This window comes from Camelus ferus, chromosome 7 (assembly GCF_009834535.1).
Source record: "Camelus ferus isolate YT-003-E chromosome 7, BCGSAC_Cfer_1.0, whole genome shotgun sequence".
NCBI lineage: Eukaryota > Metazoa > Chordata > Mammalia > Artiodactyla > Camelidae > Camelus > Camelus ferus.
This window is the reverse complement of record NC_045702.1, coordinates 59,055,500-59,303,586: the sequence shown is the minus strand read 5'-3', so window position 1 is coordinate 59,303,586 and position 248,087 is coordinate 59,055,500. Positions and strand designations below refer to the sequence as shown.

The window sequence follows — 248,087 nt, the reverse complement described above, 5'->3', positions numbered from 1 at the left end:
ATAGCCTTTGGCGGCTGGTTTCAGTCTGGTGGTTACAGCAATGAATTTGGAGTCAGGAATCCTGGCATCTCAGCCAACTATTCCCTGGGTAACCACAAGCAAGTTAGCTGTTCATGTCTCAGTTTTTCTATCAGTCAAATGGGGTAATTTTTCCTTTCTTCCAACTACTTCAAAGGCACATGTTATAGCAATTAATTACCCCATGACCCACTAAACTTGGAACTTTCTGTGCAGTAACAAAGCTACTGTCAGTTTTTTCCTTCAAAGTATAATAATTTAAGTTTAAGATACTGTAGGTTTTGAGTGTCCAAATGTTACAGCTGCAGGTTCATGTGGGGCTATTTATCCCTAGGGTGACTGAGCCATGTACCTAATTGCCTTATTGCTGGCTGATGGAGGTGGCAGTATCTTCCAAAACATTAAACCAAAGAGCCTCGGTTCAGCTCAAGAGAACAGCACTGCTAAATCGCATGGGTGGCTTTCTTTAGTCTGAAATGCCCTGGCTTCCCTATAACATAAGCATCAGATACTATTTGAAAAATATTCTGAAGAATAGTTGGTATTTACAGGTAAACAAGGTCTGGTAAAAAAAACTTCCTGTCCTGTGTTGACACCAATATATTTCTTTATTTGCTGCATTCCTATTACTTTTAGCTCTAATAGGATTCTTTTTTCTCTACTCCATATTTTAATGATATTTTAACACTGAGAAATTCTATTAACTCTTTGCATACAACTATTGACAGAACTATGGGAAGGTGAGAATCCACCTAAAAACACTACTTTTAGAGTAGCTCTGAGAAAAACAACTTTAGGCTTCAGATTTTATAGCTGATAAAAGTGATAGCCATTGGGAAAAGAAAAAAATTATATAGCTAGCAGTTAACGTTATTTTTAAAATAACGTAACAAATCATTATTTACATTACTGATTTTTCGTCCTTAGTGTTGTTTTATATGCATGTCACTTCTGAATAAGAATATAAACTTTGACAGTTCAGCAGAATACTAAGGTGTTACCACATAATGTGGATTATGAATACACATTATCCTGTTTTCTAGAATGATTAGCCTGCAAATGAAATAGAAATAAAATAACTCATCACACTCATTCTCTCCTGGTATAAATAAATAAACAATTAATTTTAGTACTGGGGATTTTAGCCAATGATAGTCCATAACTCAGGGAGTGATGGAAATGTTAGCTATCTTGATTGGGGTGGTGGTTTTATTGGTGTATGTATCTATCAAAATTCATCAGATTGTACTTCTGAAATATGTGTAATTTACTGTACAGGAATCAGACCATAATAAAGGTGTTAAAAAATAGTCCATAACTTTAATTAGCATGTTTCATTATTAATGCTTAAATATATATGTCCTAAAAGGGACTCAAAAAAGTTCTGTATTGCACATACATTAGATACAGGAGATTAATTCACTTTGAACCCATATAGTGTAGTGGAAAGATTATTCATTAAGTAGAAATCAAGCTTTCCAGGTTCTGGTTCAAGTCTGTATGAATTCAAAGTCTTGTCTTGGTTCTGCCACTAACTTTCTTTGTGACTTTGGGTGAATTTCTTCATATTTTTGGAATCCAGTTTCCTGACGGTTACATGTTGAATTGTGTCTCCCTAACCAACCTACCCTGCAAAAACAAAAAGATATGTTGAAATCCTAACCCTCAGTACCTCAAAATATTTAGAAATAGGGCTCTTGCAAATGGGATTAGTTAAGATGAAGTCATACTGGAGTAGGTTATGATTCAATATAACTGATGTCATTGAAGACAGAGACACAGGGAGAATGCCATGTGACAAGGGACTGAATTTATGTGGGTGCAAGCCAAGGAATGCCAAAGACTGCTAGCAAACCACTAGTAGCAAGGAAGAGACAAAGAAGGATTCCTCTACAGGTTTCAGAGAGAGCATGACCCTGCCCACACCTTGATTTGAGATTTCTAGTCTCCAGAACTTTAAGACAATCAATTTCTGTTGTGTCGAGGCACCCAGTTTCTGGTACTTTGTTATGGCAGCCCTACTAAACTAAAATATGATCTTTAAATTGAGAGGGCTGGATTCTGAAAGCCTCATCCATAAATACATTTTTTTATTTGAAGTCAGGGGTTAACACAATTTTTCTGTCAAGGGCTAGATAATATTTTAGGCCTTGCAGGTCATGCAGTCTTTGTCACAAGTACTCAACTCTGCTGGTCAAAAGCTGTTGTAGGTAACATGTAAATAAATGCAAGTGGCTGTGTTCCAATAAAACTTTATTTATGGGCACTAAAAACTGAATTTCATATAATTTATTCCTTTGATAACTATGTAAGTTTAAAAACCTAAAGCTCTAATCTGTTCTTAGAAACAATAATCAGTACATATATGTAAACTAAAAAAAAATGCAGTATACTGTCTATGTGTATTTACATGCAATATAATGTGTATGTGCAGTCGAACTGTAATAATTCTACCTAATAAAACTGAAAAAGGAAAAAAATTTTTCCTATGTCACAAAGTATTATTCTGTAAAAAAATTTCCATACTATTTAAAAATATATAAACCATTCCTAGCTCTCAGACCACACAAAAACAGATGGGCCTGGATTTGGTCTGTAGGCTGCAGTTTACTGAAGTCTGTTCCAAGTTGTTGATATAAGTTCAATGGACTTGGTAGAAAGCACAATAGAAAAGTAATATGCAGCCTTCCACCCAAGACACATGAGCTAAGCAGTGGCTAACTTTGGGCAGGTGATAATAATTGTACTCATGGAGCTGTATCTCTCTATAATAAAAATAGTTTTTATAAAACCACCTGAGAATCACATTTAAAAATAGAGTAGTGGTTGTTTTAAAACTCCATTTCATTATTTTATCTCTTTACTTTAGCGGTCAAAGATAGTTTGACCACTAAATACTATTAATGAAAACTATTCAAATACAAAAAATGAAAACTATTATCATTTATTGAGCACTTATTGAGTCTCAAGCACCCTGCTAAATGCTGTATATATCTACCTCATTAATCCTACAATAACCCCACAAGTTACACAGTCCTATATTGCCTTTACAGACGAGGCTTATAAAGATTAAGCTATGCGCCTGAGACCACACAGCTAGTACTTAACTGTGATTCTGACACCAAGGTTCATTGATTAAGACACTTTATATACGGTTGTTAATTTCTTGTGTTGGTTAATTTAAAATGTTCAATTTCCAAAAAATATGGTAATTTACTATAATAAGTTATAATGTATTATTACTATAATTAATAACAAAACCTACATTTTAGTAATAATAAATTATAACCAATTAATTATCAAATACACTATTCACCATAGAATAGAAAGAATGGGAAGAATAGAAAGAACAAAGAATTGGAAAGAAAATATACTATATTCATTAAATTAGATCAAATATAAAATTTGATTCATTTGCCTCAAATACTGGAATTACTAACGGCCTAACCTTAGTCTTAAACTGCTCAGCTCTGGAGAAAACATTGAGTACAACGTAAAACTAGATAGTGTTTTATAATATACTCTTTGATTACCACCCCATGAAAGAGAGGTGGAAAAAAAAAAAACTAACCTGTTGATAGCATATGTGATTAAGTTCCTCATTCAGATTCATTGACAGATGGCAGAAAAGAAAAGAAAGGATAGAAATGCCAGGGAGATGGAGGATGGTGTAACCAAATACGAAACCATCTGGATCCTGTCCCTCTGTGACCTAGTGTTTGTGTTTAAGTTAAACCTTTTGTATCATCACCTGACAGATCACAGACTGAATTTCTAACCTGAAGCATTCTTTCAGCAAGCACAGAGCAGCAAAGTATTCTTTGAGGAAATTATACACTTCATGTATATAAAGGTTAAGTCAATGAAATTATTAAAATAGTAGAACAGGATTTAAAGGCTTAACCTCCAAGGATGCCATCATGCCTGGCACACGGAGAGCATACAATATGCCCAATATGAAATGTCCACAGAATGCAAACTTCGCAATCTGCTTTATGTTACTTTCTAATAAACGTCAACGAGGAAAGTGTTTATAACCTGAAAAAGGGGGAGGGCGGGTTGGGGGGGGCGGATCCAGTAGCTTGCCACATGGAAATACATCCTCTCTGTCAATTCCAAGAATATGTCAAATCAGTACAACTGCTCCGAGACTCTTGGTCTTCACTTCTGCATTTATTAAGTGCACGTGCTGTTTTTGGAATAACGAGCTGCATTTATGATGGTTGACATTGAACGGTTCAATAAGAATATCAGGCACAACAGATTTCAATGAGATAAAATTCACAGTCATTTTGCCGTTGTACAAATTAAGACACATGGAATAAAAAACTTGCTTCAAAACAAGTTAGAAGTCAGCAATAAGATTCAAGTCTAGCTTCAGTTTCTTCTATTTAACTTCTCTGGAAAGGTTGAAAAGTGGAGCTTAATTTTGGCTCCATTGTTTCAATGGTGGCTAAAGATTATCAGGTCTTACTTCTAAAGCTACGAAAGAATGGAACTCTCACTACATCTTACTGGAAACCAGCTTTGGCCCATTTAATTTGGCTCAACTGACATTATTAAGGACTTTACTAGATCTAGAGATGGAAAGACTGAATAAAGACAGACTCTACTCATGAGGACTTGAGATTTTAGTGAAGGGAGGGAAAAACCCTCCAAAGCAGATAATTTCAATTAAATAAAACTAAAAAACAAGATAAAGGTATTCAATGCAATGGGAAGCTGGAGGAAGGACATTGAGTCCAACTCGAGAGTCCAAAAGAGGGGATAATGCCTAAAATTAGTCCTAAAGGGTACTGAGGATTTAGCCAATTGAAGAAAGGAGGAAAGGGCATTCCAGTCTGGGAAATTGCATGAGCAAAGCCTAGAGGCTAGAAACATCACAGAATATGCTGGGAAAGTATGCTCTGGGGACAGAGAGCAGAGCCTGAAAACTCTAATTCATGCCTTCCTAAATAGAAAAAAATGAAATGTCTGAACAAGATTATTAAAAGCTTTAAATTCACAGTGTACATTGTAACTGGGAAACCTGTTGTTACTATATGATGCCCATATCAGGAAGGAGAATTTGATCCTAGAACTATCTTCTATAAAAATGGATTTATTTTTAGAAAACCAAAATACTCCTTTTGTCTCCTAGTTGGTTACATAGCTCATACCAGTTCTCAGGTCAGTGTCTTCACTGAGTGAAATCTTGCTGTGACTCTAGGTAAGACAAATAGAAACTCAATGTCCTCTCAAGTATAATTTTCTGAAAATTATTTACTGAACATCCTGCATACCCAGCATTTCTTCCCAGGGCTTCTAGGTGGTACTTTGCACTTGTATCCCCAAGTCACTTGCTACAAGGAAAGAAAAGTGGTGGGCAGAAAACTAAGAATGGTACGTATCCCTTTGCCCAAGGTCACCATTGGGTGCCAAGTTGTGGAATTTGGCAAGCAACTACCCAACAGTTTGGAGGGGACAACCTCCATTATAAAGATAAACTCAGACCCACCTAGGTTTTAGCCTTGAGGGGAGACACCCTCGGTGGGGAAAGGCAGTTGTCCAAGAACCTCCAGCTTCATCCCCATTGAGTTTTCGTCCAGATTTCTATACTTTGATGATGGGTACTACCAGCCCCACTGGATGGCACTTCTATAACTCGGGCACTGTAGCAGTGCAGGGTACCTTCAGTTCTCCAAATACGACAGGTTGAAGCTCCCAAAAACACTTAGTATGAAAGAACAACAGCAACAGTGGAAGGACAGTATCTAGTTAACAAAGTAATGGCTTCTCAAGATCCAAAATTCAATTCTTAGGATAAATACTAACTTCAAAAGGCAATACAACTTCTTTAGCACCTTACACTCATTCCTTTCTCCTGTCCTCTGTCCTGTGCCTATGAGATGCAATAACTCTTTCTCTTCTACACCCAGTCACCAAGGCCTTTTCTGGCCAAGACCAGGAAAACATTTTCAGTCTGCATTAGAGTTAGTAGTTAAATAGGCCCTGAGCCAGACTGCCTGGGCTTGAAAATGAGCTCCATCACTTACCAGCTGTGTGACCCTAAATAAATTACTCAGTCTCTTTGTGTCTGTTTTCCCATCTGTAGAATGGGAATAATGGTACTTAGAATTAAACGAGAAAATGCATATGCTATATTTATCACACATAGCATAAGATGAATAATTATTAGTACTTATGTTTCCCATCTAGGACTCCAAAATTTGGAAGCCCTTTTTTGTATAAAAGACATGACTTTGCACTGAACTCTAGTAATTGAAAAAATAAATGGTGTCACTCTTCAACTGTGCACCTTCTCCAGAGCTAGAAGAGATGGCATGATTTCTTATGACCCAATGGTATGGCAATAGTAACTATAATCCTACCTCCAGACTTTCCTCCAGTTTGCTCTCTCTGCCTGGAATGTTCTAGTTCCCATTTAATCCCCACATTCTCTAAGGTAGACATGACTAGTGCTCAAAAACATACAGCTCTCTATTCCTTCCTGAGCATCTCAGTTCTTTGCACGTAGGTAGGGCTGTCAACTCAGATCAGGTCAATGGTCTATTAGTGGTGGAGAAAATCACCACATGCTTTCCCCATTTTGGTGGAGAACATGGCAGTCAATCATGGACATGGGAGTCCATGTGAAGGACCTGACTCACCAAAGACTACAGAAGTCTCGGAGAACAGACTTCGTGTGAGCAAGAAACAAGTGTTAAGCTACTGTGATTTGAGGGCTACTTGTTACCAGTGCTTGAGGCTAGCCCATCTTGAATAATACACACCGCTTATACTCCATCCCTACACTAAGCTTAGCTCCTCCATCCTCGACTCCCACCTCCCCATCCACCTGTCTAGCAGGTTTCTTGTCCATCTTCAGATCATGACTTACCTGTTCTCAGAGAAAGCTAATAGCTGTCCTTCATTAAGTAGGTCCCACCTTTATTATTTTTATTATTAAGTCCTATTTTTTAAAGTTATTTCTCTCATAATTTGGAATGACATATTTATACATGATAAGTGTTTTTCCTTATCTCCACCACTAGACTGTGAGATACACGAGGGATCTATAAGAACATCTAGGTTTTATGTACCAGTGAAACAGATAAACTAGGGCTTAGAACATCGCTAGGTCTTAGATCAGCATTAGTATTTTTTTTTAAATAAATGAACATTGATCAATCAAAAGAAGTATGTATAAAATACCAGGAAGTTTGTTGTTTCATAATATGGACAGTGGCATTGGAAGAAAGACAAATTCCACTGGACTATGTGTTGGGCCAGAAATTTGTACAGACACTTGACTACAAAAACATTTTGTACCCAGAAGAAATTCAAAGACATGAAAAAAAATCACATTTAAGAGGAAAATCAGCAGAGAGCCAGGGGAAAGAACCGAAAATCAGAATCACTGTTATACTCTTCCATTCTGATAACCCTGGCCACCAGCACCAGCAGTCCTTCACAGCAGGAAGGAGTGGGGCCAGGGTCATGTGTGGAAGGCTCTGGATCTTATAAGAGCCTGGAGACACAGCACCTCACCCGACCCCAGCAGATCATGTTGTTGATATAACAAGCACTTCTTTGCTATTTATGGGTAGGGAAGGAAGGATGAGAGGGAGGGAGGGAGGGAGGAAGGAAGGAAGGAAGGAAGGAAGGAAGGAAGGAAGGAAGGAGAGAGAAGTTTAAAAAAGTGCATTCTATCTGTAACAGAAGAGATAATAGAAATTTGGAAACTTTTCTTCTTTCTCAAAGAAAACTATCTTATGCTGTGTGGGGTAGACTATAAAGAACCAAGAGCAATAATGAATTCATGATATGCTTTTTGAGTATTTCACTATGCACGTTCACCTGAGATTCTTCTTTCCTGGGTCATCCATTTTTGCCATCACTTCTACACATAGGGTAAAGGACATTTTCTACAACACTGGGTCAGGAAAACTAGTTACCTAAGTGCCTGTAGTTCTAACACTTTATGTTGCTGTCTTTACAGAAGTTGTGTAACCAGAATTTGGACAAGATAATACCTTATCTAGGTAAGAATAGCAGGTATTATTATCTAAGCCCTTTACCAGACATTTATCATTTTGTGGTTATCCAGCACCCAACTATCTCTACACGTATACACCTTCCTAATAGCATCCCAGTCTCCCCTAGGGGATAATTCAAGTGGTGTGCAGTCTTCGCAGGAGGGCACGAAGTGCCACCTCCCACTTCAGAAGAGGGGAGCCTGCTCCTTCCTCCACTAGCTCCCTGGGACACCCAGGGGCCAGGCAATCAAACCCCACTCCTGGGACTGCAAATCCTGAGTGAGTGTTACAAAGGAAGAGGTCAAATCCATTGCAACACTCGGTGTCCGAGGAACAGGCAGCTCCTGAATTGAAACCTTGGTAATGAGTTGAAACTTCCTAATGCCAGAGATGCCCTAGCTCTTGTCACTTTCTCAGATTCCTGCAGCCCAACAATATCCTGCCAGTGTATTCTCCTTTGGCTTAAGATATTTTCTGTTGCACAAAACCAAGAATTCAAACCAGGGCTGCTATACACAGCTATGAAGGTTGTACTTTGTACAAGAAAACCCAGCAGAAGAAACCATGGGAGCTGAAATCCAATCTGTGCTCCACTTGCCAAGGGGCTACATTCTACTGGAGGAAGGGGTGGCATTTTTCAATTACCATAGAGGCAGTGTATAGACAGGCAGTGGCCCTGTCCCTGACTGATACAACCATCTTTTTCAGTTATAAAACAGAGGCCTGGAGATTAAGTCATTGATGTGTTACTGTGATTACAGTAATGCAATGTTACTGGGCAATTCTGCTGACTCTCTCTCCATCTATAGATTGAACCATCTATTTATTCCTAGAAGGAAAACGTGAAACAAGAAGGAAAACGTGAAACAAGAAGGAGTGTTCTTGCAACAGGTCCACCCTTCTATGATAGGGCCTACCACAGACACAGGTACCTGTAATTTGCCTACAAGTATTAAGAGAGTTACCTTAATTTTAAAAATATGTGCAAGTATGTAACAGTCTGTGCTATAATACAGCTTTTAATAGTTAACCCTTTATATTCATCACCACTGGCAGAAAAACAACTCAAAGAACTCAAGAACTTTCCAAGTATTTCCTGGAAGCTAGATTTTCTGGATTTTATACAAATCATACTGGACAAAGTTCCATTCTAATCTCTTCCATTTTTCATAACAGTTTTTATGTCTCCCACATGTATTTTTCTCCCAGTTTAGATCATAAATTTATCTAGAGGGTCTGTGGGCTACTGTACATACCATGCCTAGCATGTGAATGGCATTTATTATTAAAAGGGAAATTAGAGCACTGCCACTCCTTCCATTAGAAATCTAACAGTTATGTTTCCTATTCTTTACAAAGTTTCCTTTTACCATATTAAGTCCTCCAGTCTTTCATGTTACTTTAAGACCCTGATTGAAATCTTTTGTTCCTACTTCCCCTCCCAATAAAAGAAAATTAGATTTGTTTTCAGGCTTTAATCCTGCTAAGATAGAATGAATCAGCTCTGTTTTCATTACTGTCCAGTCCTCTCATCAGTCACTGAAGGGAATCACTAAATGCAATCAGCAGACAAGGTCAACAGCACTCAGCAGAGGGCTGGTGCAATGGTACTTTAACAAATCAAAATGAAGACTGGGAAAAGGGTGACAGTGCTTCTCAGCCCTAAGAGGCCCAGTACGGCTTCCTAGGAAGTTGCTTCTAAATGGGGAGTGAGAAGATAGGCGAGAGAAGGGAATTATCTTTATTGTGTAACAGGTCTCCTGATACAAAGCTTGTTAATGTAACAAAGAGCTAAGGGTACATGGGGGGGGGGCGGTTAAGGTCGTCATTTGGTACAAAGACTCAGGTTTTGGAGTTTGAGGCAAAGAACCTAACCTTTCATAGGCCCTGTTCTCTAAGCAGTTGTGTTGTCATGTCCAATAAAGAATTGCATAGACCAGTTAGGGCTAATTGGTTGTTAAGCGACAGAAACCAACTTTAATCAATGCAAGCTTAGCAGAATTTAGTGAAAGAAAATGAGTTATGAGAATCAAAGATGAGGCTGAAATGCCAGGTTTGAAAAAGGTAGGATCCAAGATGCTCTGGTGAGGAGAGGGTCTAAGAAGCAGGAACTATTCAGTGGTCAGGACTGAATGAAATCTGACAGTTTCCCCATCTTTATGTTTCAGATAGAAGGTCCCAGGAAAAAGAGTTTAACTTAGAATTGGCCATATGCTTTCACCCCTTTGGTTAGGGCTGGACAGGTGAACTTGATTTTTGGCCCTATGAAGACCGCAGGAAAATGAAGGTAGGGGGTGAAGGTGGAGTGGGGAAGTGGTGGTGTTAATTACCCATAAGGAAATTTGGGTGTTGTTATCAACATAAGGGGCAAAGCATCCTAGGTGGCCATGATGAAATCAATGTCCAAAATGGTGTTAAAACGGAAATTGTTTTAACCCTAAAAGCCAGGAGCCATCTACTCAACTTATATTAACACCACACACCACATAGAGCAGATGTAGATTTTTCAAATGTAAAAGTTAAGTCTCGTTTCAGTAAATAACACATTGCCTGATGCAGAGTAGCTTCTCAATAAGTACTTTCTGAATGGATACATTTCTTCTGCAATGTTAATCTGTTCTTATCCTTTCCCTTATGCCATTTATTATTTCCTAATATTTAACAAATATTTCTTATTCAAGAATTGATGAAACAGAACTCCTAAAAGAGAAAGTTCAATGCAGTGGAGTTTTGAATAGAATCTTCTTGCTTCTGTCAAATGTGACCTTGGGGACAGGTCACAACCACTTTGGACTTATTTCTTCCTCTGTAAAATGAAGTGGTAGAGATAGATTCTCTTTAAGAATTTGTCCAATTCTATAAGTCTAACATCATGGTCACAAATATATAGATGACAGAGACTCAACAAACTTAGAAAAAATGTTTATAATTTTCACAGTATGAAGTGGCTCTACCCTGAATCTGGACAGAAAGTAAAACCTAACTTACTTGGTAGTATTTAGGAGAAATTGCCAATATTGTAGAAAATCTAGATCACTGTTATCAAACTTTAAAAGAAAGGCAGTGGAATCAATTTTTCAAATAAAGCCTTACATTGAATCCCAATGTCTTAAACAAATAAAGTTCAAAAAACTCCAACTGAAACAAAGAGGGATGTGTGAACCCCTATCCTTACACCTTCCACAGACTCCTAGGAACACTATTTGACATTAACTCATCTAATTCCTGACTGAATATCCCTATATTTTTCTGTACCTTGTGGTAGTTCTAAAAATAAGACCACTAAAAAAAATTTTATTCAGACAGGAAAAATTAAGAAAAAAAAATTCCCATGGAAAAGTATATATGCTCTCTTTCCATGGCTTTAAAGACTTAGACAATTGGTTAGTCTACCAACAATTTTAATTTGAAAGACAATAAATTTAAACGACAAAATCCAACAGCAATTAATTTACCCCGTATACTACTGACAATCTGTAATATATAGACTAAGACTATTTTATCAAAGAGTAAAAGTTTAGCTTCCAAAACATTTTACTACACTTATTCATCGAGCTAAATTGTAAAATATGAAAATTCTCCAATATACAAATCAATAGCATTTAAAATTTTGCTTATAATTTTGATAAGCTTCAGCAAGACATCTTTCTCCTGTATAATTTTTTCCTACAATCCTGCTTCAGAGGAAAGATACATATGTCTCCAAAGTCATTTAGCATGTTCCCTTTTTTTAATCACCAAAAGGGAAATTGACAAATATCAAGACAAACGCAAATGATCATTTTTGTTGTTAATGATAGTGACCTACGCCTTAGCAAAGAAAAGCAATAAAATCAGTGTTCTATTCATTCTTCTATTCAGAAATATCATCAAAATCATTAAGACACATCCTATCAAGATGGACCATAAGTTCCATGTCAACCATGAGTCTTTGAGTATGAGGACTGAAAATTCAAACATCCTTGTTAAAGTCATCTTTAGTTATTAATACTAATTTAGATAAAAGCTTGTCATTTTACCTTAAGTAAGGGATTAATCTTGAAAATACAAACAAGATTCATGTGATCAATTTATTGAATAGTTATCGAACTTCAGTGGTGCCACATAGTTTCAAACAAAAAATTTCTAAGAATTTTTTCTGCTAAACACTAACAATTAAAAATATATCTCATAGTCATTGGTGATCCTAATAACTTCTTGTAGCGAGATGTAAGGTTTGAATTGTCTAGGTACAACCAATTAGATGACACGGCGTATTATATGGGTTTGTGTCTGATAACCAAGGAGGGCAAAAAGCCATCTCTCACTGTTAAAAAAAATCTCTACTCAACTTCCTGGTCTATGCTGATTCTGCCAATCCTCCTTCTGTTTTCCTAATCAATGGTTTCAAGATTTATTTTATAGTAAATATTTAAGACACATCAAGGATAGCCTCAGGATGTATAGATGTTGTCAGGGCCCTGCCCTTATCCTTTCATCACTTACCATTTCCAGGGAGTACAGCCCCACTTCCGACTGCCAGTAGCTATGATCTGTCTTCCTCTGGCAGCCAGAAATCTATTCTACAGGCACATGAGCCAAACCATAAGTTACTGGGGAATTAACAATTTCCCTCTTTCAGACTAACCCTCAACCAATGACTGACTGGAGTTGATAGGTATATACCTGGTCCCCTAGCCCCTTGGTTCAAGTAACTGAGCTATGTTGTAAACTGCCTCCCAAGGTTTCTAGCAATAATTAAGGTCTAATTACCCACAGTGATAACTTAGCTTGATACGCACTCTTTATTAGCTTCCCTCCATTTCTTGCCTCACTCCCCAACTCCCCTATACTCTGTAATAAACTACTCACATTCAATCCTTATCTCTAGGTTTGCTTCTGAGGGAACCCAAACTAAGACAAGGAGGCATAAAGATGAATACAAAATAATGGTTTTCCCTGTAACCGTAAATATTACCTTCACCAGAAAAAAGCTGCAAGACTACCTCTAATAGTCACTTTACTCTAAGATGTCATTCTACCTTGTTACCATCACTGATACTGTTCTAAAGCTTCCTGAATAATAAATTTTACCCAAAGGGTAACAAAGAGGGTAGGAGTATAAATTTAATTCAGTTCTATGACATCTGTGAAACAAAAGGACTTATAGTGATTCCACTTGGCAAGTGAATTCAAATTGTAACTATTATAAAATGAAATTTATCCTGCATTAACTTTTTGACAGTATATCAACCCACTAGGCAACTACAGAGAGCAAAACCAAAACAATATTCTGGCCATCATTCACCATTACCTTCTGATAACATACACTTTTCTGCTCATTTGCATTACAACATTAATGAAAAAATCAAGTATTACTGAAGAGCAATTTTTAGAAGGTAACTTGTTATGGATTGACTGGGTAGATACTTTAGATTGAGTGATCAGGGAAGGCCTGACTTGTGAGGATGAGGAAATCAAGCAGGGAACAACTGGTACAAAGAGCCCTAGCACGGTCAGGCAACTGAGTGTAGTTTAATCACTTTCTGCTTAGGTGATCTATATTTGATTTACTCTTCAGAAGTGAACACAATATGACATTACTGAAAATCAAGTGATGCAAGTTGCAATAGGCAGAAGCCAAATCATGTTGGGCTCTATAAGCAGTTTAGATTTTATGCTGCTTCAAGAAGCCCCTGATGGCATTTAAAGGATGACATGATCTAAATTTTAACAAGATTCCCGTTTTTTTCCCAGAAAAGACTATAGGTCATAAAAAGTAGAAGCAGAGAGATCAATTAGGTGATCACTGCAGTTAAACCCTACTGAATGGTGGTGGTGGTTTAGACTAAGAGACTAGTTAAGTGGGAGTACAGATTCTGGATGTATCAGTTAAGCTGTTTCTGGGTGCTAGTAACCAAATACCCAACCTGTCTTAAATAAAGGAATTTGTAGGCTTATTTTACAGGAAGCCTAGGGCTAGAGCAGGTTCAATGATGTCATCATATAATCACGTCCTTCCAGACTTTCTAATCATTTTAACCCTCAAACTAGAATGGTTGTTAGAAAACTGCCACTAGCAATTGAGACTAAATGCTCCCTTATTCATATGAAGAGGGAGAGGCTCAATTTATGTGCTATTTCAGAAGTTGGAATTCTTCTTTCCCAGATGACTCTAGTCCATTATTTCACTGGCGCACACTTACTAAGCCTGTCCATCCCTCATCCATTCATTTGTATAGGAGATGAACTGTGAATAGGTTGGCTTGCCTTGAGTCACATGGCCTACATGAATGAAGGATGGATATTTGAGCCGGGGGTGGGGGGGATGATTATTTGTTAGAAAAGAGGAAGTGGGGGAATAGGTGCTGAATAGGCAAGCAGTGGTATCAACTACATGGAATATTCTTTGGAGGTGAAGTTGACAGGGATTGCCAATGGGTTAAATACTGGGAGAAGAGAGAATTCAAAAACAGTTTTAACAGCGTTGGCTTCAGCAATTGGGGAAAAGGTGGGGGCGCCCACTAAGACACAGAAGATGAGAAGATCAGGTTTGAGAAAGATAATCAAGGTTTCCATTCTCATCAAGTTATCTTTAAAATGTCCATTAGACACCAGAGAGGTGATGGGGTCATTAGTTGGTACAGGAGTTTGGGGTTTCAGGGAGAGGCCAAGACTGAGAATAAAGATTCAGACAAAGAGATTTTTTCAACTAAGACTGGATGAGATTACTAAAGAAAATGTATGAATAGAGCAAGAAGCAGACCCAGGGCAGAGCCTGGACCCAAACCAAAATTTAAAGGTTGTACAACAGGATCCACTGAGGTGGCTAGAACACTAGTCCAATTCCTTAGTGTCGTATGTGTGGCTGGATTGAGAGTAGAGCAAATTGTTAGCTCACTGACAAAGGGTGGAAGATGTTCCATCTTTCAACTTGGTTATATATGGGACAGAAAAGACACTGATATCTTTAAAAAATATATGTAGGGCAGATCATGACATGCCATAAAAATATTAATACACTATACAATCTTTCAAAAGATAGTTGGCTCATTATCATAGTCCTCTAAACATTAAGTAGCTATAGTATGACAAACATGACAGACAATGGCAACAATCCAAGCAAGGCTTGATGAAAAACACCGACCATTATTACATCTACAATTTGAATTCAAAATGATTTCAAATGTAATTAAGTGATTATGGAAAATAACAAGGGAAAAAAACCTGGGTTCTAGTCTGTATCTGAAAACTGTTAGCTATGCAACCTAGGACCCTTTCATTTCCTAACTTATTTTCTATGAGACCCAGTTTTCTATTTGATAAAATGTTTACAATAGACAGGACTTCCCTGCCTGCTTTATAGGGTTGTTGTAAAGTTCAAAAGTTAAAGATATCTATTAACTGTTAAATCCCAAAAAGATAATTTTCTTCAGCTGCCTGGCTAGTCTCACTTCCTACCATTGACGTGCTTCAGCAACCTGATGCAAAATACCAATTTTCAGGTACTCAGACATCCACTGATGCGGGGGTCTAAAGATGACCCTTTTAACACACTGATCAGAATACTGAGAAAGTATACATCAAATTATTTCTTCACATGTTATGTTAGTACGGCTGCCTGTGCCTCACTTGTCTTAGGAGAAAATTTATTTATGTTCAAAATCATTTCAAGGCAAAGCTTAAATTATATTTCAGATGCCCAATTCCTATTTTGCTGTCAATACTAATCATGTTACATAAATTTTAGTTTAAATTACTCAACAGTACCAGTGGTTCTACTTATAAATTTGAAAACATTCCTAAAGAAAACTGAACATTGGCTCCATTCTAAGTCTGATCAGAAAGAAGCCTTTACCAATCAAATTAAATCTCCCCACTCACAAAAGTAGATGTGGCAATAATAATCACTGTGCAGAAACTTATTTGTACTAAATGAACGTGTTATGCAGTACCTAAGAATATGCACGTTAACAAAGTATTTTGAGCCCACTTCCCTAGTTTTGACAGACAACATTCTCAGAACTGTGATCAAACCACTCTAGATTTTAAGAACTAATAATACTTTATCAACTATTAATTGTATTAATGGCTCAGGAACTAATTACAGCAATTTAAAATGATCAATATTTTCAAAACACAGGTTTTGAAGGGTCACCTTACAAATGTCAGTAAATACCTAAGCTTTGAAATACAAATGAAATTAAGGTTAAATCGTAACTTAAAAAAGGTATCTTATAGATATAAGACCAATGTGTGGTTTAAGGAAAGTACCGAACTTATGATCAGATGAATTCTAGCCTCAAACCATTTAACCTCTCTGAGTCTCAGTTAACATTAAAAAAAAAAAAAAAAAAGTAACTAATAGGAAATTTAGCTGTCTCTATAAAATGAAGTTCTGGAAAAACCATAAATAGTATGAGAAAATTAATGATTAGAGGCAAAAGATCAAGACTTCGGAACCAAACGATTATTAGATGAAAACATTTATTTTTTGAGCTGCAAAAACAAAAATAAATCCAAGCAGGTAATGAAATAAACATGTATTTTTTAAGTGTCCCATCCTGGGTTCTCTGTTTAGAATTTAGTAAACAGTTCAAGTTTGAGTTGCTTCAACACTTCTTCCGGATGTTATGAGGTCTCCATCTTATAACCATGTTTCTCTAGTTCAGCTCTATTAAAAAAAAAAAAAAAAAAAAGAACATCAATAGACAGTCTTTACGATAAATTAAAGAAACAGATGGTTTTTAAGAAATAACATAATTAATAAATAAGCTAAGCCTAAACACCGATTTAAAACACTACCAAATAGCTTTACTTTAAGTACTTAAAAGGAATTCATATAAGGAAACTGGGTGTGAATCAACATAATGCTAATAAAATTTTGTTTTCTCATTAGTAAACTTATGTTTTATATTCCTTATTTTTCTGATAAATCGATTTATGGAAGAAATGTGAGGGATTTACTGTTATTTCCAAATACTGTACAATTACTCTGTTCATAATAAATATTTGAACATAAATTTTAAGAATCATTAACTATATGGCTAAGAACACAAGACACTGCTATCAAACTTTTAGAGATTTTATAATCCTAATCTGTATTACTGTTATTTACACATAAAGAATAAACAGATTGTTTTCCATACTGACATATATTGCCCTTATCAAAACAAAAATTATTAATCAAATTTAAGGGTGTGTGGGAATTATTCTGTATTAACTATATGTAAGCAAAATAAATATAATAAATAAGTTACTGAATATTAAACTTCACTTTCTTAACTTTATATGTGGATAAAAATCTCAAAAACTGGTATCAGTATAAATACAAATACTTTAAAACACTTTTTTTTAATAATTTTAAGTTATTTCTTCAACCTGAAATTTCAGTCATGCTTTAAGAATGTCAACTGTAGTTGATGACCTGCCTTGTATAAAACATTTACACAAAACATTTAGCCTTACAATCAATTTCAGCTATTTAAATTACCATTCCAAATATCACCAGCAACTTATCTGGCCACAATTCAGACTTTATAAAAGTCACAACAAAATTATGTGAGGGCCAATCTATAACAAAACATGGTATATATGTAAAGTATGATTAGTGTGCCTTACCTGCATCATTACATCCAAGATAAAAAGATAACTGTTTTCAAGAATAATTTAGCTTAGACACTATCATACTGTCCAATGTAAACACAATGCAAAAAATACACAGTAGGAATGATGTATATTTATTATTCATTTCCCCAAATGCCTTCACGTCCTAAAAATTTTTAGATATTTATAATACAAATACTGACCTAAAATCCATGAATAATATTAAGGCCAGAGATTATTCCTATGAATCATCTTTGTCTTCTGCTGAGGTGTAGAGGGCAGGATGGGCTGGTGGTAAAACACTAAATCAAGAGATCAGCACAAGCTTCTGACTCTACCCCTTCCTTTGCCAAATTTAACCAAAATGCTTCCTTTATCTCCTTAAACCCAGGAAACTGAAAATTATAATACTCGTCCTCTTCATGTTTCCTATTTAAAATGGAAATAATTTAAAAATTTTCTTACACAACAGCTGTCTGCTACTGTTAACAAAATCAATATAGATTATTCACTTTCTCTTCTTTTACAACAAGAAAAAACACTCCAAAACTCGACCTAGGATTTAGATAATAAGTTACCATATCCATCAGGTTTGTGTGTGTTTGCCTTTCTGACAGGAAGTGGTGACCAATTACATTTGTAAGTTGTTTACAAACACAAAGGAGATGATGTCAATCAGCTAAATTCTTAGAAACGATAAAAGAGTTCTTTGCTAGCATTTATAAGAGGTAAGAAACCAAAGGGAAAATAAATCAAGGTCATTAAGTACAAAACAATACAAAAACACTAATATCATGAGCCTGTTGAATGGAAAAATCCAACAGACACGAAAAGGGGAAGAAATCCAGCACAACTGGATGATATCACAGGACACACACAGTGAATATATACTATTGGAAACAAAAACAGCAGCATTCCTTTTACAACAGAACAAAAATAAGACTAACAGCCATTAGTAGGTTTCAGAACTCTTACTAACCAAGCAACTACCCTGCTGTATGACAGTGGCTATATTTGACATCGTAAATCAGGAACTATATTGGCTTCTTGGAATTTTTATGTAAAATGTAATGCAGAAAAGAAAAATCTCATAATCCTACCTATTCCTACTGGTATATAGATATATGTTTCAGAAGCAGCAAAAACAGTGACTTTTAGTTACTTGGACACACTTCTTGGTTGCCTTCTTTCTATTTCTACTTGTTAAAGGTAAATTACAGAAAGAGAAACATGGAAAGTAGAAGGCTAAGTCCTTGCTAGTAAGTCCATGCAGCTAAATAATAGGCAGACTGGAGTTGGAAATCAGGGAATCTGAGTGACTCTAGAAAGTGAACTGCCTCTCCACAGTTAGATGGAATTAGGATGCAACAATATCAGAAAACAGTAAAACATGTTCTTTACCATGGTTTATAACATCACATTAAGGGCCTCAATACATTTTATAAAAACTGAGAACATCTTCGTAGGAGACTTTTTAATCAAGATAATCTTTAAAAGTAAAAATATAATCTAATCATCATCTGATACTGTGCTGTCCAATATAGCAGTCAGATGTGGCTACTTATAAAAATAAATTAAGTTAAAAATTCAGTTCATCAGCTGGACTAGCCACATTTCACATGCTCAACAGCCACATGTGACTAGTGGCTTCTGTAATGGATAGTGTAGCTTACAGAACATTTCCATCACTACAATAAATTCTACTTGACAGCACTGGTGATGATATCAACACCTTTGTTTAAAAAAAAAAAACTCATGACACAAATAGAGAAATAAAAAGAAAAATCTTATTTGGGAATAGAATTATCAAGATTTATACACTTATGGAAATCCACAAAGGCAGAAACACAATAGAGAACATAAGGGCACTGTGAAGGTGTATTATAAAAACAACATGCCACAAAGAATGTATGAATAATGTTCTATTTCCAAATTAGTAAAAAGGCAAGATGTAGTAGTGATAAGAAATCCAACTATCAATACATTTACTACTAAAAGTTCCCTGATAAAATCAAAGTATTCAATAATATCTTGATTTAATTGTTAAGAGAAAAGTGCTATTTTCTGAATAATAAAAGACAAACAAACAAACAAACAAAAAAACCCAAAAAAGCCCAACAAGCCACTTTGGAGAAATTTGACTCTTAAGCATATAGCAAAGGAAGAAAACTCATCTCGCCTCAACTTTAAAAATTTCAAGAAGATAACAGAAAACAAAAAAACTGATATAAGATTAAGAACACAGAATACAGATCAACAGAGTTGTAAGGCCTGAAAATAAGTATTCTAAAACATAATATGATTAAAATGAGAAAGAAAGGGGGGATGCATTAAAAAAAAAAGGTAGTTGGTTGCTTTGCTCTGATGTGGCAAAATAAATAAATCAATAATACACACAAAAAGAAAATGACAAAAACTTACATGCATAGAATTAACGTAATCCCAGAATGAAATACGTAAAAAAGAACAGATTTTTGAGAGCCATATATGGCTAATGAAGAATGAAAAGAGATAGACCCTTAAAGTAGATTTTAGAGAAAAATCAGGATTACTGTTCAACAGTTACTGTTCCCATCTTGTCCATAAAACTGCTAAAGGAAAAACATCATTAAGACGAAATTGAAAACTAAGACATGTAAGATAACTCTAAACTGCATTAAAGTAGCTTAAAGTCTCAAGGTTCCGAATAATTACATCTAAGGATACTGAAAGAAGAAAAACATACAGAAAAAAATTAGAGTCAGCAATTTTGAGAAATCATGGAGAACTGTAAAAGAACCAGAATAACAGAGAAAGGCAAATTGTACTATTTCCAAAAAAGAGAGAAAGCAGATGGGTAGAATTGTTATTAGTCTCCAGTAAAATACTAAAAAGTCTTTTTAGAATATAGGGTTTTTGAGCCCAATGCAGTGTACAACAAAAGCTATTATACCACTATTAAAAATAAATTTAAAAAATTAAGTATAAATTATCTCAGTACCTTTTAGAAAAATGTACTAGAGATTAGGAAATTAAAAGATTGCAACAGAATTTCTATATGATGATTTGAACAAAGCATGTGACAAGTCTACTTAAATATCTTTGTGGCCAAGACAGATATGTATGGGTTGAATCAAAGCAAAATCAGGGAGGAAAGAATTCTCTCTACAAATGGTACTGATATAACTGGATATTCACATGCAAAAGAATGAAGTTGGACCCCTATTTCACTCCATAGACAAAATTTAATTGAAAATGGGCTGAAGACCTAAATGAAGAGCTAAAATTCTGAAGCTGTTAGAAGAAAACATAGGGATAAATCTTCATTATCTTGAATTTGGCAAAGAAGTCTTAAAAAACAGACAAATCAGACTTTTCTTCAAAGAATACTATGAAGAAAGGGAAAAAACCCTAACAAAATGGGAGAAAGTATTTGTAAACAGTATGTCCGGTAAGGGCCTAGTACCCAGAATAAAAAACTCTTACAACTCAACAAAAAGATGAACTTTGAAAATGGTCAGAGGACTTGAATAGACATTCTCCAAAAAAGATATATAAATAGACAACAAACACATGAAAAAAATGCTCATCACTGTCATTAAAGAAATGAAAATCAAAACCACAGTGAGATACCAGTTCACACCCACTAGGGTGGATTATAATTTTTTTAAAATAGGAAAAATAAAAAGTTTTGGTGAGGATGTGGAGAGATTAGAACCTTCACACATTGCTGACAGTAATGTAAAATTGTTCAGCTGTGTAAAACAGTTTGGCAGTTCCTCAAAATATTAAACAAAATTACAGTATGACCCAGCAATTCCACTAAGCTCCCCCAAAACTGAAAACATATTCAAACAAAAAGGTGTACATGAATGTTCACTGCAACACTGTTTACAATAGCCAAAAACTGCAAACAACCCAAATGTCCATCATCCAATGAACAGATAAACTGTGGCATATCCTTACAATGAAATATTATTCAGCTATAAAAAGAATGAAATACTGACACATGCTATAACATAGATGAAATCTGAAAACATTACACTAAGTGAAAGAAGCTAGACAAACAACACAAGACCACTTATATGATACCACTTATATGAAATATCCAGAACAAGAAAATCCACAGAGACAGAAAGCCAATCCGTGGTTGCCAGGGGCTAGAGGAAGAGAGGATTGCTTAATGATGCTTAACGAATACGGTGTTTCCTTTTGAGATACAGAAAATGTTTTGGAATTAAATAGAGATGATGGTCGCATGACAATGTGAATATACAAAATGCCATTAAACTGTACACTTTAAAATGGTTAATTTTATGTTATATAAATTTTATTTCAATCAATATCTTATTTTAGGTAGATTTGTACATGAATATGAAAAAGTGCACTCCCATTAACCCAATCTCCATTCCAGTTTGAGAATCACCAATATGATGGGTCCGAGCACTCTATGATTCTAATTTCTGCCAAGTTATGCAGTATTGGTAGAAAATTAACATTGACAGAATTAAACCCACAAGGATAAAAAATTAGTAAATATGCTTCTATTTAACTACTTTTGTCAAGAGACTAGGAAGAACAAAAGCTCTATGCAATTACACAAGTATTCATGTTTAGAATCAAAGGAGATGAAGGCAATATATCTTACTTTTCATAATTCAAAAACATATTTCAAAGGTTAATTATCTTTTAAAAGGTCAATTATCATATGTAAGTTACACATTCCATGCTCACAATTGATATTAAGCCTTATAAAAGTCTGGCTTAAAATTTACCGTAACTGATTGGAGAAGTCATCTTCTACATTGTCATCATCCCAATTATCCTCCCAGACATGTGCATCTTCATCTTCATCTAAACCAGCCCAGTCTAAAAATAGAAACAGATGTTGTCTTAATATTTCTCAGAATTTCCATAATTACAAAAACACCAGAAAGCTTGCTACTGAAGAGTCTCTTGGTTCAAAACATCTAATACCATATCTATGAGAAATGGGAATCTTTCTCTTTAAATTTCAGTTTACACTATCTTGTTTTCTCAACTCTTGATTTTGCAGATAATTTAAAATAGTAATTAATACAAAAAATTCTATTTGCCATGGAAGTTTATTATAACTCCAGGAGGATATTTTGCTTATTTTAACTTGGGCTAATTTTTATAATCTTTCAAAACACAGCACCTATAACACTAAAGCAAGTTGAGTAGCAGAAAGATACCAGTCTGGAATTTAAAACTGCTAAAGAGAAAAAAAAATAACTTATACATGGATAATAAAAAGTAGACCAAATTCTTTCTTTAACATGACTGTAAAATTATATTAGAGAATATCCTTATTCTTTAAGACATGCATGCTGAAATATTTGAGTCAAAGTTCATTTTCTTGACAGTTTACTTGTAAATGCTTCCCAAATATATGTATTATTTTATATCATATTTCTATCATATATATGCTAGAAATAAAGTAAATATTAAAAAATGTTAACTGATGAAACACGGGTGTTTGTTGCTCTCTTTTTTTAAATTGAGGTATAATTGAAATGTTAGTTTCAGGTATACAGTATAATTCAGTATTGCATACATTGCAAAATGATCACCACAATAAGTCTAGTTAACATCCATTACCAACACAGTTACAATTTTTTTTTTCTTGTGATAAGGACTTTTAAGATCTACTCTCTTAACAACTTTCAAAATGCAATAAAGTATTACTAACTATAGTCACCATATTGTATATTACATTCCCATGACTTACTTTTATAACTTCAAGTTTGTACCTTTTGACCCTTTCACTCATTACACTCCTCTTCTCAATCTGTCCTCTTTTTCAAACTTTCTATAGGGTTGAAAGTTTCAAAATTAAAATATGGGGAAAATAGTTAAACAAAAAATCATTTGGAAATCACCTCTGGAAGCCATCCCTATTCCCACTCTTCCTCCTTCCCTTCAGAGATTAGGTTCCCTTTTTTTGTGTGTATCTCTATCACAACACCTATATACCGCACAATCATAATTATCAGTTTATATGTCTCTATCCATTACTAGTATTTGAGCTCCTTAAGAGTTAAAAACTTTTTTATCTATCTTTGTATCCTTATGCTACAGACAATACCTAAGGGCATATGCAAAATAAATTGTGAAAGATACAACAGAACTCTAAATCAGATTTTGTATATTTTTGCTTAATCCCCTCCCCTCCAAAAAGAGTAGTATGAGTTACACACTCTCTTCAATATGTCCTAGTAGCTTCACCTTGGTAGTTACTTATTAGAAACGTGGCTAAGAACATTTCAACCTAAAAAAAATAAGAAAGGATTTTCTTATAAAGCACATAAAGATTTAGGCTATTCAACAATGGTTCATATGGGTATTCTATTCGTTACATTATGTATCTAACAAAAAATTTTAAATGCCATATATGTCATCATGATTTAAGAATAGAAGAAATTACCTCCATTTAACTGGGCCCCCAAACCAGAAACTTGGGAGGCATTTTAGCTATTCCTCTCTCCTTCAACTATCACAATCAATCATTATGTTCATTTCAGCTCCCAAGTCTCTCCAGAGTTAGTATCCCGCTCCCTATTCTTGCTGCTAATTTAGGATTATTCCTTTCATGGACCAGTACTATGGTCTCTTTCTCTGTCCCTTCCTCCTTAATCTTACATAGTTTATACCCATCTTTCATTGATGCCTAAAATGATCACCACCATTCCTGTAAGTTACTATTCAAAACCTTCAGGTAGGAAGCACATTTCATTAAATTTGCAACTCTAATGTCTATAGCTGAGTGCTGGGCACATAGAAGGCACTCAATAAAATGGGTAAAGGGAACTAGTTTTCTCAAGTTCCCTTCCTCTGAGTGATCAATCTGAAGAAAACAGACTGTGTGTGGTTTCAGTGAAGCCAAAAGTATATATTTTAAGGTAGAAGAGAGAACAATACCATGTATTATAAGAATACTTTTGAGAACTGTGATCATCTCTTTGAATGCTCCCTGAAAAGAAATCACGTAGGAAATTTCTTTAAGACCTCAGTGCCTGAAAATATAAAGATTTCTCTTAGGCAGTTTATTCCACGTTGCCAGGAAGCTCAGTCAAATATATACTCAACTTTGTATAGGGTAGTGAATGTATATTCATTAATAGAACTTTAATAAATAAAATACTGATTTTTATTTGCATAAATGTTCTTACATCTCTTAGTAATACTGTTATCCTCAAAAAGGAAATATTGTAATGATCTAAATTCAAATCCTATACTATTTTCTTAAGTCCTTAATAATACTAAGAATTAATTACATCTCAAAATTAAGTTGATTGGGCTAGAGGTATCTTTACATGTTTTCCTTTTTATAAAAGTAACTTGAAGCTCAAAATGAAAATTTTTATTCTGTTTGTGAATCCATCTATATTTTATAATAAGAATAGATTAAGTAGTTAAAGAAAAGGAAAACATTCAGAACTTCCCTCAATCTATGGAAGAGTGATCAGAAAGCTAATGTAACCAAATTTTTACAAGTAATATATCTACTCCCAAAGCTAAAGATAAACTGAAAGAATAACATTTCTGCACTTTTATAGACTAGCAAAGTGACTTAAGAGTTAATCAGTAGGTATAAGGATAAAAGAGTACTATTACTCTCATATTGCTATTGCAATCAACAATAAACTGTTTACTATGTACACTATTATACATAAACTTCTGTTTTTCTAAGAACAGAGAAATCTCAGAAGGAAGAGAGCTATTTTAAGGCAAAAATAAAGGGGACAGAAATTGCAGTATTAAGTATACAAGAGAGGAACATTTAAAAAAGATGGTATGGGGTGTAGCTACGATCAAATTTTAAATTGAAAAGGAGCTCAAACAGTAGATACATTTCTCTAATACTAAATCACCAAAAATCAACTATATGATTTTAATTTCTTAAATTAAAATTCAATAAAGCACTTCAAATGATAGAAATTCAGATTTTTGTACGTTGAATTATAATGAAACAACTAAATCAATTATTCTTTTTACAGCAAGTAAATAATGACTATAATGCTATTCCTCCACATTCCCTCCAGCCTTACTATAACCTACAGCTCTGAGCCATCTAATAATATTAATGGACAGTGTAGGATTTTTTTGTTCCTTGTTATGCCTTAATGACACTAAGGCCTTCCAGTATAAAAAATTCACATAAAACTATTTCATTAAATTGCAATGCAACAAAGTTTGGCTTTATACTTCAAGTTTTTAATAAAATGGCTAAGACTGAAGATGATTTAAAATTACAGGATTTTGGAGATAGAGAAAGCTTTAGAGGAAATTGTACATCACATCTCTCTTTGTTTAAAAAACCACCACCATTACCACCACTAAAAAACAGAGAAAGTGAAGACCGTTATACAAGAAAATATTTATTAATTTTTTTCTACCATTATTTCATGACCTCAAATCCTAGACTTCAAATATATTTGGGTTGAACCTAGAAATAGGAATTGTCAAACTATCTGTTTTATTGATATTTTAAGGAATCTTTATAAACATATCTAATGGAGTTTAATGTTCCACAAGATAATTTGAATACATTAAGACTGAACAAATATGTACTCGAGTAAAGGAGGTGACATAAATCAAATCACAACTGAACTTTAAGGTTCTAAGACACCAAGCCTCACATGAGCCTGAACCACTTTTAACTGATCAGCTTCCTCAATTGTTAAGGAAATGATAATGTGTCAAAAGATTCAAGTTAAAAAAAGTAACAAGAATATTTATTTCACATTTCTCTGCTAACTTTGTAAGCCTACCCTTTCCAGAATGATAAAAATACAGGGCCCACAGGAACTTTTACTCCAATTATGACTTGATTCAAAATGTTGATTTCAATATTGTTATTACTTCATGTCACTCAAATATCTTTAGGTTGGCTTTCTTTTAACTTTTAGAGACTATTAAAAAAAAAAACTTGTTAATTTGTACCCAACTGCCTCAGAGAATCTTGAACAAGAAACAATGAATTCAATAACTTATTTTGTAGGTACTCCAATCCTTAATTCTATGAAGGTTTGAAAAAAAAAACCAGAATTTGTAACATAAATGGGAAATAGTTGTTTGAACAATGTCTTTTTAAAATTTTAAGACTGGTACAATTTTTAGTTTATCAAGTTGAATTCTGACCTCTTAGCATAATGATAAGGCATCTCTCCCTCCTTTAATAACCATCTCATGTTACTTTAATGGCAAGGAAAGGAAAAGGAAGAAAGTAGAAATAAAGTCCCAAGAAAAAGATACTGGCTTATGAATGGAAATCAGTATTGTAAGCAAGATTTGAGGTAGAACACACAAAAAAAGATTTTAGATAATAGCTCTATATTTCTTTGCTATCATTATACAGTACTTCATAATTATGACACTATTGAGTATACAAAGATATAAAAATGGAAAAGCTGGTTAAATTCTTCATTAATCATCATATACTCTTCAACATTAATGTCTTAACCTAAGAGTAAGATGCACTGATACCTATATGTCATGCTATCCTTCCAATTATCATAGATGAAGAATCCAAACAATAAATAACTTTTTGAATTATAATTTATTAAGTATTTTAAATTATGTAATAAGAGCATCATTAAGAAACTTAGTGTTCACACTGACAACTCAGAATCTATAACCTATTTTAGGTGGAAACTATAAAGATTTTCTTTAGGAATGTACTGAACTATATCACATAAAAAGTTTAAATGATAGGGTATAACACCCCCAAATTTATTTCCAATACTTAAAAGTCCTCTAAATTGTACATGTTACAATATATATAAACTACAATATACGTAAACTCAACTAAGTGAATGTGTAACATAAAAACATGTGACTGTTATAATCTCTGGGATACGGCTGATTTCTCCTGCAATACATCTCTGAATTGTGTTTTAATTTTCAATTATAACACTGTACTGATAACCATGCAATTTTATTTAATTGCTTAGTTTTTAAAGTCTTAAACTCAGAAATAGCCTTTTTAAAAAGGACAAAATAATAAAATCAAACAAGGATACCTGATTTGTGTCTTATGTCTTCCTTCAAGACTTAGATAACTATAAAGTACACACTATACTTTATTCTCAACATTAAATGCATTGCCAGGATTGTGATTAATCATTTAAATAACCACAGACGTGTTTACTTCAGTGTGCAGTCCTCCAGATGTGTATTGATTAAAAAAATTATCATATTTTAAGAAGTCAGAATTGGAAATAACCAATAACAGATGCCCAAGACACTAAAGTTTCTAGCAATTCTAAATTATTTAAGACTTTGCCCCAAATTTGGCTTTGTTCACATTTGTCAGGGTGAACTACATCTGTGACTAGCTTTAAATTTCAAAAATCTGACTTATCAAACTTCCCACTTAAATCATCTAAGTATCACCTTGACATTTAAGTGTGAAAAAGGGTTTTCTCTCAATATTTTTAAAATTACTTACTCTCCCCATACTCCAACATACATTCTGACATTTCTTAAAAGTATGAAGTATACATACCACATTGGAGAAAATTAAAGAGGAAATTCCATTTATACCAAATAGGACTGCAAATGTTCTTTTCCATAGCGATTTTCAGGAGCATCAAACTCTCATTCATTCCTTAATAATAAAGCTACTCTGAATGTAAACAAACTAATTTCCAAGAAAGTTTCTTCAAATAAAAAAATGTGCATGAACTTTACATGAAGAAAAACATAAAAGAAACAAAGGAAAGTTCAAAAAAGTTCTAAATTGTACAGTCACCACCATAAAGTGAGTGTAAAAGAAAACAGCAATAGCTGCAAACAGCATCATTATACTCATGAATATGATAATGAAGTCACACTAAATCTAGTCACTCAGATAAATTTACATGTGTTCCTGCTTCAGCTGTGTAAGAGATTACAATTTTTTATAAAATTTCATTCCTATAGGTTATCAGTATACAAATCATCTATATACCCCAGAAATCTAATGTCTATTCAGTGACCAAAAAATCACTACTAGCATAGCACTACTGTACTAGATTGTCTCCAACAAGGACCAAAAATGTCAGTGGGGAACTTCAGAGTAAATAACCAAAAGCAAGTCATAAATGATGTTGCTACCAGACTACTGGTGACCTTTCAGTTGTTTGCAATCAAGAGTCTGACACAGAGGCCCAAAATACCTTGCATAACCATTTGTAATTTTTCTTACATTTAAAAGGACGTTCAAACACAATTCTTTTCATGACTAATTAAAAATATCTAGCTAGCTAGTTAGTAGAATGATTCTGACTTTGTTTCTCTTTGTTGATTAGTGCTTTTCTTTCTAATTCTATAAAATTTCCCAAAGCCATTAATTACTCTCAGCTTTTCCAAGCCCTCATGCTCTACACTCAACTTGATTCTCTCATTCTGATCCTCCATATTACTGAGTCAAAGGTATCCAATGTAAACTCCACCATCGGTCTTTCATTACTCATGCAAGTGCAAAAATCACAACCCCTGATTTCTTCTTATTCCCAACACTCCATATCAAACTAGTTGCCAAAGCCTCCTTGTAATTCTTGCATCACTTTCTTCACTTCTTCCCTAATACCAACCTCTTTCAGTTCCTTAGTCCTCACCTAAGCTATTGCAACAATTAGTTAATTAGCTTCCCTGACTGGCTTTCTATCCTCTCAAATTAATTCTACCGGACTTATTTTTCCTGAACTGTCTACTGCCTAAGAGAAACTCACTTTTATGAACTGCGCTAACGGTATAGATGATAATCTCAAAATAATCTTTAAGGCGCTCCCAATGGACTCAGGGCTTTAGGAGTTAGTTTCACTGAATCAGACTTTTTTAGTATTCATGTAACCCCATTCCTGAATAACTAGTTGTGATTCTTGAGGACACATCCCATATTGCACATAGGTACAGAAGATTTTGACCTAGCTACGGTAAGTTACAAAACTCAAAATACTGCTTTGAAGATGGCATTTCTGGGAATAAGCATGGGGCTCCATGAGTCTCCTTATGTCCCTGCCAGTCCCTCTTCCACCTGGTGACAAGCCATGGACATGTCCTGGCATGTATGCAATACAGCAAGACCAATACAAGAGCAGTACTGAATAGTTCATTAGATCTAAAATTACATCTCTATATAATATATATAATTTATCTTCCTGCATTTTTGAAGTATAAAGTAGTACACTGTATCTGTAAGCTTGTATATTTGTTTCACCCTTTGTAATATTTAAGAAATGCTCATTCTTTACAAGAAAAAACTATTAAATATCAAAAAAATGCTCTGTGATATTTAATTTTTTTTTTTAAATTTGTAATGTGTTGCTCCTACACAAGCTTTCTGGAAGTACCCATAACTAGCGGGACACGTGTAAATTCCCGAAGATCCATCCTGGAATTCTGTGCCCCACAAAGACAGTGTATGGCCAGAGCATTTACAGAGCATGACTTTTATACATGTAGGACAGCAATGTGTATATTTATATTTAAGGTGTGTTTACTGTTACAATTCCATTATTTATTTCATTTACAGTTATAAAAACCACTCCTGGATACAAGTTTCTAGTTGCCAGTGACAGTCTGAAAATAATAAGCATACTAAAATGAAGCATATCAAACAAAAAAAGTCCCAACTTCTCATTCACCTAAGGATAAAGTCCAAATTGGTCATTTGGCTTAAAGCTTTCCACGATTAGGCCCCAAACTACCTATACTTGCAACCACTATTTCCACCAAATAAAATAGCCAAATAAAACACACATACACACTAAGTTTCCACTTCTAAGCATCTACTCTTCTTCCCTTCTTCTGGAAACCTCTTTCCTACATTTCTACCTTTTGAAAATTCTGTTCAAATGTTGCTATCTCACATGGTACACAACTGGAAATAATTTCCCCTTCTTTTCAACTGCTGTTTTACTTTACTATCAGGTATTTAATTCCTACACCCCACCCACCCCACCACCACCAGAAGGAAACCAAGTGAAATCTTACCCAGAAACCCAACAGATAAGACAGTCAAAAGCAAAGTTGCTCTGGTTTAACTGCGGTGGAGCAGTAAGGGCTCAGAGTCCCATCTCCCAGGATAAACACCTGCAAAATACTAAAAAGCTCAAGGCTGGTATGAAAACTATTGTTTCATATCTTTGTTGACATTTATATCACTAAGTTCAAAGACAATATCTACCTAATGAGTTAAATTTGCCTCAATACAGCCTCTAGCTAACTGTGTCCCTGGTAAATTATCTTGCTAAGCCCCAAGTATAAAATCGTCATAAGGATACTATGAGGATTCAATGAGACTATGTATCTAAAGCACTCAGTACTGATAAATGGCAGCTAGAATCATTTTCACTCTGCACCTTTTAGTGCCAGATTTATAGGAAGCATTCAACAAATACATATTGAATGAATAAATCATTTCTTACATGCTAATCACTGCAAGGTAACTTAAGGGGTGAGGGAAGGTAAAGAGAAACAGGTTCCAGAGTAAAGACAATACCATTTCTACCAAGCATTACATCAACAACAGAACACAAAACTAGAAAAAAAAAAGGTATTTGGTGAATTTTTAACACTTCAGAGAAAGGGTATAAGTAGAGTTTCTGAAACTTACCTACCCCTCATTGTTTTCACTGTTCATCACATCTTTCAATGAGTTATGTTTAAAACATTATGTAGTAACACTGAACACTATTTAAGTCATAATTGCCTAACCACTTCATTTCATTCGGTCAGTTAAATAGCTTATCAAATCGTTGTTCAAAGAAGTTTTTACTGTTTTAATAGCCTGAGTCACACCTCTCACTAGCTCCTCTCAAGTCCTAGAATCTTGATTTGGGGTTTTTCATCCATTGTATTTCTTTATGCCTCTTGAACATTTATATATATCCTTAAACAATGCATGCTATTGTTTTATGGTACCTTCATATTTTATATGACTAACCACACTATTTTTAAAAGTACTTTTGGAAAAACTTTTGACAATGTTCTTTAACTTAGAAGTTTTGGGGGGGAGGAGGGTATAGCTCAGTGGTAGAGTGTGTGCTTAGCATGCACAAGGTCCTGGGTTCAATCTCCAATACCTCCACTAAACATAGTAACTTAATAAACCAAATACCCCCCCCACCAATTTTTTTTAATTTAAAAAAAAGAAGTTTTTAATACTAAAAAATAATCAAATAACCAACAAGCCCAACAAGCTTAATTTTGGATACACCTAAAATTACAAAAATACTTGTCCAAAATCATTCAAATTCTAAATAAATATCAAACATCAAGGAAAATCCAAATCCTTAAGGAGTTAAAGGGGAAGAAAAGAAAGGGGACTAATGCCTATTGAATACCAATTTTGTGCCAAACTCTATGCTATGCACTTTACATGTATCATTGTCATGGACTGAATGTTTGTGTCCCCCTGACCCTGAAATTCCTACGTGGAAGCCCTAATTGCCCAATACGCTGGTGTTCAGGGATGGAGCCTTTAGAAGGTAATTAGGCTGTATTAAGTCATAAGCGTGGATAGGAAGAGACTCTACCAGACAGCTCCCTTTGCTCTCTCCACCTTGTGAGGACATAGCAAAAAGGTGACAGTCTATAAAGCCAGAAACAGAACCCTCACCAGGTACTGAATAGACTAACATCTTGACCTTGGACTTCCTAGGGTCCAGAACTGTGAGAGAATAAATTTCGATAGTTTAAGCCACTCAGTATATTTTGTTAAGGCAGCTCAAGCAGACTAATCCAATCATATAATTCTTACATGACACTAATTGTTATCCACGAATTACAAGAAGAAACTGAGGATTAAAAAGGTAACAATTCAAGTCAAAACATAATGGTCAATCTCATTCAAAGAAATCAATCCAAATCAAAATGATGCAATTCCATTTTTCATCCTTAGGTTTGCAATGACTAAAATTTTTACTAGGGAATGTAGGCAACCTTATGAGGGAAAGGTTAACTGTAAATGGAAATGTTAATTGGTGTAAACCTTGTAAAAGGCAATTTTAGAATATATGTCAAAATTCAAAATACATGGTCCTGAATGAGTTGTCAAGAGTCCAAGCAGAACCAGGGCATTCCTGTGGAGGAGCAGTGTTGTGTGGTTGGTGTGTCAGAGCTAGACAGGGTGAAGAAGCCATCCAATGCTGGAGTAAGGAGGGGATACAGTGGCCTGGCATAAAATGTTGAAGCCCAAGTGGGATAAGGAGGGGATTTGTACGTGAAGAGGGCAACAAAGATTGGTTAAGGAGGAGGATGACCAAACAAACAATATATTTAAGATAATGGAGGCCAAGTTTTTCACTGTTGAGGAAGAAAGTTAAAAATGTGGAAAGGGAAAAAACTAGAATGAATCCCGTGATATTGAACTGTAAATTAGAGTTATCTGTGTGAACTCATGATTTTATACAACCACATACATAAATAGATATAAAAGTGTATATAAGTATACACACATTTGTATATATATTCCTTCCACTGAGAGGATGCCAAAAGCAATTAGCACAACTGGAGTTAAGATCTTGCCTTCCAAATATCATTCTCCATCAAAAGGAATCTGCCATGAAGAAATGGCTGATTCAGGAGTGGAACAGGAAAGGTGTAAGATTACCTTGCAATACCTTCTTGTGCCAGAAAGCCAGTAAACATGCACAAAGAATGATGGTGACATGTCAAAAGATCACAGAAGACAGCTTGACGGGATTACCCCATGTCCAAATTTGGGACAATCTGAAGATCAAAATATATAATAGCAATAAATTAAAACCCACTGAATTGGAATCTACAGTCTGTATGATATAAATAAGCAAATGAATAAAATGAAAGTTTGATGATGAATGGAATACTGTATTTACATAGTTTCAAAGCCCTTCCTAATAAAATATCCATTAATTACCAAGGAAAAATTAGTAAACTAACAATGGAAAAGTCTCACAGACACCACCTTAAGTTAATATCATCAGCAATAGAACAAATGAGAATCATGTACCACCTGATAGGATGCAATGGGAACACAGTATCACCACTAAAATGTTCCTGCCAAGGTGCAGAACCTGAATCTAATCATGTAGCAACATGAGACAAATCAAAGTTGATAAACATTCTATAACTGGCCTGTAATCTTCAAATGTGTCAAAACCACAAAAGTCAAAGCCAATCAGAGATCTGCTCTACACTGAAGAAGACTAACAAGGTATGATAACTGAATATAATCCATGATTCTTAGTCAAGACATTATTGAGACAATTGGGAAAACCTGAAACGGGTCTGTGGATTAGATGACAGTAACATGTCCATGTGTTAATTTTCAATTTTGATGATTGTACTAAGGTTATGCCTTTGTAGAAAATATACATTAAAATACACAGGGGTGATGATGAACATCAGGCTGGCATCTTAGTCTCAAACGGCTCTGGGTAAAAAAAGTTGTCTATACTGTATTTTCAATTATTATATAAGTTTGTAATTATTTCAAAATAAAAATTGTATTAAAAATTTAAATGAACCTGCCAATTTGACCTGCAATTTCCTCAGTTTATCTTACAGATAAGCACAAAAACTAAGATGTAAGAATATTCACTGCAGCATATTCTATACCAGAAAAAATCAAAACACAAAAACAAGCAAACAAAAACCTAAAACCACCTAGATACCTATAGATGTTTATAGACTATTTAATATGCATTCAATGGGCAAGTCGTACACAACTATTAAAAAGCATGAGGTAGATGTTTATATTAAATGTGAACACATGTTTAAGATGTATAATGTAAAAATCAAGTATGACTATAGTATATAAAATATGGCCCTTTGTGTGTATTTAGAGGATACACACACACACACAAAATTTCTGGAAGGGTAATTTAAAAAATGTTTACCAGTGGTTACCATTAGAGCATGAGAAGTTTTGGGGGGAAAGGTGGGGAAAAACAGTGCTTTTACTTTTTATTTATACCTTTTAATAGGTTTAAACTTTAAACAAGCAATTAACTTGTACAACTGTTCTATATATTATACCGCAAAAATATTTTAAAGAATTTAAGTAACTAGTACAAGTTGACAAGTTAAAAGTTGATGATTGGTGGATTTTGAACCTAGGTCTGATTCTAGATTCATCATGCTTATTCCATCTCGGGGTACAAAAACTTTCTTCTTGTATATAATCAACCATGAGACATTCAATAGGTACTTTGTCATTCGTTGTATTTATCTATTTTTTAAAAAAATTTAAGTAACATTAACTCTCTGTTTCTTGCTACCACCATGCAACTAATATAAACATATGTTGTTACTTACATGTCCACTATACTACATTTAGTAACTGAAAATACTTGAGCCCCTTCTGGCAGTAGGTAAACTGACTAGTGCAGTATTTGACATAGTCAGTACTAGCTGTATCTACTTTCTACATTTAAGACTCTAAGGAACCCTTCTGTTCAGGGCTTAGTCCATTTGGTATCTGATACTCATGTGAATATTTCTCAGTGGCATTTTTCATAGGACAATTTTTCCTTGAGCAGGACTGGCCTATGCATAGCACACATTTAAACTCCTTGGCCTTTACCCACTAAATGCTAGTATTTATTTTATTTTGTCACTTGTCAAGTGAATGTGCTATCCAAAAATATTTCCCTGTTTAAGAACCACTATAAGATGTTCTACTTTGTTAGGCTCAGGTGAGAATGCCACAGTTATTCCAGAATACTGGCAGCATTAGGGAACCCCCAGCAACTTCAGATAATATAGCAGTTCCACTAACTAAAGAAAAGTTACAGAATAGTATATATATTAAAACAAAAAACAACAAAACAAAACAGAACTCTCAATTCTGGCACAGAAAGAAGAGAATAAAAGAATTTAAAGGGTCATTTGTTCTTCCCATTTTTACTCATCTACTTCTAATTGTAAAAGAAGGGAGATTAATGAAAATATTTTACTATCCTTTCAATATATGTCTGATATGAAAAATTCAAGTTTAAATAAATTATAGAGTATCTCAGTTTTAGACTCCACTCTACTACCTAGCTGTATGATCTTGACAAGTCTTATTTTCTCTAGACTTTAAGTTGCTTTCCAGTTCTAAAACTTTAACCATGCCAGCCTCCAAAATTCTATTATAATCAATTGTTCCCAAAAGGTTGAATGTTTTCCTAATAAAGCCTATTCTCAGTCAGTTTAAATAGTCAAGAAGTTGCAGAATTCACAAAGATGCTAAACATGATTTTTAACAGTTCCCACTTAGTGACCAGATTACAGACACACCCACCAATTAGAACTGTGAGGAAATGCCAATGTAACAGATTCAGTCTAATAAAAAAGGAGCATTTGTTCCCTTGCACCTTCAGAGAAATCACCCCATGTTTCACCTCACACTGAAGAGCTATTCAGAAGAAACAACGAAGCTTCGGTGAAAACACATTATCTTAGTTTCCTTTTTAAAATAGAAATTCCCCTTCCTTAGACTGAACTGACATCCTACCAAACAAATTTTTATCCAGGATAAGTTGTAGCAACAACACTACCAAAAGATCAACAATCCTTTAGTCAAACCAGGGATACATAATTTCAGTAATGGTTTTCATGTAGCAGGCTCTTATGTGCAAGCTACCCTAGACATTGGACATTATTCACTTTCTGTGAAATATGTAATCCTATAGATTGACTAGAAGATTACAGGCAATTTAAAATTGTATCTTTAATAAATTTGTCCATGGCATATTTCCCATAAAGACAATCACAAGAAAAAGAATTTCCAAAGGCAAAGAACTTGGAAAGTAATTCAGGGCGTTAATAACTGAACTGAAAGCTTAAACACTCAAAGATTCAACAGGCAGTTTTAAAGTATTGCTACTCCAACTTCAATGTGCATATAAATCTTTTAGGAATCTTGGTAAAGTCCAGACTGACTCAGTAAGTCTAAGCTGAGATGTTTCATTTCTAACAAGCTCCCAAGTAATGCCAAAACTACTGGTTCACACATCACACTTTGAAATGAAGTTACACCCAGACCAAAAAAAAAAAAAAAAAAAAAAAAAAGAAAATGAAAGAAATGTAGTTTCAAAAGACAAATGATTTTCTGGTGATATTTTTTCCAAGTAGTTTTTCTTCTAGTTTTGTTATTTATCAAAGCAGTTTTTATTATATTGATTGGTTTTACATAGTGGCCTAATTTTGTATCCAGCAAATCTTATTATTTCAAATTAACACAAAAGGAAAACCTGTCTGAATTATAAATCAGAGAAGAAATATACAAAAATTGGAACAAAACAAAGGCATTTCAAATATTCCTCATTCCAAATAGAAAGTTTCCTGAATGAATTAGATTCTATAATTGAAACCTGAAGATAAATTTTCTGTAAGGTGACTAATAAATGGTGGCTTATGTTAAAAAAAAAAACAAAAAAAACCAGTCTGTTGTTAGAGGCCTTTGTCTTCAGAAAAAAAGTATTCTTTGCTTTTTAATTTTAATGAGTTTTTTAACTATATGACTACCAACATTTTGAACAAATTGATGCTCTTAACAAACTTAGAATAAGAACAAACTACATATTCTACAAAAGCTGATGAAATGAAAATTGCTGAAAAGTCATGTGTATCATCAGGTACACAGTTATCTCTATATTCTTTTTAAGCAGTCAATTCTCAACTACATATTTTAAACACAGGTTCACTGATTTAACAAGCATTAACTGACCACCTACCATGTGCCAGTCCCTTTGCTAAATGTTAGAGATTTGGGTTGAAATTGGCTTGGGTTGGGGACTCGGAAAGACCTTTCACAACCTGGTTTTATCACTTAATTGCAAGTTTTTTAAATCTCTGAGCATCAGTTTCCTCAGAGTTGTGATAATTAGACTGTATAATATAAACAAAGTACCTAACATTATACCTTGTATATGACAAACAATGAATAAATGCGAACTATCTCAAGTATCAAGTTTGAGTTAGAAGTGTACCCTGATTTCAATAAACCAGTCTTCTACTACATAGCTCAATGCTGGAGGATTATGAACCATCCTGAAAGTGAGATAAAGAAAACAGGTTTGGCCAGATAAATCCACTACCAAAACGAAAAAACAAACAATCCCCACAATACATAATGAATCCCAAACTGAAAATAAATGTGCTTTGGGTTAGTTTGAGTTAGTGTAGTACGCACTCTAATGTCTTCCACAAAACAGAGTACACTAAGAACAAATGTTACAACTATGGTTTTATGCACAGTGGGATCATGATGGGGTACAACTTGGACAATTTTAGTGAAGCAATAATTGCTTCATGTAACACATTTGTACACCATTAACCACAATGCTCTTCCCACCGCCTTCGGAAAGGCCACCCAATAGTAACCTCCTTTTTTTACGAGGTAAATATTTATCCTATGCATAACAATTAGCCAATAAAACAATAATTGTGAAAACCTAATTGGCAACAACGACCTAACAGAAACAGTACAGCTGAAGAGTTTAAGAGCTCTAGTGTCAACTGGGCCCGGTGTCCAACATTTCTAGCCAGTTATGTGACACTGGGCAAGTTTCTTAACTGTTTCAAGCTTCGGCTTCTTTATCTGAAAAATGGTAATACCGGTACCCACTTATGTATCTGTGAAAATGAATTAATACAAGCAAAGCACTTAGACAAGCAACCACCCAATTAATCTTAGCTATTTGTTATTAACTACAATAAGAAAACTAAAGTTCCTCTAAGTAAGCACGAAGCTAATAAAAATGTAGACGTTTTAGGGTCTTACTATAAATCCTTAAATTACGTTAGTTTGAAGTGAAGTGACCAAAAATGAGTGAGAAACAAGAGGAAGACAATAATGTGAATTAGGCAGCAACGCCTGGTCCTCTCATCCTACTTAACAGGCTTCATATGCAAAGTCCTAAAAATAAGCTGCACTGGCCTACCTAAGAAGAACAATTTAATGCTGGAAGGTTTAAAGGCAACGGAAGGCTACTAACTCCAAAAAATAAAGAAAGAAAAAAACAGAGGGAAAAGAGATTATGTAGACACGAAAGAGGTGGCGGGTAGCCCCGCTGAAGAGTAAAAGGACCAACCAACCGGCGTTCTGGCCTAGGGACCCAGGGTCACCGTGGCTCCTCCCAGTGAGGAAGCAGAAGACATTCAGCCTCACCGGCAATGTGAGTCCCACCGTGACACTCGGACCCGAAGCCGGCCATGAGGGTCGCGCGCGCGGAGCCTCGAGAGCCAGCCGCAGGGGGTCCAGACCTCCCGCGGGCGCCTCCCGACCCGGCCCGTGCGCCTGCGCCGCCTCCACTCAGAGGCCTGAGTCACCGTCCGCGCGGCCGAAAGGCCGTAGCCCAGCCGGTTACCTTCCGCAGGGAACTCCTCGAACTCGTCGTCCTCCTCCAGGAGACCCAAGTCTACCGGCTGCTTTTTCTCTGACATTGCGACCCTCCGCGCCCAAAACCTCTCAGGCCAGTAGGAGAGTAGGAACCCCTCACTCTCCCTTCCCCACAGCCGCCACCGCCGTTGCAGCCTCTGAGGCCGGTCGTACCATAGAGACGCGGGAAAAGAGTAACCAGAACGGCGCGAGGAATGCTGGGATACTGGAGGTCCGCCCAGCGCTTCCTGCGGGTTTAACCGTCCTTCAGAGTTAGAAAGATGGATTAATTTGTGCTTTTGCCGTCTTGTCCGGACTCTCTGAATTGACAAGAGTTCAGGGTAGGTTTCTCTGACTGGAAAAAACTCATAGTGTGTGGAGAAAATAAACACCTTTACCCAGTTTAGGCTGAGGAATGAAATGTCGGCTAAAATGCATTAAAGGCTTGCCAAGTGCCAGGCCCTGAACGTAAATTAGCTCCGTCCTTAAACCAATTCACTAAGTATGGTATTAAATGTCTCCACGTCACAGAAAATTCAGGTTCAGAAAGAAAAGCCAACGTCACTTAGGTAGTGCTAGACAATCCAAATGCAGATTTGTTTGCGTGACTTTAATCTCCAAGCTTTCCCATTATTCAGTGTTCCTCTGCGTTGTAAGCTGTGGTAAACACCTTGTTAAATAGAGTGTGTTTGTGTGTGTAAAAACCAGTTTGTAGGTTATTATAAAATAGTACTATGTAAAACTCGATATATGTAACGTATTATCGTGTTCAAGATACGTAACTTTGAATTTTTCAAATATTATTGAATATCATTTTGAATGTAGTGTGAATTACCTAGAACTATATGGTATATGTGTGTGGCATGTGTATTTGTAGTATTATAGAAGAATATTATGTAATATATGTAATTGGGTATTATTGGAAAATTTGATACATGTGTTTGCTTGTATATTTAAATCCCATTCCCTCATTCAACAATATTAATTTATACTATGTACTAGGCACTGGACTGGAAATCAAACATTTATAGACAAAGGCCTTCCCTTCAAGGAGTTCATATTCCACTCAGAGACATGTAAACAGATAAATCACCAAGAAACATAGTAATACACTTGAATCTCTATTTTAAAATAAAATTATCTGAGAAATGAACACAATGTATGGGCATACAGAAAATGGAACAACTAAATAAGAGCACAAATTTGGACAGGAATTTGAGAACCTACAACTAAAACTACAATTTTTTTTTATAAAGCAATTATATTAATTTTTGGCATTGTATTTTTTTATTTTAAATGTATTTTTATTGAGGTACAGTCAGTTTACAATATTGTGTCAATTTCTGGTGTACAGCACAATACTTCAGTCACATAGGAACATACATTTGTTCTCAAATTCTTCTTCACCATAGGTTACTACAAGATATTGAATATGGTTTTATTATTTTATTAATTTTTAATTATTCTGTCTTTGTAAAAAAATTTTTAAACAAGATGGTTCTTACACTATTTTGATTTATGTTGTTACTGAAAACATCAGCAATCTTCAAATTAACTTCAAAGTGTGTAATTTGACATGTTATGTAAGTAAATACCAAATTAAAGAAAAGAAAAGATGAGGAAAATCTAAAACTGGAAGTAAATGTAAACAGTGAAATCTCTTAGAGTTTCATACTCTTATTATGCCCTCTATCACACATATTCCATATACCCCTGGCAACCACTCATCAAGGTGAGGTTTTGGGCAGGCAGTTTGATTTAGGCAACAAAGAGTAAAAATCGCAGATCTGAGACAGTCATTTTGTGCAGAGATGAAAGATCTGACCAAGGACAAATCTAAAGAGATGGAAACATTAGTGACTACTAGTATAGACAAGGAGGGATGTTTGGGACTAACTGCTGATAGGTGCAAAGTTTCTTTGTCGGGTAATAAAAATCTTCTGAAACTGGATAGTGATGATGGTGGCAAAACACTGAATATGCTAAAAAACATTGATGTGTACACTTCAAAACAGTGAATTTTACATTATATGAATTATGTATATCTCAATTTTTAAAATGCTATAAAAATTTTGACCAAGACAAGAATTTCAAATTCTTGTTTGTGGGCCTATTATTTAACCTGATATATGATGGCATTTGTATCAATTCTTAGCAAAAGAAAAAAATCAGTGGCAATATAGTGATTTTCCCCTAAAACTGAATATATTCAATTTAAAGGAATAATTTAAAAAACAACAACCTTATGTTAAATCCTCAATTTAAAAAATTACTGATTCAAAATCTAGAATGCTGGAACCACTGAAATAACTTCTCATTTTAATCATCGTGGCACAAAACAAAGTGAGCAGCTTCTCATTTTGATGATCATGGCACATGGAAAAACTTTGGAAGACAGTAGCTTTTAACGTGTAAGCAGCATTATTGCTTAGTTAAACACATGCAAATATGTATTTGATGGACCAGAATATAAATACAGACTCAGTTCCTACTAAACAGGGGTTTAGGCAAATCACTTAATTTCTCAAATCTCATTTAAATGAGATTATATATATAATATGCATAGCTTAATTCCTGGCATGTAGTAAGTGATCCATCCATACATGTTACCTATTATTAAATAAGGGATTTAAATTTTAAAATATCTCACATCCTCCATACCAACCCTAAAATTCTGTAAATGTGGGTTTTATTTCTTAGATGTTTCTTTAGTATCTTGGTGATACTTTGCGAGGAAGTCAGTCCCCACACAAGCTATGATAACAATAGCAATAATAATAAAAATAAAATAATAGCCAACATGTATTTAGTGTTTACTTGGTGACAGGCACTGTGCCAAGCCCTCTCCGTGTATTTACTTATTGAATCTCCCTCACAACAGCCCTATTAAGTGAGTACAAAGAAATCCACTTTATATTTATGGGAACTGAGGTACCAAGAGGTTTTGGTATGGCCAAAGTTACAGTGTTAAGACATGGTGAAGCTTTAGATCTTAAGAGCTTTCTTAAAGGTTGGAAAACCAACTATCTCAGTTTGTGAAGAGGCAGACAGTCAACACAAGAATCCTGGAATCATTTCTTTCTAACACTATTAAACATACATACAATGTAGAAAAATGGCAAAAACATATAAATGTACAGGCAAGCGGAGAGCAAATAGGTGGAATGAAGAAGAAAACTGAACCTCAGGATTGACTCAGCTCTCTGTGGAGGAAACCGTCCACAACTCTGATGTGGAGCATTTTAGTTAAAACTATGCCTTTACCTACGTATCATATCATATCTGTAATTAGCTGATTACATTTAGCTTCACAGGAAATCAAATTAGAAACAGATTTTATAGTAGATAATTCCATTTGTCTCAAGCAGATGGAACCTAATTTGGAATCCACATGATATAAGTTAAATCACAAATACCTGGATCCTTAAGTTTGCTATGGAGTGACCATTCAGTAAGTAGGCAGAATGGATCATACAAGACTGACCTTTCTGCATCTATTTCTATCCAGGAAGAAGTAGTAGGGGACTGTTAAATGGCTGATATCTGAAAGAAGGACCGATTTCAAAGGCACCTTCCTTTTGAATTGAGGAAGGCACAGCTAATTGGCCAACCATGAAGAACTGAGGAGGCAGACCTACACCTCAAGTCTCTATGACGTCCTTTCAAGGTATGTAAAAAGCTTTGACTCCACAGTCACTGTACCTGAGTTCAAACTCCAGCTCTGCTACTTACCAGCTGAGGAGTCCTGGAAACTTGCTTTCCTTCTTGGGCCTCAGTTCACCCATCTTTGAAGTGAGAGTAATAAATTACTTTCCCCATGAGATTGTTGTAAGGATTAGATGAGCTATTTCATGTAAAACGCTCAAAGTTTCCTGGCATATGGTATATAGGCAATAAATAGTAATAGTTTGAAGTGGAAAGGAAAATAATGCTTATTCCCACCCTAGCAATTCATAAAACTCTTCCAGTTTAGAATAAAAATTTATTCCAACAGCATCCTTGAGTGTCATTATGAAGCACTGAGCTTTTGCTGTGCTGTAGCTATCTTTTTATCTGACTTTTCTAACCTCCAAAACACAACCATCTGCTGCAGTTTCTCTCTGTGTCTTCAAAGGACAGGTCGTAGGAGAGATTAAATCCACAAAGCACATCATCAGGACCCTCCTTGTCCCACCAGGTCACAATATGTAGGCAGCTACCAACATCATCATCAAAATTGTACATACATTTGTGATAAAAGCAAATGTAACTCTATTAGGAGAAAATGGAAATTCAAAAGGGTTGGGTGAACCAAACCATTTCAGCAATAGAAATGAAGCAGGGGAAGGGTAGAAAGATAAGATGTTAGGAAGTAGAGATTGGGATATTTTTTGTAGAATACCTTTTATTTCATATAAAGCCATAGCTCCCTGTTCAAATGTCTATTCATTCTCAATCTTTGGGCATTCACTTTCCCTTGAAACAGATCTTGAAGGTCTTTAAGGAAAGTGGACTACAATTATTCTGGACTTTTGTATCTAGCTCTCAACCCTACTGTGATCTATATTATTTCTTCTTAAATTTATTTATTGTAGTAAGAGCACTTAACATATCTAGCCTCAATTCATTTTTAATGCACAATACTATGTTGTTAACTATAGGCATGAGGTTGTACAGAAGATCTCTAGAACTTACTCATTTTGTGTAACTGAAATTTTATAACAGTTGAAAAACAACTCCCCATTTCCCTCTCCTCCAAGTGCCTGGCAACCACCATTCTATTCTCTGTCTTTATGAGTCTGACTGTTTTACATGCCTCATGTAAGTGGAATCATACAGTATTTGTCCTTCCATGACTGGCTTATTTCACTTGGCATAATGTCTTCCAGGTTCATCTATGTGGTCAAATGTGGCAGAATTTCTTTCTTTTTAAGGCTGAATAATATTCCACTGTATGTCTGTATCACATTTTCTTTCTTTATTCATCTGTCAATAGATACTTGTTTCCATATCTTGGCTATTGTGAGTAATGCTCCAGTTAACATTGGAGTGCAGATATTTTTTCCAGGTCCTGATTTCACTTCTTTTGGATACATATCCAGAAGTGGGATTGTTAGATCATATAGTAGTTCTATTTGTAATTTTTAAAGAAATCTCCATACTCTTTTCCATAGTGGCTTAACCTTATACATTCCCACCAACAGTATATAAGGATTATAATTTTCTCTACCCCCTTGCCAATACAAGCTACCTTTTTTTGTTTGTTTGTTTTGTTTTGTTTTTTAATAATAGTCATCCTGACAGATGTGAGATAATATCTTATTGTGGTTTTGATTTGAATTTCCCTGATGATTCATGATGTTGAGAATCTTTTCACATAACTTTTGGTCATTTGTATACATTCTTTGGAGAAATGTCTATTCAAGTCATTTGCCCATTTTTAAATTGGGTTATTGGTTTTTTGGGGTTTTTTTTGCTATTGAGTTGTAGGAATTCCTTATATGTTTTGGAGAGTAACTTCTTATCAGTTATATATAGTTTGTACATATTTTCTCCCATTCTTTAGGTTGTTTTTATACTCTGTCGGTTGTTTATTTTGCTGTACAGAATTTTTTAGTTTTATGTAGTCCCACTTGTGTATTTTTGTTTTTGTTGCTTGTACTTTTGATGCCACATCCAAGAAATCATTATCTAGACCCAGTGTCATGAAGCTCTTCATTCCCTGTGTTTTCTTCTAGGAGTTTTATGGCTTCAGGTCTTACATTTAAATCTTTAATCCATTTTGAATTGATTTTTGTGTGTGATACATGTTTGATGGTTTGGCTTATGGGAGTGGGTAAAAGTAAAATAAAACATCAATTTCTATTAAAAATATAAGACTTGAAAACATATAATTTTTGAAGTTAAAGAGATATTTTTCATTCTCTTTTCTCAAAATTATTTTACATTGTTTATGGATTCTGCTCTGAGCTACATGCTGTGCAGATGACACATGCAGACACAGTCTTTCCCCTTTTAGAATTTATATTCTAGTTAGTAGCTTCTTTAGCTTCCATCAGTCCACCAGAGTAAAGCTTCTCAAATTTTTCTGGAGCAAATATTTGGGACTGGCTATATTTCTAAACTTTAATGTGCATTCAAATCTATTGATCTTGTTAAAATGCAGATTCTGATTCAGTGGGTCTGCCTAGGGCCTGAGAGTCTACATTTTTAACAAGTTCCCAGCTGATGTCAGTGTTACTGGTCTGGAGGCTACGTTTTAAGAACCAAGGGTTTGGATGAAATATAAGGGAAAATATCTGAGTTTCTGCAAATTGATCCAGCTAACAATACTGCATGTCTAGTCCATAACTTGTGATTCTTTTAACATTGTGGAAAGAAAAGAGTTTCCCTGTACCCTCCTAGGTTCAATAGCTGGGCCTATAAAATAACTTTATGACAGGCAGATTAACAGCAGAAAATGTAAACAAATTAATTGATTTTTGTTATAATGCACACTGAGACATCACAGCAAAAAAAGTGAATACCTCAAAAAGCAGTGAGATTTGAGAACTTAGATACTGTCCTAATATGGGAAGGTGAGGGGTATAGGCAACTTAGGACAAAGTAAATGATTTTCAGGAAAGATGAATGGGCTCTTGGAAGAATAAATGCAAGATATGATAGTTTGTGACAGAGTTTTTCTGGGTTTGGAGATGACATCTAGTCTCTTCCCAGGTGATGTGTCAATTCTGAGGAGGGGATTTATAACATTTGAATTCCTTTTGGAGGATATGTCTTTAGGCAGGTAATGGGAGTTCAGAGAAAGGCTCTCCCTTGAGCTTGTCATTTTTAAAGTGCCTTCAGCTCAAAATAATCAATATACCAAAGTGACATATTTTAGGGTGGCATGTCCTTCAACAGCTGGGCTACATTCAAATGTTTGTTTCTCACTATTGGAACTTTTCCTCTGAAACATTCTTGCTCCTTAAACATTAGGAGGTTTAGCACTTCTTAGAGGAATGTATATCTGTAAACAATTCACATTCACATCTTCATTAATATTATGTGTACTCTATACCCAATGATTAGTTCTGGGCTTTGAGAAGAATTACAGTCCCAAATAAAAGATTTCTTGGCTCTTTTATCATGACAAAATGCTTGGACAAATAAAAATGTGAAAAATTGTAATTGTAAAATAACTCTCTAAAATATCTAGATCTCATTGTAGAGCAATTAATAATGAATGGAGAAATGGTTATATAAAATTCAAAGGCTAACAATAAGTACTTAATCTACCGTAAAGTGAAAGCCCGGCCAAGAAGAGCCATCTTGCACCAAAATACATGTTCAGAAATCAGTATTTGCGTGCCCAAGACTTGTTTGAAAGGCAATTATGATCTCACAAGTAAATCATAAGAATTTTTAAAATTTTGTAAATGCCATATTTATGTGACAGACAAGAACCACTCTGAAGGAATCATTATGGTTTGGGAAATGATATGCAATTTCAAAATCATCTGAATCATTTCAATTGCCTGTATTTACATTTATATAATGGGTATTTATAATGGTGATTATTTTAGAACTTACCTTGTTTTCCTGGATCTCACATCCGTTTCTATGGGAACGAGAATGGCTCTGAAGAGGAGCATTTTAAGAACTCTTTTCACATTCACTGACTGCTAACTGAACTGCAAATTCTGTTTGTCTATTAATGGTTTTTAACTCTTAAATTTTAATACAGAAATAAAATCAGGCATCTAGCTTCATAAATCATTTTAAATAGTAAAAACTAATTTTATGAAACATCTGGCACATTGAAACATTTGAAAACAAAATAACTAGGTTTAAGAGCTAATAATCTGTTCACTTTATTAAATTCATTAATGATTAATCCACATTAGCCATGTGGAAAGCTATGTAAAGAAAGCTCGTGGAAAGCTATGTAAAGAAAGCTCTTGGAAAGCTGTGTAAAGAAAACTTCATCTGATATATTGTTTTAGTACATTTTCTCTGATATTGGTTTGTATGTTTGTGTGTATATTTTTTTCTTACTTTTATGAAAATCCCTTTAAAAAGCAGTGTAAAATGCTCTGCAGTTAAAGTTTCCCTCTGCCAGTGGCTCACCTATCCTGTACTATTATTTATCCTGATACTGTGTTGTAGCTTTTACCATGTTCTCAAGCCAGCTAGAACTTACTTTTTACTGTTTTTTAAAACAAGTTCATAAGTCTTCAAATTTGAATTTTTCTTTTCCTTGGAATAGATTTTTGATCATAAAGAGCTCAATGTCTAACATATATTACCTTTGAGCAGTTTACTGTATTTAAGATTTCCCCACATTTCATGTTTTCCCATAAACTTTATTTTTTTAATTCCTTAGAGAAATGATATTTCAGTATATTTTTATTTAATTCCCCTCACAAAGTAATTAAAACCCACTAAAAATAAGAGAAGCCTATTTCAGAAAAGAGTGCTAAAACTAAATTTTTGTTATGCCCACACTGTAAACGATGCTGGTTGAAAGCATATGGCATCCCATAACCAGCTTATGTAATAGCTACTCCAGTTATTGCTGACATGTAATCTGTGTTCTTAGATCCAAAAGCACAGGTTGATGGCAGAGTGCCAGACAGGGTGAAATAAGCGAGAGTGTTTTTTTATCTTTCCTGGATTGGTGGATTTCAGCCCACTATCAGTGTGGCCTTGGTTAGGATTGGCAGAGACTAGTGAGAGTTCGCGAAGTAAAGCTACTGGTATGTGTGACCAAGAGACCATCCTATAACTCACTGACCTAGTATAAGCTCCAAGAAATTGTTTTTCTCTTTCTTAAAAGTATTTTTCATTCATATTTGATTTTAGGAAATAAATTAAGGATTACTACATGTTGAAAAAGTAAAGATAAATAAATAGGAAACAGGTAGCCAAATGTTTTGGGGGAAATGGTTAACTGATTGGCTTTTCTATTTTTTAAAAGTTGACTTTGGAGGGTAGCAGAAAACAAGCTGAAAAGTAAAAGCAAGTACTATGTTAATCATCAAAAGAGAAATATTTATCTTAAAAAGTATTTGAATCTGAAGATAAGGAATATGATTGTCCATCAGGGCCTCTCAAAGTGGCAGGGGGCAGGTTCCAAGAAAACCAGTGCCCATCTAAGACAAGAGAAATGACAAAAAGTGAGTATAAATTTGAAACTCTTAGAGCAGTTGACATTACTACTTTATCAAACCCTATGGTTTTGTATTTTACAAAAATCAATTCATGGCATCTGGGAATTTTAAAAAGTTTCCCTTTACTACAGTTAGTTTGAGATGCATTGATCCAGCATCAACTACTATAAACCAAAAAAAAAAAGTGCCATTTGAACTTCATAGTGTTGAAAATTATTTATCCTGTGTGATTCTATCTGAAAGCTGGGAAGTGAAGGGTGTTGTTTTTTTTTGTTTGTTTGTTTTTTAATCTCTGAAAGGTTTCTTTCTAGCCCTATAAGCATATATTTATTTTCATAAAATTACAGCAGAGGAGGCTAAAGTGGATATTCTCTCCTTTTGCAGATATAAAAACAAATTGCAAAGGACTTAAGCGAGATATCTGATATTATGCATATATTGATATACCATCAAAATTTTAAAGTTAAGTGAAGAGCATTGCACAGAACTTATTTAATATTCTGGTGAGTGAAATAAAAACACCCTAGGTTGATTGTGGCAACAAATTGGGTATATTTGCAATTTCACATGGTAGATGGCAGTGCTTTGTCTTTAGGTTTCAGAAGGAAAAGCATGGTGTTATGGTTGTTCAAGGGATGGCTAGTGAAAGTACGTATACTAAAAATCAAGGTGAAGAGTTTAAAGGAATTCAATAAGCAAAAGCAAAATTAAACAAAGAGAATGTAGAAAGATTTAGGGAGGAACACATGAATAGTTTGGCTAAAGAACCTACAAAGCAGAAATGTAAGTCCATACTTCTCTGAAAGGTATAAAATCCCCAAAGAGAAAGGGCTTGCTACCTTGGACTACCAATAGGAGAAATAAAATTAAAATACGAAAGGGAAAGTTTAGACAAATATTGGGAGTTTTTGTTAATTGTTAAGAGTATTAGGTTAGTCGAGTGGGCGCCCAAAGGAATCTCTGAGGACATTTAAAACCTCTTTGAACAAAGCCATGGACATTGTATTATGGAGAGCAAGACTTCAATGGCAGTGGATCAACTGTGAGGTCTTTTCCAGCTCTAATTTCTACTACTCCATAGCTCTGTGAAGAATAGTTGCTAAATTGCTTGATCAACCCAGATAAATAAAACTGAACACAAGAATAAACCCCTAGACAAAATAAAGTCAGCCAAAATTGAAACATGCCCCTCCAAAAAGAAAAAAAAAAAAAAAAAAAGAACCTAAATCTTGCATCATAACCCAAGGTGGAAAAATTTAGGCTCTGGCAACCTGCCCAGAGGAATAAGTTCCAGAGACAGGACCTTCAGTGAACAAGCCGAACCAACAGGTTGGGAGAGTTCAACTTCTCAGACAGGCTTGCAAAACCTCCTGACTGATCTTAATACTAGAGCAGGCTCAAAAGGGAAAGAAATCTATTAAAAACCCTGGACTATGAGTGAACTAATACATTTATTCATTCTACAAGAATTTATGGAGTGCCTACTGTAGGCTTGCTGCTACTCTAAGATAGGGTATGTTGGTAAACAAAACAGACAAGATCTTTGCCCTAGTGACTTTTACATGCTAGTGTGAGGAACAATAAACAACACAGGATGTTATAAGTTAAAGGGTGGGAAATGCTAAGGAGGGTAAAAAGCAGGGTAAGGAAAATAAGGGGCAGGAGATGGAATTTGGGCAGCTGACTGTATTTAATGTGCAACCAGGCTAGATCTCATGGAGGAGATACATCTGAGCAAGAATTGAAGGAAGCAAAAGGAGGTAGTGAAACAGATATTAGGGGAGAGCATTCCAGCACAGGAGAACCTAAAGCACAGCAGGAAGGTTGGAGCAAACTTTTTGTGTCTGAGTAACAGGAAGGTAGACAGTGTGGCTGGAGGAGAGTGAGTACAGGGGAAGACTGTAAGAGTGAGGTCTGGGAGGCCTTGTAGATTGTTATTAGGACCTGTCTTTTACTCTGTTTGAGCAAACTATTCACACCACCCTGCTTCAAGAATCCTAGGAACTCGGTGAAAAAATGAATTCATGCCAGGTGTCAGGCTCTCTGGGAAACCACTCCACCCACACATCAGCAGTGTTTCTATGTGTTCCTTCAGTCCATAAGTTTTAATGTCAGCATTATGCAGCAGTGTGGGCCCTTAATGTATAAATGTCCCAAAGTTATGTTAAGAATGAGGAATACTCATCAGTATTGGAACTCCAGATACTTGCTTCCATTTATTCTTAGACCTGCAGTAAAAAAATCCAAACAAAATTTTGTTTGTGACTTTTGTGTGATGTTTTTACATGAAATACGTATTCTGTCACAGAAAATAAACCCCTAATATCAGCAATTCTTTTATGGGCTCATGCTCTATGAAACCTGATCTTAACTAGGGGCTTGATAAATATTTGAGGATGAGGAGCTTAAAAATCAATTTAGAAAACAGAATGGATCTGCTTGTGAGAAATAAAGGCAATATTAAAGGAATTATTAGAAGTTTTTGGATATTTGAAAAAAATGGTAATAAAATTAGAGGTTAAGTTAGAAAAGCACTGTTAATGTTCATTCATTAATTGAAAAAAATGTGTTGAGTGTCTGCTCTGTGCCAGGGAAGTTTTCTAGACCTTGTGCATACCAGAGTGAACAACACAGAAAAACCTGCAATCTGTTACTCTGTTAAGATTCTCCTAAAGCAGTTTATCAGATCATTTTTGTATAAAAATATGTAGTTGAAGACGGGGGTTGGAAGCTTATCTGCAACCCAGCTTCATCAGTCAAGATGGGACATGGTCAGGAAAGGATGCTACTTGACCTGTCCGCAACTGGCTATCCACTCTTTGAAAATTCTCAGGGAGAGACTGCATGCTGAAAGCTCAGGAACTTTAGAGAGGGAAAAGAGCACAGCATTTGAGTAAGAGCTGGGTTGTCCAATATGATAGCCGCCAACCACAAGTGACCATTGAGCAATGTAGCTAGTCGAAATTGAGATGTGCTCTAAGTATAAAATACATTAGATTTTGATGACTCAGTTTGAAAAAGAGAATGTAAACTGTCTAAAAATTTTTATAAAATTGATATTGAAATGTTGTATTTTTATTATATTTGGTTAAATGTATTATTAATATTAATTTATCTTATTTCTTTTTACTTTTTTATGTGACTATTAGAAAAATTAAACATATATGGCTCAATTCCACCAAGTTAGGGGATCTGTATTTGATTGATACAATAATAGCTGATTGTTATTGAGTATTCAGCTCATTAAGTGGCAAGCTCTCTTTCAAGTATGTTACTTGTATTTAAACATTTATCCTCACAATAACCTTGTAAGGAACCATTTCTCCAGATGAATAATTTGAGGCACAGAAAAGTCAAGAAACTTGCCAAAGGCTACAAATCTAGTGAGTGGAAAGGCAATGAGATTTTAAAGTTATAACTAACCCAGTAGCTTTCAAATATGAGTGTTCATCAGAATCACCTGCAGGGCTTATAAAAACATAGACTCCTGAGCCCCACCTTCAAAGGTTCTCATTTGATCTAAGGTGTAACCTAAGAATGGGCAGCTCCAACAAATTTCTAGGTGATGTTGATGCTGGTGATTTGCAGACCACATTTTGACACCAGTGGGTTTAATCAATGCACTATACATGTACCTCCAATCTTAATAAAGACTTTAAAATAGAAATATTTCAAACACCTACTTCACATATCATAAAATTTATCATTTTAAAGTGTACAACTCACAGGTTTTTAGTGTAGTCACACTTTTGCCACTATCATCACTATTTAATTCCAGAACATTTTCGTCACTCCAAAAAGAAACCCAATACCCATTAGCAGTCACTTTCCCATTTCACCTTCCTCTAGACCCTGGCAACCACTAATCTATTTCCTTTCTCTATGAATTTGCCTTTTTTGGACATTTCATACAAATTGGAGTCAGATAATATATGGTCTTTGTGTCTGACTTCTTCCCTTAGCATAATTTTTAAAGTTTCATCCATGTTATAGCATGTACCAATAGTTCTTTCAGTTTATGGTCAAAGTATGGGCACATAACATTTTGTTTATTCATTCATCAGTTGATGCCCATTTGGGTTGTTTTAACTTTTTGGTTATTATAAATTTATGTAGATTTATATTTTTATTTCTCTTGAGATATAACTAGGAGTGGATCCAGTAGAAGTGGAATTGCTGAGTTGTATGGTAACTCTATATTTAACTTTTTGAGGAACTATCAAACTGTTTCCAAAACACTGTACATTTTACATTTTCATCAGCAATTTATGAGGGTTCCAGTTGCTCCACAGTCTTGTCAACATTTGTCATTGTCTGTCATTTTGATTATAGCCATTCCAGTGGTTTTGAAGTAGTATCTCATTGTGGTTTTGATTTGCATTCCCTAATGACTCATGATGTTCATGTTTTCAAATGTTTATTGGCCATCTGTGTATCTTCTTTGGAGAAAGGTCTTTCAAGTCCTTTGCTCATTTTTAAATTGGGTTATTTGTCTTTTTATTCTTGAGTTATAAGGGTTCTTTATATATTCTAGGTATGAATCTTTTTTCAGATATATTTGATTAGCAATATCTTCCATTCTGTGGATTGTCTTTCCACTTTCTTGATGATGTCCATTTGAGCAAAAGCATTTAAATCTTTTTTAATTTATATATTTTAAATAAAAACTGTATATATTTAAGGTGTACAACATGATGATTTGATATAAATACACATTGTGACATGATTACTGAAATTAAGCTATTTAATATATCCTCTCACAGAGTTACCATTGAAAAGTTTTTAATCTTAATGAAATCTAACTTATCTGTTTTTCCTTCTATCATTTGTACTTTTGGGTCACATCTAGAAACCATTGTTTAATCCAAGGTCTTGAAGATTCAGGTCTATGATCCATTTTGAGTTAATTTTTTGTATATGGTGTGAAATAAAGGTCCAACCTCATTCTTTTTCAAAGATGAGAATATCCAGTTATCCCAGCACCATCTGTTAATCCCATGATTCTTTTAAAATTCAGGTAAAAATACTTCAGAGGCTGTATTAATTATATTTAATAATATTAATATTAATTACAGTACTATTTTTTCCTTTTTGGGTGCTTTCTTGCTATTCTGTAAAAGCTTTGAGAGCACTGTATTTAGAAAAAAACAAATGTCCTCTGAATTAAAGCCTCAAGTCAGTAATGACTGACCACAGGATAGACTTGTTCAATTGTTACTGTTATATATTAAGGTACTAGGATCCCTACCATTATGTCATCCTATATTAATTCTTCCACTCACACATATAGGACAGGGAGCAAAGCAATGTTTATCCTATATGATGCTTCTTTGTGATTTTATAATACCATTTTGCTTATTTGTGCTTATGGTACCCATTCAACTGATGATATAAATACAAATTTGAAATGTAGTGAGTTATTCTCATATGCTATTTTTTTTTAAATTTTTTGAGGGGGAGATAATTAAGTTTATTTATTTATTTTTAATGGAGTACATGATCCAATCATAGCCAGTCTTGGAGATGAGAAAAGACAGGAGCCTCTAGGGATAGATGCAGTAGGAACAGTATTAAAGAGAAAAGAAAGGCAGGCTATGGAATTCAGTCTTAAAACTTTCAAGTCATATAATACTAAGTCAAGCCACAGAGCCTGGTGAATTTATTTTCCATGAAATTCTTGTCAGTAGCTACCATGAGTCTTAAGGCTTTATTAGTATGAGTTCCACAGGTCTACATGAGGGATGAAAAGGAGCACTGGTAAATCACCTTGGGCCAGAGACTGAACCTGGTAGATTCCACAGAAGAATAGTCTGCCTGTGTCCTGTTGGTCCCACCAGTGAGATTCTCTTGAATTAGGCACTGATCACAGAAACCCTAAGAACAATAGACACCAGAGAAGTGATGACTGTACCCAACCCTGGCCGCCTTGTTTCTGGCACAGACCTAATCAGGTCTCCTTTCTGAACCTGCAGTTGCCCTTACTGTCTTGTGACTTCTTCTGATTACACATGGGGTTGTTTCCACACTCACGCCTATGACTAAATTGAACAGCTGATTGCCCCACTCTGCCTGATATTACCTGATGAAATCAAGCAATGGTGTATTAACTCCAAGGGCTCAGGGATGGCAAGCAGAGGCAAAGCAAGCACAAATATGAAAGCCAGCACCTAGAGTCCTATGAAAAGCATGAATTTTTAGGATATTAGAAAAGGAAGCTGTAGTTAGCTTAATTCTGAATTCTGGGGCTGATTCCAAGCAAAGCAAAATTCCCCACGTCCTGAGCAGAGCAGGTCTGTACGTGTGGTGGCGTTGATGTCTTCTCCCTAGGCAATTACTTCTCTTACCTTAGAACAGCACAGCCAGGCTGCCAAGGACTTTTTCCCTCACATCGAGGGGCTGATTCATGAAACAGTGACTTGCTGGGTTACACTGTGTCTTGGATTTTAAAAACTGAGCAGAAACCAGGATGTGGATTGTCTATGCAATTCTGCTTCCAGCTTGTGTCAACATGTCCTGGTATTTAAGCAGAGTGTAAGTGCGTGCTCATTTGTGTGAAGAAGATCCAACTAAGAAATAAAATCATTATAGGCCTCTTCATTGACAGGAAAGTCAAATCCTCTGGTCAGCTCTTAAGATAGATGAAAATTGATTATTTTAAAAAGCTCTGATATTAGAATGTTAGCCCTAAAGTAATTCTTTTTATGTACAATCTGTTTATTTCATTTCATTAAACTTTATAAGCCTCCCACAAGGTAGAATTTTATCTATTTTATTAATGGAAAAATGACTTTTTTAAAGATCATAATTAATCAATAATAAAGCTAAAGAAAAATAGCCCTGAATTTCTTAATCTCTATTCATGATGGCAGGATGGAATAAGTCTATTATTTATTACACTTCCATGAAAAACACATTTCCTGTGAATTTTTGAAAATGCAGTTCTTTCTGTGTCCTTGAATTTTTTCAAGAAACATAAGAACAAGAGGAGAATACACATTTTAAGGAATTTGTTCAAAGCAAAATCCTGCTTACATGCTCTTTTGTTTTAGTTATATTTTAAATAAACTTCATTTTTTAGAATAGTTTTAGATTCATAGAAAAATTTTAAGGAGAGTAGGGAGAGTCCCATATACTCCATACATAGTTTCTTCTACTGTTAACATATTACTTTAGTATGGTATTTTTGTTACAATTAATTACCCAATATCAATACATTATTGTTAATTGAAGTCCCTACTTTCTTCAGATTTCCTTAGTTTTTACTTAATGTCCTTCCATTCCAGGATCCCATCCAGGATATCACATTACATTTAGTCATCATGTCTCCTTAGGCTTCTCTTTAACAATGACAAACTCTTAGACTTTCTAGGTTTTTGATGACCTTGACAGTTTTGAGGAGTACTTTGGTATTTTGGTTTTAGCTGTATCTATATCTATATTAGTTTTTTTTTAATAAAATGTCCCTCTTAAAGATTTTTCTAGTGTTTTTCTCATGATTAAACTGGGATTATCATCTTCTGGAGCAAGACCAGAGATAAAGTGCCATTTTCATCCCATGACATAAGTGATGCTGTCAACATAACTTATCACTGTTGATGTTGACCTTGATCACCTGGCTGAGGCAGGTTTGTCAGGTTACATGCTCTTTTGAAATGTTATTTAATTTTACAGAAAGATCTCTTCATTAAAAATTATTGACTTCAATTTTAAACATAATTTATCCAAGTAGCAATAGAATTAGAACTAGCTGCACAGGTTACAAATACATAAGAGATGACATTGCATATTTAGGAGAGTGATAGGAGGAGAAATTACACAATAGAAAAACTGGTTTAGTGAGTCTTAAAGTTCATCATATGCACAATTCCTATGGAGCAGGTCGATACTATCTGTTCTTCACTAACATACTTTACTTTACCAAACATGTTGCAGTCATTCTTTGGTTATTTTCCCTACTATATCTCTAGTAAAGTAGCAAAGTAGGGCTTCCTTTGTTCATTTTCAACAAATAAAGGAAGGGCTTTGGAGTCAGAGAGACTCGTGTTTGATTTTGAACTTAGCCACTTTCTACTGTGTGATCTTTGGGAAAACCTTTTGGAGCACCTGGTCTATAAAAGGGGGCAGTGGCTATATGTACAAGAACACAAAAGGAGTAATGTGAAGTAAGTTGGGCAAGAAGGCCTGGATTACTACAAGGTGAAAAATACGAATTCTTTGGTTCTTATACATCCATAAACATGTTTGTTTTTAATGCCCATATGCTTTATGACACAATAGAAAATATGAAGCAGATATTTTGCAAAGGCATTTGGTGTGGTAGAGAGACTCAAACGCACTAACTAATCATCTTATCATCTTGCAATTGGGTGAATGACATTTTAAAGGCTCAGAATTTGGAGTCAAAAGACCTGGGTCTATATCCTGAGTCTGTCACTTCATACTGTGTGGCAGTGGACATGTTACTCAACATCTCTTAGCCTTGTTGTACTTGTCTATAAAATGAGTATAATGTGGGGATTAAATAAAAGCATCTTATCATATCAATTAATATTAATTATATCTGAATTTTAATCGACTGAGAAAGCTGAGTCAACCTGCCTCTGGAATAACTAGCAGAAAGCTAAGAGCATTCTTAGCTGCACTTTCAGTGAAAGAATTGGGCTAATAGTGTCCTGGAAGGCCATTATTTTGACATTTTGTTTAAGGTTCATTCTTAATTTGACTTAGTTATTTTAGGCAAGAATGTTTTCAAAAGACCTAAGTGATGTTATTAACAAATGGGTTACATCTTCTCTTCACAGAGTTAAGCCTCTAATTATACCTTGAGCTGATTTATTAGTACTACAGGCTTAAACATTTCCTAACTATTAAGACTGACTACAGACTCAGAGTAACTGTCCACATGCAAGGGATCTGAATGGCAAAAACACCGCAGAGGAAGAGGTGATATTTGGTGAATGAGTCACAAGGAAAGGCTCAGAGAAAGGTATTAATTAGGGTAATAGGAAATTATAACAAGTAAAATATGGGTTAAGTATCAGTGAATTTCCCTTAAGGACATACTTCCTATTATAGGAGGGAAAAGTCTTCTAAAGGAGGTGATTAAAACCTCCAAGCTTAAGACCTTTAAAACGAGACTGAACAGAGTCCTGTGAACATACCAAAGAGAAGAATCCTGCCTGGTTGGGGGAAATGGGTAGGTGGTGGGTGATCTAATACTCTTTTGCACCACTAAGGACTTTGAGTCGCTAATCTGCCTAGTAATTGAATATATTGCAAACAATCAGGTATGCAGTTGCCTCCCTTGAGTTCTGTAGCTGTCATCCCTATGGGCACTATTTTCTTTTGGGGAAGGCTTCCAGTGTCACTGATATTAATATAAAAACTCTGTAAGTCTGCCTTCATTTTTAAGATCCAATATATGTTTTCATTGTTCTTCCACCAAAGGAAATTTTATTTCTCAAGATACACAGGTTAAATATTACTTTCAGTTTCTTTCAACAAAGAAAAACTGATTTAACTTTCTCCGACTTAATTCTTTCTTTTCTTGTTTAGTAGAATACTGTCAGTTTGGCAACATCAAATGAGTAGAGATGAGCTGCATATCTCAGAAACCCCACCAGTGGATATGTATTTTAAGAAATGAGTTATTGTTAACAACTATCACTATTCTGAGTCCAAAAAAGAGAATGCACAGAGATCCACAGTCTTACCTTCAGCAGCCTTGTGCCCTGCCTGTAGTAACCACAACTGGGCTGATCTGTATCTCAGGCAACACTGAGCCATAGCACTTCTCCCAGGCTTATTCCAGATTGAATCTACGCCCCACTCCCCGAACATGAGCAGGCTGGACAGCCACCTATGTGGAGTGATTTCAGGGATGCTGGGATATCTACAACAAGCATCATTCTTGTACTTGCTTGGTAATATCCTCAACAAAAATCATTCTTTATTTAGCATCAAGGTGTGGCACCCTGCCCCACCATCCTTCATCATCCACCTCGTCATCCTGCTCCTGCCCTACTCTGTACTTCTCCTTATCTCCTCTCCTTCCTCTCAGGTTCCCCAAACTACTAGCACCACTCTTTGCTTTGTACCCCTATTTCATTTAATAGCCAAGTGCTGTTAAATCCACTCCAGATATCTCTGAAATCATCTACTTTTGTCCACTCCCTTAGTTTGAGCCACACTCCTCTCTCTCCTGGATTATTACAGTAGCCTCCTGAACTGGCCTCCTTGCATCTCATCTCCCTTTAATCCATGGTCTACAGATCTGCCAAGGTGGTCTCTTTTAAAAACTAATCTATTTTAAAAGATTTAAGACAAGAGAGAATGTGGAGAAAAGGGAACCCTGTGCATTTTGGTGGGAATGTCAATTGGTGCAGCCACTATGGAAAACTATATGGAGGTTCCTCAAAAGTTTAAAAATAGAACTACCATATGAGTCAGCAATTCTGCTTCTGGGTATATTTCTGAAGGAGATGAAAACACTAACTCAAAGATATCTGCATCCCCATGTTCATTGTAGCATTATTTGTAATAGCCAAAACATGGAAACAACTTCAGTGTCCATTGATGGATGAATGGATAAAGAAAAAAATATAAAATATTATAATTACATATAATATATAATTAATATAGTTGTATAACTATATATACATAATATAATATTATTCAGCCATAGAAGGAAATCTTGCCATTTGCAACAACATGGATGGACCTTGAGGACATTAGGTAAAATAAGTCAAAGAGAAAAAGAAAAATACTGTGTGAGCTTTCTTATATGTAGGATCTTAAAAAAAACAAAACAAACAAAACAAAAAAACCCATCCAAACTCATAGATACAGAGAATAGATTGGTGGTTGCCAGAAGGGAGATAAAATGTGTGAAGGGAGTAAAAAAGAACAAACTTCTAGTTATGAGATAAATAGTTGCTGGGGTTGTGATATACAGCATGATGACTGTAGTTAATTGTATATCTGAAAGTCACTAAAAGAGTAGTCTTAAAAGTTCTCATCCTAAAAAAAAAATTGTAACTGTGTGTGGTGATGGATGTTAACTAGACTTGTGGCAATCATTCCACAATATATACAAATATCAAATCACTATGTTGTATACCTGTAACTAATATAATGTTATATTTCAATTATATCTCAATTTTAAAAACAGAACAAAACCCCAGACAATGATCTGATTATGTCATGCCCCTGCTTAAAGACACTACCTCCCTGATGCGTTCAATATGAATTTCAGCCCATTATACACAGCTTTCCTTTCCAGCCTTATCTCCCTCCTCTCTCTGTTTCAGATTCATTGCTCCAGCCACACTAAATTGTGGGCAGCTCTCCAAATATGCTAGCTCTTTCTTCCTCATCTTAGTTCCTTTTACCCTTAATACTTTCTACCAATCCTGAATAGCTCTCACTCATCACACCAACTTAACCATAAACAAGTTGTTCTCCAAATATCTTTCCATAGTCCCCCGAGATAGGATGAAGTGCCTGTGCTGTGTACTCCTACACCCTCTATGTTCACTTCTCTGCAGCTCTATCACACTCTAACATTCCCTAAGAGATTGTCAACCAGCATGTTGGATGTAGACTGAATCTTTCTCCCTGTGTCATCTCCAACACTTACTGCAGTGCTTGACATCTAGTAAATACTAAGTAAAACTTTGTTAAATCAATAAATGAACAACAGGTCTTCCCCTGGGAGAAATAGCACATTGATTCAAAAGCTTAAAAGGGAGACAGGGAAAACTACCTAGGGGACTTTGTGAAGGACTAGTAATTGAGACTGAGGAGAGAAGATGGCATTAGGGGTGAGAGGAACTGCTATGAACAAAGGTATCTAAATGAGAATGGGGAAAGTCTGTGCATGAAGTATTAAAAAGAGTCTGACTTTGTTAGAGTGGAGGTTATATGTTGAGGAAATGAAGAATGGCCAGATTATAAAAGGTTTTGAAAGACAGGAAGAAGACTTTGGACACAGTCTATATATATATAATATAATATTATTCAGCCATAGAAAAGAAAGGAATCTTGCTTTCTTTTGATAGTTGGAAATTGTGACTCATTTATGATTTTAAAGCAAATGAGTGACATGGTAAAAGTAGTGTTTCAGGAAGATTAATCTGGGAAGCATGCACAGGAAATATTAGACAGGATAATTCTACTTTCATCAAAAGCAGCTAAAAGTTTGGTATTCCATAACATGAGGGGATATGGTAGGTTATATTACTGTTTTAAACATTCACTTCATCTCTCTTCCACCCTTTATCTCCCATCCCTTGGCTCTGGACTTGGCCATGTGGCTTATTTTGCCAAATAGAATATTAGTGGACTCAAGAAGCACTTGTGTGATTGAACTTTCTTTTGCCATCACCAAGAGAATGGCATGTCTTGGCTAGCCGAGAGAGAGAGAGAGAGAGAGAGAGAGAGAGAGAGACAGAGAGAGACAGAGAGACAGAGACAGAGACAGAGATGGAGGGAGGGAGGGAGAAGGGGAGCAGTTGAGCCTCAAGTAACCCCAGCCAGCCCACAGACTTGACATGATAAATGTTTAATGTTATAAGCCATTAAGTTCCAGGGTGTTTTATTATGCAGCAATAGTAACTAATACAGGGGATAAAGATGTGGTAGTGGTATAGAAAGGGGGGAGGGAATGATTATGACATACTTTGGAGGACAGATTAATAGGTTGAAATATGTTCTGATCATAATGAAATATAGATATAAAAAATACAAAAGAATAGCTTTAAAAACTATTTTTTACTATTGAATAAATTGAGACTATCTGAATAAGAAAATCTGAAGTAAATAAATACTATTCCTAAGAAGTGGATACTTAGATATATTCTTTCTCTTTGGGGTAAATTTATTTTCTGTTCAGTGAGTGTGTGCTTTGTGCATTTGCATTTGCAAAGGCCCTTATTTGGTGAAATCCTTCTTTTGGGAAGTGTACCAGTCAATTATCTACTTAAAAAGGAGGGAGGATGATGTCATTGGAAACCATTTATTCTTGTAATTTTTACATAAATGTAGAATTCAAATAAAATGACATCTTCTGAATAGTTCCTTGCACCTTTTCATTTTGGGAGAAAATAAAAATTGTAGATTTCTGGTGATTTTTTTCTTTTATAGACTTAGGTCATTTAGAGTGACTAATTTGGCTCTCTTCAATTATCTGGCTTGCTTCTGGCAAGAAGCACATTAATGGTAGAAATCAGAGGGGACATTACAGTTAGAAGAGCAAAGAAGAACCATATAATGCTTTGCTTATAAAAATCACCTATTGTTGTTGGCAAAATTACATTGCAACATTTTAATTTTGAAGTCAAATCAGTCACCTTTGTCTAGACATAATCCTCTGACCATATAGGAAAGTGTTTCCTATGCCTTGGCCTATGGCACTACTCTTTGTCAAGATTAGCCTCTCTGAATCGCAATCACCTGTCCCATGGAAAAGCAGAGTGGTAGAGGGAGGGAAGAATACTTAAGGGCTGGCCTCACATACATGACTTTTGAGACAACATGGATGGACCTTGAGGGTGTTATGCTGAGTAAAATAAGTCAGACAGAGAAAGACAATGTGTGATTTCACTTATGTATGAAATCTAAAAAAAGTTGAACTCATAGGAACAGAGAGTAGAGTGGTGGTCTCCAGGGGCTGGAGGAGAGGGGGAAATGGGGAAGTGCTGGTCACAGGGCACAAACTTCCAGTTATAAGATGAATAAGTTCTGGTGATCTAATGTACAGCGTGGTGACTATAGTTAACAATACTGTATTATGTATTTGAATGTTGCTAAGAGAATAGATCTTAAATATTGTCATCACACACATACACACAAAAATGGTAATTATGTGAGGTGATGGATGTATTAACTTACTGTGGTAAATCATTTCACAATTTAGGTGTTTCAGATCATCACACTGTATACCTTAAACTTACACAATGTTATATGTCAATTATATATCAATAAAGCTGGGGAAATAAGCAAAAAGCAAAACCAAACCAAATAAATGGAGGAAAGGAAATACCTGAAGAAATTATAAACAAGAATTTTTCAGAACTAAGGAAATATATAATACTGTAGATAAAAAAGATCCATAGACTGGTAAATAGAATAGATGAAAAAGGAAATCAAACCTAGGCACAATATACTAACATTTAAGACCATAAACCAACAAAAAAATTCTGCAGGCTTTCAAAATGGGGGTGGGAGATGGGGACGGGATTATACCTGCAAAGGAATAAAACTTAGATTGCTATCAACGACATTAAATGAGTTAATATATGTAAATTGCTTAAAACATTCCCTCGAACATAAGTAAGCATTCTATGTTACTATTATTATTATCTAACTTCTCGACAGCAACCCTAGACGGAAGAAGACAAAAGAGTAATATTTGTGTTACTGGCTAATACAAAATGTTAAAGGAAAAGATTACGGTTTTATATTCTCAGTGATGTAAGGCTGAGAAAATATATGATTCTCATTAAACATACTCTCAGACAAATATTTAAAGCAGGAAGAGAAATAGATCTTGCAACATTCTGTAACTATACAGGGAGTAAAGTTTGATTTTATGTTAAACTGCAAGAATCAAGAAGAGAAACAAGATATATCTATAGTAATTCAAAATAAAATTTTATGTGATATCAAAATGGCCAGAAACAGAGCGACCAGAGAAAAGTAAACATATGCTAAATTACATCTGTGTTTTGGGGGGGGGCAGTTATTAGATATTATTACCTCACGAAATTGATGCGGAAAGCATCCATTTTAATACATTAAGTATCGAATGAAATATAAAAGTGAACAATATGTAACTTTCAAACCAGCTGAAGAAAATTCCATATTTCTAAGAACATCAGGAGTCTTAGCCTAAATATCCTCGAGAAAGCAGAATCTGAGACAAGGGCTTACAGGTAGATAATTTATTTGGGAAAGTAATTGCAGTGAGTAGGAGTTGGGGGCGTGGAGAAGTGAAACAGGAGGAAAGGAGGAAAAACCATAATAAGGATGCATTATGGAGCTGTGGACAGATGAAAGGTGGTCCTTGTAGGGCTCTCTTAGAGCTGTGAAAAACGTTCCTCACAATTGTCTGGCTTCCCAAGAGCTGAAGGAAGGAACTGTATTGTCCCATGAGGGGAAAACACACTTTCAGCCCACCCATAAATAAACAGCCCATGCCATGCTGCTGCTTTAGATAAACCTTGGGGCAGAAAACAAGAAGCAAGAGATGTAAGATACAGGTAAGGCAAGGTGCTGTTAGGTTATACACCTGTAAAGTTGATCACTGCAGGAAAGACTGGAGTAAAAGGTAGGATGAAAGTATGTAAAGCAGGGTGCAAGAGCTACCTAATACAGTAGGGAATAAAGAAGAAATAAAACACAAAAATAATGATAAAGAGAACACACAAAATTGTATTGTAGAAATAAGTCCTAGTAGAAAATAATTACAATAAATATGAGTAAACTCACCAAAGGACATAAGTATTCAGGTTCAATCAAAGAACAAAACTGAGCAGCATTTTCTTAAAAAGAGGTAGATTTAAAATGAAAAAATTCAAAAGAGTTGCAAATAAAAGATTAGAATAGTACCTATCAGGCAAATTTCAAACCATTGAAAGTAGGGTTAGCAAGCTGAAGTTTCTAAAATACAACTTTCAGTAACTGATCCACCATAAGAAAAATAAGAAACAGTTTAAAATATTTAAACAGCCAGTACATTTGAAATAATAGATATGTAGAGAAATTTACGCTCCTCAAACCAAAAAAGCGTATTCTTTTATTTTTATTATTACTTTTGTTGAACTATAGTTGACGTATTGTATTAGTTTCAAGTATACACATAGTGATTAAATATTTTTATAGATTATTCTCCATATAAACTTATTATAAAATGTTGACTATATTCCCTGTGCTGTACATTATATCCTTACATCTTATTTTATATCTAGTAGTTTGTACCTTTTAATCCCCTTCACCTCTCTTGTCCCTCCCCCACCCCTCTCCCCACTGGTAACCACTACTTTATTCTCTCTATCTGTGAGTCTATTTTTGTTTTGTTATATTCTTTGTTTTATTTTTTATATTCTATATATAAGTGAAAACATGCAGTATTTGTCTTTCCCTGTCTGAGTTATTTCACTAAGCATAATACTCTCTAGGTCCATCCCTGTTGTTGCAAATGACAATATTTTATTCTTTTTTATGGCATTATATTCCTATAATGGAATATTACTCCTGTCATGGAATATTGCTTCTTTATCCATTTGTCTGTTGATTGATACTTAGGTTGTTTCCATGTCTTGACTATCGTACTTACATGTTCATGCTGCTATGAACATTGGGGTACATATATCTTTTCAAATTAGTGTTTCTTTAGATAAATACTAAGGAATGGAATTACTGGATCATATGGTAGTTCTACTTTTTAATTCTTTGAGGAACCTGCATACTGTTTTCCACAGTGGTTGTACCAATTTACCAACAGTGTACTAGGGTTCCATTTTCTCTACACCCTCACCGACATTTGTTAGCTCCTGTATTTTTGATGATAGCCATTCTGACACACCTTATCTCATGGTTTTGATTTGAATCTCCCTGATGATTAGTAATGTTGAGCACCTTTCATCTGCCTGTTGGCCATCAGTATGCCTTTGGAAAAATGTCTATTCAGTTCTGTGCATTTTTTAATTGGGTTTGGTTTTTTGATATTGAGCTATAGAAGTTCTTTATATATTTTGGATATTAACCCTTAGCCAGACATATCATTTGCAAATATCTTCTTGCATTCAGTAGGTTACGTTTTTGTTTTGTTGATGGTTCCCTTCACTGTGCAAAAGCTTTTAAGTTTGATTATGTCCCATTTATTTATTTTTAATCTTGTTCCTCTTAATTGTGGTGACAGATCCAAAAAATGTTACTAAGACCTATTTCAAAGAGTTTACTCTCTATACTTTCTTCTGGAAATAATATGATTTTAGCTCTTACATTTAGATCTTTAAATCCATTTTGTGTATGTATGTATCTTTTGTATATGTTTTATGTAGATTTTTGTAAGAAAGTGTTCTAATCTGTCCTTTTACATGTAGCTGTTCAAGTTTCCTTACACTACTTATTGAAGAAGCTGTCTTTTCCCCATTATATATTTTTGCTTCCTTTTCTTAGATTAATTGACCATAGATACATGGGTTTATTTCTGGGCTCTCTATTTTGATCCATTGATCTATGTGACTTTTTTTTTGTGTGTGTGCCAGTACCATACTGTTTTGATTTCTGTGGCTTTGTGGTATATTATAGTATAAAGTCAGGGAGTGTGATACTTCCACCTTTGTTCCTTTTTCTCAAGATTTCTTTGCTATTTTTTAATCAGGTAAATTATTTATCTCTTTTTAATTAGGGTTTTTTCTGGGGTTTTATCTTGTTCTTTCATTTGAAATATATTCCTCAATCTTCTCATTGTGTTTGACTTTCTCTGTTTTTCTCTATGGATTTAAGGAAAACAGTTACCTATCCCAGCCTTGAAGGTATGTCCTTGTGTGGGAGCATCCCTATGCAGTCTGTTTGTGTCCAGTGGCTTTGGTGGGAGAGCTGGATCTGAAGTGAGCTCAGGTCACATATTCTCGTGCTGGCAATTTCTGCTATGGTGGGAGGTAAGGCTGGAGATAGAGGGACTAGAGCCAGAACCAGCTGTGAGCCGGAGCCTCTCTTAGGCTCAGTGGTGGTCACTGCTCTATGAGAGGGTGGGACTGGGGCCCAGGGGGTTAGAGTAGGAACTCTGAGATTATTGGGCTTCTCCCGGGTCTGATGGTAGTCTCTGCCTTGGTTGGGAGTGTGGCCAGGCCCAGGGAGTTGAAGCCACACTTCTGAGCTGGCTCTGGGTCTCTGCCTTGTTCAGAGGCTGGGTAGGGGCCCAAGGGATGGAGCCACACTTCTGAGCTGGTTCTAGGTCTCTGCCCTGGCTAGAAGCAGGGCCAAGGCCCAAGCTGGTTTGACTCCTTCTCCAGTGTGTGTATATGTGTTGGTAATGGTGGTCTCCACCTTAGCGAAGAGCACTGCTGGAGCAGGAGGGGCGAGAGCAGGAGCCTAATTCAGGCTGATATGTGCTGGGATGGTCCTGGCAGGCCAGCCAGAGTACCAGGCAGTTTTTAATCTGTTGCTTCTGCAGTGGGACTGGGAACGAGCAAGTCTGCCCATGAGCTCTTTGAGAGCAGAGCCTTGATTTCTTACAGCCCTCCAGTAAGCCCTGCTGATTTTCAAATTAGCTAATGGGGCTTGTCTTCCAGTGTCAGACCCTAGGGCTAGGGTACTTAATATGGGGCTTCAACCCCTCAGTCATTATGGAGGATCTCCTAGCCTGTAATATCCCCTTCCTGTTCTGAAGTCACCCAGTGGTGGTGTGGGTCCTCAGTAGTTCACTCTTCCCCTCCTACCAGACTCCATTGGTTTTTTCTTTATAGCTTTGGTTGTAGAAGAACTGTTCTGCTGGTCTTCAGGTCATTCTCAGCGAGTTGCTCTGTGTGTAGTTGTAGTTTTCATGTGTTTGTGGGACGAGCTGAGCTCAGGGTCTTCCTACTCCACCATCTTGATCCTGCCCCAAAGTGCATATTCTTTTAAAGCACAAATAGGCAGTCTTGAAAAGTGACTATGTCATAGAGGAAGAAAACTCCTCAAAAAAAAAAAAATCCAAAAATGTAACATTACACAGACTACATTTTCTGACCATGATGAAATAAATTTGAATGTTTAAAAAGGTAAAATAATAGCTTTAAAAATGTTATGTGTGTGGAAACCATATGTATGGTATACATATACAGCTACCAAATAAACTGAACAACTATGTGTGTGTGTGTGTGTGTGTGTGTGTGTGTATACCTAAATAACTCTTAAAGAATCAATCATAAGAAAACTTATAAACACCTAGAAGACACTATATTTCAAAATTTCTGGGCTATAGCTTGTGATGTGAGGCCCAAATTTAAGGTTCAGTTTTATGCGGTACCTTGACATCTGAAAGTGAGAGGACTTCAAAAGGCCTAGCCATGAGTACCCCTATTCTTGCTAAGTATATGGTAGAGTGGGAAAGGCTCCTCACCTTGCTAGTTTCATCTGAACTAGCTACACCTCACCTGGTCCTCAACCAAATGGGTTTTACTCCCCTGTCAGCCCATAAATTATTTAAGCAAGGCAATCATATCCTCCTGTGGGAAGCAAGGGTCCCTTCTTCCTCTTGCTACTATAAAGCCTGCCTTCCCAGCCCCTGTTGTTCACTATGTTCCGAGTACAACCCCTATTGGACATAGGTAAGAAAATTCTAAATAAAATTATTTGCTTATGGAAGCAAGCAGTGTATTAAAAAAAAAAAACAATAGTACCATGATAAAGAAGTTTTTCTTTTGAGAATACAAATGTGGTTTAATGTAAGAAAATCTATATATTAAGGGTCTAGAAAAAAAAGTCTATGTTACTCAAATAGCTGTGGAAAAAGAATTTGATAAAGACTATTTTTAAAAAACTGTTACTAGAAGTTTTCCCTAGATAAAGCCTATCCACTAAAATTTACAGCCAACAGTATACTTTATGGGGAAACTTTGAAGGTTGGCTGCAGTGGTCACCATTATTTGGTATGATTCCAAAGTTCTGGCCAAACAATAGTATTAGAAAATGAAATAAGAGGTCTAGGATTAGAATGAAACAAACAACTGCCATTTTTCATGTTTACATAAAAAAAAAATCAAGGGAATTAGCAGACAAAATATTAAAGTAGAAGTATTGAAACAGCTCAGCAAGTTTGCCAAACAAAATCAGCTTAAAAATTTCAACCAGCAATAATTAGTTAAAAATATTAATAGAAAAGAGATGCCATTTATGGTAACAATCAAAACTGTAGTGTCTAAGAACTAACTTAACTATATAGTACACAAGACTGCATGGAAAATTTTAAAGCTCTATTAATAATGTAAAAGAAAATCTGAGTAAATAGAAAAAAGACAACATAATATTTTTTTTTAATATTAACTGAAAATGTTAATGACATTCTAGAAGTATGTTTTAGGAATTTAACCAACTGATTGTAAGATTTATATGGAAGAATAAAAGTCCCCACATTACTAGGACAATTTTTAAATAGGTTAGCAAAGCTGGATGACTCACCTTAAGCTTTAAGATACACTCCTGACCTTAGCAATAAAAACAATGTGGTATTGGTACAAGAACAGACAAAAAGGCTAGTGTGATTGAGCAAGGAGCTTATAAACAGACCCCTAAATATATGAAACCTAGTTTATGATTGAGGAAGCATTATAAGACAGTAGAGAAAAATAAATTGTTAATACATTATTTGGGCTGTGCTGGTTTACCATATGAAGAAGAATAAAGTAGCTGTCTGCTTTAAACCATACATAAAGATGAACTCCAAATGAATTAAAAACCAGAAAGTGCAAGGAAAGCTAATATATAGAATGTAAAGGAATATTTTCTAGCTTCATCCTAAGAAATGGCTTCTTGGATCAAATACTGCCCAAAATTGATGGCTGTAGCTATATAAAATTTAAGAATTTCTGTTCAGTGAATGGTACCATAAGCAAGGGTAACAGAAAAGTCACTGGAAGAAACTATTTGCTAGCTCTAAAACCATAATAAACAGAGAGCTTCTCTAGTAACTACAAACACAAAAATGCAGGAAAAAAAAACCCCCATGGTTATACAAATGAATCACAAAATGAAAAATCCAGATAGCTAATAGATATATGAATAGATGCTCAACCTCACTAGTAATAAGAAAAAATAGAAAATTAAGACAATTAAACATGATATTTTCCTGATCTGAGAGGCAAAAATTAGAAATAAGATAATATCAAGTATTGGTGAAATCGAGGTGGAAACAGGATATAGGAAAACTAGAAGTAAAGATGAAAACAGGAAGAGCCATTCTGGAGAGTAGTCTGTCATTACTTGTGTTTAAAAAAATAGATAGATAGATATAGATATATTCTATTCAGTGACCTATAAGTCCTGTTCCTGAGTTTATACTTCAGAGTATATTCTCACAGATCCGTAAATAGTTAACATAGGAGGCGGTATGTGATAAAAGTGGGAGGTAACCCAAGTGCAATTACTAGGAGAATATATAAATAAAATGCAGTGAATGCTTATTTAGAATACCATGTAGCAGTTAGAAGCATACTGTAGATGTACATACAGCCACATGAATAGCTTTCAGAAACGTAACTGTTGAGTGTCAAGAGCAATGCACATATTAATACAGTTTTCAAAAATATGTGTATATCCAAGGACATATTAAATAAATTGGAATATCTGTCTGTTGGTGAAGGGAGTGGACATTGGGGTTGAAAGGGGAAAAATAAGGAAACAAGAGAAAAGATCTTCATAGAGCCAAGAACCCAAAAGTGTAATGAGTACAACTGTGCTTCCAGAATCCAAGAGAAAAACAAAAAAGTCCTTATTCTCTAATTGTTCAAAGAAACTCTCCTATAATCCCAAAATATGGGACATATCTGCATGCACACACACACACACACACCCACACGCATACCCTGAAAAAGCCAAGCCAAAAAAATTTTTTAAAGGCTTAACTGGAAGAGTTTATTTTTTTGTCTTACAACTAGTCGAATAAATTAAGGCAGTTTAGTTGGTTTGTGATTTTATTTCCCTCTTTTTGTGAAGAAGTCAGCACCACATCCCTACATCATTTACTCTGCAAAGTTTTAGTGAATTAATAGTATTAAATACTGAAAAGGAACTTGTAAAATTACAATATAATTCAAAATAATTTAGTCAGAATGTATCTGTTCCATGTGCTGGATCTTTGTACAATTTAATTGGAAAATCACATAATTAAACAACGATTTTGATTAGTAGGTTGCCAACATGAAATTAAACCCCAAACTTCTCCTCTTGCTCAGTGGTAAAATTCTAGTCTAAAATGTCAAGGAGATGTTTCATCATTGCTATCCAAAACAATACCATTAAAAATATTCAAATGTTAATAGTTAACATTTAATAAGAGCTTACTGGGTTCTCTGCAATAGCCAAGCATCCTGCATGCACCTTATGAGGCAGTTTTCGTTATGATCTTTTTTACAAATGAGGAAACCAAGGCTTAGAAATGGAAAGTGTTTAGCTGAGGATTACATGGCTACTAAATGGCCAAAATGATAAAATGCAACCAGGTTTAAGAGATGTTTCCTCTTTCTCACTGGTATACATTTCTGTAGTGGGGCAGAGCAATTGATTATGAATCACAGGGTTAATACCAGGCTGAAAGAAGGTGATGTGTAGACATGTCCTTTCCTGGTAGGAGATGAGGTTTTGCCCTCTTGCTGCCAATTTGCTTACCTGGTAATCATTTTAACCTCATATGAACATACACACCATTTGTATTCTCTGAAACACATGCTATGACCCCAGCTCGTTAGACCTATCCGAGCCAGACCTCAGTGCACAGTCAGCCCAGCTACCTGCTGTGGTCTGATGCTAAGTTGTTTTCACCCAAGGGAAAAGGACATCCACAGCAACCCTTATTTTCTAAGAACTCAATGTTAAGACACTGTACAAGGATCCTTTTCCAAGGTCAGTAATTATTACTCACTCATTGTATTGTCTGTCAATCAATCTTCTTTCTTTATCCCTCTCTCTGTCTGTCTCTCTCTCCTCTCTCTCTCTCTCTGATCAAATCTCAAGATATGGCAGGAAGTTTCTATTACATACAAGAGCTAAAATTTCTTAAGAAGCAAAATGGGCAATGAGTAGGATGTCATGACAGTTAAAACATTAGCTTATGTGCTAAAAAGTAGCCTAAACTGGGAAACAAGAGACCTGTTTTTGATCCTTGCAGTTCCCTGATATTGAACGATTAACCTATTTTGGGCCTTCATTTTGTCATTGTAAAATGACTGCACTAGACAAATAATTTCTAATGTCCCTATTAAAATTTAATGTGATCCTGGTAAATTAAATGCATAATTAGAAATGAAATCAAAATGGAATGAGATTGATTAAGAAAATGCCCAGTATACTGTATTTAAAAGCTACCTAGGTGTCAGCACAGCAAATGTGACCCAAGGGTCATGAACAATAACAGAACAATGAGAAAGTCAAAGGCAGGAGGCTCTGGTTATAAAAACAAGCACTTTGTGATTCTTAAATTTGGGTATAATGAGTCAGAACCACAAGGTAATCTTTTCATGACAGACAGGTATAGCCAGATGTTTCCTAGAAAGAGGGGCTGATACACTAATTATCAAAGTATGACTTTTAACTAGCATATTAAATTTGATTTTTAACATTAGAGTAATAACCTTCGTTAGGAATCTGAGGGGGAGGAGGTTATAGTTCAGTGATAGAGTCTGTGCTTATTATGTAACAGGTCCTGGGTTCAATACCCAGTACCCTCATTAAAAATAAATAAATAAACCTAATTACCTCCCCCTAAAAAAATTAAATAGTTGGACCAAAAAATTAAATAAGTAAATAAATAAATGAATAAACCTAATTACCTCCACCCAAAAAACCAAAACAAAAACATAAACCAAACCAAACAAAAAAAAAGTAAGTTCCCATTCCTTAAGGAGGTGAGGATAGCTCAGTGGTAAAGTGTGTGCTTAGCATGCACAAGGTCCTGGATTCAATCCCCAGTATCTCCATTAAAAAATAAATAAGTAAAAACCTAATTCCCTCACCCCCAAAAAATTTTTATCAAAAAAAGGAATCTCATAAAATTTAGGTTCTCTACTCAGAAAAAAAATACAAATATGTGTACATCAATTTTCATGGCATTTTAGACAATCAGACACATGCATTCCACCACCAGTTTTGCTGTTTTACAGTATAACTGGTCTCTAGATCATCCAGAGGTTTGGTTGACTATTTCCTTGTAGTTTTAATGTTTATGACCCAACTCATTCATTCATTAAGTCTTCAAGAAATATTTATTGAACACCTCTAGGTACTGGAAATCTAAAATTGAAACAGAATGTGCCTGCTTTTGGGACCCTAAGGAGATAAGGGTGGGAGAACACAAACTAGGGGCAGTGTATGCCTAGGGCACATCAGCCTTGGCACTAATGACAGTTTGAGCCAGGTAATTATTTATTTGGGGAACTATTCTATGCATTGTAGGATATTTAGCAGCATCCCTGGCCACTACCCACTAAATGCCAGTAGCATACTCACTCCCAGTTGAGACACCCAGTTGTCTCCAGATATTGCCAAATGTCCCCTGGGGCAAAAGTATCACTCTTGGGATTTCTAGTCAAGATGGCAGAGTGGTAGGACTATGAGCTCGCCTCTCTTCACGACTACAATAAAGCCACAACTGACTGCTAGACAACTAACTATCAAAAAAAAAAGACTGAAACCTAGCAAAGAAGATCATCTTCAACTGGAAACATAAAGAGGGAACCACAGCAGGATGGTAGGAGGGGCGTGCTCATGATATAATTGGGCCCCATGCTGCCGGGTTGGCAACCGACAGGCTGAAGCATAATTAAGTCACAGAAGCCTCCCAACAGGAGTGAAAGCTCTAAGCCCCACATCAGGCTCCCCAGCCTCGGGTTCCAGCATTGGGAGGAGGAGAGGACCCCAGAATATCTGGTTTTGAAGGCCAGTGGGGCTTAACTCTAGGAGCCCCATGGGACTGGGGGAAACAGAGACTTCACTCTCTTGGGAAGCATACACAGAATCTCAAGTGCACCAGGTCCAAAGGCAGAGGCAGTGATTTCATAGGAACCTTGGCCAGGCCTGCCTGCTGGTTTTGGAGGGTCTCCTTGGGATGTAAGGGATGGCTGCTGGTCACCAAGGGGACATAAAAGCTGGTGGTGGACATTCTGGGAGTGTTCATCTACATGAGCTTTCCTGGAGGCTGACATTTGATTGGATCATTAGCACCAAGACCTAGTGCCACCCAACAGCCTGTAGGGAAGCCTCAGGCCAAACAACATACAGGATTGGAACACAGCCTTACCCATCAGCAGACTTCCTAAGCCACAAAGGTCTCTAGACAAGGCCTTACCCAACAGAGATCCAGGACCAAGTTTCACCCAGCAGTGGGCAGGCACTTACTCCTCCTGCCAGGAAACCTGCATAAGCCTCTAGTCCAGCCTCATCCACCAGGGGCAGAAACCAGAAATAAGAAAACAACAATCCCAAAGCCTGTGGAAGGAAACCAGAAACACAGACCAGACTCTACACTGGGACCAGCTGGACCCTGGCCCTTGGGTGACGAGAGAAGCGTGCTGCTGGGACGCATAGGACATCTCCCTCAGAGGACCACCTCTCCAAGGTTGAGAAATGTAACCTACCTACAAATACAAATAGAAAGAGAGACAATATGAGGTAGCAGGGGAATATCTCCCAGGCCAAGGCACAAGATAAAATCCCAGAGGAAGAAATAAGTGATGAGGAGATAGGTAAGTTATCTAAGAAAGAGTTTAAAATAATGATGGCAAAGATGTTCAGAGAACTCAAGAGGAGTATAGATGCACAGAGTGAAGTATTTTAGCAAGAAGCTGGAAAATATAAATAATATCCAGAGTTAAAGAATAAAATCACTGAAATGAATACCACATGAAAAGGAACCAAGAATAGACAAAATGAGGCAGAAGAACGGATCAATGTGCTAGAAGACAGATTAGTGGAAATCACTACTACAGAACAGAAAAAAGTAAAAAGAATGAAAAGAAACGAGGATAGTTAAAGAAAATTCTGGGACAACATGAGGCGTGCTAATATTTGCATTATAGGGGTCCCAGAAAGGGAGGAGAGAGAGAAAGGACCTGAGAAAATTTTTGAAGAGATAATAACTGAAAACTTCCCCAACTTGGGAAAGGAAACAGTCACCCAAATTCAGGAATCACAGAAAGTTCCACACAGGATCAAACCAAAGAGGAACACACCAAGGCACATAGTAATCAAATTGACAAAAATTAAGGATAAGAAGATACTAACATTAGCAAGTGAAAAGCAACAAATAACATACAAGGGAACTCCCAAAAGGTTATCAGCTGATTTTTTAGCAGAAATTACGGACCAGAAGAGAGTGGCAAGATATATTTAAAGTGATGAAAGGGAAAAACCTACAACCAAGAATACTCTACCCAGCAAGGCTCTCATTCAGATTTGATGGAGAAATCAGAAGCTTCACAGGTAAACAAAAGCGAAAAGAATTCAGCATCACCAAATCAGCTTTACAACAAATGTTAAAGGAACTTCTCTAGGCATCAAACCATAAGAGAATAAAAAGAAGAGGGAAAAAAAACAAAAAAAGACTTAGAAAAGATTGCTTCAGCAGTTTGCTTTGGCAGTTTGGGGTCTTTTCTGGTTCCATATAAATTTTGGAATTATTTGTTCTAGTTTTGTGAAAAATGTTCTGTGAGTACTTTGACATGGGTTGCATTGAATCTGTAGCTTGCTTTGGGTAGCACAGCCATTTTGATAATGTTGATTCTTTCATTCCAAGAGCACAAAATATCTTTCCATTTATTTGTATCATCTTCAATTTCCTTCATCAGTCTTTTACAGTTTTCAGAGTATAGGTAACATCCTTGGTTAAATTTATTTCTAGGTATTTTTTTCTTTTTGATGCAATGGAAATGTTTGTACCAGTTATAAAATTCTGGATTTTGAAGTGGGAAAAAAAAAGTGAATGAAGGGCTGCAAATGGCAAAATATCCTTCTTTCTTATGGGTGAGTTGCATTCCATTACATATATATGCTGCATCTTCTTTATCCATTCATCTATTGATGTGCACTTATGATGCTTCCATATCTTGGCAATTTTAAATAATGCTGCTATTAGTAGCGGGGTATATGTGTCTTTTTGAATTAATTCTTATTTTGTGGTTGGCTTTATTCCTTTGATAACTGTGTAACTTTAAAAAACTAAAACTCTAAACGTTCTTAGAAACAATGAACAGTACATGTATGTTAATTTAAAAATATATGTGCAGTAAAAAAAAAAAAAGAGCTATCAAGCCATGAAAGCCATGAAAGACCATAGAAGAAACTTAAAAGACATGTCACTAAATGAAAGAAGCTAGTCTGAAAAGGTTACAAACTATGATTCCAACCAAATGACATTCTGGGAAAGGCAAAGCTACAGAAACAATAAGAAGATCTTGGTTTCCAGGGGTTTGGGGAGAGGGAGGGAGGGAGGAATGAACAGATGGAGCACGAGGGATTTTTAGGGTGATGAAATTATTCTGTATGATACTATAATGGTGGCTACATGTCATTATGCGTTTGTCAAAACCCTCAGAATGTACAGCATCAAGGGTAAACCCTACTGCAAACTATGAACTTTGGTTGATAATAATGTGTCCATGTTCATTCATCAATTGTACCAAATATGCCACACTGATGAGGGGTGTTGAGGGTAGGGAGTATATATGTGTAGGTGGGGAGGGCTGTGTGCAAACTCTTTCTATTTTCTGCTTAGTTCTGCTGTGAACCTGAAACTGCTCTAAAAATAAAGACTATTAATTAAAAAAACTTTTTGAAGTACAAAAAATATGTATATATAAGTTAAATGTAATTATTAAACGATGGTATTTTGGTGTTCTATAAGCTTAATTTTTATCTACTTGACCAGTGATCATAGAGAGTTGAATTAAAGCTTTTACTACTGATGTATTTTTTTTTAAAATGATCAAACTCTTGGAACTCAACATGCTAGATACGTTTGTAAATAAACTAATGGCATAAATAAGTTAAAAAAAATGAAATGATCAGAACAGATAAAAATCTATATCTATATCTATATCTATCTCTATCTCACCATTGGTTGAGAACCACTGACAAAGGAAAAGAGCCTCTAAATCTCTAAGCAAAAGCCAGAGGATACACATGGGAGTAAGCACTGAAGTGTGAGGCCTGAAGAATGTTAGACAGAGCTGGCTTTCTCCCAATTCTTGTGTCCCATGGAAGGATGTTTTAAAGCACATTCCTGGCCTCTTTAGCTGCCTCTTTACTTACTCTGTCTTAGTGAGAAGGCCTAATTGGAAAGTTTGCAAAAGATCACTGGGCTCACCAGGCTCAGTCTCTCTTTTCCTCCTTCTAGGATCTGCCTGCAGGGCACATATGTCACAGTGCTTCTCCAGGGTCCCCTTCAGTCACTGGTGAAGGCTTCCCCTTGGTCCCTGGGCAACACTTAGTCCCACCCAGTGCCTCTTCAGTAGGCTGGTGAGCTGCCCAACTCTGCAGTTCTTACGAGCATCCTCACTGGGTTCACAGACTTAAAAGCCATAACATCCCATCTGGGTTCCAAGAGTAATCAGTGCGCTATTTTGATCCCCCATACCCTTTATCTTTTAGTTTACTTCTCAATGTTTTCAGAACTGAGATGGGAAAGAGAATAATCTATACTGAGTCCTTTCCAGGACTTCCCTCCCAAGAGCTGATTAACAGTGAAGCAGGTAGATAAGTTGGGAGAGGACAGTTAGGCAAAGGAAACATCATAAATAGAAACAAGGAATTATGAAGCTGTGGTGTACTCAGGAAACTCTAGTTAGTTCAATAAGCAGAATCTAAAGTTCAAGGCCTGGGAGGAGTAGGTGATGAGTTAGGCCAGACAGGGAGACAGAGGCCAGATCAAGAAGGGCCTTCTATGACACCCTAAGAGTCTAGTTTTTCTTTCTTTCTTTCTTTCTTTCTTTCTTTCTTTCTTTCTTTCTTTCTTTCTTTCTTTCTTTCTTTCTTTCTTTCTTTCAGGTAATGGTGGTCAGTGTGGAGGGGAATTTGAAGGGGTTGTGATGAGACAAGGAAACTATTAGGGTGGCTGCTGCATAAGTCAGGTCAGGAGAAGCTGGGGGCCTAAGCAAGGATGGTGGTGTAGATGGAGCTGTTTTGTGATATTTATCCTAAATTAATATAGCACAAACTCCATGCATTGTGTTAATTATGAGGACAGCTTACAGTGTTAGATAAGAAGGGGTGTGTGTTTTTCTCCATTTGCCTCACTGAAGTTGTCTTTGAGTTATCAAAGCTTGTGCCCAAGAGAGAATTTCTCACTAAAAAGAATACTAATCTTGAGCACAACTGACAGAAGAGCCACAGAGGTGCTGACTAAAGAGTTGATGAATCCAACCTTGGAGGAAGAGTTAGGAGAAGTAGAAGTGATTCAATTTGGAGAAGAGATTTATAAAGGTGCCGATTCTACCCATTTTCACTGAAAACAGACACAAAGAAATAGGCTAAAACAGAGGCCTAGAAGTCTTAGATAGTGTCATACTCCATTTAATTTGCTATAACAAATAGCATAGCCTGGGTAGCTTAGAAACAACAGAAATTTATTTTTCACAGTTTTAGAGGCTGAAAGTCTGAGATCAGGGTGCCAGCATCGTTGAGTGAGGGCCCTCTTCCAGGTTACAGATTTCTCCTTGTATCCTCATATCACAGAAGGTGGCAAGGGAGCTCTGTGAGGTCTTTTTTTTTTGTTTGTTTTTAATAGGAGCACTAGTCCCATTCATGAGGACTTCACTTTCGTGACCTAAGTATCTCCTAAAGACCCAACCTCCTAATACCATCACATTAGGCATTAGGATTTCAACATATGAATGCTGAAGGGACACAGACATTCAGATCATAGCAGATGGGCTAGAAGAAAAAGATTTTGATGATGAGAATCAAATGTTAGAGTTACTGAGAGAATTGTGGAATCTCCTTCTATAGAGACCTTTAAAAGTAGGACTTCTAAGTATAGTATACAGTTAAAGTGAGGCCCTTTAAAAATGCATATATAAATAAAGATGCTAAGTATATAAGCTTTTAAAGCATTGATTTGTATTTTGTTTAAAAATAAAAACAAAAAAAATGACTTTGAACTTGCAGTACAGAAACAACAAAAAAGCAAAATACATTCCACTCTGGAATTTTGCTTATATTATCTTAGATTCATTCACTCAACACATTTTTTTGAGTGCCAACTATGTACTAAAAACTTCTAGGTGCTGGGGATACAAGACTGAACAAAACAGATAAAATTCATGCTACATGGTGCTTATAATCTTATTCATGAATAAGTGAGATAAATTTGTAAAATACATGGGATTCTAGATAGGTATCAGTGCTAAGGAGAAAAAATAAAAGAGAAATGGAAATAGGATGTATCTTTCTGAGGAGGTGGGTTGACATTATGTGGAAGTTTAGACAGAGTGACTAGAGAAGGCCTCATTGAATAGGTGAAATTTGAGTAAAGCCTAAAAGTTAAGGAGACAACTAGGTGGATCATTGGAGGAAGAGCAGTCCAGGCAGAGGAATTAGCAAGTGCAAAGGCCCTGAGGCAGGTTCATGCTCTTTGAGAAGTTCAGTGGGGAAGAGGAGAGTGAATAGAATAGAATAGAATAGAATAGAATAGAATAGAATAGAATAGGAAAGGTCAGAGAGAAAATGAGTGCAGATCATGTAAGGCCCTGAAAGCCATGGGAAGGGCTTTGGTTCCAGTTTTTATTCAGAGATAGAGAGGCAATGGATTTTCAGCAGAGGAGTAACCCTGGAGCACCCTGGGTACTCCTAAGAGTAAACTTTAGGTACCCAGGAACAGAAACAAGAATATCAGTTAGAAGGATATTGCAATAACTAAGAGAGAAATGATGGTGCCTTGGACTAGAGTGTTGTGGGAAACAAGTGGTTAGATTCTAGGTATTTTTTGAAGGTAGAGTCCATAGGATTTCTTGATAGACTGAATATGAGGTGTAAAAGAGAAGAGTGGAGAATGACTATAAGAATTTTTACCAGAGCAGTTGAAAGAATGGGCTTGGTATTTACTAAAACAGAGTCCTTTATAGAAGAAGGAGACTTGGGGTATGCATATCAGGAGCACCATTTTGGATAGATGAAATTTGAGATGCAGCTTGGCGTAGATGCTTCTACTACAAAGCATTAAGAGAACAATGTTATCTAACTCTACTCCCTTTCCCCATCACCACTTTATACAACCTTCCATTTACCTATTGCTATAAAACAAAACAAAAAAAACTTTTTTATTCCAAGTTTTAAAATTCACATGATGATTCTGCTTTGCTTTAATTTTGCTCTTTAGTTTTATTTTTGTCTAATAAAATGAAATATGCTTTAAAATGCCTGGCACACGGCAGGCATTGAATAAATATTTGTTGAATGAATGAATGGTAGTGGGGAAGCAACAGGGTAATTACCCTTTCCTGAAAAGGCCACACAAGAGTGGAAGGAGAGCATGGCAATGTTGTTAGAGTCTAAATAGGAACCACTATGTATCTTGGGCATTTTCAGAAACCCAGTGAGAGATGAGAAATCCATAAATCCTTTACCTCTATAGACCCCAGAGACTTGGACAAAAGCCTTCAAACAACATACTCCATTAAAGAAAGAATTTTTGAAAAGAAAAATACTGTTTTTTCCTTCCTTTCTTAATCTCAACCTTACAACTCAAACGAAGCATAAAGAATTGGCAGTACTTTTTTTTTAAGCCTTCTTACAATGAGAGATTGAAAATTCAACAGTATTTCCAGCCAACAAGAAAGTGATTTTGCAGCGTGATGGGCAGAGATATTTATTTGGGGGCTATGCAGCTGTAAATTGACTCATGGGTAAAAGACAATGTAGTCTTTGGGAGGAGAACTAAAGATCCATGTGCAAGACCAACTCTTGATGAGATTTGTAATCCACACATAAGAACACTTCAGAGCTCCCTTCTGGACAAAGAGGCAGAATCTCACAGAGGAACTGACTCCCAGAACTGAAGTAGGATGTGCCATGGTTAGATATGAATGCTTAAGAAGAGGAGGAGCTTTTACTTTAAAAGGAAGAGAAAGGCCACTTCTTGAGTGTGAGAGGAATGTTAAAATTTAATAGGCAAGATAGCAAGGTTAACTAAAGCAAAGATTCCAGTTTCTTCAAATGTATCATTAAGTTGTCAGTTACATCCTCTGAGAAGCAGATGCTGAGATGGAGTGGAGTTCAAGTGGCTTATGGAGGAGGTAAGGGAGTGGAGGAGGAACATGTGTGAAAGTTAAAGAAGGAAGCAATCCAACTTGGGCAGGGGAAGCTTCAGAGTGAGATACCATTCTGATACCTGTGCAAGGAAAGGGGCCTAGAGAAGTCAAATCGAGCAGGAAGAGCCTCAGACCATGATAGAAATACAACAAAGTCTTGGCCAACCCAGGAGGCAGTTCTAGAGCACAGATACCTGGTTAGAGGAAGTCCCTCTGGGCAGAGTGGCCAGGCCCTAGAACCCTTCCATGCTCAGTCACTGGCTGAGGACTTCCCAGGAAGACCGCTGCTTCTGCTCAAAAACTAAGGAGGACACTGAAGCCTCTGCAGCTAGAAGCTGCTAATTAACCACATTCCTGGCAAATGAATAGGATGCTGTTTCTTGAAGGGAGATATAAGCAGGGAACCTCCATGGCTGCCACACAGAATGTCATGGTCTAAATGTCACAGTACCATGTTGCGGCCTGATACACCCTGGTATTAAATATGCTAGAAACTAGCCTACATTGTAGAAAATACATGTGTTTGCTGGAACTACTTGCTATGAATAAAACCAGATCTCTTCACCCATGTTTTTGGAATGATGCTGCTGTACCTATTTAAAGTATCAGTAGTTCTACACAGCTTTGTAAGTTAAGAGCAAACAGATGTAGCAATAACAATTGGAAAATAAAAAATTTTAAATACCATTTATGATAGCATCATAAAACATCAAATATCTAGTAATAAATCTAACAAAGATACATAAAACTTCTTCTTGAAAAATTACAAAATTTTTCTAAGTGAACGTAAAGAACTGAATAAATGGAGAGATAAACCATGCCCGTGGATTAGAAGACTCAATATTTTTGAGATACCCATTCTTCCCAAGCTGATCTACAGACACTATAGTATCCCTGCAGACTGTTTTTATTTCAAACCAATTTTATTGAGGCAAAATTAACATGCAGTAAGATGCACTCATTTTAAGCATGCTTTTCAACACATTTTGAAAAAGTATACTCCAGTATATCCACCACAATCAAGATATAAAACATTTCCATCATTCCAAAAATTTCCTTCATGTTCCTTTGTAATCAGTTGCCACTCTGCACTTCCAGTGCCAGGAAACCACTGATCTGCTCTCTGTTTGTCTTACCTAGATATTCATATATATGGAATCAAATAATCATACTCTTATGTCTTGCTTTTTTCACCACAGAATGTTTTTGAAATGCATTCATAATGCATCCTTATTGTTGTGTATTTCAGTAACTTGCTTCTTCATATTGCCAATTACTATTCCATTGTATGAATACACCACAACTTGGTTAAACAGTCACCTGTTGATGGATATTTGGGATTTTCCAGTTAGGGGTTAGTATGAATAAGACTACTTTGAACATTTATTGACAAGTTTTTATGTAGACCATGATTTCTCAACCTCAGCACTATTGACTTTTGAGGTGGAAAATTGTTGTGGGGATTGTCTTGTGTTTTAAGTTTGTAGGCAGCATCCCTAGATTCTGCTTACTACATACCAGCGGCACTCCCTAGCTGTAGCAATCAAAAATATCCCCAGGCGTTACCAAGTGTTTCTTAATTGGAGGTGGTGGAGAGGGCGGGCGGGGTGGGGGGGTGGTCGGGGAAGGTTCGTCCTCAGTTGAGAACCACTGCTATAAACATTTGTATTCATTGTTCTTGGGTAAATACCTGAGTGGAATTGTTGGATCATATTGCAAATGTACGTTTAACTTTATAAGGAAACGAAAACCAGTTTTCCAAAGAGGTTATTCCATTTTACATTTCCACCAGCAATGCATGAGAGTCCTAGTTACTCCACACATTTACCTACTTTGGACACTGTCAGTCATTTTTATTTTAACAATTCTAATGAGAGTAAAATAGTGTCTTGTTAAATTTCCATGATTACTGATGCTATGAAGCATCTTTTCTTGTTTTTATTAATATATATTGGCTTTTTATTAAGTGACTGTTCAAGTCACTGTGCAAGTTTTATGTATATACTGAGTGTTCAAGTTCATGAACTGTTCAAGTTTATGTATACACTAAGCGTTCAAGTCACTGTTCAAGTTTACATATATACTGTTTATGTACTGTTTGTATATATATGCTTTTTACATGAAAAGAATAAGAATTTTTTTCTCCAGAAACCAATTTCCACCCCCTTAAAGGTGATGTCACTCCCATTGAGCATACATAGTCTATTCTTACACTAATACCACATTATAGCTTAGTAGACCGTATCGAAATGAGGTAGTGTAAGTCCACCTTTGTTCTTTTTCAAATTTGTGTTGGTTATTATAGATCTTTTGCTTTTACAAAAAATTTTAGAATTAACTTGTCAATTCCTTTCTAAAAATATGTGGTGAAATTTCCCTACTGCCCATGGTGGAGTAACAGGTACTACATTTACCTTTTCATATAAAGCACATGGAAAACTACAAAATACATAAACATTTTTTTCAGACACTGAACAACAGAAAGTACAAGACTGGGGTCCTCAAGAAAAGGGAACTAAACTAAGCCGTATAATCACCTCAACTTACTGCTTGGAGCACATTCTGAATTGTGGAACAGGAAGAAGGATGTCAAAGAGAGCACAGCAACTTTGCTGGTTAGAAGAGATAGAGATGAGAGTTCAGGAATTCTGAGGTGATTAGAAGTTGCAGAGAAGAATTCCAGAGAGAAGGCAGCTAAACAGAAAAAGAGCTTCAGAAATCTACATAGTTTCCCTTGGGTTTTTGCTGAACACCAACACTTGCACACATAGGGTAAAACTCTCTGAGCTTAGGAAAAGAGCAACAGAGCCATAAGCTAAACTGCTCAGAATTCACACAGAGCTTGGAATTGTTTGTGTTCTATCGGCCAAATTGGAGATTGGAGCATTCAGTAAAGATCCCAAAAGTGCCACATTTTTGTAGTGGGTCTAAACTATCTCTAGACCCACTTTAAAAACTCTTAAAAACAAGTCTCATAAGGATCAAACTAAAATGCAAGTAACTTAACTGTTTATCAGAACTAATCTAATACTCTTTAAAGAAAGGCAACAAAATTCAACACTAAACAACAGACCATCCACATTAATCTGCAAAACAGACAGGTATTCTTAGACATGCCAAAATCAGGAGATTGCATACATTATACTCTTTGCTATATGTATGTTATATCTTAATAAAAAGGTGAAAAGAGGAAAGACAAAGTTTTTGGTAAAGAATATTGTTGGAGGAAGCATAGGGTAATGCAGTATATATCAAACTTTCAGAATTACTTGGGTTGTATCATTAAAACACAGATTTCTGGACCAACCGCTAGAATTCCTGATTGCTAGGTCAGGGAGTGTGAGAATATGACTTTCTAGCATATTCTCAGGTGCTGCTACTGCTGCTACTCCAGGAACCACTCCTGAGAACCACTGGGCTATCCAAGTGATTAGTTTTAGATTCTAAAGTTAGTTAGACCTATTCAGCTATATATTAATTTTGAGATCTTGGTTACATTTCTTGACTTTGATTTCCTTCTTTGTAAAATAGGGGTAATAAAAGTACCTAGTTCATATAATTGATGTGAGGATTAAATGAGATAATATAACCAGTATTGGCACACAGTAAGTGTGCAATAAAAGCTAGCTATTTTATTATTATTAATACTGTCATATATAGTGCTCTCTTTTTTTTATTGTCATCATCAAGATAAACTAAGAACAAACTAATGTTCTCTATATTCATTCTGTGGCCTTGCTGTTAAATATGAAAAGCCTTTCTAATCCCGAGTTCTTTTTTCTTTTGTTTATACAACTGTCTTCCAAAATATTCCTTTGAGGCTAAGATTTTCCATGCTTGGTTTAAATCAAAAGAAGAGTTTTTTTTTCAAGGCAAATGAATAAAATCCCATAACTCAACAAGAAAAGGGAAAAAAATAATACTTTTCATTGCTTTAGAAAAAGAACCTCACAGAAGTATCTAAAAAATAATGTAAACGTAGAATATGTTCAGTTTTGGCTTAAATTAGCAACATTAGAAAAAATGGATTTTTTTAGTCTAGGGTATTGTTGGGTCTAAGTTAATTAAATTTAAGCTTCCTAGAGGAAAACTTACTAGGATCCTATAGACAACAAATAGAAAACCTTCTCATTCAGCAACATTGCACTACAGAACAATTAAGATACTAGGGGAAAAGCAGCTATCCAAGAAGAAATCCTTCTCTGTCCAAAAGTGTCCAGTAATCAGCTCAGTGGCACTTCATTCACTTAACCCTGAAAGGAGATTTTTGATGTAGCTTTAAAATATAAATTAGCACACCCTTTAAAGAATAGACCTAAGATATACCTTTGGTCAACTGTAACTTTGACACTACAACTGAGTCTACATGTGGTATGGTAGCTATATCATTATTCAGAATATCCCCTTCCTGTGGAGGTTGATGTCAAACCTGATCAGGTGACTTACTTTGGCCAGTTAAACATGGGTGAAAATGATATGTGCCATATCTAAGGAAAAGCTTTAAGAGCCATCGTGTGGCTTTGCCTTTTTCTTTTCCCTCTGCCACAGACTATGTAATGTCCCAGGAAGGGAACTGTTCCTTCAGTTGGGGTCCTAAAATGAAGACAATAGGGTAGAGAGTCTCATGTAGCTAGTGACAGATAAATAGTATAAGGAAAAAATAAACCATTTTTTCAATATAGGTCACTGAGATTTTAAGGTGGCTTATTATTGCAGCATAACTTAAGCTAAGCCAATATATATACATATATACATTATATAAGCCCCCACACAAACATACATTATACACCCACCCACACATATATGTAGTGATGCTCTTTGCAATATGGGACTTGTGTTGGCCAGCCCTAGGGGTACATATCTCAGATTTTTAAAAAGACTTCTCAACTGCAACCTCAACTGGGAGGATGAGAGGCAGGGGAAGACGAAAGGTTGCTGTGGGTAGGTAAAAAAGACCAGAATTCTGAGTCTACTTCCAGGTTAACTTTTTGCCATTTTTGAGAACCTGTGGTCAATTCAAATTTCATCTACTAACTCCTAAAAGAAATTGAATGACATTACCTATTTTTGTACTACCAAAAGGTCTAGCCCAACACTGAAAATAGTACATACTTTATTATATCTGGACAAATGAATGACTGATAATGGTACTGACCGTAGAAAACAGAGGCATTTTTTCTCCCTGAGTTGTGATGAATCTATGAAATTAACACCATGCATATTTTCCTAGTAAAATATTCTTAGAGACTCTCTGGTTAGGGGAAAAAGCAGGATGAGAAAGGGAGCAGTGGGGAGGCATAAGGAGAACTAGATGGTATCAGCCAAGCAATTTGGATTAATTTAATACTTTTTGGGAAAAAAAAAAGCTTTGAAAAAAACTACAACAAAACATAACAGCTAACAGCCCCTTACAAACAGTTTCACAAAGTGTCAAGATTGTCTGGGAATGTTTCCAATATTAATGCATGTTGCCATTCTTTAAAGAGGCTAAAGATGATCTATAGCTCACAAAAAGAACAGATCTGAAATCCCCAATGGGATTTTCTTGGGTCTCAGTTTTGAATTGTGTAGGTCTATGGAATCCATTAAGTGAATTAAATGAACTCTCTTAAAGTCAAACTATTAACAATATTTTATAAAAAGTCAGAATTTTAGTATTTTTTATTAAATATCTTTTTTGGCTTTTATTTTTTAAAAATCATATTTTAAATAAGCATAGTTTGGGCTCATCAGGCAACTTAACTATTTTTGACAAATTTTAGGTTCAATAAAACCCAAGCTGCTTTTTTGCCAAGCATCTTTTCCTCTCGTTTTAAAAAACCGTATGTATTTTAAGGAAAATTTAACCCATGTGTTTTTGATTCATTTAAATTTAAATAATCAAAATGGTGTTTTTTTACAAGCTAGTTGATTTCAAAGAAGGCTTTTGAGCCATTTAAAGAAACATTTATTATAAAAACAAGGCAATGATTTGCCAACTGTAAATGCATTTCAACACCAGGAAGCTTGTATTCATTTGTAACTGTAAACCACTGACTTTTTTTCTGTAAGAACTTTTATTTTATGTGATTTTTTAATTGAAGTATAGTTGATTTACAATGTTGTGTTAATTTCTGGTGTACAGCAAAGTGATTCAGTCATACACACACACACACACACACACACACATATTCTTTTTCTTACTCTTTTCCATTATAGTTTATTACAGGATATTGAATATAGTTCCCTGTTCTATACAGTAGGACCTCATTGTTTATCTATTTTATATATAGTAGTTTGTATCTCCTAGTCCCAAACTCCTAATTTATCCCTCCTACATCCCCTTTCCCCTTTGGTGACCATGAGTTTGTTTTCTATGTCTGTGAGCCAGTTTCTGTTTTGTAAATAAGTTCATTTGTGTCATATTTTAGATTCCACATATAAACGATACAGTATTTGTCTTTCTCTTTCTGACTTACCTTACTTAGTATGATCATCTCTAGGTCCATCCATGTTGCTTGCAAATGTCATTATTGCATTCTTCTTTTATAGCTGAGTAGTATTCCATTGTGTATATATGCCACTTCTTCTTTATGCATTTATCTGTCAATAGACATTTAGGTTGCTTCCATGTCTTGACTGTTGTAAATAATGCTGCTGTGACCTTTGGAGTGCATGTATCTTTTCCAATTAGAATTTTCTCTGGATATATGCCCAGGAGTGGGATTACTGGATCATATAGTAACTCTATTTTTTTAGTTTTTAAGGACCCTCCATACTGTTTTCCATGGTGGCTGCACTGTTTTCCATTCCCACCAACAGTGTAGGAGGATTCCTTTTCCTCCACACCCTCCCCAGCATTTGTTATTTGTAGGCTTTTTGATGATGGCCATTCTGACTGTTGTGAGGTGGTTCCTCATTGTAATTTTGATTTGCATTTTCCTAATAATTAGCAAAGCTGAGCATCTTTTCATGTGGCTGTTGGCCATTTGTATGTCTTCTTTGGAGAAATATCTATTTAGGTCTTCACATTTTTTGATTGAGTTGCTTGATTTTTTGTCATTGAGTTGTATGAGCTGTTTGTGTATTTTGGGAATTAATCCCTTGCTGCTCTCATCTTGCAAACCCCTGATTAAGAGTCCCTTCTATATCTAGCAATGATAAATCATTTATGTTCGGTAATGCATTGGGGCCTAGACTCCCCAAAGTTAGCTGGCTTTTTGATGAAATAAATGTATTAAGGCTGTAAAAATAAGAAAAATGGTGATAACTGTTAAAATGTTTCAAGAAATCATTGGTGCTGTAAGAAGCTGTGTAGCCAAATGGAAAAAAAAAATATATATATATATGAATCACTATGCTGTACACCAGAAATTAACACATTGTAATTTGACTATACTTCAATAAAAAAATTTAAAGGTTATAAACAATAGTGAGCTTAAGAACTAAGAAATTCTGCCACTGTGTTAAATGAGCAGCCTTGAATACATCATCCCAAAATAAAAGAATTTACAGCTTGTAGCCAAGCATGGTAAACATTACAGAAAATTGAATTTTGGTCAAGGGACCATGTTTTTAGAACTGCTGCTCTAGAATGTATATCTACCACTTTGTGTAGAAATCCTTTTTCTTGCCAAAAAATATAAAAGGAAAATTAAGAATGGAATAATTCTGCTTTCTCCCTATAACTTAACAACATCACACTATCTTTACTATGTAGTAGAACTCTCTCTGGATTCATTCATTCATTTAACAAATGTTTATTGAGTATCTACTATGTACCAAGCACTGTACTAAGCGCTTAAAGGAACAAAGATAAAATAAACCTTCTGCTCATAAAGAAGCTCATATGGAGGGAGACTAATTAGTATGCAAACAGAATCCCTCTGGGAAGTGCTGTGCTGAGGTCTGCTGGGTCGTATGAGAGACCAGACCTGTGTGCATTATTCATGAGTCTTTGTAGGGAAGGGGCGGCTCCCCCAAAGGCAAGGATTATTCTGTTACCAAAGGAAGTGATGCTAGGCAGACCAAATTCACACTCCACTTTGGGAGTTGAGGAAGAGTTTGCAAAAGATATTATACTATAAATTATTCCTATAAGTCTTTCCTAAATTTTTTACTGCATTAACTTTTATTATAGTAGTTTTTGTTTATGTCTCTTTTACATTTAAAACCATTGATAATCTTACAAATAATTATAAGAAAATGAAATTTTAAAGTGTTTTGAGTATTCTTTCCTTAGGAATTAGGGATAAAAGACCCACTTTCCTAAACCTGCCTGCTGCCCCCTGCACTGAGGTAGAGCAGAGCCAAGGCCCTGGAATATGTTGCACAGCATCATACCTTCACTGCCAGAGTCAGGTTATATTTGTCATCTGGGAAGCAGAGACATGGAAGGAGGAAAGGAGGTCACAGTAAATATACTGGGAGCTCTGTCTAATATTGTTCTAGAAATCCAAACTTCAGAGTGAAACTGAGTCAGAAACCAAGAAGGGTTAGACAGTGTCAGAAATTAAGGTTCTAGGTGGTATTAAATAATTTTTCTGGAAGACTTCTTTTCATCCTCTAAGTGATTTGTGTTGGGCTTCTGACTCTACTAAAGGTGGAGTTCAGCCTTTGCCACAATCTCCAATGCCATGTTCTTTTTTGGGTGTGAACAGGCCCACAGCATGGCTACTACATAGCTTCTCACACTGTGGCCTCACCTCCTCCCAGAGGTACCTTTGAGGTAACCCTCTCCTCCATCTCAAGAGCAGCAGCAGAACAGGCTATAGAAGAGAGAATTATCAGCTTTGTCTTGTACATGTTATTTTTACCTGCAAAAATATGAGATTCAGGATATCCCAAGCCTTCAGCTTCTGGTAGCCCACTTGACCTCTCCCTCTTTCTTACACACACACGAAACTATAAAATAAAAGCTGCAGTTGCCTCTGGGTCAGGAAAAGCATTGGCACTTACCATTTAACAAGTATTTATTGAGTTCTATGTGCCAGGTCCTGTGTAGGTGCTTGGGATATGCCAATGAACAAAACAGACAAAAAGTCTCTCTGCCCTTGTAAAGCTTACATTCTAGTGGAATTTTTTTAAAAAATCCTCAAGTGATGTTTAACAAGGAGGGGCACAGATAAAGTGGAATTCTATTTTTAAAACTAGGATGCTTACAAGTAGCCAAATTAAATAAGTAAAGTGATTTTCTTTTTCCTCCTAGCAAATCTCTTTCTGGTTTTCAAGTGTTAACATAATCCACCTACCAGTCAGTGGGTCAGTCAGTCACCACATCGTACTCATCCTTTTATAGTATGGCACTTCCCAGATAAGAATCCCATTTTCCTTTTTTCTTACATGGTTTCAAGAGCTGTCTGGCAGCTAGGCTGTTGAATTGAATTCAAGGATTCTTTCAGATTAGTGCCGTGAAACAGGTAATTCACTATATTTCCATAAGGCACATTACTGTCCCCCAGTGAATGATATCTGACAGAAACAGTAAAGAGCAACTTATCTAGCATCTAACAAGCATTGCTTTTCCCAGGATGGGCAGAGAAAGAGATGCTGGAGGGAGGCATCGTCTGCAAGTCTTAGCATCATTGAGTAATCACAATGAGTACATTGTAAGCAAGTCAACCCACACCCACCATTGTGGCTGGAAAACCTGTACTGTGGCACCTGTCCTTGCAGAATTCAGACAGGTGAAATTCCATTTCAAGTGAAATAGAATAAAAAGTCCAATTCTCCGGAAGCTCCAAAAAGAGAGGCCTCTGTAAGTTGATTACTGGGGAAGGAGAAGTGGCCCCTAAAACTATGCATGAGACCAGTGTAGCTGTCTGTTGATAGGCTTTTGTTTCCAAATCTTACAGAGTTACAGAGCCAGAGTTGCTACCAAGCATTTGCATGGAGAAAAGTACTGCCGTGAGTTTCCTGTTTATTTAGGGGTGTGATCTTCCAGAAGTGCCTACGCAAGTGCTATAGCAGAAAGACCTTGCACAGGGACAATTAACTAGTCAGTCAACAGCTCTATGGCTGCTGTTTTCTGTTGGAAACATACTGAAGCCTCAGTATAAGTAAGTAATCTCATCCTGAGGCAGAGGAAGACATTTCTAATCCTTAACAGTGTCCTTTGGGACTTGTTTTAAGTTTCTTATAGTCACAAGGTGAGTATCACTGGAAATCAGTTCCAGATTTCCATTGGATTCTGTATTGTGAAAATTGTTACATCAAACGAACCATGAATTGGTTTGTGGCAACTTTGGAGTAGATGGGTGGGAAATGTCATCACAATGGTTGTTTCCCAGTTTACAAACCAGTAGGAATTTTTTTCTTGGAAAATTGAACACATATGTAACTGTAACTAGTCTGGTGTTTAGTATTCCATTTTAAAAAATGTATGAGTAAATGTCTACAATATACAGTGCTTTGTGTGCTAACGTCACTGGAGAATGGATTGGGCAGGGTTGACACCATACTATAAAATGATAATTAAAAATCTAAAAGCGGTGTAAATTCAAACAAATACTTTTCCTGAAGTTGTAGATTCAACCTAAAATTAAATCCACAGTTATTCCACTGTAGCTAGAGGTGGTAATCAAAGATTAAATGGATTGCTTCACAAGGAGTCCCCAGTTACCACCAAAGCACCTCTAATTTCTGAGATAAGTCATGTTTCTATAATGAAACTCATTTGGTTCTTTCATACTTTCTCCCTTCAACCTTAATATATTCCTGTGGCTTGTGTGTTATATTTTCATCGTTTTGATCAAAATAATTATTCCCATCCCATCTTACTCATGCTTTTTTGCATCTTCTCTTTTGTTGCAGCTTTAAACTTACACATACTCCTTCTCGTCTCCTCCCTACTAATCCTGCCCAGAAATCATTCTACGGGTGAATACAAGGTGTTGACTGTTCAATATGTTCTCCGTGTATTGTCAGCTGCTTTATTACTGCTTCTTTCCAGTTCTTTGCTGCTATGAAGGATGGAAATGTTCATTTAAATCGCTAGGCTTCTGTCATGTCACAATGCCTGGAGTGGAGTGGATGCTGAGAGTAATACTGAAAGCTGTGTCTAACGTGTGTCAGCAGCCAAGTGGCAAAGAATGCAGAAATACCCTTTACAGAAGATACAGAAAAATCATCCTCAAAGTGGAACTATTTGCTCAGAAATACCAGGCTTACTAATTTCTAGTTTTCAGGGACTTACAATCATGGTGAATGAGCTTGAAGTTTAAGATTCTGTGGCTGTCATTCAAAGAATGTTAGGGATCCAAGATATCTTCTCAAAGTCTTTGCAGGCACAAACTGAGTTTACTCCAGTATTCTTCTCTCTTGCTTGATATCCATCAATATTATTTATTTATTTCTGAGTATATATCAATTCAGGGTTCTATGAAACACCATTGAAATAGGTAGCCATTAAAAGTAGGCTGTTGAACATTATGACAAGGAAGGATATTCTAGGTATCTTGTTAAAAGTAAATACAATGTGTGCTGTGTGATCTCATTTTATTACGCACACAGCAGACATAGACACACACAACCTGGGAACAGAGACTGAACTGATATACACTCAAACATTAGCTGGGGGTATCTCTAAGAACAGGGTTACAGAGGATTTTTGTATTTTTCTTTATGGTCACTTTTTTCACTATAAATGAAAACAGTGAATATTACATATTATAAATTAAACCACAAGCAATTTGACTTCATATACAGAGGGCTCCCAAGAGGTTGGGACTTACATTAGAAACAAACAGAACAAACCAGAACAAAAAGTCCATGTTAGAGGAGTAACTTAGAGGTTTCATAATGATTTACCGGTTCTGAAGGTGAAAACAAGTTCTAATAGATTTCAAATTAGTTTAACCTTCATTGAGGCTTTCAGTGTTCCCATTCAGTGTTCCAATGTGTGCTTTGCTTATGTCTAACACTATTTCCAGATGGTTTGGGAGAGAAAAAAATAAAGCTTTTTTAAGGCAACGTCATCACATTTTATTCTCATATTTGGAAACAAATAATTTTATTGTGCCCTTCTTTTACGCATACATATATGGCCTTCTTTTGACATATTTAAAGAATATTTTTCTACTTCCTCTTATACCTTTTTGCAAGCTGGATTTTTTAAAAATTATTATTTAGTGTTTTTTGATCTCCATCCAAAAGCTGTATGACAGCTGAGTTTAAGTGGTTGCTTCAGGCTACAGAAGTCAAAGATGAAATTGAATTATGCTTCCAGGCTTGGCATACAAAATCAGGAAAAAATTCATTCATTATGATTAATTAATCCAAAAGCACAGTGGTAGTATTATGGTTATATTGTATCTGGAACTTGGCATATTTTCAACTGACATTTACATGGTAAAGGAGAACAGAGAATGGCAACTCTGTGCCTGGCAAACTGCTCCATAATAGACAGGCTGGTCAAAAAAGAAAGAAATTTTTAAAAAGAACAAGAGATCAGGGGAAGAAAAGATGTACATATTACATGTGAATGGTTGGATTTTTTAAAATTCTCTCACTGTTATTTTCTAGAAAATTCCATAATATGGAATAATGGCTTACAAGTCAGAATGAATGGCTTACCAGTCAGAATTACCCTCAATATCATCTTTACTATATGCCTCGATTTGTCTTACATGGTGTCATAGTGAAAATTAATCATAATGATAGTGACAGTCAAAAGTGAATAATAAAAACATTTTAAAAACTCTTATTGCTGGTAAAAATTGCCTACTCAAATCCTTTTTTTTAATTAAAGAGTTTTTATACAATTTTTAAAAGTGACTTTCCATTTACACTTACTATAAAATATTGACTATATTCCCTGTCTAGTACAGTACATCCCTGAGCCTATCTTACCTAATAGTTCATACCTCTCATGCCCCCAACCCTATGTTGCCTCTCCCAACCTCTCCCCACTGGTAACCAGTTTATTTTTGTTATCTGTGAGTCTGCTTCTTTTTTTGTTATATTCACTAGTTTGTTATATTTTTTTAGATTCCACATATAACTGATATCATACAGTATTTGTCCTTCTGTCTGACTTACTTCACTTAGCATAATGCCCTCCAAGTCCTTCTGTGTTGCTACAAATGGCAAAATTTTGTTCATTTTTATTAATGAGTAGTATTCCATCGTATATATATATTCCACGTCTTCTTTATCCATTTATCTGTTGACAAACACTTAAGTTACTTCCGTATCTTGGCAGTAATGCTGTTATGAACATTAAGAAGCATGTATCTCTTTGAATTAGTGTTTTCAGGGTTTTTTTGGTTTTGTTTTTTTTGGTTTTGTTTTGTATTGTTTTGTTTTGATATATACCCGGTAGTATTAGTACAATATGGCTGGGCCATACTGTAGTTCTATTTTTAGTTTTTTGAGAAACTACAGTACTGTTTTCCATATTGGCTGCACCAATTTACATTCCCAGCAACAGTGTATGAGGGGGTTCCCTTTTCTCCATATCCTCACGAGCATGTTGTTTGTGTTCTTTTTGTATGATCGCTATTCTGACAGGTGTGAGGTGATGTCTCATTATGGTTTTGATTTGCATTTCCCTGATGATTAGCGATGTTAAGCATGTTTTCATGTGCCTGTTGGCCATCTGCCTCTCCTCTTTGGAAAAATGTCTATTCAGTTCCTCTGCTCATTTTTTGATCAGGTTGTTTGCTTTTTTGATGTTGAGTTGTATGAGCTGTTTATATATGTTGAATGTTAATCCCTTATTGGTCATATCATTTGCAAATATTTTCTCCCATTCAGTAGGTTGTCTTTTCATATTGTCAGTGGTTTCCTCTGCTATGCAAAAGCCTTTAAGTTTGATTAGGTCCCATGTGTTTATTTTTGCTTTTATTTCCTTTACTTGAGGAGACAGATCCAAAAAAATATTGCTGTGATTTCTGTCAGAGTGTTCTGCCTATGTTTTCCTCTAGGAATTCTAGAGCATTCAGTCTTACATTTAGGTCTGTAATTAATTTTGAGTTTATTTTTGTATATGATGTTAAAGAATGTTCTAATTTCATTCTTGTATATGTAGCTGTTCAGTTTTCCCAGCACCACTTATTGAAGAGCCTGTCTTTTCTCCATTGTGTATTCTTGCCTCCTTTGTCATAGATTAATTGACCGTAAGTGCATGGGTTTGTTTCTGGGCTTTCTATCCTGTTCCATTGATCTATGTGTCTGTTTTTGCATCAGTACAATATTGTTTTGATTACTATAGCTTTGTAGTATAGTCAGGGAGTGTGATTCCTCCAGCTCTGTTCTTTTTTTCTCAAGATTGTTTTAGCTATTCAGAGTCCTTTATGTTTCCATCCAAATTTAAAAATTATTTGTTCTAGTTCTGTGAAAAATGCCATTGGTATTTTGATAGGGACTGGACTGAATCTGTAGATTGCCTTAGGCTGTGTGGTCATTTTAATATTGATTTTTCTAGTCCAAGAATATGGTATATCTTTCCATCTGTTTGTGTCGTCTTCAGTTTCTTTCATCAGTGTTTTATAGTTTTCTGAGTACAAGTGTTTTGCCTTCTTAGGTAGGTTTATTCCTAGACATTTTATTCTTTTTGATATGATGGTAAATGGGATTGTTTCCTTAGTTTCTCTTTCTGATAATTTTGTTGTTAGTGTATAGAAAAGCAACAAATTTCTGTCTACTAATCTTGTATCCTGTTACTTTACTGAATACATTGATGAGCTCTAGTAGTTTTCCGGTGCATTTTTAGAATTTTCTATGTATGCTATTATATCATCTGCAAATAGTACAGTTTTACTACTCTTCCAAGTTGGATTCCTTTTATTTCCTTTTCTTCTCTGATTGCTGTGGCTAGGACTTCCAGTGATATGTTGAATAACAGTGGTTTGCCTTGTTTTTGATCTTAGAGGAAGCACTTTTTCAGCTTTTCACCATTGAGTATGATGTCAGCTGTGTGTTTGTCATATATGGCCTTTATTATATTGAGGTATGTTCCCTCTATGCCCACTTTCTGAAGAGTTTTTTTCATAAATGAATGTTGAATTTTGTCAAAAGCTTTTTCTACATCTATTGAGATGATCATATGGTTTTTATTCTTCAGTTTGTTAATGTGGTGTAGCACATAGATTGATTGTGGATATTGAAACACCCTTGCATCCCTGGGATAAATCCCACTTGAACATGGTGTATGATCCTTTTAATGTGTTGTTGGATTCAGTTTGCTAGTATTTTGTTGAGGATTTTTAAATCTGTGTTTATTAGTTATGCTGCTCTGTAATTTTCTTTTTTTGTGATATCTTTGTGTGGTTTTGGTATCAAGGTTAGGCAGGCCTCACAGAATGAGTTTGGAAGTGTTCTACTCAAATCCTTTTACATGGACTTCTTTCTAGTAATAAAATTCAAAAGTTGATTACCTGGGATTTATGTTATTATCTACCAAGTAGCTGACACACCTAAGGGACAGATACCAGCTAAGGAGGGGTACTTCTCAGGATGAGGAAGATGGAGAAAGACAGAGAGAGGAGGAAAGAGGTAGAAGAGAGAGGGAATTATGAGTGAATGTATTAGCCACTGCTGTGATAAAACAGAATAAGAAAAAAAATCACAAAATCTCAGTGGCATGCAATAATAATCACATATTTATCACATATTTGTGGGTCAACTCTACAGATCTCTATTAGGCTTACTCATACATATACAAATCAGGAGAAGGTCAGTTGCCCTAGGCTGGCTGGGACCTACAGGGCTTCTCAGGTTCAAAGTGCAGGTCTGTAGGTCAGCAAACAGGCTCTGTTTCCCATATTTCTCTGAATAGCTTGCTAGCTGAGGCATGTACTTCTGATGGCAAAGGTAGAGGCCCAAGAGAGAGCAAACTCTACCACACCAAAAGCTTCAAGCCTAAGTGTCCATGACCTCTGTAAACATCTGTTGATCAAAGAAGTCACATATCCTGGACGTTAGTAGAATGGGGAAATAATAGAGACCCTGGAGAAAGGGAGTAAGAACTGTAGCAGTAACTTCATTATCATAGGAGGTAAAATAGAAGGGGGAGTGAGAGTAAGAAAGACCTGAAAACAAATAATTTCCTTTAGATCTCTGACCCACAGCAAAGCAAATGAGGAACTCATTGGTAGTGTTTGAACCTTCAAGGTGTTGGGAGTTTTATTAGAATTTATGTTCAAGAATTCTTGCTAATAACATGGTGGTGACTTTGGGGAACACATTATGTTGTGGGTCATAATCACACTTTGACAGCAACTTTTTTTCCTAATATATTGGCAATATATTTTTTCCTAATATATTTTTCTGAGCAGTGTGGGAGAAACCTTCTTTTCTGAGGGCCTGTGAATTTCCACTTACCATTAATTTTGAATCATGCTGTCATCATGACAGCTCAGGGACCTTACAGATGCACACATCAGATAAGGCAGGTAGGTGTAAGTCAGGTTGCTCTCTGAAATGTACTGTGCCTAAGTGCTATATATGGATGTGGATCCACAATGCACTTCCTATGTAAGAAAGCCAGTTAAAGAGCTCTTTAATTATTAAGGCATGTATAGCATCACTGCCAAAAAACTTGCCTCTGCAATTGGTTCTATATCCATTTGTGTGACATTATGCAAAGGAAGCTGTTTATACTCCTTGAAGTACCTTATTTTCTATACCTATAAAATGAGGTATTTAAAACATGGAGCAAAACTTACCCATATAACTAAAAGATCTATACTAAAATATTCAAGTCTATAATTTAGACAAACCTAATGTGTTCTACTTTCAGTTTTACAAAAACTTTGTTGCATAAGCATGTATTCCAACAAGTATATGGCTTCTAGCCAATGTCAGAATCAGACAACTAGAACAGACAACTAATATATTTTGTCTGCCCAGCACCCTTTCATTTGTCCATCAACTGCTTCTTTACTGTAGAAGATTCTGTTGTCAGCCAGAGGACTCTGCCTCCCACCACATTCACCACTACTAGAGAGACCATGTGACCCTAACTGGGGCAATGAGACTCTCTCTTCTGGAAATTTGTATCTGAAGGGTGATGTCCAGGGGTGGAATCCTGGAAGCAGACGTAAAGCAGATGAAGCTGAGCAATCCAGTTGCAGGGCACTAAAAAGAGAGAGAGCATTATTAAATTCCATTACCTAGGTCCTCAGAGCTGCCTGGGTTTCCACCTTTTTCAAGATTTGATTGTTCCCTTCCTTGGCTATTTAACTACTCTCTTGATAATAAATTGCTTTTTTGCTTGTGTTAGAGTCCTTTTTTTTTTTTTTTTTCGGCTTATAACCAAACAAACTATGCTTAATAATGTGTATGAAATCAGTTGGCCTTCATTGCACTCTCACTCTCCTTTGGAGAGGCTTGAAAAGCAATACCTTCATTTCTCAGGTTCCCTTGCAGCTAAGGTTCTGGTTGTAATTCAAGTTCCACCAATTTGATGCATTAGTATATAGTTTAGAAGATTGAACTGAGGCAGAGGCCATTTTCCTATTCCTTTTTGACTGTCTCTGCTCATAAACATGATTGTGAAAATCAGATTTCTCTGCAGCAGTGTTCCCCTGTTTACAGCTTCTTTGGTTAGAAGTGGTGGTGGCATTAACAGCAGCAGTGACTGCTTGCTCTGCCCTCCTGATCTCTGCATTGTAGCTTCTTAGGTACTCAGAAGCCAGAACAGCAGTGGCAGCAGATTGCTAGCAGGTTCTTGACTCAGGTGTGGCTCCAGTGGTGCCTCAGTGGTAGTAGCTGGTGAATCCATTCTGTATTATTGTGTAATCATTTCTAAAGACCTGGAGTATAGCCTGATCCTTCCACACTTCTAGTGATTTCGTAAGAACTCATTTGCTGTGTTAAATTCTTATAAATAGCTAAAATGATCTCTCTTTCCTGCATTTGAACTTTGACTAATATAGAACCCTAACTTATACAAATATATAAGTGATCTAGAAAAGGATCACATGAGCCAATCAAGTAGGAACTTGCAAATAAAGCTAATATAGAACAAGTATGATCAAATTAATTTTGAAATTGAATTTCCTCTATATACTTATCAACAAATATGTACTTATGTCATCAAGAATACAGGAGCTATAAAATTTGTATGATATAGATAAATACTGGGTTATAAGAATTCAAATTTTACAAAATAATTAAGGAGATTTCCTTATAACTTTTGCCTGATATTAATATATTATAGCAAATAGTTTTTTAATTTAAAAGTTGATTCTAAAATACATTTTGAAGAACAAAGAACTAAAAATATCCAAGATACTCCTGAAGAAGTAGCAGAACAAGGTGAGGGGACTTGCCTTACCAGATATAAATTAAATCTAAAGCAGTGACAAAAAGGTATAGTGATACTGTTACTTTGGGAGAACTGAGAACAGAATGGAATATCTAGAAAGAGACTCACACAATATAGAAACTTCATATATGTCAGGGCTGGCAGTGAGGCTCAATGGGGAAAGCATAGACTAGTTGCTCCAATATGCTAAGAAACCTAGTTACATTTTTAAAGCCCTCCTTCACTCTATTTACACACACACACACACACACACACACGCTTCAAAATGGTTTGATGATTTATCTATAAATGGCAAAACTTCAAAATTTTAAAACTTTGAGGAGAAAATACAGTAGAATAGCTTTAAGACTTCTGAATAGGATTGAGTAGGGAAGACATTCTTAAACAAGGATCCCCAAATCCAAAACCATAAAAGAAAAGATCAGCCTTGTCCTTGCCTACAGTTAGTTCTTAAAAAACATAGATGTCCAGTCAGATGAAAGTCAGATGCCTCAGAGGTTGGTCGTCCACACCTGGCAGCAAAGTCACATCGAAATGACTGGAACATAATAAGAACACAGAATTAAGGACTAAGAGAAGGTGTTGTGTTGACCTGGTCTGTAAGTGTGGGTGGCCAGATGTCTGCTATGCAAGAAAGACCTGCTACTATTCTAGAAAAAGACAGGATATGTGGGAGGGATAAAATTCAACACAGAATTTCATGTCAGATCTTATTGTAATGTCTTGTTATTTTCATTTCCTATTAAATGATCTATGGTGATAAGGCTTTATGGCTTTATTTATTATAGATTCTGTTCAATGAAAACAAATGAAGAACATGTGTCCTCTCTAGTTCCCATCAATGTGAAGCATTTAAATACTACAATAGTTACTGATTTTTTTTTAATAACTGGGTGTCTGATTGTATTTTAATATAATGTAAGGTGTCAAACTGTAATAGACTTAGTGAAAGTCTATTGAAGTTTTAAAGGCCTAGGGGAAGAAACTGGTGAAAAATTCTTTCCTTGGGATGAAAGAACTGTTTTAGGGGGGAATGGAGAGGAAAATCATAAGGTAAGACATAGATGTGGGGAAGCAAAAATGAGCACGCTCTCAGCTAGAATTCATAGACCAGAATAGCAAAACCTAAGTATTTGAAATGAAAAACAGTTCCTCACTTTTTATACTAGAGCGAAAATACTTCTAAAAGAAAAGAGACCATTTTAATAAAATGGAGGTCTATCATAATAACAATTTAGAAACAGGATGACTGATAAAACAAGCTCCTGCTTTTTAAAAATGTGTTTCTTAAAACTATATAAACAAAACCTCCCATAGGCTAATACCCTTGAACATGTGTAGGTATTTTGCTTTTTATTTTAACACTTTTTTAAAAGTTGGGGAACAACTTTCTTGCTCAAAAGTTTCTTGACATATTAAATAAAAATGCAAATAAAGGGGAATAATGTCTTAAAAGGAAGGATCTGATGAACTTAGTCCAACAATATAAAAGCATGTATGTCTCAAAATTACTAGAGTTCCAATACTAGAGTTGGAACTAAATATTGGAACTAGAGTTCCAATAATTAGTGTTGAGACCTTGGGCAAATCTCCCAACTTTCTTGTTTTGATTTTCTTGTCTGTAGAAGGAGAGCATTATACAAAATAATATTGAAAACAAAGTGAAAAATCTAGACAAGCAGAAGGCAGGCATTAAGCACCAGAAAAGCTGCAGACTCTGAGTATTACAGGAGGCCAGAGAGGAGAAATAACAAGAACACAACAGAACTTCACTCTTTAGGAGAGACCGGATATCTAGCAAGCTGAAAAGACAGATGACATCTAACACAGGAAAACATTAACTCAGATTCAGGAGACAGAATATGAACAAGATAAAACTCCAGGTTGCAGAACTGGGGCCTAAGGACTAGGCTGCTTTCACTGAAAGGATACACGTGCTGCTGAGTGTGGGGCCAGTGCACCTTAGAGCACTCCTGTCTCAAGTCCAGCATTCGTGTTTGGGATTAGGAGAGCCTGGTCTAAAAAATGGGTCAAGAGACTCTAGGAAGGTGAGAGCAGAAGCTGGCAAACAAGGAACCCAAATAACACTGTGATTTTCAAGACATTAGGTCTCTCACTGAAAGTAACCAACAGAAGAATGAAGATTTCATTAGCACTTTCGTAGAACCAGAAAACATAGTCCTAGACAGGCTGTATGGCTGTCAGCCCAGAAACTTCACTGTAAATCATTTGGAAAATCGTGTTTGTCAACAGAAAATTAAAATGCCTTTAATGGTAGTTGCTTAAATGCTGTCTCGCATTTTCACCACAGCCTCTTTTCCTGGGAAGAAGATTTCAAATTTGTCATTATTATCCTCTCTTAGAAGTGGCTCAGGGCAGTTGTTGTATGTAACATAAACCAAAACACAACAAACAACTTCCGAATGGGATGCCAATGTTGTATATGGAAGCAGCATGTAAACCACAAAGGGAGGAGAGTAGGCAGCAGATTTGTCAGGTTGCCAATAAAAGACAATGTCTAAATTCCCATAACCAGATCTGCCTTTAGAATATTTTATGTTTTCCAAATCAGACCTGGGGTTTTCTGGAATGATGAACAGTAACAATCTAAGCAGCTAACTCTTAATCAGTGCTACTTTGAAATTTGTAACTGAAAATTAATCAGGTCACCCCGTTGAGGCTAAGAACATGATTATGTGATAATGTTGCTCATTTCACACATGGAAAAATCCCAAGGCAGTTAGGGATTCTGTTGAGCCATTTGTATTTTTTAATTGCTTATTTAGATTTGACTTTTTAGAACTTGGTTTATATGTGGTCGCTTTCTGTGTGAGTTAATCTCTACATCACTCTGCCAGGTTTTCATACAATATCGTGCAGTGGAAAGAATGTTGGATTATGTCTCATCTTTCCTTGCAGAGAACCACCAAGTCAGGCATTTAAACTTTCTGAGACTCTCTTTGATCTGTAGGTAAGGAGAATCATACTCACTTCCAGTCATGTCATGAAATAACCTGAGGGAAACTGTGCTGAGCCTGGCACTTCACAAATAGTTTCCTTTCTTGGTCTACAGCTGGCCCCACCCTACCTACTTAACTACATTTCCTACTCACTTAAACCTGCAGCTCTTAATCTAGCAAGACATTTCTCCTTAATGTTCCTGCGATTCCAATTTTCACTTTTTGCCTTGGGTTATACTAATGTGGCCCCGTCCTCTTTACCTGATTTTTACTCATCTTTCTGGTCTAAAAGGCAAACATGTCCACACATAAACATCAACAAAATGGAAATGGATCATGTTATTTTATTTTACTCCTACCTCTAATACCTTTTCTTGGCTACATTTTTGTGTAGACAGCCATTCTTTAACTTGTGGATATCATGTGAAATGCATAAAATAGATTTACTGAAGTTTATCTATATAAAATTGATTTTTAATCCTACAAATATTCATAGGAAGAAATTTGAGTGATTCTTCATGTTGTATTTTTCTCTCAGCTAGGGCAGCTATTAAGAAGTATCTTGTGTCTTCATATTTGGTGAAATTCAGGCCATCAATAGCCTTTTGCTTGTATTTTCTGGATAGTAAAATGAGATTATTTAGTCAATGCTTCAAATAGTGTGATATGTGATGATTTTTAAACAACATGCTGTAATTTTCCGTCAAGGCTATTTTAAAAATAATATTGAGGCAAAAATGGAGTTTTTTTTGTTTTTTTGGTTTTTTTTTTGCCAACAGATTATGGTTTGGTAAATGATTTGTTAGGATTTAAGCAAAGCGCTTAGTGGTAAGGTGATATAACCAGAACACATTCTCAAGAGGTGAATTACATTTATCAATCAAATGAAAAATGTGTTTGAGTACTAGAACACATGTCAATCCATGTGATTCCTTGCCTTCAGTCAATGGAAGGTAAATCTAGCCAACTATGTTTGAGTGTATTTGTCAGCTTTGTTCACACGGTTTATATTTAAATTCAAAACTACTACCTTTCTTTGGAGGAGGGTAGGTAACTAGGTTTATTTATTTTTTTAATGGAAGTATTAGGGATTGGACCCAGGACCTATTGCATGCTAAGCATATACTGTACTACTGAGCTGTATGGATTTGCAGATACTAACTACTATATATAAAATAGATAAACAAAAAGTTTATACTGTATAGCACAGGAGACTATATTCAATATCTTGTAGTAGCCTATAATGAAAAAGAATATGAAAATGAATATATGTATGTATATGTATGACTGAAACATTATGCTGTACACCAGAAATTGGCACAATATTGTAAACTGACTATACTTCAATAAAAATATATATACAACAAAAACAAAAACCCCTGCTACCTTGATTTATTAGTTCCAAGCTGGAGACTCATCCTATCCTCTTCTAGAACATTCTCCATCTGTACTATTAATGTCTCTGTCTCATAAAATAAACCTTATTTTCTTTGTTTACTGAGACCTTATTCTTTAGAAAATAAAAAGGGAGCAGTGACACTATTTTGCATGGACTGTTATGATAGGGGATTTTTAGTGTTTTTTTCCCGGGTGGAAGACAGACATGCTCTCCCTGTGTTAGAGAAAATTACTTGGGGGATGGTCTTTAGCCCTTTGAGTTGCCCATCTATTTGAGAACCTGCTGAGCATGATTACAAATCACGAGTTGGTCTTGGGTTTTCCCAAGCTGGCTGCAGAGACAACTTGTCTAGGCGCCCAGTGAATAGCCACAGCCCACAGAGAATGTGTGTTTACCCAGACCTTTTCCATAGTTTACTTCTGAAAATTGGTTCGGCCACATGGGAATCTAGTTAGACTCTTGGAATTATAATCTTTGACTGGCAGTAGCCCAAAAAAAATTTTTTGTAGGATTTGGAAATCAGATTGGGGCTTAGAGAAAGAGCAAAGAATAGTAGGAGTCCAAATCTAAGCTTCTTTTAGGCCCACCTGAAATCCATAGGCTTTAAAGCATACGTTTCCATTACCAAATCATCCATTTCTACTAGATGGAAGTAGGGAGCAGAATTTTAGTGTGACAGTGAAAGATAATATTTCAGTTATGCAGCTCACTTGAAAGATAAAGGTATATGAAAACTTCCCTGTATATGATCCACTATTAAACTAGACATATTTCACTCAGTTATCTAGAAGAATAGATTTTTGTAGCATAAGGTCAATTTTATAGTATACACCTGTGTTATTTCAGACACAGATCAATGTCAGTGCAATGGTTGATAAACTGAAGTGTAAAGTTGATAGATAAACTCTATCCTTGGGAATCTTCATACTATTATATCTACATTTCTGAGTTCAAGAAGAGAACAATTAAGACATGCTTTATTTGAAAATGCGTTGCTTTTCTTGTTAAGGATAAGCCATAGTTACTAATAGAAAGAAAAAGCTTACCTATAGTAGAAACCTAGCAAAAAAAATGTGCTATGCAATGAAGAACTTCCTTTTCCAGTTCTAACATTCAGTAGCTGAAAGCAGATCGTTGCCATAAAGAAGTATTTACCAATTTTAAAAGGTCTTGGCCCATCATAGCTAGTGTTAGATTTGGAATATAGCTTTTGTTGCCAAGGTGACAAACACTTATAAATATAACACATCTTCTAATGTGCTTTTAACTCGGTATTTTTATGGCTTTTAAATCAGATACCATTAGCAAATATATTAGGTAATTTAGCTGAAAGACCATTTTCCTCTAACACTTTTTGTTACATTTCCCCAGGTATTTTAGTAAATGTCTGTTGTGACATTCTACTCCTGCTAGGCTTCCAATGTAGGGGGATACATAAAGTACATCTGGTAAAGATTAACATATATTACCTTGCCTTTTTTGTATTGATCACCAAAAATGTATAAAAGAGAGTTAAATTTATAGTCTCCTTGAAGAGCAGTCATTGTTCCTGTTGTTATTTTGGGGTCTATACCCACTCCCTCAAATAACAATCTGGTTTAAGATTCCATATACAGCGGAAAAGGGTTTGGGACAGAGTAAAACTATATGTTAACACTCCGCAAAACCTCTACACCTAAATGCTTTCTCTCAGATATCTAAAAAAGAAGGCTATGGGGAAAATAATTGCAGTAGACCATCTGGAGCCCTAGTATATTTACAAGTCAGTTTATTGTTCCAAAGAATAAATTCAGCAGTCCAAGCAGGGAAGGAATTAGCTCTAAATATATTCACTGGATTTTTAAAAGAAGACTTGTGAGGTGCGCAAATTTGTCACAGCAACGATTAAATCAGATGAGACATATTTAGTTTAAGCCCAAATTTGCGTTTATTATTACTGTATCAGAAATTCTTCTTAGAAGATTGTCCATTAATTCATTCATTCTCTTTTCTTTCATTCATTCAACCAACAGACATTTAAGAAGCATCAACCATTTTTCAAGCATTGGAGTTACAAAGATGAGCAAGTCCTGGCCCTTGAGAAGAATGTGATATCAGGAAAGAGGTAGGCAAATAAATGAAGTATTACAACACTCTGATAAGTGCTAAGGTAGAGACTGCACACAAGAAGGGGTCAGAGATTAGTCCCCCCAAAGGAAAGATTCTTTGCAAATTGTTTTTAGAGAATTAAGATGGAAAAGAGGAATATATATTTTACTTTACAGCAAAACTCTTGAAGTTAATGTTTTATATAGTGAATCAGGAACTGCGACTTCCTTGCTGTGTAATCCTGAATGCTTCTCTGTGCCTCAGTTATTCCACCTTTGTAATGTAGATAGTTATCCTTGCCGCCTGCATAGCTCATAGAAGACTGTTGGTAGGAATAATGGGATACAAGTGGTGGAGCTCTTTGAATTATTTGGAAAAGAAAAATGCTATGTAAACACACAGCATCCTTATTATTCCAAGCAGTAGCATTTTGGATAATTGCCTTATAATACTGCACCTTTGTGTGTGTGTGTGGTTTGTTTCTTTATAGAAAGTGCTAATGTTGAGTTTCTCTAATAACTTTGGAAGCAATTTTAATCCAGCAGACAAAACATAATAATCTTTAGAGTAAGTTAAATCCCTTTGTATTTGAGTAGATTTTGTTAATTACCAAGGTCTTAGGCAATCTTACCACCATTATGAAAAGCAGTGCCCAGTGATCCCCATTCTCTCAGTGAGTATCAGAAAGACACTATTGTGAACGGGCCAGAAGCTTCTTTACAATAGACGAGACACAGAGTGTGCATGTGTGTGTGCACATACACTTGCATGGTGTGTGTGCGCTTGAGCCTGAGGCTTGCCAGAAAGAGCTGGGAACGAGCTGAGACTGGCTAGCATACCTGAGGCAGCTGTTACACCATGGCGCCTAGATTCTTCTCTCAGACTCCAGGCTGGCTCCCCTCCTCCTCCTCCTCATTTTCCTTTTCTTAGTCTCTCTAACTCTGTCTCACCGTCTTTCTTCCTCCTCCCTGTGACTTAGTGGGAGATTTCCATGGCCTAAGACTATGCCCCAGTCCTAGTGCCCGGCATTCCAGGACTGTCTGGCTAATGGAAGAACCCCTACTGGTCAGGACATGAAGTCTCAGAGAAAAATGATCTTCAGCACTCTCACCTGTTTTATCTTTTCTTTCACCCACTCATTCTCTCTCTGTATTCTCTCTTTCTCTCTCTCTCTCAACCCCACCCCACCTCACACTCCCTCTCTATCTCTCTTTCTCTCTAGTTCTCACCTTGATTTTTGTGCTGGAGATTAGCCATGAATTACTTGGCAACCAGGGAAAGTGGCAGTTCAAGGCAGATCTGCTCTTGGGTTCTGAAACTTGCTTCGGGCTATCTCAACAAGACCCATCTATCAACTCGACCTGGGATTTGCCAAGGCAGTCCAGTCATTCATTTTATAGAAGAGGCAGCCTGTATTAAGGAGCCTGTATTAATCCTTCCTCTTCCCCTAGAAGTGTGCTGCTTAGAAAGCTTCCTCCAGGAACAGTGAGGTTACACAATAAATAGCTACATAGCTGGCTGCAGGAATTTAAAAAACTATACAAGAAACTTTACTTTTCAGTTTACTATGGCTTCTCATGGTTTGAAGTAGTTTTCCACAGGCCACCACTGGAATTGGACAGAATTAATATAGCCAACCAGGGTGAACTTTCCTAGGGAAGAATGCCAGTGCTAAACCAGCATGAGAAAGGCAAAGAACCCTAGGCCTTTGACAAGGGTATCACATGTATCACCACTGGAAAGGCCAATGATATTAATCCTAAGAGATGGTCTCTGGTTACATTTCATGGACTTGGAACCCACTGACAGAAAAGAGCAATTACTTATAGTCATATTTTTAAAAAATTTGACAAAAATCCTAATCATGGTATATTTAATATCTCAATTAATAAGCCTTCTACAATAGTAACATGTCAACTTTGGTTCAAGAAATCCACTCCAGTTGATAGTCATCCAGGAAACATCTTTCATGCCCACATATTAAATTTAATCTGCCACCCCTGCTTTATAAGACTTTGTATTCATCTGCTGAAGAAAAGATGCTTATTTTATCATTCGAACTTAACAGCTTGCTTTAGCAAAGCTGATAGGTAGGAGTTTAGAAGATATTCATTGAATGCCTATTTTGTATATTTACAAAAGAGGTAGATTTAAGGGAGTTACCCAAAAGCAATATGTTTTTTGTCCCACCATTATCCTATTGGTCTTCCTTTCATTCAACAGATTTATCTGTCATGAAGAATTTAAGTTTCATATTTTCCTCTGTCAGTTGTGAAAAGGCCTGTCAGCTGGGGCTTATACTACAGTTTGCCAAAAGGCCTATAGCATACAATGACAATACAATCTTATATTTGTGCTCCCAGTCTCCAGATAATCCCTCACTTTCCTCCTCTGCAGCCTGGTTATAATCGGGCTTAAGTTGCATATTCTGTTTTTAGCCAGATTTTGCTGATAAATGCTATCAGCAAGACTGAAATGAAATGCAGCAGGTTTAGCTCTTATTACCAGTGTAGAACGTGCCTTGGGAGTAGTGTGTGTCATACTGAGACAGTGGTTGTATAAAACCATTTAATTCACAGAAACTAAATAAAGGAATGTTAATGGGACTGGCTTTTATCTGCTGAAAGTTCCAAGGTCTTTTATTTGTGCACCTGAAAATACAGACCTTTGATTAACATTCCAGGAGATGTGCCAGAGATACCGGGCCATTTCCTATATCATTTCCGATAAGGATATAATCTTGAAAGAAAACTGTGCAAAGTCTTAACATTGGTCGATACCTTCAAATACAGGAGACTTTGTTTTTGGTGTTTTTATTTTCAGTTCACATATACCCCTAATGTAAGAAAGATATAAATTCCCCACATTTATACAAAAGCAACCATAGTCTTATTAAATTGAAACCATATAAATAGTTGGAGGCCTACAAATGATTCTTTTCATAACCTGCTGGGTCTGCAGCAAAATGTAAAGGACTGGTATATTAGAAAAATTCATCATTGCCTCAGCCAAGGAGAGGGAAGGGTTAATCATCATTCCAAGAACTCTGGAGTGAAACAAAAGCTTGCAGCCTGACACCAAAATAACATCACAATGAGAAGTGAAATTGCTTCTAAGGCTAAATTGCTTCATTTGAAAATTGTAGTGATACTGAGAACAATTATGTCACTTAAACTTTCACAGTTTTGTTTTTATAAATCAGTTGTAAAACTATCATGTGGTTTAACTGCAATTATTTAATAAGGGCATTTGTAATTGTCCAACATAATCAATTATGCTTCAATCAGGTTCTTCTCTGAAACTGTGTTTTTGTTAGCGGCTGAGTCATTCTTATGGTAATACATACTTTTTGAAAAAGCCAAATAAAATCATTGTTTTCCAGGAAAGTTATTCCCCACTCTGACTGCAAAGCACTTCCCCAACTGCAAACTGAGTCTTAGAGTTCTTTTTTTTCTCTCCTTGTCTTAAAAACTAAACATCTACTCAAAGCATGTGAAGAAAAAACATACTGCTGAATAATAGGGGAAGTATAAGTTAGTTCTTTAAGAGTCATGGTAGTGTTGTCAAGTATGTTTTCTAAGCTGAGACCAGGGCCAGAGGCCAGGGGAGCATGGAGTGGTGCATGTGAGTTACCCAGCAGGAGCCCATACAATGTTGGTACCACAAGTCGCAGATCATGACTTTGATTTTCTAAGGAGAGATTAATCATGGGCTGAGCCTAGGCAGGCTCAGGCCTCCCAGAGACTAGAGGATTTCTGTTGCTGTGTTGTGCAATTTGTGGGCTATTTAGTCCACTTTGGACTGCCTAGAGAGCTATGTTTTCCTTCCAGATTTCAAGTAAGTCTCTGCTAATGCCTTATCTCTGTGTTTTGCCTGGTTCATTCTGATCTCTGTACTTACTGGCTTGACCAAGAGTTTTCTCATGAAGCTAGGCTCTCAGCCTCTCTTTCCTTTCTCCTCCTTTTCTCTTCTTTAGACAGATTCTCCCTTACTTTGACTCCTGTTTTGTATTTTCTGATTCTCTAAAGATTCTCACTACTTCCTGGAAGATACCAATGCTTTTCCTCTCTCTGCTGTACATCCTTCCCTTAGAGCAGATGCTTCTACTTAAGAGCATTTCCTCATTTCAATCACTCTTCAAAAGAATGACTGAGTCCTGCTGGTGATATAAAATGTTTAGTTTCAGCCACATGGATTCAGCAGAAACTGGAGTAGGAATCCAAACAAAGGAGTCACCACACTGGAACCAGTGAATTTGTTGTTTCAAAATCCAAATCTGAGAGTATCACTTCCCAGTTTAAGAGCAGTCCCTGGTGTTCCTTTATCTTAAGCTAAAAGCCAAAGGTTCTGTGTGCTCTGTCCCAACAAGTTCTTGAGTTTTTCTCACACCTTCTTTCCCTTCACTTTTTGTCCTAACTACACAGGCCTTCTCTGTAAAATGGCCACTTTCTCTTCCAGCCCAAGGCCTGTACATCTGCTGTTCCCGCTGCTTGTGATGTTCACCAAACCAAACTGCATATCCCTTACCAGGCATGTTCTCACTCATTTCTCTTACCTCTTTCAGACCAAGCATCACTGCTTCAGGAAAACCAACACAGATGCCCTGAACCATGAACACATTCTCCCTGTTGTATGCTTATAGGATGACAGACTTTTCCTTCAAGTTCTTTTTCATACTTGTCATGTTATATTTATTTGTACTAATATTTGATAATTATCCCATTCTAATAGCTCCTCTTCAAGAGCAGGGGCTTTGTTTTTGCTTTGCCTGGTGTCTCTACACTCAGCAGGAACTCAGTTTATTTCTTCTGAATGAATAAACTCTTTGGGGTTCCTTGAAACTTTATATCAAAAAATAAGGGGAGCAGATTTCTTAAACCAGGGTCAGGCAGCAGGGTTGAAAAAACACCTTCATGTGTGTCCATGGAGAAATGCACAATGACAAACTGAAACTAGCCTAAGCATCAATAGAAGAACAAATAAGTAAATTGTGCTATGGTCACAAAGCATAATACTATGCAGCAGTTAAAAATAATGAGTTAGTATCATATGTGTCCACATGGCTAAATCCTCCAAAGATACACATAAAGAAAACTGTCAAAAAAAAAAAATACATGTTTGTTTATTTGTCTAGAGTCCATGGAAGAGTACTCAGAAACAAGAGCGACAATATAAGTAAGTACTAGATCTGGGGATGAAATTTAGGAAGTGTGGGAAGATGAGGCCTGCAGAGTTCTGTCATTCCTTTTCATGTCATTCCCCAGCCAGATTACAGTAAGAGGAATGTAATCAATCCCTGTTCTTTTTTTGGCCACATTGCTACTATTTACTTTCTGGGGTAGTCCTTAATTGCATGTGGGAACAAACATATCTCCAAAGGGTAAAGATTAGAGAATCATAATCATTTATAAATAGAAAAAGTAAAAGGAAATAAACTAGAGAATAATAACAATATAGAAGAAAATCAGTAATATACCAAAATAATAAACTTTAATAACTCTTTTCAAAATATTATACGGGACTAAGATTTTAAATATAGCAAGATACAGAAGATCTCAGAGGCCTAGTAGAAAGTTGAAAATTAAGTTAAATAGGTAAAAATTCTCCAAGACTCATACTCAACTCTAGAGTGGGAGACACTAGAAACAGAGAATCTAAAGCATTATGGCTTTATTCGTAGTATAAGCTAACTCTCTCCCTTTCTCTCTTTTTTTCTTCTTTTCTTTTCTTTTCTTTTCCTTTCCTTTTCTTTCTTTCTTCCTTCCTTCCTTCCTTTCTTTCTTTCTTTCTTCCTTTCTTTGGTGGAATTGGAAAGTTTTAGAAGCCACTCTTTCTCAAAATATATTCCGTACTCACTTTACTACAATACCTTCAAATCGTTTCCTTATTGACTCTTGAGTCAGTGCACTGAAGAACACTCTTAAACCTATAGGATTAGAATGACAAGAGTACCTTATTATTTTAGATTAGATGAGGAAACTGATGCATGGAGAGTTAAGGTAACTTTCTAAGGCCACCCAGCTGTCATGCAGCAGACTGGGTACTAGAACCCAGTACTCCTCATTTCTGGTCCATTGTTCTTTCCAGTGTTGCATCTAGGGGCCATGATACAAAACCTATATCAATTGTTAATGCTGCGGTTTGCATTTATTTAGCTATGTAGTCATTCAGCTGGTACCTGAGGGACAAAGACAAAGGAAATATCAGATAAAAACTGCCATATATATATACACATACACACACACACACACACACACACACACTGGAATATTGTTCAACCTTTAAAAGGAATGAAATTCTGACACATGATACAACATGGATGAATCTTGAAGATATGCTAAGTGAAATAAGCCAGATACAAAAGGACAATATTATATGATTCCGCACATATGAGGTACCTAGAGTAGTCAAATTCATAGAGACAGAAAGTAGAATGGTTGTTGCCAGGGGCTAGGGAAGGGGCAGAATGGGCAGCTATTGTTTAATGATTACAGAGTTTCAGTTTGGAAAATGGCAAGATTCTAGAGATGGATAGTGGTAATGTTTGCATAACAGTGTCAATATTCTTAATGCCACTAAGTTGTACACTTGAAAATAGTTAAGATAGCAGATTTTATTTTATATATATTTTAGCATAATTTAAAAGAAATCAGATGAGAAATCATGAATTATGGATTGTAACCCAAGAAGGCAAGTGTGGTAGGAATTATAGGCATACAGAAAGGACTAAGAAAGTACTAGATAATTGAGGTGGGTGTGAAGTGGAAAAGGGAGAAAGAGAGGAAAAGTGAAGGACCTATTGTCTAGACCAGCTGTTCAATAGAACTGTCTGTCATGGTGGAAAGGCTCTTTATCTGTGCTATTGTGGTAGCCAGTATACCCTAGCCACCTTTAAGTGTTTAAAATGTGGTTGGTTAGTGCGACAGAGGAACTGAATCTTTTATTTAATTTGATTTTTAATTAATTTACATTTAAATAGCAGAGGTCTGGGCATTCTATTATTGGTAATTTAACTTAAAGTACCTGCATTTCTGCTTCTTCTAGATCCCTTTCTATAAATTCAAGCACCATTCACGTATTCATTCAGGCACTTGTAGGAGATGTAGTATATCTCCTGTGTGCTAGATGCTTGCTAAGCAATAGGAATAAAAGAGAGTTAGAAGAATTCTCTACATTACTGGGAAATAAATAAGTGTAATCACTCTGACAAACAGTGTGGCCATGTGTCCTGAGGTTAGAAATTTTCATACCCTGCAACCCAGTGCTTCTACATCCTAAAGAAGTTTTCATATGTACTCAAGGGGACATGAACTCGCAAAATCATAAAAAGCTTGAAGATTAATGAAAAACAGATAAATCAGGCTTTGTTTATAAAACAATACCATGCAGTAGTTAAAATTAATGGAGGAGTGGCATACCTACCGATACAGCTAAACCACCAAAACACAACAGCAGAAAAAAATTCATTGTAGAAGGATACACATAGGATGATATCATTTTTAAAAGCCTTTTTAAAAAACTTGCAAAGTTATTCGTTATGGCTACATAGATACATACACATGTAGTAAATGTAAAATATGTGTGGACACGAGAGACAGCACATTCAGGGTAGTGGATACTTCTGCCAACCACACACCATATCTCAGAAATGGGTCTAGAAGCCTCTACTCCAGCAACAGGGGAGCAGACCTGGCCCCTGTCAAGGCTGTGACAACCACAGAACAAAAAATGAAGCCCCACTCAACAACAACAATCAGGGCAGGCTCTAATCACCACAATACCAACCACACCCCCAATAAAAGGAATAACAGCCAACACACACAGAAGAAAGATGTGGCAACCATCATACTAAGAATAGCCCTTGCAACAAAACTATTAGATGCACACAGTCTACACAGGAATGCTCCCACTTTAAATAAAAACAAACAAACAAAAAAACAGCTCAAGATCACAGTAGATAACTGATACTCCTAAATCCACAGAGCCAGAGAAATATAAGTAAAATGAAGAAGCAGAGGAACCACTCCCAATTAAAAGAACAAGAGAAGTCCCCTCAAAGAATGATCAATGAGATAGACCTCAACAATCAATTACATCATGACTTCAAAGGGGGTGAAGAAAGCACTGAAGGCAATAAGAGACTATGAATAGAGACAAAGAATAGTATATGAAGATATTTCATGCAAATGGAAATGACAAGAAAGCGGGAACTGCAATTCTCAAATCAGACAAAATAGACTTTAAAATAAAGTCCATAAAGAAAGACATTATATAATGATCAAAGGAGCAATACAAGATGAGGATATTACACTCGTTAACATATATGCACCCAACATAGGAGCACCTAAATATATAAAACAATATTTAACAGACATAGAGGGAGAAAATTGATTGGAATACAATAATAGTAGGAGACTTTAACACCCCACTAACATCATTGGACAGGTCTTCCAGACAGGAAGTCAGTAAGGCAACAAATACTAAATGACACAATGAAAGAGTTGAATTTGGTTGATATTTCTAGGACATTACATCCTCCCAAAACAGAATATGCATTCTTTTCAAGTGCTCATGGAACATTCTCTAGGAGACCACATACTCAGGCACAGAAGAAACCTCAACAAATGTAAGAGGATAGAAATCATTTCAAGCACCTTCTCTGACCACAATGCCATGAAACTAGAAATCATCGACAAAAACAAATGAGAAAAAAACGACAGCATGGAAACTAAGCAACATGCAACTAAAAAATCAGTGGGTCAATGATGAAATCAAAGAAGAGATTAAAAAATACCTTGAGAAAAATGACAGTGAAAACACAGCCACACAAAATCTATAGGATGCAGCATAAGCAGCCCTAAGAGGGAAGTTCATCGTGATACAGGTCTTCCTCAAAAAACAAGAGCAATCTCAAATAAACAATCTAAGCTACCACCTAAAAGAATTAGAAAAAGAAGAACAAATAAAACCAAAAGTCAGCAGAAGGAAAGAAACAATAAAGATCAGGGAGGAAATAAATAAAATAGAGATTTAAAAAAATAGAAAAAATTGAATCAAACCAAGAGCTGGTTTTTTGAAAGAGTAAACAAAATTGACAAACCTCTGGCCAGACTCACCAACAGGAAAAGAGAGAAGACACAAATAAACAAAATATGAAATAAAAATAGAGAAATTACAACCAACACCACAGAAATACAAAAAATTCGTAAGAGAATGCTATGAACAACTATATGGCAGTATTGGACAACTTAGAAGAAATGGACAAGTTTCTAGAAACATACAGTCCACCAAAACTGAATCAAGAAGAAATGGATCATTTGACAGACCAATCACTAGAGGTGAAATAGAATCAGCGATAAAAAACCTCCCTGCAAATAAAAGTCCAGGACCAGATGGCTTCATTGGGGAATTCTATCAAACATACCAAGAAGAGCTCATACCGATCTGTCTCAAACACTTCCAAAAGATTGAAAAGGAGGGAATACTCCCAAACTCATTCTATGAGGCCACCATCACCCTAATACCAAAGCCAGACAAAGGCACTACCAAAAAAAGAAAACTATAGGCCAATATTCTTGATGAACATAGATGCAAAAGTCCTCAACAAAATATTTGCAAATGGAATCCAGCATGTAAAAAAGATCATACACCATGGTCAAGTTGGGTTCATCCCAGAGACACAAGAATGGTTCAACATTTACAAATTAATCAGCATGATACACCACATCAACAAGAGAAAGGACAAAAATCACATGATCATCTCAATAGATGCAGAAAAAGCATTTGATAAAATTTAATACCCATTTATGATAAAAACTGTAACCAAAATGGGTACAGAGGGAAATACTTCGTATAATAAAAGCTACTTATGACAAACCTAGAGCCAGCATAACACTCAATGATGAAAAGTTGAAAGCCTTCCCACTAAAATCTGGAACAAGACAAGGATGCCCACTGTCACCACTTCTATTCAACATAGTATTGGAAGTCCTAGCCATGGCAGTACTATACATAGCAATACTATCTATCGAAAACCCTAAAGGCTCCACACAGAAGCTACTGATAAAAGAATTCAGCTGATAAAAGAATTCAGCAGATAAAAGAATTCAGCAATGTAACAGGATAAAGATTAACATACAGAAATCAGTTACATTTCTTTACACTAACAATGAAATATCAGAAAAGGAAAGTAAAGAAACAGTCCCTTTTAAATTGCATCCAAAAAAAAAATACTTAGGAATAAATCTGACCAAGGAGATGAAAGACTTATACATGGAGAACTGCAAAACACTGATTAAAGAAATTAAAGATGACTTAAAGAAATGGAAAGCTATCCCATGTTCTTGGATTGGAAGAATTAATATTATTAAAATGGCCATACTACCCAGGGCAATCTACAGATATAATGTAATGCCTATTAAATTACCCAGGACATTTTTCACAGAACTAGAACAAATAATCCTAAAATTTAAATGGAATTACAGAAGACCCAGAATTACCAAAGTAATATTGAAGAAAAAGAATGAAGCTGGAGGAATAACCCTTCCAGACTTCAGTCAATACCAGAGAGCTACAGTAATCAAAATAGCATGGTGTATTGGTACAAAAACATACATATGGATCAGTGGAACAGAATAGAGGGCCCATAAATAAACCCGCAAACCTTTGGTGAATTAATCTTTGACAAAGGAGGCAAGAATATACAATGGAGTAGACAGTCTCTTCAGCAAATGATGTTGGAAAAACTGGACAGCTGCATGTAAATCAATGAAATTAGAATACTCTATCATACTATACACACACACACACACACACACACAAACTCAAAATGGCTTAAAGACTTAAACATAAGACAAGACACTATAAACCTCTTAGAAGAAAACATAGGCAAAACATTCTGTGACATACATTGCAGCAATGTTCTCCAAGGGCAGTCTACCCAGACAATAGAAATAAAAGCAAAAATAGACAAATGGGACCTAATTAAACTTACAAGCTTTTGCACAGCAAAGGAAACCATAAGCAAAACAAAAAGACAACGTATGGAATGGGAGAAAATGTTTGCAAAAGGTGAGACTGACAAGGGCTTAATTTCCAGAATATATAAACTGCTCACAGAACTTCATAATAAGAAGACAAATGACCTAATCCAAAAATGGGCAGATGACTGAAACAAGCAATTCTCCAATGAAGACACAAATGGGCAATAGACACATGCAAAAATGCTCAATATCGCTAATTGTCAGAGAAATGCAAATCAAAACTACAATGAGGTATCACCTCACACCAGTCAGAATGACCATCATTCAAAAGTCCACAAACGATAAATGCTGGAGAGGCTGTGGACAAAAGGGAACCCTCCTACACTGCTGGTGGGAATGTAGTTTGGTGTAGCCACTGTGGAAAACAGTATGGAGATTCCTCAAAAGACTAGGAATAGACTTACCATATGACCCAGGAATCCCGCTCCTGGGCATATATCCAGAGGAAACTCTAATTCGAAAAGATCCATGCACCCCAATGTTCATAGCAGCACTATCTACAATAGCCAAGATATGGAAACACCCTAAATGTCCATTGACAGATGACTGGCTAAAGAAGTTGTGGTATATATATTATACAATGGTATACTACTCAGCCATAAAAAATAATAAAATAATGCCATTTACAGCAACATGGATGGCCCTGGAGATTGTCATTCTAAGTGAAGTAAGCCAGAAAGAGAAAGAAAAGTACCATATGATACTACTTATATGTAGAATCTAAAAAAATAATAATAGTAACAAATGAACTTTTTTACAAAAAGGAAGCAGACTCACAGACATAGAAAACAAACTTATGGTTACCAGAGGGGGAAAGTAGGTGAGAAGGGATAAATTGGGAGTTTGAGATTTGCAGATACTAACTCATACATATAAAATAGATAAACAATAAGTTCATACTGTATAGCATAGGGAACTATATTCAATATCTTGTAATAACATGGTGAAAAAGAATATGAAAACAAATATATGTATGTTCACGTATGACTGAAGCATTATGCTGTACACCAGAAATTGGCACAACATTGTAAACTGACTAAAGTCCAATAAAATACATATATATGAAAAAAAAAAAAAAAAGAAACTGATTGGGATTGGCTCAGGCCTGGCTCTGTGATCCAAGCCAGGGCAGTCATCTGTGTAAAGGGGGTGGAGTGGGGAGTGATGGAATGGAACAGGGAGAGACTTGAACCATGGGGACCCAAAAGGAAGCTCTTGTAAGTGTCTAAGTGACAGAGGTGGCAGCCTGAATTGTGGTAATAGCAATGAAGACATGGACGAGACTGGTTGATGGGATGCCATGGTTGACTCTGTAGGGCTTGGTGCCTGGTTGAGTGAAGGAAGTGCTCTTACCATAATAAAATAAAAACTTTTAACCTCTAATGCTGGTACTTAGTATACATTAAGTGCTTAATAAATACTAGTTTCTTGTCCTTTTCTTTACTCTTTTTCTTGCTACTGCTTAGACTTGCCTGAGAACATTTTAAGTAAATTGCTTTTGCCTCAAAATAAGCAAAGTACTCTTAACCACAGAAACTCTAGATTCCTAGAAAGCAGGAATCATATCTTACATTTTGATCCATCAAGTGTATATTGGGCATTTACTGTTTTCCTAACAAGCTATAGATTACCAACAGCTTGTAGTACAAGGCTGGTGCCTAGTAGGTGCCCAGTAAATAAATAAATACCTCCTGAATTGAAGTGCACTGCAGCACGGCCAATAAAAATAAGCATAAAATGCTTTATAATTTAGGTTGATACATAATCACTTTGTAACAACCTTGTTAAGCCTAACAACATCCACAGGCAATAACCATATCATTTTATAAGGAAAGGGAAATCGTTATTTGTTCAAGTTCACAGAAAGAAAAAGTCATTTTAGAGCCAGAAATAGATAGCAGTTAATCTAACTGTCAGTAAATATGGGGAAAGCTCCCAGTGGTATTTCAGTTATGGGCCCAGTGAGGCGTGAACAGACCATCCCTTAGGATTTCGAATACAGAAGAACAAAAATAAAAATAGAAGATTGCCTTTCATGTAGTAAGTCCCAAGTTCTCTAATCATATTCTAAGCAGCAACCAGAATAGAAGGCCTCGGGTCAGCAAGGAAGTAGGTTTGGCTCAGAGGAAGTCTGTCTAGGTTCAAGGGAATGGACTATACAAATGATGAAATGGGTCCATATCTTTAGGATCCTTTTTTATGACTGTGCTGAAAAATAAACTGATAGCATAAAGAGCCACCAAATAGGAAGGGGATCTGGTTTAGCTTATGTTGGGGACTTTCTGCTTAGATTTTGAAAAAAGCGTGGTTTAAGCCAGAGTCTAAGGTGTACTAAAACTTTCCACCTTAGAGATTAATAAATTGTGCCAATAAGTACTCAGAAGTGAGTTTGGTGAATTAGTAAAAAGCACTGGTGTCAAACTGGCTAATTGGGATATGAAGAAGATGTGGGAAGATAGCAAGTAAAAGAGAAGAGATGGCTAAATGAGGCAGAGTTTGAAACAGAGATATCTGTGGTATGCTAAGGTCAGAAGTTAAAACAAGAATAAAGTTAGAGACTCCTTTCTGGAGCAGATAGACAGGGAAGGGTAGGTTCCATTTCTCTCTGGACTATAGTGTCCTCATTTGCAAAATACATATATTATAAATGCATATATACAGAGGACATCCTCTGTAAAATTATTCCTCCTTTAAAAGATCTGTTGCTTTGAGATTCAGAGGTAATATTTGGGGTTGAGGGATAGCAGAAAAGGCGATTATGTAGTCATTAAGCAGAAAACCTGAAAAGTCAAGAAGTTAGACAGCAGGAGGGATTTCTCCCAGGAAGCAAAGTACAGAGCTAATCCTTGTGTTGTGGGTTGAACTGTGTCCCCCAAAATGAGACGTCTAAGTCCCAACCCAGTACCTGTCAATGTGACCTTATTGAAAATAGCGTCTTTGCAGATGTAATTGTGGGCCCTAATCCAATCACTGGAGTCTTTATAAGAAGGGGGAAGCTTGGACACTCAGCTATACACAGGGGAGAAGACCATGTGAAGATGGAGGCAGAGCCTGGAATTACGCAGCTGTGAGGCAAGGAACACCAAGGAATGCCACCAACTACCAGAAGCTAGGAAGAGGTAAAGATTCTTCCCTAGAACCTTCAGAGGAAACATGGCACTTCCAACACGTTGATTTTAGACTTCTGGACATCATAACTGTGAGAGAATAAATTTCTATTGTTATAAGTCACTCAGTTTGTGGTACACTGTTACAGCACCCGTAAAAAACTAATGCACCTTGCTGTCTGAAGGTGACTTCCAACTGAGTGTTTCCCAGTTTTATGAGTCAACTGAGAAAGTGAGTCTTCACACTCTATGTCCTCAGCTGAGACCCTGACATTAAACTCCCCTCAAATCCTACACTTTTACCTTGCCAGATCAGGAATCCCCTGGTGGAACAAGGTTTGGTGAGAGTGCTGTCATGGAAGACCTCTAGTGTGACTGGAGAGTTCAGGCTTGGCCTTCTGGGCCACATCTTTTCTGGGTCCTGAGGCTCTTGCCTCCTTCAGAAGCAAGAGCACACAAATACCAGCTTCATATTTTACTAGTGTAAGAGGCAGGTATGGTGTTTGGCCTAGTAGAGGAATAAGCATTGAAATAAGTAGTAAACGTTTTGAGTTTAGGGAAACCACTGGATCAGTGGCTGGGCTTTAGAGTCATTGAGATTTTAATAAACACCCAAATCTAGGTCCTACCTGCAGAGATTAGACTGAGGTACAGCCCAGGTACTTATTTTTTTTAAAAGCTCTCCAGTATTCAGCATTGAAAACTTATACAAGGTGATGACCTGGGTGATAAGAAATGGGGTCTATGATGGGTCCACCCAACTTCTTGCCACGTTATGTAGAAAGAAAGTTACTAATTTATTTAGATGGGTAATTATACCTAGTTCCTTACTGCCAGAGTTCTCTCAAAACTACTTTTTGTGTTTTAGATCTAACACCAAGCTTTTTCCCAAACTCCTCCTCCTTCATCCCCCATACCCAATCAGTCATCTCAACAGTTTCTTTTTTGGAGGGAGACCAGTCTATCGCATCATTCCTAACAGCATTATACTCATAATGACTGTACCAAATCAGAAGGCAACTTTGCTTTCACTCCCTCTGGATTCAGACTAGTTTGTATGCCCCCCTGCAGAGGTCATTTGGTATAAACAATTAATGTACATTATCACTCTCTCATTAGATGGTGATGGTGTTGAGAATTAGTAGTCTTTGTATGCTCATTTGCTCACTTTTATGTTGCATAAGAAAAATTGCAACCAAAGAAGGAAAGAGAGAAGGGAAGATGAGCCCTCACTGTAAATCTGCCTCCATGAACTTCTGGAGGTGCTCTGTATCTGGCTTTTTTTTTTTTTTTTTAATTATGACTAACTATTGTTGTATTTTACCCTGTTTTAAGGCACCACACTAAGCTCCTTGGATATATTGCCTCATTTAATGCTCACAATGCATCTCTGAGAAATGCATTGCTACTGGCTCTATCATACAAATTTTGGAATTTGCTAGTCAGTTGTAAAGTCAGTTCCATAAGAGGATATTTAAGATCTGCTCAGATCCATATCAATCTCAGTGCCATTGTTGTGGTGGATAACATGACCTAGAACTCGTGGTGCATCTAGAATTAAGTCCAGATCAGGTTTGGCCTGTATAGGTGAGTCATTAGCAACCTAGGGGGAACATGGGTAGTGTTAGTAAAAGCATGCAGACATCAAAGTCAGTTCTCAGGAATGCCATGTCCTAGGATTCAAATGATCAAGTTAGGATTCAAATCCAGGAAAATCTGGGAAGAGAAGGAATTAGTGATACAATTCCCTCTCTTTGGTTCCTAATAGTTGTTGTTGGATTCTGCTCTTAAAAGGCTAGCCAAAAAGAAAACAAAAGAAAAGGAAAAAAAGGCTAGCCAGATGAGGAGAATGATTTCTATAAGAAGTTAGAGATCTGGGAATTAAGTCACAATCCAGATCAATGTAGTCTAAGTATATAGTCTTTGAATGCTACATCAGAATTTCTCACCTAAGATGTCCCAAGTCAAAATCTTTGAGAATATCACGTGGAAATGTGATTAGGCTAAAAGACAAGACGTGTTTTTATTCCCGTTAACATACAAAATCCGTAAAGGCATCCAATCAAATATATGCCCATTAAAAAAAAAGGCCAAGGGCATATTTTTGAAGCTATTCTATGGTTATGGATGTTGTGAATAAACATGCTTGTGGGAATACCCATCATTTTTCTACTTTGTAAAGCCTATAGTTCTGAAGTGATTGATTGCCATTGTATTTTCTCCTCCTTTACTCACAAGTATGAACTGAATAATAAATGAATGAAGCTGACATAGGAAGCTTGTATGAACTGCCTGGAAGAGGGGAACTGGATCAATGGAATTGTGCAAAGACTTTTGTGGGTTACAACTCACTTTGAATCTCTCTCTCTTTTAGAAAATATCAAATTCAGACAGTAAGAAGTATGCATTTGGAAGATTCTAGTGTTTACCTTAAGACCAAAGTTCTATTTCTTTTACACTCAAGTTTTACCAGAAACAACTTCAGGATTTTTTTAACATTTTTATTGAGTTATAATCATTTTACAATGTTGTGTCAAATTCCAGTGTTGAGCACAATTTTTCAGTTATACATGAACATATATATTCATTGTCACATTATTTTTTTGCTGTGAGCTACCACAAGATCTTGTATATATTTCCCTGTGTTATACAGTATATTCTTGTTTATCTATTCTACATATTTTTTAAACATTTTTTATTGACTTATAATCACTTTACAATGTTGTATCAAATTCCATTGTAGAGCACATTTTTTCAGTTATACATGAACATATATATATTCATTATCACATTTTTTTCTCTGTGAGCTACCATAAGATCTTGTATATATTTCCCTGCGCTATACAGTATAATCTTGTTTATCTATTCTACAATTTTGAAATCCCAGTCTATTCCTTCCCACCCCCTACCCCCTTGGCAAACACAAGTTTGTATTCTATGTCTATGAGTCTATTTCTGTTTTGTATTTATGCTTTGTTTGTTTGTTTTTTAGATTCCACATATGAGCGATCTCATATGGTATTTTTCTTTCTCTTTCTGGCTTACTTAGAATGACGTTCTCCAGGATCATCCATATTGCTGCAAATGGCGTCTTTTATGGCTGAGTAGTATTCCATTGTATAAATATAACACCTCTTCTTTATCCAGTCATCTGTTGATGGACATTTAGGCTGTTTCCATGTCTTGGCTATTGTAAATAGTGCTGCTATGAACATTGAGGTGCATGGATCTTTTTGAATTAGAGTTTCCTCTGGATATATGCCCAGGAGCGGGATTCCTGGGTCATATGGTAAGTCTATTCCTAGTCTTTTGAGGAATCTCCATACTGTTTTCCACAGTGGCTGCACCAAACTGCATTCCCACCAGCAGTGAAGGAGGGTTCCCTTTTGTCCACAGCCTCTCCAGCATTTGTCATTTGTAGATTTTTGAATGATGGCCATTCTGACTGGTGTGAAGTGATACCTCATTGTAGTTTTGATTTGCATTTCTCTGATAATTAGTGATATTGAGCATTTTTTCATGTGGCTGTTGATCATTTGTATGTCTTCCTTGGAGAATTGCTTGTTTAGGTCTTCTGCCCTTATTTGGATTGGGTTGTTTGTTTTTTTCTTATTGAGTCGTATGAGCTGCTTATATATTCTGGACATCAAGCATTTATAGGTTTCATTTGCAAAACCTTTTTCCCATTCCGTAGGTTGTCTTTTTGCTTTACTTATGGTTTCTTTTGCTGTGCACAAGCTTGTAAGTTTCATTAGGTCCCATTTGTTTATTCTTGCTTTCGTTTCTATTGCTTGAGTAGACTTTTCTAGGAGGACATTTTTGAGATGTATGTCAGATAATGTTTTGCCTATATTTTCTTCTAGGAGGTTTATTGTATCTTGTCTTATGTTTAAGTCTTTGATCCATTTTGAGTTGATTTTTGTGTATGGTGTAAGGGAGTGTTCTAGCTTCACTGATTTACACGTTGCTGTCCAGTTTCCCAAACACCACTTGCTGAAGAGACTGTCTCTATTCCATTGTATATTCTTGCCTCCTTTGTCAAAGATCAGTTGACCAAAAGTTTGTGGGTTCATTTCTGGGCTCTCTATTCTGTTCCACTGGTCTGTGTGTCTGTTTTTGTACCAATACCATGCTGTCTTGATGACTGTAGCTCTATAGTATTGCCTGAAGTCTGGGAGAGTTATTCCTCCAGCTTCTTTCTTTCTCTTCAGTAATGCTTTGGCAATTCTAGGTCTTTGATGGTTCCATATAAATTTTATTGTGATTTGTTCTAGTTCTGTGAAATATGTCCTGGGTAATTTGATAGGGATTGCATTAAATCTGTAGATTGCCTTGGGCAGTGTGACCATTTTAACAATATTGATTCTTCCAATCCAGGAGCGTGGGATATCTTTCCATTTTTTAAAGTCTTCTTTAATTTCTTTCATCAACAGTTTATAGTTTTCTGTGTATAAATCTTTTATCTCCTTGGTTAGATTTATTTCTAGGTATTTTATTACTTTGGGTGCTATTTTAAAGGGGATTGTTTCTTTACTTTCTTTTTCTGTTGATTCATTGTTAGTGTAAAGAAATGCAACTGATTTTTGAACGTTAATCTTGTAACCTGCTACCTTGCTGAATTCTTCGATCAGCTCTAGTAGTTTTTGTGTGGACCTGTTAGGGTTTTCTATATATAGTAACATGTCGTCAGCATATAGTGGCACTTTTACCTCTTCTTTTCCAATTTGGATCCCTTTTATTTCTCTTTCTTGCCTGATTGCTGTGGCTAGGACTTCCAAGACTATGTTGAATAGAAGTGGTGATAGTGGGCATCCTTGTCTTGTCCCAGATTTTAGTGGGAAGCTTTTGAGTTTTTCACCGTTGAGTACTATGCTGGCTGTAGGTTTGTCATATATAGCTTTTATTATTTTGAGATATGTTCCCTCTATACCCACTTTGGTGAGAGTTTTTATCATAAATGGGTGTTGAATTTTATCAAATGCTTTTTCTGCATCTATTGAGATGATCATGTGGTTTTTGTCCTTTTTCTTGTTGATGTGATGTATTACATTGATTGATTTGCGTATGCTGAACCACACTCGTGTCCCTGGGATGAATCCCACTTAGTCATGATGTATAATCTTTTTTATGTGTTGTTGGATCCTATTTACTAATATTTTGGTGAGGATTTTGGCGTCTATGTTCATCAGTGATATTGGCCTATAATTCTCTTTTTTTGTAGTGTCTTTGCCTGGTTTTGGTATCAGGGTGATGGTGGCTTCATAGAATGAGTTTGGGAGTATTCCCTCCTTTTCAATCTTCTGGAATAGTTTGAGAAGGACTGGTATGAGTTCTTCTTTGTATGTTTGGTAGAATTCCCCTGGGAAAGCTGTCTGGTCCTGGACTTTTATTTGTAGGGAGGTTTTTTTATTGCTATTTTGATTTCATTTCTAGTGATCGGTTTGTTCAAGTGGTCAGTTTCTGCTTGATTCAGTCTCGGTGGACAGTATGTTTCCAGAAACTTGTCCATCTCCTCTAGGTTATCCAGTTTGGTTCCATATAGTTTTTCATAATATTCTTCGTATGATATTCTGTATTTCTATTTCATTTGTTGTAATTTCTCCATTTTCCTTTCTTATTTTGCTAATTTGTGCCCTCTCCTTTTTCTTCTTTGTGAGTGTGGCCAGAAGTTTGTTGATTTTATTTACTTTTTCAAAAAACCAGTTTTTGGTTTGATTGATTTTTTTCTATGGTCTTTTTAATCTCTATTTTATTTATTTCCTCCCTGATCTTTATAATTTCCTTCCTTCTGCTGCCTTTTGGGGTTTTTTGTTCTTCTTTTTCTAGTTCTTTCAGCTGGTGGGTTAAATTGTTTATTTGAGATTGGTTTTTTTTGAGGAAGGCCTGTATCGCTATAAACTTCCCTCTTAGCACTGCCTTTGCTGTGTCCCATAAATTTTGTGTGGTAGTGCTTTCATTTTCATTTGTCTCAAGGTATTTTTTAATTTCAGCTTTGATTTCCTCATTGACCAATTGGTTTTTTAATAGCATATTGTTTAATCTCCATGCTTTCCTTTTTTTCTCCTTTGTTTCTCTGTTGTTGATTTCTAGTTTCATGACATTGTGGCCAATAAAGATGCTTGAGATAATTTCTATCTTCTTAAAATTGTTGAGGTTTCTTTTGTGCCCAAGTACATGATCAATCCTAGAAAATGTTCCATGTGCACTTGAAAATAATGTATATCCTATTTTTGGGGGGTGTAATGCTCTGAAAATATCCACCAAATCTAGTTTTTCTATTGTATTATTTAATTTCTCTGTTGCTTTATTTATTTTCTGTCTGGAAGATCTGTCTAGTGATGTTAATGCAGTGTTAAAATCTCCAACTATGATTGTATTCCCATCAATATCCCCCTGTATCTCTGTTAGTAATTGTTCTATGTGTTTACAGTGCTCCTATATTGGGTGCATATATATTAACGAGTGTAATATCTTCATCTTGTATTACTCCTTTAATCATTATAAAATGTCCTTCTTTTATCTTTCTTTATGGCCTTTGTTTTAAAGTCTATTTTGTCTGAAATCAGTACCTGCTTTTTTGGCTTTTGCATTTGCATAGAATATCCTTTTCCATCCTTTCACTCTCAATCTATATGTGTCCTTCTCCCTAAAGTGGGTCTCTTATATGCAGCATATTGAAGGTTCTTGCTTTATTATCCAGTCTGCCACTCTATGTCTTTTGACTGGAGCATTTAGTCCATTAATGTTTACAGTAATTAATGATAGATGTGTGTTTATTGCCATTCTAACTTATCTTTGCAGTTGATTTGGTATTTCCTCTTTGTTCCTTTCTTCTTCTTTTTATGGTTTGGTAATTTTCCTTTGTATTATCATGGATTTTATTTAGTTTTTCTGACTCCCTCGTAAGTTTTTGCTTGTGGTTACCCTTTTTTGTAAGTCTATTAGCCCATTACTATAGCTATTTTTATTAAATTGATAGTAACATGATCTCAAACCCATCCTACTGAGTCCAAAAAATCTAAAAAAGAAAGAAAATATTCTATATTTTCCTGCCTCCCTCTCCCACGCTCAATGATTTAGATGTTTTCTTTTACAATTTTGTGTTTATTTTATTTGTAATTTATGAGTTATCACCTTTTGAGTTGTGAGTTTCTCATTTCTGTAGCATCCTGCTGCTTTTCTATTTAGAGTAGACCTTTCAATAGTTCTTTTAGCATGGGTTTAGTGTTGCTAAACTCTTGTAGTTGTTTCTTGTTTGTGAAAATCTTTATGTCTCCTTCTATCCTAAAGGATAGCCTTGCTGGATAAAGTATCCTAGGCTGCATCTTTGTTTCATTCAGGACTTTGAATATATCTTGCCACTCCCTTCTGGCCTGTAGTGTTTGTGTAGAGAAATCAGCTGAGAGCCTTATGGGGGTTCCCTTGTAACTCACTCTTTGCTTTTCTCTTGCTGCCTTTAGGATCATTTCTTTATCCTTGACTCTGGCCATCTTGATTATGATATGTCTTGGTGTGGGTCTATTTGGGTTCTTCCTGTTTGGGACCCTCTGAGCTTCCTGTACTTGGATATCTGATTCCTTCTTTATGTTTGGGAAGTTTTCAGTCATGATTTCTTCGAATACCTTTTCAATCCCCTTTGATCTTTCTTCCCCTTCTGGGATCCCTATTATGCAAGATTGGCACGCTTTATATTATCCCATAGGTCCCTTATGCTATTTTCATTTGTTTTTATTTGTTTATCTTGTAGCTGTTCTGATTGGGTGCTTTCTATCATCCTGTCTTCTAGGTCACTTATTCGTTCCTCTACATTATCTAGTCTGCTTTGTACAGCCTTTAGATCATTTGTCATCTCAGCCAATGAGTTTACCAATTCTACTTGGCTCTTCTTTATAGCTTCCATTTCATTTTTGACATATTTTATATCTCTAAACACTATCTCTTTTAGTTCCTTTAGTACTTTGATCACTCCTTTTTTGAAATCTTGATCCAGTAGGCTATCGATGTCTGTTTCATCGATCGTTCTTTCAGGGGATTTCTCTTATTCTTTTAATTGGGAATGGTTTCTCTGCTTCTTCATCTTGCTCATACCTCTCTGGCACTGTGGTTTATGGAGTATCAATTATCTATTGTGGTCCTTAAGGAGTTTATCTAATGCCTCTGCAGGAATAAAACTTAAAAAAAAAGAGAGAGAGAATTTTAAAAGAAGGGAGAAAAAAAGGTTTGACAACAGTATATAATGAATAATAGAAGAGCAAGTTGAAGCAGAATAGCAATCGGGTTGAGACTCCTTTAAAAACCTTTAAAAAAGAGAAAAGAGGGAGAAAATGTATTTGAAACCTATGCATAATCAATAACAGGACATCAAAAGCAAGAGAAATAAAAATGAAATGATGTGGATTTTTTAAAATAATAATAATAAAAATATTTTTTAAAAATTTAAAAGGGATTAAAACTGGGGGCATATATAATTGTTTAAGAAGTAAAAATTAAAAGGGTAATAGAAAATAGAACAGGTAAAAACAGATTTTTAAAAAGGGGGGGGCGGTGTTCTCCTGAAGACTGTGTGCTCTTAATGCGAAGTCTTTGTGTCTTCGTCCTGTTTTGGAAGCTCAGCTTGCTGTTTCCAGAGGCCCTCCGTTGGTGCCCTCGTCTGTGCTGCTCCCAGTGCCTGTCGGCAAGCAGATCGCTCCCCCTCCCAACACTGGGTCAGGTGCAGCTCTCCTTTCCTGTGGGCGGGCGGGTCACTGCCCCTCCTGATGCTGCAGTCAGATGTTGCAGACTGGCCAGGTAGGAGGGCGGGTCGCACCCCCTCACAGCACCGCAGTCAGGGTCTGCATTCCTGCACCTGCCCTCTCCCAGCGCCGGTCGCTCCGCTGCTCTGTGCCACTGCACGCTCCGCAGGCAGGCTCGAGGAAGACCAAGGAACATGCCATGCCCCTGTTCCAGGCCAAAACCCAGCTCCTTGTTTGTCTTGGTGGAGCAAGTTCTCTGAGGGACCAGGACGGAAGGATCCTATCTGCCTTGGGCTGTAGACAAGTCTCTGTCTAGCCCTTGAGGCTGCTAAGTCCTTAGGTGCAGATGCAGGTTTTCCACCGCCCCTGCCTGGGTGCTAAGCACCGGAGGATATGGCGGCTGTGCCTGAGCCCTGCCTCTCTTCACCCGAAAACTCTCTGCGGGTTTTCAGAAATGGGGGTATGCATCCTTCCCTCCAGGGCACATCAGCCTGTTGTTTTATGGAGGGCCCAGGTTGTTCTGCCCTGTGCACCCACAGCCACGGCACGCAGCCCCCTGCAGTCCCCCGGGGCTGCCTCAACGCAGTCACCTCCCTGTCCTCCGCCCGGCTCTGGCAGCATGTCCCGGCCCCCAGCTGCCGGGCCGCGTCTCCAGCTGGGTGTCGCGGGGACCCTCGGTGCCCGTTTAACTTAGTTCTGTTGGTCAAGGGCTGCTCTGTACAGATCCAAGCCTCGGAGGCTCCCCCTCTGTCCTGCTGGCCTTTCAGTTGGAGAGGGGAGACCCAGGAACGAGTGCCCATCCTCCTTTGCTGCTCCCTCCCTGCGGGACTGGTCCAGCACTGTTTTGCCTTTTCTTCCTTCTTTTTTCCTTTTCTCCTACCAGATTTTTGGTGTCTCTATCTTTTGAAGAGGGCGATGTTCTGTCGGAGTTCTGCAGGTGCTCTGGTTGGCTGAGTGGGTCTTTTGGCTGATGTGAGCCTTGATGTATTTGTGGGAGAGGGTGAGCTACGAGCAGTCCTTCTACTCCACCATCTTTGCCTCCTCTAACTTCACGATTTTTAAGCAGACTATAATTTGCTTCAGTGATCCTCTCTTTATTCAGTATTTCTTTAGAATTGTTAGATCCCTGGCTGGAAGGATTCATTCTGCTTCTTGGGCATTATTTTAAAAATCAAAAATATCAGCGAAAGACATGAGTTGTCTATGCAGAATCAAAACCTGCTTGTGTATGTATACTTGAATGGACTGATTTGGAAACAGATAATAAATTTCAGGACTCTAAACAATTAAGAAAATAATACCAGTCTGAGATTCATCTGAAACTTGTTATAAGCTCCTTTTAGACATCACATCCTTTTGAAGGGGCACTAGCTAAAAATTTAAAGTGGGTCTTTCAGTAGTGATATTATGTATAACAAGTTGTTTCTTATTTTTGTGATTGACAGTCTAGAGCACTGATTCTCAAACTGTTTCCCCTTGGAACTTGCTGAACTTAGATTTTTCTGCTTAGGTTTTTTACTCTGAGTGGAAAAATTACTTAAATTGTTCCTTATTATTTGTTTATTAATGCAGTTAATCTGCTCATGAATGCTAATAGTCGGAAAATAAATGAACATAACAACAAATGAATGGATAAAGAAAATGTGGTGTATATGTACAATGTAATATTACTCAGCCATAAAAGAAGAAAATCCTGCCATTTGAGACAGAATGGATGGACATTGAGGGCATTGTGCTAAGTGAAATAATCAGACAGAGAAAGACAAATACTGTATAATATCACTTAAATGTAGAATCTGAAAAAATAACTCATAGAAAAAGAGAGTAGAATGGTGGTGGCCAGAGGCCGAGGGATAGGGGAAAGGGAGAGATGCTGGTCAAAGAGTACAAACTTGCAGCTATAAGATGAGTAAGTTCTGGGGATCTAATGTACAATGTGGTGACTATAGTTAATACTGTATTGTATATTTGAAAGTTGCTAAAAGAATAGATCTGAAATGTTCTCAGTACACATACACATAAAGGCAATTATATGAGATGATGGAGGTTAACTAACCTTATTGTGGTAATCATTTTGCAGTATATACATGGATTAAATCATCATGTTGTACACCTTAAACTTACACAACATTATATATTAATTATATCTCAATAAATGTAGGAAAAAAGAAATGAACAAGTTATAAAACATTAGAAACAAAGATCCTCAGAAAGAGATGATCCTTGTATGCCAGCTTAGCTTTTTTGACATGAGAATCATGGTGTGTTATCATATAACCTACATAAAATGTTGTCATACCATGTGATAGGAAATGTGTTCATATGATAGAATTATCTTCTGAAATATGGAATAGGGTTCCCCAAGGAGCTCCGGCACCTGCGGGAACACCACCCACACCAAAAGTTTGAGAATTATGGATTTTGTTATGCATGTGGCCTTTGACCCTGTTTTTCCACTTCTGAGTATCATCCATATCCACTGCACAAAAATAATTAATCATGTGCCCATAGTGCTTATTATAGCATTGTCTGTAGTATTAAACAATTGGACTAACTCAAACTTCAGAGAAAGTTTTAATAAATTTTAGAACATCCATATAGTAGTTTTATAAAACCAAATAGAACTATTTATATTGTTATGAATGATCTTCAAGATATAAGGATAAATAAAAGCAAGCTATAAATAATCCATATATTTGACTCATACATGGAAGAGGGGGGAGAAATGAGGTCTTAGAAAAAGGTCAAGAATGATACACGTACCAGACTTGTAATAGAGGTAGCCTCCAGGCAGGAGAGTGAGATTGAAAGGGTGAAGGAGAACTTGAACTTGTAAATCTGTATATTTCTGTATTATTTAAATGTACTCATGCATCATTTGTGCACCTAAAAAATAATTTTTAAAAGAGAAGTTATGGCTGAAAGAAAGGCACATGCAAAGAAATCTTTCCTTTAGAATTTAGTACCAAAGAAACTTTACCTTCACAAAGGAATTTGTTTATATGCTTCTTCATTTCTAATGATAATAATTCATGATGCTTCCCTTTGAATTCTGCCTTTCAGGAAACTCAGAATCAAAACTGATGCTCACACAGAACAGCTGTACTAGACTGTGAGGTTAGCATATTTGTTATTGCCTCTTTTCAGCGATCCCATTTCCAATTCCTGGGTTTATTTTATCAAATTTATTTTATATATGATCCTGGTTATAAGCCACTTCGTATGTTTTAAGAAAGAAACGAGGAATACATAAATAAACAAATAACCTAATAATTATTTTCATTGAATTTGAAAGTCATTTCATGTTTCAGAATTTGTTAGTGATGGTTTACTTGTACCCAAATGTAACTCAAGTTTAGACATTCTTATTCTGTAGCATGTAAGTCACACCTTAAAAAAATAAGCAGAGGGTTCCAGAACTTGCAGGAAAATATATACAGTATTTCCCTTTTTCCTCTTATGCTCTTTGAAGTAGTTGTTTAGATCTAGTGAGCCATCTAAGTTAATTATACCCCGAGGAAGTCCACAGACCTCAGGGATTTGACGGCAATGTATCTATTTATTGAAGTCCTCTGTGGGTGAAGTAAAATAGTCCTTAAAGAATAATCAATGGGAAGACCCCAGTACAGATTTGTACAAGAAAACAAAAAGCAGTCTATTTCCAAAATAAGGCTTTAAAACTGTACATTCGTTAGGATACTGATAATCATGAATACAAGCACACCTTCCCTGACTCATTGCCACACAGCAACACACACACTCTCATACAGCATCCTGTTTTGCAAGTCCCAAAGATGGCTCTATCCCTGTTTTTTTTTAAAAATTAGATCATTTTTGGTACTTTTTAGTGTGCTCTTTGTTTTGAGTGTCTTTTGAAACACATCCTGCTGTATTCCAGAAATAAACTGGCAGCTCCCTCTCTTGCCTTATTGAAACTGCTCACCCTTCAGTTCCCCATGCAAACAAAGCTATGAGAAAAGTGTTTTGGATAAGGCTTTTCCAAACTAACGGTTTGAATGTGCCCTGGGAACACTAACATGATTTTTTAATTAACATTAATTCTACTTAACTTCAACTGTGAAAGAAATGGGGTTTCTTCAAGCACCGATTAACAAAGCAAACCCCAATAAAGGGAAAATACTCTCCCCCTACCTCCAGCCCCCAACAGGAAATTCCCCCTGCTGAGTTTTCCCCAAGGTCTCTATAAAGTTTTTCTGATGAACTTGCTAGAGCCTTAATGAGAATGAATCAGCACAGATTTTCCATCATATAAACAGAAATATTTAATTTCATGAAAGAGGACGGCGTGCTTGACTCTGCCCAGCCTACTACATAATATCTTCAGTTTTTACTCTTTCCTGGTAATTTATTTCTCATAGTATTTTCATTACAGTAATTCCTCAGGGTTTCCCAAACCTGAGGACTATACCTAAACATCAAAGGTGAAACAAAAAGACTTAAACCTTTACTTCATTGCTGACTCCATTTTGTTACTTGAAGCAGAGGGAAAATATTTGTCCTCTTTGTGTTTGCTCGGAATAAATGTTCTTGCATGGGCCCCTCCCAGAATCCAGAGGGACAATGATACTTCCAGACATGCCCAGGGGGCAAAGCAACATATCCAAAGATCCCACTAGGACAACATTTCTCACACCATGTTCAGAAAAAAACACATGATGGTATTCTGTGTACCATCCAGAAGGGGTTCTGTGGTCAAATAAATTTGGGAAGTGCTGCAAACCATGTTCTTTTAGAAATTCACAAAACATGTTAGCATGTTAAAAGCTCTGAAAAGAGTTTTAATTAAAAAGAAAACCTAAGTAACTTTGCTTAACTCTTTTTATTTTTCCAATTAATTTGGCCACAACACCTTGCTTCCTGGAACACTAGCATTCTATAAATCACTGTAAAAGTTGGAAAGGAAATCTATACTTACTAAGCACCAACTACGTGCAATGAATGTCTGAATTAATCCTCTTAACAACTGTATGAGATAAGTATTATACCCATTTTACAGGTCAAAAATGCTTTGGATTTCACATACAGTTTTACATATATAATTATAATAAATATGTAATATATAATAAACTATAGAGCTTGCATTCTAATCCAAGTCTGTCTGACTTTAAGACTTATGTTCTTTCTACTCTATTACATTTACTGTTTAACCCCCAAACTGTTTTGGTGAGGCAGAAATTTGACTTACCTCTTATCTGTATTGACAGGATTGATTATAACTAGATGTCAGGCTTCGTGAGGGCAGCGGCTGTGTCTGTTGTGTTTATCTGTACCTCTCCAGTGCTCAGTACAGTGCCAGGCACACAGCAGACTCTCAACAGCTACTGGACAAAAGAATGAATGTGGTCTCAGAACAGTGGACAGTACTACACTTGTCTAGACTATGCTGTTTTAATGTGAGCTAGAGAACTTTTCAGGGACAGTAACTTGAATGCATGAGGAGATTTGAAACTACATCACATGAGGATAAATTGACATTTTTAACTGCTAATTTGAATTGGCAAAGTCTCTTTGAATATTGACATGTGAAAACTGGATTATTCAAGCATTAGGTGGGATGAATTTATTACCTTCAAGATTCCATTTGGGCCTGGAATTGTATGAGCTTTTGGGCTGTTATAGATGCACAAATGGATGGTGTAGTTCACAGCCACTGGTGATCAATTATCTTTCTAGATGCTCAACACTAGAATCATGTAACTTGGAATTCCTGTCAGGGTTCTCCAGAGAATAAGAACCAATAGGAGATAGATATATATATATATAGAGAGAGAGACTTATATGTATTTATTTTTTCCAAGTAGAAAAGTAATCATAGTTTATTTTATTTATTTATTTTTATTTTTTCACTAAGGTATAGTCAGTTTACAATGTTGTGTCAATTTCTGGTGTACAGCACAATGCTTCAGTCATACATAAATATACATATATTCATTTTCATATTCTTTTTCACTGCAAGCTACTACAAGATATCAAATATAGTTCCCTGTGCTATGCAGTATAAATTTGTTTATCTATTTTATATGTACCAGTCAGTATCTGCAAATTTCGAACTCCCAATTTATCCCTTCCCACCCTCTTCCCCCCTGGTAACCATATGTTTTTTTCTATGTCTGTGAGTCTGTTTCTGTTTTATAAATAAGTTCATTTGTCTTTTTTTTTTTTTTTTTTGGATTCCACATATGAGTGATATCATATAGTATTTTTCTTTCTCTTTCTGGCTTACTTCACTTAGAATGACATTCTCCAGGGCAATCCTAAAAGGAGATTTATTATGAGGATTTGCTCATGTGATTATGGAGGCTAAGATATGCCACAATATGCCATCCACTAGCTAGAGACCCAGAAAAGCCAGTGGTATAATTCAGTCTGAGTCTGGAGGCCTGAGAACCAGGGATGCTGACAGTGTAACTCTCATTCCAAGGCCAAAGGACTGAGAATGGGTGGGGAGTGGAGCTCTGATGTCCAAGGAAGGGCAGGAGAAGATGGACATCCCAACTCAGGAAGAAAGAGAGAATTCACTCTTTCTCTGCCTTTTTGTTCTATTTGGGTCTCCAATGGATTGGATGTTGCCCACCCACATTGATGAGGATGAATCTTTCAGTCTAATTCAAATACTAATCTATTCCAGAAACACTCTCATAGACACATCAAGAAATAAGTTTTACCAGCTATCTGGGCATCCCTTAGCCCAGTCAAGTTGACATGTAAAATTAACCATCAGAATTCTATAAGGTGTCCATACAACTTATAAATGTAACTAAGGAAAGGTAGAATCAAGGCCATTAACACAACAATTTTTCAATCATACAAAAAGAACCCCAGTGGTCTGATGATGGAAAAACCAAAGCTTTACTGTACCGTGATTTGTCAAAGAATGAGATTTGACATAAAACAGTAACATCTTTATTGATGTTTAATTTTTTCAAAATATATGGAATAAGTGAGTGTCCTGGAATCCTGGATAATCCCCATTATTTGATATGTAAACATTTACTTAATTTGTTTGCTTATAACTAACAGGAATAAACTATAGAATGATTGTGGAAGAAAACATATGTCTTAAAGCCTTAATAGTATATAATGGGCAGGCATTAGTAAGTGAATAGACCCTATTTTTATTTCTACTGCTGGATTTTACATGGTTTTCTAAATATATTCATAAGAAGAAGCTAGAGATGAATTACCTTAAAATGGATAGTGTGTATGCTGTTTAATTGCCAGGAACTAATAAGCACTTTGAATCAAGTAAGACTGAAGGTTCTTAATTCTGTAGCTTAAACTTGTTATATATTTCAAATTAAGAAACATAAAATTTTGCTTCAAAGAATAATTTCATGCTCAGAATTACTAAAAGCATGTATCATAGAATGATTCTATCTTTTCCTATTGTAATCTTTGCATTCTTTTTTTCCTAAGACATAAGGTGACATGACATATCCAAGGGCTTGTCCTTCATCAGATGTTTCTATGAGCAGCAGAGCAGAAAGCTCTAGTATCTATTCATTCATAATGTCATTCTGAATCTATTAAGGACAATTGACTTCACATGTCATAGGTAATTAGAAAAATCACCTTGAGTTCCAGATTTTTGAAGTACAGCATCATATACTTTTAATGAGTACATGTATTGATGTCTTTCAACATGTCTGAATTTCTTTCCATCTCTCACTTTTATGGTGGGTAAATTATCTTCATGGCCATTTAGTTTAAAAGATTAATCAAAATATATTTCCTTTCAATCCCTTAGCTGGGATTGTGCAATAGAATTTTACTGTTTTTCCCTGCAAGCAAGAAAATTTATTTCTGTCCTGAGATTCAGTAACCCAGAATGTTCTGTCCCTAGAATAATTTTTAGAGGCTCACCTGAGAAAACAAGAAAGTTCAATAAGGTGTAGGTGAAAAATGGAAAGTTGATATGTCATGTTCAGACAGCAGGGAATAGTAGGCTTTTGAACGTTGTGCTTTTTAGGAAGGGCACAGTTAGTTCAGGTGTGAATGGCTAACTAGCCTCTCTAGACTTATTAACAGCAGTTCATACGACCTGTCTGCTGATGAATTCTAGTGGGCTGAGCTGGAATCACCCACGTGTCCAGGCTTATGGACATGTGTAGGTCAACACTTCAGTATTGAACTGTGCTTTTACTGCTGTTCAAGGGCGTGGGTGGGCACCTTTCAGACTTTTTACACATTTGACATATTCTTTAGCAGAAGATGGACAGTTAGGGCAGCATTCACTTTTCAAATAAGGTATCTTCAGTACAGGAAAACTTTCTAATATACTAAGCCATTTTATATAAGAGACTTGAGCATGTGACAATTTTAGTATCTGCAGGGGCGAGGTGGGTGGGCAGGGAGAGGGAGGTACTAGAACCAATCCCCCTTGGATACCGAGGGACAATAGTACTTCTCTAGTGGAATTCTGCCTGCAGAGGCATCTTTGCAACAACCAATCATTAAAACATCTGTTAGTTTTCAGGCCTCTTCAAACTAGACCTCTCTACAGTATGAAATATGACTGATCATGGCCTGTTTCTTGAAGCACTCTTTTCCTCAGCATCCTTGATGCCTCACTATCCAAGTTTTCCTCTGATTTCTCTTCTGAGACTCTGCTTTACATGTGCATCTTTCCCTAAGCTGCCTTTAAAAAGACACTATAGATGTATGGTCAACTACAAATTATAGACTGGGAAGAAAAAAGACAATACACCTGCATTACTGTGGACTAACTCACAAAACAAATAGTGCATCCCAAAAATGTACTGTAGCTCAAGTATAATAGAGGTTTAGTTCCTGCTCACCTAACAGTCCAGACTGGGGGTCATAGTTGGCAGGGAACTACTTCACATGGTTATTCAGGGACCCAGACACCTTCTATCTTGTGGCTGCACCCTCTCCATTGTCATCTGCATGCACCCAGCAGAAGAGGGTAAAAATGCAAATTGGGGGCATAATACAAGACATTTTGGCTCATAATCCATTGTCCAGAACATAAACACAGTTAATCACACACACACACATTACTGCAAAGGAGACTAACGAATGTGCTATAGCCTTGTGTCTAGGCAAAGTGGAGAATTAGATTTTACGAGATGCTAGAAGACTCTACCACATCACAATAGATTAATATCATTTATACACAAGAGCTTGTACAAATTAAGTAGAAAGAAATACAACAGAAAAATTAGTAAAAGGCATACACTTACATACACAAAAATAACACCAAAGCAGAAGTGCATATCCCCAATAAAGAGACTTTCCATCTCAGTAATTGTCAGGGAAATGCAACTTAAAATGACAATGGTATATCATTGTCAAATACTTTGAAAAGTAATACCAAGTGCTGGTGAGTATTCAAGGAAATACACATTCTCATATATTTTGTTGATGAAAGTGCAAATTACAATAACTTTTAAGAAAGATAATCTGCAAGCATGTATTTAAATGTAAATTTATACTCTCTGATTAGTAATCTAACTTTTGGGAAACTGCAGTGGATGCTGTGATGCATCCCTCTGGATTTCCCTCCAGGACTGAAGCATTCCTTCACCCAGCTGCCAGCAGTGTTGCCTGCTGCTGGCTCACAGCTGTATTCCTCTTCAGGAATTTTTCCTCCACAGAAGGACACTGTCCTTACCCTAGAGTCTCCTTCCTCAAGGCAGCCAGCCTATACTGACTGGTGAACTCAGAGGGTGTAAAATGCTAACCTCCTTATGTCTTTTGGGGGTATCTTTCAAGGACTGGCTCAGTGAATAGAAAATACATGATCTCTCACAAAAGTATCTGCAAGGGTCGTTACATATCAGAATGGCAAAAGGTTGCTTTATTAGAGAGTTGTCAAGTCATAGAAAAAGAGCTTCAGGTTTTACCTATTTTGGAGACTAGTATTGGATAAGTAACTCAGTTTGTCTGGAGGGACTTTATGCATTTATTTATTTGTTTGCTTATCTCAAGACACAAAGTTGACTTCCTTGAAACTGTATTATGTATCTTTAAGGCTTCATCTCATTACATCAGAGCAAATTGCCAATTTCGCTTTTTCAACCATTTTCATCTACTACTAAAGTACAATTAGGCATAGACAGCTTGTTTGTACTTCAGCCTGGATGGTTGCAATGGTTAATTTTATGTCAACTTGACTGTACCATGGGATGCCTGAATTAAACATTATTTCCAGGTATGTTCTGAGATGGTGTTTTCAGATAAGATTAGCATTTGAATAGGTAGACTCAGTAAAGTAGATTGCCTTCCGTCCCCTCTGTGAGTGGGCATCATCCAATCCGTTGAGGACTGAATAGAATGAAAGGCAGAGGAAGAAGGGATTTGCCTTTTTTGTTTTCTACCTGCCTGCTTGAGTTGAAACATTGGTCTTCTGCCCTTGGACCAAGATTTACACCATTGGATCCCCTGGTTCCCAGGCCTTTGAAATAGGACTAGAATTTCAATACTGGCTTCTGAGGTTCCTTAGCTTGCAAATGGCAGATCATGGGACTTCTCAGGCTCCAATAGTCATGTGAGCCACTTCCTCATAATAATTCTCCATAGATAGGTAGGTAGGCGGATAGATAGATATAGAGACACAGATATATAGATATCCTGTTGGTTCTGTTTCTCTGGAGAAACCTAACACAGAGGTCTGCACTTGACCTTCATGACAATTTTGGGAAGTCCCTATATATTTATTTATGTGCCCATTTTACATATATGGAAACTTTTTAAGGAAGATTTAAAGAACAGACAAGGATGTCACAAGAAAACATTATAAGCCAATATCCCTGATGAACTTAGATATAAAAATCCTCATCAAAATATTGCAAACCAAATTTAACAATATATTAAAAGGCTCATACACCATAATCAAGTGGGATTTATTCCAGGAATGCAAGACTGCATATCAGGTCAAGCAATATACCACATTACAAATTGTAGGATAAAAACCATATGATTGTCTCAATAGATGCAGAAGGAGCTTTTGAGAAAATTCAACATCCATTTATCATAAATACTCTCAACAAAGTGGGTATAAAGGAAACATACCTCAACATAATAAAGGTCATATGTGACAAGCCCAAGCTAACATATGCTCAACAGTGAAAAGCTGAAAGCTTTTCCTCCAAGATCAGGAACAAGAACAAGGATACCCACTCTCACCACTTTTATTTAACGTAGTTATTGGAATTCCTAACCCGAAAAATTAGGTAAAAAGAAGGAATAAAAGGCATCCAAATTGAAAAGCAAGAAGTGGAACTATAACTATTTGCAGATGACATAATAATGGATGTAGAAAATCCTGAAGACTCCACCAATAAACTGTTAAAATTAATGCATGATTTCAGTAATGTTGCAGGATACAAAACAATACACAAAACTCTGTTGTGTTTCTATACACTTATAACAAACTACCAGAGAGAGCAGTTAAGAATACAGTCTCATTTACAGTTACATCAAAAAGAGAGGGGAGAGTATAGCTCAGTGGTAGAGCACATGCTTAGCATGCATGAGGTCCTGGATTCAATCCCCAGTACCTCCATTCAAATAAATAAATAAATAAACTTAATTTATTCAATCCCCAAAAAAGTCAAAAAAAAAATTTAAAGTCTAATTACATCAAAAAGAACAAGATGTAAACAACAAAGACCTGTTGTATAGCACAGGGAACTATATTCAATATCTTGTGAAAACTTATAATGGAAAAGAATCTGAAAAATAATATATATATGTATAAGTGAATCACTTTGCTGTGCACATGAAATTAACACAACACTGTAAATTAACTATACTTCAATTTTAAAATGGTGAAAATAAATAAATTACCTTGGAATAAATTTAACCAAAGAGGCAGAAAATCTGTATGCTGAAAACTACAAGACATTAAAGGAAAGAAACTGAAGACACAAATAAATGGAAAGATATTCTGTGCTCATTGATTGGAAGAATTAATATTGTTAAAATATCCATATTACCCAAGGTAGTTTATAGTTTCAGTGCAATCCCTATCAAAATTCCAATGGTATTCTTCATAATAAAACAATCATAAAATCTGTATGGAACCACAAAAGACCTTAATAGCCCAAGAAATCTTGAGAAAGAACAACAAAGCTGGAGGCATCACACCACCGCTATACTAAGTAAAAGTAGTGTGATATTGGCATAAAACCAGACACATAGATCAATGGAACAGAATAGAGAGCCCAGAAATAAACCCACCCATATATGGTCAATTAACATATGACAAAGAAGCCAAGAATATACGTGGGGAAATGGTGCTGAGAAAACTGGACAGGTACATGCAAAAGAATGAAGTAAGACCACTACCTTACACCATACACAAAAATTAACTCAAAAAGGATCAAAGACTTGAATGTAAAACTTGAAACCTTAAAACTAGAGGAAAACATAAGCTATAAGCTTTTTGAGGTAGGTCTTGGCAGTTATTTTTTTAATCTGTCATTAAAAGTAAAAACAACAAAGGCAAAAATAAATAAGTGGGACTACGTCAAATTAAAAAGCTTCTGCACAGCAAAGGAACCATCAACAAAATAAAAAGGCAGACTACTGAATGGGAGGAAATATTTGCAAATTGTATATCTGATAAGGAGTTAATACCCAAAATATATATAAAGAACTCATATAATTCAAGAGCAAAAAGCAATCCAATTGAAAAATAAGTAGAAGATCTGAAGACATTTTTTCTAAAGAAGACATATAGATGGCTTTCCATGGGTACATGGAAAGATGCTCAACATTATTAATCATCAGAGAAATGCAAATCAAAATCACAGTAAGATACCACCTCACACCTGTTAGAATGGCTACTATCAAAAAGACAAGAAATAAGTTTTGGTTGTTGGAAAAAGGGAACCCTTGTGAACTGTAGCTAGGAATATAAATTGGTGTAGCCACCATGGAAAACAAGTATAGAAGCTCCTCAAAAAATTAAAAATAGAACTACCATCTGATCCAGCACTTCCACTTCTGGGTATTTACCTGAAGAAAACGAAAACATCAATTTGAAAAGATATATGCACCTCCATGTTCATTGCAGCATCATTTATAATAGCCAAGATGTGGAAACAACCTAAGTGTCCATCAATAGATGAGTGGAGAAATTGTAGCGCATATATATATATATAAATATTCCATTGTGATACATATATATATGTGATATATATATGTATCATTGTGATACATATATATATGTGATATATATATATGTGATATATATATGTATCACAATGAAATATTATTCAGCCTTGGAAAAGCATGAAATCTTGCCACCTGGAGGACATTGAGCTAAGTGAAATTAGTAGGACTGACAGCATTGTGCTAAGTGAAACAAGTAGGACTGAGAAAGACAAATGCTGTATGATTTCATATGTGGAATCTAAAAAAAAAAAAAAACAGAAACAAAAAATCCAACTAAAATCGTACATAAAAAGAATAGATTGGTGGTTGCCAGAGACAGGGCCTTGGAGGTTGGGGGAAAAAGAGAAGGGAGTCAAAGCAGTGAAAGAAAAAAAACAAAAAAAGAGTAAGAGAAACCACTCACAGCCAGTTCATTATAGAACTGAAACAAACTGAAGTCTCTGTCTAGAGTAGGTGTGTCCTCTTAGGCACTTTTTTCATGAAGACCCACATAGAAAGCTTGAAGTTATTTCCCTTTTATAATGTTCCTTCCATTTCCTCAAAACTAGTGGTTGTTCCAAGTGGGGACTTGCATCCAAGTCATAGAATTTTAAGGACCCTGTATACACTTAACTCTGTTGGGGAATAAAAGAACAAATGATTCTTGAGCAGAAGCTACATCTTCTTACAAGTTTTGTAATGGGTTCAGAACATTCTGTCCATGTCTGCATGATAAAAATAAAATGATTTCTCCCCAGAAGCAATTGGAAGTGTGTGTGTGAAGATAAATAAATTTTTGAAACTGAAAAGCCCTTGCTCACAACTCTAAGGGTCTACCAGCGGCAGGGCCTGCAGCAGTGCTTTGAGGCATGCCCAAAGGATTGTCAGGTCTGTGTGAGGTATGCTGCCCCAGGGCACCAGCCCCTGTGGAATTCAGGCCTATTACAATGTGGGTATCATTCCTCCTTCTGAACGTGCATCTGACAATGATCTTTCATTGTAATAATTGCTGAGGAAGTAACCAAGGTGTGGCTTTAGAACAATCAGTTCTTTTCAGAATTATAAAACTAAACTAAGGAAGTCCTAATTTTGGCCCCTAGAATTAAATTTAGGGGAAAAAAAAAAAAAACCATGTGGTATCAAAAGGTCTTTGTTCTGACTCTGCAACTCTCCTCTCCTGTTAGCCTCCCAGCATCTGTGTCTAGTCTGTGAGGTAGGCCTTCCTGCACAGTTGGTGATACTTCACTTTTCAGCTGTAACTATAGAATCCCAACCCTGACCACTTGGTATTGCTTTGTATTTTGTCTGATATAGATTCTGATGTATCTTAGCACAGATTTAACTTTTACTTATTAAATTCCTGCTAACGGAGGCAAGTGAAAAACATATTCCAAATCTTTTATTTTGAATCACTAATTCAAGGTGTATATATTCACATCAGTGCCCTCAAATGTCTAGGAGTCCATGAAGGTGCACCCCTTTCCGGAAAGAAAATAATTCAACCACCCCATCTCAAGTGCACAAAGGGCTTAGGGAACAGTGTGAGACCTCCCATTGGTTTGTCTTTTGGTTGTCTTTTGGTTTCTACCAAGTTGGCCTCAGACACGCTCTCAAGAGCCTCATCCTCCCTATTCTCCTTCCCTCTTCCCTTTTTTGTCCCATAATTGGCTCAACCTCCCAGTCTCCTTCTTGCAGCTGCCTCACATAGTCAAGACCATGAAGGCCAGTGTTTCTGTTTCCTTCCTGGAGGGGAACAATGATACCACACAGTGTTGAGGGCAGTGGTCCTGGAACCTTCAAATTACTCAGAGTGAAGGATTTACAGGATTAACCATTCTACTAACACTGATGGGCTCTTATAGTGATCACGTTCGTGTATTATGGTACCAAGTGACTCCTCCTCACAGAGGTGAGGATGGAAATGGGTGAAGGGGATATGGAGGACATCTTGTCACCTTCTTCTTCCTTCCTCCTTCTTTCTTCTAACAATTCCTGACAATTCTTGATCTAACCTTAAAGTAAGTTTTCAACCCCCAACTAGAGCAAGGAATCAGGCTGACAACAGAGTATAAACTGAGACTAAAACCTGATGCCAGAGAAACAGCAAAGCAGGCCATCTGCATTCTGAAAAATCAGGAATTGACTGAATTTTGTAGTTTGTTTAGCAGTCTCCTAACACTGAGTTTATTGTTTTTATAAAAGGCAGTAGAGACGAAGGAGAGAGAGATCATCAAACAGATTGAAATTTTACATAAATAGCAAGCAGATGAATATGAGTAAGAGAATTCTCTGAGGTCCTGCTCTAAATGCTCTCCAAACTTCCCCTTCTGCCTGATGCCAGTAGAGAGCTCTGCTGACCCTACTTCTTCCCGGCCAAAACACAGCTGCCTTCAAAGAGCCATATGTTTGACAGGAAAAGTTTATCTCTTACCATACCCTTAGGAAAGTCTGTACTATATGTTTCTTCAAACAGAGATGCAAGGAGGGACAAAGGCATCAATACAGAAGGACTTACTGGATACCCAGGAGCCTGTCTCCACAACGCCAGCAAGTTGAAATTAACAACCCATTTTAATAATTTTCACATATTTAGATGACAAGATCTTGAATAACATTTGACACAATAGTACAGTTGGCCCTAGAGATTCTAGATATTTTAGGACATTTGTTTCCATCTTCCTGGAATCAGCATAAACAAGTTGCCCATTAAAAATTGATATATCAACATTGAAAATAACATACCTTAGAAAAAAACCTATCTTATTAAAATAAAACAAGCAAACATAACAAAAAAGAAAGAGACTCACAGATACAGGAAACAAACTAATGGTTACCAGAGGAGAGAAGGTTGGGGTGAGGGCCAAGATAGGTGAAGGGGATTAAAAGATACAAACTACTAGATATAAAATAAATAAGTTACAAGGATATAATATATAACACATGGAATATAGCCAATATTTTATAATAACTTTATATGAAGTATAATCTATAAAAATACCAAATAACTGTGTTGTACACCTGAAGCTAATATAGTATTGTAAGTCAACTATACATCAATAAAAAAATAAGTTAAAAATTTTGAAGAATCAGAAATAAAAATTTTATAAAACAAATAAAAAACAGTCTCATTTTGGGGGCAGAATTTCCATGACTTCTGAATGAAGAAATAACTATTCTCATTCTAGACTAAATGGATTTTACTTAGAGAAAGGAACATTCTTCACATTTCCCAGAGATCGCAAAAGAAAATTAAAAGCATTACAAAAGTTGTGTGGCTGCCTTATGAATTAGTCCTTTAATGTTTTAAAAGCAAGTACAACAGATAAGCTTCATAGCAGTGCGTTTTTTCTTCTAAGGGACCAATGAAGATCTCTGTAGTTTGTGATATTCTTAATTCAGCTCTGGACTTTCTCCAGGAAATCACTTATAATTACTAATTGTATTTTTGTAAGTTAATGAAAGGATGCAGGATTTTTCAATGCCTCCTTTCACTTGTATAATTAATGATGTTGCTTTTTTACATGATTGAGTAAAGCTACAATACAGAGACATGGATTAACTGAGAAAGCTCCTTTGTGCAGTCTGATAGAAATTAAGTATAAATCCTAGTCATTCAATTGTCTTAAAAGAAACTATTCCTGCATCATTTTCTGCCACTTAGATTTATAATAAACACTAGCAAAAAAGGAACCATTTAGTGAGGTTGTTCTAAACATAGTTTTCCATTGATTTGTGGACAATCATATTTGCAAAAATATTATTAATGGGATTTCCTTAGAGAACTTTTTCACAATGTTGAATTTAACTGAATGTCAATAAGAGTAAAGCACCCACAGTATATTTTCTGATGCCTCCAAGTTTTCCAAACTGCAATTTCGATAGCTCCTTAAGTTTGTGAAGTCAGGTCTTTCAATAAAATCTCCAGTTCTTTTATTAGATCAAATGGAAGTTTATGATTTGGGGGAAAACCTGCTAGGAATAATAGGGAGGAAAAACTAATGTTTTTATCAAAAGGTGTTGGTTTCCCTTTCAAACTCTTCTGATAATTAGAAGGGCACCATCTTAGAAGACACAAGTAGTCTCACAAATGGTATGTGATTCTGAGCCTCTTTAATCAAAGACTGTTACAGAAACTTGACCATGCATTAGACTCTTCTTTTGCCTTGCAAGCTCCCTGCTGTGGTGCCTTCTCACGTTTCCTTCTTTCCTTCCTTCCTTCCTCTCTTCCTCCCTCCCTCTTCCCTCCCTCCCTTTCTCACTCTTGCTTTCTTTTTTAAAATTCCTTCTTCCCTTCCTTCCCTGCTTTTATTATTATTATTATTAAATTTATTTTTCACAGAGGAGATATATTCCAGCCCTTGAAGACAGTTTAAAGTCAGGCATTTATTCTCAGTTTGGGCATGGAGAAGGGATTCATTACTAGATATTTAAAAATCAGCCACACATTCAGTCTGTGATTGGAATGTTTGGATTGTAGGCTGATAGCTGGGACATTAGGTGCAAAGTAACCCAAAACCTACTAAGGTTAGGTACCAAGAGTTATATGTCAAGTGAACATCAGGTACTTAGTACCACAGTCACATCAGGAGAAAGGCACGATCAAATACAAGCATTATACTGCTACGTAGTAGCAAACACTTAAATAGCAAGTACTATGTACCAGGCACTTAGTATATATACTCATATTTTTTACAACAATCCTATGAGCCAGGCACAATTATTTTGCCCATTTTATAGATTAGGAAGTGGAGGCACAGAAGAGATAAATAAACTTGTCTAAGTTCACACATTAGTATAAGGATTTAAATTCAGGCTTTCTGGTTTCAAAATCATCCTCTTAACCACTATAATATACCATCTCGCTGTAGATTGGTTTCTTCCAGGTCAGTATATTTTAATGAGATAAAACAAACACCCACTCTGAAGGAGCTATTTGTTATTTGCCATGACTGTACCTTTGATTAGTCAGTGCATGTTGTGAACACAGCATTATCCCCACCAAACTCCTTGAGCACTCTGTTCCAAGAAAACACGTGTGGCCATTCATGCTGCATCTGTCCTTCTATCCACCCATCTCTTTGAGATCCATTTGATTCTCACTATGAGATCTCCATCTAGCAACATTTTTATACAGGCAAAATCTGGTTAGGATGGACATTGAAGGCAGCCCTGAAAGGGAAAGAGGCAATTAAAAGGGAAAGATTTCTGCAAACAACGTTATGCAACCTGAGAGGAGTGCAAGGAAGGAAGGAGTGTATCATGTTAAGAACACTGGCTCTGGAATCCAGACAGACCTGGGTTTAAATTCTGCTTCTGCCTCTCCATAGCTGTGAGACCATAGGTACGCAGCCTGGGAATTTCTAAGTGGGAAGAAATGTTCTTTATTTCTGTAACAAAGAATACTCATTGGTTTTTGCCTATAGAGGTGTTGAGTTTTAAAATAATTTTTAAAATTAGCAAACTCTTATTCAGTTTTCAAGAAATTGTCTGTACTTTTGGGACTACTTTAGAAAAGGCACAATGCCCATCACTATGCAAAACACTCGAACACACACTCATGTGCATGCACACACACACACACAATATTAAGACAAACTTTTTTGTGGCTTGGACCTCTTGCCAAGAAATATAAACAGCAGAAAGGATGAAAAACACTGGAGGTGAAGACTGTGCCCAACTCCCCCAACCCACAGCCAATGCTGATGCACTTATGTTTGATACGCACTTTAGTTAAGGCAGTAAACAAACTTCACAGTCCAAGAATAATTTTGGATTATTTATTTCAACGAACACATTCCCACTGGGTTCCTACTGATTATGAATTAATTTCACTCAGGTATTTCTCAAGGGGAATGTTTTATGAAATTATCATATGCAAATAGCTCATGGCATATTTTCCCTTTTTATTTATTTATTTTTTTATCTGCACCAGTTATTTTATGGAGTGCTTCTCCAGCAGCACAACAAAACTTGTGTTTCAGTCACTAGGCACAAAATAAAGACTTCTGCACTTGGGATTGGTTCACAAGTCTTGGAACTAGATGACTAATTTTCTTATTTTGGAATCTGAGAGTCCAAAAGTATGAAGGCCTGTTCTTTGCATATTCATTTATGCCTGGTGACTCAGACAGGTACAGGGGAGAAAAAAATCACCATGTGGAATAAATTGCAGTATTGTTAGTCTCAACATGCAAAGTTATTCTATGCTACCTAATTTCAATCTGTTATGCCTAATTAAAGCAGTGATAAAATGAGAAACAGGGAATCTGAATTTTAAATAAATTTTAAAATATATAAGAATTTTTAAAGAACTTAGCGGTGGAACACTTCCAAGTAAAATAAACCATCATGCTTAAAATAATTTTCAGAATTTTTCCTTTTTGTGTGGGATTGGCAGACCACCCTTCGGAAAGCTCAGGCTGGACAGTCTCAAATTGGACCAAGAAGTTGGTCTGTTTTAAAGGTAGCAAATAGAACTCATACTCCATGTTGCCTGTAGAGGTCTAAGTGGTGCATTTCATACTGAAGTATCTTGTGAGGCTTGGAAAGTCTAGGACTTAGTCAATTCCAAATTCAAATTTAATAACAAGATGCTCAGAAGCTTTGTGGTAGAAACTTTTGTTTCTATCAGATTCAAACTTGTGAATGACCAGACTATGTCAGTTCATGATGGTACCTACTGAGAAAGATAGTTCTTTGGTTAATCAGGTCTGAAGCAAGTGACAGTATCTTTTGCCCAAATATTTCCATAAGTAAAAATTTAAATACAAAGAATATTATTCATCAAGATGCTAACAGTTCATCAGTAAGCAAATATATCTATGTAAAATAATGAGTCTGGTTTCCAGACTTCCTAGGAAAACCCAGAATCACATGTTTAATTATTTGCTAAGTAGCAACATAGGTCACACCAGGGAATCTCTGTCTATTCTCAGTAATTCCTTGACCTAAACCAACTTCACAACTACCAGACATTGCCCCCAAGTTTCCATGGCAGCTTAATTTGCCTTAAAATGCTCATGAGCTAAAAGACATGATAGAAAATGTGTCTGCTAAAGAAAAGGCATGCCAACCCCTGTACCTCTTGGGGATCCCAGGGCTGAGCTAAGCCCAGACAGTGCTGAAGTCTTGTATTTGCCACAGTAGCTACTCTGTGAGTTCTGGCCTGAGTGGAATCCCTTTTTTTCTGTTGGGGGGGTCTAAGTAAGAAATCTTAATTTCTCTAAATAGAATAGATGTGGCTCAGAATCAGCCGCCCAAGACCACTGCCAGTATTCTTTCTTTTCTCCCTTCCCTGCTATGGAAGCCACAAGACACAGCGGAGGTGAGGAAATGCATTTTTCAGAAAAGCAGGAAGATTCTCCTAATAGGGGAGGTACTGGCACTGTAGATCCTCAGAAGTGGGAGACCCAAGACCAGATGAAGTCCTAGCTGGAATAATTAAGGTAAACAGCTAATTAGAGGCTTTTGAAGCCTGAGTGGATGGAGGAAACGAGAAATAAAGGTGAAGCAAGCCAAAATGGCAAGCTTTCTTGACAAATTGCTGCCTGAAGCCAAGAGGCATGAAATTCTGCCAAAGAGAACAGAGACTGGAAGGTTTCAGACACTAAGAAGGGATTCAGAATTACTGCTTTTTAGACTTAAGAAGGAAGGGCCAAAATCTAGTGATAGAATATATTTAACCCACATTTAAACACTTACAATCTTTAAATACTGTTTTTTTAATATGTATGCCTTTTCATCCATTAGGCTGTTAGAATAAGTTGTTCCAGGTATTTATTTCTTTAATGAAACAATTGTATTTATTAATTCTCAGTAAACTAACTAACTTGGCTATTCTTGGGAAAGTCCCACCAGTTGCTTCTTACAGCCATAAAGTAAGGCACCATTATTCAGGGCAGGGGCCTCTTGAACCAAAACACTGAAATGGGGAAAAATTGCCCAGCCCAGACTTTATCAGGTAATTCCTTCACCTTCTCAGTAGTAAAGACCATACACGCCTGCCCATCCCAGAGAAAACCCCTAGCGTCGCCCTGAATTTGGCTTTGTCTTCTTGGGTACATGGAGGATGCTGAGTCATGCCCCAGCTCAAAACTTTATTGTCTTTCCACCTCAAACCACAGAGAATTTATGTATTAAGCTCAATAGCTTAAACTTTCCTCTGTGGCCTTCTGCATACTCCTGGGCCCCAACGCAGCACACAGCGTGGCTTTAACAGTTAAAGTACTTTTCTTTATGCTCTACCAAGGAAGCAGGAAGCCATACATAACTCTGGTTGTATTAGCACTAAAGAAAAAGCATCTCAGCCTATTTTCACATGCCTAATTCAGATAGGAAAAGACAGTCTTAGCCATAAATTCCAAAAAGAAATCCAGAAGTAAAAGTGGAATCAGGGGAGTGACTGAGAAATACAATGCTTAGAAATCTAGATGTAACAAATATATATTTACATAAATGTTCATTGCAGTATTTCTTGTGATCATAAGAAATTGGAAACAGCTTGAATATCTATCAGTAAGGTGATTGTTAAGTAAATAATACAGCCACCATACCGTGAGGTGTGGTAGATAGGGAAATTATATAAGACAGAGTGGAGTAGATAGGGAAAAACCCCTAATACATATTGTTAAATGAAGGCAAATCACTAAGCAATATATATTATATAATCACATTTATTTCATAATCAACATTAAGCATTTATGGAAATAGTATACATCCATCCTTAAATGCATTTTTTAAATGGTCTGAAAGAATATTCTATTAGTGGTTACTTCTGAGGTGGGAAGTGAGTTGGAGAATGAGGGGGAGAAGAAAGACCTAGAATTTTTTTTAACTTCACTGATTTAGGATTTTTAAAAATGTTTTTACAATGAACTTTATCATTCTCATACCATTTATTTATATATAAAACGTAAAGGTGAAGGGCACCAGCTAAATGGTTCCTTACCTATATATAGTATTATAAATGTTTTCTTTTCACCTAATCCCATTTTCTCTTTCTCATTCTCCTATGGCTTTTATAGATAGCTCTTCATTTTTGTAACACTTGATAGAATCATGTTGCTATGCTTTTTAGGCCAGCAGAAGATTGATGGTTTAATATATCAGGGTCTTAGTGGTTATATTAATTTGCTAGGGCTGCCATAACAAAATACCGCTGATTGGGTGATTTTAAACAATAGAAATGTATTTCTCACAGTTCCAGAGGCTACAAGTCTAAGATCATTTGGTTTCTTGTGAAGCCTTTCTTCTTGGCTTGCAGATAACCGTCTTCTCTCTTTGTCCTTACGTGGTATTTCCTCGTGCACACAGTCATCAATTTGTGTGTCCCAGTTTCCTCTTACAAAGACATGAACCAAATTGGATTAGGGCCCACCCTAAAGTCTCAGTTTAATTCAATCCTGTCTTTGAAGGCTCTATTTTCAAATATGGTCACTTCAGATGGACTGAGTGTTAGAGTTTCAACATATACATTTCAGGAGGACAAAATTCAGTCATAACAGTGGGCCTGGAGATTAAATTTTTCTTGAAATATTCCCATTTATCCACCAGAAGAAACTGTAAAGACCTTGAGTCTTTTAAGTACAAATCTGTATTCTTAAATGAGGGCTCCTGGTCACATCCAGGTCACCCCAGGGGAATGGACATGCACAGGAAGTTAGCACTTTGAGACCTCTCCCTCACCTTGCTGTTCCTCTAGGGAGGTAGTGCAGCACATCATGGTGAAGAGAGGATGGGCTCTACAGTGAGACCACCTGCTCTGTTACTTACCAACTCTTCTTGGACTCTAGTTTCTCATCTGAAATAGGAGGACAATAATACCTGCCTCACCATCAGGGCCTACTACATACATTTTTGGCCCCAGAGCAAAATGAAAATGTAGAGCCATGGCTGGGGTGGGGCTGTCATTCTCCCCAACCCACTGGCAAATGGGCAACCCCTAAGGGATTGTAAGCTCTGTGCTCAAACATGGGTGGTTCCTGGATCAGGACTGGGCAAGAGGCCTCCAAGCAGTCATGCCAATTGCTGGCTACCTCCTTGCTGCGCTGAGATTTCCCAGGGGCACATGCTCAACCCTGACCCTCCCCACGATCATGTCCAGGTCCCCAGCAGGAGCAGAGGGCAACAATGGAACATAGCCTCCCCTTGTTGATACAGGTTGTTGATACAACCTGGTTGCCACCCCAGGAGAAAGGTGGCTATATTTCCTATGTGTGGAGAGGGGAAGTAGGGAGGCCAGGTGATGCGTGCAGTTCCAGGTAGTGGGGAGTTGGGGACTGAGAACCTATCCAGGGAGGTGTAGAGGTGGTGAGATGTGGGACAGCATGTGAGTCAAGGCTTCAGGTCCTCAGTGCATGTTCCAATGTTCTACAAACCACAAATTCAGATAAAATTATTAAGAATTTTAAGACACTAACTACAGAGCATCAAGCCCGAGGTACAGGGCCCTTCTGAGCACAGTATCCTCATACTCATGAAACCACTGTGCTCACTGCTAAACAGCCTAAGAAAGGCTTACTTGGCACAGAGTCTAATACACGGTATGAGTTCAGAAAAAATGTCTCTCTCTCCATTCCTATTCATTAAAGGACACTTAAAATTACTCTTGCATAATTCACTGCCTTCAGAGGACTTCTGTCACTTATCAAGATGAGTTTATCAAAGGATCCAAACAAAAGTATATTATCCCCTCTTATCCTTCAAGGCCCAGTTTAATTCCCACCTACTTCAAGAAACCCTTGCTTTGGGATAACCTATTTATTCCCTCGGGTGGAAATTCTCCAAGAACTTTGCTTGTTCCAGTTTTAAATTATGCCTTAGTCCTACCCAGACATGTGTCTGTAGACATCAGAAGGCCCTGGGAGACAAATAAGCCTCATCTGATTGTGTGTCCTTTGTAATACCTAGCACATGGAAACTAAGTTTGGGGTTTAATTAAATTCAATGGAATTGAAATGGATTCTATTTATTCTAAGTAAACACTTTTTTAATTTCTGAGTTTCCTATTCCCAAATTTGGTTATACATTTTTAAAGTACGTCTAAGTGACCTAAAACAAATACAGGAAAATGACAAAGCTCTAAAATGACTTTAAACAAATTCTGAGTTTTATTTGAGATTTCAGAAAAAAGTTCTATTCCAGCACAAACACGATGTTCTTATCAAATGATAATTAGCCAGATTGATAAATACATACATGAAACTCCATAAATCTAAGACACTGAATGATTAAATGGTCAAATGACAAAGCTTCCAGTAAGTTATTATTTAGGAGAAAAGTATTTATTCTAGCACACTTGCTAATATTCTAAAAAAAAAAAAAGCATGCATACGGACTTGAAGAGAATGTACAAATATGAAAATACATTGATTTGCCAGGATGATGGAGTTGTAGAGAAATTATTCCTTTTATTTACTCTTAAATGTTCAATACATTTAGAAAATAAACTAAAACAAAATATTTGTACTCATACTGTTACTTACTTTAGTCCTTGGGTAGTTATTTCAAGAATACAGGTCCCACGGGAAAGGTAAGGTTTTTGATGAATTAAAATTAGTCACATTTAGAAAGAAAACACAAGAATAACAGAATTCCCCTAAGTGATTTTCTAATATTCTTAACTAATCAATTTCTAGGATTAAAGGACCTTCCTGTTACTTTCTTAAGAAGTCTGAGATTTCCTATGAACATTTATATCTTTTTAAAAACATACTTTTGGCATTGTATTCAAACTTCATTCATTACCCCCATGTGCGAGGAGATGGATTCTTATGGATTGTTTTTCCTAGAATTTACTTCCTGCCAAAAAAGCATAAACTACCACTTGTGGTGTTCCCTAAATATGTGATGGTTATCAGGGGCACTTTTCGTAGAGTTGTTTCGGAAGCTTTTGATTAGGCAAGGGCCAGCTCTTTGAAAATATCCTTTAACTAATTTATCTTAAACCAGCTTATTCTTTTTCAGACAACAGCCTTAAAGAAGTAGGATTTTTAATAAGCCAAAACATTCCTTGTACTTTGAGAGTCCTTTGGCTTAGATTAGCTTGTGGTCTCTTCTCTCATGAAGTTTTGGCAACCCTCACTTTTTAAAAAAACTCACATCTGGATTCAATTGATTGGACTTTAACCAGCCTCCATTTGCATTGATATGCAAATAATCATCCTCCGTGATGTGTACTTCATGGCTGATAAAACTGAGGTGTCTTATTCTCAGAGCTCCAAACTTCTTTATTACCTTCCTCTGATAGGAAAGCCTTTCAAACAGACAGATGTTTTCATCCAGAATGCATCTCAAATGCTGGCCAATATTGCCTAAAAACGTCAGTGCTGCACTGCACACATAAAACAAGCAGATGTGAAATTTCATTAACAAGGTTGCTTCATTGTAAGGCAGGCAGACCCCTTCCAACCACCTGCATTCATGGATAAGAGCAGACTTAGAACATGGACACAACTCTCTCCACATCTCTTTTCCTCACTTAATTCCTCACTTTTATACTGACCCATGCTCTCTCCACCTCCCACTCACCCGCGTGTCCAGAACATCAAAAGTCTGCTTGTTTTTGCAAATCTAAAGGCCATTAATCTCTTGCTTTCTTTCAACTCTTCACTGCTGTCTATGTTTTGCTTCAATGACTTGTTTATTTTTAATGATCTTTCTTAAGATGCCTAAAACATGGAGATTGTTTTAATACTTGGAAAGTGATTCAGGATACCCAAAGTAGGTAAAGTAAAAATTTTGGCATGCCAAAATTTCCAGAATACTTGGTAATCTGAGTTTCCTAAGATCTGGAGCCAGATGCTTCTAATAATAAACTTGAGAACTTGAGGACAGCTGATCAACATGATTATATATCCTTAATTTTAGTTCTAGATGTGAAACAATATGCCTACAGAAATGTTCCCATCGATGGTCTCTGTGTTGGATGCTAGTCCATTTGAGAATTCAACCTTAGATATATCATCCTATTAGTTTCGCTGACATTTATCCCCACCCCCACACCCCCAATTTCAGTTCCATGTGAATTTAACACAGGTGCAGACCCAGGCTTAACATAAGGGAACAATTTTCTGATTCATTCGTGTAAGACCCCGAGGGAAAGAGAGAACAAGATGTACCAAGGTAATACTGCATGGTTAAAAAATTAACTTAGCTTGTTTTTCTACTGAAGCAAGGATACCCACACTTAAATGCTTAGATATGTAAACTAAGTATCACATATACCGTTCTTGTCTTAGTCAGTGTGGCAGCATTTTGAAAACTCATTCTTAAGAAAATGATTTTAAGGGAATATAGATAGATGATTATTTGTATGCTTTTTCAGGTAGGAGGAGTCAACATGCATTGTTATTTTAATTCTGTTGGGGGCAGAGATGCAACAGCAAAAGTAAAGTGATCCCTGCCCCCCAGGCACATTGCTCTGCAAAAGCTACTCTTGTTCTTAAAGGAAATAGCATGTTGAAACACGGTTTTTATTATTATTTATATAAATTCTTGGGTTTTATTAGTCCAGAGCTCAGTGAGTCTTCTAGCTGAACTATACAGTTATTCAATGCCTAGGAGCAGAATGGAGGGAGAGACTAATTAGCATAGTTCTTACATCACCGCTAGAAATTCTTTATTTGCCCTCAGGATCCACATTGCTGTGTCTGATCAACACTGTTAAATATGACAAGGTTTTTGTAACAATGAATGCTAACAAACTCAGGCCTCACATACATTGTCATTGTTTAACAGGGTCAGCTGAGTTAACTGAGAGCATTATGCTTGTACAGCTCCAAGAAGACCCCATCAACAGTCAAACATACAATGTTATCATATTAGCATAAGTAGTGGAGCAACAGATGGCCCAGCTGTGAGCAAGTCAGATTTACCCAAAGATTCTGCACCAACAGTTGAACCATAAGAAGGGTTTATACCATGGCACAGGGGCACTAGACAGGGAAATGGGAGACAAGGGTGATAATCTTGCCTCTGCCACTTCCTCTCTGAAGGCTTAGTTTACACAGGAATAGGACAAAAAGTCAGGCCAGATGACACTGAAAGCCTCTTCATGGCCCAAGGCCATGATTCTAAAGCAATCTACAGGATAAATGCATTGCCAGTTTGAATTTAAATGGAAACGTATTTTTAATACAGTATGTTTTGTATTGAGTTTCTATTTTTGTTCCTTTGGCATTTGGCAGAGAGGTAAATAAACTGAATTCCAGCAAGTCTGGTTAGCTCAGGTGGCATGTGTGTGAGACTTAAAGGTCTGTACAAGATGGATCAAGTGATGACTGACATGTGCTCCTCAGTCCTTGTAACATCATCAGCACTATAATACAATCTACTTAGCACTTTCCTTCAGAGAAACTCTGAGTAGATTTCCAATGGGATTTTGTAACTCCCTTTAGGATACCCGTGAAATAAACATATTCGATCCATTTTTCCATATTGAGAAATGGAGTCACTTCCAGTTAAGTCACTGTTAGGATTAACCAATAATTATTTATTTTTATTGTTCAAATTTGCTTTTTTTGTCATCACATGCAAAAAAATTCATAATTATCAAATAAATATTATGACAGAGTGGAATTATAACAATTGCCTAGAATGAAGAAAACCCAATATTCTATAAACAAGTTTCTTTTGGTGGAAGAAGGGAAGACAAGGATAAAAGAAAAAATGTCTAATGGAAAAGTACTATAAAGTATTATAGATTGGCATATAAATAAGACAAAGTATGAGAAGAGTATTGCTTTTAAATCCATTTTAGTATAAATAGACATCTTAGAAAACAATTTATTTTTAATGCAAATTGTTCTGTTATACTACAAATTTCTTTTACATATCATATTGGTTAAACTGCATTTAACCTTAATTTTTCATATTAAATTGTAAATGTTTGTAATGGGCCTTTTAAATACTTGATGTAGTGTTATTATTCTGCAGCAAAACATTTCTCAGACATGCAACATTATTTTAAAATAAATCCCTCAAGATGAATATTGTTGCTGGAGTCCCTTGAAATTTATGGCATTAAAGGATAGACTGTGTTTCTTCAGCACAGGGGCTCTTCAAGGGAATTTTTGACTGCTGATGCAAACGTTAGTAAGCAATGCACTTGTTTAGTTAAGACATTTAGCCTTGACCTCTGGCTTTAAACCCTTGTCCTTTATTAATCACGTGTTTCCTGAATCAAAGAGAATATTTTTGGAGGGGGAAAATTGTTCTGGGACTGAAGGAGTGTTATATACCAAACAGACATGCCCAGATGACAAATAACCCCTGCATGATAGCCAGGGTTCATCCAGCTGGTTGGCCCCATATTTTGTGATTGATGGTGTTGATGTTCTAAATAGGCCTAAGATGTGCCAAGTATAAGAGCCATAACAAAGTCCCTCAGATTTATACTGTAGATAGAAGGAGGAAGCGAGAAGGCATGTTCCCAGCACATGGCAATTCTAAGAATGGTGTCATGATTACAAGTAACCTTGCAGGATTTGTCTGGTTTCTTTCGAAGTTAAACAAAAACTATTTGCTGGTCAGGAATGAGTAGGGTCACGTAAGGTCTGTCTGAACCTTACGATTACTAAAATGTTTCTCTGTAACTGGACACCTTCTGAAACTAGGATAACATTGGAATCATTGTAAGAATCAATACACTGATTTTTCCATCGCCTTTTGAGACTTCTGAAAAAATAAGAACAGTTATATGCTTTAAAAAAAATAGCATCATGACATATATTGAAGACATTAAATGCTTAAAATAAAAACCTTAAAGATGATTTAACCTAACCCTACTCTCTTTACATTTAGGAAAATGGGATGTATTTTCAATCAAGGAGAGCCACAAGAATTCTATGCTGTTTATTTTTAAGGCATTTATAAACAGTTCTTTAAAAGTAGATAAAATATGAAAAAGCCAAAAACTCATATTTGAGCTTTTCAAGAATAGTGATAATGATAGCACTTAGTACTTTAAGGTGAATATTAAATATAACTCATATACATAGGAAGCTGATACTGTTATTTTGTGAGACTTTCATTAGTAAGAGTTCATATCCTCATGTTTATGTAGCAGTTATTTGTGAACCTTCAGAGCACTGAGGAAGGACATCCCAGTAAGCTAACCCCCATGCCTTATCTTCTCTACAAATTTGCTTTTACTAAATCGATTCCATTGGGTGCTTTAAGAAACAGTCCTGGGAAATGTATTCCTGAGATTTATGTAAGCATGTGGTCAGGACAATTTCTATGCAGACTCTTTCAGAAACTTCTTTCTAGTCTTAGTACGTGGAATAGTTGTGCTTCTCTGAGACAATGTATTTACACTTATTGTAAAGACCCTGAGGTATACCCATAACTGAGGGCATTTCCTTCTTTGCATTGGCCATGAAAAAGTATGGAACCTAATTTGAAACCCATTTTTTCACAATAAAATAGGGCTTAACAGTGCACATTTTGGTTTCTGTTTCATTCCTAGACCTAGCTGGTCCTATCTTTTCTTTCTGTTGTGGATTTCTCACTAAATTGTGTTATCTTGCTATATCTATCTCTGGGATCGTCTAGTTTTCTGGGGACAAAATAAGACCATTAATTAATTAGTGTTTTGATTCCTTTTGAGAATGCTTTTTCCCATCACCTTTTGCAAATTGTAGAAGACTTTATAAATGGGAGAACTAATAAAATGCAAAGTTTGTTGAATGGACATGATTAGTACTGTGACTTAATGTGACAATATTTAAGATCAGAATTGTCAACTAATCAGATCATATGAGACTTATTTTTTCTTCTTATTTTTCTTCTTCTTAATGTTAGAAATCAATTTCCCAATTGTAGATGGGCTTAACAGTCAGGGAAGCCAGTTAGATTTTGTGTTACCTAATATTTAAAATATTTAATCTATAATTGGGTATGATCATATCTAGAAACCTAAAGTTGATAAATACATAAGTGAAGAATATCAAGTCATGATGTTATCATTACATTTTTATGACTCATATCAACAATATTTGCTATAATTTTAGCAAAACTGTTAAACAGATCAGGTAAATTATAATAATTTATTATGAAATCAGAAATCAACTGGTGCTATGGCACATTTTGGAAGGCATAGTTTTTAAAGTGCTGATGAATTGCCAGTTCTGAAAAATATTCAGCAGATACATGTAGAATCACCTAATTTGCCGAGATCAGACTTTGGTAGATTTTAGTTACTATTGCTAATGTAATGGTATGATTTAGAAAATCTTTAAATCTGCGTGTCATGGGATAGGCTCTCAGGGAAAGCATCCATAGTTTTAAGGATGAAATCTTCCTCCCCACTGAAAATACAGAGCTGCAATACTCTCTTTGGTTTTGTTTTCATTTTCATTTCATTTAGTTTCTGCTATCATTACAGTTGTTGTTATGTTTTAAAGTGCTTTATCTTTGCCCTTTAGCCTTCACTGCAGCTTTCTAAGGCTAGGAAATACCTAGTTTCTTAAATCTATTTAACAAACTAAGGCACACATTTAGTTTCTTTTTTACCCATTATACAGCAGGTATGGAGTAGAGCTAAGAATAAAGTCTGTGATCACATGATTCAAGACGACTGGCTGCAACCACGGGCTTGTGTCTCCATGAGAGATGTGGCCAATAATGGTCAATGAGACCTAGCAAGGTAAATATGTAGGGATGTGGCCAATAGAAGAATTATGCTACCAGCTCTACTCTGACTGGAGAGATTTTGAATCTCTAAATTATATTCAGATGATTTTTAGTATAGACACAATTAAAAATAATGACCCAAGAAACCTATGCTGTCATTTGCTTAACAATCCTCCCATTGGCAAGATTGTGAATTTTGTCACAGTATAACCTGTAGCTCTACCCACAGAGTCATAAACTTTTCTGCCTCTACATAAAATTTTGGCTGCTATAATCAGTTAGGTCAGTTCATATATTTATTTTCAGCAATAGATGACTTTGCTATGAAGACAACAGAAGTGCCCATCCTAAGAAATGAGAGCCATGCATATGCTACTGTATATATGTAATCTATGTGTACACACATACATTTATGAATAATTATTTCCAGGAGCTTTACTACACTTGAGATTCTGATGATTTCAGTGCTCCTCTCCACTGAGGAAGTTGTGAAACTTTTAGCTATGTGTGGTTAAGGGGAGATCTGAGTTCTGTTTTCCCCTGGATTCTGCTTTCTTTCTTATATCAGGGCTCTTGTGACTCTTGGAGGGTTTGCTCAGTCATTGACGCTGTAGTTGCTCCAAGTTCCCTTGAACCAGGAATTATATTATTTATTAATAGTATTTTTAAGGATGTTTGCTTCTTTCCAGCTTCCTCAGAAATATTTTGTCCTGGTTACATAACAGGCTGGGAATGCCTGCTCTCTCTATTTGTTGCCTTAAGTTTGCTCTGAGCACTGCAATAACCATGTCCCTCTGTGTTCTCCCTGTGTAAAATAGAAGATCTATTTTGTACCTTGGAGGGAGGGGAACAAGCAGAGTGGTTTCTAGAACATAACTAAAATTCCACAGTTACACGTCATGATCCCGCAAGCATCATTTTAAATAAACACTATATCATGATACATCCTTTTAACAATATGAAATAGGCATGGACCAGCTACTGGAAGACTCATGAGTATTCCAGATTAGGTATTATTTTGCTTTAGGGCGAGTCTTTCATTCAAATTTGTTGTCAATGTTGATGGAGTCGTTTCCACTGTACTGAACATCTACCCACTTATAGTTTCAATGAGGCACCTATGAAGTTGCCATTCCCTTAGCTCTTACCATTCCCTCAGGTATCCTCCTCTGTTCCTGGCCTTTTATTTGTTTTCGCTTCCAGTTATAGTGAGTGTACACTGCCTCCCTGAGCACTTTTCTCGGAGACTCTCTATTATTCCAAAGGACCTAAACTTCTATTCTGTCTGTCAAAAATGGTTAATACATGAGTATTAACGTCCCGTTTTTTATATAGTAATTGAAAGGTTGCCTGCTGTGCACAAGACTCTGCTCTGCTAGCCTGGAGCCTGACTGGACACAGCATTTGCCAACCGCCTGCCGGGAGCGACAGCGCGATGAGATAGCAGGTGAACTCCGTCACCCAACAGGCATTTGCCAGGGTCAGATTTCTGTGATTCAGGCATGTAGCTTTTAAAGGCTCTTCATCCAACTGCAAATCTTCCCTTCACTCATCCACTTGTTTGGATTCAGAAGATAGCATTTGGCACAAAGAGACACATTCCCTAATAACGTTTTATTCTTTTCTGTCATCCACTCTCTCTTTAATTCCCTGCGTGTGGTGAGCTTACTCAGAGTCCCCTGACTATATACCCTGAGCTCATGTCCTCAAATCTTTGTGTCCCTTTTCACCATTATCACTCCAGAAAGATTTTTCTTGTAATCTTGGTCAGCTCTACAGGCTCATCCTTTGTAATGGTCTGTATTAATATCTTTCCTTTCTATAGCATCCTGTAGGGTTTTCAAAACCTTTTGATTTTTAGCTTTTCTTTTGTGATTTTCTTATGGTTCCATTTTGCACTTGTTTAGATACTTCCAATCTGATAGACACATCTGTCAAGATCAATTTTTTGACCCACTTTCTGCTCTGCTTCTGGGATTCATTTCAGCAGTACACTGTGGTTTATTCGTCTTTCTTGACTTTCCCTACAATCTATACTACCGTAGATGATTAGTGTCACTTTCTCGGCATGGTTTTCACAACCATTATAGGGCTTGAGAACTCTTACAAAGGTCTAAGATTTTTGCTTTAACTGCTTTAATGAATTTACAAGGGGTTTTTTTTCTCTCTACAATGAGTAATCTCCTCTTGTCCTTTATAGGAACTCTTAATATCATAACGCTTTCCATGCTGCTTAGTTTCTTCTTGTTTCTTAACCTCCATTTTTAATTTGTTTGTACTAATATGTCAATATGCTTGTCTCCTGTTTTAACTGTCCTACTCTCTAAGCCTCTTAGATTTTAAACAATCCCCATGGATACTGAGTTTGTATTTCTCCTTCCTCCAAACTAGTTTTCATGAACATAGTGTCTGTTTATTCAAATAGGTAACTTAACCTATGAGCCATAAACTTAAATATTCTTCATCTTGTATGTGTTGAAAACGTACAACCCTAAATGTGTAGCTTCTAATTTCATTAATTCAGTTGGAGAACTTCAGGATTTTTTTTTTCTGTCTTTGAGTCTCTGGAAGATCATTATTTTCAAATATCTTACATGTTATGACTTTCCTAAAGTTTAAGCCCATTATTGACTAATGAGAATAATTGGAATCTCTCTTATTTAACATCCTTGAATGTGTTTATAGTATACTGCACCATTTTTTCCAGAGGCTGACTTAAACAAACCCTTTATCAATTTTTTTGTCCTCCTCTGAACTCTGTCCTATTAACTTGTATTTTTAAAACTTTGTTTGCACATTCTGCCACATTTCCTATAGTTCCAAAGAAAAGTACAGGAGGAATTTAGTGCTCACTCTGGCTTTATTACTCAGTCTGCACTTTGTGAGTTGTTCAGAGCTAGCCGGACCCCCTCACAGCTCACAAGAACTCAGTGGTGGGTGTCACATCCCAAGGGCTCTCTCTGGCACACCCAGTTCCCTAAAACAATGACCTCCTCCAACATGGCTTTGCTTTGCAAGGAGGTGGGCATCAGTATGCAGCCCTCCATAGCCCTTTGGACCCGAAATAGCCATACTACCCTTTTCAACAGGAAACCATGAAGTTGTTTATGTAGTAAGATGGGACCTTAAAATAAGAATCTTTAGCAAAAGATTTCTTGGTTAGTTGGTGACCACACAGGTTGACATTCTCATATGAAGTGAATCTGGAAACATCCTTTCTTCTATCAAATTCTACTCAGTCAGTTCTGTCATGCTGCCTTCACTATTAGGGCCTGGGTTCTCAGAGAGATGGTTTGGGTAATTTTGTTTAAGTTTTATCTGTTTTGACTCACAGACATAGAATACAGACTTGTGGTTGCTGAGGGGAGGGGAGTGGGAAGGGATAAACTGGGAGTCCGAGATTTGCAGATACTTACTGGTATATATAAAATAGATAAACAAGTTTATCCTGTCTAGCACAGGGCAATATATTCGATATCTTGTAGTAGCTCATGGTGAAAAAGAATATGAAAATGAATGTATGTATATTCATGTATGACTGAAGAATGGTGCTGTATACCAGAAATTGACACAACATTGTAAACTGACTATAACTCAATAAAAAAAAAGTTGTATCTGTTTTGCCAATGTGCAAGGGAAACAGATAAAATTGAATGAAAAAATGAGAAACATAAAAAGACAAGAAAGATTTTAAAAGAAAGATAGCTAAAGATAGATGATAGATAGATAGATAGATAGATAGATAGATAGATAGAATAGATAGATAAATAGAGTCCAGCTAATAATAGACCAGTTTACAACTCACTATATAGCTGCAGTAACTAAGACAGTGTAGTATTAATGAAGAGATATATCATTGACACATAGATCAATGCAACAGAACAGAGAACACAGATTTAGGTCCCACAGCAAAAACTGGCCAAATGATTTTTGACAGGGTTGCAAGGGAAATTCAATGGAAAAAAGATAGTATGTTCAACAAACAGTGTTAGATCAATTGGATATCCATATGCCCAAAAATGAACCTGAACCTAAACTTCATAGTATATAACAAAAATTAATTCAAAATGTACCATAGACATAAATGTAAAATGTAAAACTATAAAAAATTTAGAAGATACTCTTCATGACCAGAGTTTAAGCAATGAGCTCTTAGACCTGACACCAAAAGCATGAGCCATAAAGGGAAAAAAAAATACACAAATCAGACCTCATCAATGTTTAAAATGTTTGCAATATATACATATATCAAATCATCACATTGTACACCTTAAATGTTGATTGCTACATCACCAAAATCTGGGTGACCATTGTGTTTCCTCAAGGGCACTGATCCACAGTGGGCAATCAACATGTTAAACTTACCACTGCTATATATCAATTATATCTCAGTAAAGCTGGAAGGGTACTTTTTAAATGATGTTCTATGAAAGACCCTATTAAAGAGAATGCAAACACAAGATTTGCAAACCACATAGCTGACAAAAGACTAGTATTCAGAATAGATAAATAAACCTCAAAACTCAACAGAAAAACAAAGCAATCCAATTAGAAAGTGGGGGAAAGATGTGTATAGACATTTCACCAAAAAAAAAAAAAAAAAAAGGATATACTGATGGCAAACAAAAGCCCAGCATCAGTAGTGATTAGATAAATGCAAATTTAAATTACTATACACTTATCAGAATGACCAAAATGAAAAATAGTGAGCACCAAATGCTGACAGTGATGCAGGGAGACTAGATCACTCATACTGCTGCTGAAAATATAAACTGATACAGCCACTCTGAAAGCAGTTGGCAGTTTCTTTAAAAAGTAAATATGCATTTTGATAATGTTGATTCTTCCAATGCAAGATATCTTTCCATTTCTTTGTATCATCTTCAGCTTCCTTCATCAATGTTTTATAGTTTTCAGAGTATAGTTAACCTCCTTGGTAAAGTTTATTTCTAGGTATTTTGTTGTTTTTGATGCAATGGAAATGTTTATGCCAGCTATAAAATTCCGGTTTTTGAAGTGAAAAAAAGAAAAGTGAATGAAGGGCTGCAAATGGCAAAATATCCTTCTTTCTTATGGGTGAGTTTTATTCCATTACATATATATGCTGCATCTTCTTTATCCACTCATCTATTGATATGCACTTAGGATGCATCCATATCTTGGCAGTTATAAATAATGTTGCTGTTTAAAAAAAAGTCACACAAGTGTTTTCCCTCAAGGCATCCACCATACTTCAGTATGCAACAAAAGTACTTCATGGGTACTTCCTGTTTAATCACACAGTATAAAAAAGACATACTCAAGGGTCAAGATTTAATAAAATAAACCATTTTTACTGCTTTTTCAAGGGCATTCTAAAGAGAAAATGGCTTTTTAAAATAATAACTGCAAGCATGAAGAATACAATACAATGACTAGGAGTGAACTTTGATGCCACTACCTTGACAAATCCTAAGACCTCACTAGTTTTTACTTTTACACCATTCATGCAAATGTCAACAGAGCAAAAAGGGATATTAATGTTTTAATACCATTATGAAAATAATTTTTAAAAATAGTTTTGATTTTGTGGACCTGTGTATATGTCTCAGGGACCTCCAAGAGGCTAGGGACCATGCTTTGAGAACTGCTACCTTTTGAACACCAGGTGCTGAACAGAATGTAAAGCAACTAAAACTTTCACACTTTGCTAGTGGGACTATAACATGGTACAGCCTCTCTGGTAAATAGTCTAGCAGCTTCTAATGAGGTTAAATATGCAGTTACCATAAGATCTAGCATTGTACTATTGAGCATTTATCCCAGAGAAAGAAAAATGTATGTTCACCCAAAAACCTGTACACTAACTTTATAGTGGCAATAGTCATAATCGCCCACTAGAAAAAACCCACTGTCCTTTACCCGGTGAATGGATAAACAAATTGTGGTACAACCATACACTGCAATACTACTTGTTAATGAAAAGGAACAAACTATGAATACAAGTAACGACTTGAATGAATCTCGAAGACATTTTATCAAGTGAAAGAAGTCAGTCTCAAAATGTTACGTACTATATAATTCCATTTATATGATGCTATTGAAAATACCAAACTGTATACAAGCTGAAGTCTTTCCCACAACCTAACCTAGATGGTTGTTGGGTCCCCTGGGAACCTCTCTGACCTCTTATATGGGTCCTCCTCACTCACTGTGCTCCAACTGCACTAACTTTCTTGCTGCTCCTTGAACATGCCAGGCCTTTGCACTGGCTGTTCCCTTCTTCCAAGTAACCAAACAGCTCCCTTCCTCCTCACTTCATCCTATTCTCTGCTGGAATGCCATCTTCTGTGTGCGACTTACACTGACCATTCTGTTAAAAATGACATATCCCCCTGCACCCTTTCCTTCCTTTTACAACTTACTGTTTCTCCACAACACTTACCATCTTTTAACATACAGTGTTGTTATTAGGTAACACACTTAATTTCTGTCACCCCCGACACAAACACATGGGTATAAGGTCTATGAGGACAGAGCTTTTGCCTGTTTTGCTCACTGTGCACCTTCAATGTGTGGCACATACAAGGATGTCCATAAATATTTGTGGAATGAAGAAGTGAAGGAGGAAGGGAAAGAGGGAAGGAAGAAGAGAAAAGGTTAATTTGTTACTAGCCCTGTAAGAAAAAGGGGAGGACAAGGAGGGCATCACCAGAAGACCTGGTGACTCTGCAAAGGCCAACAAACCAGAGCAGTGTGAGTGCTCAGAGAGCTGGAGCACAGGACGTGGCCAGAGCGGGCACTGGACTCAGCCTTAAATGTCACACTAAAGAATTTGGTGTTTATCTTTAGGTGGAAAGCACTTAAAAGGCTGCCAAACATAATGATATTTGTGGAGAATTAATTGGTGAGGGCAATGAGCTAGCTAAGAGGCTAATTGTAATCTAGTAACCTGTTATTTAAGCAAAAGTGATGACCTGAACTAAGACTATAGTAAAATCAACAACACAAGGGGGCATGTTTCTGAATCATTAACAGAATCCTTAGGACTTCTATTAAATGTGAGAAGGGTAAGAAATTGAGGATGCCTCCTACCCCACCCATCCACTCACTAAATTCTTTCTTGTGCCCCTGGGAAGGAGAGCACAGGTGAATGGCTTTAATGAAAGAGGATGAGTCCAGTAGCAAATTATTTATAATGTAGTGAACACACCATTCTTTCCCATTTCAGTGCCTTCATCCATTGGGGTTGTTATGTCCAGAATACCCTTCTCATCCATCTTGCTGTCTCCTCCTCCTTTAACTTTCAATTCACAGACTTTGACTCAGCTTACAGATATTATGAAAAATACACCCAAAGAATTTGGTAACTATCAAAAAAGATAAGATGTAGGAACTGATAATGCAGTTATTGGACAGCTTATGGAGATAGGGATTGATCCCACTAGAAAAGCAGACATTTTCCATACCAGCAGGAGATTTCTGTCCTAGAAATATGTCATTATGATGTAACTGGCCGATAAGGCTCATACTGTTACAATGAGTTTACACAGGACTCACTGGGATTATAAAAATAAAAATATTAGCTCTGCACTGTCAATGTCAAATGTAAGTACTGTGATTCTATTTGCTCCCTTGATATTTGCCCTTGACCAAGTTTTTCAACCCACTTTTGCCTCTTCGCATCAAAAAAGACAGAATGATATCTCAGGGCTATTACAGCTTCAAAAAATCAGGAATTTTTCTTTTCTTTCTTTGTGAAGAGCCAGAGCAGGCATTATGCATATTTTCAGATGGAAAACCAAGGCTCAAGGTTACTTCCCTTTGAACAGACCTGAACAAGAGCCCACCTCCCCTCACCCTGATACCTGTTCCCATGAATTACACAACATCAAACTACTGCAACATTAAGAACCATCATATGTTTAAAACTATAAAGATAACTTGGTTTTATGATCTTTTTGAATTTTGCCAGTACAAAAATGGCAAAATTTTTATTTTGCTCTTTTGCAACTAGAATAAATTTAAATCAAGTTTCAGCCTGGAGTTTTTCTCTTTACTTTTCTTTTTTTTTTTTTTGCCTTTTCTCTTTTCTTTCTTTCTTTCTTTCTTTCTTTCTTTCTTTCTTTTCTGGCTATTGCAAAATAATGGAAAATATGTTTTGTAACAGAAACACTGACTCAGATTTAACTACTGTGAAGGGGTTTGGACTCTTTTTTTTAAAGAAATAATAAAGCAAATTAGATATTTTTATAGATAGTTATGTGAAGGGGATCATTAAAAAGATTGAAAAAGAATGCTTTTTAAATATGTTATAGAGTACTGTTGAATAAAAAGTTCTGTAGTTATAATTAAAAATAAATGACTTGTACATGTTATGCTTTAAAAACTTAAATCTGATTTTTAAAAAAGTTTCATAGTAAAAAGCCATATAATGACAGAAACAAAATCACAGATCCCAGAAGCTCACAGTATACTTTGTAGGTGAATACCTAAAAGTCTGCCCTTAGGCATAGCACATTCAAACTAAATAAAATCAAAGACAAAGAGAAAATCTTGAAGGAAACCAGAGGAGCATTAAAAAAAATACCTTATCTATAGAGGAACAAGGATAAGAATGACATCAGACTTCCCTTCAGAAACTATGTATGCTAGAAGGAACAAAACCACCAACCTAGAGTTTTACAACTGGTGAAATTATCTTTCAACAGTGAAGGAAAAGTATGGAGATTCCTCAAAAAACTAAAAACAGACTTACTATATGATCCAGCAATCCCACTTCTGGGTATATATCTGGAAAACTCTAATTTGAAAAGATACATGCACCCCAATGTTCATAGCAGCACTATATACAGTAGACAAGACACATAAGCAACCTAAATGTCCGTCAACAGATAACTGGATAAAGAAGTTGTGGTATATTTATACAATGGAATACTACTCAGCCATAAAAAAGAATAAAATAATGCCATTTACAGCAACATGGATGGACCTAGAGATCATCATTCTAAGTGATGTAAGCCAGAAAGAGATGCTATCACTCATATGTAGAATCTAAAAAAAAAGGACACTATGAATTCATCTACAAAACAGAAACAGACTTGCAGACATAGTAAACAATCTTATGGTTATCAGGGAAAGGGGGTGTGGGAAGGGATAAATTTGAGAGTTTGAGATTTACGAATGTTAGCCACAATATATAAAAATAGATTTTTAAAAAGTTTCTGCTGTACAGCACAGGGAACTATGTTCAATATCTTGTAATAACCGTTAATGAAAAAAATATGAAAATGAATATATGTATGTATATGCATGACTGGGACATTGTGCTGTACACCAGATATTGACACATGATAACTGATGGTACTTCAATTTAAAAAAAAGGTGAAGGAAAAATAAAGACTTTTGCATACAAAAATTGAAGAAATTTGTCACCAGTACATCTGCCTGGCAAGAAATGTTAAAAAAAAGTAGTCCTCAGAGAGAAGGAAAATGGTATAGGTCAGAAACTCAGTTCTACATGAACAAAGTAAGAGTATAAGAGAAGGAATAAATAAAGGGACTTCTCGGTTCCCTCCTCTGAGGTACTGGAGCCGTGCCCAGCACCCAGATCCCCCTATCCATGCTGAAAAATGCAGACACAAGCATGATGGATTGTCAGGCTTAAAGAGCATGATGGATTATTGGCTTAAGAAAGAGGAGACAATTTGTTTTCTTGACCCACATCTGCAACCTCTGCATTTAAAGATACAGAAATGGACACAGCAGGCTCTCTGGCTCATGGAAGGAAGGAATCTAGTGCAAAGATACTGGGCAAAACTGTAAATAAGAAATGAAAATATAAAGTTATCTTCCTCTCAACTTTAGAGATGTTAGCAATGTACCTTATTGTGTCTTATGCAATAGAACATTTTCATATGGTATCATGATGCCAGTTATATTGTGGCATCACTTTGAGGCCAATCATTCAGAGCTTAAAGAAAAAATATTTAAATATTTTAAGTGTAGACTTTATGAGCTCTAAAAAACCCCAAAAATTATTATAGATTTTTAAACTAGAAATGAAAAGGTCACTGAAACATCCTGCAGATTTTAGTTTCTAGTAAGGTAAACAAATACCAATCACTATAACTCACATAAACTAAAAGCCCTTTTGGGTCCCCTCCCTTTTTAGTAGAGAGTAAAGTGTTCTTGAAACCAAAAAGTGTGAAAACCACTGTGTTTTATCCCTAGCCATGATAGATCCGTTTCATGCTATGACCTTATAAAGAGGAGTTTTCATGGAATTCCAAGCACTTATACACATTCCTGAGTGGGTGAAGGGTTTTGGTCCTTCTAGCTTAGGAAGCTGGCTTTTGGTGATCTGAAGGATTTTCACCACAATTAGCTTTTTCCCTCTTTGGCTTTTAGTCTCTTTTGTTTTCTTTTTTTCTCTGCTTTTTTTCTTTTTCTCATTTTTTTCTTTATTTTCTTTTTTAATTAACCCCTTTTATTGTGATATGATATACAAAAAGTTGTATGTATTTAATGTTCACAACTTGATGAGTTTGAATATAATTAGATACCTATGAGGGGAAAAACTGTAAATGGAGCTTAATTAATTACATCTATATAAATATGGTTCATTGCAGAGCTAATAATGTGATAGGATCCAGAAACCTTTTCTGAAGAGTCCAATGTCATGACTACTGTGCTCCTACAATTTAGTTGGAGTGGACTTCCATTTTTGTGCTCTTCCAGTTGCCTTCACCATATTCCCATGTTCTCAATCATATCTTAGGTGCTATTGATTCTTCTTGTTTCTTGGAGATCCCAAGAAATAAGATCCCTCCCAGAGCCATCAATTCTCATATTCCAAACTGAATCAGTTGCTTTTAGGTCTGCTACACAACTAGAATAGGAATGTCATTCTAGAATAGGAATGTCACTACTCTTACAGATTGGATTAATTGTTCCCGAAAATGTCTTAATAGTTATTGCTACAAAAATGCTGTATAACTATAATGCTGCATAACAAGCCACCCTGAAATCTCAGTGGCAACAACAAACATTTACTGTTCTCATCTCCTTCAGAATGTGGGTTGAATTCAAGACTGCTCCATGTTTCTTTCCTGTGGTGCCAGCAGCTATCTGGGACATGCTCTTCTTGTGGAAAATTGGCAGAGAGAAAGACCAAGACAAGCCAGATAAGCATATTGAAAAAATCTGCTCATGTTACATCCACTAATGTTCCATTAGTCAAAGCAAATCACATGGCCAACCCAACATCGAAGGATTAGGGAAATGTGGGCATGAATGTATATATTGATGACAGGGAAGATGTGGACAATGGGAAGCAATAATCCAACCCACCATAAGAACATTGCCTTATTCACTATTCCCTTGTTTTGGTGGAGAAAATCCTCTAGTAACTTCCTACGAAAAGGTGTCTGATAGGTGAACTTTGTGAATGGAATATGTCTGAAAATGTCTTTATTCTGTCATCCTACGTAATGGATAAAGAACCTCAAGAGCGTTGCTTGATTATCTTCCAGTACCTAATATTGCTGATGAGAAGCTTCTTGCCAGGCTGTTGGGTTATTTAGTAGGTGCCCCTTTCTGTCTCTCTCCATTCTCTCTTTATCCTTCATGTTTTAAAATGCCTCAATGAGACAGATACAGGTCATTTTTCCTTTATTGTGCCAGGCTGTGGGCCCTTTCCAACTGGCAGACTTTTAACAAATCTTTCTGTTTTGTTGCACAACTCATTCTTGACCTCCTCTGTACCTAATGTTTCTCAGTATGGAGAGTGGAGACTTATGCCCCTCCAGGTATAGTGTGGTATAGGCTGCCATTTTCTCCAGTTGGCTTCATCAGTTTTCTGTATTCCATAAATTTCTTGAATCTCCTTGTCCACAGATGATCCTTGCTCACTCTCTTCATGTTATGGAGTTATAGAACTTAAAAAAATTTTTTTGCTGTAGTGTTATTGGTGTCTCAGGAGGGAGAGGTAATAAAATGGTGCACCTAGGTCATCATATTGATTCATTAGCCTCAATATTCTATTCTGCTGAACATTTTTTACATTTACATGTAGACTATTTAAAATATTTGTAAAATGTCTGGCTATACCAGAGAATGTAACATATTTAAGACTAGTATTTAAATAACATTACTATATTAGTATTTAGATTTTCAAAGGTAATTAGTTTCAATATGATTATTTACTTTGCAGAATTTGAAATATTACCAAAGATAGCCAGTTTCTCTAAGGTAGCACTGTCTAATACAGTTTTTGGCTAGGTTGGAAATATTCTCTGTTTGTGCTGTCCAATACAGTGACTACAAGCCACATGTGTTTATTGAACACTTAAAATGTGGCTGGTGCTACTGAGGAGCTGAGTTTTTAATTTTACTTAATTTTCACTGATTTCAATTTAAATAGCCACATGTGGCTAGGAGCTCCTATGTTGGACAATGCAGCATGGATCTTGAATTTTATTAAGTTCACAAAATTTAAAAATATTTTTAGGCTTACATCACTTATATAAAGAAAAGTACACCAGAAAGAGATAGACCTGAGAAATCTTATAAGATACATAGGTAGTATAAAATTATGCTTACAGTTTATACCAGGAAATATAATCATTCACTTAGTAAATATTTTAAGGGCACATACCATGTGGGCACATACTATGCCAGGTGCCAGGATTACAAAAATGCAGACACACAAGGCACCTGCCCTCAAGGATATTTCAGTCTACTGAGGAAACAGACATTGCAAACCAACCAGTAAATACAATAAGAAGATTGTCTTACCTGTCTGTGCCTGGGGGTGAGAATATAGTGTCCAGTTATCCAGGAAGTAGCATGAGTCCTGACTCAAAGCTGAGATTAATGAGTAGGACACTTCAGATAGAGAAAGAACAGCAAGGGTGCAGGTGTGGAAACGGGTTTCAGAAAGGCAAAAGACATCTGATATTGCTAGAACCTACAATGCTGTTGTGGGAATATTAGGACAAGAGACTGGCCAGTTAGGCAGGAGGGGCAGATTACTCAATGTGAGAAGAGCCAACCCACTCCCAGTGAGGGCAGAGTATAAACCTGATAGAGTGTAGACTTATTGAGTTGGAAGAATGGTGACCTTACTAGATGTTCTGACCCAACAACCCTCTCCATTCACTCATCAACAAATATTTTTTGATGTTCTCCTAAATTTTTTTTTACACTGATGATTGGTTTTAAGAACTCTTTTAATTTTTCTTTTTTTCTCTCTCCCAGTCTTACTGAGATCTAATTGACATACAGCACTGAATAAGTTTAAGGTATACAGCATAATGATTTGACTTAATACATCATGAAATGATTACCACAATAAGTTCAGTGAACATCCATCATCTCATATACATACAAAATTAAAGAAATAGAAAAAAATTTTTCCTTGTGATGAGAACTCTTAAGATTTACTCTCTTAACTTTCATATATAACATACAGCAGTGTTAATTCTATTCATCATGTTGTACTTTACATCTCTAGTACTTTTTATCTTATAACTGGAAGTTTGTACCTTTTGACTTCCTTCATCCAATCCCCCCCAACCCCACCTCTGGTAACCACAAACCTGATCTCTTTTTTAATGACTTTGTTTGGTTTTGAGGTATAATTGACCTACAATACTATGTTAGTTCCTGGTATACAGCATAGTGAGTTGATATTTCTATAAATTTCAAAATGATCACCATGATAAGCCTAATTAACATCTGTCACCATACAAAGATACTACGTAATTATTGACTATATTCCCCACAATGTACATTTCATACCTATGATCTATTTTGTAGCTGGAAGTTTATACCTCTTAATCTCCTTCGCCTATTTTTCTCCTCTCCCTGATCTCTCCCACTCTGGCAACCACCTGTTTGTTCTCCTTATCCATGACTCTGTTTCTGTTTGGTTGTATTTGTTTATTCATTTTGTCTTTTAGACTCCACGTGTAAGTGAAATCATACAGTATTTTTCTTTCTCTCTCTGACTTACCTCACTTAGCATGATACCCTCTAGGTCTGTCCATGTTGTCACAAATGGGAAGATTTTTCTTCTTTTTGTGGCTTAGTAATATTCCACACACTCGTATACTTTATCCATTCGTCAATTAATGGGCACTTAGGCTTCTTCCATATCCTGCCTATTGTAAATAATGCTATATTGAACACAGGGGTGCATATATCTTTGGGAATTAGTGTTTTCACTTTCTTTGGAGCAATACCCAAGAGTCAAATTGCTGGATTAGGGATTCTTTTAAGTAGCCAGTGAAAAAGTAAATTTTAACCCAGCATCAACCAAAATGAGAAATTCCTAATTAGAGGACTCCCACTCAATAAACACATATAAAATAATGGTGAGTATCATACTACATAGTATGTACTTTTGCAGCTCCAGAAAACACAGAATTTAATTCCAGCATGCAACTGCTGAATAACAGAAGTCATTCCAATTGCCTTTGCACTTTCCAATAAATCATAAATGTACTTGTACTAATGTCCTATGGACAGGCACATCTAATCATCTTATCTACTTTTCAAGTTTGCAATTTTGATTTATTTATATCAAGACTATTTGAGGTTAGAGAAATTTGGACCCATTTGGAAGATGCCCAAATTGGATAAACAGTTATTTCTCCCTGGGAATTTGAGACTATACCAGCCACCAGAGAAATGGTAATTTTTGGTATAAGTGTTCTAGGGAGAGGCAGGGAATGGAGAAGAGATCTGGCCCAAGATTTCTATATGCTTTAGATTTCTCTGAACCAAGACATAACAAAGTATAAAGTTTCACTCCCTGGTCCTTTAAATACACACACACACACACACACACACACACACACACATATACACACACAGAAAGAGAAAAAAAATGACTAAAATACTCTCAATTAGAGTCAGTGAAAAGAAAGTCCTGGGTTAACAAAGTGAGTTTTAAAGAATACTAAAAAATACTTACTAAGGTGCCATGACCCCATCTTATTGTTAAGTTCAGCTTTTCCATTCTAAATCCCTGTTTTCTGTTTATAACTTGCTCCAAAATGTTCCTTTTGACCTTTGGGTCTGGTATTTCTCTTGCCTCATCTCAATCCAAAGGCGAATTTATTTGCAATTTGAACTGAATCTCTTCAGTAATTTCAGTAACTTGAGTTTGAAGAAAATACCTGCTTTGTGCTTTCAGAAATCGTTCAGATTTTTTTCCGTGTTCAAATAGCTTAGAAATGACTTTGTTTTGAAGTTATAGAATTGGAATGGCTGTGCTGAAGATCCAATTTGAAAGGAGTTGGTTAAGAAATTTGGATTAAAGAACCAGAAATGATGAGGCTCCATAGCATGTAGTTACATGGAGGCAAGTGCATACCCTCCCCCATCAGACATCTTGCACATGCATGTGACAGTAGTTACAAGAGAGGTCAAAACCTACCCCAAAATATCCGTTTAAGGTGCATGTCTGACTTTTGAAGGTTTGAAATTATAATAAAACAATCTCAATTCCCACAAAAGACATACTCGTATGCAAAGAGCATTCATGTGATTTTTGCTAGAACTTGGAGAATATGATGCAGAATACACACTGAGGCATGAATCCTCTGGTTTCAAGCTCAGGTTTTCTTCTGACTTATTTATGTCTCCAAGTTGGGCCTCTAACCTTGCTTCATCATTCTGTCTAGAAAATAGAAAATGATCTGATATGTGAGTGTGTTGAAGGGAATTAGCCCTACCATCTATGCTTTTCAAGGGCATTTCTTTCAATAAATAACTTTATTTCACATCTACTGAAAGCCAGGATCTGTGTTAATGCTGTGGATATGGATATGGATAAGACAGAGATGCTCCCTTGGGAAATTCCCTGAATAAAGAAGACAGTTGATGAAGTATAATAGTATAGGATAAATATAAAGAGATTATTTTCAATAAAGACAGACCAATTTGAGTCTACTGCTTTCAAGGAAAGAAAGAGAAAGAGAGATAGACAAGTAGACAAATAGAGAGTAGATATATAAAGATACAGATCTAAATTCCTATACATCCAAAATGGAAAATTTTTAAATTCTATATAATTACCATCAACCCCTCCTCACCTCCAGTCCAATCCAGGCCTTCCCAAGTAGTAAACATCCAATCTAAAGAAAATCAGCATGCTGGCTAAATAAATGCATTTTTGGAACCAGTCCCTAAGTTGCTCAGTCTTCCTCTTTCCAACCAGATTGTCACCTCCGCGCCACCCCTACTCGGGAATTCTGGAGCTTTCAGAAAAGACCCATCCTAACAGTCCCTCCCTCCAGATAACTACAGTAAAAAAAAAAAAAAAAAAAAATCGGGTCCCTCTGCCTGAAAATAAACTTATTGTCCTTAAAACTTCCAGTGCACTTATACCTGCCTCTCCTAGAACAACTACTGCTTTCCCTAGATTCTAAATTACAATTTTTTTACATTTTAAAAATCATCGTGCATCTTGTAGTCAATGGATACGTTTACTCTAAGGTTTCTTTTTTCCCAAGAAAATGTTTTGAAATTGATAGTGGATCTTGTACTGATTCATTAATTCAACAAATATTTTTTGAGCTTCTGCTGTGTGCCAGGCTCTATGCTAGGCATTTGGGCCATATTGCACAGTCTTTGAAGATCTGTCTATCATGACAGTTTTGGAATTTATCAAATGCTAAGGAAATTCAAAGCAGCTGCAGAATATTGCTGCTGAAATCTGGATTCAAAATCTCTTGACTTCTTGATTTGAATTTTTATATGCATATTAATGTGACTTTTTAAAAGCTTACAATAATGTCATTCAAATGAAGTGAGGTTTTGGGGCTAAGACGCAATGAACGCATTACAGTGTGTGCTATGGTGATGTGGAATGGCTATCCACACAGATGGTATTGATTTTCATTTCCTGTGAAGCTGAATCAACATGTTGTGGCTAATGTCTACGTAATTTAATGTATTGAATAAAATGTACCATTGCTCTCTACTGGGGGATAAAAGCTCTTACTTGACTGGTATCCTTGTGCTCTAAAACCACAACAGACGTATTTAACAATCCTTGGTTATTAAAAATCAACCTAAGAAAATCTTTCCTGTTTCTTTAAAAAAAAAAGCATACTTTTTCTTTGACTCATTTGTGTTTTTTATATCAGAGTAGAAGAAAGGCAAGTGTTAACAGAATTTTCTCTTAGACTAATGAGTTTTGCAGATAAAGTTCCATTATGGGTGCCAACATCATAAGATGTCCACAAAGGGCCTGGAAGGATATATGATAAGAATCAACAAGCTAAGGTGGCAGTACCAAACAGGATGCTTTCCTCTTCAGGGTCTATGGCAGGATAGGCTAGGAGGGACCCTCCCTTCCTACTCTCCTCCTGGGTGACCAGGGCTCTCATCCGACTCTGGCTGACTGAAGTCCCTCACTGCAGCACCTCTCATACTAGTCTCCTTTGGTTCAGTCTCCTATTTATTAAAAATGAGACAGTTATCCTCAATCCACCAACCTCACAAGCTTTTTGTGGGGAATCATATTAAATAACTTATGTGGAAAAAACTCATAAAATTGTAAAGTACAGTACAAATACTTTAAATTGTATTATGATGTTCTCATTATTACTCACTGTTTGCTCCAAAATTGCCTGCTCCCCTGACGATCAAAACTGCCAGTCCTTTGAATTTGATTGGTCAGTTGTTCAATTATCTGGCTACAGAACCTTACAATAATGTGTGAATGAATGATAATTTTTTAAAGGGCATCATTAAACATGATGAGACAAAGTGGTTTTTGTATATTAGTGTGTTGGCCATTTTATCACCATCAAACAGGGGCTAACAACCACTAAGAGATTTTGATTTTGCTCACTCATTTTCTTCCCCAGGTCTCCCCAGAGTAGTGTCTTTCTTTGCGATTTTGTGATCCAAAATTGGGAGAAGAGGGAAGACTGAAAGGAGGAGAGGCTCTTTGTCTATTGGGCAGGAGTTTAAGGCGAGTCAAGGAACTGACTGAGTAGAAGGGAAAGAGGGTTTAAGAAATGTTGCTAAAGGCTATGTGTCCTCTTCAAGGGGCTTGTTAAATGTAAGGGGACTGAACATACTAGATTTTTTTCAGATTTCCATGTTTTGTTTCCTATACTGCTGTAAGACTGGACCACATGGGTCATAGCTTAATATCAACATTTATTTAAACCTCAACTAATGCCAGGTACTATATATAATTACTTTTCATGCATCATCCTATGTAATACTTACTCTAATTCTGCAAAACATGCTATTTCATCCACTTTTATACATGAGGAAACCCCGGCTTAAAGTTAGAGGTGAAATAACCTGCCACAGTAACATAACTAGGAGCTTTCAAAGCCAGGCCTTGAATTCCAGAGACTGACCTCTTAGCCACTCACTGTACGATTTCATGCAAACCAGTACCCCTCCCCCATTGGTAGATTGTATAGGAGAAGGGGGTTTAATCTGCTATCATAAGGGATAGGAGGGGAAAGAAGTAAAGTTTTTAGTTTCCCTTTTCTAATCAGGTTGACTCCTCAAGTTCAGAAAAGCGGAGTTGCAACAGCCCTCGTTTCCTAAAGGCTATTGACAACTTTGCTATTTATTGTTGAAGAAATTGAATAATGGTGTACCCAATGGTACACACAAATAGCTTTTGAAATAACATTCAAAAAGAATACAAGAGACAACACCTACATTCCCTGCAAGCAAAAAAGGAAGCTGCCTACATGAAATTAGGTTGCCTGACTATACTTAAAGTAGGGGCATTCCCTGTTACAGATATCTTTGTAACTGGCAGATTAATTCAGAGGTAATCCCAAATTTAGACATTAAGCACTGTCAGACCTTTAGATCTAGATGTTTTCTCCTTTAACAACAATGGAAATAATTTTTTTTTGAAATTTGTAATCAAATAAATTAATATACAGAATAATGTCATGGGTAAACTATAAACAAAATTACCAGATACTTATCTGATTTATAGATAATCTACTAGGCTTAAGTCAATTCTATTGTCTTTGGATTCCTAACAGTATCTAGTACACTGGCTTACCTGTGCAGGTGTCTACTGAATTAAAGAATGAACATGGACAGCTAACAGATTACAATACATATATTTCTTTGGTAGAATGTGATTCTTAGTTAACCACTAATACCTTTTTGTAAGGGACAGTTAAATTCTAGCCCTCGGTGGCTAGGCTTAAGTTCTCAGAGGTGACACAGGGCCTCTTTTGTATTATTCTTAGGTTCCACAATTGCCCTTACATAGTAAGACATTATTTGCTATTAGCATATTAATAAACAGTTTCTTAAACACCCTCCAAATTTTTGGAAGCCCATTTTTAATTGTTCCAGGCTATCTTAACTGCTGCTGTTATCTTTTTTTCCCTATTGTGTTTTGTGTTGAGTTTGGACTGCAATTCAGACCTTACTAATTTATGCTCACTACCTTTGTGTGTAAGAGCTGAAGCTCTGTATTTAAAGAGAGCTGATACAAATACTTCCTATTGAATACCTGTGTGACCTAAGACAAATTACGTATGTACCTTTAAGCAACAGTTTTCTCATCTGTAAAATTGGAATAAGAATAGTATATATTCACATTCTTATGCCATGATTTATTTTTGCTCATCCTCTGTGGACTTTGCCTCCATGATACTAAAAGTCCCCATGCCTAAAAATTCACTGTACAAAGTCTGTTGTATCCTTATAACCATCATATTAAACACTCTTGTTTTAAAAAATTTAAATACAGTTGATTTACAATATTGTGTTGGTTTCTGGTGTATAGCATAGTGATTCAGTTATACATTTATATTTTTTTGTATTCTTTTTCATTATAGGTTATTACAAGATATTGAGTATAGTTCCCTGTGCTATACAGCAGGACCTTGTTGTTTATCTATTTTTTATATATAGTAGTTTGTATCTGCAAATTCCTCATTTATTCAAAAAGTCCTAATTTATTCCTTTTTCCCTTCCCCCTTTGGTAACTATAAGTTTATGTCTGTGAGTCTGTTTGTTTTGTAAATAACTTCATTTGTGCCATTTTTTTTAGATTCCACATATAAGTGATATCATATGGTATTTGTCTTTCTGTTTCTGACTTACTTCACTTAGTATGATAATCTCTAGGCTCATCCACATTGCTGCAAATGGCATTATTTCATTCATTTTATGGCTGTGTAGTATTCCATTGTGTATATATACCACATCTTCTGTATCCATTCATCTGTCAACGGGCGTTTAGGTTGCTTCCATGTCTTGGCTATTGTAAATAGTGCTGCTATGAACATCGGCGTGCATGTATCTTTTCAAGTTAGAGTTTTCTCTGGATATATGCCCAAGAGTGGGATTGCTGAATCAAATGGTAACTCTGTTTTTAGTTTCTTAAGGAATCTCCATACCATTTTCCGTAGTGGCTGCACTAATTTACATTCCTACCAACAGTGTACAAGGGTTCCCTTTTCTCCACACCTTTTCCAGCATTTATTGTTTGCGGACTTTTTAATGATGGCTGTTTTGACTGGTGTGAGGTGATACCTCATTGTAATTTTGATTTGCATTTCTTTGACGATTAGCGATGTTGAGCATCTTTTTGTATGCCTATTGGCCATCTGTATGTCTTCACTGGAAAAATGTCTTTAGGTCTTCTGCCCATTTTTTGATTGGGTTGTTTTGTTGTTGTTGATTTGTATGAGCTGTTTGTATATTCTGGAAATTCAGCCCTTGTCAGTCACATAGTTTGCAAATATTTTCTCCCAGTCCATAGGTTGTCTTTTCATTTTGTTTATGGTTTCCTTTGCTGTGCAAAAGCTTGTTTAATTTAGTCTCATTTACTTTTGCTTTTATTGCCTTGGGAGACTGACCAGGAAAACATTGCTATGATTTATGTCAGAGAATGGTTTGTCTGTGTTCTCTTCAAGATTTATGGTGTCTTGTCTTATGTTTAAGTCTTTTCACCATTTTGAGTTTATTTTTGTGTTTGGTGTGAAGGAATGTTCTAATTTCATTGATTTACATGTGGCTGTCCGGCTTTCCCAAAGCCACTTGCTGAAGAGACTGTCTTTTCTCCATTGTATATTCTTACCCCCTTTGTTGAAAATTAATTAACCATAGGTATATGGGTTTATTTCTGTGCTCTCTATTCTGTTCCATTTATCCATTTGTCTGTTTTTGTGCTAATACCACACTGTTTTGACTACTGTCACTTTGTAGTATTGTCTGAAGTCTAGGAGAGTTACGCCTCCAGCTTCATTCTTTTCTTCAGTATTGCTTTGACAATTCTGGGTCTTTTGTGATTTCATATATATTTTAGGATTGTTTTGTCTGTGAAAAATATCCTGGTTAATTTGATAGGGATTACATTAAATCTGTAGGTTGCTTTGAGTAGTATGGCCCCTTTAACAATATTAATTCTTCCAATCCAAGAGCATGGAATATCTTTCCATTTCTTTAAATCATCTTTAATTTCCTTATCAATGCTTTATAGTTCTCAGCATGTAAGCCTTTCACCTCCTTGGTCAAGATATTAAACATTCTCTTAATTGGAACATGCAAGACTATTGTTAAATTTAAATACTGCATGATAAATTAGCATTATGTAGCCATTCCTCTGATTTCGCCTTGGCTTTCATTGATTTCAGGTTAGTTTAGTAAAACAGAGACCTGGTGGGCATGAGGCATGTCCAGATACATTTTAACCAGAAAAGGGTGAAATGGGAAGAGAAATATGAAAGCACAAGCCCTTGTCTTTGTGAGAAGGGCAGTAACAGGAATTAGATCTTACAGGTACTTACAACTCTATGATGTAAGTAATACTACTTTACAGACGAGGATGTTGAAGGTAAGGGATATAAACAGCTTGCTCATATCACACTGATAATAAATAATGGTGACCTGGGAATTTGAACCTAAGTGAGTCTGATGCTGAACAATGAATCACTTTTCCTATAAAAGTTTATACTTCAAAGAGTCTGTCCTTTTGTCCATAAATACATAATTATATTTTTTATATCATATGTCCTGATTTAAGATTCTGAAAATGTGGTCATTATAAGGTTATAGTAAGTCAAGGTATAAGCTTCCTGTGCTTTCACAAGCAGAATTAACAAGCAGGATATACAACATACTACACCTAAGAACAGCAACACATGAAGACCTTAACTATAATAAAATAAAAGTCAGCTTCTTTTGATGTCCCTCAAAATGATAGACTAAATGTTCACAGAAAACCTTCTAGTACAGCACAAGTTAATATGCTAAATACAACATTTAAAATGTTTAAAATCTGTAACAAAACTGTTGAGAAGTAAAACCTTCCTTCAGAGGCTGGAAAAAAAAAAAGAGCCAAGAGAAGTAAACAATCACTGGAGGCAGCTTTGGCCCTACATGTATATATTGAGGCTTTCTGGCCAAGAGCTGAGCTTCCCAACCAGTGTGATGATCCTGTCAGCCCTTGCAGTGATCACCTGGGGCAGCCTGAGCTGCCATTAGGCTAATCACCTCCATCCAGATATGGCCTCTTCCAGGACTCCGAGGAGTACTGCTCAGGCACAGTGAGCAGGTGGCCCCACAGTCCTTCCAGAGGACGAGCCCTGTAATGTCAGCCTGCCCTTGCTGCTACCTGGATCCACTGAGTACAGCCCAACAGGAACTCTACAACCTGACATTCACTCCATCAGCCAACTGCAGAATGGACCATTGTGGACAGCAGTTCAGCCTGGGGAGCAGTTGTAGGAGGTCATGATCCTGGTGCCCAAAGACCGCCACATGCAAACCGAGATGCAGCTGCTTGAGAGTGTTGAAGCTGGGAGCCCAGACATGGTCTCCTGTAAGACAAAGCTTCATGAGGTGCATCTCATCCGTTTCATTCAAAGAGAGTATTTTAGTTTCCATGACAAATTATCACAAACTGGGTGGCTTAACACAACAGAAATTTATTTTCTTGCCATTCTGGAGCCTACAAGTCTGAAATCACTTGGCAGGGCCATGCTCCCTCTGAAGCCTCCAGGGAAAAATCCTTTCTCACCTCTTCTCAGTTTCTGGTGACTCCCAGCAATCCTTAGCACACTTTGGCTTGTAACTGTATCACTGTAATCTCTGCCTCCACAGTCATATGGCTTCTTCTCTGTGCATCTGTGTTTCTCTGTGTCTTCTCTTCTTGTCGGGACAGCGGTCATGGATTTGCTGCCCACCCTAATTTAGTATGACCTCATCTTAATTAGTTACATCTGCAAAGACCCTATTTCCAAGTAAATTCACATACTGAGGTTTCTGGTGGGCATGAATTTGTGGTGCGGGGACACTTAGCCCACTACAGAGGAGTTTGTGGCTGATGTGCCTGTTTAGCAGCATATTACTAGTATCTTTTCAAAGTGACTGCAGTGATAAAGCCTGAGCAGTTTACAAATTAGAGAAAAGTTCAGTTGAGTTAAAAATTTCTTTGTACTGCCACAAAGTAACAACTCCAATATTAACATTTGTCAATGAGAAAAAATGATAGCTATTAGATTCTTAAAATAAGATTGCTGTAAAAATGGTTCAATATTTTTATTTCCAAGTTTATGATAAAGTTTCTTGTTAATGATGATTATCAAGAATTTTAAGATATTATAATTTTTAAGTCTTGACTAGAAATTGCATGTAGCTATTTCAGGCAAAAAGGAAATCTGATTAAACAATATGAAAATATTTCATTTAGAAATTTTTTATTTAATATCTTAATATAATGTAAATATACTATTTAACAACTCACATATCCATCAATAAGAGAATAAATATAAAAACTGAGTTCAAACAATAGACTATTATACAACAAAAATTAACAAAACACAGCTATAGACAACAACACAGATTAATCTCAAAACCACAATTTTGAGCAAAAAAAAGGCAGGTGACAAAAGCATATGTGTAGATGTGATTCAGTTTATATGAAATGGATGCTCATTAAATTATGTGATTTATTATTTAAGGATACATATATATGTGATATCAATCAAAGAAAAACAAGGAAATTAATAACACAGTATTCAGGATAATGATTACCTGTGAAAGGCAAGAGGTGGTGGGATTAGGAAGAAACACACAATATAAGGAAATTCTCTGAGAGGTATTGTTGTTTTCTATTTCTTAAGCAGGCTAGGGGGTAGATTGCTATTCATTTTATTATTTTTACTGTACATTTATGTTATATACACTCTTCTATATGTTTCAGAATGTAAAAGACAACCTAAGGAAGGAGGTCATGCATCCCGTGAAAGCTTTGTATTTGTTTGTTAAAATCCTCCATAGCTGATTCAATATAGAGAGTGTCTTGATATTATTTATGAGAATAAAGGATAAATATAGGTAGAAATAGAATTGAGAGTGTGATGATACCATGACTCTGGGATTTAGGGAAGTCCCACTAAATCCAGTTACTATCTCTTTGAGATGCTGAACAGTAGCTGCCAAGTGGAAATAGGACAAGGAAATTAGTGGAGGGAGTGGCACTTCAGAGTGATTAGCCAAAGGTATGTTGCACCACTTCCTGTTATTCACTGTACAGGTCTAGAACTTCTCGAGCTTCACCCTATCAATTGCCCAAGTTGTCCATTGTTGGAAGAGAACAATGGGGCAGAACTGCCAAAGGCAGAAAAAGACCAGTTTAAAGGGAAACAATCCACAGCACCTTTAAAAATAACTCTGGTCAAACTTGCAACTAGTAGATAAGTAAGTCTGGGCGATCTAATGTACAGTATAGAGAATATTGTATTATAATCATCAAACTTGCTAAGAGGCTAGATCTTAATTATTACTGCCACAAAAAAAGAAATAATTATGTGACCTGATAGAGGTGCCAACTGATGCTACAATGGCAATCATATTACAATATATAAACATATCAAGTCAACATGTTGTACACCTTAAACTTACACAATGTTATATTTCAAATATCTTTCAGTTTAAAAAATAAATAAATAAAAACTCTGGTCAGACTAGCACAGGGAATCAGAGTCAAAGGAATCCTGGCCCCAGAGAAGGCTTCCATCTATTGCTCTTGGTCACAGGCTTTCTTATGGGGTGGGGGATGCAGGGTGTGGGAGAATTATTTTCAAAAAAGATATATCTCAAAATAATTTATGTTGTTGAGCGAAACAGTGAAGGTAAATTAAAAACATCTCTCTCTCTGCCAGCAATGCTATTACCACAAACTCTCCCCCGCAACCAATCTCCATAGCCCTATTATACACATTTATTAATTTCATGCAACTGGTAGTAATTCACAGCAGTGATTTGAAAAAAGTCTGGTACTAGAGTGGAAATGTATGCTTTCAAACCTTATTTAAAATCAAATTTTCTCATAGCTTGGTTTCTATTCAGTTCAACTTAATTTCTTTCAGGACCTGGGCCAGCAGTCACACTAATTTGCATGATCACTTACTGTTTAAACAGGCCCCTTGGTTTTCAATGAATGACCTTCTATATATCATCAGATTTTTGATGCATAAATCAACTACCCTTACTCTGGTAGACCTGGGGCAGGGATGGAGAGGATTGACTGTAACTACAAAGCTGCATAACTGAAAGACAAAAGCATTAAAAGCAAGCCTCCAAAAAAGGAGAGTAAAACTGTGAAATGAAGTATACATTAGGTATACAGGGCACGAATATGCGCATGTAGCTTTTTGATTGAGCTGCTCTATCTGGGCAGCAATATTTTTGTCTGTAGTTGGGCCACCACCACTTCCAGCCTGATACTGTTGTCCTAAATGTCAATAGTCATTTATTAATGCTGAATGAGAAGGAGTTTCAAAGGAAAAAGGGTAGCTGTATTTGAGCAGTTTACAATCTAAGGAGGAAAACCTATGAGACAACCCAGAAGCAGTGTGAGAGCCTTCCAGCCAGTCACAGCCTTAGCAACTTAAAGTAATAAGTATTTTAAAACCATTGCCATCCATATCTTAAGCAATTTCATCCCCATGGAAAAGCTATAAAACCGTTATTCATTCAACACAGTTAAAGCTCATACAGGAGGAAACTGGAAGGTATATACTTGCACAAGTCTGGATCTGTCTTTATGAATCATAAATATAACTACAACAAAGAAATGCTAGCCAGCTCTCTGCTGTGTCAAGGAGTGGTGGGAAAAACAAGCATCTTTTTCTCTCAGCCTAATTGCATTCCTCACCTGGCAGGACAGCCTGGTGGAGAACAAGGCTTTGGAGGCAAACATACCTGGGTTCCTGGTTTCCAGGTCTGGCTCTGCAACTTGACAGCTCTGTAACCTTTAGTACATCACTTGACCTCTAAACATCAGGCTTCTCATCTGTAAAATGGAAATATAAATAATAAAGTTTAAAACCCATATGAAGTTGCTGATGTCAACCATTTTTGACTAATACAAATGGCAGTTACACACGGTTTTACCCAATTATATCTACCCCATAAGGATGTTTGTGAGAATCAAGTGAGATAAGAGCATTATTTGAATTTTCTCTCATCAACAAGATTTTTGTTATTCATTCTACAGTTAATATGGGACCGGGTGAAAAATGGAATCCACATCTGTGGAGAGCATTATATATGAGTGAGTAGAGGATGTCAAATATTTTACCTTCTCCTCTCAAATTTTCTGATTGGATTTCATTTAACCACCACTAAGAGAGATTCTCCCTGTTGAGATTTACGAAATCCAGTGAAGTCATCTTATCAACTATTAAGGAGTGGAGACATTCAGAACTCTTACTGTCAGAGCAAAATAACTGTTATGTTTCCTCCATAAAGCTGCATTAACTTATTAAATCAGCAATTTTCAAATTGTGAACTCTGAAGACCCAGGGCTCTATAACGCATTGCTGGGGAGTCCTTGAAAAGCAAACACAGTAGTCATATACAATATTTAAATTAGAACAGCCTCTGTTTCTCCAACACTAATTCGACTCTACAATAAGAAGAAGGCTCAGAAACAAACTAAAAAAGCGAGAAACAAAAACACAATAACTAAATCTAAGACAGAAGGATCCCACATCTTTAGAGTGTTTAATAGGTTGAGGAGTGACTCCACAGGATCCTGTCTGAGCAGTAAATGGTACTTACACCAGGCTTCCTTGCAAAAATAATTTGGGGAAATAGTAAAGATAATGAAAGGTTTGAACCCATTTAGTGCAGACTATATCTCAAGTGCTATATGTTTTGCTATATAGTCTCTCAAATCGCAAGGCCACTTTCAATTCCAAATAACATTTCCTCTAGATCCAGAAAAGTGGTCCTGCTACTTTCCATAGTCTGTGTCTGAGCCCTGAGAAGATTGACAATCACTATAAAATATTACGAAAAATCACATTTGGTAAATGCAGTCACATTTTAGCCTTCTAAATGGTTTCTCTGAATTTTAATTCTGAGGACATTTCAAAGAAAATTTAATTTTTACTTCTTTTATTACCTTGCACTTTACTCTTCATAATATTTTCTAAGGGCTACTTTATAGCCAAAAAAGAAATGAGTCTTTGAGTCTGTGAATGAGTAAGCCATATTTTCCATAAAATAAAAGAACTAAAATTAATTAGAAGGTGCCATGTTTCAAAACCTAAAACTCTTATAGAATTGATACTTGGCAAACTCTTATACTCGTTCAGCTGTTTAAAGATCACCTATAATATACAAAGCCCTAGGCTATATATTTAGGTTGGTATAGAAAAATGAACAAAAATATTGCCCTTGCCTTCATAAAACTTCCAACCTCCTGGCAAAGGCCAATGATACCTAACTAAAACACAATGTGATAAATATGAAGGAAATGGCATTCAAAAAGTACAATAAGGGGTGCAAAGTATGAAACTGCCAATCACAATCAGGAGTACCAAGGACAGTTTCTTAGAGAAAATACCAGTTTACCTGGGCCTCAAAGGATGTGTGGAGTTTTAAAAATAAAATAGGGAATGAAAGACATTGTAGCAGAGACTAGCATGATGAAAAACATGAAGGTGTGAGAATATATTTTGTAGTGGAGGACATAAAAAAGTCAGTGTGTGTTATGGCAGGAATAAAAGGTACTTGGCAAGAGAGAGATGTGGTAATAAAAAAAGTTGAAGTGGTAGGTTGGTCCAGATTATAAAAGACCTTCAATGCCTCACTGAGGAATGAGAACTTTTTAATTTAAATAGTGGAATCATGGATCAAGATGGTGGAATGTGAGGACATGGAACTACCTCCCCTGAGAAACACACCAAAAATACATCTACATGTGGAATAATTCTCATGGAAAGCTAACTGAAAACTGAGAGAATAACTCCTATACAACCAATAACAACAACAACAACAACAAAAACAACCCAATCAAAAAATGGGCAGAAGACCTAAACAAGCAATTCTCCAGTGAAAACATACAAATGGCCAGTAGGCACATGCACAAATGCTCAAATACCACTAATTATCAGAGAAATGCAAATCAAAACTACCATGAGGTATCACCTCACACCAGTCAGAATGGCCATCATTAAAAAGTCCACAAATGTAAATGCTGGAGAGGGTGTGGAGAAAAGGGAACCCTTCTATATTGTTGGTGGGAATATAGTTTGGTGCAGCCATTATGGAAAACAGTATGGAGGTTCCTTTAAGACTAAAAATAGAGCCACCACATGATCCAGCAATTCCACTCCTGGGTGTATATCTAGAAAAAAACAAAAACTCTAATTTGAAAAACTACACGCACCCCAATATTCATAGCAGCACTATTTACAAATAGCCAAGATATGGAAACAATCCACGTGCCCTTGAACAGACAATTGGCCTTCTACCCAAGCAATAGAAATAAAAGCAAAAATAAACAAATGGGACCTAATTAAACTTAAAAGATTTTGCACAGCAAAGTAAACCATAAGCAAAACAAAATGACAACCTACAGAATGGGACAAAAATATTTGCAGAAGATGAAACTGACAAGGGCTTGATTTCCAGAATATATAAACAGCTCATACAACTTAATAAGAAAAAACAAACAACCCAATCCAAAAATGGGCAGATGACCGAAAAAGCAATTCTCCAGTGAAGCCACATGAATGACCAATAGGCATATGAAAAAATGCTCAATATCACTAATTATCAGAGAAATGCAAATCAAAACTACAATGAGGTATCACCTCACACCAGTAAGAATGGCCATCATTCAAAAGTCCACAAATGATAAATGCTGGAGAGGGTGTGGAGAAAAGGGAACCCTCCTACACTGTTGGTGGGAATGCAATTTGGTGCAGCCATTGTGGAAAACAGTATGGAGAGTCCTCAAAAGACTGAAAATAGACTTACCATACGATCCAGAAATCCCACTCCTGGGTATATATCCAGAGGGAACTCTAATTCAAAAAGACACCTGCACCGCAATGTTCATAGCAGCACTATTTACAATAACCATGACATGGAAACAACCTAAATGTCCATCAACAGATGACTGGCTAAAGAAGCTGTGGTATATTTATACAATGGAATACTAATCAGCCATAAAAAATGATAAAATAATGCCTTTTGCAGCAACACGGATGTCCCTGGAGAATGTCATTCTAAGTGAAGTAAACCAGAAAGAGAAAGGAAAAATACCATATGATATCACTGATACATGGAATCTAAAAACAAAAGGACAAATGAACTTATATATAAAATAGAAACAGACTCACAGATATAGAATACAGACTTGTGGTTGCCAGAGTGGGAGGAGGGTGGGAAGGGATAAACTGGGAGTTCAAGATTTGCAGATGCTGACTGGTATATATAAAATAGATAAACAAGTTTCTACTGTATAGCACAGGGAAACATATTCAATATCTTGTAGTAGCTTATGGTGAAAAAGAATATGAAAATGAATATATGTATATTCATGTATGACTGAAGAATTGTGCTGTAACACTAGAAAGTGACACAATATTGTAAACTGACTATAACTCATTAAAAAAAGTTTTTTTAATCTGAACAAGAAAAAAAGCAGACAATTGGCTTAAGAAAAGGTGGTATATATATACAATGGAATATTACTCAGCCATTAAAAAATAAAATATTGCCATTTGCAGCAACATGGATGGACTTAGAGAATATTAGGCTTAGTGAAATAAGAGAAAGAAAAATACTATATGAAATAATACAAATAAACCTATATACAAAACAGAAACAGACTCACAGACAGAAAACAAACTTATGGCTACCAAAGGGGAGAGAGACAAATTAGGAGTATGGAATTAACAGATACAAACTAGTATACATAGAACAAATAAGCAATAAGGATTTGCTGTACAGCACAGGGAATTATATCCAGTATCTTAAAATAGCCTATCACGCAATATAATCTGAAGAAAAATAACTGAATTACTATGCTGTACACCTAAAACCAAAGCAATATTGTAAATCAACTATACTTTGATAAAGTTAATTAATTAATAATAAATGAAGGAATCATGAAAGGATTGAGTCACATGATCAGACATATTTTAGGCGATATTGGGACAGATGAAGGTTAGATTGAGAAATGTAGAGAATGAGTTGAGGAGATTAATTAGACATCTTTAGCAAAGCCCAGACAAGAATAATAAGGGCCTGGCCCAGCACAGTGGTATCACAATGGGAAGAAGCCAGGGGCAGGAAACATTTCTGAGATTGAAATAATTAGGATAAACTGACTGTTTTGATGTGTTTTCAGAGTAATGTGTAGGAGGACAAGGACAGAATTTCTGCATAAAATAGAATGACTCTGTCCTCTCCATGGCAATTATGTAAGATACAGACCACCAGAGATTAGGAGAATTGAAGGAAAACATCATGACTTAGATTTGGAGCACCTGAGCTCCAGGTGCTATACGGATATCAATGGAGGAATGGCAAAAATGTAATTGATCTGTAGGTCTACTCCTCAACAACAACAACAACAAAAAAAGACCAAAATTAGAGCCATAGATTTGGACAGGGCAAGATTAAAGTATATGGGCATGAGAAGTAGGCTAAAGTTTGGTGCACCTCTTTAAACTGATACTCTTTCAATACCTGGTTGTATTAGTTTGCTAGAGCTGCCATGGCAAAGTACCATGGGATGGGTGACTTAAATATATTTTCTCACAGTTCTGGAGATTGAAGTGCAAGATGAAAGTGTCAGCAGTGTTAAGGCCTCTCTCCTTGGCTTGTAGATGGTCAACTTCTCCTTGTGTCTGCATATTGTCTTCCCTCTGTACATGTCTGTATCCAAATTTGCTCTTCATATAAGGACAGCAGTAATACTGGATTAGGACTTACCTTAATGACATCATTTTACCTTAATTACCTCTTTAAAGATCCTATCTCCAAATACATCACATTCCTGAGATACTAGGGGTTAGGACTTCGACATATGAATTTGGGCGGGTGGCGGGGACACAATTCAGCCCATAGTCAATCTTTATTGAGAGGAAAGATAGAGCACTGTGTGGGAAAGTGTGGAGAAGGAAAATCACAGGCAACAAATGAGTAATTTAGCTTATCTTTGTGTTTTACACCTTGCTCAGCAAAACAGAAGTACTAGAGATAACCAGACTTACCCTCCCTAGATGGTAATTTTAAATCATTCATTGGTAATTGAGCATGATGGACTGTGTGAAGATCTTAATAAATGGAATCTGACATGTATATGGATGAATATAAGGTGCATGAATCACCTACCAGATATTCAGGCACTCTACACAGCCAGAATGATAAAAAGATCAATGGAATAAAATGCAGAGCCTAGTAACAGACATCTGCATATATGGGAAGTCGATATACAATGAAGGTGGCATCACAAATCAGTGAGGAAGTAAATGGATTTTAGGAAGGTTCATGATAAATTGGTTTAGTCCGTGGGGAAAAAAATCTGTATGATATACAGAGGTGAATTCTGAATGATTTATAAATCCTACCTGTGAAAGGTAATACTATACAGTTAATATAGGAAAATGTTGGCTCTTTGGAGCCAGCGCAGATTGATGGGCATTTCTAGAGAAAACCGGATTAGTCCTATTTTGAACTATCATTAGACCTCTTGAGGGTGCTGTACTTGCTGCTAGGACTCTAACCAAGACTAATTGGTACCAGGTATGAGGGCATGACAAATGGATCCTCGAAATGAGATTCTGGGATTGGGTTTCTCCTATCTGAAGAGTGCACAGAATGCCAGAGGAATAGAAAACTGGCAACCCATAGCATACAGTGGCACCATGGTCACTCAGATTATCACCAGTGGTGGCATCAAGTGAAGATAGAGATCAAAGCGCTGGCAGGTTAAGTGGATGTGGCATTTAATTGCTATGATGACAGTAGTGATTAGTAAGATGATGGGGGAATGACTACTTATAGCTGCTCTGGAAGGTGTATGTAAAGAAAAAGATAAATATGAAACCTTAAATTTTCAACCCAAGGCAGTGGTAGAGAGCCAGAAAGCCTCTGTGGTACCATATAATTTCTTCATCTCATTTGGCTGAAAGACAGACATGGCCAAAAATCAGGCCAGGGCTTGATTGTAAGACAAAGTTGTAATTGTTATTTCATTTAAATATACCAGGCCACCAGGTCTATTTTGCTAAGATAGGAAGTAGTGTGGGATATTTGGACAAGCACAGGCACAGCTGATAGCTTTAAATACTCAGATATCTCTGAATCCTTCTCAAAGGGACCTTGATTGAATTGGTATTCCATAGAACATCACCCCAGTCCATTACCTGGGGACATTATACTAACTGGATCTGATGGAAGGACCTCAAAGTCTTAATAAGGCATGTATGCCAGAGAGAGGGAAATAAACCAGTAAAAGTTCACGAGTCTGCCCTGTGGGGAAGTTTCTGTTAGTCCAGTGTTCTGGAGCATATTGGGATGTTTCCTCTAAAGAAGAGAAAGGGAAGCCTGGATGTGCATCCTCACTAGCTTTTGGGGTGCTGGTATCATCTAAGAAGTTTCCACTTGTCACTCTAAGCAAAGTCTTAGGCTTGGTCTTAGTGTTAGTCTTAGGCTGTGTGATTTTCCCTGAAAACTTTGGACTTCAAAAAGAAAAGCTGCATGAGAACCACTGATAACCACTACAGTTTGCCTCCAGAGATTCTAGTTCCAGACAAAACTGTGCATCTCTCCTCATCTCAAAACACATTTATTGGCCTTAAAGCCCACCCAGAACGTATCCGAAGATCAAGTGCCTCTGGGTCTTTATATATGTTGTCTGTGTCTAACTCTTTTTCCACAACTGCTTCTTGCTCTTCTGCTGTCTAACTCCTACTAGAGCCTCTGGTCCCAGTGTTATCCTCTGAGGAGTATTTCCTGACCTCCCCTCCACACCCCACAGGACCCTCAGCACTCAGTCAGTGGCCCTTCCTGGGAGCCTCCGGGTCATGCTTCTGTCTAGAATGGAGCACACTGAAGTGAAATTGCCTAAAAGCTCTGGGGGAATAGGATGCCAATTTCTGTGTAACTACAGCATATACACATAGCCTGTCACTTCTCAGGTGTCTGTTTTACTTCTATGTAAAAGAATAATGCATACAGGGAAACTTGTACCCAAGACCATACAGCTAGGATTAGAGCCAAGTTCTCACTGTGCCTCCAAATCCTATGGGCTCTACCCAATGGGTACTACCCTGTGGTGCCTCTAGGTTACCTCCTTAATAACCTAGAGTAAAAAGTCTACAATGCAGACGTTATGACATATAACCATCAAGTTTATTTTATGCAGAAAGTGCATCTTTTTACATATATGATCATGTTAGCATCACCACGAAGAGTTCCGGTACCCTCGAGTGAAGACTAGGGAGAAAACATTAGAAAGAAAAGCTGTCCTTAGAACAAAATAGTTGTAAGGAAATGATTACCACAAATGCCTTGAAAGAAAATTCAGATATACATTGTAGTCTTCCTTTACTGTAAAAAATAAAACAAATTTATACTCTCTTCAATCACTTTAAATTCTTACACTTATTTTCAGAAATGAGTGATAGCGTAGGTGAAAGTTCACACTTGATCCCTTTTGGTACAGGTAAAGACTTCTCCTGGTTTTTTTTTTTTTTTTTTTGCTGTTGTTTGAACTTGTTTATTATGGTAGCCTGAAGGCTGAAGAAGATTATTATTTCTCTCTTATCCTGGCACACTTTCCTTTTCTTTCTTTCTCTCTCTCTCTTTTTAAAAGTATAAATGAAACTCTAGCCCAGTTGGTTCTTCTTGGTCTGATTGCCAGACTTTTCAGTAATCACATCTGAGTTTTTTTCAACATGTGGGCAATTTCCATTATTTCGATCCAGCAGTGACCTTTGGAATTCCAGGATCATTTTCCCTCCCCTTCCTGGTGCCCCCACAAGACTCAGAAGCACAAACATCTGAGGGACCTCTGGGCATCTTCACATCTGTTGGCATAGAAGATAAAGGCCACTGTGTGGTAGATTTTCAACAGCAGGTGTTGAGCTTGGGAAAGAGTTCGCTGGTTTTTGAGGGATGGGCAGAAGCAGTACTTGATTCTTAGTTAACAGGCTCTTTGGAAACACTTTGAAAACAAAGTTGATCTGTTTATACACAGCTCACATTGAGAAACCACAGTAAGCAATTGCTAAGTAAGTCAGGCAGGTTTTTGGTTTCAAAGTCGTACATTTTTTATCAATTTTCTACCCAGAGCAACTCAATCTTTGTCTGGGGTTATGCCTCCTTGGTGTATCTTGAATCCATGAAATATTATTTATTCAAGGGGCAACTTACTTGTTCTTATGCTCAGTTCTCAACAGTGTAGTACACAGAGTTGAAATTCTTTCCAAGACTAATTAGCCCAGTGGAAGTTTTCCACTAGGAACAATGCAAGAATGTGGAATACCATCTATATTATCTGCCTTACGAAAGTCTCTGGAATCACTGCTTTTCTTTGCTCACTGGCAGTAAAGACTCTAAATTACAGAAACAATAGAAGCACTGTGTTTAACTCAAAATATCACTGAAATCCCATTTTAGGAAAATCTGTTTCTTTCAAATTTTCTCAGAGAAGTACAAAGTGTTGCTTGGTGTGCAGTTATCTGCCGGTATAAATGGTATAAATGGTATAAATGGATGATTACTTAAATGCAGCTACTTTTAAAAGAGAGTTAGAGGACTTTACAAAAGCATCAAGCTGTGCTTGCCATACAGGTGAGACTCATGCAAGTAAATAATTTAACTTAAAGGATTGTTAGAAACTTTTCTTATCTCCTTATCTGGGCAATAATTGCTATATCTCTAATCTGCTTTTTTAAGAGCAGTATCTTAAAAGTCAGGAACTATTTAATGGGAATGGAAAGGTAGGTGAGAGTGTCAAAAATAAATGATTATCTTTATCTAAACACCAAGAAGTATTACCTTTCCTATCCTTGTAGCATGAAGCTGACCACAACCTCCCTCTGAGACCTTGCAATAAATATGTTTTTAATATCCCACAGATTTGGAATTTTGGAGCAGTGTTCATCTCAGAAGATCATGTTCAAAAGAGCTTCAATTTGTCAGCCCTAATGATTTTGAAGAGGTGAGTTTCAACTCAGATATTCTGTACTACTGTAATCAGTGAGCTGGCCCTTTCACTGGGCACCGCCAAATCCTTTTGCAGAGAATGAGCTTTCTGTGACTCCCAAGTAGTGAAACAGTCTTTATTCTCTAGGTTATCCTTTTAAAGTAAGCTCCTGATAACTGTGGACTAAACATTCCTCTTACACAACCACATTCTTGCTTCTGCTTTCACGTATGCGAGTACTGCCTGTGTACTGCAGATTCTCAACAGCTTATGTCAGATTCCAGTAGGCAGTTGCCTAGGAGGTTTTGCAGACCTTTGTGATCAGACTTCTTTTTCACACTGGATGAAACTTTGCTGTTAATAGATGAAAGTGTCAGAAAATTCAGTGTATTTTATTCCTCACCCTGCCAGCCACCAAGCAGGGATATTCCACTGCTGGAGAGGAAGACCAGGTAGGAATGTGGGTGACTTAGCAGAAATCCATCCCTACTAGAGGAAAAAAAAAAATTAAAGCAAGTGTCTGGGTGATGGGTCCATGGTCCAAAGACACAGGCCATGCCATAGACATGTTAGGCAAGCCAATCCGAGTGTTATAACTGCATCTTCCAGTTGGCATTCAGATAGAACCATATATTTGCAAATTGTTTCCCAAATATTTTTCTTAGCTTTGCTTCACCACTGTTTTATCAGGACTGCGCCTTTCTATTTCACAGAAGGGGAAAGTAAGAGATTACCAGACTGGCATAAGATAGCTTATCTCCTCTGTCAATTCAGTGTTGACATCAGTTTTCTCCTCTTTCCTCACCTAGCTGACCCAAATGGACTTCACTTTTCTGTTATTGCCATTGTTGCTGGATCTTTGTAATAAATGTGAATCTGTTTCAACTAAAGGTGTAATTCCAGACCTTCTGGCAGGCCTGAGGCAGGAGAAATAACAAAGATACTAACGGTGAGGGAAACTACTAGAATTTCCATGGAATGAAAGTATCACTAACAAATAACATATCTTGCCTCAAGGAGTCAAGAGACTATTAGATTTCTTTTATTATTTTTATTCTTTACCATAATAATTCATCCTCAGTCATCTACCAGCAAAGAGTACATTTACTTTTACTCAAAATATCACATCCTCAATTTCGCAGAAATAACCTTTTCAGAGTAAAAGACACTATGGCATTGTTTTCCACAGGTGGTCATTCCAATATCTCTGTTTCCCACAAGATCTTCTAAACCTTGCCACTCATGTATCAAGAGGTGAAGTCTAACTATCCTCTTTCCTTGTAACCAACAAAATGCGGTAAAAGTCTGTGTGACTCTGAGCCTAGGTCAGAAAAGTAATGTTCTGTCTTCCCCTTTGTTTGACAGAACACTCATACTGAGTCCTGAGCCACTACGTAAGCAGTCAGGCTGCCATGAGGCCACCACACCACACTGTGAGGAAGCCCAAATGAGCCTACCAGGAGAGACCACGTGCAGAAGCCCTGACACTCTATGAAGACAACAGATAGATAGAGAGCTGGAGAGAGAGATGGGGGGAGCTATGCCCTGGCAGCCAGCAGCTGCTCAAGACTGCTGTTTTAGCACTAACAACTAACTGTCTGTAACCGTGTAAAAGATCCCCAGCTAGATCCACGTAGCTGAGCCCATCCCAAATTTGTGACCCACAGAAACTATGAGACTAGATTTGATTGTTTCTGTTTTAAGCCACTAGCTTCCTGGGGTGATTTGTTATGCAGCAATAATAACCAAAACAGACTCTGTCCTTCACAGCATAGAAAAGACAGCCTGTGAATTTATTTCTCTGAGACTTCTATAATCACTGGCAAGATGGGAATTGAAGGGATAATGAACTGACCACCATAATACTCGCTTCCTTTTGCTCCTTTAACTTGAATTAGTTTCATAGAAAAATTGGGAGATAATGTGGCGTAACCTACACACACATCTTACAGCACTGGATTTTGCCAGTTTATACTCATCTGGCAGCATCATCTTCAAGGTAAGCAATGCTCTTCTGGGTCAAGGTCTGATTTAAACTAGACCATGTACATTCCCTCCATCCTTAAAAATTCTGTAACTTTCCGGGTGCAAGAACAAAAATAGCATCACGTCATCTCTTCAGTAGTTAGTAATAAGCTTCGCGAAATGTTTTTCTTGTTGCCCCTGTTTTATTTATTTTGAAATGTATTTATTTTTATGTAAAGCTGAATGTACTGACACATGCTGTACCTTTGCTTTAGAAAAAGTGCATTTGCTTGACATGGCAGCTGCGTGCACACAGCTGACATGTTCCACTGGTGCAAAACGGATAATTTCTACATTTCACAGATCTTGCCTTCTCACTAATTTGGCAAAGTGGGTGTTTGGGACTGCTTCTTTTTATTTATTTTACTTATTTTTATTTCTTGGCACTTTACAAAGCTTGAGTGTAAGGAAAGAGAGGAAGAATACCAAGTTGATTTTGCAAAACCAAAAAACAAACATGGAAAGAATTCTGCAAAGAATCTGCTGTTAGATACTCTGCTGTGCTAGGGTGATTATGCTCTCATTAAATGTTATATGTTAGAGACATCCAGGTTATGGCAACTAAAATTACAGCCAGTAACTTTTACTTTTGCATTTTTCATGAAGACAATGAGAAATTGCTCTCACACATTAACAATCAGTCATGCCCTTAGTAAAAGACGGATGAAAGTGAGTGGTATCTCCTTGAATATCACATTTATTTTAAAAATCAAGTAGGCAACTCCAAGGTTAAGAAATGTAATGTTTTTTCTGAATCATAAAAATGAAAAACTGACTATGGCCCACTTCATTTTAACTAATTCACCCAAAGAGTTCAAGGAGTAGAAAGAAATTTTATTTTGTAGAAAATGGGAGTTCTAAACACTGCTCACCTGCTTTAGAATGTAACCGTGTTATTTTTTGGATACTTGGTCGCTTGTTATCTTGGGCTTTCTGTGGAGTTTTATGATGATTATTATTATTCACAGTTCTTAAATTAAAAATACCTTCGTGGTTCTTGAACTGTCCCCCATTTATGTTATTTGTATCCTTACAAAGCAGCTCAGTGATTTGTGTATACTTAATACTCTTTCCTAGGTAATGAATGCATAACTTTTATACCAAGCAGAGTCTTATTCATTTCCTCTTTTGAAAATACTATCAGTAAAAACTACTCACATTCAACCTGCTTACAGTTTTGGCAGAGATTGAAAATGTTATGACTCCAAGATACACCATTAGCTTAATATCTGATCTCATTAAGCTATGTTGCTTTCTAAGCATAATGTAAACAAAGTAGAATTATTAACAACTTCCCTGAGTCATACAGTATAATTTATTTTTATAGCAGCCAGTTGTTAAATGAGGATATGTCTTTACATAGCACTTGTATTTCATTGCATTCTGTGTCTTCACTGTTCATGAAAAAATAATTCTGCTTTCAAGGACATGAAAAAAATAAAGAAACAAACTCCAAAGTAAAATACCTTATTTTTAGTATCACATTTCCAATAGTATGAACAGGTTTTTAACAAGTCCACAGGGCTGTATTTTTTAAAAGTGCTCGCCATTAATTTATCATGTTTCTTATTTGGCATTAAATGGAAAAATAATTCAAAATTAGATTTCAACTATATAAAATATATCATGATTACATATATTTTATTGCAAATTTCTACTTAGGTGATTAACACTTCCAGAATATCAGTATTAGCTATTGAGCTTGAGGCTTGCGTTATTAATTTTTTTTTCTTTCTTTCCCTAACCAAGCAAAATGAAAACCAACTCTTTTCTGGATGTAACCAGTTTTAACTTGAGTTTTCCATAACGAGCTACTTCTGCATTTGTCTTTTTACATCATCCTACTTTTCATTAACAGAACTTAAACCAAAGGCAGTTCTGTGCTATGCCAAACAAAATGATGCTCATTATGAACACAAAATGTAGCCCTCCCTGTTAGGTTTTATTACTTTCACTTAGCGGCTAAAAGTAAACAAAACCTATTTTAAAAAGCAACCTTTAAGTGCTCTCCATTTGGACATCATGCTTTGTTGGTGACTTGGATAAAAAAAAAAAGACCTTTAAAAATATGTTAACATTATTTGACCATGTTTATAAATACTATAGATATAGATACAGATGTCTAAAATTTTCTGCAGACTGTAATTTCAGACTACACATAGACTGTCAGAAATTACTAAACTTAGCTTCCCTTGGATGGTTTCAGGCAGCCTGGACCTATTCAGGAGTAGGCACTCCAATAGCACATGAGAGCTAGCAAAATTCAGGGAAATGAGACTATGGAGCATTCAATAAAGGACACTTGGCTAGTTTTACATCATTCAATAAAAAAAAACAAATATTCACAAAACAAACAGTGCCCAGGAAGGACTAAAAAACATCGCCTTTGCCTCTTTTATGACATTACCAATAACATGCCTACCAGACAAAGACATTTTGGCAGTCGTTACATTGGGACTATTTAAATAGCCATTTTTTTCCAGCAATTAGTGCATTTCTTGGAGCAATATAAGTTGCCACCCACCCAGCATAAACCCCACTAAATGCTTTCTTAGATTCCAAAATATGGAATAGTTAATACAGAAATTTTATGCAAAGTTCTTTCAGAAATTGGATCCCCCCACCTCTGCCAAAAAGAGGTTCCTTAAGTTGCTTCCTTCTGTCCATTTTAAAAGCTGAGTTTGGCATCAAAAACATTTAAGAAAATGACAGAAAAATGAGCGTCATCAGCAACTTCAAAGTAAGGCCATACAATTCACAATTTGTTACTAAAAGTCTTCCAGGTCTAAACCACACATGGAGGTATTTTTCCCCTCATTTCTCAAAGCAGAAAAAGCTGTATTGAAGATCACCCAAGTTTATTAATTTTGCAATTGATTATACTGATTGCATGAAGATTTCCATTGCAAAAACAGATTTTTAAGGACTAAAAATAAGACAATTATGCAGGTTACTCATTTAAACGAATAAGTAACTACAGGTTTTAAAGTAGCAGACACTTAAAGCACAGAGAGTCATTTGCCCCCTTCTTTCACCTGTCTGAAATTTCTATTCATCGTTTCAAAAAGGAGAGTGGAGGAGGGAGGCAACGCATGTTAAACGATAGCAATCAAAACCCTTCGATGCAGCAGTTCAAAAATCTAAAATGATGATCTGTGGGAGCTTTACAGATAATTAAAATACAACATTGTCTTGATAAAGTACCTCCACATAATTAAATAGAGCCTGATCCTCAGAAGGGGAAATCAAAAAATCCTCTCTAGGGGCTGAAAGGCCTTCAAATGATGGTGCTAAGGCTCAGCCAGAGCTTCCTCCCACCAGCACATTCCTACTTCAGTCCTTCCAGCGGTTCTCAACAGGGAAGGGGGACTGGACATTTTCAGTTGTCCCATTGAGGGTGCTCATGGCATTTAGTGCCAGAGGCCAGGGATGCCAAACAGGCCCACGAAATAAAAGATTGCCCCACCCCCAAAGCCCTGACTCCTTAACAAAAGAAGACCTTTTATATTTACTTTCATCTACCTAGGATGCACCAACAAATTTGGTGAAGGATGAGTGAAATCTCCCTTGGATGTTAATTTTAACTGAATAAACAGAACCTATTACCATTACAATGAAATGCAGAGTTTCTCAAACTGGCCTGATGTCTTCCTAGCACTTAAGTTCCATGAAGGCAGAATTTCTTGTCTGTTCTGTTTGCTGATGGAGCCCAGCACCTAGAATGTGACAGACATATATTACATTTAATGAAGACATGTTCAAAAAATGATTGAGTCAAAAAGGATGCAATGGAATGATTAATAAAAATACAAATGATTAGGCTCAGCCTACACCTACTGAATGAAAAACTCAAGGATCAAGCCAAATAGATCTGGGACAATGCCTTGCTCTACCACTTAATTAGGTGTGACCTTAAACAAGACACCCCATCTCTCTGAGTCTGATTCATTTATTAAATAAATGGTTTAGGATGCCTGCTCTATTTCAGCATTGTGCTACTGCTGAGGATATACTGATGAGCAAAACAATGCAGTCCTTGCCTTCATGGAGCTCATGGGTCCTTATCATTAAAATAGAAATAAATAATATCAGTGCCTATGGTTGATGTCCAAGTCAAATGAGATGAAAATGTAAGTTCAAAATTCAACAACAGAGCCTTTGTATGGAATTTGATTTTTTACTGACGTCCTATTTACATGGCAATAAAAGGAAAAATCACCCCTGCTCAGCACACGGCAAGGCTTTCTGAAAACAGTCTTTAACATGTCTCTTACCCAAGCACCATCCTGTGTCAGAAGCCACCCAACTCTACTGTCAGTCAAGAAATCAGACCAGTAGATACCTGTGTTACAAAACCTTTTGTCTTTTTTTCATTTGAAGTTTTTATTATTCAGGACTCCATATTTCAACTAAAGGGTGAAATTAGTACTTAATTATCATCATCAACATTAATCACAATGCTTCTTATTTGTAGAGTGCACTCACATGTATCTTATACAATCTTAACTCATTTAAGGTAGGCAGAGTTGATACTATACCATTTTATAGATGCTCGAAGAGCTGAGGCTCTTTCACCCACAGCATTACACTGGGAAGAAAGAACCTAGGTCATGCACAGGTCTTCTTTCTGTTAGACTTTTAAGGAAAGTCGCTCAGAGCAGAACAGGTTCTTCTAAAGCCTTCCCTCTCAGTAGTGTGACCCACGGACCAACGGGCACAGCATCACCTGGGAGTTTGTTAGAAATTCAGAATTTCAGGCCACATCTCATCCAATGGAATAAAAATTTGCCTTTTAGCCAGACCACCCAGGTGTTTTGTATGCATGTTAAAGTTTGAGACACATCTTTCTAGGAAAAATAACTGTTTTACATGGAGCACAGGTTGAATCATTTAATAACCTTTGGAATTCTTAAAAGTGCTGAACTAGTGACCAATACATTGTATAACACCATCTAATAAATGATTATTCTTCATGAGTAACCTGTGAGTGGATGAGTGAATGAATGAGTACTCTAAATACCACAATGAATTTTCTAGTGTGTTCATTTTTTCTTGCAAAAGTACAATAAAGCATCAGGATGAATGTTCCTTTTCCTGCTGTCAGTCATCTACTCACTCTTGAGTCCTCCAACGTAGTCTTTGGTTGGAGAGTTTGAAATACAAAATTTCACTTCCACAGTATGCATTTGAACACCTAATTATTTCTTTAAAACCCTGTGTGTAGGATCAACTACCTTCTCATAGCCACTAGCAAGGCTTGAGAACCAGAGGCTGAAGGAACACTGGGACATAAGAATCATTTATTTTGCAAAATTTTTGTACCTCTCCTCATGCAGTGCACAGATTAGCACCAGAGAAGACATGGAGAGTTTTAGCTCCCTCCTTAGTAGCACTATGTGGGAATCAAAGATGAAAAGGTATTGTCATTAAGAAACTGACATTCTGAAATTTGAATAGTTGTGCTATAAGTTACAATATGATAAATTCCACCAGAAAGGAAAAGATCAAGTACCCTGGACATTGAGAGGAAGGGGTCACTATATGTAGATTACGTAAGACTATATATAGAAAACCCTAAAAAGTCCACACAAAAACTACTAGAACTAATCGAAGAATTCAGCAAGGTAGCAGGTTACAAGATTAATGTACAAAAATCAGTTGCATTTCTTTACACTAACAATGAATCAACAGAAAAAGAAAGTAAAGAAACAATCCCCTTTAAAATAGCACCCAAAGTAATAAAATATCTAGGAATAAATCTAACCAAGGAGGTGAAAGACTTATACAAGGAAAACTATAAACCATTGACGAAGGAAATTAAAGAAGACTTTAAAAAAATAGAAAGATATCCCATGCTCCTGGATCAGAAGAATCAATATTATTAAAATGGTCATACTGCCCAAGGCAATCTACAGATTTAATGCAATCCGTATCAAATTGCCCAGGACATATTTCACAGAACTAGAAAAAATCATAATAAAATTTATATGGAACCACAAAAGACCTAGAATTGCCAAAGCATTACTGAAGAAAAAGAAAGAGGCTGGAGAGGAAGAGGAGGCTCCTGTGCTCTGTGGTCAGGAGTCAGGAGGGCAGGCAGTTTTCAACAGGAAATGTGTTCTTGAGCAGTATCCCTGCAAGCTGAGATGGAGTTCAGATAAGGTCCCGGGGACTGAAGGAACAGCAACTGGGTCTAATTGTCAGAGAGGAGGCTCAGTGACCACAGTATGTGTGTGTTTTGGGGACAGGGGATTCCAGGGAGCTTAGTTGGTAACAACTAAGGCTCAGTCTGGGAACAGTCTAGTAGTGCAAGTTGACTTTCACAAAGCTCCTTCCACCACTGCAGAGCTGCCATTCTCATCCCTGCCTCAATGAGGGCTGGTTTGGGAACTGTAACAGTTTGAGGACAGCCATGTGCTGAGTAGGGGAAACGATGGAGGAAGCAAAAGCAAGAGGAAGGAGCAGCGGAGTGGAGCTAATATGACATTCCTCGTCAAACGTGTACTTTCTAGAATGTAAATTCTCTAGAATTCCTGCCCTACAGAAAAAAAAAATCTTTAGAAAGCTACCTTTGGCAAAGTCCTGGTAGATCTTCATACACACAGAGGGTGTTCATTCAGTAAACATTACCAGGTGGGAATGGCTCACAGTGTCAAGCAGTTGGCCCTCCTTTGTGCCTTCTCTGCTCAGATTATTAAAATGTGTTGCAGCCAGATTAGAGGGACTTTCTTTTCATATCGTGTACCATCATTTAAACTTGGCTGCAGGATTCTCCGACTAGATACTTCTCACAGTCCCAGAAACTAGGATGGACATAGGAAAAATAAATAGGAAAATCTATACTAATTCCTGTAGGTTTTCCATGTATTTTATTTTTAGCATGTTCTCTAGGATTAAGGTTTCTGTTCTTTTTATTTTGTTTTTGTTTTTTCAATACAAGCAGACTACGTGACTTCTTGTTGCATATCGTTTTCACACACAGCAGAAAAATAATAGATTCTGGGTACTGTGTGTTTGTGTATATTATTTGGAGGTTTTGTGCTGGCTCACCTGTCACTATTTCTATCCAAACGACTATTTCATAACACTCAGGAGGGATCAAAAGGACAAACCTAATAATTTCCCTGCCCTCCCTTACCTTTCCACTCAATTCCATGCTGGGCAGCCTCTTTTAGATCGGAAAAACGTGTACATTTCGCTGAAGAAATCAGCACTAACAGGAGCATCTTTAAATTGGTTCTTCTCAGGTTTGATTTCTTGAAAGAGAAAATGGAAAAGTTAACACTAAAGACCTCAGGTGACTGAGATTTCTGAGAGTCACAGGAACAAATTCAATTATGGAATGCTGCCCCTCCCAACCAAGACCTATCCCCTGTCTGGCACTGGTTATTTTCCCCAGTCGCTTCATCTGAGCACTAATGTTTGGTTGATACCAGTGTCCACAGAAATGAGCAGTGAGATTTCACTGAAATTATGTTTAGCCTCCAGCTACTTGGATGAGAAGTTATTGTGTCCACCTGCAGTAAACATGGGAAAACAGCCCCAAAGTAGGCATTCTAAGTCAATGGCATTTACCCATCTCTCATTCAAACCAGGGGCATTCTCATGAGCCATATTCAGACAAAAAAAAAGATTCTGAATATTAAACTATACATTTAAAATCCAACTCAGATGACACGACACACCCTGCTGTGAAAGTGACATGCTCCCAGTGGAATCCTTAAAATCTCTCAACACTTGACATAATCCTAATTGCCATGAGTTCTGTGACCACTGTTTCTTCACAAAATCAATGTTTGAGCCATTTTACTCTAAGTTTCAACAAAGACGTAAGAAATAAAGAATCACTATCACTCATATTAGTTTTCATTTGCATTTCGTATTGTCCACGGGTTGTATGAAGTAGGAAGCAGAGATAGTTTGTACCCTCATAGCCTCTGCCCCTGGTTTAGTTCTTTATACCAAGAAGAGGAAAACAACTAGACATTTCTGTGTTGATTTGGTTAACATTTTCTCTTTAGGTGACTCCAGACTTTCCTGATAATATTTATCTGTAATTTCTATAGGAAACTATAATCTGTATTCTTTATGAAAATATCCATCAGTTTCACAATTTTCCTGAAAGCTGGTAAATTCTGCTAAAATGATTGCACAGTTACCCACCTGTGTGTTAACTCCTGCCCAGACACTAAAGCTAAAACGTGACTATTTCAACTTTTAAAATAATGCCACAAAAAAGGCAATGCATAACTCATATAAAAAATAAGGACAATTAATGGCAATTAAAGTGATTGGCATTTATTCCTATAATTCTCTTAAATATATTACATAAAGACATTAGGTACATTAAGAAAACTGAGTAAGACAAGACACAATAAATCTCCTAGAAGAAAACATAGGCAAAACGTTATCTGACATACATCTCAGCAATGTTCTCCTAAGGCATTCTACCCAAGCAATAGAAATAAAAGCAAAAATAAACAAATGGGACCTAATTAAACTTACAGGCTTTTGCACAGCAAAGGAAACTATAAGCAAAACAAAACAACAACCTATGGAATGGGAGAAAATATTTGCAAAAGATGAGGCTGACAAGGGCTTGATTTCCAGAATATATAAACAGCTCATACAACTTAATAAGAAAAAAACAAATAACCCAATCCAAAAATGGGCAGAAGACCTAAATAAACCTAAATAAGCAATTCTCCAGTGAAGACATATGAATGGCCAATAGGCACATGAAAAAATGCTCAATATCACTAATTATCAGAGAAATGCAAATCAAAACTACAATGAGGTATCACCTCACACCAGTAAGAATGGCCATCATTCAAAAGTCCACAAATGATAAATGCTGGAGAGGGTGTGGAGAAAAGGGAACCCTCCTACACTGTTGGTGGGAATGCAGTTTGGTGCAGCCATTGTGGAAAACAGTATGGAGAGTCCTCAAAAGACTGAAAATAGACTTACCATACGATCCAGAAATCCCACTCTTGGGCATATATCCAGAGGGACCCCTACTTCAAAAAGACACCTGCGCCCCAATCTTCATAGCAGCACTATTTACAATAGCCAAGACATGGAAACCACCTAAATGTCCATCGACAGATGACTGGCTAAAGAAGCTGTGGTATATTTATACAATGGAATGCTACTCAGCTATTAAAAAGAATAAAATAATACCATTTGCAGCAACACGGATGTCCCTGGAGAATGTCATTCTAAGTGAAGTAAACCAGAAAGAGAAAGAAAATACCATATGGTATCATTCATATGTGGAATCTAAAAAAATAAATAAAAGACAAATGAACTTATTTACAAAACAGAAAAAGACTCACAGACATAGAAAACAAACATGGTTATTAGGGGGATGGGGGTGGGACAGGATAAATTGGGAGTTCGAGATCTGCAGTTACTGACTGATATATATAAAATAGATAAACAAGTTTATACTGTATAGCATAGGGAACTATATTCAGTATCTTGTAGTAGCTTACAGTGAAAAGGAATATGAAAACAAATATATGTGAATTCATGTATGACTGAAGCATTGTGCTGTACACCAGAAATTGACACAACATTGTAAACTGACTTTATTTCAATTGAAAAAAAAGAAAAAAAAAAGAAATTTGAGACCGTTTTTTTTTTACTTTCAGAGAAATGGAAATTACTCTAATCCTAATATGAAGATGCTTTGGATTTTCTCATAAATGCGAAATTTCACTGACTCCTGGTTTATTTCTTGGCTGTTCTGTTGTACAAAAATACAATTTTTAAAAAAGTGCACGCAACCATAGCACTTATAGAAATCTGTACCCCAGATTCCCACTGACAGTAACATATCTTCAGTTCTCGAGTTACGCCCATCTGGATGGAGAGATGAACCAAAGTGTTAAACTGAATATTTAAGCCTTACCACACAGATAATTAACCTCGAGTAGTACAAGAACTTTCGTGTTTCTTTCCTTAATTTTGCCTCAGGTATTAACCACCCAAAAAGTAAAAGGCTTCATTTAAACATCTCTGGCAAACAACTTGGTTGACATTTCACATGACATTACAAGAACTTCACTAATATGACTTCCAAAAAATTAAAAGCTAGTTTGGATTGCTGTTGCTATTGGATGCTTGGGGCCAGTTGGAATAGACAGAACTCTGCAGCTAATTAGAAATGCAACAGGATGAGGAAGCAGTCTGGCATGGTTTCTCTTTAATGGTTAGGCTGGAGCTAGTTCTAAAGAGAGTCTATGTTGCAGTTTACTAAAGAGTTGGTGCCCCTGGTTTGATCCTCAACAAAGAGCATTCTAATTGTCATTGAAATTAGACCAAGCTGGTGGAAACAAGTCTTTAAAATAACGCAAACATTATCCAAATCATAATCCTAATCTCAGTCCAGAATAAGCAAGACTAATTAATAGAAGAGGCTGTGGGAGAATTAATAATTGGTTGGCATTTTTAGTGGTCCCAGAATTAAGTATCTTCTAATAAAATTACCCTTAGCTGACAGATAATCTGAAAGGACTTTGCTCAGTAAGAAGATGGTAATTAGCTTCGTTGATTAAGCACATTAGCTCCCTCTTTAATTTTAAATAAAATGTATGGGAAGAACTAGCCAGTCAGCAGTGCAAAGAGCAAGGCAGAGATATACAGAGAGAACCCCGAGACACCATGAGAGGGAGACTGGAGGCAGTGGAAGCTAGTCCCTAAAGCTGCCTCATATTTAATAAGTTCTTAGTAGGTGCTGGGCTTTTTGGTTAAACACTTTACCTGCTTCATTTTATTTAACCCTTGCAGCCATATGAGAGTCAACTGCTACCCTATTTCTCATATGAAAGTACTGAGGGTTAGTGAAGTAAGGTTACCAGATTGCAAAGCTTGTGCTACTCCAGCTAAGAATACAACCATAAAGAGCCTCTGATCACAGCCCTAAGGACCATTTTCTCCTGATCCTGAGGAAGTAAAGCAGTGTTTTCTAGAGCCAGCAATCCTTCTCTGAATTAGTGCTGATTTTACCTGTTATGGAATTGAGAAGACTCCTTTTAAGTGCAGGGGAACAATTATTAGCTAATGGAACTCATATTTGGCTTTCAGGACATTGGGGTGGAAAAATGAATACAAATATTCTGTGGCATTTCTCCAACATCCTGAAAAGCACTGGTTATTTCCTCCCTCTTTCAGGATTACTATTGTCTGAGAGGTAAGATTACTAACAGTTAGAAGCAGTTCCCAGTATCAGGACAATTAGTACTAAGACAAAGGTTCAAGAAATCTATGAGCCCCTTTGCTTACTGGTCTTCTGATAACAAGACACTGGAACTCCTTCAAGAATTAAAAATGGGCAGGAGATAGTGTGTTTGTCGCTGCTCCTGACCTCCCCTTTATGATCATTGAATCCCTTATGTCATAGCGGGAAGTAAAGTCGTCATTGATGGTAAACTCTTCCCAGAAACTTCTTGTGCTTATGCTACACTTCCCGGACTCCTACTAAAGATTATGTGTTGTTAAAAAAAAAAAAATCTCCTTCTCAATCTCAAATGTGTGTGTGTGTGTGTGTGTGTGTGTGTGTGTGTACATTCTCCACTTGGTATATATACATCAGAGTGGAGAATTTCACAAAACACCCCGGTTCATAGTTCAGCTCCCCAGTCGAGTTGTCAGTTCTCCCACCGGTGTGACAAGAGGAGTCTCTGCTTCTTTATCAATATGACAAGAGGAGAATTTGCTTGTATTGGTATCTTTACTTTGAAGTGAAGTGAAACCCCGCCGCTTTTATTTTGTTGGTAAAAATCCTTAAGAACCCTCCTATCTTTGACCCCATATGGAGTCCTATAATCTAGTCTCACTTGGGGCACCAGAACCTTTTAGGCCATCACTGCTGAAATTGGTACTGGAAAGGAAAATAATATCTCTTGGAAAAGTCAGAGAGACTAAGGAAATTGTGTGTGGAGAATATTAGAAAGAAAAAAGCTGAGAGGGATTTTTTGTGTTTCATTTTTACTCACACTTTTCAAGTTAACTCTTTGCTGTTTACAGTACTTCAGTTTGCTTTGCTTTGCTTTGTCTCACATATTTTTGTGAATCACCTTTAGAACTAAAGCATTATGAAGTATTAAGAAAATAATTGTTTTTTAAAACAGTTCCTTGGAGCTTTTTATTTCACGTATAAGACACACCATCCAAGAGGTTTTTGCATCAATGTCTAAGAAATATATAAAATGATATTGTTAGGCTTTAGAAAGAAAACATTACTGAGGCTAATAGCAGTTACTAATACAAAGTAGACAGGGAGGAAATGGTTCTATTTTTATTTATGTATAGTACAGATATCCCTTATTCCTTTTGTCTAAGTAAATTCCTTGTATACATTTTCTAATGTATACAACAGTTAAAATAGAGATAAATGATCAGAAACCAAGAGGACAGAGGATAAAAATAATTTTGCTAAGAAGAGTGCTACAACTAATTCCTAATTTGACTTCAAACTTTTAAGAGTCAGAACAAAGTAAGGGAAAGAAAATGAAGGTTACCTTATTATTATCAAGATTACCAAAAGAAACAAATGCTTTTCTGACAATAAATGCCAGTGGAAATTGGTCACTCAAATTATTATATAAGGGTTATTTGAAAAAACCTTTAAATAACTTCAATTGAAATTATATTACAGGAATAGAGCTTAAAGGATCAGAGGAAGAAAAGTTTTATGTTTCTCAAATATATATTTTGTAAATTTGCTTTTAATAGGTACACACATTCAAGGTTTTAACATCCCAACAAAGTTTTGATGTGGAAAAACTGACCTTTTGCTCTGAAAACCAATGGGCTTGTATTTGTACCCAAAGAGAGAGTCACTCCAACCCACAGAGGTGACCCTATCTGTGCATAGGGTCAAAAGTCTCTCTGGATTTAATTTTAACAGAAACCACTCTAGGTATTTCCAGCAGAAAGGGATTTAGTGCAGGAAACCAGATGATCACACAGTAACTGGAAAGACTAGAAAAGCATAGGTCAGGGGATTGCCACAGGTCTTTTGGTTTCAAGATCAGCTGTGAACCAGATTTTAGGAAATTACTACTACTACTGATACATCTGTTGCCATGAACACAGCTGCTTCCCACTCATGAAGCTGCTGACTAAACAGAGAAATGTAGAGTCCAGAGCTTGGATGTCAGCTGCCACTCCTACAAAGAGACAGCCTTCAACTTCCATATACTTTCCAAATCTCTTCCAAGTGCGTATCATAAGGCATCAAGAATCCTAGCTGCTGAGGAATTTGAGAAATGCAAATTTTATCTTTCAACCCTTTAGTGTAGGGGAGGGAGACAGAGAACAAGATTTAAATGGATGCCAAATGCCCAAAGACAGTATGTAGCACACTCCCACAAAGAGCTTTTATTCTGCCCATGTCCTTGGACAGGTCTTCTACAGAGATCTTCAAGTTCTGTGCCACAGAACATGGAAGATGTTATTTAGTCCAAAAAATGTTAAGTGCTGTTTGCTACCCTTCTTTAGTTCCTGAATCAGTCCTGACTGCAGTGGAAAGCACTTGTGCTACTCCAGCCCTCCTCATCTTCTCAATTGGGAATGAGAAAGATGGACCACAGTGGATAAGAATGGATCAGGGTAGGTCAGAATGTATCAGTGTTGACCCTTGGGAGTCTATGTGGCTCCTGAACTGACCTTGTATCTCCTTAGCCCAGGATGCTGGGTCCCTGAACAGACCCAGCCTTTATTGCCAATACTGTGTCGCAGCAAGTGAATCCTAATATAGAGAATCAATTACTTGAATGAATGCACTCCTTTATTTGTATAATAAATAATATTTGCTAAACAACAGCAATTTATTTTTAACAGACCTGATCTTACACCACTGTTTTTTAGAGTAAAGGACCAACAGGTTCAATGGCTTCTTAAAGCCATTCCTGAGATGGTATAAATATGTACTTGGTGTTTGTTATGGTAGATGTGAATCAACTCTTCTTATCTGAGTCAAGTTTATTTAGATTTGTTTAAAGAAATGACCTGTAAACCTAGCCTCCCTTCCACCATTTACACTTGGTGTTTGATTAGTCAGAAAATCATTCTTGCTTCCTCTGGTACTGACAGGAGAATTTGGAGCTTTTAAGGCACTTAGCATGTCAGGCTAAGAGCACATAGTTTTCACTCTTCATTAACATTCATATTTCCTATCCTTTCCAACTGAAATCTCTGAGCCTAGTCTTTCTGGCTCTGGGTCTTAAGTTTATTCAAATGTATGTAAGTACTTTTGCTTATTCTTGGAAATGTGTGGATTTGTTGAATTAAAATAAACAGATTAAATTATAACAATAACTGTATGTGGTTAACTTTTTATTACAAGGCCACTGCAGTGTCTCTTTTGGCTTCCAGTTTGTATGCTCTTTATTTTGCTTAGTGGTTAAAGAATACTAACTTTACAGAATTGGGAGCTTTCTATCTCAAGACTAGCTATGTATGACTTCATCTTCCTCAACACACATGATACTCAACTCTCCATGGCCACCCATGCTGGTTTCAGATACTTACTGAGTTAGCTTTCCAAGTTCTTGTCCTCCCTCTCCCCATGTAAGAGCCAGTTCCTCCAGGGCACCAAGATAAACTATGCTGGCCCTCTCCTGAAACTGCTCTTCCCAGCTGATCAGCACTTTCTGCATCATTAGATGCAATGGCCCTCTTCCCGCTTGAGCTTTCTGTGGTCCGTGACATTTGATCATTTACTTTTTTACACTGTCCTTTCCTTTGGATTCTATTATAAAGCCCCTCCTGTTCTCCTTTTTCCTTTCTCACAAGATTAGGTTGATCTCCTTCAAGGACTTCTGTCCTCTTTCCATATCATTGTTGTGAGCATGCCTGAAAGTTCCACCCTAAGCCACCCTCCCCTCTCTTTTAGTTGAAATCTCTTACAGTCATAGGACATCAGCAATCACCAGTCTCTATCTTCAGAACTGAATATTTCATACTTCCATTGTAAAGCCATAAATTCCTGCTATATATACCTGACAAGTCTCGAGGTCAATATCTTTTACCCCAAACTAAGTCCTTCTTCTTACTTTGCTCATCTTACTATAGGTAAGACCGTTTCCTCATAGTCTCTTAAGCTCAAGATCTTTTTTATACAGATTCTTCTCCTTACCACCCACATCTCATTAGTTATGATATCCTGTTAAGTTTCCATTTGAAGTACTTCTGAATTCCAGCCTTTCCTTTCCATTGTAGGTGCTGGTACCCCTCCTCAGACCTGCACTGTTCCATCATGGTCAGCAAGGTAGAAGGAAGTCCCTAAGAGCTATCTGCCACAACACAGCAGAGGAAAAACCTGACCCAGGGGAAGGACTGGATCAGTTGCTTGAGGTCAAACATGGGTTGATAAAACGTGGGCCATTCAGTGAAACAGATAACCTTGAATGGACCACACTAGGCCACATCATTAGGACACTTCAATTCCAAATAGCCTAAAATATCAGAGCAAATTAATAAGTGAGAAATCCAATCCAAAGCCACATGGATTTGCAAGGAGCAAAGCACAGTAACCAGGACCAAGAGAACAGCTGGGTGAATTGCTGCATACAGCACTTGTCATAAAGGAAAGCTTATGAAGATCAGAAGCTCTGCCCCACATTTAAGACAGGTCCTTTCGAATGCATGCACACCTTCCCTTTTTTAAAAATCTCCAATTATCATCCCAGAATGGCCTCTTGACTCTTTCTCCTGACTTGGTTCTCTCCCCAAGAAATAGAATTATCTCTAATTTCTCTTCCATTCATTCTTGATTTCTGAACCTATAAACCTCCCCAACTGCTAAACTAGCTCATGGAAAAATTCCTCTTTTCCAAAATGCTATTGATTTTGTCCTTCTGAAATTTATCGTATCACCTTAAAAAACTACTTTCAGCACTTACTACCAAAATTGATCATGAAATATTCAACTATGAATGTGATTATTAGCATCTACTTTTCTGTGTAGCTAGATAATTTGCTTATCCTGGGATTTTTCATTTAAGAACAGTAAATGTCAATGAGCTATGAAGAATCAGCCAATAAACCAAGCTCAGATATGCGGTATCATCTTGAAAATTTTATAACAAGATTACAAAGGTAATAGTTATCCCACTTATAGGAAACCTATGGAAAAATTTTATTATGCAAAATGTTCCTAATGAATGCCTCTTAAAGTCTCTCAAGAGCAAATCAGGAGTTGTATTTTGTTTTCAAGAATTATTAACTATGGCAGAATGTGCACCTAGAATTTTTTTACTCAGGCATAAGCTCCTTTAAGCCAGTGAATGTGTCCTTCATGTCTTTGAGTCAGTGCAGTAAATACACTTGCATGGCCAGTGAACCATATTCAAAAATCAGGTTCCCAGGACTTACTAGCCCTGTTATCATCAATGAATTATTTAGTCTCTTTATACTTCAGTTTCTTCATTGGTAAATTGGACTGATAGTGATCTTCTCTATCCTATAAAGTTGTTGAGAGGATTAGATAAGATTTTGTATGTGATGTACCTGGCTCAGCATCTGGCCCACAATAAATATGTATTGAATTCATGCTCTATGGCAATCTCTTCGCATGGTGGTAAGAACACAGTTTTGAAATGGACAGCTGTGTGCTCTGTCCTGTCAGAGAATATACAGCCTTTTGGGATTCATGCTCTGTTTGGCAAAGGACAAGTTGTTGAGGCAATATCCAGGAAGTGCCTGATGTGAACCTGGGGTTTCTGGGCAGTCTTCAGAGCCTGGGAAGATAAGAAAGGGTAAGCTAAACAGGCACATGAAAAGATGCTCAACATTGCTATTTATCAGAGAAATGCAAATCAAAACTATAATGAGGTATCACCTCACACTGGTCAGAATGGCCATCATCAGAAGTCCACAAATAATAAATGCTGAAGAAGGTGTAGAGAAAAGGGAACCCTTGTACACTGTTGGTGGGAATGTAAATTGGTGCAGCTACTACGGAAAACAGTATGGAGATTCCTTAAAAAAGTAAAAATAGAGTCACCAATTATGATCCAGCAGTCCCACTCATGGGCATGTATCTGGAGAAAACTCTAACTTGAAAAGAAACATGCACCCCAGTGTTCATAGCAGCACAATGTACAATAGCCAAGACATGGAAGTAACCTAAGTGTCCATCAACAGATGAATGAATAAAGAAAATGTGGTATATACATATAATGGAATACTACTCAGCCACAATAAAGAATGAAAAATGTCATTTGCAGCAACATGGATTGACCTAGAGATTATCATACAAAGTGAAGTAAGTCAGACAAAGATAAATATCATATCACTTATATGTGGAATCAAAAAAATAATACAAATGAACTTACTTACAAAACAGAAACAGACCCACAAACATAGAAAACAAACTTATGGTTACTAAAGGGGAAGGCAGAGAGGGATAAATTAGGAGTTTGGGATTAACAGATACACACTACTTTATATAAAATAAACAACAAGGTCCTACTGTATAGCATAGGGAACTATATTCAATGTTTTGTAATAACTTATAATGGAAAAGAATCTGAAAAAGAAAAAATATATACATATATACATAAACTGAATCACTTAGCTGTACACCAGAAAGTAACACAACACTGGAAGTCAACTATATTTCACTGAAAAAAAAGAATAGGCTAGATGAGAAATGTGAGGTGTGTGTATGTGTATATTTTGTGTAATGGACTTTAGTTATATATGTGAAATTGAGGCTGTTCACCAGGAAGTTTTAATTCCTCTGTGGATGGTAAATGTTTTATAGCAATTTAAACATTTGAATGGGGCATAACTAGATAGATCTTTCCTAAGATATTTTTCTAATCTAGCTTCTCCTGCACTGTTCAGGACTCCTACTCAAAACAAGTTAACTTTACAAACCTAGAATTAGCAAGTAGTACCTAATTACATTAAACAACACTTATTGATCCCAAAGGCAAATTAACAGTACATTATTAACTTTCACTGAAATATACTTACCACTAACCCCTTTATCTTCATGAGGAAAAACATACTGCTCCTCCATACCTGTTGCCCCAGCCTGTTGAATCTACAGAAACATTTGAAGTATTCATAGTTGTTGCTGGTTTTAACCTAGGAACTTAGTCTTAATGATAGAGATTTTTATTATTATTTTATCATTATTACATATACTAACAAATAAGGCTCTTTCACATCTGGATTTAGCACAAAGTATCCTAAAATGTCTGAATGAAAAGGCAAGTTGGAAATTAACCAGTCAGTTTACTGGGGTCTGCCGCTGTCTGCCCAATGGCACAGTTGGCTGGAGCACACCCAGAAAGATACAAAGGATACAGCACCAGCCACCAGCCTCTCGTCCAGGGCTTGTCAGGAACCCCTCCCACCTGGAAAACGTTCCTGAATGACTTTCTTTCTTCTGCCCCTCAGAGTGACCTCGAGGCTTCACAGAAATAAAACACTATTTCTTCTCCTATACACTTGTAGCTTCCCTTAGACTAACAGGAGCTCTTCATTTTAAAGATGTAAGTGGAGGCCCTGAGAAGTCAGGAAACTGACTCCAGTCTCCACAGCTATAGTTAATGGATCAGCCAGGATTCAAACCCAGGGTTCCTGAGCCCACATCCCTTGTGCCCTCTTCATGTCACTGCCTCCACCCAGCCTGGGTCCACAAGGAGCAGCCCTGGTCAGTCCTGGAGGGGTCAGGCTTGAGTAGCATATCCATGTGGGAATTCCTTCTTAGTAGTTCTTAGATTATTGGCATATTTTTCTAAATCTCAAGAAAAATCTGTTGAGAAATTAGAAAAGCTGGAAAAAGTATTCTAATTCTCCTGCAAGAACTGAAACATTGCCATCACTGTAGAAATGTGACTGATTTGAAGAGCTCCACTGACATCAGGTCAAAAGCAAGAGCAAGGAATGTGAATACTCCACAGAGTCAAAGTTAAGGTTGACCGGCATCTCTAGCAACAGGGACAAAGCACAGAGGGACGGAGAGGTCCTTGTCCAATCAGTCACTCTGGATTGTAGCTGTTGCCATGTTATAAATGAACGTTTACAGCACTGGTGATACTAACAATGAGTCATTCTTGCAAATAAAATTAATGTTAGTACATTTATATACATGGAATACTTTAAACAAATCCTATGAGTGGTGGTTCAAGAAATAACAAGTTTGGAAGCAATATGAGTTCTTAAATTGGCAATTTCGAGACATGGTTCTGCACCATGTTGAGAGATATGAATGTTATGTTATTTGAATACTACCCAATAATATTTGCTGGCATTTTACAGTATTTGAATATTTGCTATAGGCAAAAAAAAGTTCTTTGTAAATATTACCAAACTTGACATTTATTACTCATTACAGGCATACCTCATTTTAGTGTGCTTTTGCTTTATTGAGCTTCTCAGATATAGCTTTTTTTACAGATTGAAGGTTTGTGGCACTCCTGCATCAAGCAAGTCTATTGGCACCATTTTTTCCAACAGCATTTGCTCACTTAGTGTCTCTGCATCACATTTTACTAATTCTTGCAATATTTCAAACTGTTTCATCATTACTATGTTTGTTATGGTGATTGGTGACGAGTAATCTTTGGTGTTACTATCATGAAAAGATTATGACTTGCTGAAGGCTTAGATGATGGTTAGCATTTTTTAGCAATAAAATATTTATAAATTAGGGTATATTTTTAGACCTAATGCTTTTGCACAATTAACAGACTACAGTGCAGTGTAAACGTAACTTTTATATGCACTGGGAAACCAAAAAATTCATAATTCATGTGACTCACTTTATTGTGATGTTCCCTTTATTATGGTGGTCTGGAAGTGAACCTGCAATGTCTCCAAGGTATGCTAGAATTTTTAGATATCCACAAAATTGAGTAAAGAATATGAAAAATGTTGGAAGTATTTTAAAGATAAAACAATTTATGATTTTAGGAATTCCTGAGAATTCCTAGGAATTTTGATCTTTCATTTCTGAATCCCAAAGATTACAGTCTGATAGGAATTTGAAAATGCTAGGCTTAGGTCATGGGTGAGACACAGCCCCAACCAGCATCAATTATTGTTCTAATTTCAACTTCTAAGAAAAAGGAAAAAGGTAAAGACTTTTTTTGTAATAAAGTAACTATAACCCTACCTTTTTAAAATTTTGTACATAATATTTTGAAGAACAAAAAGCAGAGTCCACTAAAGAGATCCAGATCCCCGGCAGAAGGATAGCTGGCTAAGTATTATTTCCCCCTAGCTATTCCACGCACATTCTTTCACTGTCCATTGCTATAGCTACCTCTTTTGACACAAGTTTCTCTGGAGGTTCTGTTTCCAAAACACTATGCACAGAATATCAACTCTTACTAGGTTGAAGAACAATCTATCTCCTTTTCTTGATTATTTCCTTCAGGATTTCTGATGGTGCTCAGTTAGAGTAGACCTTATCCAAGCTGTGCTGGTAACACATAATGTGAATGATGTATTCTGTTGCAGTTAGATGAAATGTTCTGTATGTATCTATTAAGTTCATTAGTATGATGTGTCATTTAAGGCCAGTATTTCCTTTTTGATTCTGTCTGGATGATCTATCCATTGATTGATATTAGCAGTATTTTTTTTCAGATATGTCTCCCCAAGCAAAAGCAATATAAGTAAAAATAAATAAATAGGACTACATTAAACTAAAAAGTTTTGCATAGTGAAATAAATCAGCAACAAAATGAAAAGGCAGCCTACTGAACGGGAGATGATTTTGCAAACTTTGTATCCAGTAAGGGGTTGATACACAAAATATATGAAGAACTTATACAACTCAATATCAAAAAACCAAATAACCTGATTAAAAAATGGGCAGAGCACTTGAATAGACATTTTTTTAAAGAAGACATACAGATAGCCAACAGACACATGGAAATTTGTTCAACATCACTGATTATCAGGGAAATGTAAATCAAAATCACAATGAGATACTACTTCACACCGGTTAGAATAGCCATTATCAAAAAGAAAAAAAAAGTAGGAAGTATTGGTGAAGATGTAGAGAAAAGGGAGTCCTCATCCACTGCTGGTGCGAATGTAAATTGGTGCAGCCACAATGGAAAACAGTATGAAGTCCCCTCAAAAATTGCAAATAGAACCTACCGTGTAACCCAGTGATTCTACTTCTAGGTATTTATCTGAAGAAAACTGAAATACTAATTGAAAAAGATATGTGTACTACTGTGTTCGCTGAAGCACAATTTGCAATAGCCAAGATATGGAAGCAACCTAAGTGCCTGTCAAGAGATGAATGGTTAAGGAAAATGTGAGACAGGTGTGTGTGTGTGTGTGTGTGTGTGTGTGTGTGTGTATTACTCAGCCATAAAAGAAGAATTAAATCTTGCCATTTGTGACAACGTGAGTGGATCTAAAAGGTATTATGTTAAATGAAATAAGTCAGAAAGAAAAAGACAGATACCAAATGATTTCACTTATATGTGGAATCTGAGAGACAAAAAAAAACAAAACAGAACAGATTCATAGATACAGAGAGCGAACTGGTGGCTGCTGGAGAGGAGGTGGATAGGGGGGTCAGGCAAAGTGAGTAAAGGGGAATAAGAGATACAGACTTCCAGCTGTAACATAAATAAATCATGACATGTCACATACAGTATAGAGAATATAGTCAATAGAATTGTAATAACTCTTGTATGGTGACAGATGGTAACTAGACTTATCATATTGACCATTTCATAATGTATAAAAATATTGAATCAATGTGTTATACACCTGAAACTAATATAATAGTATGTATCAATTATAATTTAGTGAAAAAGAGTGATACAATGTTTCTCAGCAAAAATTATCCTAATACAACAAAATCTTTAAAAATTGCATTCCTTTTTTTCCCCAGAATTTTTAATTTGAAAATTTTCCTAAGGAAACAATTGGATAAGAAGACAAAGAAGTATCTATAGGATGTTTCTTGCAGCCCTGTTTGTAATAGAAAAACTTTAGAAACAGCCTAAATACCTAACAGTAATGAACTGGTTAAATGAATCATGGTAATTCATAAAACAGAATGGCCGGGATAGAAGTGTGCATATAGTACATTAAATACTAGTAATACAATAAGGAAGGACATTATGATCCCATTTCTGTACATTAAAAACGTGGATGTTGGTATATAGATGCAACAGATACCAGTATTATCAGTGATTGTGTGTTTTGCTGATTTACATTTTAAAAGTTCCTACAACTTAAGTGGATTCTTTTTTTTTTTTTTTTGAGGGAATATTTTTAAAATGCAAAGAACTAAGAGGAAGTCAATGAATTAAGAGATCAGACTTTATTCTGTTACATGTGAAAGAATGCTGAGAGATTAATGTGCCTGGAGGCTTCAGAAAACTGATGATTGAGCTAATAAATGGATGAAAAAACTTATTCACATAAAAACCTACCTTTGAAGCTAAGGCCGCTCAAAACTCTAGATTCTGAATATATGCCGGTTATGCAAGTAAAGCATGCTTGAAGGTAGCTTTGGTCGACACACCCAGTTTTAAGAAATATCATTTTGTACTGAAGACAACAGTTTGCCTTTTTGATATCATTCTTCCTTTATTTCAACCTACACTGGCTTTCTCAGTCATGTTTGAACCTCTCTCCCTTCACCTACATGGCAAAATGCCAAAGTCTTATATTCTACTCAAAAGGAAGATATTAATGACTTGGAGTACAGCGTTCTGCATTCACCATCATATTGTATGAAAATATGAAAAACCATATGAAGTCAAAAATCCAGAGCATATGTGAGAAATCAGATCCCATCTTAACAAATATCATTATTAACTAGAACCTGGATAATTAAAAAGCTTCCTCCCTGTGGTTAGAGCAGGCAAAACTAATTCTGCATTTATTAGTGTGTAGAATTGTACCAAGAATACAGAAATGAACAAGAAACAGCATTCAAACTCAAGAAAATCATAATCCTCTGGTGTAATTAAAGGTGCCGATGCTAGTCTTAATTTGAACACAGCCCCTCAGGAACAACCAGTTCTGTCTGGGCGCCCAGGAAAGGTGGGAAAGGTCTTTGAGATGGGAATTTAGAAACTGAATATGCCTTCCCCAGGTATAAAAGGACTGGAAGGGCATTTCAAGCAGACAGAACAGCAGGCACAAAGTCAAGGAGGCAGAAGAGTGCCTGTAATAAGTGCGGCACGGTTCTAGCTCAGCAGAAGAATTTGGAAACGATAGGAGAAAATGCATTTGGCCTGAATGATTAACAGTTATCTAGATAGTTTGGTTTATATGTGACTGAGTTTCATAAACCTAAAGACCTGTATACTTAAGTGATTGGTTATTGTCTCAAACTAGCTCTTTGTTCAGCTAGAGTGGTAATTTCCTCTATTCTAAAATGGAATCTTTTTTTCCTTGCCAAGAAAGTAGCCTTTCACTTTGCTTCTTTCGCTCCCCTTTTGGTTCTTTCCATTTATGTTTTGCAGACACATGCACACACCCTTTAAGCCAGGATTTCAATGAAAAAACCCAGCCAGTCCAGTTTTAACATTGTCATTGGTGGTGTTAACATGGAAACGGTTGCCTTCTTCTTGCTCAATAGAGTGAGACAAAAAGGCTTGGGCATGTGCATGGAGCCAGCGTGTCTGGCTTCAGCCACCTCCTTCTCCGTTGCCAAAGAAGCAGAAGCAAAGGAACCATTTCCTCATTGTCTTGCCTAAATGGGCTGACTGCCCATCGGAGGAGGGTGGTTCCTAGGCATTTACGAGACCTGCTATGGAAGGGCGGGGTTACTGTCTCAAAATCCCTGCTCTTAAAAACTGAAGAAAGGAGGCCCTTCCAAGTAACTAAAGGGAAAGAAAAAGAATTGACCTGCATGCCTGCTGGCTACTATTAATGAGAAAGAATTCTAGAGCCCTTGACTGCTAGCAAAAGCAGCTGAGGAAAATGCAGTCCAGGCCCATGGGAAATGTGAAGATTGCCAGCCCTTTACCTTGCTGTCCAACGTCAATAGGCCACCTCGGTTTTCTTTTGACCAGACACACACAGTCGAACTCTTTTGAATCTGGCATCACAGATGTTGAGACATACTGTTGCAGAGCCGTTTATAATGACATTTATGAGCTATCTGCCTCACAGTGATCTCTCAAGATGAGTGAAGCAGTCCCATAGGTGGGGAAACCAAAGTGTAGGGAGCCCTGGCACAGGCCCCAGCAGGCAGAAGCCCAAGAAATGGGGTGACAAACCAACAGAGCAGACAAAATTAATTCTGCATTCAACGACTGAAACCAACAAATGCAAGCCCGGACTGGGGTGTATTTGTTTTTGAGAGGGAGAGGAAAAGTATATTTAGGGAGACAAGTTGGATAAAGATAAGCACTGAGAAAAATATATAAGAGGCAAATCTAAATCAAACTTATCTTTAATATGCAACCAATTCAAAGCATAAAAATGTGGATTCTAGAAATATTACAAATACTGCTATATGGAACAGTTTCCTATTCCACTAATAAGGAAGTTTCTTCTATCCAAATTGAGAGTAAAAGGTAATTTCAAAGGTATTAGACACACAGGTTAAATTTACTTCCAGTCAAATAAACAGCAGAAGTTCAAGGAAGACTGATGAGTACCTGGTGGCTGCAGGGATGACTCATGCATTGCCCAAGTAGGAGTGAATAGTCACATCTCTGTCGACGGCCTGATGTCAGAGGTATAACCCTTTGGCTCAGAGAGCCTACCTAAATGCACTCTCTTTAAAGCATCATGTCACATTACTACCAAACAAGATTCTGGGTAAAGATCTATTTTCCATCAAAAAAACTTCTAAATTTTTATTAAACTCCTCCAGCAAGATAACTGTTTTTCAAACAAATTACTTTCTGGAGGTGCTATAAGCAAATCTGTGAGACAAAGGTTAAGATGTGTCATGTCACTTTTTTTTATAAGGACATTTTTAACAGCAATTTTTTTCCTCTTTAAAATCTTGATTCAATCCTATTTGCCATCAGTGAGGTATAAAGAGGCTGCACAGCATAGAAGAGAGACCATTGACAACCTTGTCCAAAAGGAGGCCACATCTCACCATGCTAACTGCAGTCAAGAATAAATTTCAGGTGCTGGGATTCTGCTTTTCAGATTTTAGCTCATGTTGTCTCTATTGTGAATGTAGCCTACTCAAAGCCTTATTCTTCTTTTTTTAGCCTTATTAGGCTTTTCACCTGCCTGGGGTATTGGAAGCATGGTCTCAGAACTCAGGCCAACCTGAATTTGGATCTCAGCTCTCAGTTTATAAGCTGAAGACCTTGAAGTTTTCCTCCATTTTTCTGTTTGATCTCTCAGAGCTTTCCTATCTTGATCTCTTTGAAATGACCTAAAGTAATTATAAAGGCAAAACGAAGAGCTATGTTAAAGCAAATAATGAATAGCAAGTAGCACCATGATCCAATCAGCTGCCAAAAAAAGAAACTTGGACACCATCCTTAACTTGTTCCCCTCTCTCCAGTCCTCTCAATCCCTTTCTCTTTACTCTTACTCCCATTGCTTCATCTCAGGCCATCAGGCTCCCATCTCCAGTCTCACTCCCTTCCTAATGCATTCTCTGTGCTGCCACCATATTGTTCTTTCTCAGCCACAGATGTGATCTTGTTGTTGCCTGCTTTGTCTCCTCCAGTATCCCCCATTGCACTCAGGATAAAGTCAAGGCAACTCATTACCTGGCTCCAGTACACCTACCTCTCCAGTCTCACCTCTGGCTCTACCATCCCCTCTCCCTATCCCTTCCCATCCCTCCCCTAACTCTCTCTGTTCCAACCATACTGGACTATTTACAGTAATTAATATTAGAATTAGCATTATCTAAATTTTTGTTTAAATGCTATCTCTTCTTGGAAACCTTCCCTGGATCACCCCCTCACCCCACTCCTTCCCAAAGTCTCCCAAAGCACCTCCTGCCTCCCTTAATTATAGCACATTTCTCTTGGCAGTGATTATATGTGGGCTCCTTAAGGATTGTCTTTTTTGTCTTTGTGATCCCAACACCTAGCACAGTGTCAAATGCATAGCAGGCATTTAATGAGTCTGGTTTCCTTTACTTCTTTCTTGGATTAGGTCCAGAATCGAAGGATTTCTAAAATGGTGACTGTTCTGCAGGAACTACTGGGAAGTTTTGTCCTCCTTCTGTACATCTCAGGATATAACTACCTGCTTTTGATCCCTCTCCTTCCCATCTCTCTAAACACCCACACACACACATGCATACACACACACACCACCCCACATCCCACAGAGGCATCTCTAGCACCTCAGAGAAATCCCTTAAACCAACCTTCCCTTCCACGGAACCTCTAGACATTGGACCATTGGATTCCCCAAGAGTCACTTGGAGAGCTTGTGAAAATACAGATGCCTGTGCTCCACCCCACCGCTAGAAAATCTGGGGTAGAACCCAGTGGTCATAATTTTCAAAGGTCTCCCCAGAATAATCCAAAAGATCTACCAAAGTTGGGAACTACTGCCCACAGAACAAAGTTAAAATTTCAAAGTCTAAAAGGCAACATCATGTGCTACTTAGCAATAAGCCAGGCATGCTTGCTGCTACCAGGAAAGGAAACAGAAAGGAGGCATGCATTTTTATTCACGTGCTTATTTGACACTTTATGTAGTTGCAAAACAATTTAGGGCGTCCTGGGACAATAAACAAACAAGAAATTATGGAACCTCACAAAGTTTATATCCATCAGATGTAAAGAATTTGCTTCCTGTGACTTTGAACAGGATCCTTCTGCAATATCACATCTTTCTTTCCTTACATTCTTTATGAAGTTACACAACTTTGGGACCATGGTGTCCCAAGAAAACTTAGCACTTTCTTGTGCTGTCAGTTTGTATGTCTATGGCAGAGAAATGGGCTTCTTAATTCTTTTTTCTTCACTTTGGTGCTACCAACTTCATTTTGCAAATGTGATTTCCATAGTCCAGTAGGAAGATCTTCACCATTGCCACCCTGAACCCAGAGCTTATGACACTGATCAGGAAATCTGCTAGGACGACCTGATCCTGGATCCTGCCCTGGACTCCTTCCCCAAATTCCAAAATTTGGGATTATTTTTCTTGCAGGGCGACCAGAAATACTAGTCATAGCCCCTCAATGCAGGAGCTCATTTCCTCCACTACTGCATATTAATAGCAAACCAGGGCTACATTATGTAGTCTAGAAAGAACTTACTTGGCTTGAAAATTCTCTACTGTAGGTAGATTCAGGACTCTTATTTTCTCCCCAGCCTGACAATGACCATCAGCAATAAGCGTGACCAAATGGAAATGTCCTCAAGCACATGGTCTTGATATAGCAAAACCCCAGCAACACAAATAATATACCATTTCTTGGGCCTTCCCCCACCCTAGTCAGGTGGCTGGAGAATCCTTCCTTCTAAATCCCTCCACTTCTAACCCTACACTGTGGTCCCAGGGGACAATCACTGGGCAGTTGCACAAATCCCCTGCAGTTAAAACCCAGTTATCAGTAGACATGCGTGAAATTCTTGGAGCAACTTCTCTACTACTGTCCTATGAGGCCATTTTCCCTTGACATGCCAATGGTTTCCAAACTGAAGTAGGTGTGGAGGGAAAGCTCCTCCCACCACAGCCATCACTCCCTGATATTTGGCCACAAAACATGCTGCCTTGTGACTTAGCTTTTTATTAGCCCCACTATTTTTCCAGCCCCATCTCCTGAGGACCCTGTCCCTGGTCCAAAGGGGGAAGGATCAGATGCAGTGAGGGTGCCAACTTCTTTTGATGCTCTTATTTCAGAAATTTCTCCTCAGGATGATTTCCTCATCCAGTATACTGGAGCAGGCATTGAGGGTGACCCTTAGTCCCCAGGGATTTAAGGCCAGGAGACTGAGGCTCAGCTGGGTAGCTCTGTCCAGTCATTTCTCCTCCCCCTGAGGCTTTTTTCACATGTTAGGAATACTACTTATGGGAAGTTATGTCTGAATTTGTGGTAGGCATTTGTAACCTAGGTCCCCATCCTACGATTTCTTTCATTTTGCTCCCTACCTGACTATAACAGAAATAACAGTTCATTCATTTATTCATCCATTCAACACTCATTGTGTGTACACTGTTGTAGGTGCTTGATCTGATTTGTCTGTGAACAAAATAGGTTAAAAATCTTTGCCCTCTTGGAACTTCATCCTAGTGAGACAAACAATAAACAAACAAAATGCCGAAGTAAATTATATAGTAGGTTAGAATAGTGCTGTAGAATCCATAGAACTGGGTAGGGGGGATTAGGACTGAGGGAATCGGGTAGGGGTGGGGAGCTGGGTGCAGTTTAAATAGAATGGTAAGGGTACAGGGCGTTGAGAGGTAAAACTGAGCAAGACGGGAACCCAGTGAGTGAGTTAGCATTTTGACATCTGGGAGAATTGATGTCCAGGCAAAAAGTATAGTCAGTGCAAAATTCTTAAGGAGGCACATTCTAGAAATGTCAGTGAGAGGAATATGAATGAGACAGAGTGAAAGAGGGAATAGGAGCCAGATTACACAGGGTCTTAGAGGCCATTACCAGGCCTAGAATATTGTTTTTCACAAAATACATTCTCATTTATTCAATATTTTCAACCCTGTAAAATAAGTTCCTTAGAAAAAATAATAGAGACTCACAGATAATTCAAAACTCTTTTTCAGTCAATACTCTGAATATCTGTTTCAGTGAAAATTGTTTCAGAACAGCAATATCTAAATAATGCTGACAAGTATGATTTGATTTTCATCTCTTTTCTCTTTCCACCCCTTCTTCAGGGCTCTGAATAACCCACCCATAGAAAGTCCACCCACATTGCTGAGGTTTCACTACAGTTCTCAAGAATTGGCTTCAGTTCTGAGGTCATGCAGAGATGAAATTTCATGGAGGCAAGTTTGATCATTTAAAAAATCAAGTCTTGCATGGGCAGCCTTTTAGTTTGCTATAGAAGAATAATGCTCTAGGGTCACAGGAAGCCCAAGCTAGGAGCAGCTGTTAACAATACTTAATGTGGAGAAGCCAAGGAGACACAAAGCCAGAGCCCATGGCCAGTCCTTCAGCAGGTCCTGTCAGCATTCCTGTCACATATACCCCCAATCTAACTGTTCCGCACCACCTCAACACTGCCACTCAAGCCTTCAGCTCTCACCTTGACTGCAGCAGCTCCTAAGTGGTATTTTACCATGCTGACCTCACTGTCTCTCTCCCAGAGAGGGGGCAGCTAGCCAAGCATGGCGCTAGACAAGATAGGCAAGGCCAGCTGGTCTTGGGTGGCCCTGGAAAGCCACATGAGGAGTTTGGCCTTTTTTTTTTTTTTTAAGTGAGGTAGGAAACCACTGCAGAGCTGTGATCTGGGAAATAACATGATCCAATTTAAGTTTGTTTGTTTTTTTTTTAAGTTCTTGGTTGTTGCTCAGAGAGGTGACTGTAGTAAGAGCCGAAGCAGGGAAACCAGCCAGGAGGCTACTATAGCAGAAGTGAAGTAAAACCTTGAAATGCTCATGTTTTTCCTTGAAAACTCCAAGCTCCTTCCTACCCTTTGACATTTGCTCTTCCTGTACCCTTGGTCTTGAATGCTGTTTTCCCAGATCATCAAATTTCTCATTCTCTCCATTTATTCTGTCTTCACTTAAATGTCCCCTCCACAGAGGCTTTCCCTGACCACTGTGTGAAAGACAACGCCCATCTCCACGAGCCATTCTCTATTCTCTCACCGATTTCTTCCTATTATTTATTATCACTTGGTATTTTACATAGTATATATCTTTGGTTGTTGTTTAGTCTGTCTCTTCCACAAAAGTTTACATTCTATGGGAAGAAAGACCTTGTCTCTCTTCTTCACTTATGAATAAACATAACAGGGACTCAGTAAGTATTTGTTGCATGCATGAGTGGATGGGTGGATGGATGGATGAATATGTTTATCTGTTTATAGCATGGTCTGAAACAAATTAAATGAAACCAAGTTCTACTTCTTAGAAGATACTTATATTTCCAGAAAAAGGAGATACTGTATAAAAAGCACTAAAGATTGCGGGTATATAATAATTATTCATTTTTATTGAGGGTTCACTATATTCTAGGCAGTACTATGAGACTTACTTACTTTGTCAGATTTAATCCTTCAGCAGCCTTGAGAAGTAGATATTATCCTGATTCTTAGACGCGGAAACTGAAAGTTGGATACCTATCCATTACGGACTCTTAAGAACACTTGTAAGTTCATTGCCTTCCAATTCAGAGAAGCCCTTGAAAGGTGGCTTTAGCCTTGAAAAAGAAAAGTTGCTGATAGGCTTGTTTAAAAGCCAAGAAGTTGTTATAGTTTTAAAGCCTAAATTGGACCTGGTGTCAGCTGATCCTACAACCTTCCCTTTTTTTATCCCAGATAATCCGGTAATCTCCCAGTGATGAGCAGAGCATGTACACTCCATTAATACTGGGTGCAATTAGACGCCACTGCCTCCAGCCTCAGGTGCCCAGCAGGAAGCCATAATTGACAGTACAGATCTGAGTGGGGCAACATGGTCACAGGCCAGTCACCTTTCCTGTCTGTCCTCCACATGGAGCTTGCTGCACTGATTTACTGATCATTTCTTCTTTGACCAATGGCTCATGCCCTAGACTGGACATCCCTAGGTCCAGTTCTGTTCCTAATCCAGATGATTGCTGAGATGAGTTATAAACACCTCACTGAATCTCACCTGAAAAGTAAACTGAATGCCCTCTTTATTCTTCACTCCCACAATGGGCTATACCCTCAAATATGTGAAGCTCCTTATAGGAAGGACGTGTGTAAAGTTAAAATTAATATCATGAGCTTCAAATGCAGATTTTTAAAAGGCACTGGAAGAAGTAAATATTTGCATATTTACTGCATCTGTACCAATATAGTCATAATATAATCAGTTTGATTTTCATCCAAAAAATGTTTTTCTTTTGTTTCTAAACATAAAGAGAGATAAGAAAGGTCCCCTTCCAGAAAATATTGACTATGTACAATTTAATTATATTTTTAGGTTGTCCAAAATTGGAGTTTGGTGTTAATATCCCTTTCGAATGTTAGTGAGAAATTTTATATGTCTATGCAGTATCCTAATGGTAACATTAGCTTGTCTCCTCTGCCGCCCCTCCCCCTTGTGTGAATTACAGAGACCAGGTAGTTCACCTCTTCCCTACTTAAGGGCTTATTTTCTAAAGATTGTATCATGAAGGAGTTACCTTTCATAAAGGTTTGGGTTTGGGTTTTTTGTTTGTTTGGTTGGTTGGTTTTTTACTCCTCTTTCATTAGGAAAACAGCAATGGATTCTTTTCAGAAACACACATTGATTCGTAGGAAGACCGTCTGAGAAGCAGTTTATTCAAGAGCAGAGCTTGTGGTCTGTGCAGAAAAATGTACCAAGATCTCTTTCCAGGGTAAATTAGGAGGATATGTGGGTCTAATCCCGTGCATCTAATGGTTACATGGTTTTCTTTTACTTCAGGGGCTGCAGCTGTTTACATATAAACACAGACCAAGGTGATATTCTGCCCAAGATAGCACTATGAGGGGAACTAGAGTCTTGGTTAATGACCTATTTGAAATAACATACCACCACACGTACACTTGATTCAGGGACAGAATGCATTGCCAAGTTGGGTGGGCCAGTACTGAGTACTATGATGAAAGCCCTTCACAATGGTTTCCAAAGAATGGGAACCAGAAGCAAGTAAATTAAGTCATACTTTCACAGAACTGCAAGAGAAGGGACTTCCAGCGATGAGCCCCATAGAAAAAGGCTGCCCTGGCTCCACGGCTCTAAACACAGCCCTGGGAACCATTAGACAGGGAATCTGGCAGATCTCAACTGACACATGAGTGAATGGCAGGAGGCAAGGAAAGGAAGCTGGGGCCCACCCCAAGTCAGACTTCAGAGATGCAAGGCCATTCCACACACAGGCACTTATGCACTTGCACTCACACTCACACACACACACATACACACCATTAACGGTTTTTAGGAAGGCAATTTCACACTTTAATGATAAGCAAATATTGTAAGAGTAAATTTCCTCTCTTCTCATAGAGATGGGAAAGATGAAAGCTCTTTAAAAGGAACAAAGGAGAGTAGAGACCTGAACTCCCAGATCTGAAGGTGCTCTGTGAATGATCGGTTGATAGACATGATCAGCTTTTGGTTTCACTGTATTTGTTGTGCTTCAAGGAGCTCTGAACATGTTACTCAGCATACCTCTGCAGGGAAGGTATATAGTAAAGGACCAAAGTGGGAGGATGTAGTAAATTCCAAGTTAGTCAATTTTCTTACTTAAAATCACCCCCTCTCCCCACGCCCGTGCCCAGCATCAGTAATTCTGGGTCCTCTCCCACCACTCGCAGTCAGGCTCAGCCATCAGCAGCTTCATCATCTTCGCTCTTTACATGGGTAGTTTCCTACCTAGCAGTGCTCTTCCCCTGGTGGTCTTATGTCTGAAGCTTTCCTGTCATCCAAGAGGAGCTAAAAAGTCACCTCCTAAGAGAGACTCCTTCCAACCACACTGTCTAAAAATTACTTCTCTTTTTAATTCTGTAAATATCTTGTTTATTTCCCACATTGCCCTTTTCCTGATCTGCAGTTCTTTTTTAGGTGTTTTATGCCTCTCTCCCTCTTTGAACATAAGCACTTTTAGACTAGGGATCATTTATTCTTTTATTGCAATCCTCCACTCAGCTCAGTGACTGGCATGTAGAAAGTATTCAGTTAGGTGAAGGAATAAAAAGGCATAGCTGACATCTCACCTTTTCCATTTTAGTCAACAGTGGTCTTTGCTTCTGGGAAATAAACCTCTTGAAATGAGTTCTGCATTCACATCGTGCAGCATTTCATTATAGGATCTTGATGGTACAATGGTCATGTCATCTTACCTCATTTACATTCTACAGAGATGAAGGATGAGATTTCTTACTTTTCTTTCTTCCTGAACTCCCAGCATTGATCTAGATTCATTTGTCTTGAAGCTGATGTAACAGAAATGTTAGCTCTGGGGAGAACAGTCTTTTCCCCCAGAGTGGTCCTTCCCCCATAAGCCCTCTAGAAAGCTGTAGACCTGATGCACAGATACTGCTCTTAAGAACATGATGTGACGCTCCAAGCCTTAGTTTCAGAGTGTCAGGAGCAAGCTGTCGCCTTCAGGAGAGCAGGTTTGCTTGTGGAAGTCTTGAACTTGGTATAAACATTGCTCATTTCAGGCATACTGTGAAAAATCTAAACAGCTCTAAATTAAGAGCTGATTGTAAATTATTGCAGATTTCCTCCTGTTGCTTTCAGATTATTTGTTTAAAAGGATCTGGTAAATACGAGATTTTTATTATAATGACAAACGTCCTGCCAAAAGAAGAAAGAGAAAAAAACTCTTTCAAAATTATTCTGCATGGAAATGCAGGTGGCTCTCAGCAGTGCAGATTTCCCCCCAGGCAGCCTGTCACTTCTAAGCCTTGGAAAGAGCTCTTTTTAAGATTCGGACTTGCTTTCAAAATTCCTTTGACTAAGAAGCCAATGCCTATCGTCTTGCTAACATTTGCTCTGTGTTGTCAATCGTTAGTGGTCAGCAAAATGACCCCCAAATGCCAGAATCCAAATGAATAATTCAGGCATTGAACTTTAGAATATATGCTTGATTCTTCAAGATAGGGAGTCCTACCACCTGTCAGATGCTTTGAGTGGGATGAGGCAGGAAGAAGATGTCAGTGTATAAAATGCAAGAAAAATAATACATTTAGTTAAGTATCAACTCCAGATTTCCAGTTTGATAAAATGGGAATTCACAGTCCTGGCTCAATTTCAACTAGAGAGAAAAATAGAAAAGGAAAGGAAAGAAGCATTCATTTTTCATCAGAGCCTTAATCATGCAAGATATCCTAAAATCACAATTCTACTGAGCCAATATTTTCAAGACTTTATCTGTGGTGTGCAACTTGGATAGCATCACACACATACACGTGCACACATACCACCACCACATGTCTCCAGAGTGCAGACTAATATCTCACTCTACCAGTGACTCGCATCAATTCCAATTTGCTCTGGAGATTCCCTCAAGTGATCTAAGTTGAGCTTAACTTTGAAACCATTAATGAGGTCTCATATCCATATGAAATAAAGCTTTGTATTGAGTGGATATATAATTCAAATGTAGTAATAAAAAAATAACAGTTGTACTATTTGGAGCACTGCTCTGGACCGAATAGTATCCCCTAAAAATCCACACGTAGGAGCCCTGACTGCCAGTGTGACGGTAGCTGGAGATGCGGCCTCTGCGGGGGCTGTTGAGGTTAATCAAGGCCGTAGGGTGGGGCCTTCTTCCAGCAGACTGGTGTTCTTACAGGAAGAGACATCAGAGAACTCTCTTCTCTCCATATGTGCACGAAGGAACGGCTATGTGAGGGCTCAGCAAGGAGGTGGGCATCTGCAAGCCAAGAAGAGAGGCTTCACCAGAAACCAACCCTGACGGCACCTTGATTTTGGACTTCTAGCCTTCCAAAACTGTGAGACAATTCGTCCCTGCTGTCTGAGTCACCGGCCTGTGCTGTTCTGTCATGGCAGCCTGAGCAGGCAGGGACAAGCACTTATGGTTGCTTTGTGATTACCAAGTGTTTCATACACATTGTCTCTTTTAAAAAAATTTTTGTTGTTGTTGTTTTTGGGGGGAAGGAGAAGTAATTCGATTTTTATTAACTTACCTATTTTTTAATGGTGGGACTGGGGGTTGAACCCAGGAGCTTGTGCATACTAAGTTTTCGCTATACCACTGAGCTATACACACCCCACTGCACTGTCTCTTTTAATCTTCATAATAAGCTGTGTGACTTGTGCACTGTTAGTACCCCTGTTTTGAACATGAGGAAACTGAGGTATAGAAGGGTTTTATAACTTGCCCAAGGTTACACGCAGTGTCAGGTCTCTCTAACTCCAGATGCTATTAGAGTAAGTAAATGAAAAGAAATATCTTTTAAGTTATGTCAAGGCTTAAAATTTTATTATAGTTTATATGTGTCATTTATTCCTTCCACTGATATTCCTAGATTTTTGTCAATTGTACTAAATTGAACTTAGCTTGAGTTAATGATCTCAATCTAAATTAACCAACATAATGAGCTCATAATGCTCTCATTTAATCAATACCCACTAGGGAACAGTTCCATTATCATTTTTTTCACACCGTTTTGCCTTTAGGAATGGTGTCATCTGTTACTGAGTATAAAGTAGTAGGTGGATTTAACTCTTTTTATTAAGCGGTGCAGTCAAGTACTACAGTTACGGATCTTGACTCACCTGATGGGAAATGTGCTCTGTAATCTGAGAAGCCTGTTCCTTCGTGCATAAAATTTAATGGGAGGAACCAGACAATCAAGAAAAATGTCTTGCAATGTCTATTTTTATTTAGTGTACCATTTATTTTCCAAGAGTAATAAAGAGATATGTAGATTTTATACATGGAGAAGCCATGGAAAATAGGAACTCTGAGAATGTAATCCATTGGCAGGACACCAGAATGGTAATAAACCCAGACCTGGAGTTGTGCAATATTGGTTCCATTTACAGCATTACTTCCCCCCACTAGTGTAGGCCAGACAAGTCACTTAACCACTCTCCACCTCAGTTTCATCATGTGTAAAATGCAAATAATATGTCAACCTCCACAAGTGATTATGAGAATTAAATGGAATGGTGTTTATAAAAAGTTCAGCATTTTGCCTGACAAGTACTACATGTTTAATAAATGTTAGTTGTAGTTATTGATATCTGAATCAAGTGAGGTTTTCTTCCACAATTTATTTATGTAGCCATTTAGCATCCTGGCAGAACTCCTTCTTTTTGGCTCACAGGTGTAATCAAAACAGACCCGGTAGATACATTCAAGGTACCTTCAAGCCCTCAGAAGATATAATACAAGAGGGGAAAACAGAGCTAGAAGTAGAAAAAATCATTTTTTAAAATGGAGAACTGTTATTTTCCAGCTCCCAGGAGACTTGCCAACAATAAACAGCAAAAAGTAGGAGATGATTACACTTTACCTAAGAGGTAGCTATTTATAAAAGAGTTTTAAATGATACACAGCTAACACTGTTGGGTCCACCAGCACAACAGACAAGGATCCAAGTCAGTCTGGAGTTGATGGGGATGCCTTAGGAAAATACCACAGAAAGTCACTAGAGTGAGTTTGAACCTCAGTTACATAGATCCAGGCATTAAATTAGCACCAGCTAAAGGCCTGGGAAACTTCAGGCTTAACAGAAATTGGTCAAGTAGCAAACACATGTCAACCATGACCCTCAGTGTGGCTGCTGTTGCCCATCAGAGCCCAAGTTGTCCTGACATCAAATAATTACTTTGGTGACCCCAGTGGGAGAGGACAGACTGATGAAACCCTTTAAAGGATCAAGTCAGAAAAGCCTACCTTTGACTTCGGCTATGTGGCAATGACAGTTAACTGTTCCCCAAAATGTGTTTCCCCTTCATGGCCCAGAGTTGTGGCAAAATACATTATACAGCCAGGAAGATGATTCTAAGCCCCCTTTGCATCTTGCAATGCCACATACCTGAGTTCTAGTCAACAGGGTATGAGCAGAAGTGATGGGTGTCACTTCCAGTGCCCCCACTCGTAAAACCTCTCAGACTTGCCCCATGAAGCTATTCTCCTCCAGCCACCAAACAGAAAAAGTCACTATGTTGATCTTGGAAACTAAATGCTGAAGATTGCAGAAACTCCATCAAACTGGGTCCCTGAATGATGGGAAACATTCCTCCTCCCCACTTCCCATCTGCTTTAAACAACTCAGGACATTTTATGAGCAAGTAATAAACTTCTATTGTGTGTGGGCCCTAAACACATTTTAGCACCTGCTTGTTATAACAGCTAGCATTATCCTAACTAGCACAAGTTATAAATTTTTGGCATGTGAATATTGCTGGAGAGAGAGAACACAGGAATTTAAACATCCTTTCTGTTCTGTTTCCCTTTTCTATTCTGATATGTACTGGGCACGTTTCATATCAATGAATGTTATTGAATATTGAATGAATGAGTAACTGGCTGATTGGCCTGTGACAAATAACCTAACTTCTCTTTGCCTTCAATTCCCAAAAGCCATAATTAGCATCAGAATATCTCCACTTTATTGAAATGTAGTGAGAATGAACAAAATGATACCTAGCATCCCGCTCTGAGCTCCTTGGGTAAAAAGTATAGTAAATTAAGTACAGAATAAACACAATCAAGTTTTTAAGGTACTTATTAAACACAAATTGAGTAGAAATCAAGTTATGTAAAGCTTAAGGTTATCTAGAACCCAAGAACACCAAATCCCACCATGATGTACACAAGTGAGTGTCAACAGCATTGTCTCGTGTGTATATTAAACAGATGAAATTAGCTTTACTCCTCCTTGAGATGCCTTAGTAACTAAAAGTCAGTAACTATGCAATAATAATCTCTTTCACAGAAATGTAAACTTCTAAGTTTGGTGTTAGCTGGACATATGTAAAACTATGTAATCTTTCTGTCAAAGGTGGTGGCAACCTAACAGTGCTTCCATGGGGCTTAGTCGGAGATGGAGGTACTTGTAATGGTGTCGCTAGCTTTTTGTGCTGATTTTAAAGACTAGAAGTGTATTTAGAATATATTTCTAACTCATTTGATTTATAGTAATATCTGTTCAAGGTGACCCTACATTATATTTGATCCAGGTTTCATAAAGGAAGACATACACATGGTAGCTTAAAGTTAGGCTGAAGTTAGCCAAAATTGGAAGAGGAATTATTGGTCATCTGATGGTCTGAATTTAGGAAAATCCACAATCCTATAACTTTGGCTAAGTTTAGCACTAAGTCATTCAAGATGTATCCATTCACATGTACAACTTTCTTTACACTGCTATGATTCATTCATTCACAAAATATTTACTGTGGCCCTGAGCTAGAAGCTGGGGATTCAAAGATGCCTAAGATACAGTCCTTGTCTTCGCAGAGCCACAGTCTAATAGAAAAGGCAGTCATATAAATATGTGACCATAAGGCACAGCAATATATCTACTACAGCTGTGCACAATACTAAGTGCATCCCAAGCTCCATTCGTGCATCATAGGGTACTGTGGGATGGGAGCTAAAGGGAACTGTCCCATGTTTTGCAATTTCTGCTGCAAATTTAATCTGAGGCGCTAAGGTTGATGAGTTCACTTCAATTTTTCTGTTGTTCTGTTTCAACCTGGTCAGCCAGCATAATACCATGGCCCTTTCTTATGTTTTGGAAGTTTTAGACTCTCAAATTAAGAGGCAGCCACCTTGAATTGGACAAAATTCATGTGTTCTCGTAAATGAAGAGTCCTATTTACATGGTTTCTGGCCTTTGATCCAGCACTTTACCACAGTGCTAAAAGCCCAATGTCCCTCCTGTTTTTCTTTTACATATTTATACTCGGGCCAGAAAATGTTAGTGGGAATATAGAGGCACTGAAGTAAGTGGTAACCATCTGGCCTGGCTAACTGCTGAAAAAAAATTTCTATAGAAGATAGGGCCTTCTTTGGATGACACCTGTGCCCCAGGGAAATTGGGATATTATTATAAGCAGCGGAAAAAAGTCATTCTACAACATGGGAGTAATTGTTAGCAGGCAGGAGATCATGTAATACACAGCAATTGTGGATTTTAAGGGCAAGATTCCAGACCATGCTATAAGCCCAGTTGTCTGTCCAAGGTTAATGGGGTAATGTCCTTGCTTACTCCAGCTCAGAGCCAAATTAACTTCATAAATTCTGAGTATAGATTCTGTCTTTTGTCTATTGGAGTCAGGATTTAATGTTCCGAAGGGGACCAAAGGATTTAATGTTTAATGGAGTGTTTGTCCCTCTTTTCAGCAGACTACAAATACATTTCCCTTTCCAAGACACTCCTCTGTAAAGAGACCCAGAGAGGTGAGAGTCTTTGCTGACAGCCTTTTTTCACTTTGTTTAGAGAAGTCTGTTAGACATTGTGTTATGAGAATACCTGGCCTGCCTGCAGCTGTGCTTCGCCCGGGACTACTGCAGCATAAGCTTTAAATCATCAAGTTCCATGAGGCCAGTAAGTGCCCCACAGTATTTTCCAGTGAGGCTGTCTCTACAAGCCACCGAAATGGCTGCCAATTTTGTAAGAAAAGCCATTCAAGTGAGTTTGGCCTTGTTGGGTGGGAATGAGGGGAAATCCATCATGTATCAAGACGTGAATTATATGATTGCATTTTTACTTTTCACCCAGTTGTTTTGGCAGCCTGAAGGAGAGGGTCAGACAGTCTGTCCCCAGTTGAATGCTACTGTCTTCAGAGTGAAGGGGGCCAGTTTCAATGGCTACATTGCCATGTTCAGCATCTGTTTGCTTGGGAGCAGAATGATTATCGTCTGGAAACAGCATGTTCAATTACAAATTTTGTATGATATTTACAGAATATCCCTTGCTCTGTGAAGATACCAACTGAGATGACAGTGGAGCTCCAGGATAAGTCATTGAGAGGAGCAACTTCAGAAAAGGAGGTGTGCCAACAGATCGCCCACTGCCCTGGGAGTCAGAAATGGCTCACGTATACCTACTCAGGTTACTGCCTTTTTCTTTGCTGATAAACCTTGTTCACCGCAGCTCAAAAATGCTAAGTCAGCATCCCAAAGTTGAGGGGAAGGCTTTACCCATTTTACACTCATCAAAATAATTTCCAGTATTAGGCATATTCAAACTGAAGAAAGGTAACCAAAAGTTAGAGAACCTGAGGAACCAGGAGGGAAAACCTGATGATCCTGGACCTTTGTGCCTCAGACATTAAGGCTGACATTGGTACTGGGTCTATGTCCTAGAGAGACATTTCCAGATGTTGATATTCTAAGGAAATGGGTTAAAGTATTTCCTTGTGCCATATTCTCACCCCCAGAAAGCTCAGAAGCTAGTCAGAGACACAGACCTGTATCCAAAAGATTTCATCACTGTATAGTAGAGGTTGGTAATACAATCTGGGAATGGTGATCTGGTGACCCTTCCTTTTTGGCTGCACATCTTTGAGGCTCTTGTTGAAACAATCTAAAACTCGGGATCAATACTTGGTCAATCCATCATAAAATTGGATTGTGATAATGGTCACACAAATCTACCATGCTACTTTAAAAATATATAATTGTACACTTACAATGGGAAAATTTTATAGTATATAAAATATGCCCCAGTAAACATTAATAATTATGTTTGTAATAAAAATATTGTTAAATAAATAATAAATAAATAGCCAATTGATATTTTCAGATATTTTGACAATCAGTTTGAACTAATTTCATGCCCAACCCAGTCAGTCATGAAGAAATACGCCATCAATATGTCCCCTAAATGCCCCAGTTTGTCATAAGAAATGATTTGTCAAAATGTGACCTGGTTTATGTACAACTAACCATTTTTAAATCAAGATGAGCGTTTGTTTTCTCATATCTCCAACTAAATACAGAATATGATTTGGATCTAGACAGCATAAATAAGAACAAGTATTTCAGTCACTGAGAAAGAATGACAATGAGAATAACTTCACAAATGATCACAGAAAGAAGCTGTAACCATCCTTTTAGGAATAATTATTTGACATTCTGATAAACCTGTATACATAAATTCCTCTCATGGGAAGATAGCACTTAATTTTTTTAAGAATTGAAATCTCCATCAGCTATATGGCCTACTTCCTTATGGCTAAAGGGGAAAAAAGAGTTACTCCATTTCAGCATAACTACTAAACTTTTTGCTGAAATAAAAATATCTTTCTTCAGTATAACTTCTGTTTTCACTGGTTTGAAATAATGACCATAAAATTTTAAGCAATGGGAAACTTTACAATTATCATTCATTCAAGCTCTATGATCCTTGCCAGTTTATCTAAAACTAGTTCAGACCCAAAAGTAACTTCCCATAGAAAACTGCTGCTTTTCTTGTGGTCTAGGAAATCAATCAGCTCTTAAATACTGTTTAATCTGTAATGTAAGGAAACCACTAGGGGATTCATGGGAGGCAAATGGTGAACATTGAGAACCCTCCATTTACATCTAATTACCCTTTTTATTATAATAAAAGTTTGAGAGAAATGCTTTTAGACTTGAAATGACAAAATCGTTTATTTCTACTACTTGCTGTTGTTCACTCATGTAGGAATTAATTTCATGCAAAATGGTTTCACAATTATTCTAAAGGGTAGGGGGATAACTACTAATTTCTAGCTATTGTTTGATCTTCACAAATAATCCTTTAAACCAGGTAATATTATTATATCTTTTCAACAGATGGAGAAACTGAGGCTTAACAAAGTTAAATACCTTGCCCAAGTTTATTAGGCTAATAAAGAGCAGAGATAGAATCCAAACCCAGGACTGATTCTAGAGTCAGAATTAACAGTTCTTCAGCAGAGAAAGAAAAACTGAAAACTGAGGAGTCTCACATGAGCTCCTGTCCTGGGGAAAGCTTTCCAAAGGACAAGATCAAACCAGCATCGCATTTGCATTTAGTGTGAAGAACTGAGTTACTCTTAAGCCTACATGTAAATGCTGTGCCAGAAAATATTGGCTTAAAAAAAAATAAAAAAGCTTTCCCCAAGGACTGGCTAGAAGGAGGATTCTCCAGGGAGATGAGATATACGGTCTGTGAATTCCAGCCCCAAATAAGCAGCCTGTCCAGGACAGGACCTAGTTAGGTTAATAACATTTGTGACCTGTCACTTGCTATGGAATATTCTAAATTGACCACAGCTTCCAACTGCTTCAGATGTGTTATTTTAATAAGAACATTGTGCTCACAGACTGACAGATAAACCTAAATGCAAATAGTGTCTCATACTGTTTGGAAGAGGCAAAGACCAAGCTGAATGGTACATTTTGGCTGGGAACTCCCTAAACATTTTCTAGGAGCTCTTTCTTCCTGCTGACAGAAGAAAACAAATCTAGTTGGTTATTATAAGATGTTTCTTTTTCTTCTTTTTACCCCCAAAGAAAATATGCTTTCCTGAGAAATCTGAAATTATAACGTGCCCTTTTAGATATTGCCACATAATTTACACTTCTGGCAGAGATTCTCCCAGCAGCCACTTGGGATACATTTTCATTCAGCACGTTGGCACTCTTATGTAATTTTGATAAAGGTCTTATTCACTGGGATAACCATGGCAACCCACTGTCCTTTGGTTGTCCTAACTGGATTATTTGTTGAGTGGCTTGAATTGCTGAGTGACTGGATAACCATGGTACCCATGAAACACGTTAGGTAGAAGTGAAACACAGACGATTATATTTAAGGGCTCATTAAGATCTGTCAAGGCCGAAGCTGGGTAGCTCTCCTTGCGTGGGCCAGGTCCTCCAAAGCTTTCTGTTTCTCCATGCTGAAACTTGGCCAATCTTGTCAGCCCAGTGACAATGGGGAAAAAAGAAAAAAATGAAACTCTGTTAATAGGATTATACGATTTCAGGAGTAGAATGTTGCTACAGATGATTTATTTTGAAAGCTGATTTTGTTTTAGTGAAAACAAGCTCAGCCCATTACACCAGAGGCTGTGGTGCCAAACACAATCATTTCTAGTTTGAAAGATGTGATTGCTTTTTAATGTGGAAATTTCACAAGGTTACGAAGAGGAAAAAAATTAAACTCCTTTCATGTAACAAAGTCACTTTGGGATATGGGTTACAATGCCCTGACAGTGTCCAGATACCCTGACCACATTGCAAGTCAGAAAGGTGGATCAGTTTGATTTACACCATTTCTCCATTGTGTTTCTCTTATGCCTCTGAAATAGCCTAATAGTCTTTTTTTACCAAAATAAATAGAGAGTAAGATAATATAAATACTTAAAGTATGCAGGGTCAGGCAAGAATAGGAGAGAGAGAGGAAACGAATATAGGTAAAGAAACTTAGTCTAGGTCTATAGACCTGTGTGTGTGTATGCGTGTGTGTGAATTCTCCTTTGCCAAAACACTTTTATTTGCCTACTCCAGTTTGACCAAACTGATAACCTGTTACTTAGCTTATTCCAATTTAATCTGGTGCTTTGCTTTCGCCAGATTCTATACCATTTTCTTTTTTTCCCTATATCTTTGGGGGACTTTAAAGGAAATACACACTCATCAAATCAATTTTAATGTGTTCACAGGATATGACTGAGATTATCAAAATGATGATGGCTAGGTTTTGATTCTGCCATAACTTCTCAGATACTGTAATTCTTTGCTAATATGCAATACAGTGTGCAATTCTTAGGGAACAGTTGGTGGAACAAGGGAAAATTACTTCTACTGGTATAAATCACTAAATTGGGAAAGATCAAAAAGTTAAGCCATTTTGAAGAGAACTGAATGTTTGTCATGTGGAACACATCTCTCCATTCTTAAACTAGGCTTACATCGCTAGCTGGGGAGGAAAGTGCCTTAGCAGGGAATACAGCCATGACAATGTAGCAGCATTTTGGGTAGAAATGACATATACACCGTGAAACCTTTTTGTCCTTCCAGTAATTGTTTGGTTTTTTTTGTTTGTTTTTTTTTGTTTTTTTTTTTTTTTGCCTGTGCATTCTATATACGTGTCATCCTGTTCTTTTGTGACTGGCAGGGGGGAAGTAGGTGAAGAAACTATATGATTGTGGTGCTCCTTCCAAAAGTTGGGCCATCAAAATTACTATTGCATCTTTGGGAGCCAGCACAAAAGGACACAAACCTAAACATTAAAGGAACTGAGACACTGGAAGGGAAAGGTGTTGGCCTTTTGTTGGAGTAAAATTTACGGGGAATGAGTTGGGAGTCCAAAAAACAAGCAAAGCAAGATTACAATGCCCAGTTTTAAATGTAAGCAAATCCTAGTTAGCTCCTGGCAGTTCCACATAGTGCACCATTCATTCAGCACTCAGGCCAGTCCAGAACCCCCAGATCAGCTAATGTGGTGAGTGTCCATTTCCCTCCAATTCCCTTTTTTGATTCCTCATTTTTTTGTTCATTGTCACTTCAGTTCTGATATCTAAATATCTATATAGATTGTTTAACTTCTTAGCCTCACTTCCTATAAGAAGGAGACTTGGGCTCTGTAAAGTAAACTTTGGGATCATTGTGGATCACTGTAACTAGTGGTTAGGGGAAGGGCTAAGCATGTTAGTGCACTGAAAGGCTACCATGTTCTAACTATTTCACATACTAATTTAATCCTCACAAAACCTTGAGATAGATATTGTTATCTCACTTTGCAGAAGGATAAATTGAGATACAGGGATGTTAAGGTACCTCAGATTCATCTACTTCACAGCCCACGTTCATCCCACCAGTTCATTCTGCCTCCTAACCTCACTTGCAGCAATAGCCCATTGATCCTTGGAGCTGAGGACTGGACTTATTCAATGATATGGAGTCTAATTATGTCTCCAATTAAGACCTCAAAGTCCTTGGTTATGAGACTGGGGAAAGGGTTTGGAGCTCTTCAGATGAAAAAAAAGTGAAGTATAACATTCTGTATTCAAATGTATATTTGATATATATGACAAAGTACTATTAGTTATGTAGGTTTGTTCAGCAAGTAAGTCTCTGAGACCAATAATAATAAAAATAGCATCTTACATTTATATTATGTGCACAGTTCTTTGTGCCCTTTCATATATATTTTCACATTTAATGCTTTCAAATCCCTTTAACTAAGCAAGACAGTATTATCCTCATTTGACAGGAAAAGAGTCTATGAGTTAGAGAGGTTAAGCACTTTGTCTGTGGTCACATGGATAAGCAAGAAACAGGAGTCTAAAACAGTAGGCTTTTCTCTTAAACCAGTTCTCATCCCTCCGTAGTAGATAAACTGTACCATCTTTGGGCATCCTTCTATTATTCTGCTTATCACACTGTATTTGAATTGTTGGTTACTCGTTTCCATATCCCTTGACTGTGAGCTCTTTTAAATGAGACTGTCTTTTTTTCTTTCTTCTTGGGGGAAAAAAAGATATTTAATTTTCTAAATTAAACAGAGTGCAGAGTCCTAAGTTCCACCACACGGAACTGACAATTGCCAACATTTTGATAAATTCATTCTGCCCTTCATCTCTATATTCTTCGTACCTAGCATAATGTCTGGCACATAGTGGATAGCCAGTGAATATTGGTTGAAATTAACTGTGGGATCCATAATTATGAGAATAAATTAGGAAATTTATTAACTAGTGCAGAAATGATACTTCAGATTTATTTCTTTATTTCTAAACTTGTCGTGTCTGAGGTGATTCTAAAACATTCATCCATATTTTACTCTTTTATGGTATAATGACAATGGTGATCATAAGAAGGCTTCGTAAAATGACATCTGTAATTATGTTCCTTTTTAAAAGGTGAACTATACATGCCCCTACAGCAATATTCCCACAATGAATGAGTCTTATGGGGTATTGATTAATGGCTTCTTCAGTTTAAAAAAAAAAAGATTTCTTCTTGGATTTCAGTGGTTGCTAAGACTGCAGTCTACATGGGAAAAAAAAAAAAAAAACAACTGCATGAAACCAGACTCCAAGCTCAGAGAGCAAACATGCACACTGCACCAGAAATCATGTTATTCCAGTCCAAATGTACCAAATCCTCCTGTAACGTGTGGTCAAGGAGTTAAGTTCTAAAGAAAAATGCAAACAACCTGAAGGGAAACTGTGTCTGTCTCCTTCAGCCTCTGAGCCTCCCTGATAGAACTCTGTAGAGGAAGGTGTGTTAATGCTTCACCCGGTAATGATAGCCTCACCAAGTGCTTCGAAGGAGTTAGTTATACAGTTAGGGCCAAATTTGAGTTTGGAAAAGAGAGGAAGCAAACTGACTGTGTGTTTTGTTATGAGATCCTGGGAGGAGCTTCGAGCATTACAAAGACTCTTTCCTCTTCTAATCCTTCCAACCTCCTCCTCACCCCCTCAAGGGTTTCATTCTTTTTCACAGAAGCTTGGCGGCAGGCAGAGGAAGAAAGGCTAGCTACAGAAAGGACTCAGGTCTCCTTGGCATGACCTATGACTGCAGCCCCAACAGTAGATTGTGAGACTAGAAGCCCTCTTTTCATTGAGTCTGTCTTACTGAGAGGAAAAACTGCTTTGTATGATGACTTTATGGCAAATGCTGGCAAAAGCTTTGCCCTGCATACTGAAAGAGAGACATTTCTAACCGCAGCTCATGAACCACACTTATTTACTCTGGCACATGCCCACTATTTGTTCATAGGCTTTCTGTCTCTACTAATGTGTTCCAATTTTGGAGGCTAAATCATTGCCAGTAGTTTCCAGGACATTCCGCTAGGCTAAGCAAAATCGCCCTAAGCGGTAGTCAGAAACCACTGGAGTAGTATTGTAAATACAGACTATTTGCAGAAGACGAAAGATAGCAAACATCTTATCGTTTTTGTGCTGCAGAATTCCATGGTCATATCTTGCAGAAAGTCATGCAAGGCACTCACAAGAAACTAGAGCAGGGTACAAGGGCTTTCATCCCTACTAGAACTCAGAAATTGTGCTTGAAACCACTTTGAAATTTAGTCACAGCCTAGCACAGCTATAAGTGCATAGTATGGCCCTGTTCAGGAGACATGCTAGAGACTGGACACAGCTAACCTGCAGTAGCCTTTTGTCTGATATGGATTTTAAACTGAACATAAGATCTGAAAACAGTGGAGCAATGCATTTCTGCATTCAATAGTCCTTACACGCCCATGTGGGTCCTTACCTTAGGCCTAATGATGGTTTAATGCTCATGTTGAACCATGTTGATTTTAAGACCTGGGATAGCTGGGAAATTCTCCTTTCATAATAAAACCTGACAGCACTATTGAGCTGCCTTATTCCTTATTCTGCCCCAGGCAGGGACTGAGGAAGGGATACGTTACGTGATATCACTTCTCTGTCCATAACTCTTATGCCTGTTTTCTATTAGATTTGTTTCTAACCAAAGCAGAGATTTTATTTACCCATGTGTATTAATCATGAACGAGAGTGTGCGTGATACACTCAGTAACTTTGGTAACAACGCATCAATATAACCATGTTTGTGTTTGGAAAGAGGAAGGAAGCTCACCCCAAAAGTAAATGCTGAGTATCCACCAGTATTCTTTCGAGGTGGCTAAGTAGATTCTTGAAGTACTTACATGTTTTACAGTACCTCTTGAGACTTACTGAAACTAGTCTCTTTCATCCTAAGGGTGAAGCAAAATTAAGTTGAAATAAGCCACAATTAAAACTCCATGTGTTGGGTTACAAGGCAGAAGGAAGGGTATACATACATCTATCCATGTGTATTCTGTTAACATTTCAGGCATTTTAACTTTGGGTAGTGGACAGCATGAAGGGGGACTAGGTAGGAACAAGGCCACCACATCAAACTGATAGTGGGGTAGAAGGAACATTTGACACCTCCCGCCTTCTCTGCCTCCTGTCTGTTTTTAATTTTGCTAAATCATTCCCGTCTGGAGATTGTATATTTTAAGTCGCCTCTCCAAGCAACACAGAGGTACAGTGTCGGAGAGCCTGATCTCAGAGCCAGGCAAAGAGATGCGAAAGCTTGTAGAGGCCCCAAGGCACAAGAAAGCAGAAAAGGAACAGGGTGGGGTCCTGGCTAAATGACATTAGCCTTTAGGGTGTGTACAGAAACTGGGACAATGGCACTGGGAGACATAACTTCTCTATGGTGAGTGTAAGGTTTTTGTATGTTTGTGTTTTAAAAAGTTAATATCCCTTTGAAAGTTCTAAAGGTGACGTCCTGGGAAACGTAAACTACCATGAAATTTTACTGGAAGAGAGATTCCCAGGCAAGAGACTTAAAAGTGAGATTTGTCCATCGTAAATATGAAGGTAATACATAAGGGAGGAAAACTGGCGACAAAACCTAAGGTGTGTTTTGCACGTGCGCACATGCACAGAAACACCACGATGCTGTGGAGCCTGTCAATAGTGACTTTAGAGGAAAAAAAATTACCCTCTTTGTATCCTAACACCGCTCCCAAGTCATGTAGATCTGTTTGGGTGAATTCAAATTCACATGTTCTAGGTGTTGGCTTTTACACGGACATGTTTTTAAAATACATACAAATCTGTAAGATGGGCCTCATAATAGTTTTGTCTATAGAGAAATTATGCGGCTCAAATGAGAACAAAGGAAGTAGAGTGCTCAGCATGGTGCTTGAAACAGTCAGTACTCAAAAATTATCTGCTGTTATTATTTAAAGACTTAAGTGATATAGGAATTTTTTTAATGTGGTGCAATAATGGTAACCAATAGCTTCCTCTCTACAGGGAATAGCCTTGAACTTAATTTAAAATTGTTTCAGTCTTTCTGTTCATTTCTCATATATACTTTCCCCGGCTCGGGTTTATTGAGGACTCTGAATGCAGCACCACTGCAGCTTTGTGCTCCACTGTAGTAGCCTCTTGATGGTGTTAAATAATACTGTGGTTTTAATGAAAGGAAGCAGCCACAGTGGAGTGGGCTCACACGCACAGGTATCCATTGCATTTGAAAAAAAAAAACCCTTCTGAATGACATTTCTTCATGTTTTATCACCCTTTAGAGGAATGATAAAACTACCTATTTACTCTTGCTGATAAAGCAGATACTGTTTATTATAGTTCTGTAATGTATCTACCTCATCTCCTTCCCAGAAAAAGCCCTGTTTTGTTGTGTACATCTAGTTGCAATGCCATTCTTTCTTATAACTGATCAATTATGATGTTAGGTTGTTTTGCTTAAGCATCTTTCTCTATTATTATCTAATAGCTATAGAAACAGTGGAAAAGTTAACTCAAATGAGAGAACAATTAGTAAGTGAAGAACAGGTATTCATGATTTGTGTGTGTGTGTGTGTGTGTGCGCGCGCGCGCGCATGTGCCCACACGTGCTTGAGCCAGGTCTGGAAATCCTACACCCTCTGTGCATTTATGCATGTAAAAGACATGCATTTACATACAAAAACCACATAACTATTAGGAACCAACAATGGTGCTCTTGATTCTCACTGAAAATCACTGTAAATACATGGGAAATTTTCCTAAGAGTGTAAATCAGCCTTGCCCAGTCAATAACTCAGCAAGTGTGTCCTGGCTAGGCTACGAAGATATTCAGAAAATCTTGGATTAGGGTAGCAAAAGTGAAACAGAAGCAATGTCAAATCAAAACTGCTATGGGCATTTTTTTTAAGTAATTTGGCTTAAGTCATCATGTAATCAGACATAAAGCACTGCTACTGTTTTCAAAGGGACAGTTAGAGAGCAGAGTGAAGATTTGATGAGAGGCATATAAACACCTAAAAGAAAACAGGCATGGATTGTGAGATTACATATTCTAAGTAGGAATCAGCTGCAGGCACTTCTGAATCATTTGTCTTTCTGATCTTTTAGGAATCAGCCTGTAGGCAAACCACGGAGTGAGGCTGGGAGTGCCTGGGTGAAGGTGCTTGTGCACGTGGGAGGGGAGCGAGCACCTTCTCTTGGTGCCAACTCCCCACCCCCCAGGAGAAAGGTATGTACAGTCCTTGGTCTACCTGTTGACAGAGCAGTTAGGCACGTTCTCCAGCTGTCTTGCTCCCTGCCAGCACCTCCTTCCTCAACAGTAAAGCTACCTGGCTATGCAAAACAGGTACTCTGACTCTCCCAGGCTTGAGGGCTGGGCCTTCCTAACTCAGACTAGGTATTTGTCTATGTGCATGATGTTAAGGGTGCTAAAAAAAATGTCTGTGTCCCCAAATATGACTCCCACCAATTTGCAACATAGCCTCTGAAATGTCACCACTGAAAAATTCACATTTTTGCGTTAATGCTGCTCATCCATAGTAAGAGGGGCAGTGTATTAAACTGCTTTTACCCTTTCTACTCTTGCTCTAATCAATTATCAAATAATGTCCTGCTCTTTTAGAAAGCAGAAATAAATATCCAATGGGAATGGGGCATAATGCAGGTAGAATCTGATAGAAAATTTGGTCAACAAGAGAAGTTGAAAAGGTCCAGAGTGTATCAGCTCAGGTGAGGACCACAGTGAGGGGACCTTGGGTAACCAGATTACAAAGTTACACTTCTAGGCAGGGGAAGTAGGATAGAGGAAGAGCCATTCCAAAATAAGTAAATGTAGCCAAAGGACTCCTTACCAGCATTTCTTAAGGCTGGTCCTACTAGAGTGTAGCCCTCCCAGCAAAATATATTGTGAAAAAATGTCACCCCTCCACCATAAACACATACCCACCCCTACCCTGCCCCTCTGCCCCAGTTTCCCATTTGGGAAACTTACAGTTACTGTGGCAGCCTCTAAGGCTTTTTTGGTGAACCACTCATGGAAAAAGAATGTTCAAGGAACCTAGAGCTCTTCAACCAAATGATCATGTCTCAGATTTCCCAGTTCTGACACCCAGTCCCTCACACTGGCACATCAATACATCCTTGTCATATTGTTGGCTGAAAGACAGCAAGTAAATCTCTTGAGAATTGCAGAGATGTGCATAGACTACTTAGTATAACCTTGTCAAAAGAAGATACAGCACTTTCTGGGTAATTCCTCTCCCATAGTCAGGAATAGGTTGTTATCTTTCATGAGAAAAAGATACATATATATGTATGTATATACATGTATCTTTTTCTGTCTGATCACTCTTTACCTTCTTTTTGCAAGTCTTTAAACCTTTAAGAGAACTGCAGGTGTTTTAGGTATATAATATATAATATGACCTGTTAAAATTATCCCAGTGAAATTAGTTTCCTGGAAGACCAGAAGCCTGGTCTATCACCACACCTCCAACCACCTGATGGTGGTTCCAAACTACTTCCAAATCATGGAACTTCTAGGACTAGGGGACTCAGGGAAATTGCCCAGGCCATGTTTTACAAACAGGCTCTGGGACTCCTGGGAATGGAACTGTCTTGACTAACAAAGAGGGCGCTCCAGGTTTCATTATGCATTTCTAGTGGTATAGATGAGGTGGGGTGAAGGAGGTAGAGTTGATGCCTGACATAGGAAAAGGGATAATTACCAGGAACATTTTTCTTTAGCTGTTCAACCCAGTCCCTTGGGTTAAGAAGGAATTTAGGAGCCTGGTTTTCCTGATACCTTCTTAACTTTGATAAAAGCATGGATTTTTTTTTTAAAGCCAAGAACAGAGGAGTGTCATTGACCTTCCAGGATCCATCAGTGTCTTATGATAAAGCTATGTCAGTAACAATATTTTTTAAGGATATAATTTCATTTTAAGTAGAGAAGAAAAAAAAGAAAGTGAAAAACACATTTTAGCCACTTCATCTCATTTGATTTAATTTTTCCAGGCAAACTACAAACAAGAATGATAAAGTCATCCAGCCTCTATTATCCCAAATGTTCATAATGTTCAGTATGTAATTTACTCTTACAGCAACTGCACCAAGAAGGCAAAAACCAGCAGAATTACCCACAATTTATAGGTGGGTTAAGAAACAGACAAACAATTAGGTGCAAACAATTAAGTTCCCTCACTAGTTATTTTGTCTTCATAATCCCCACATTTTTAAAAAGTGATTTTTTAAAACATAAAAGGTTTTGTTTTGGCGCTAGGGGGACACAATCTCAGATGAAAAAAAAAAGTTATCAGTTTTCCAAACTTAAATAATGAATCTATTGGTGGCACTGCTATGAGAATCAGCCATGAATATAGTTGTAGAAACATGTAATCCCAGAAATGCCGTTCCATTCATCAACTCCAGAAAAGCTTTCCTTGTGAACCACGGAGATTAAACAGTTTTAATGGAGATTATGTCTAAGGAGACCACCCAAACTCACCTTTCAGCTACTTGCTCCCTAGTCGCTCTCTAGGGACATTAACTGTCTAGGTCCAGAAGTACATATGTTCCATAGAAATTAAATATGTTGGGTTTTCCATTCTTTGGGCTAAAATTAGTAGTCAGTCACAGACTCTTTTTACCAGATAATGTTACCAAGCAAAAATGTCTCTTTAAGATTCTTGCAGATTAGATAGTCAGACAAAATTATCCCTATACAAGGCTGTGCCTCTGAACAATTATGATGCTGACCCAGCAAAAGCTATGTGTACGTTTCGTCTTTGGAATCTGAGGAGGAAAACTAAAACAAGTGGTCATTACTGAAGGGGGGTTCAATAATTGCTTTAATG

General features: G+C 36.8%; 1 protein-coding gene and 2 long non-coding RNA genes across 4 annotated transcripts; 1 reads left to right on the top strand and 2 right to left on the bottom strand.

Annotated features, from left to right (window-relative positions):
* Positions 1–16,483: 16,483 nt before the first annotated feature.
* On the bottom strand, positions 16,484–39,143 carry SEM1 (SEM1 26S proteasome complex subunit). Its single transcript, XM_006178518.3, has 3 exons — positions 38,948–39,143; positions 22,376–22,469; positions 16,484–16,689 (listed from the first exon to the last, which is right to left on the bottom strand). The coding sequence occupies exons 1-3, from the start codon at positions 39,021–39,023 to the stop codon at positions 16,647–16,649; spliced, it is 213 nt and encodes a 70-aa protein (XP_006178580.1). The 5' UTR covers positions 39,024–39,143; the 3' UTR covers positions 16,484–16,646.
* LOC116664966 lies at positions 39,138–230,578 on the top strand. 2 transcript variants are annotated; one of them, XR_004321533.1, is made up of 5 exons: positions 39,138–39,299; positions 42,467–42,625; positions 104,711–104,802; positions 193,841–193,923; positions 230,356–230,578. It is a non-coding gene; the product is annotated as an uncharacterized LOC116664966 (long non-coding RNA). The 2 variants fall into 2 exon arrangements; XR_004321532.1 differs by lacking the exon at positions 230,356–230,578 and having other exon boundaries at positions 193,841–194,204.
* Positions 127,072–133,038, bottom strand: LOC116664967. Its single transcript, XR_004321534.1, has 3 exons — positions 132,874–133,038; positions 130,431–130,553; positions 127,072–127,106 (listed from the first exon to the last, which is right to left on the bottom strand). It is a non-coding gene; the product is annotated as an uncharacterized LOC116664967 (long non-coding RNA).
* Positions 230,579–248,087: the final 17,509 nt, after the last annotated feature.

Bases quoted from the DNA above. Each gene is read 5' to 3' on its own strand.
- SEM1 (XM_006178518.3), bottom strand. From the start codon at position 39,023: ATGTCAGAGAAAAAGCAGCCGGTAGACTTGGGTCTCCTGGAGGAGGAC. The intron at 22,470-38,947 runs GTAACCGGCTGG...TTCTATTTTTAG, and splicing joins CGAGGAGTTCCCTGCGGAAG to ACTGGGCTGGTTTAGATGAA. The intron at 16,690-22,375 runs GTAAATTTTAAG...TTTTTTTAATAG, and splicing joins GACTTCTCCAATCAGTTACG to AGCTGAACTAGAGAAACATG.